This window comes from Perca flavescens, chromosome 11 (genome assembly GCF_004354835.1).
Source record: "Perca flavescens isolate YP-PL-M2 chromosome 11, PFLA_1.0, whole genome shotgun sequence".
Taxonomy (NCBI): Eukaryota; Metazoa; Chordata; class Actinopteri; order Perciformes; family Percidae; genus Perca; species Perca flavescens.
The window spans coordinates 19,432,212-19,720,569 of record NC_041341.1 but is presented as its reverse complement, the minus strand read 5'-3'; the positions used below and the strand labels follow the sequence as shown (position 1 = coordinate 19,720,569).

The 288,358-nt window shown below is 40.1% G+C and overlaps 11 protein-coding genes across 25 annotated transcripts in view; 3 read left to right on the top strand and 8 right to left on the bottom strand.

The window, feature by feature from the left end:
* LOC114563904 (FERM, ARHGEF and pleckstrin domain-containing protein 1) overlaps positions 1 to 32,807 on the bottom strand; it is a 65,254-nt gene extending 32,447 nt beyond the window's left edge. For both annotated transcript variants that reach the window (XM_028590891.1, XM_028590892.1), the window contains exons 1-2: positions 32,518 to 32,807; positions 26,256 to 26,462 (exon numbers count right to left, since the gene is read on the bottom strand). In XM_028590891.1, the coding sequence (XP_028446692.1) occupies positions 26,256 to 26,435 (180 nt within the window). In that variant the 5' untranslated portion in view covers positions 26,436 to 26,462; positions 32,518 to 32,807. The remainder of the gene's footprint in view (positions 1 to 26,255; positions 26,463 to 32,517) is intronic.
* An 8,536-nt stretch (positions 32,808 to 41,343) lies between these two features.
* rap2aa (RAP2A, member of RAS oncogene family a) lies at positions 41,344 to 53,840 on the bottom strand. Its single transcript, XM_028591063.1, has 2 exons — positions 52,871 to 53,840; positions 41,344 to 43,110 (listed from the first exon to the last, which is right to left on the bottom strand). The coding sequence occupies exons 1-2, from the start codon at positions 53,182 to 53,184 to the stop codon at positions 42,873 to 42,875; spliced, it is 552 nt and encodes a 183-aa protein (XP_028446864.1). The 5' UTR covers positions 53,185 to 53,840; the 3' UTR covers positions 41,344 to 42,872.
* An 819-nt stretch (positions 53,841 to 54,659) lies between these two features.
* Positions 54,660 to 71,547, bottom strand: LOC114563811 (muscleblind-like protein 2a). 6 transcript variants are annotated; one of them, XM_028590723.1, is made up of 10 exons: positions 71,143 to 71,545; positions 67,361 to 67,990; positions 64,752 to 64,916; positions 64,440 to 64,661; positions 64,073 to 64,321; positions 61,755 to 61,808; positions 61,257 to 61,407; positions 60,914 to 60,949; positions 60,098 to 60,192; positions 58,482 to 58,579 (listed from the first exon to the last, which is right to left on the bottom strand). In XM_028590723.1, exons 2-10 carry the CDS (start codon positions 67,532 to 67,534, stop codon positions 58,565 to 58,567), a joined length of 1,161 nt encoding a protein of 386 aa, XP_028446524.1. In that variant the 5' UTR covers positions 67,535 to 67,990; positions 71,143 to 71,545; the 3' UTR covers positions 58,482 to 58,564. The 6 variants fall into 6 exon arrangements, with proteins under 6 accessions (XP_028446523.1, XP_028446525.1, XP_028446526.1 ...); XM_028590722.1 differs by lacking the exon at positions 60,098 to 60,192 and having other exon boundaries at positions 54,660 to 58,579; XM_028590724.1 differs by lacking the exon at positions 60,098 to 60,192 and having other exon boundaries at positions 54,660 to 58,579; positions 64,440 to 64,640; positions 71,143 to 71,540.
* A 22,058-nt stretch (positions 71,548 to 93,605) lies between these two features.
* Positions 93,606 to 140,945, bottom strand: LOC114564184 (heparan-sulfate 6-O-sulfotransferase 3-B). Its single transcript, XM_028591412.1, has 2 exons — positions 140,426 to 140,945; positions 93,606 to 94,374 (listed from the first exon to the last, which is right to left on the bottom strand). Exons 1-2 carry the CDS (start codon positions 140,911 to 140,913, stop codon positions 94,371 to 94,373), a joined length of 492 nt encoding a protein of 163 aa, XP_028447213.1. The 5' UTR covers positions 140,914 to 140,945; the 3' UTR covers positions 93,606 to 94,370.
* Positions 140,946 to 143,808: 2,863 nt separating this feature from the next.
* On the top strand, positions 143,809 to 184,434 carry uggt2 (UDP-glucose glycoprotein glucosyltransferase 2). 5 transcript variants are annotated; one of them, XM_028590652.1, is made up of 41 exons: positions 143,809 to 143,897; positions 144,013 to 144,140; positions 144,741 to 144,891; positions 145,521 to 145,603; positions 145,705 to 145,835; positions 148,055 to 148,167; positions 148,364 to 148,541; positions 149,998 to 150,094; positions 150,176 to 150,248; positions 150,408 to 150,508; positions 151,296 to 151,395; positions 151,824 to 151,884; positions 152,186 to 152,277; positions 152,404 to 152,554; positions 153,562 to 153,681; positions 154,028 to 154,113; positions 154,244 to 154,379; positions 154,656 to 154,787; positions 154,910 to 155,074; positions 155,588 to 155,711; positions 155,805 to 155,903; positions 156,471 to 156,565; positions 158,652 to 158,855; positions 161,145 to 161,276; positions 161,858 to 161,988; positions 162,295 to 162,390; positions 162,575 to 162,677; positions 163,886 to 163,965; positions 166,230 to 166,419; positions 166,551 to 166,709; positions 166,882 to 166,967; positions 171,876 to 171,960; positions 172,140 to 172,222; positions 178,949 to 179,053; positions 179,137 to 179,221; positions 180,008 to 180,190; positions 180,363 to 180,523; positions 181,753 to 181,867; positions 181,957 to 182,073; positions 183,137 to 183,302; positions 183,450 to 184,434. In XM_028590652.1, the coding sequence occupies exons 3-41, from the start codon at positions 144,767 to 144,769 to the stop codon at positions 183,473 to 183,475; spliced, it is 4,569 nt and encodes a 1,522-aa protein (XP_028446453.1). In that variant the 5' UTR covers positions 143,809 to 143,897; positions 144,013 to 144,140; positions 144,741 to 144,766; the 3' UTR covers positions 183,476 to 184,434. The 5 variants fall into 5 exon arrangements, with proteins under 5 accessions (XP_028446453.1, XP_028446452.1, XP_028446448.1 ...); XM_028590651.1 differs by having other exon boundaries at positions 158,649 to 158,855; positions 183,453 to 184,434; XM_028590647.1 differs by having other exon boundaries at positions 158,649 to 158,855.
* Positions 184,435 to 185,342: 908 nt separating this feature from the next.
* Positions 185,343 to 200,157, bottom strand: dnajc3a (DnaJ (Hsp40) homolog, subfamily C, member 3a). The gene is made up of 12 exons (XM_028590653.1): positions 199,871 to 200,157; positions 199,279 to 199,389; positions 199,042 to 199,166; positions 198,571 to 198,645; positions 195,608 to 195,760; positions 195,285 to 195,466; positions 193,550 to 193,669; positions 193,233 to 193,338; positions 193,013 to 193,133; positions 188,271 to 188,403; positions 187,681 to 187,829; positions 185,343 to 185,921 (listed from the first exon to the last, which is right to left on the bottom strand). The coding sequence occupies exons 1-12, from the start codon at positions 199,950 to 199,952 to the stop codon at positions 185,767 to 185,769; spliced, it is 1,512 nt and encodes a 503-aa protein (XP_028446454.1). The 5' UTR covers positions 199,953 to 200,157; the 3' UTR covers positions 185,343 to 185,766.
* A 1,232-nt stretch (positions 200,158 to 201,389) lies between these two features.
* Positions 201,390 to 202,592, bottom strand: LOC114563648 (claudin-10). Its single transcript, XM_028590445.1, has 5 exons — positions 202,361 to 202,592; positions 202,092 to 202,253; positions 201,914 to 201,995; positions 201,694 to 201,801; positions 201,390 to 201,582 (listed from the first exon to the last, which is right to left on the bottom strand). Exons 1-5 carry the CDS (start codon positions 202,590 to 202,592, stop codon positions 201,390 to 201,392), a joined length of 777 nt encoding a protein of 258 aa, XP_028446246.1.
* Positions 202,593 to 204,734: 2,142 nt separating this feature from the next.
* Positions 204,735 to 206,387, bottom strand: cldn10l2 (claudin 10-like 2). Its single transcript, XM_028590444.1, has 5 exons — positions 206,156 to 206,387; positions 205,454 to 205,615; positions 205,274 to 205,361; positions 205,020 to 205,127; positions 204,735 to 204,930 (listed from the first exon to the last, which is right to left on the bottom strand). The coding sequence occupies exons 1-5, from the start codon at positions 206,385 to 206,387 to the stop codon at positions 204,735 to 204,737; spliced, it is 786 nt and encodes a 261-aa protein (XP_028446245.1).
* Positions 206,388 to 207,603: 1,216 nt separating this feature from the next.
* On the bottom strand, positions 207,604 to 209,326 carry LOC114564537 (claudin-10). Its single transcript, XM_028591939.1, has 5 exons — positions 209,107 to 209,326; positions 208,246 to 208,407; positions 208,080 to 208,161; positions 207,882 to 207,986; positions 207,604 to 207,760 (listed from the first exon to the last, which is right to left on the bottom strand). The coding sequence occupies exons 1-5, from the start codon at positions 209,324 to 209,326 to the stop codon at positions 207,604 to 207,606; spliced, it is 726 nt and encodes a 241-aa protein (XP_028447740.1).
* Positions 209,327 to 211,048: 1,722 nt separating this feature from the next.
* Positions 211,049 to 252,385, top strand: LOC114564135 (multidrug resistance-associated protein 4). Of its 4 annotated transcripts, XM_028591334.1 has the most exons (31): positions 211,049 to 211,122; positions 211,698 to 211,808; positions 215,392 to 215,512; positions 215,596 to 215,820; positions 215,898 to 215,987; positions 216,108 to 216,271; positions 216,382 to 216,507; positions 216,702 to 216,951; positions 217,038 to 217,145; positions 217,331 to 217,420; positions 218,152 to 218,343; positions 218,481 to 218,575; positions 218,656 to 218,742; positions 218,892 to 218,988; positions 220,480 to 220,716; positions 220,932 to 221,063; positions 221,199 to 221,236; positions 221,539 to 221,633; positions 222,059 to 222,205; positions 227,845 to 227,924; positions 234,077 to 234,227; positions 235,018 to 235,137; positions 235,283 to 235,393; positions 235,510 to 235,610; positions 236,977 to 237,168; positions 241,861 to 242,016; positions 244,871 to 244,960; positions 245,420 to 245,592; positions 247,606 to 247,711; positions 249,907 to 250,041; positions 251,384 to 252,385. In XM_028591334.1, exons 1-31 carry the CDS (start codon positions 211,049 to 211,051, stop codon positions 251,459 to 251,461), a joined length of 3,972 nt encoding a protein of 1,323 aa, XP_028447135.1. In that variant the 3' UTR covers positions 251,462 to 252,385. The 4 variants fall into 4 exon arrangements, with proteins under 4 accessions (XP_028447135.1, XP_028447136.1, XP_028447137.1 ...); XM_028591335.1 differs by lacking the exon at positions 241,861 to 242,016; XM_028591336.1 differs by lacking the exons at positions 244,871 to 244,960; positions 245,420 to 245,592; positions 247,606 to 247,711; positions 249,907 to 250,041; positions 251,384 to 252,385 and adding exons at positions 238,385 to 238,425; positions 238,759 to 238,836 and having other exon boundaries at positions 241,861 to 241,998.
* A 24,107-nt stretch (positions 252,386 to 276,492) lies between these two features.
* Positions 276,493 to 279,360, top strand: sox21b (SRY-box transcription factor 21b). Of its 2 annotated transcripts, XM_028591637.1 has the most exons (3): positions 276,493 to 276,639; positions 277,315 to 277,433; positions 277,585 to 279,360. In XM_028591637.1, the coding sequence occupies exon 3, from the start codon at positions 277,602 to 277,604 to the stop codon at positions 278,334 to 278,336; it is 735 nt and encodes a 244-aa protein (XP_028447438.1). In that variant the 5' UTR covers positions 276,493 to 276,639; positions 277,315 to 277,433; positions 277,585 to 277,601; the 3' UTR covers positions 278,337 to 279,360. The 2 variants fall into 2 exon arrangements, with proteins under 2 accessions (XP_028447438.1, XP_028447437.1); XM_028591636.1 differs by lacking the exon at positions 276,493 to 276,639 and having other exon boundaries at positions 277,188 to 277,433.
* The last annotated feature ends 8,998 nt before the right edge of the window (positions 279,361 to 288,358 follow it).

The following is a 288,358-nucleotide window of genomic DNA, read 5'->3' as shown; positions in this document are numbered from 1 at the left end:
AAAAACTGACATAAGGAGATGCATTTTCACCCTTCAATACTTGGCACGTGTGAAGTAGTAGCAATGGAAAGCCCCAGGATTGATTTTGGATACTTTTAAGTGAACCGTGGCTCTTCTGATAACACTGCTCAGGGCTGGGCTGAGATTACAGAACAGCTTACAGTAGAAGGCAGATTCATTACCACACTGAATCCTCCTTGGTGCTGTTATTGAAAACACGTGAAGACTGCACGACTGTCCGTCTTATACTCCCATGGGTTCAGCCGCAATAAAGTCAAAAAGAAAAACAGCCATTTAAAGTACCTCAGAGCACATGCGGTCATCTTTGCATGTGCTGTGGTGTAGGTGTATACAGTGCACTGTAAGGGAAGGGTAGGACAGAGAGGTCAGCGGCAGCTAAAGCTCATTGAGATTCAGGTCATGTGCTGCAGAGGTTCCCAGGGTGACTCGACTACAGCGGGAAGCTGACAAAGAGAGAACAGAGGAGGGAGGCAAACCTGCTGATAATCCTGTCAAATTACCCGCATACCCTCACAGCACATACGGAAGTGTGACCATGCATATGTTTGCAGTAGTGTGTTCATAATTAGGACAGTTTTAATATAATTATATCTAGGGTAAATCGTAATCCATTTAACCTAGCCTCATACTCAGTAAAAGAACATCCAAAGCAGTGTTACGTTTACAAGAAATGCTGAGGAATTACATTATTTAAGTATCAAATATAAGTATCTTTTCCCTCATTTGTTTTTTCCTTTCTTCCAAGCTGCAGATGAAGAATATCTACAATAACAAAATTGAAAGGAAAAGTGATGATTGGACTGCCACAGCTGTCAGAATCATTCTGTCACAATAGGCCAGCCTCCAGGCCCCGAGAGGACAACCATGGAAATAATGTCCCCTGGATTCAATAGGGGCTGAAATGGAGGTAGCTCCCCTCAACAGCCACCTCCTCCTCCTCTCTTTGAACATTTTTGCCTGCCTGCCCTCGTGTCTGGGCTGTTAGAAACATATTGATTTTGCATAAAGAATAATTAAGCGTTCTGTTGTGGCTGTTGTGCTGCTGAATACCTAACAGTGCATAGCTCTGTGTGTTTGTGCGAGGATCTCCCACTGTTAGTCACAGCGCCATAAATCAGAAGACAAATCTAACAGTTGTGGGTTTGCATCGTTGGTGCAGACACTAAACAAGCAGCAGCAGAGACTCAACCAAACATGCCAACACACTTTGCTGTGCTTGCAAATATTAAGTCATGGACGGTATTATGTTAAACATACACTACAAAGTTCTATCATGTCTGAGCTTAACATGGAGTATCATTAAAATAAGCAGAGGGCAAGTGCGGGTTTTCAGAGAGCTGGAATTACCAAAAAGATTGGCCTCTTTTTCCTTCATCTGCCTGAATCCCTTTCAGGGCGCTTTAAATTCTGGAGCCATGCTGGTTATTCTCCACAACCACCCCTTCCCAGAGCTGGGATTACTGTCACTTGAGGAGGGGGGGGATATGTCACTTCAAATTTAGGCAGAAAAAACACACCTTAAGTTTAGCTAGATAAAAGCAGACTGAAAAGCTGAATAAAACATTTTAAACGGCTGTCATAGTATTACCACAGAAAGATATTCAAAAATGAAATGACTTGAAAAGACCTTTGTCCCAAAATCAAATATTCATCACAAAAAAATGGATCCTCAACTTCCATAGTTCCAGTTTATATAAGTTATGTCACAATATTTTCTTTTCAATCCGCATGCAAAACACATTCTTTCTCATCCAGTAGTCCAAAAACTGTACGAGGATGTCAGCTTCCAAAGCAAGTGCAAAACTGTACAATGCTCCCTTTAAAATTTCGTACTAAACATTTAGAAAAAGTACAACATTAAGAGCCTAAATTGGCTCTTCATTAGCCTTGCATGCATATGGCTGCAGCCACTGGATCATTGATCATATAATAAATAAAAAAAATAGTAATAACATGCAAAAAAGGGACATTTTCTAATTGTCAGCTATTTTCTAAAATTAGTATATATAATTTTGGAATATGTAGCAAATGAATTGAAGGAAAATGAATAGCAACTATAGTGTCATGTTTGAGTGATGGGAACCACCACCACCTGCAGAACTAAGAGACAGCTGTGAGTACTGCAGGGCACTGTAACTGTAACTGTGAAAGCAAAGGCAATCAATAGGTTAATTAAGAGATTAATTAAGTGTAACTATGAGAAACAACTCCCATAAGGTCAGGCCAAGGAAGAGACAAGCCTTTCATATATAGTCTGACTACAAAACATGTCAAAGAGGTCATTTTTAATTATTTGGATAGATTAAACCATCAGTAGACACCAAGCAGGCCTTGCTTCACTCTCAGGACAGATGGTCGTATTATAAAATACACCAGAGAGCTGAATCAAAGAGATTATCTAGTGGGCAATACAGTTGCAAGACAGTCTGAGAGAACAGAAGTCTAAATTAATCTTAAACGGACCACAAAATCAAGAAAATGAGAAAAAACATAAATGCTAACATACATCCTCATCAGTCTTTTGCATAAAAAGCTGGAAAAACTGCAGCCACCCTGAAAAGTTTTCATGCATCTATTCCCAGTGAACCAAGCCAGTACACACCAGTATCATTTATGTCTCCACTGAGCATGACACTTCCCCTACGAATTAGGCGTCTGTAATTGCGTGGGCACGTTTCTAAACCAACTGTTTCAATATTTAGTTGCCTAATTAAAGTATGTGACACTGCTGAGACTGTAAGACTATATCAGAAATCTCAAATTAATGTCAGAGTATGTTTAAGAAGCAGAGGAACAGCTCTTGAATTAGCGATCTGGGCATTGGCTCAGACAGATCAGTGATAGGCCAGATATACTTTATCAATAACTCAAACCCACACATATTCATCAGATACAAAACAGATGGGACACATTCTTGTGGGAACATTAATATCCAAGGTATGTTAATTAAGCATAAGTTAACGTACTACACTGCCTGTGTAAACAGCAGCTTGCTAATATTGGAGCAGACACACTGATCTACATAATCACTGTGATGCTTACAGTATGTGCTGCTGTGTGTGTGCATTGGAAAGATCAAGAGAGGGAGAGAGCGAGAGAGAGAGCACAGTAATAATATGGGATGTCATTAAGACACGGTGCATAAGCATTAATAGGAACATAATTAATATGTAGATCCTGGCTTGCCAAATTCAAAGACATTATTAAGATGCCGAAGTAGCAGCTACGACAAACTGAAGAGGTTAGATACTAAAACGTGAAGACAAGCAACTGGGATTCAACATTGGGTTCAATTAGGGCTAGTTTGGGAGATAGGATATATGAAAAAATATAGATTTGCCATACCGTTTTTATCAATATAGCCAACCCTGTCCATATCTCTTTGTGTATTAGTATATTGTATCTATTAGCACCAGAACTTCATTTATGGTACCTTGATTAGTCAGGTCCTCTCCGTGAACCATCACCTTATCGTGGTGGAGAGGTTTGTGTGTCTCTGTGAACCTGAGGGCTGTGTTGTCTGGAGCTTTGTGCTCCTGGTAGGGTCTCCCAAGGCAAAGTGGTCTCAGGTGAGGGGCCAGACAAAGAATGGTTCAAAAACCCCAATGAAAAAGCTAAGCAGAGATGGAGTGACCCTGCCCGGAGGAAGCCCGGGGCCCCCGTCTGGAGCCAGGCCCAGACGGTGGGCTCGTCGGCGAGCGCCTGGTGGCCGGGTTTGCCACGGAGCCCGGCCGGGCACAGCCCGAACAAGCTACGTGGCAACTCCCTCTCCATCCCATGGGCCCACCACCTGTGGGAGGAACCGTTGGGGTCGGGTGCGATGCCACATGGGTGGCAGTGAAGGTCAGGGGCCTCGACGGACCAGACCCGGGCAGCAGACGCTGGCTCTGGGGACGTGGAACGTCACCTCTCTGTGGGGAAGGAGCCGGAACTGGTGCGGGAGGTGGAGCGCTACCGGTTAGATCTGGTGGTGGGGCTTACCTCACGCACAGTCTTGGTTCTGGAACCATACTCCTGGATAGGGGTTGGACTCTTTTCTTCTCCGGAGTTGCCCAGGGTGTGAGGCGCCGGGCGGGTGTGGGGATACTCACAAGCCCCCGGCTGAGCGCCGCTGTGTTGGAGTTTACCCCGGTGGACGAGAGGGTCGCCTCCCTACGCCTGCGGGTTGTGGGGAAAACTCTGACTGTTGTTTGTGCATATGCACCAAACAGGAGTTCGGAGTATTCGGCCTTCTTGGAGACCTTGACTGGAGTCCTGCATGGGGCTCCAGTGGGGGACTCCATTGTTCTGCTGGGGGACTTCAACGCACACGTGGGCAATGATGGAGACACCTGAGAGGCGTGATTGGGAGGAACGGCCTCCCTGATCTAAACCAGAGTGGTTGTTTGTTGTTGGACTTCTGTGCTAGTCATGGATTGTCTATAACGAACACCATGTTCGAACATAGGGATGCTCATAAGTGTACCTGGTACCAGAGCACCCTAGGTCAAGGTCAATGATCGATTTCATAATCGTTTCATCTGATCTGAGGCCGTATGTTTTGGACACTCGGGTGAAGAGAGGGGCAGAGCTGTCAACCGATCACCATCTGGTGGTGAGTTGGGTCAGAGGGTGGGGAAGACTCTGGACAGACCTGGTAAGCCCAAACGTGTAGTGCGGGTAAATTGGGAACGTCTGGAGGAGGCCCCTGTCCAACAGACTTTCAACTCACACCTCCGGGCGGAGCTTTTCGTGCATCCCTGTGGAGGCTGGGGCATTGAACCCGAGTGGACAATGTTCAAAGTTTCCATTGCTGAAGCTGCAGCGAGGAGCTGTGGTCTTAGGGTCTTAGGTGCCTCAAGGGGCGGTAACCCACGAACACCGTGGTGGACAACGGTGGTCAGGGAAGCCGTCCGACTGAAGAAGGAGTCTTTCCGGGATATGTTATCCCGGAGGACTCGGAGGCAGTTGCAGGGTACCGAAGGGCCCGAAGGGCTGCAGCCTCTGCCGTGAAAGAGGCAAAGCAGCGGGTGTGGGAGAAGTTTGGAGAAGACATGGAGAAGGACTTTCGGTCGGCACCAAAGTGCTTCTGGAAAACTGTTCGCCACCTCAGGAGGGGGAAGGGGAACCATCCAAGCTGTGTACAGTAAGGATGGGACACTGTTGACCTCAACTGAGGAGGTAATAGGGCGGTGGAAGGAGCACTTTGCAGAACTCCTGAATCCGACTAATACGCCCTCTATGTTAGAGGCAGAGCTGGAGGATAATGGGGGATTGTCGTCGATTTCCCAGGCGGAAGTCACTGATGTAGTCAAACAACTACACAGTGGCAAAGCCCCGGGATTGATGAGATCCGTCCAGAAATGCTCAAGGCTCTGGGTGTGGAGGGGCTGTCCTGGTTGACACGCCTTTTCAACATTGCGTGGAAGTCTGGGGACGGTGCCAAAGGAGTGGCAGACTGGGGTGGTGGTTCCCCTTTTAAAAAGGGGGACCAGAGGGTGTGTGCCAATTATAGGGGTATCACACTTCTCAGCCTCCCTGGTAAAGTCTACTCCAAGGTGCTGGAAAGGAGGGTTCGGCCAATAGTCGAACCTCGGGTTGAGGAGGAACAATGCGGATTCCGTCCTGGTCGTGGAACAACGGACCAGCTCTTCACTCGCAAGGATCCTGGAGGGAGCCTGGGAGTATGCCCAACCGGTCTACATGTGTTTTGTGGATTTGGAGAAGGCGTATGACCGGGTCCCCGGGAGATACTGTGGGAGGTGCTGCGGGAGTATGGGGTGAGGGGGTCTCTTCTCAGGGCCATCCAATCTCTGTACAACCAAAGCGAGAGCTGTGTCCGGGTTCTCGGTAGTAAGTCGGACTCTTTTCAGGTGAGGGTTGGCCTCCGCCAGGGCTGCGCTTTGTCACCAATCCTGTTTGTAGTATTTATGGACAGGATATCGAGGCGTAGTCGGGGTGGGAGGGGTTGCAGTTTGGTGGGCTGGGGATCTCATCGCTGCTCTTTGCAGATGATGTGGTCCTGATGGCATCATCGGCCTGCGACCTTCAGCACTCACTGGATCGGGTTCGCAACCGAGTGTGAAGCGGTTGGGATGAGGATCAGCACCTCTAAATCTGAGGCCATGGTTCTCAGCAGGAAACCGATGGAATGCCTTCTCCAGGTAGGGAATGAGTCCTTACCCCAAGTGAAGGAGTTCAAGTATCTTGGGGTTGTGTTCGCGAGTGAGGGACAATGGAGCGGGAGATTGGTCGGAGAATCGGGCGCAGCGGGTGCGGTATTGCATTCAATCTATCGCACCGTTGTGACGAAAAGAGAGCTTAGCCAGAAGGCAAAGCTCTCGATCTACCGGTCAGTTTTCGTTCCTACCCTCACCTATGGTCATGAAGGCTGGGTCATGACCGAAAGAACGAGATCCAGGGTACAAGCGGCTGAAATGGGTTTCCTCAGGAGGGTGGCTGGCGTCTCCCTTAGAGATAGGGTGAGAAGCTCACTCATCCGTGAGGAGCTCGGAGTAGAGCCGCTGCTCCGCTGCGTCGAAAGGAGCCAGTTGAGGTGGTTCGGGCATCTGGTAAGGATGCCCCTGGGCGCCTCCCTAGGGAGGTGTTCCAGGCACGTCCAGCTGGGAGGAGGCCTCGGGAAGACCCAGGACTAGGTGGAGGGATTATATCTCCAACCTGGCCTGGGAACGCGCCTCGGGATCCCCAGTCGGAGCTGGTTAATGTTGCTCGGGAAAGGGAAGTTTGGGGTCCCCTGCTGGAGCTGCTCCCCCCGCGACCCGACACCGGATAAGCGGACGAAGATGGATGGATGGATGGATGGATGATTAGTCAGGTATTCATTTAGCAAGTCCAAAACATGGTAGTTATGTTATCCTTAAGCGGTTTCTTTATTGATTTTCTAGAAAACTCACTGTATCTCTATATATGTAGTAGGAGTGGGAAAAACATATCAATACAGCATAGTATCAAGCAATATTTTCTATTACACGGACACCAAGTATTGATCTTTTATTATATAAATTGCACATGACAATTCTTCAAACAGAGAACTGTATCTTTTCAGATAAAACAGATGTTGACAAAGTTTTCCTTTGGGGACATAATTTAAAGTTGGAAAAAAGGTAATAAATGGCAATGTATTGCAGAATATTGTAATATGTTTAAAATTGCAATAAAGTCGTATTGTGACATAAGTATCGTGATAATATCGTATCATGGAGCCTCTGATGATTCTCACCCATAATATAAAAATGACAATTACAATTGCTCAATAAACAAATTAGCTGCCAATTAATTTTCAGACAATTGACTAATGGATTAATCAACTAATTGTTTTGGCATTAAATACTACATATACCACAACAGATGGTTTTACTCATACCACTCACACCTAATTGAAACTATTATGATTATTCTCTTTTTTTTTTTATTAATCTCTCAATTACTCCTTCCATGTATTTGATTTATCACAGTCTGACTCAAATTATGACAAGTTAGTTTCAATACAGGTTTAACGGACATATGATGGGACATTTGATGTGCTGAACGAAAACAAATACATAGTGTCTGTGCCAAAGAAAACTTTACTGACGCACATCACCACTCTGCTCATGGTTTCTCACTGTGGGAATCCAACTGCTGTCCTGATACAATATGTGGCATCAAGACACTTGAAGGCGGAGAGAGCAACTTCCCTGCTTCTACAACTCACTCAAGACCTCCATTCCTTTTTGAGTAGGCCGCAATGTGAAGAAGATGAGACTTGGGGTGCTTGTGTTTAAGAGTTTAAGAGTCTTTCCAGGGCTGGAGCAGCCAGATCTCTGGAGGAATGTGTTGGTTCTTGGTACTGTCCTGCCGCATGTTTCCTTCACCATAATCTCCGCCAGTAATATACAATGACAGCTGCACATGCTGCTTTACTGGTGAGGCCAATGAATTGGCCTCCTCGAGATTAGCCTTAAACTACTTATCCGTTAGTGCCGCAAATCCAGAGGCCCTCTGCCCTGTGATGTAGTCGAGTAACGGTTCTGATGATAGCTGTTGTGACCTTACATCAAAAGCCTTGTCAAATATAGACACACACAGACACACACACAGACACACACACAGACACACACACACAGACACAATCTCCTTCTGACATATAATAACAAAACGCAAGGCATTGTTAAAATGTATCTAACCAGTCTGTAAAGTGTGGCATCCATTGGGGCAAAACGTGCATCGACAAGTCCAATTTTATAGAATATAAAGAGGTTAAAAGCAATAAAAACAGACCAAACATAGGCTAATCCTTTGCTTTAATTTTATTTTGTCAATAGCTGCAAAAAAACCATCTCTAGGAATACCCAGAGGCAACAAATCAATAAGTCAAAGATCACATTTAAGCATTTTAATCTTTTCACAATGAACCTATAATTATCACTTGGCCAGTGTGAGGGAGTGCTGGGATTTCCCTGTCAGAATATAGTTGACCTTAGAGCATGCAGCTGTAGAAACAAGAGCCTCAGACCAAGGCTGCACTTCCTGCGAACGAGGATTAAGGTCAACAACCAAGAAAGCACTCTCGGTTTAAAAAAGAAAAAAAGCGCCAGTGATGCCGCTGCTTTAACTAGTGTACACATGCACACTGAATTCAAAGTGGTCATTATAGCTTGAAAAATACTGTACTGTCTTAGTGTCTCTGGCCACGCTGGGTGAGACAGCAATTTTAAATGTCACACACACACACACACACACACACACACACACACACACACACACACACACACACACACACACACACACACACACACACACACACACACACACACACACACACACACACACACACACACACACACACAAAGTCAGTAGGATTCATCCTCTGTGGACCGTGAATGTAGGTTATACGTTTGCCATCTATGCAATACAAGAAGCTTCCTTTCTGTAGGTTATTTCCTCCGTTTGAGTTGACGCTGAACGTACACTATGGGTGAAACTGAGCAGTTGTACTTCAGTAAAGCCCCACTGATAACAAAATAAACTTGGTGATAGGAGACCTGCATTGAGAAGTATGCAATTGGGATTCAGAGACATTCGGAGGCACTAACCTGAACGGTTTGGTCCAAGAGTCAAGTCACTTTGACAGATAACTTTCACTGCAGCATTACACTGCCCATTTTAATGTAGCACAGTTTAAACCTTCAGCCCGCTGCGTGAACCACCCCGTGGCGCCAGCATTAGCGCACGTCCTCCACAGTGTGACAAATGTGGACGCTGTCCTGAGGTGAAATCTCACATTTGAGGTGGTTCGGTGGAGAACTCGGGCACAAACACAAGCCAAACAAACAAATGCGACAGCATGCACAGCCTCTGTGAAGGCAGCTGTTGCTCCATGTCTGCAGGCCACCGGGTCCAGCAGGAATTTTGGCCTCAGTGACTACTGAATACCAATTTCTCTCCACTGGAAGAGCAGTAACCATGGCAACATAAGGGAAATTGTGATTCCTAATCTCTGAGAGAAAAAAAAAATCTATTGAGGAGTCATCTGAAGCTGAAGGAAAGCATGCGGTTGAGGTTAAATAGTGAGTAATTATCTTATTTTAAATCATTCTACTGGGTAATGAGTGCTCTACTTTTAGAGGCACAGCGTTTAGCTCCATTTCTCCATGTGATAATGTTGGAATTGATGTGACCATAAGCATGGTTTTTCGAGGCTAAAATACATGGGGGTGCATACGCCACACCATTCATTGTTTTTATAGCACACTCAAAAACATCTCTACGTGCTACTATGAAATTTGTGTGGCTTTATAAGCCAACTACCAAGGATGTGACTACCCCACACACACACACACACACACACACACACACACACACACACACACACACACACACACACACACACACACACACACACACACACACACACACACACACACACACACACACACACACACACACACACACACACACACACACACACACACACACACACACACACACAAATCTGGCTCTGGAAATGTGAACACTGGACTCTTTGACTTTAGAGTGCTGGGGTTTAAGGGTTCTCAGAGACACAAACAACACATTGACTATTTTAACAACACATAAACAATAGATGAGAAGTGTTTCTGAGAGTAAGAGGTTTAAGGCACAAGAACTTCTCCCAAAGTGTTTTGGGATTAAATGCGGGCCTGGGGTTTTTCTCACCAAGTGAGGTTAGCAAACCAACGCTGGGTGCAACCCAGGCTTTCAGTCGCACAATGCTGGCTCACTTTTTAACCAGGGAAAGATCTCCACGGTAACCTGCAGTGTGCAGCAGCATGGCTACCCTGATCTAGATGAGGATCACACATACGTGACAGAGTCTGTCTACTAATATTAGTTGCATGCTGTACGTATATCTACTGTTTGCTGCTGTAATAACCTAATTTCCTTGCAAATTTTATATTATCATATTGAATACACTGCCATTGATCTGTTAATGCTATATGTGATTGGTTGTGTGTTTTATTAGAACAAAAGAGCAGCAAGGGTCTAATAGAGTCAAAATCATTGCGGAATTATACTATTGGTTGCTCAGCAGAACACTTTGACTCTACTACTACTAATAATTTGATTTAAACCACATGGTTCCCATTTTACTGTGCAGTGTACTGCACTTCACTTAAATGATTTCAGTGTAATTTCCTAACCAAATATATCTTTATTAGGCTAAATGTTTACGTGCTGTCTCTCTGTTTAAAAGGAGGTCAACTGAGCGTATGTGAGTGAGCTCCCAGACAACATTTCTGTGTGATGGATTTAAATGAAATAAAGCAAGTGAGTCACACTAAAACCACAAGACCCGTATCTCCGTCTGAATGTGAAAAACTAGATGATTAGACAATCAATCCACTACTCTGAAAAAGAGAGACTATTGGCCCTATTTTAACGATCTAAGCACACGGTGTGAAGCGCCTGGCAAAGGTGCGTTTAGGGCGTGTACAAATCCACTTTTGCTAGTTTGCCGGCAGAAAAAAGGGTCAGTGCGCCAGGCGCATGGTTCAAAAGGGGTGTACTTAGTGTCTTAATTAATTAATCAATTAATCTCTCCTTCCTGCTTAGCAAATCTGCCATCATAATAGCAATGCGCTAAGCTAAAAACGTCATATCATTAGGCCTGTCGCAATATGCAATATGCTCGATAATTTTTAAATGGAAATTATTGCGGCCGGAAAAATTTCCATTTTATTGATTGTTTTTGGTCGCGTTTGGTTTTTATTCCAGTGCATTTTTTATTAAAAGAGACTGAGAGTCCATTTTAGTTATTGCTTTTGGTTGTTTTGTTCATTTATTGTGGATATTTAAAATGTCTTCCAGTTCCAGTGTTAAATATTCTTTAGAAATAAAAGTTTATTGATCTTTGAAAAGGTGTACCTGCATTATTATGCCATTATCATTATATTAGATGAAAATGGTCTCAGAACGACAATATTACTCTTAATTTCTGGGACAATTTATCGTCCAGCAAAATTTTTTATTGTGACAGGCCTACATATCATAATACTATTTTACATTGTAATATTTTATTTTTAATCTTTTGCATGTTTGTGTGCTGCTGTGCGTCCCTGTGTGTGTAACAAGCATAGTGTGTATAACAAGCATAGCGTGTGCGCGCTGTGCACAAGCCTAGGTGCATTTTACTAATGCGCTGTAAAAATAATGAAATGGAGCGATCACTTTCCACTGCCTCAAGATACGCTAAGAATGCACCTGAACACACCTCCCTGTAAGACCAGCACACCCATAGGTGCACATATAAGCGCAGGTGCATTTGCCATTTAAACGACGTGGGCGCTGCTGGATGGGAAATTGACAACTGCGTCGGTCTTAAACTAGTAAAGACACCTGGGTCGGGCTTTGCACTGCGCTGCGCCAGGTGCAAGATAGGGCCCTATACGTCTAATATACATTTACACATAAATGAGATAATTCGTAAGAAATCCAATCTTTACATAACATAATGCCATGATCATATTGTGCATCAAATATTATCATCTTGAACTGTAAGGTGAGCTGCAGTATGTGAATTGAACCAAAGATGTGTCAGCCCTTAACATGGTTGACCCTCTTATTCAACTTCTGCGTCTCACAAGGACACAAAACAGGAAGGATTAATTTTGACTTTGACAACAGCCTGTTAGAGCTAGCTATTCTGCAAGCCGTCTAAAGCAGTCATTTGCTGCTGTCGAGAGACTCCAAAGACCTGAAATGCCCAGAACAGACCAACCCCCACTGTTTGTCTGACAGTGGACGTCCCCTGGGAAACATCCTTTGATAGCTATTAAGGAGCATTCCCACACTGGCCCCCATTGCCAGAGCTTTGAATCTTTTAGCGCTGGACCTCTGCACATCACTTATCAATAGAGACAGCTAGAGAAAAGCTCAACAGTTGGGATGCCCAGGCTAAAGCTCAAAGGAGCCCAAACATGCCTGAAGAGAGGAGGAAACCAAAAACAGGACAAATTAAATCTTCTGGATTGCTATTCTCTATGGTAGCTTATGTAACAATTAACACTTTAATAATGAGAGGTAGAGAGGCCAATACATATCCAGCAGGCATATGTGAGCACGCACACACACACACACACACACACACACACACACACACACACACACACACACACACACACACACACACACACACACACACACACACACACACACACACACACACACACACACACACACACACACACACACACACACACACACACACACACACACACACACACACACACACCTCAATTTTCGCTTCATTCATCCTCGCTCTCCCTCCCACACATCTCCTCTATCTACCCAAGAGACCCCAAATTCAATTACTGCCAGGCAGCAGTGGGAGGCAGACTCAGCTGCACAGGTACAGCTGAAAGGAATTCTGATATGCAACATGTCAAGCAAATGCACCATGGGAGCGTCTTAAGTGCAGGCAGAGCTACAGCACTGACCGAAAAACAGAGCCAGGATGAAATGCAGCGATTACTGTTTTAATTAGCCTAACACTGAAGCGTGGCAGAAAATAACATGAGAAAAGAAGAGCAGCATATGTGGTGCAGCAGCACACCTTTCTAACTTATGAGAACCTTTCATGAGATGAGAGCAGGGACGGTGAAGCCAGAGAACCTGGAGTAAAATAAAGCACCACAGGATAAGGATAATCCCACGATATCACACTTCTATTCGGGTCTGACATGTTAATTAGCCCTCTGAATCCCAATGAGACATTCATAATTCATTGAAGAGGGTCAGTGCTGCTGTGAAGCTGCTGAGGCAAACTGGTTCCCATGAGGGTTTCACCCTCTTTTCTTCAGACTAGGAGGTCATCACAGAGAGAGAATGGAGGCTAGCTAGGAGCAGCACCACTGCCACACCCATCATGCACTGATGTCTACCAACCCTGCTACTACTAAGTCAGTGGGATACAGCGCCACAGTTCAAGAGCTTAATGAAAGGATCAGCACGCCATCATCAAAGGGCAACGTTCAATGGAATAATGCATGTGTATGAAAAGTCAGAGGATTCACCTTCATGCGTCTGTCACAAAACCCTACAAAGAGATCACAGGCTATGTTTGCATTCACCTCATCCTTCCTTTGTGAATTGACAACACGGGCAGATAGAGTCGACTTCTGCCAACTGCTGTCTGAACCAAACAAACATGAGTATCTTCCACAAAGAGACATCCATCTTGGTTACCATAGGAACAAGACTTATTATAAAAGGCATCACTTTTCTTAAAGCACCTGTGCACAGCCACAGTATAGAAAGCAGTGCGGCATAATGGTGTCAGACATAACTGGACAGCTTTAGTGACAGCTTTCAGCAGTAGCTCTGTGCGGTCTGTCCTTCCAGGAAACAGCATGAATGATGCAGAGTAAGGGCCCTATCTTATACCTGGCGCAGCGCAAAGCCCGACGCAAGTGTCTTTGCTAGTTTAAGATGCTCATGGGCGTGCTGGTCTAACAGGGAGGTGTGTTCAGGTGAATTCTTTGCGTATTGCTATCTTTAGGCAGCGGGAAGAGATTGCACCACTGACCAACAAAAACCTGGTCTAAATTCAATAGCGCAGCATTTCATTGTTATTTTAACAGCAAATCAGTAAAATTCACCTAGACTTATGCACAGCGCACTATGCTTGTTTTTACACACACACACACACACACACACACACACACACACACACACACACACACACACACACACACAGAAGTGCAGCAGCACACAAACATGCAAAAGATTACAAATAAAAATATTATGGTGCAAATCCGTCATCATAATAGCAATGCGCCAAGGTACAAATGTGCCTGGCTTTTTAATGGAATGGGAGATGACCCTGATTGGTTTATTGCATGTTAAGCCCAAAACACACCTATGAATTAATGGAGACACTAAGTACAACCCTTTTGAACCATGCGCCTGGCGCACGGACCCTTTTTTCCGCTGTCAAACTAGCAAAAGTGTGGGTGGCCTCTAGCTCACCCAGTAAGAGCGTTCACCCCATGTTGGAGTCCTGCAGCAGCGCAGGGTTCGAATCCGACCTGCTGCCCTTTGCTGCTTGTCATTCCCCATCTCTCTCCCCCTTTCACATCCATTTTCTTATAAAAACTAGCAAAAGTGGATTTGGACACACCCTAAACGTAACTGTGCCGTGCGCTTCGCGCCGTGCGCTTAGATTGTTAAATAGGGCCCTATATGTCTTTCTCTATGCAGGATTGTATAAAGGTATTATTATTGTTATTGCTATTGTTATTAGTAGTAGTAGTACTTAAGCTGTGTTTACAACATGGCTTGCTTGTGCTTAATGGAAAATGTAGAGAAGACATATTATGAAGGTATTAACCATTTGAAGAATGATGAATTGCTAACATTCCTGCAATAGAAATCCCCAAGGCTCCACTCTAAAAATGTTTGTTTTTTTCAGTTGCAGCATCTCTTATAGGGAATATGTAACAAACATTTTTCAGAGGGAATCACACTGTAATTATGCACATTCTTACCAGATTTTAGTTTAAAATTTTAGCATGATGTTAATACTATCCTCACAATCTCAGAAAGCCTGGTCTGGTGATGGACAAGCATTCTTTCACATTCTTAATCCAATGTTACCAAAATGCAGTCTGGTCTCTGCTGTAGACCAAATGAGACACTGGCTGTGGTGGATCTGTGGCTGCACACAAAAAACAGGGATCCTAGATTGTTGATCTTGTCGATTGTAGATGTTGATCTCTTTTCCAAGTTCAAGGTAGAATTTATGAGAATAATAATGATAATAATTTTCCTTGTTCCATTAGGTACGGTCAAGTTTGCATGTGCACTGCTACAACTTGGAGTGGCAGAAGCTGGATGTTGGAAAATGGTATGCATTTAGATTTTTTAGCAAGATTACTTACTTATTTTCCCGCAGTCTCAATTGCACTTTGTTAAGGTGTACCTGACCTTAGGCTGATGGGAAACTGAGGCATGTCCTGTGCAGTCGGGCCTAACATAGCTGCAAGGTTACTGGTGGTTGTGATAATAAAAAGGTACTAAAGACCAGCATCACGTCAATACGCAGTCCTATTTTTGTTCTAATTCACCTCTTAAAATACAAATATGTATGTATGTATGTATGTATGTATGTATGTATGTATGTTAGGAAATCAAAGGGCCCAGGTAGCCCTCGGTATAGATGAAAATGTTTCAATAAATTGATCTGATGAAAATGCCGTTTATCTTTATGACTCAAATGAAACTGTGATTTCCAGCATCCTCTTGCATGTTAGTATTCTTAGCCTTCAGCAACCACATAAATCCCAGTGTTGCTCCTCTCCTGTGTCGCTTATCCTCCACGACCCAATTACATTTCAGGATTTGAGGAAGGAAGATGTCTGTATGTGGGAAAACAACCACTCCCCCCTAACTCATCCAATTTCATGAGAGAAAGGCAACCAAGGGTACAGAGTTCATGTGAGGAACGTTTGAGATTATTTTCAGCCAGTGCAAGAATGATGCAAGGCACATGAATGCCACGGTCACATTACTGAACACTTTTGATATTTTCCAGCTTCAAATGTGAATCGTTCACCAGTGGAAAAACTGGAAAAAAAGATTTCATCTTTGTACTGCATGTGTGAGCCTTCAAAACCACAGCATTGGCTCAACATTAGCACAACACACATCTTCCATTTATATTTTTTATGGCATCACCAAGCATATGACCCACCCCCAAATCCTCGCCACCCCGAACACAATGCCATCTTTCAGGAAAACTGGGTCAATCAGCTGTGAAACCAAGACGAGCTAATAATCCCTAAAAACTTATGGTCAGTCATATTTTAAGTCAGTCAAGGGATTTAAATATGAAAAAGCAATTCACACACGTACCCTCAGCCTTCAACGAGGTAGGCTGTGTCTCCTGAATATCTCAGTCATAATTGGTGTGCAGCAGCGTATCTCCATGCTAGCACACTACACTCACATTAATGCTCTGCATGGATACACCCCCCAACACACACACACACACACACACACACACACACACACACACACACACACACACACACACACACACACACACACACACACACACACACACACACACACACACACACACACACACACACACACACACACACACACACACACACACACACACACACACACACACACACACACACACACACACACACACACACCTCCCCGGCAGATATCAGGGGAAGACAGAACTCTGCAGCATGGCAACCGGCTCAGACGCTCCTCATTCACCTCTATGAGTAACCATGGCAACCCACACATAGACCAGCATGATTCCATGAGGCCTTTAAAACATAAACTTGTGTAGTGTTGAAATTCATAGCGATATATGTTCACAGGGACATATCCAGGGATCCAAACTACCAGCTCAGAGGGAGTACACACACACACACACACACACACACACACACACACACACACACACACACACACACACACACACACACACACACACACACACACACACACACACACACACACACACACACACACACACACACACACACACACACACACACACACACACACACACACACACCTCAAAGGTTGTGGCAGTCGCGCCAACAATGTGCTTTCTAGCAGCAGAGGGAGGAATGATAAAGGACAAATAATTCCTTTCCATGGCACGAGGCCACAGAGAATAACAGAGAGAATAACAACAGATTAAAGTAGGCTGAAGCATTACTATTGGGACAGCAGTCGTCAAGAACATAAAAAAAGAAAAGGTTTCTATTTTAAGGCTCCCAAAAGTGAACAAATGTAATATTTTAGCGGAACAGACAGCAGTGACAAACATCAGATGTGTGGATGCTGGTAATTCCCAGCCTTCTTGCTGTATCAAAACCTTTTTAAGATAGTCTCCACGGTGAAGCTGCAAACACTTTCTCGGGTGACATGGGAGAGGAAATCAGAAAGGTGCTATTTATCTGTACACCGTCTCTAACAATCCCCTCATTCGCAACTCTCGGTAAAGACCAGCTTACACTAAGAGGGGGAGGGGAAGATAGTCATCAATCTCCTTGCATCTTTCTACCAGTTTGCTCCTTAAACTCCTTTAATGCATTCTCCACAACAGTTGCACACCTACAAATGAACATCTGCATCAGGGGAATGCTATCAGGGGAATGCTATAGTACAGTCAATCTAAATAGATCTCACCGTTACTCGTGCATGACTCATATTAGGGAATGGGGAGTGACAGTAATTGGTTTAGAAAACTCATTGACATGGTGCAAACGGTAGGAGAGTTGGATTTGGTGCTTTGGGCTGCATAGCTGCTGTTCCATTCCTCCCGAATGCTGTAACAGCCCAATCAAATCCCATTTGTATTCATATTCTGCCAACGACAGCTCATCAAGAAATAGGTGCCAAATCATCCTCTTTACCGAAATCATTCAACTACCACGTCCGTCAGTTCTCCCCACTAAAGCACTGTGAGGCTGGGGAAGCAGACCATGTCCCCACCGCAGCTTCGAGTTTAACAGGATTTAAGACTAGACTGTCTTCCTCCCTCTGAGCTCTGCCTTCATTTACAGTCAACATGAACGACATGGAACACAAGATACTGAGGACCTTCGGTGGTCTGTAATGTGCCCAAGTTACATGTGGCTTGCATTTCAATAACGTTGACGTGTCTCACCGTGCAGAGTTTTTTCACATACATGTGAGCTTGAATTGCATTATTTATTGTGATGCTGCCGGTTAGCGTTCATGCCGATTATTACAAGATGACTACTTTCTGAATGAAAACACTGACACAGATTCATGGTATTAATTCATTGTATTGTATACTAATGACAATAGCATGAATGTCAAGTTTAATAAGCACTCTGCTCAGTAAGCGGAGCATTAGCCAATCCAATTAATTAGGTAATTGGTATTCAGACCAATGCTGAAAATTTAGTTACATATACACCTATTATAGCTGATGCTTTGTGCATTTTAGCATTGATCCACAGGTGACAACAGAGCAGAAACATCCCAGCTCCCCTTCCTTCATTTAAAAGGGGTGATAGAATGATTATATAGGGTATTTCACACTGTTCCTTAAGGTCTCCTAATAGGGTATGTAACATTGTTTGGGCTGAAAATTGCTTGAATGCTATTTTATGGGTCCTTAACTACCCTGTGAAAATATATTTGGAACAAGAGCTTTTATTCCAAATATGGTATGCTCATGAATGTTTAGATTAGCTGCGCGCTGATTGGTTTGAGCGAACCACATACACCATATCCATTGGAGACTAGACAGCACATCTCATATTTCAGACACTGCAAAGTTATACTTTGTTTGACTGCTATTTCGTTATTAAATTCACTTCTGAGACTTTTTTATGCGAGAAATCAACTATATAAAGCTCAAATATGGGTCATTTTACGAAAATTGATGGCTAATTGCAAATTTGGTAAGACGTGTCAGACTTTAGGAGCTCCACACAGTCTGACGAGAAAGCGGCAACCTCCATACCCAGTGAAAGTCACCGTTTCCTCGGTTATTGGACTACCGGGGCTCGGGGCTCCGCGGAGCTGGCTGGCTGCCAGCTGCCGGCAGAACTAGAGTATATTTACAGTTTGAATGTGGTCACGCCACTTAAATAACATCTACCCCAAGGTCTTAAAGCTAAGAATGGTGTCCGATTTCAATTTAATGCATTTTTGTGAACATTAGGAGTTTCGTTAGCTGCTACTGTCCCTTCTGTCCTATGTGTACAGATTGCGGCTAGTTGGCTTCAATTTCGGCATAACTAGCTAGTATATTTACAGTTTGAATTTCATCACGCCGCTTATATAACATCTACCCCAAGGTCTTATAAAGCTAACAATGGTGTCCAATTTCAATTTAATGTTTTTTGTGAACATTAGGTGTTTCGTTTCAGAGGTCTAAGAGGAGGCTAGCTAGCTCTCATTGATAGAGCTCAATCCAGCCGCAGGCTTTATCAATGAAACTTGCGGACAAGAGGCGTTTATTTCCCCGATCGCTTGTTTAAATAACTCAACACATTATAATTACACACATTATAAGATTAACTGGAACCTGTGGTAAGAGATTGCGGGCGTAACAAGCTCGCTGACCGCGCTCTCACTCCCACACACTGGCCATTTAGCAGGAAGAGGGGAGCTGCAGGCCCTGGAGCTCTGTCAGGGCAGTGGCGTTTGGTAGTCCATTAACCCAAAAAACTGTGACTTTGCGTGGGTATGGAGTGCCGTGGGCTACCAGGTGTGACGGAGCTCCATCTACCTCACAGCAGGCCGGATAGCGAGGCAGCAACACAGGTAGCACCGACCGTTGAACTCCCGACACACAGTCGGACAAAATTTGCAATTAGACATCAATTTTCGTAAAACGGCCCATAGTTAATTTAGTGGTAAAATAGCAGATGAACAATGTATACAATTTCTGAGATCTGCGCAACCTATTCAGAAGACTAAGCTGACCTCAGATCAGTGGTGTAGCCTATGTAAATGTTGGGGCGTGACAAAGATAGAGACTAGAGCCAAATGAGGAGAAGCCACCGAGTTGACGTCACCACGGTGGCTTGTTGAGATTTGCCCGTTTTCAGAGGCAGTTTCAAATTGTGAGATTTGCAGAGGAAAGAGGTGTCAATGGGATTTTGAGGTTCTATGTATGTCCTAGTTACCCTACTGTACCATACTAAAGCTGTTGAAGCCCTTCATCATGGTTCTACTCATTAAAGTCAGGACCTCATTGCCATTCAGCTGACAACAAGGCACACTTGAGCTGTTCGAATGGCTTCCCATCACAATGAATGGGTGAAAGCATATGTGGGATTGAGTGGGAAGGGGTGGGAAGATGGTAAGCCCTATGGACTGGTGTGAGAGTCGCTTACTCTGAAGCATGCAGGTCCTTTCGTTTGTGACATAACCCTCTTTAGCCTGGGTGGTCCCTGCTGCTGGTTTCCAGCTGTAAACATGCTTTAGTTATGGGAATGGGAAAATTCTTCCAAAGCATCAGATGCCATGTCTGTGGCTAAAAATAGGTTGAATATCGCGAGTCACAGACATAGGTGATTTAATCTCATATCTCACTCAGTGCGCGCCTCTGTCTCTGCTCTTCTGTGACAAATGTTGGAATTGGTCTCGATAAACTATGGATCCAGCCATGGGGATGATGTATTGAGATCAGGGACAGCGTGGTCAGCTTCTCAGTGAGAGATTAATTACACCCTGTCACATGAACTCTATAGCTAATACGATTGTGACTCATTGGGTCGACCTCAGACATGCTTCCTGCCAGGATGGAGAGAGGGCTTTACATTGCAGATGTATTTAAGAAGCTCCTAAAGAGTAACATAGGCTTCAATGTTTTCTAGTATCTGTAGACAAATCAGTGTTATACATTATGTAATGATGGATTATCAGAGGGCAACATTAATGGAATACAAAACACAGCTAGGAGGGGCATCAAAAAACATCTTTATCCACCGATTTGTAATCTGAACTGATCAAAAGCTGATGCTGAGAGTATCAACATGGCCCACATACAGCTCTGATGCTCCACACCTACTACATGCTGTGAAACAAGACTGGGATTCTACCAGGGGCGGAGTGGGACCAAAAAATCTACCGGGAAATTTCGTAGACCACCGTCTGTTGAGGGAGGGGTCAGGCCATGCTGCCCGCTGGTCAAACTGTGCAGCCTCTGCTCAACCCTTACGGTGGGCCACAGCAGCCTCTTATTTCAATACAAACACAGGCTAATCAGAAAGCACTAATGGTCACAACCATGTCTAAGATTTTCAGAAATATAGGGGGATCAGTGAGCGGCCCCTCCCCAAATGGCATAGCCCTGGTCGGCCTATGACGTAAAGCCATCAAACACCTTTTTTTCTTTGTCATGTTTGGAAGTCTACGTTAACAGACATTGTGTGAGTCTGATGATGGAAAGCCAAAAAAGAAAAGAGAAAGGTGGTGCTGAGATGGTCAGACTCAAAAGGAAAAAAAAGGGATTGTGTTGCTGTGCTGTGTGTTGTTCATTCATTCACCATCCGAACATTCATTAAAGTTAGATGATCACCAAAGTTATTACAATTCATCCTGAGGGGGCGTGAATGTCTGGACCAATCTGGACCATGACAATTTAATCAATAGTTGTTGAGTTATTTTACTTAAAACTAATAATGTCAACCTCATGGTGGAACGAGAGGAAAAGTCAGGGGATCACAAAAGTCATTCAAATCCATCCTCAGGGAACCATGAATCAAACAGTTGTTGAGATATCTTAGTTGGGACTGAAGTGGTGGACCAGCCAAGTGTGGCTAAAAATGTGTTTTACTTGTGCTTGTGTATTAATTTTCTGAAGACTTAATTGGTAATTAGGGAAGCAAAAGTTATATACTGTATTGTAGTTTAATGAGGCTGTGCTGGGTAAAAAATCTCATATGGAAAGCAAATGAAAATGCCAAGAGATCAAGCGGTCTGTAATTAATGAATTCAAGATTTCTCTCTGCACAGTAGTCTTTAAAAAGTGGCTGTACCATGACTGTACTGGACAAAGCAATTGCTAGAGAGGTCATTATAGTTAGAGTGGAAGAACAGAAGTAGTAGTAGTTGAAGAGACAGAGTTGTGTCCGAATTTCATTTGGTGCTGGTGTCAGAATCGAATTGGAAGTGGAACATTCCATGTTAGGTTGTATTCGTTAGTATTCTAGCATAGCAGTGAAGTCTGGCTAATGGAGGCTGACTGTTGTCTTCATTCACAGGAATGAGCATGACTCTCCTTTCCCCACTCTGCCTTCATCATCCCATCCCCCACCTCCTAACCCTTAAATCCATGCAAAAATCACACAGGCAACTTCTGCAGAGCCTCTACCAGCCATCAGCAAACATAAGCGTCAAAACATTAGCGCAGACAGAGTCAGTGTATGTTAGCCTGAGGACTGCAAGACAGACTGAGGGCTACAGTCTGGATTTACTGCTCTACTGAACTCTGCATGAGCAAAATGGACTGAGGCAAGATGCCCATTTTAATTAGAAAATAATTCCATAAAAATCCACAGCGAAAAAAGTGCAACCGTACCACTATTTTGGTTCAAATGTTCTTATTAATCAATGCCAGTCGACTGTTGAGGTTTGTTCAGCCAAACATCATCAGAATCAACACGAGTGTGTTCACAGCCAGAGTGCTAAGTAGGCCACAGCATGGTATGTGACCCACGAGATGGCTCGGTGGCCCCTTTTTGTTTCTCAACCATCTGATATTCTGCCCGCTGAGGTGGAAACTTACCCCTCTGAACCAGAGGGGCAGGAACTGATGCCTTCGGTATCAGTTCCATGGTAAAGTTAGACGTCTTGTTTTCTTAAAGAGACACATGAAAAAAGATTCCTACCTTGAGTCACTCCGACTACAAAATCACTTAAGATGAACTGCCTCTTCTCGACCTGTATGTTCCTGCTGCGAAATAAAGGACTAGATAATTGCTTGACAAATGCGGATTGTAGACCATGCAGTTATCTCACTTCACTGCTGCAGGGGAGAGATTAATATCAGCAGGATCGGTCTTCTGTACACGCATGTACGTATGTCTTCTGTATCCTCCATCTCAGTGGGACTAAAAAAAGCTGGGATTTTTGAGATATAGCTGATGCTAAAATTAAGCAACTCACTCCGAGCATACAAACATCCTTGCCAGGTCAAATTTTTAAGAGGCATCTATGCACTCAAAGGGGACTTATCTTCATTAACCTGACACATATAACGTACCCCTTCTGTCTTTAGAAGCAACTCTGAACTTAATGTGAAAACCTTTCGGACCAAAAACCAGTTGTGCATCTATTTTTTTTTTTTTTTTTAAAGATAACAGATCTTTCCACCCTGAATGTGAGCTGATGACTGAAAAAAAAGGAACTCCTTGCACACCTCTAGGCAAACACAATATCAAGCCCACTGAGATTTTTATCTCAAGTGCTGACTTGAGATAGAGGACCTAATGCATGTTAAATTGAGCATGAATAAAGCCTTTTGTAACCGTCTTCTCAGCAGCATCTTCAGCTTGTTTCTGCCCGGCATGTCTGCTGCAGTGACAAAAGCTGTTTCTAGCTCACCATCACTACACCATCATGGGCTGCCTCGTCCACACAAGAAGGCCAACTTATTGGAAGAGCCAGAGCTATGTATGCATTACCACTGCTATGCAGCCTTCGTCCAAACACACAACAGGAATCTCACTGTAGCGCTTTTTTTTAATTCTTGGCACAATGCGGTTGTTTCTTCATCTCTGTATTAAAACTGTATGAAATCTGACAGCAAGTGGAAACAAGAAGATACAGACAGAGAATAAGACAGATTAAACCAAAGCTGCCATATATACAAATATGACATGTGTCATGTCAAAACAATACAAAGCATCAGTGTGTGTATTCTTTGGAGGGTGGAGCAATCTTAAACAGTCAAACTTTGAGATACCAAAACTCCATAAAAATCTACTGTATGCTAACAAAACTCAGAGGTTGATATGTCCTTAGAGAGAAGAGTTTTACTGCAGATTGTACAGATTACGAGCCTTGAAGCAGGCTGAAACAAAGCCCTTTCTCACCTGCTCTCCCTTGTATCAGTGTAGGCATTATTGGCTGGATGATATTTAATTCTGAAAGACCGGTATTGGCGAACTGATTGTTCTAACCTGAGAAAAGACAAAGCGGATGTAGCACATTCGCTTGCCATCTTAAAACAGTATACTAGTTAAAACATCAAGAATATTGTCTTGTAAAACAAAAACTAACAATGTTTGGATGCCTAACTTAACCAAAAGTACACAAAACATAATGTGGATTAAATGAGGGCAATCAAACGGGACCTCACTGTGAGAATCTAGTGAGCCTTAAGTATTAAGTACAACACATGAGACCACTAGAAAGATTAGCAGTAATGCACAGGGAGCTCCGCCGCACGCTTTAGGAGCAACATTTACCCATACTGCCTTGGGAAACCACCAGAAGGACACAGCCACCCTGCACAATCACAAACTGTCAGTAAAGCTCAGCAGCTGTAGTGCTGAGCCCCGTTCATATACATTAAACGGGTCCTCTGTGGCTGCTGCTGCTGCTAGTGTCTCTGATTCCCTCCATCACCACTTTTCACTTCCCTCTATCTTTTCCTCTCGGTCTTCTCTTCCAGGCAGGAACGACTGTGGTCACAGATTGTGGGTTGTTCTTCTATTCTAAGAAAAATAACAGCCTTTTCACTTATTCCACCCTATGTTTCTGCCATTTAAATCAAGGTCCGAGGACACCTTTCCAAAACAGCACAAGTTCAGAGGAATGCTGGGGGAAAAGAGTGTGTATGTCATCATCTTTTCATCGCCTTCAAGGATAATGCTGCCATTATTCTATATTTTTCTTTCCGTGTACAAATCCCACAAAAACACCAAAACCAACATTAGTCTGTCTCTCAATATGTTCTGACTTACCAAACTACCCTGTCTATGGCAGCCCAAGCCCATTGGTTCCTAATGAAGACGTAAATCTTTTTTACATGGGTTAAAAACATATAGTTTGATTTTAAAACATAAGGCTCAGTATTTTCCTTAAACAGCTGGGCACTGTAGTTCTTAGCAAACGTTACATTAACAGGAGTAAATGCTGTATTTGTTGGGGACAATTTTAACCGTGGACCGTGTTTACGGCAGCAGGACTTGTGTGACTAACTCAAAATAAACTACAGCACCTATGTTCATCATAATAAAGGAACATATCATTCAGTGCAACTGTGTGGCTAATTTATGTGGCTTATCATTTTGTTTAATACACTTCAGACAACAATGGAGCTCAGAGGAATATGCTATATAAATAAAATAAAATAACTACTTGTTAAATTCACTGCTGGTTTTGATATTTCCATGGGATTTGTTGACAATAAGAAAGATACAGAATATCGACAGCCTTACACTTTAACAGTGTAAAGAATAAAACATATATTCAATCATTTTGATTGAAGTTTCAAGTTGCAGTATCTGCGAATGATCTGCTTCATGTCTACACATTCAGTTTGTAGAGCTTTAAAATGACTTTATTTTGCATTGAAAGCATTATAAGCTTATAATGAGACATTCACAATTAGTACCTAATTTTAGCTCAACTACAACTACATAATCTGTGCAAATGGCTTAGACTAAGTCTAAAAGCAGATCTCTGTGATGAGAAAGCTAATCCTTTGAATCCTGAAATCATGAATGGAATTCAAATGGAAGCTCTTCTCATTCAAAGACATAAAAAGGTATTGTTGTCCCTTTAGTGCACCTGCCTGCTTTCATTACACTAACTAAAGAAAGCAAGAGGATTCTCACACGTCATCAACGCACACATGTGGGACAGAACTGTGAAATATAATGGTGTCCATGGTTTCCAAAGAATGTCCTGACACAGTTGGAGGGGGGGTGTAGTAATAGATGACAGCTGTACAGCAGGTTTGAGACAGTTTGGGAGATTAGAAATTTAAGAAATACCACCAAAATACACTGGAAGAACCCTGACATAATAAAACAACCCCTCCAGTTTCTTCCATGCATTCAACATCATGCAGTGGCCATGCTAACCTGTTTCCAGAGTGCTGCTGCTATGACGAAAACGGGAAATGCTTCTTGGCTACTGTGCAATAATTAGGAGTCCCAATCCACCATTAGTATTCCCATCAAGAAATGATGGGAATACTAATGGTGGGAATACATTTTCTGAGCGAAACGGCTTTTACAACTCACCGAGATGTCAAAGAGCTCCTCTGTGTCGTCCAACATGCGGACCCTGATGGTGACATGTCGTCCAGGGGGCATGGCCGGGGGTTTGTGGCCTGGGTCCAGCGTACTGATGCCAAGAGTCTCCGGGGCTCCTAAACGCTGCGCTGCTCCAGAGGCCATTGGCTCCGGGTCTAGCTCTGCCATGATGCACTGTAATGCTCACTGTCCAGCCTGCACAGAGACAAAAGTCAGGCAAAAACATGTACATGCAGTCAGTCACCTGCAGCTGTATTCCATACAGAATAAACATAAAATAATGCAATTGAGGAATTACATGTTTTTATCGGAGTTGTGAGAAGCATAAGTAGTGCAAGAGGTAAAATGCAATGAAAGCATCAGAGCCCAGAGGACAGGCTGCACAACCTTCAGTGTCACACTAACACAGTAATTGCAAATGCAGTATTTGCACTCGCCACTAATGGCTGATAATTGTTGCCTGTGGGAGAACCAATTACTTTAAAAAAAAAAAGAAAAGAAAAGAAAAAAAGAGACCCAAGCATGTTCTTGATTTCAAAGCACAAATCAAGAATCCCTAATTTGATGTGACAAACGAATCACGAGGCTACAGTGTAAAACCAAAGAGTCAATACAATGACAATTGATTGGGGAAGTCGTAAAAGCAAGGCATTAAGGCCAACGACACACAGACATATAGTTAGTTGGGTTTTAATTGGTCTCAAAGGCATCAAGGGAAATACGTGAGGACACTGTAGGAGATGTGAACTGAACGAGCAGCAAATCTGAGAGCAAAGTGTAAAAAAACTGTAGAAGAGAACCACTTCCCTGCCACATCCAGCAATGGAGGGTCCCATCTGATATTCAAAGTGGAGGTGCAGAATCTGGAATAACGGGCAGTGTGACTCTGTGTACGTCCCATGTGGAGGGTTGTGTTTGGACAAAGTCATGGACTCATTCACTCTGGGTTGACACTTGAGCAGGCTGCTATCCACCACTCATGTATCCACAGCCAGATCCCAGAGGGCCTGCTGTCCTGCTTAATTCTCTCTTCATTGCACATTCCAGCAGGCTGATATCATCCTGAGACCTCACCAAGTGCTTCAACAGAATATAGAGGCCATTGGGCAGTTGTTCAGCCGCCGCAGAGGTGAATGACTGCTGCCAAGTTTAAGTTGAAAGCTGAATAAGGCATTTCAAAAGGAGTGGATAATGTAATCCAGCAGAGTGCATTGGAGAAAATAGGCCAAGGACAGTGGATACACTAAATTCTGTCTGACGATAGTCTGCCTGATGCTTCGGAGAAGCATATAGGAAGTTTCCATTCAAACACAGCAGACTGTAGTTGGAGTGGATTTAATGAATCAAGTAATGCCACAAGGCTGACAAGTATGGCTGCAACTAACGATTTTTTTAATTATTGTTTAAATTGTCATTTATTTTTGTAATTGACATATTAATCTAGTCTTTAATTATTAATTGTGAAACATTACCGTCACAAATTCCCAAAGCCCCACCAGACGTCTTTAAATTGCTTGTCTTGTCTGACCAACAGTCCAAAACACAAAGATATTCCATTTTCAGTGATATAAAACAGGGAAAGCAGCAAATCTTCACATATTGGAAGCTGGAACCAGCGAAGGCCTGGCATTTTTGCTTGGTGAATGACTTAAACGACTAATCGATTATCAACATTTCATGGCAATCAATTTTCTGTCGATCAACTAATCAATAAGCTGACTGATCATTGCAGCACTACCAGTGGTGGAATGTAACTAAGTACATTTACTTCAGTACGGTACTTAAGTACAAATCTGAGGTACTTGTACTTTGCTTGACTCTTCTTTTCATGCCACTTTCTACTTACTGCATTTCAGAGGGAAATATTGTACTTTTTACTCTACTACATTAATCAGACAGCTTTAGTTACTAGTTACTTTACAAATTAAGATGTTTGCACACAAAACATATGTAGTTTATAAAATACAATGTATTATAAATAAATTACCCAACATATAACAGCCTACAAAATAGCTGAAATGATTAGCCAATTAAAGACTTAGCTGATTGACAGAACTGCTTTGATCGTTTCCAGTTTCTAAAATGTGAGGATTATTTTACTTTTAATACTTTAAGTACTTTTTCCTGATGATACTTACATACTTTTACTTAAAGGAATATGCCACCGTTTGTTGAAATAGGGCTTATCACGGTCTACTCTGGCTGTAGATAGGTGGGCCAACGCATTTTTGTCTCAGTGCAAGTAATTAGGTTGTTTTTTTTTGTCTTTTGTTGGCTCACTTTTACTCACAACATGCTAACCGGCAACATAGGATTCCATTCACTACGCTAAGCTAGCTAGCGGCGCTGCCGGTGTTGCACAGGACTAAAACAATGCGTGCACAAAAAATGCATTGGCTCACCTATCTACAGCTAGGGGAGAACGTGATAAGCCCTATTTCAACAAACGGTGGCGTATCCCTTTAAGTAACATTTTCAATGCAGTATTTTTACTTGCAAGAGTATTTTTACAGTGTGGTATTAGTACTTTTACTTAAAGAATCTAAATACTTCTTGAGCACTACTGACTAACTTGTGTTGCGATAGCTGGTTCCAAAATATCCAGATATCCAACGCTAACCAGCGCTGAGCTATCATTTTTTTGGTCGCAGTTGATCCGGCTAGCCAAATTTTCTTCTGTCTCTCAAGTGGGTGTATAGAGTCATCATTAAGTAACAAAACAATCGTGTCAAGTAGGAATTCGACATCCTATCACATCAGATATTATTGATGTTGTTTTGTTCCAAAACTCACGCACCTGTTCACACTCCAAGACCATGTGCAGGAAAGTTTCAGTTTGTTCAGGTTGGCAGAACATGCAATAGGGAGTAGGAATGACTTTAGAGATGTATCTCTTCTGAGGCGTCCAATATGTCCTATGACATATATTGAAGTGGATCTGCTGGTGATTTGGGTTCTTGGAACAGTGGGAAATGTTGTCCCAAACTGTCTCCCAATTAATTACGTTCCCCTCCGAGCTCAGCTCTCGCTCCCATTTCTTTACTATTGGGAGTTGTCCTACGGATACATGCATCAGTTTAGCATAAATCTCGGACACTAATCCTCTCACCGGAAAATCAACAAGCCATTTAATGATTGGGTGCATCTCAAGACTGTTCCCCCATGGCACTCCATAACATTTTAGGGCTGATCTTAAACAAAGATGAAGGAAGAAGGATGTCCTAGGGACCACAAAGCTAGCTCTCAGGTCTTCAAAACTTAACATATTGTCATCATTGAATAACTGGTCTAAAAATATTGATACCTCTGTCACTACACTGGTTATACACAAAAAGTTTATTACCAGACATTAAGTGTATGTTATGCCAAATTGGCGTGTTCAAATGCTACTTATTGGTGTAGCGTAGTTGCTCCTCCACCTGTTTAAAGTTGGTCAATGTGTTGGTGATAATAGGGCCATAGGCTAGCATACGCTTTTTTGGACACACACCTGTGAAGGCAAGGTCTAGCAGTCTTAGACTTCCAGTGAGGTTTTGCTCTTTTTCTCTCCTTGGGACTATAGATGAGGGGTTTATCCACACTCTGAGGGCCCGTAGCTGAAAGGCTCTATGGTACACTTTAAGGTTAGGGAGGGCCAGGCCTCCCATGTTTGCGGTATGTTGCAGGGTAGAGTATTTTAGCCTGGGTTGTTTATTATTCTAAATATACTGCAGAATTACGGTAATTTATTGGTGGGGGTAAGGGGATCATTGTACTTAAGTAATTCACATGAGGAACTGTGTTCATTTTAACCACAGCAATCCTGGACAGTAGCGATGCCGGCAGCGCAGACCAATTGGCTAGATCCCTTTGAACACTACTTAGTATAGATTCATAGTTGTCCTGGACAACTCGCTGTAGCGATGTGTGAATGGTGATGCCCAAATATGTAATTTGGCTTTGGGTTGGTATTGTGTCACTAACAGCTGATGTCACCTGTCTGTTGTTCAACAAAAGAAGATCATCTGCAAATAATGATATTGAGTTGTTATTGAATTTAATCTGGACATTACACATTTTATTTTGCCTTATGGCCTGGGCTAACGGTCTGCTCTTGCTTTTTTATATTAGTAAGGAGCAATTAGTTGTTGAACTAAACATCATGTCCAATCTATCTAATCTTTACACATTTGAATGACATGGAATGCTTCTCACTTTCCTTATTTGATAGCTCCCTGCTCCTCCTCTGCTGAACCGGAAGGAGGTGAGCATCGAGGAGGGATCAGCAAGGAGCTATGAGCGAGGATACACCAGAGCAGCCTTCCCAGAAGCCGTGCAGCTGATAGGGTTGCTAAACTTCACCCATACAGCTGACAAATTCATGTGACACTTTAGAGGAAAGGACGTCTCATCCCTCTAAAACACATTTCCTTGTTTCCTCTCTCCTCCCATAATTTCCTCACATCTCTCCCGTGCTTCCTCGGTGGGACGGACTAAGACAGGAGGAAGGGAGGCAAGTGGAGGAGCCTGGGATGCAATTGAAGAACCTGGAATGCAGCCATGTTGATTGAGTTTCAGTTCTTCCCTGTGAATGTATTCATAACTTTGGTTACTTATAGCTTAAAGCTAGAAATAAGAGATTTAAAATGATTTGGATTCCATAAGCAGATTCAGGTTTATTAAAAAGCCAATGAACCCCAACCACAAGGGCCAATGTGTTAACAGAGCATGTTCTCATCATGTGCACCTGTCTGTACAATCATCAGCAGACTTACTTACACTCCCTTGGGCTGATGGAAACCAGACCAAATGCTGTCACCGGGAGCATAAATGGAAACAGGCATTTTTTTCCAATTTGACCCCAGTTATTTATGACATTTAATCCTCACACCGTCATCACTCAGTGGCCCTTGCCTTGATTGTTAGCAAGTGTGTCATGCTGAGTCTGTAAATTCATGTATTATATGACATGCACATGCATGCCACGTAACCAGACACTCCTCAAACAAAGCCCCAGTGAAACAGAAGAGAGTGAAAGAGTAGACAGTGATTATTTCAGCCAACACGTACGGTCCTCCCCTGCACCAGGGATCATTTATCAACCAGCCATGAGCCCAGGTTTGTGTGTTCCTCTGAATGGGTAACTCAGGTCCAAACAAACACATAAAACAGTCACCAGTTGTACAGCTGGCACATTGCCACAGTGTGACATAAAGCATAGTAGTCGCCCAGCATACAGTCCCAGAGGGAGGGTCATTTACAGACCCCTGAGTGTTTCTAACCCTGCCTTTGAACTTGTTTGCTTGAAATTCCCCACAAGTGTGTAACATAGAGCTGTGACTGCTGGCACATAGAGTCTCCAAGGTTGTAACAGTGGCTCCTCTGTGTGCAAGGGCCCTCTGTGCAGTCCAACACTGCACAGCTGGAATCCTTTAGTGACAGCTGAATGGCCAGAGGCCGGGTCTGATACAGCCAGCTGTCTACCTGGGGGAAGCTCCACAACAAAAAAAAGAGCTCAATTTACTCTGTGTTCTGCAACAGTCACTGATACCTGGGTGTGGCTGGCATTGCACGAATCACAATTAAGTTCCCACTGTATTACTGGCAAAGTTACATATGTTAGTTAAGTGAAAAGAATGACAACCAACTGCCGGATACATGCATGTTGTAACCAGAGCTCGGCTGCCATTTAAGCCTCTCTTAAAAACAGCCTAAATTGTAATTGAGAACATTGCATGTGCATAAAATGGTAAAGTCCAACACTGAGTGAGGTTTTTCCCACCTCACACAGTCTGGTTGTGTCTTCACACCATTAATGTAGGTTAATAGAGCAGGCCGCCGTAATCCTCAAGACATTATCAGCCAGCACAGTATATGTGACATTAATACACCGCCTGGACTCACCTAGACACCTTCTGGAAACTAAGTGACAGTAAAAGAAATTGCATAGCTCCTGATCATTTAAATGTCACACAGAAGCATGGAGCATTACAGCTACGAAACATCAGAGACTGCGGCGTCTGCACACATCCATACATCTAAGGTAGGATCCTATATGTGCAATGCAACCCACACTGGAGGACAAATAGGACAGTTCACAGGCTGCACATGCAGATTTTTCTTTACACACAAGTGATAGTTATTTGCCTCCCTCGAAATCCACAGGATCATAAAACAACACGGCAAAGATACTCCCAGGATTTAACCCTAATCTCCTCAAACAAGTTGAATCACTTCCTTTAAGAGCACACAGGGTGAGGACGATTCTTACCCCTTCTCTTGAAATGCAGGCTTGTCCACACACGTATGTATTTCTTAAGGAGATATTACATCCACGCCCAGCGGTAGTGACTTAAAAAAGAAGAAGAAGCAGCCCGGTTAAGTTTTTAGATGTTGCTCGGACCGGAGAAGAGGCTTTCTTCTGTCGCCATGGCGGACGACTGAGTGAGTGAGCCGGGGAAGGACGGGATTACATTGAAGCGAGCGGCGGATCCACTCCCGATGCCTTCCACTCAGACAATGAGGGAGGCGCAGCACCTCCACCTTCTAAGCAGCACCGTGACACAGAAGAACGGCACCACCATCTAGTGGTTTCAACTGGAACAACCCATATTCAGATATAACACGAGCTGTTTGGTATATGGGACCCCCTTAAAAATGAAGCAACGTCTGCTTTTGATCCCAGTTTACAGGTTATGGGCTCAACGTACGGACGTGAATTGTGAGCTGTTCAAATAATATTTTCCCTCTCAGATTGTTTCATTTGGAATATTTTGTATTTATCAGCATAAGACTCAATACAATTAGCAATGTAAACAAAGTATAGGGTAAGTAATGCAAATTAAAATCTACCAAAAGGATATATTGATAGAAAATATAAGAGAGAATGAATCAAAATGAAAAGAGAAATGTTGTTTCTTATCCCATAAATCATCTTGTGACCTTCTCAGATTTAGTTTGGGACCGGATGGGGGATCCACCCCCAGGTTGGGAACCATTATTAAAAAGCGACAATAATCCTTTAAGCATTTCACCCAATAGGGAATTATATCGACTTTTTGGCTGTTTTGTTTTATACTTTGTTCAAAATGTATGTTCTGGCTTATTAAATGTAATAAAATTAAAATAAATAAAATAAAATATATATATATGTTTATTTAACTATTTCTTCTGGCACAACAGTGTCGTTCAGAATTAATTTCAGTTTCCCATTATAAACAGTAGAAGTCAGTATGTGAGTCAAGATGCTAAACAATCATGGCAAATAAATACAGGAATGTAACAAAGGAATGCAGAGTCTCATACTAATGTATACATACATGGAAAAGCAGATATATATTTCAAATAAGTACCTGCGTGGAATAAAACAGACACTGTCATATTTATATTAAAGAAGTGGGAGTGGGTGGGTAATACCCTTTAGTCTGTCCCCTCCTGGTTTTGTGTACTGTATGTGTGGCCTGTTCATTGTCAGTATAGTAAGAAAGGGTCAGCCATGCAACAGCATCCACTGGAGCTGCCAGACTTGCAAACAAAACATATTTACATTACACTGGTCTGATACTACCTATTTTTACTCTAGGCACTAATGCATGAAATTTGGCATGAAACATGGAAAGGATGGCAAACAGAGTCTTTTAGTCTTCTTTGTTTTGCTCTTGGACACTTTTGAAAAAAACAGCTGAAAGACACTCTTTTCTTTTGCAGTTTGCAATACTATGAGTTAGCCTAAAAATCCATTTAAAAAAAAAAAAGCCGTAGTGCATTTTTCACACAATGTGCTTGAGAATAGATGACACGAAGCCTGACTTGCCCTCTGATGCTTGTTGGTGACCTATAAAACCACCCAGGACCTTGCACTTTGTGGTCGTTTTCTGTGTCTTTGTGATAGGTTTGTGTCTCTTTGTGGTCATTTAGTGTTTTATTTGTGGTAGTTTTGGGTGTTCTTTGGAGACACTTCATGGAGGTTCTGGTCCAGGGGCCGTAGGCCTGTACCCAGTAGGCCCAGTTCAGTAATCCATCCATGATACTAACAAGCCAACTACCTATTCCCAGCCCTGGATGAATCAATCAATCTTTGAAAAGACTATTGTATACATTATATAATTATCAAGTTGTAGGGCCTTTGCCCCCCTATTGCTAAGTGTTAAGTGTGCTTCTCCTGCTCTTTTTTATGGATAGTGGCCTGGGGCTTTGGCTGGGGCCCGTGCCTCCACATCGCCCACTCCTTCATGTATGTAGCTGCGTACAGGGACAAGGGTAAAAGACAAGCAGAGCTTTGGAAAGCTCAAACTGGGATTTTTTTCTTTCTTGTCTCTATTTCATGTCTGCTGCTCGCCCACCTTCTCACTGGCAGGAAGAGAAGTCTCCTACGCCTTGGTGGTGTGGGACTGAAGATGGAGAAATCACACTCAGTGTCTTGGCAGCATCAGAGGACCCCTGTAGGCCCTGATTTGGAACTGAGGCAAAGATGAGTGTTCCAGCAAGAAAGAGAAAACAGGCAAGATACAATGCTGTTTTGGATTAGTTATGTAAGCAATTAAAGTTGTGCCATGTTCTCAGTGATCTCAGTTATGTAATAGTAAATAAAATCATGAGTCAACTTCACACTGATCACCATAGGGCGAAGAAACACTTGTACACATATAATTATTATATTCATAGAGTGCTATTTATTTATACTATATTATATGATTTCCATTTAGATCACTGTACATTTATATATTAACTCTAGAGCTCATTAATTAATAGCAGCAAGAAATTAAAGTGGCCATATTATGCTCATTTTTAGGTTCATAATTATATTTTGAGGTTGTACCAGAACAAAAATATGGTGTTTTTTGATAATTAAACCATGTAAACCTAGGTTTAATTATCAAAAAACACCATATTTTTGTTGTACTGCACATTGCTGCAGCTCCTCTTTTCACCCTGTGTCAGGTCCCTGTTTTAGCTACAGAGTGAGACATCTCACTCTTTGTTGGCAGTTGCATATGCAGGTAAGGCTCACAATTTGTCGCTAGCTGTTTCTCTAACTTCAGTCAGTACCAGGCAGGATTAGCCGAGAGCCTTCTTCTAAACAAGGGCGCACTTCCAACTTTGCGTGGAATACCTGCAGAACAGAGACATGTAAGTAGTTCTTTTGTAGATTATGGTGAATTTGTGTGTGTTGTAGCAGTGTTTTGCCATTGAGAACAAGGGGGCTAATCGCTAACATGGTTTAGCCCCGTCATTTTGGCTAGTGACGTAGAAAAACCCTGCAGATTTTAAACAGCTCACCCGGAGACTGAAGGCAGATTACATTCAGAGACCCGCTTCTTACTTAAAATAGTATAGATGTTTTTTTTTCCAAGTTTGTATGCGTGTGGAAGCAGCAGAGACACGAAATAACAACCCAAATCCCAGAAAAAATTTGTTTTTATTTCATAATATGGGCACTTTAAACATTTTCAAATATATAAACAGAATTTATGCTTCTTGTTTTCTTCAAAACTATGTACTCGAGGTTAAGAGGTTCAAAATGGGCCCCACAGCCTGATTAATCTGCCAGGGGTCCCCGAAGCAGAAATAGATTCTGGGCCCGTGTTAACCCACACTTCCTCCCACTCTCTGTGCAATGTCTTTCTACTGTATCTGAAATACTACTGCCCCCAGATTTGCTGTGTGGTAATTTGATTAAACACATTAATTCAGGAATTTGCAACATGTAAGAACTTAAAAAATAAAGGTCTTGAATAGGGGGTCATTGTGGTAGTTTAGGCAGGCAGGGAGCCATTTCATAGTGGTCCTGTTTTAAGATCAGGACTCACCTTCAGACTCTTGTCATGGAAGCTGATAGTGCACACAGTAATCGTAAAGCTTTTGGGAGCTTCTGGAGTTTGGAAGCCTCTGGGCTGTTGCTCACTTTGCCCAGTTGATCATCCAGCTGTCGGTCACCTAAGATAGGACAATAATATGGAACACCATGGTCTTTTGGATAAAAGTGTCCAGAAAATGATAATACCTAATACATCCATGTGACACCTGACACACTGTCCTGTCCACTGATGTATCTGTGTAAACTACTGCATTACAGACATAATCAAAACCCATCAATATCCTTATTTGTAAGCGCATGTGAAATGCTTCGAAGGTTTGTAGATATTTTTGTACCCAATGTAGGTGGTGTCATTTTGCCCTCATTATATACATAAAAGTAAACTTGTATTCACCTAGCAATATGACATTACATTGCATTACATACAGTCACCCACCCCATGTTGCACACAGCTGAAAAACACCTTCAACGTCTTATTACTGTCTTCATCCATCTTTACAACAGAGTTCACTGTTTAAGTACTTTGAGTACATATAGCTACTAACATTTGTGTACGTCTACTCAAGTATAACATTGAATGCAGGACTTTTACTTCTAACGGAGTATTTCTACGCTGTTGTATAGGTACTTTTACTTGAGTAAAAGATCTGAGTACTTCTTCCACCACTGATGTCTTGGTCTGTTGACATACAGGCTCAGTAGCTGTTATATGATTTTATCCATGGCACTTTTTAAGAATTTTAATCCACATCATTGGCTTAAAGATTAAATATTTAAGTTCATTCCTTGACCTTGGAAATAGTATAGTTTTGTAGTAGTTTTAATTTGTTTCCAAATTAAAACTAATTCCAGTTAAGAATCAACAATTTACCTGTTGGAATTCTTTGTTTTTATCACAAGTTATGTAATGAATATACACAGTATCTATTATAGTTTCTATAGTATATAGCCTATATTTTATAATAATATTATATTGCTAAACCTTAAAAAGGTGAATCCTCCAGTGGTCTATTCAACCTGACAGCCACCTGAAACACATTTTTCAACATTTCTACACAATATCCTTCCCTGAGGTATTCACCTTAAGAAGGAATGGAAGATGGAAATGAGATGCCATTTCTATTTTAATCTCTGCAGCAGCTGCATCTCCTGCCCTGTTGCTGTTTCCCATCACTTTGAATACCCCCCCTACACACACACACACACACACACACACACACACACACACACACACACACACACACACACACACACACACACACACAGACTAACTATCTACGGTCTAATTGTCGTGCTGCTAGGTTTGGCTTTTTAAATCATGCTGCCTGCTCTGTTTGAACTCCATTTCCAAATGCCCCAGTTGCTTATATTTTTATTACAATTGATGTTGTGATAAAATGGAGGAGGCAGGGCAGTGTGTGTTAATGTGTGACTGTGTGACAGGCTGTATGTATATAATTACCAATCATAAACACTTCATTTACATGTCGTTATAGCAGGAATCAGCATCATTTGTATTAATTTTTATGTTTGTTAAATCACATCCCTGATACATATTGAACTGTCTTTAATTGATGATAACTCTTTGCTCTGAGAGTTCATACACTTATGATTTTATAATTCAGCCTACTGTGTAAATTCCTCTAAATAAAGCATCAAATCCTATCGACCTCAATCTGAAACATTTCTTCACTAATTAGAGAGTCAATCGTTATCGTCTGCAGGGTGCTATTATAATGCCTGCCTTGAGACATTTTACATCTTGGTGTCTTTCCAGTGTTTGGCAACAGAGACAACTTTAACATCCCTGAAATGTTCCAGCAGGTTGGAGAGGTGGGGAGTTTTTACAGCTGATCAAGCAGAGGGAGGGACTCGGTTTTGTACAGAGAACCACCATCCAAGGCTCAAGAATGAGGCTTCCTCCCCTTAGAGATGAGCATGGAGAAGGAAACCAGCAGGGGGGAGCCTCATCACATGCTCTATAATACTGAATGTATAGGCAGCGGGATTACACTGATTTTATTACCACATTTCTATTTAAATAAGTTAGGCTAGAAATTATTTCCTGTAGAGATTCTCTACCTGACTGTATTCAGATGCCCATAAAAAGATTTTGTCAGATGTACAGTATATATTTTGGTAGTGTTTATGAAATACTATTTATCTTTAATTTTATTGTATTTATATCTCAGTCAGATGAAAACTCTCATTAGAGGAGCCACACTGCCTTGCCATGTTGCCCTGTGTTTTTCTACTGTGTGTGTTGTTAACATACAAAAAAAAAGAAAGTATTTTGTCTTGTCTCACATGTAGGAATACACCAAATCCTTCAGCTGTTGTATAAATCCATGCAATCAGTACTTCAATTTCTAATTTTAGAGGACTACATAATAGCGACAGATGGCACAGATTTAGATTCTGGAATCTGTGAGGACAATTTAACTACAACCGTCAAGAAGTAACTGCGACAAAAACGGAAATATCCCTCAGAGCGATTCTGCATTAAACTGTGAGTTGCTCACTGTCAGCTTTTCTCCATCCCTGAAGGGTTGCTTGTAAAATGCCTTTTGTTCTTTTCAGCTAATCAGGTAGGGAAACTAAGAAACTGGGAGGGAAATCTAGAAGGAATTTCTGGCACAACTATACCTTCCAATAAGCACATGGAAAAGGAAATATTTTTGAGCCTTTGAAACTGGGAAAACTCACATTTTACAAAAAGCACAAAGGATGCAGGAGGCTTCATTGATTCCTTCAGTGAATCACTGCTCCAGGGACTGCAGGCTTGGCTACTTTCTAGTAATCTGTTTACATAACATTTTACTGTATATGCATTAATGCTCAATTAAACGTGAAAAACACAATTAAGCACACTACGAGTCATTCATAATTGCAGATAATAACTTATGCCTTACAGACAGACTGGTCCCCAGACCATATGTGGGAGGTGGATGAAATGACAATAATAACTGTGAAATCTGTAAAAGATATTCAATGAATACTTTTGTTGTGTTTTTGTTAGGAGTGGGGAACAAAACAGTGCTTTACAATATGTCTTACTGATAGGATTGATTGCAAGGTTTTTCCATTAGAATGCATTATAATGAAATAAAGTAGAGTGAAATAAATTGACTTATTTTGTATGGGGGGGAGGAGGGCGCTGTAACTTACTGAGCAGAGAGGGGATTATTTCAATTCTAAAGCTTTTTTTGTAAGTGGCCACAATTCCTAAATTCAGTTCTTCCAAATTAAAGTGAAAGGTATTTTCATTTCCAGGTTTTGCAGTGGTGGAAGTATTCACATTAAGTAAACGTAGAAACATCACTCAATAAATATACTCAAGTGAAAGTCCTTCAATCAGAATTCTACTTGAAGGAAATGTTTGACATTTCGAGATATTAGAGACATCTGTTGTCACCCAAACACAATGAAGGTGAATACAACGTTGAACTTTATACTGAAGAACTAGTTCCTATCTGCTATCTCCTATATGACACAAACACATGTATCCAGTAGAGGAATTTGTCCTTGCTGTTTGCACAGATCCTCCCCCACACACACACTCCTCCGTTACAGCTGAAAATTAGACTGTGAAATTGACAACTCATGTGTTGCCATCTAGTTGCCATGACACCTAGTTATTAGGCCTTCCGACAGTCCTAGCTCGGCTTGTTTGTTCCGTCTTCCCCCTCCTGCACATCAACATTGTTTCCGATATAAAAAAGCACAAAACATCAGAGGGGGGTGATGAGAGTGTGGGCTGAACAGCTAGGCTCTCTCATAGCAGTGGTGACTTCCAACTAAGGTACGGCACAAGCAATACATAATCTGTCACCATGTTCAGTCAGCCGTGTTCATAAATCCTAGAAAAAGAATGCATTGCCATTAGGGCAAGGGGGATACCTTAAACATGACAAAACACAGTGTGCTGTTCAAACAGTTTCACTATGCTGCCTCAAAGTGAAAATGTTTCCTCTAAATGTATAATTTCTCCCTTTAACATCTCACCCTATTAATTACCACAACACCTCTGTGCTGCACAGGTACAAAAGCCTAATTTTCCACACATTTCAGCCCCCGTCTGGACCACATTGAGACTTTAATGCTCCACTGATCAATGAGACGATTAAAGCAATTTAAAGGCTCCTTTGTTCAGTCTGTGCATTGGAATCTCCTTCGTCCTCAAAACTTCTGGGCTGGCAGGGTGTTCCTCTACTCCTCAGGATAACAGCCGCATGAACTCATGTCCCCTGGATTAAAAGTGCACAGGGCAGACAAGGCCTTTTTGTCATGGACTGCTATATCCCACACAGACACCAAAGGGACTGTGCTGCAGTCTGAGAGTGTGGGGGTGGTGGCGTGACTCATGCAGCTCCCCCCCTTTCATCTTGACATTTGACATACTGATGCAGAGGATCTCAGCTGGAACAAACACGGTGTGCTGTGTCACAGCTGCAATGTCTGTGCCTCTGAGCCCCTGGCTTACAGAGTCGACAACAGGTAACAATGAGTCAGCGCCTATTTCATTCAAACACCTACGCTGTGAAACTCAGGGGGTTGTTTTCAAGCAGATTAAATTTATTTTTCCAGTCTGTTCCCCACTGAGAATTCAACATCTCATGATGCTATACCTTTCATTCCTTGAAAGTCATTCTTGCCTCATCTCTGCAAGGACATAAGGAAAAGGCATCTGCACTGAGCACGAGTTGGGAGGAAAACCAAGGAAAAAGGAGAACGGAAAACATAGAGAGGCTAGTCTTTTTTAATCATCTCTTAAAACCATTTCAGTTCAAATTAAATGTTTTTTTCTTGCCCTCTCTGACACAAGGGATTAACTCCAAATCCATGTTACCCAAAACTGAAAATGATTTTATGAATACACTTTATTTTATTACTGTGCATTAGGTTATCCTATTTCTTGTAGAATATGTTTTATTTTATGTTACTCTGCAAAGCACATTGTAGCTTTTTTCAGAAAAGTATGACCTCAAATTCTCAAAAGGCCCCAAATTACGGGAACTGTAGTTCCAAAACACAGGGAATAATTATCACTTAAATCAATGTAAGACTTGTAAGCACTATCAGTATTTCTTTTGACAGGATTAAGGCCATACATGTGCCGATGTATCAGAGAATGGTCAAAACCTGTTAGTGGTTAAATATAAAAATATATAAAAAAAAAGGTTAACATAGCCTAGCGATATGTAGATTTACAAGTCGGAAAAGCACAGAAGAAAATAAGCAATTTGGTTATAAAAACAAAGAACATGTCAGTCCACCCACTTCATTTCACTTAGGTTTGGAAGCCTCAGTCGAGTGTTGAACACACTTTTATTGTTTAGGTGTCAAATGTAACAGTGTTACCACTCAGAGAGGGAATAAAGAGTAAATGGTCACATAAAAAAATATAAAATCAACAATGAAAATGGTTACACGGGGAAAGTCTGGTTCCCGTGGCAACACAGATGTACAGTTGAGCCAGTGTCCAGATCCAGACGTGTATGTGTTTGGTTTGCACAATTCCACAGCCTATATTTATCTCAAACAATAAGAGTCCTTTTTTTTGTTTACTAGCCATGCATACAGTTGACAATTCCACATGTGTTGAGTCAGTGTCTTAACAGGAGCTGGCACTTTCAATACAAAATATTTACACTACCATTTATTATTCTTATTATCATCATCATCATCATCGCCTTTGTTGTTACTATTTGTTACTATGGATTTGAATACTCTAGAGCACATACAGAATGAGATCAGGATGTTGAAATTCTTGAGCACCTCATTTCATATTGATCGGAGGAGAAAAAGAAAATGTAAAGTAGGACAAATGTTGGCATCTTCACTTTAAATGTCACCCATTCCTGAAAAGAGAGATTGTCTGTAGATATTCAAACACTGAAAAGATAAGAACTTTTTGTCCCATCAGGATGAAGCAATTAGTTATATTACTACTCGGCAATCTGCTGTCAGAGTCTATCAGAGAGGAAAACAAAATATCACACGATATGTGAAAGACTCTGCTATTGTTTTCTATTGTATCTCAAAGTGAGAAAGTAGGAAAGAGATGACTGCACCAATGTTTCGAGAAAGACACTGACTTGTCCACCATTTTCTCTCCCTTGCTTTTTTAACGACTGGGAAAATAAAAAAATAAGAAAATGGAGGTGCTTTCAGGTCACCTCTTTGGTTCAGCCCTGTGATGAGTAGAAAAACATCCCACCAACCTCTGCACAAAATAAGCTGGGAGAAAAATTGTACATACTGTAAATCAAATACTCCTCAATATTCAAAACAACTGGATCCCAGAAATCTGTTTTGGATTTGTGTACAGTAGCTACTTGCAACTGAGTCGTGGTAACAAAAAATGTGTCTCCTGTAATAAACATTTGACTTACTTATAACAGACTGTAGAACAACCTAAAGAGTAAAGATCCTGATCTGTGACTGGTGGCTGATGATTCCCCCCCCCATACTCAAGAAGATCCAAACAAACCCAAACAACAGAAGAGAGTAACATAAGGCGAGGGCATGTTCCTTTTTTTGTCATTTGTCAATTTCTCTTGAGGCAAATTCCAGGCATTCCTCATTTAAAATGTATTCATTACTAACATATTGTTATTAATAATCATGTCACTGCTGATTTTATGCTCAGTGGAGTAAAATCCATTGCGTTCAACCATGAATTTTTCTTCTGTTTAATTGGCATGTGCATGTGTGTGTGTGTCTAAGTGTGTGTCTCTCTGCTGTGGGTCGAAGTAGCTTCATCTAAGTAGACTTTTTGCCTGGCCTGTTCCTCGAGCTCCCCGGGGCTATTGTATATTGCAAGAGGAGCAGCATGGGTCATCCTTGTCCGGCTGTGCGGCGTAGTCCATCTGCCGAACGATCTCAGCGAACAGTTCGTCTACCATGGTTTTGCTCTTGGCCGAGGTCTCCATGAACGGGCAGCCCCACTCCTCGGCCAGGGCCTGACCTTCGCTGGACGATACCTCCCTCTCGCTTTCCAGGTCCACCTTGTTCCCCACCAGGATCACAGGAACCTTCTCGTACCTGGGGACAGACACAGACCAACATCGGGTTGTGAGACACAGACATAAGATAGACTCAGCCAAAACTGATACTGAACTTACAGTTTACAAAGACAGGAAATTACGCTTTGAGAACTTGGTATTAGCACATGCTTAATGCTTCAAAAGGTTTAGATTGCTCCACTGAATAAAAGCTCTACACTTAGCACGTGAAAATCCACTATTTAATTATCCATAATCCATTAATTTCACTTTGTATAACAACCTATTGAAACATGCCCTGCTAAAACAGTCTTTCAATGGCAACAATGAACAACCTAACCTCATATATCCATTTTCTCGACCTGTTTCTCCATGTTCAAGGGGAAGTGCAACAGTCATCAGTTTCCCTGTTGCCTCTCTCCACATAACAAAAAAAGTCTTTTTCAAAATCACCAGCTTGGTACAGTATTTTAAAAAAAGCTCAGTTGGGTGCAAAACATGGAATGTCAAAATAGAAAGAAAATGATATGTTTAAAGTGTTTCTACTTTGGTGTGCACGTGGTCTTTGACTGTGGGAGGAAGCCTTTTACATAAAGAGCCTGGGCAGCCCCTTCTTGCTTTGAGAAGCTAACCACTGAACCTCCATGGCACCCACCCTGTCTCATGTAAACACCAAGTCTAAAGCCTGATGCAGAGGAGAACAGGAAATGAGTAGTAGAGCTCTGACCCCTGAGGGCAGGAAGTGGGCATAATCCTTTGAGCTCTGAACTCTCTGTCATGTTGCTGGAGCACAACATGCCACTGTGGAACTGGACTACTTAGTGGACAGCCAGAAGAGACGGTCTGTTAAATTAAATAGGCTATTGTACTATAATTATTAGAAGGAACACCTCTGACGCAGTTTCACCAATATACTGTAATCAATCCATTGGTTTTTGATATTGGGGAACATGGTGGGCCTCTAAGGCGGCTCGTACCCATCAAAAGAGATAACAAAGATCAAAAACATCAGAGAGATAGCAGATCGTGCGTATCCTCATCCTCTTGTAAACAACAGGCTGTTATTTCTTTCATCCTTATCTGTGTGTGAGGCTGGCAAGGGAGCGCTTTCCATCTGTTGGACCCATCTTTTGAACCGTGTTTAAAATGTCTCTGTCCAGGACACTGAACTACATCGTAAAATCTTACGGAGTCATGCATCCAAACACCCATCAACCATCATTAGGATTTTCAAATGCTGTCCTTGCTCTATGAAATATACATGCTTCTAAATTATTTATAGGAGAGAAAAAAAAACCATCCTTGATTGCTATGGTAACAGGTATACAAGGAATTGACTAATGCTGGAGAGATGGAGAGACTGTAGAAGAAGCAACTGTAATAATGTCCCAAGCCGAGCAGCCTGAGAAACTCTCAAGAGGCCAGGGGCTGCAGGTTTCAGCGTTAAATAAGCTTAAACTTTCAGAAAACAGGGAGCCGACTTTGATCTACTCATGAATACTTCATCCAGAGTGAACTTTAATCTCAACTATCCTGTTCTGTTCCCAGGATCGGCTCAGCTGCCAAGAGGAACATACCAGGATTTAAGAGACGATCTTAGAGGTCGGTCAACGTGTAACCAAGAGCGTGATAGTGTTCTATGAGCTCGGAGGGAACTTGAATGAGAAACTACAGATTATGTTTCTCAACTTTAACATGCAGTGTACTGTACACTGCATGTTAAAGTTGAGAAACAGGTCTCAGTCACTGCATTCCTGGTGTCAATAAAAACAGCCAAGGCCATTATTTTCCTGAGAATTATTTCGGCCCACATTTCAATGGTGGTACAGTAAGCAGTTCTTGCCTTGAACTTTAAATTCCCACCTTCATGGAAAAATCCTAAACATAGTTGTGGGTGAGCAGTTTGAAAGGCAAAACCTTTACTTTTATAGCTGAACTCATTTAGGAGGTGCCAAGAGGGGGGACTCAGTATAGTTGGGGTAATGGTGCCATTTGGGTGTCACTGTTCTTCCCCAGGCTGTTGGTTTGGCTCAAATCTCCTGCTGTAAAATCTCTCATGGAGGCCTACGGAAAGCCAACTATTGTATACATTATCTACCATTACATGAGCCAAATGTTACTTACTCCATAAAAAAACTGTTCAGGATGTTTAGTACCTGAACTCTGTGTATGGATTCAAGATCCTTAAATGTAACAGTAATTATTACCATCACTATCAAATAGTTTTTTCTTTTGTTTTGTATAACACCCAGATCAGTGGATAGAGATTTTCAATCAACTTACATAAAGCTGTGATTCGCTTGTCAGAGCTGCCTGCATGTCAGAAATCAAATGAAAGAAACATTACCATGGATGTCCCAAACAGCAGGGGGAATTCAAGTAAAGTCAGTCCAATCAGGTCATATCAAACACCCCAGTGTGCTGTTTTTTTCTTCCATAATGGAGGACATGACTTGGTCAGCCCTATGTAAGCTATGTAGCTTATTTAGGCCTCATCATAACGCAAGTGCAGCACAAAGACATCTGGTACCAAAGGAGTGGGTCTATATATAGTCATAATAACAGAGGAGGAAATCGGCAGTCCCAGGAGGTGTGAGACAGCGGCTGCCACGGATACCGTGGCTCCCAGGGCCTTAACATGAAGGGTGTCGGCCAAGGAAGCAAGGCTCGTCCGTAACACAAAACACATAGAGTGGTTTACATGGTTTAGACACAAGCCTCAAAAGACAAATGAATAACTGATTGTTGTTTGCGTTGTGACACAGCACAAACAACATGTCATGCTTTTAGCCTTCAGCTTGTGAGCTTGACGGCGCCCCGCAGTGGAGCTGTCTGACTGCAGACACCCATTCGAGCTCCCCCAGACACACCTTATCTATAATGCATGATGCATCAACTCATATAGGGCTCGCTGACGGACGGTGAATCCCAGCTCCCCAAGAGTCTCTGGGTTTGACTCTGGCCAACACTGCAAGGATGAGAGAGGAAACAGGGTGCGTGCTGGGCCTCCTCAGAATGGCCCTTTTGTGGAGGGTCAGTTTAGTCAGTAGACAGCAGCTGAGTCAGAGAGCAGCAGTATGCTCCTTTCTCCAGGCACAGCATGAGGGCAAAGAGAGATTTCTTCAGGAGAATCTTTGGTAAACATGCCATGTCAAGCACATTAAAAGGTCCCATGGCATGAAAATGTCACTTTATGAGTTTTTTAACATTAATATGAGTTCCCCCAGCATACCTATGGTCCCCCAGTGGCTAGAAATGGTGATATGTGTAAACCGAGCCCTGGGTATCCTGCTCTGCCTTTGATAAAATGAAAGCTCAGATGGGCCGATCTGAAAGGGGGAGAGAAAGGGGAGGTAACCTTGCTCCTTATGAGTTCATAAGGAGCAAGGTTACCTCCCCTTTCTCTGCTTTGCCCGCCCAGAGAATTTGGCCCGCCCATGAGTGAGAGACATCATGGCTTTCAAACGAGCAAAGTGGCAGTTGGTCAAGACCACACCCACACCCTCCACCTTGCCCCCCCCCCTCTCCTCCTCAATAGCTACAGACAGAAATGGCACATACTAAGGAAAGCTCATTGTGGGACTGGCTCTAGTGGCTGTAATTCTGCACCAAGGCTGAATTTCTGGAAAAGAGATTTCAGATACAGCATTAGGGGACCACTAAGGTGTATATAAAAGCATCCAAAGAGCATCATGTCATGGGACCTTTAATTTTGCATGTAATTTTCTTCTTTTTCAAAAGAATAAAAGGGATTTCAGAGATACTACTTAAAGTCTCTTTTGTATTCTCCCAAGGTTGTGAAAACAAATTCTTTGCTTCCAGTTTCCTTCAAAAAGTTGAGGCAATTCACTGATGGAGAAACTGGCCAAGACATGTCAAATTGGGGAAGATAAACAAGTAGTGAACTTGACAGATTGTACAGGCTACTCATCCTTGGATCTGATGTATCACAGCAATAATACGGCACACTGCTATCTCCCTGCGGTAATTATACTGTCTGAGACAAATACCTCCTCTCACTGTACAAGGTACAAGACCTACAATCTGAAAAGCAAAGTGACCCCGCTTCAGAAATTTACTTTTTTGCATTGTGTTTCCATAAGATATTGGTAAGAAAGGAGAGGATATGCTTTGAATAGTTTAGTGACTCATTTATAAGTCTGAAAATTATACATTACACTGAGGATATTATTCCAGTGTCGACACTTTTAGCATAATGTCAGAAAGATCTCTACGTGCAGCTTTAGAAATCACATAAGACTAATTTACAGCACAATGTGTAAGTTTGTTGTTAATACATGCTGATGGACAACTTACTTTAGCATGTAGAGGTGCATTTCCAAACATTGCATAGTTGGATATTAGGACACATACAACTGAAGATGTTATTATGTGACTGTTTTGACTCTTCAGGAAATTTTATTATGATTTCTTTTAATATGCACTCACTGTATGACTTAACAACAAAATGCTATAAACCACTTTTGCCTTGACAGCTTGTTGGCTGGCTGTTTTCATAATTGCTTGTACCGGTAGTTGTTTTTTCTCTGTGATTATCCATGGCAACAGCAAAAGTACAATTACATTTTTAATAGGCTTCTAAAAGAATAGTTCAATGGCATTTTGTCACTAATGAGCTAACATTGTTTAAGTGCAGTACACAGTTTGACATCATCCTTACCCTTTGTAAGAAGCTTTGTAGTAAAGAACTGTACTTAATGAGATAAATGTTCAGTTTGTAGAATCAGTGAGATATAGGCTGTGAGTATAAATATATTTTGTATGTTTAAAGACACACGTTAGTTGATGGGGCATTCAACCATTCAGCATTTTAAAACAGCAGTGTAGGATCCAGGGTTTTGGGAGATTACCCATTCTAGGGGCTAAAAGTCAGGGTATCTCCTATTTAAACTCTGACCATTCTTTTTTTTTTTTATAAATGTCTCTTTATGACAGAACAATAATACATTGCTGGAGTATCCCTTTGTAATGCCAATCTAATACATGGAAACAGGCAGGGTTGCTACGTTAGCTCTAATGTTGCTTTACCACCGCTTATCAGTAGAGAAACATCATGGCTCTGTATAATATAATACACGTATAGTCAGTCAGTGTGCTAGTGAACCTGTCAGCATGTTCATCTCCTGCTTAGGACCAACTGCCTGTGAGGTGCGCTACTGTGGCCGCTCCGAGCAAAAGAGATGTTAACATTCTTTATCAAAAAAGCCTTTTATGTTTACGGTGCGACTGGATAATAAACCTGACTTACTTCCCAGCTGTTCAATTCACCTAGATTGCCATTATAAAACTTGGAATAATTTGAGTTGGGCATTGGCTTAACCCTCTTCACTGACAAAGAAGCAGTGTATTTTATTTCCAAAATGATTGACTATCGTATCGGGTGAGTAACATTGGTTACAGCTAGGGCTTTCTTGCTAAAATGTATTTGTTATCGCTAGCTAGTAAGCTAACCCTCAACACTCGTCTATAGCCATGCTAGCAGCTCTGTGAGGCTTAGACACATCCGTGCTTTGAGCTACAGTAAATGATACAAAAATCTTAGCACACTCCATCCAATAGTTGCTGAGATATTTCTGTCTGGACCAAAGTGGTGGACCAAACAACCCTGAAGCCATGCCACTAGATTGGCAAAAAATGTTACCTGCTGTTTGTTGGGGTACGTTAATGTGGATTTCTCTCCCTGTATCTATCAACTAGTGCCACCCCCTCTGAAGTGGTGTGTCCCAAAACAGAGCAGGAACAACTTGGTGGATATTTAACACAAAAAACCCACTGAGTATGGCCTTCAACAGATACTTTTGAAAGCCAAGTCAACTTTTGAGTAATCACTGAACTTTAGCTCAGTTTTTTTGCCCTGTTTTTACAACAGACAGAAATGAAAGAGGATCTTTCTGGGAAGAGTTGGGAGACTGCTGCTCCTCCATTTATTGATCTTGATCCTTTCAACCAGTTGGCATATGAACATGTCTCGGTATGATAACTCCAGTTTTGTGCAATGCTGAAAGAACACATGCTTTAGTTTATTACAGTACCCTATTTCACCTCTTTCTTCTTCACTGTCCTCGGACCATGTCACTGCTATTTAAATGCTCTGTTAAGTCACCAATCACCAAATATCCCTGGTGTATAGTTAACTGCAGCTGAAGTGAGGAGTGATGAGGTCCCCAGCGGACGCAGGTAGGCCTCTGTGTATTCATGTGCACCCGTGGCCTCTATGCTAAAGCCACTTACAGCAGGCACTGATAGATGCTGACAGGGTTCAGAGTAAGAGCGATGCACAGCAGCACCTCTGACCTGAGCGAACGCCAATATGATCGTGACGGGTCACCAGTGACAACAGTGTATGTGCAGGAACAATCTAAAAGCTGCGGTTAGCATAACAAATTTCCTAAATCCAATAGTTTACCAAAATCAGACAGCTTACACCTGACACCTGTTACTGCTGCAGCTGTGTTCCAAGTTCTACTTGCTACATTTCAACAATCCCTCACTCACTGTCAAAAGAAAATTCTAGGGCTGCTAGATTTTCATTATCAATTAATCTACTGAATATTTTATTGATTAATCGATCGGTCTAATAGTGAAAAATGCCAATCACAACTACCCAAAGCAAGGTGGCGTTTTCATAATGTCTTGTTTTTGGCCCAAAACTCAAAAAGTATTCAGCTAACCATGATAGACAAAGAGAAGCAGCTAATCCTCCCATATGAGAAGCTGGAACCTGAAAATATATTTTTTTTAACTAATTTTGCTTTATATATGATTGAAACTATTTATCGATTCTCAAAATATTTGTGGATTATTTTTCTGTAGCTCTGCTAATCGTTTAGTCAACAAATTGGCTTGAGGAAATCCCACCCTTTTACTGATGTTATCGTGATTTTCTCTCTTGCTAACTGAAATGCTAGTTAACATTAGTAATTAAACTTAAACCGCTAATTTGAATCGAACTGCCTGCAAGCTTGTCCTGTACTGTATGGTAATTTCTCTACTGTGCGACAGCAAGTCGCATGGTTATGACACAATCGTTAGCCTATTTTTACAAAAAACGTCTGCTGAGTTACAAGGTAATGGAGCCTTTTATACATTGTCGTGTTTCTTTAGAAATAAACAATGGACAAATAGTCTTTAAACGCTTCAGATGTTAAGTTATTTGCTGTCAAAGTGGTGTCAAAATGAATGGCAGTCAATGGAATGCTAACGGGAGGTGATGGCTTGTTAGCATCAAAATGGTGCCATTGGAGGTACGCTGTGTGGAAGTTGGCTTACCACCTTGGTTTTTTTCAGTCAGGAAAGAAAGAAAGCTTTTCACCAGTTAGCTAAATCATAAAATGTCTTGATACTGCATTGCATTATAAGCTATTGTCTGGATTGTCTAGAAGCTCTGCAAATGTCTAACAATGTTTCACAATAGGTTAAGAGTTCAATTTGCAAATGTAATCACATGATAATTTGTGATTTATTTGTTAGCATTCTTACCTTCAGCAACCAGAGAAACAATAACTGACACTTGTGATTATGGGTGGTCAAATGTGCTTAGAAATGAATACAGTATGTGGTTCTTGTTTTTATCTTAGATGGGTTTCGGAGCTATGTTGCCATACATATCATATGCCACATTTTCAATCACTTGAAATGAAATTATACTAACTGAAAAATTAAACGCAACATCTTTGTTTGTATTGTTGTAGATAAGTTTACTACATATATTTACAACCTCAAGAGCACAAGTCACCTTATATAACTGCTGTCAACAGAAAAGGCTGCAAGCAAACAGCATTAGTTTGTTCAGACCTCATCTGTAACACCCAGCTGAGTTGTGCAAACCTTTTGTGATCTTAAACATCATCTTTCTATGAAATGGATTTTGTTGTTGTTCCAAGGCTAGAAGGAAGATGCTGAGGTCTCTAAACCACAAGTCTAAGAAATCCTTTGATTCATCTCTTCTTTTTAACAAATGAAGAGACATTTTGTGAATAACCAAAGAAAATATGCACACTTTCATTCAAAACAAACTCTGGAGAACTGCATACATGATACTGAATTAAAATAGGCAATTAAACTACCCATAACTCCACTGTTTCAAAGGCAATCTAAAGTTTTAACCGTCTAAGCCCACATGAAGCTTAAGACTCTGAAATGAACTAGGAGCAGCATGTGAAGTGAAGTGTGTGATGTTTTCGCTACAGAAAATAAATTCTTCTGTGACATTAGAGAGCAGCACTAGACTCGGTGTTAAGTGTGAAATCACATAACGGCCTGGCTACATCTGCTGTGTGAACGCGAGTACACACACACACACACACACACACACACACACACACACACACACACACACACACACACACACACACACACACACACACACACACACACACACACACACACACACACACACACACACACACACACACACACACACACACACACACACACACACACACACACACACACGACAACTCTCCTCATTCTCAACTCATATGGGGGAAACATGTTGACCTCATTTTTTCATCCAGAGCCACAGATTTATAGGATTGTTTATAAGGTGCATTTAAAAAAAAGCTTAAAATCCAATAATGTGACAAAGACTAAAGGAAACTTAAAAATAAACTGGAAAATAAATTGTCACAACAGAGATAGAAAGACAAAACTAAAGTCTGGTATGACTGCACTGTCCTTGTGCTGAGCATTATCGTAAGTAATTAGCTGTATCAGTAAACAGTATGGGCTTTAAGCTGCACTGCTTTAATGCATCTTCATTAGAACAGACTCCTTTCTCTGGAGCCCACTGGACTCGCTACATTGACTGTAACACATCCACTGACACCTGCAATGACCGATGAACCGCACGCAGTCACAGCCCAGTGAGTACTGCCACCAATGATTTAACCAGTAGCATCTATGACATAGTCTATTTAGGCTCTCTCTGGGATATTTAACATCATGTCATGTCACCAGGTGAATGTACAGCACAGTGGGTCTTCACAATGAGTTGACTTAAGAAACACCAATGACATGATAGCCCAAGCACACAGCTTCAGCTAACCTCTTCTGTGTATCAGTCATCTTACTCCGGTGACCTCATATATCTGGATCATCTGTGTAACAGCGCTCAGGCATCAGGCGATTTCATGCTTTCAATTGTGCCGCTCTTTGTAAAGAGCTTGTGCAGCTTGTTAATTAAAAACATGGCTTCTTCTCCTCTGCACGTTAGTGTGTTCATCCCAACCCATACGCACATTTTTGAGCGCTGCTTTCTTGAAGCTCTCTGCAGAGCCTCTGTTGCACTGAATCCTGGGTATCCCCGGCTGGGTGTTTCACAGTGGTTGCAGCATCCGGCACAGTGGGCAGCAGCTTGGCAGATCGCAGACAGTGTCTAGCATGTTAGGACTGGAGGACTGGGCTGGTCCTCACAGCTGTTTCCCTGCTAGTTACGGTCATTCCCAGGATGCAAACGTATGGAAACATTGCAAAGTCTGCAGAAACACTGAGGAGATGAGGCTATTCTTAGAGATCACAAATGATTACTTTTAGAGCTGCTGGGTCTGCAGTGCAAGGGCATTTGCCTACCTACAAGCACCAAAATAGAACCGGCATGTTGTATTGCTCTGTAGTCAGCCCTGAAGATGAACAGCATCTCCATTCAAGCACAGTTCTCAGACCAGGCCTAGGCCCACCCTGAAACTACAGGGCCTGATAGGCCAGCCCTATGTGTTAAGAATAATATCCAATATTAACAATTTGGACATTATTATTTTCCTACGCATCATTTCACCCACCTTTTCACTCTTATGATCTGATCCCTCATCGGCTTGATGTCCTGGAAGCTTTGCTGGTTGACAAGGCTATAGACCAGAATGAATCCTTGACCGTTTTTGATGTAAAGGTCCCTCATGGAAGCGAACTGCTCGGTACCAGCGGTGTCAAGGATCTCCAGCACCGAGGGTGAGGAGTCCACCTCGATCTCCTTGCGGTAAAAATCCTCAATAGTGGGGTCGTACTTCTCAATGAACGTCCCGGTAACAAACTGCACAGTGAGGGCGGATTTCCCGACCCCACCGCTGCCCAGGACCACCACTTTATACTCGCGCATCGTTGATTTAAATCAAGTCGTAAGGTAACGTTATCAAATCTCCGCGCGTCATTGAAATGAACTCAAAATGTTCCCGCACGAATTACATTCACCATTCGTGTCCCATTTTGAACGGGTTGTCAATAACACAGTCTTGCTCGCCTGCTGCTCAGCTATGGCAGAGCACAAAGACTCGGTGCCCCAAGATGGATTTCATTGTACAAATTCCCCCCATGCAGGCCAGACACTGACAGCTATACGGGAATCCGATGACTGCAATTGTCCAAAAATGTGCCCTGGGAGGAAGAAAATATCGCCCGCGATGATGTGGAGCCTGCGGGTTTTCATCTGCTTAGCTCACCCCTCTGTCTGCATCAGAAAAAAACAAACTTGCTCCATCGAGGACACTGGTAAAACGCTGGCTTAGCCCCTACAGTCAACTGCAGGCGCAGTTTTTCAAGCCGGATGCCGCCTCGGGAAAACAGCTCCAACTACAACTATTTCCACACGTGATTAAAGAACTTGCGTCTCTTTGTTTCTTTTTCACCATCTCTGGCATGTCTCCGCTTCACCCTCGCTTTCCTGTGCAATCCCAGCCGCCATACTCTCGGGTGGAGACCCACGGCCGCTGCGTAACCAGCTGGTCCCCGCTCGGCTCCCGTACCGAGGCAGGGAAAAAAAAAAAAAAAAAAAAAAACTTACGGACCCTCCCTCCTCAGACGGATGTGCGAGCGGTCCAACGGCCAGCCTCCGCTCTCTGTAAACCTCACTTGTGCCTTGAATGGGAGCCACTCGGAGGGAGCCAATCACATTCAACGGTTGCATTTCCGTTCATGTGTTAAATTTCCCATCATTCGGTTGCCCCAGTGACATCCAAAGAGAGCTCGACCAATCACAGGGGCGGCTCGAGGATGTGTATCCAGGAGGAGGAAAATGCACTGGATGCTGTTGCTATGGTAACGCTGCATTTTGTTGCTACTGTCCAAATTTAAGAATATATAAAAGCACCTAACCATAAAGTCAAGAGATTGAATTATTAATCATTGAGTGATCGGTACCAGTGCAGGCTGCATTACCAAGACTTTACACCGATTTGCTGAATGGAAAATTATTAAATGTAGCTGCACTGTAACTGTATTTCTGGTCTATTCTATTTGTCATTTTATTTATTTAAACCACATTTTTAAAATGTCATTTTAGTTGATCCTAATTTCTTTTATTCTGTTTTTTTTTATAGCACTTTGAATGGCCTGTGTTTAAAATGTCACTGGCAAATACATAAAACTTCCACTTTATGGAACAAGTCTTAAAAACATATTGCTGGTTTTCTATTTATGGGTTTCTCTAGCAATTAATACATTTTAATTGCCTATCCACTAAAAACCAGAATCAACAAAACTTGCAAACCTTTAATTTAGGGTCTTTATATGACTGGCATTAAAATTATGGAAAAATAAATGTACAGTGCAAAATCAAACAGAGCTCACAGCACGGCATTTAATTGACATTTATTTATTTGCAATATTAGATTTTACACAATTTTGAATTTACAGGAACAAAACTATCCACATGAAATGTTTAATTATGCACAAATAAAATAATGTTCACAAGTAAGTTTAAAAAGAAAGGAGGAACAGTTTATATTCAGGCCAGGATGGAATCAAATGGCATTCGCATATTTCGATCTGTGATTTAATTTAACAACCAATTTAGCCAGTCCTATCAGAATGGTGTTTGGGTTTATTTTACAAACTGTCATTTTGGCTTCAAACTCAAAACTCATGTAGCAATAATTTCAACGAAAAAATTCAGTGAAATGCTTTTTATTTATTAGACAAAATGAAATTCTTAGTTACTGAACAAATACAAACTTAGGAATAGATTAAAGATAAGGCAAAGTTTACAAAAAGCATGTCCTCTCAGTCCGACGGTTGAGAAAGTGCTTTAGTCAGTCAGACCAAACATTCTTACTGTCCACATCTTTTTGACTGGGTGACCCAAATCTCAAACAACCTCCATGTGGGGGTGTATCCATGACATTCAAGCTTTTTGCCAAAAGGTGTAAAACATACATTTGGCTATATGCCTTTTTATTTGCAGGTAAAATAAATAAGGGAACACATGTCATATATCTAATAACCTAAACTTGAAAAGCAAACATATTATGAAAAGAAAATGAAGGTTCAAACAGCCGCTGAAGCATCAACTGCTGACCCCCTGACTGCAGATTATCTGAGGGTGGATTATGTTTGCTGCAAGATGTTAACATGCAGTGAAAACCATATAAAACACAAAATTCACATTTCAAAATATATTCTCATGCACTGGATCACTTACAGTGTTTCACCATGGCATAATAAAGTCAAATATCTGACAGTACAATCTAATGTGTTATTGTGAGGAGGAAAAACAAAAGCATCCCCTACAAAAATACAGTTTTTAATCACTGCAACTTCAGATTGCCTCAGCAACACATCCAAACAATTAAATGACAAACTATTATTACACTATTATGAAAGTTACTTTTCATAAAATGTGGCCTGTACAATGCACTTTTGTACATTAAAAGCAATTCTATTGCCTTGCTCATACAAAGGTTTGTTGTCCCTCACAGGTGACAAGGCAGTGACAGGGATGAAATGTTTCAAGCTTTGTTTTTGCTCCAACATTTAAACCCTTGACACAAGACGGCTTATCATAGGCTAATACAACAGATCAAGGCCCTTTGAGGAACCTCCAGCAGAGCTAAAGTCAGTTTAATAAATTACATTCATCATAAAATAGAAGAGAATACATTTTAAAAGCCTTCTTTTCTAATGTTAAACTAGTAAAATATGCAGTAGTGTACTCTAAGTATACTCCTTATATTCCAACCAATAATGTGTCAAACTTTTCATAACGAATGAAGAAAAAAATAAAAAGTGAACAAATGAAATATCTCTTGGTGGATTGTCAGAGTTAATCACACAGAATTGTACACACACATTTTCATAAAAAACCAAAAACTTATATCAGTCATTTGAAAAGACATCAGAAACATTAAAAGGAAAGGTTGATATTTGCACAAGCTGTTTGCAAAACAGGGAACTAAAAACTTACATGAAAAGTATTCAAGAGAATGTTACGTATATGAGTGAAAACGATTTTGTTTTTCACTTAACCAGACACAATACCCACTCTGTCTGCTGTCAGTTTCAAACAAAGATGGGTAATTGCATAATGTGGTATCAAGCATACACAACTAAACTTCACCAAACATCTACCTCCTTAAAAGTATTGTACTGTGCATGAAACTAATTTTGAAACAATTGTCACACATTAATCATCTTAAAATTTAAACAAATGAAATTAAGCTTGATATCAACTCTTATACGTAGTACACTCATACAAATGTCCTCTGTGAAAATGAATTGAAAGAGTTAATGCACTGACGTAGCATTGCAAAACATTTCTCTCTAAATGCGACTTAAGCAGAGTAGATTTAATCGAGTGATTTTTTCACACAAAGCCTTTACAATATGCAGGGATATCCTCATCTGCACAATTCTTCAGGCACTTGTAACATTCAAATAATACAGTACTACAACAGACTGTAACATTAAGACTGACAGTTCACACACTACTCAATTTATCCCTGATGGGATTACAGGGACTTTAGTTTGAATTTGAGTGGTAGTAATTCTAACACCCTTTACTGAGTCAATGGCTGTGGAGGCTCTTATTAAAAACATGGTTTCCTAAATGTTCATGTTGAACCAGGAGCTGGTTTCACAAAGATATTTTAGACTGGTCTGTAATGTAAGGCCCGTTCGGATTTTGCACTTCGATTTCTTTGATGCAAGTTAGACAGTCTCACAGAAATAAAGATAGACTTATGTTAAGCCTAAAATGTGAGCCAAATTTAGATCTAAAATAATTCCATAGTAACAATCAGTGACACCTGTTGACCAGTGTTTCCATGGTAACAATCAGTGACACCTGTTGACCAGTGTTTCCATGGTAACAATCAGTGACACCTGCTGACCAGTGTCACCAATCTACAAAAAGGAGGAAAACATGACTCATAATTTATCGGTTTCTAACAATATGGCAGAGCGAGAAATGAGAAGGGGAATCTTCCCAGTACAATGTCTTTCTAACTTTTGGATCAAAACATGTTCTGATGAGCGGATTGCGGTGGTTACGTGGTCAGCCATTAGACCTACTTAAGATACTTAAGAACTAGACATCTCTGTGCAGCATATTAATTCAGACATCTGAAAACTGACTGATTAGTTGGACCTAAGCCATAGTCAAAGTATATCTTTGTGAAACTGGCTCCAGTGAAAACCACTTCCAGATACATCAGCAAGTCGACCATCACTGTGACCGATAACCCAAATATTTGGGATTTCTTTTTTAATTTATAATACAGAGGGTAAAACCTAAATGTTTGAATCATTGTTGCTTCACTGCCTTAAAGAAAAAAAGTATCTGCAGCAAACATTCTGTATATGCAATGCAAAGGCACACCAGGAGGTGGAGCACTGATCCTGTTCTCTGGGGATGACAGGTTATACAATATAGATGGTCTACCCTCAGAACATTTAAAAGGAAACTTTCGTAATTTGTACAATGTAAAATTCAAAGTTCAAAGTTAAAATAAGTGTGTTTTACTAGTTTGTTTGAAATAATTAAAGCTGGCACTAGATAAAACAATCAATGTGAAAATCATTTTAGTTTACATAACACATTCAAGAAAGGAAAAATAATTTGTTGCTCAATATGTTGAGGATATAATTTAAACAATATAGGACCCCTTTACACCTGGTCTTAACATGTATTGTTTTCAGATTAGATCTATCATGCTCATCCCTTCCTCTTGTACTATTTACATAATTTTAAACTGTCAGTGAACAACATTTCAGCGTGTTTCAATATCAGTTAATATTAGGTGTTACTACTGTACCTGCACTGCCTGTTTTTCTTTGATTTCCATGTGCTTCCTGGTTGGATTTGTTCAGAAAACTTTTTTTTACTTTTGAGCCTCCTATATGTGAACTGGAGACGCACTGCATTTCAGCTGATTAAGAGGCTAAATGCACCTCTGATCTTTGTCAGAATTGGATTAGGAAATAGAAACCAGGATATTATGCACACTACTGAGGATGCATGTTAATGCAGGTGCAAAGGTGCGTGCATACAATAATCTTCTGTGACACTTATCTAACAGTATAATCCTAGTAACTGAGCTATGTAATTTATTATGAGAGATCAGAGTAATGTCTACAACCTTTTCTTCAGTGATGTTATCAGCATGGAGATTGTTGTAGATAGTGTGTGGTGTTAACAGAATATTTACAGAGCAGCTGTTTGGCGTCTTTAACAGCAGCAACACGGCACTGACTTCTGTTACTGGTGTTTACTTGAGGATGATCTGTTTCAGGGGCAAGACACAGTCACTTAGTGGTTGCAGACAATAAAAAAATATACTTGGTCCAAATGTGTTTTTGTTACATGACAAAAGTGCTCATCAAGAATGATCATTGTGATGGATATACAATTGGTACAATGAAATGAAACCCCTTAAAATCTTGATATTGGCTGTAACTTCCCCTTAGGTCTTTAACTTTATAAAAATAAAATAAAAAAACTTGCCACAATTTATGACAGTTTTCATAGCTGTACCATTACATCAAATTGAATATGTATATTACAGTATAAGTATATTAAACATAATTTTATACACATTTCCCCAGAACTCTGCGTATTGTGTAACTTCACTGCAATCTAAAGTGTTGTGTAACGCTCAGCTGCACATGCATTTGTAAAGATGTTTTAGATTTGTGCATATGACACTACACATGTGGAACAAATGTCTGAACTAAGAAAAGAAGACTGTTAACAAAGTGCACACAGCGGGGCAATCTTAGTCTTGAGGAAATGGCGACAAGTTGCCAGAAATGAAAGCCTCCAACTGGAATTTGATTAAAGTTGGCTTCAAAATAAAGGGGTAACATGGCATTTTAAAGAAGTCAATACTTGTGTCATGCTATAGTATGATGTATTATGAGCTTATCCTTAAATATAATATATTTTTGCCATTGTAAATACACACGTTTGCCTTTGCTTCTCATGAGGGGTTTTAATTTGAATTCTCTACTGTAAGTGAAAGTGTTTTTATTTTGGCGATTTGACACTGGTCAGAGCAAGTCATTCAGAGAGAGTTTTAGGCATAAGGTGAGTAGTATGGCTGTATCGGTACATGTATTCTTCCAAAACCGTTTCGGTACAGGACGTCCGGTTGGTATGCAACATTGGTTCAGTATGCCCTGTGACCCAAGCCCGTTAAAATAGTCAATTATTGTCTACTACTCGCACATCCGGAACAGAAATTCTGAAGCGTGAGTTTTACCCGAGAGTTTTGGCAGTGTACACTACAGTAGCTGTTGTCTATCAGCTGTAGCATGCTACACATACTCACACAGCTTAACATCTCTACTCCTGAAAGAGGTCTCATTACAGTTTCTCACATAAAAATGAAACCCCAATTAGGACAGCATATTTTCACAGATGATGAATTAATGCAATTATTAACATATTATTACAACCAGTATGGCAAGTACCTAAGCTTTTATTGTAGAGAACATTTTAAACTGCATATTGAGTAGTGAAATAGACACTGACATGGAACAAAGCAAAAAACATGCAATAAAGAATATATGCAACACCACTATTTGCAGATGGAAGACCTCTAAATAAATGATGTCTGTCATCAGGGAAAGGGGTGAGATGCGGCCTAGTTCAACTAAAGGTCTACAGGTAGATAAAGCTTAATGACAGGCAACGCAAGCAGGGCAATGCTATGCTGATGAAGCAACTCCCCTGATATAAAGATGAAGCACTTATTCAAAGCTCAAGGATTTATGACAGAAAGCTTTAAAAAGGAGCAAACCTGATTGGCTGGTGCTGTTGCTGCGTAGGGGACACTTGTGGCGGGAGTAGTTGCTGCAGAGACAGTAGCAGGCGTAGCACTGTACATCATGGGGACTTTTTCAGGAAGGGAACCATGAAAGCAATGAAAAGGGAGGTGGAGCATTATGGTAACCATAGCAATGTTTTTCTATCTCTTGCCAGGCAAATACAATATGACATTAGCAGCAAGCCATCATTGGGTTAGACCAGCAGATGGCATGTGATCACACAGCAAAGCGAGACAGCAGGGGAGAACATAAAAGGAGAGCTGATAAGAGATACAATTAGGAAATCTGTCCATAATTTGACATCCCAAAAGAGGCGGCGTGTACCACCAGATATGATCAAAGTTTTTTTTTTTTTTTTTTTTTGATATTTGAGTTTTAATAATGTAAAACATTTAAGAGTATAAAAAACAAGTGAATCTAAGGGATGCTGATCAAATTTCCTAATCGATGGTGTGTGGTACTTCTACAGACAAAATCCCTTAAATTGCTTACATTTGTATATTCTGTTTGACTACCTCAATTGATCTTTGAGAAAGGATTATTTATATATTACAAGACTTATCAAAACAAAAACACACAAATATACAAGAAAAGCTCAAATATGTACAGAAAAAAACAATAATACTTTCTGATCATTTTTTGATGTGGTTTTAATGTGGGGCCTGATTGATCAAGACTCAACGGTTTGCTTTCCTGTGCTGGAATAACAAAAAAGCCAGATGAAAGCTTCACTTTTGTTCTCCATTGATATGACACATAGTTTATAAAAGAATAAGGAAGGGACCTACCAATGCTGTTAGCGGGAGCCATGCAGAAGAAAGAACCTGTGTGATTATAAAATGGAGAGAGAGATGTTCAATACTGGCATGAGCCCACATGAGACATCTTTAGTGTAGTAAGCATACACAAATAAGACCTTTGGTCTTTAGACAGTAAAGATTTAACAGATATGTAGATTAAAGTCAAGTAAAATACTACATCTTAGTTCTTAAGTCAAATGACAACAAAAGTGTGTATATTTATGAGCAGTATCTAATCCCAGAAACAAAACAATTCAGACACACATGAAATGGAAAAGTGTACGAAATTCCCCACTTTAGCTTTAAATCCACATCTCGTTTAGAAGCTCACCTGTGGGATAAAATGCAGCAGTGGGCTGCTGCAGCTGTGAGTTGGCTAGAGCTTGTTGGTAGTGCAAAAAACTAGGGCTGAGGAGAGAGCTGGCCCAGTTGCTCTTCTCAAAAGCTGGTCTCTTTGGTAGGGGTACACTGTAGGGATAGCCCTGAAAGGAAACAAGAGGAGGCATGACACTCTCTCTTCTCTCTATTCAGCTACGCTTTAAACACTTAATATATTTAGTATTTGTTTACAAAAATATGGAAAAATGGCAAACACGACTACACAATAAAGGTGACTGTTTTCACATAATGGAAAAATCAAGCATGTTTTAGGATTCAAATATGAATGGAATAACAAAACATCTTTCACATTAAGCATTTAAAGCTACTGATGATGACTGTGTACACAAAGACTATGTGAGACTTGAAGAAGCTTTAAACCACAATGACAAAAATGAAAAGTTGTTACAGTACAATTAATAGCTACAACCCAAGCAAAAGGTGAAAATACCAGGTCTACAGTTGCCTCGAGGGATCGCTTCATTGCTTTGGCAGTCGACTGAGTCTTTTAATAGCAGGCAGCGAGCACATGATGGCAGTGGGCCAATGGGATTCAAGCGTTTAACATACAGGTAACAGCAAGCAGAGGTGCGTCATGGGGGACAGCATTGTGGAAAGGTGAGAAGGGGAAAACAAAAACAAAATAATCTGAATGTAGTATACCACATAAAACACAATATGCATGCACAGTAACCAAAATAATTGATTAAAGGACACACTAACTAAAGACTCCTTCATTAGTAGGTCAACATGTAGTCAATAAATAGCTTTGGCAACAAAGATTTACAATGATAGGCCACAATCTTGTATTTTTTACACTGTATATTGATCACTATAACATTACTCGATCCGAGTTTGTTAAATGTAATCAAAACACTACCACTACCATGATGCAATCAGTGGTACTATGCACACTGGTCTTAGGAAGGGATAACAATGTTATGCACATCAAGCACTGAACATTTTATTGTTAAATGAAAAACAACTTGGTTTTATGACATAAACAAATAAACAGCTGAAATAACTATGTATGCAATGTCATAAAACACAGAATGTGGAGCTCTATTTACTACATTCACACTCGCTTTTGGTGGAATGTCAGTTGCCTCCTCTACTTGTACTATACACAGCAAAACATAATTGCTTCTGTGAGCTTAAAATACAACCTACATTTCATTAAACAAAAATATTATGTAAATGTGAGTAACCATGAAAAATGATGTAACTGAAAAGTGACAGATGGTCTATGGAGGGTAAGGAAGCACATTATACTGAAGTCAGGTGGCATAGGCTTTGGCAAGTGAAAGACTGGAACATGCATTATGTTAAAATAAACTTAACTAAAGTAAGTTAATGTTAAAACTGAAACTAAACCAAGAAACGTTTTTTAAGATGCAAGAATTGGAAAAGGAAATGGCAGAAATTATGAAGCGGAACTGTCAAGTTGGTCCAGAGTACATAACAGATGACTTTGCTCTTTTGTGCACTTTTCCATGCAGGCAGTTATTACAAAGCTTAGCCATTACAATGACTCAAACTGTAAAGCACATAATAAAACTGTATAAAATGCCAATTCTCAGTCTGCAATTTAGCACCAGTTCTGTCTATGGGGTGTCTGGTGCATGTGCTAACATAGAAAATATACATCTTTTGATTGGGCCTGTTTAAAAGGCACAAGCCTTAAAATGTCAGCAAAAAGCATAGATCCATTATAAAAAAATCTAAATGCAAGATGGAACCTGCTATTGCTCTCAATTTGATTGACAGGCATTCTAATACAAGGACTAACCCTTGACAACTACCATGAATCTAATCTCATCTCATCCTTCTTTGTAATGTTTTCTGATGTAATAACAGGTCTGTTTATATCTGTGGTGTTTCAGCATTACAAACTAATTACAGAAAAGAAACAGACAAAGAGCAGATTTTCTATTTATGACTAAAAATCCCTTTAATTTAAATTAAAGTCTTAAGTCTTAAAGTCTAAGACAGAAGTTTTCAAACTCTGATGTGTGCCGCCCCAGGGGTGCGTGGGAGAGTTAGGGGGTGGGGGGAGGGTGTGTGTGTGTGAAGTGCGAGATGTGAGGCAAAGATACTGTGTTCTATAAACAACAGGAAATAAGTTATTGTAGTTTGGCCTGCTGATTTTGCTCACAATTTGAGACAAAAATGGCACTCCTTGTCTGAGTCATGACTTGGTCAATAACAACATAGAAAAAAGATGCTCATTATAACTCAAGAAAATTGTCTGAAAATCATCACCTTTTTAAGTTTTCTTCAGTATAAAGTAATCCAGTAAATGTTGTCTGTATATGGGTACACAGCCACTAATAGCTAATTCAGCATACTTTTAACGGTGAGTAGTACTTAGTAGTACCGGTTTACAAGCAGTGGGGTGGTGGGTGGTGCGCATTGTCTTGATTTTGTCTGAGGGGGGCACAGTGTCAGACTTTGAAAACACCTGATCATAGAAATCACTAATCTGACCTTTAGCTTACAGTTTTAACTGAAGGAGGTTTAACAATGAATCTAATTGCTGTTTTCCTGCTTTGTTTAACACTTAGACATCAGTTAATTTTAAGGGCATATACTAACGCCACTAAATTAAATGTGCCATTACAAATGATAGTATATAAAAGTATAGCGCTCCACATTCAGTGATGTCATGGCAAACACAATTACACTAGAAACCACCATAATACAGGATAATGTGTTTTTGTGCAAACTAAAACACTTTTCATTGGGGAGAAGGATAAGACTCTCTCTTACCATGGCTGCAGCCTGGGCTGCGACAGCTGTGTGATTGACTTGCTGTTGACTGGATTTGATTTTGGCCTGCAATTGTGCAGGCGGGTGAAAATACTTGCACTTCTCCCTGGAGCAGCGGCTCTTGATGTAGTCCATGCAAACAGTGACAGTGTTATCTGTGGTGTCAATCATTGGGCTGTCACTGGGGTGAGCGAAGCGGCAATCTGTCTCCCCTCTTGCACAGTTTCCCCGCTGAAACTCGCGGCACACCTGAGAGGAGCAATTATAAAGACAAGAATTCAGCATTTTAGCATGTAGCCAGATTATGTCAACCCACAGAACTAATGTATTTTTTCATGTTAAATCTCTCCTTGTGATGCATGAATACCTCTAGTTTGTCCGAACGCTGCAGCTTCTGTGAGGGAGAAGAAGAAGAAGAAGAAGAGGAGGAGCTCTGGACCGTGACGGGTGGGCTCCCAGAAACAAGAACCTGGGTGCTGGAGAGGTTGTCTGTTGGGATGAGGCTCATTCCATGGCTCAAAGGTGTCATGTATGAACCATAACTAAGACCAGTATTTGAGCCCAGTCCCTGTGTAACATGAAATGTTGGCTATGAGGGAAAATGTTACATATTACAAGTGAGACAAGCACCATAACACATAGAAGTTCATCCTTAATAACCACTAAATGAGGACCTTACCACAGGCTGCATGCTGTGTCCTGGCATCATGAGCTGCATCTGTTGGGCAAGCACAGCTGCTGCTGTCTTTTGCTGGATGAGGTTGTTGCGCCCATTTATCTCCAACTGGGTTTTTAAGTGTGAAGGTGGATGAAGATACTTGCAGTTTTCTCTTGAGCATCGGCCCTGTTTTCAGAGAAAATAGAAAAGGCATAAAGAAACAGATCGCATGTTCCTATAAATATTGTTATTGTTCCTCATCATGACATTTTACAATTGTTCTTTGAAACAGTGGCTTTAATTATTGGTCTAAAATGAGATGCAAATGTCCTCCAGTATGAAAGTCAGATGTGTTCTACACAACTATCCATCACCTCAATCTACACAACTGTACTTCCTTGCTACATAAAGGAAATACCATTTCCCACATTGGCATTGAATGTTAGCTTTGGCTGTAGATGATGTGCCAATATAAATGTAATAGACAGGGCTGTAAGGAGCACGGTGGTCCAAAGGGAATCAAATGGTGATTTGCTTTATATTTTATACTCTGGTATGGTTATTAAGCTTAAGTATTACTATCTCCTCTTGGACTTTAAAATAAATCTACCAATACAAGTTCTGTCAATCAAGCATCTGTATTTTCCTAATGAGAGGTTAGCTTCCCCTGCCCTTCATATTCAAATCAAGTAAAGTAATTTCACATAATTTGCATTTCTCCCAAGAGATTTATATTATTTGTGGTGAATATCCATGTAGGTTTAATGGTCATCAATGTGTCATTAGTCTGGATATAGCTCTGAGAAAATGCAGTATTATTGGAAAGTATTATTTTAATGTCTAATGTTTAATTGTGATACAACTTTCTAGTTTACAGTTGAAACAGCTTGAAAGTATGAAATTAAAGTATGTCTTGCGTAACACAGTGGCATAGAGGCTCATGTGCCACAGCTATGGAGGGTTAAACTGAGGTGACGATGAGGAAGCTGAGGCTCCTCTGTCTCGACAGTATCTAGCTGAAGTTGCATTAAGTGATGAATGGGTATGCTCACTTCTCAGCTGTATGAGAGGAGCTAGCCACAGGAAACAGCTCATTTGTGTATCAACAAGACATTCAACTGCATTAATGGATGTCATGAGATACTAGTTACAATAGCAAAGCATGTGCACATTCTTCTGTGCAATAGTTAACTCTGTTAGAAGCAACTGATCTATTCTATTGAGTCACAAATCACATGTCAATAAAATCCCATCAGTGGACAAGTAAGAGAAAAACATAATTTGTTTGGGAAGCTAGCTCTATTTATTTTCATAAACAAAGGCTGAGGGTGAGTACCAGGTACTGAGTTAGTACCAGTTGACATTATGCCAGAAGCCATGTCAGTAACAGACATTTGATGACTCCTCAGACAAAAGCCTATTCATGAAGAGGAGCTGCGACATCATCACATGACTGCAACAACTGCTAGCTGACACAAACTGTAATTCTAGGTTTCTAAAATATTGTAATTGTAAAATAAAACTAGGCTTGATATTTATTTTAATTTACTCACTTAGTCCCAATAGGAATTTAACATCTCTATTGTGTACAATTGTTCTATTGTTTAACGTTTATTTATGAAAATGCACCAAAATTAAGTCCACAATTTAGTTTGGCCCTAAGCGTAATGTACAGTATCTTTCATTATAAAGTTGAATACGTAGATTTCCAACTGGTGATGTTTTGATGTTAATATTTTGTCAGCAAAATTGATGCAAATAAATAAATGTTGTTTTAAGATAAAAGGAATACGGTAGCTACTATGTGTAAGCCTTCGGTCCAAGCCCTTGACCCCTGGGGAACAGAGAAGGCCCTGTCCAGACAAGCTGTGTATAAACTGCCTACAGTAAGGAGATAAGACGATGACTCAACATGAGAATAATCCTGGGGGCAAAGCTGTATTGTGTGGTGATAGTGAATGTGTGAGAGTGGATTAAGGCAGCCTTGGTGTCTCATTCAGGGTAGGAGAATAAACGGGCTGTAATCCAACTGGCTGCCAGAAATATTTTTATAGTCGAGATTAGATAAGTGATGAGGTGCTCTATTTTTGGAAGTGTCATATTATCTATAGTTTTGACATCTTTCTACATACAACCAGATGTTGGGGCAGTTTAATATGGGGGGAGGGGCGTGGGGAGGGGGGATTTCACCATTAGGTGGGGTTAAGACTTTAAACTGACAGTAGTAATCAAGGATAATTTCCTTCCTCTATTATTAACACTCACAAGGGAGGAAGAGGAAATAGGAGTAGAAAGAAAAGAGTTTGTTTTGATATCAGGAATGCTTTTCCAAACTCACACCCCAGCTCATGTCATGTTGTTATCACTGGTTAGCTTGGTAGACCTGCATGTTTAACTGTATTTAATGGGACAGGAGATGGAACCTGCATCCGCAAATGCACTTTGAGTAATCCCAAAAACTTTTTAGAAGAGCAAAAATATGTAAAAAAATAATAATAATAATAACAATGTAAAAATGTATTTTTGATTTGGTATAATACAATAGAGAAACCATTAATTCAGGGACACGGGTAACAAGTAAATGTTTCATGAAACATATACCTTTATATGAGGGTGTGCAGTATTCTTACCTTCAGGGAGTCAAAGCAGGCAACAACTCTCCCATTGTCAACTTGGCAGCTCTTCGGTGGATGAGCAAATTTGCATTCCTCATCACTACGTGAACAGTTTCCTCGCTGAAACTGTCGACAGACTTCCAGAGTTAGCCATTTTGTGTCTCTTACTGAAGACATGTTCAACGCCATGTCCAAAAGGTTATAATCATAAATTATTTTAAGTCAATCTTATTGTGCCTAATACACCAAAAGCTGTAGGTTGGCTCTATGTGCAAAGTCCTCTTTTAAAACAACCTGGTGAGTCCTCCATCAACTGGAGCAGAAAGATCAGATGGCTGGTCAATCACTGAGAAATCACCCATCAAAAAGAAACAACTGCAGATGTATGTTTTTCTGTGACACATTCAGGTGTATATTCCACAAATGATGGTGCCCATAAATATCAGACAAGTGAGGGGAATTTAATTCTCATTCATTCTCAGGTCATTATCTCTGTCCTCTTATATTATGGCTTAGGTGCTGACGTTGTGCAAAGTGGTAGCAGAGGACTTGCAGCTGAGGTATCCTGTGTGGGTGCTTAATTGAGTCTGGCCTTGAAAAAAGCAAAGACCAGCAATGTAGACGGACCAACTTCAAGCTGGGGATCTGAAAGACAAAAACATGAATATTACAGAATTTGTATCCAAATAAGCATTACAATTATGTGCCATTACTCTACAATTGGCACATTTAGAGCTACCATAAACACTGATAGCATCTCATGTACTTTCTTCTATTTACTAGAGACCACTTATTCTCTAGAGTAATCTGTTCTTTAGCAGAGACTAATCATTTGAGTCATTTCTTAAACACAGCTCCAGTCATTCTCTGGTTCCAACTTCTCAAATGTGAGCATTCACTGCTTTTGTCTCTTTTATGACACTGTAAACTATTTGGGCTTTTGTACTGCACAAAACAAAACAGATCACTAGCTCAATAACACTATGTAGTATGTACTCTACAATAATTCCTCATCATGTAGATCTCTCTCAGTCATGTTGCTTTCTTTCTGCCCTGTGTCTGCACAGTGCACACACATCTCAACATGAACATCTAGATGTATCTTTTGCCAGCCTAATGTTGCTAATGGTAGCTAGTTAACAGATAATACAATGTACAGATGCTCACTATTTTGACGTACCATTCTAAACTTCAGAAATGTTGTGATGGTTGTTGTTGATGCAATATTATGTCTGCACATTCCACAATTTATTTCACAAGGCCGTGCCTCTTCATTAAAAAAACAGAGCCAGTTGTGCTAGTCTGGGCCCAGGCTGTGTAGCTGGGATGTGTCATGGTAATCAATCAATCAATAACGGCAGGCCTATATGAACATTTCCAAAGCTTAAATCCATAGAACCATAAGATGGATGTTATGCTACATTTGTAATACATTTTGTTGATCAGTATACACTACAACAGACTGCCAATTAAAACTAGATTTCATCTTCCACACATTTTCCTCTATCACACATATTCTGTATGCTCTCTCTGCTCACTATAACCTATTTTCCACCACACGGTTACTCTCTACTTGCTAATACTGTGGGGCACTTGGTGCCAAATTGCTACCGCCAGATATGCTGACTATTGGCCCACCAAAGCACATACAGAATAAAAGGAAAGCAAGACAAAGCTTAAACACACGTCATGTTGGGAGTCAAAGACAGGGCGGTATAGCCAGACCAGCCCATTAACTGGTAAAACACACAGGAAGTTGCTGAGCAGGCAGAAAAGGTGGTTAACTTGAGAGCTGAATAAATATTTACCAGAGTTGAGAGGTTTCTCCACTGAGAGCAAGTTAAATTGTCTACAAATGTACAAAGACACAAAAGGCACAGCTTTAGAATAAACTCTGCTGTTGTTAACCCAGATCTTCGGCTATAACAGCCGCTCAGCTTCAGTGCATGCTATCCCACAGCATACTGCAGCAAATTCCTCTGGGCGCAAGTCAGGAAACAGAGAAATGGAAACCTACCTCTCTCACTTCATGTAGCACTAAAGAACTTCTGTCCCAAACCGAGAATCTTGGTTAGAGACCAACTTTTGAGCAGGTAACTTGGCAATATAATGACGGCAACAACCGCTTTTAACCCCCTCTTTGTCCTACGGATTCAGTGAGCAAAGATTTTCTCTTCACAACAGTAAAAATTGCCTGTCCAACTCTGGCTGAAGCATTTTCAGCCACCCCCCTTCCTGCCTGCCTGCCTGCCAGCCCCCAGGAAGATCCTCCCAGTCAGATATTGGCCAATAGAAAACCAGGAGCTGATGCACTGTTTGTGCACAGCTTGGAGCAAGACGCTATTGGCACTTGACCATTTATCCTTTATCTATGAATAAAATTATATTATTTAGAAGTGACTGAATTCAACACTTAAAGTATAAACACAAGAAATTATATATCTACTAACACTGAACAAACATTTTGCCCCAATTAGACCATGTAGCTCATCCATGAGTGTCCTGAACATACTTTACAAAGTACAATTTCTGTAATAGGCCCAAATCAATTGCATTATTTGGACGTCTGCCATTTCAATTGTGTAATTACAACTGCTTAATAAGCCAGGTTTCAATATTGATACCAGAGTACGTCAGAGCTTTTGTATAAAGTGTATGGATAGTCCTGCACCATCATATTTACTGTTGTACCATCATTCCACTTCTAAAAGGTGTGCAACAGAACAAGTGTTAAATGTAAAGCATCATGCAATGTAATTTACCCACCATACAAAATATGGTAATTTTTCATAATACACTTTTGTGTAGTACCTTCACGCATATTAAATATTCAAACCCACTCAATAATCCTAATTCAAAATTTTCAGCCTATTTTGCAAAAATGCATACATAATTAATTCATCTCCCATGCATACTGACTTCTGATATGTAACTTCTCACTCAAAAAGAGTTTCATGTGAAATTGAGCAGGATAAATCCCAACATTGACAAGATAAACTCTCAAAATTGACCACAATTGTTGCTGTGTATAATAGAGAATATTTTTACAGTAAAATATATTGAGTTCATGACATGATGGTGTGCTGTTTAGCCAGAACAGTTCATTTAAAACTCTGCCACATCACTACTTTTTAGTACTGATATTTAAACATTATTTTTGGTATTTGCTAAATTAAGCAGAGAGTCCTGTTGCTTACATTGTATTTTATGAATGCCATTATTCTTGGTGATACATTTTTTCCAGTTTGAACAGTAGGTCAGTCTTTATTGCTGACAGATGCTGCCGTATTCAGTTAATTCAAAATGAGAAGATGCACACATGATATTGCACCACAATATCACCAGCAGTTAGAAAATACTTTAAATTGATTGTGAACGTTTGTCCATATTTCATGAAAGGGGAAATGTGAATTTCGATGGTCTGAATATGGATGTACCGCCCATATACCACGTTACTGTAACGTTATATACAGTTGTCTCTCAATTAGCAAGCAGCAGAAAATAGGCTAACGTTACAATACCACGTTACAATGACTGTCTTTGACGTTAACGTTGACTGACACTATCGTCTTATTTGTAGTTTGGTACTTCGAGGGGTAGCTAACGTTAGCATGTTTCACGTAGTTAGATTTGCATTCTCATCCTCGGCTACTTTAGCTAGCTAACGTTAATCACGAATACTTAGCTAGCAAGCTAAAGACACCGCTGTCATTGGACTAATGGTATAAAGAACATAAACATTAACGTTTATTAGCCTACGTCAGCCACACCGTTAGCTAAGAAGTGCACCTGCTTACCTCACCATCAAGGATGAACCGCTTCAGGAAACAGCAATCACGCACCAGCTAGGACAGACGACACTGCAGTCCAAGTGAAGTAACGTTAACAAAAACAAGATGGCAAGGGCTCCCAAAATGCCTGTTTAACAAACCATGTAATTATCGCTCTGTTCGTAGAATTATAGTTCGTTATTTCGACCTCGTTGCTTCATTACTTTACTGTAGCGCTGCACAGATTTAAGCAACAAGCTTTTGACAGCTTACTGTACGATCGTCAGTTTAATTTGATTACGGGGGTTTCCAGGGTTCGCTTAGAATCCTAAAGGCGATCGATAATTGAATATACAACATTTAAATCAAAGAGCCGCAAACGACATGTTATGTCGCAGTTTTAGATGCATTACGTTGATTTTAACGTAATACGTTTTTGGCAAAAAGAGGTAATTCTATAACTTATATCTCCGATGAACCCCCCTACGACCACAAAGTGGTACGATCCACACGAATGCCAGTAGGCTAAGGGCAAGGGTTTGCTTGTTACCAAGGGAACAACAATAAAACCATGTGAGTTTTTCTGGATTAGTCTAATGAAAACACGCTTTCACTCACAAATATAAACATCTAATTTACAATTTATATTATATGAATTCGACAAAAATAGAGTGAGCTCAGCATTAAAAAAAATAGTAATAAAATAGCCCATGTTTCCTAAATAGATGTGTATCATATCTATATTTGTATAAGAAATAATGGTAATGAAAGGATATTTAAGAGTTATAATAAACAACTTTTGAGTTGTACAATCAGAATAAGAAGCAAAGCAGTAGCCCTGCCTTTTAGGTCTACTCAAGGTCAAATAAGATGGATACTAACCCAGATGATCAGTCAGGGAGGGTGAGAGGGAGAGACAGAGAAGGGAGGAAGATTTTGCTATTATAATTGCAAAATCTTCCTCCCTTCTCTGTCTCTCCCTCCCTTCTCTGTCTCTCCCTTTTACAACTCCCTTCTCTGTCTCTCCCTCTCACCCTAACATATATGTTTAACAAGATATTTCTGCAGTAAAGAACAAAAATAACTTTCTGTCAGTGCCACGTCCCATGGGGACATTCTATGCTCTCTGGTTTGTGCTGGACATTATAAAGTAGGCCTAATGTGCCTTAGTTGTATAGCTAGCTATTTTTTTCTTGCCATTCATTTTTTAACAAATTGGTTGGATATATTAGGAAAGTATTTATAGAAATCACCTCCCCCTTGTTCCAGTAGATTTAAAGTGGTATAGAAGATATATAGAATAGAATTTGTCTGAACACATCAGAACATAGAAAAAGATCGGCAGCCTGTAATTTCATACTGTGGCAGTGATGGTTATGCTACGCCTAAATGGCATACAGCAATCTCTGTGTGCTGAGGATGATGTTAGGAGTGCCTCTGCCTTGCTGTGTACCAGAGGAATGTGAAAACATCACAGGAAACATTTGAGTTTGCTTTGCTGAATGCTTTGAGTGGCATGTCAATGTTTATTCAGGGGAAAAAAAGCCAAATAAACCTAGCATATTAATTTAGTAATTCAAACATGTTATGACCTTTGTGTTCACCACCTGGCATTAAATCAAAATTATGCATACACAGTTTTTTGTTTTTTTTTTAAATTAAAAAACGTATAGTGGCAAATGTAACATTTTATCCATAACACACACACACACACACACACACACACACACACACACACACACACACACACACACACACACACACACACACACACACACACACACACACACACACACACACACACACACGCACACACTATGTTTGTAGTTAAGTGTTTGTCTTTTGATGTTGTTTTAGCCTAAATCACTGATTTGTAAGTGTATTTTATTTTTGTATTACCCTGTGGCTAATGCGCCATGTACAGCACTTTGGTCAGCGTGAGCTGTTTTTAAATGTGCTATAGAAAAAAACTTTACTTACTTACTTACTTACTTACTTATACACACACACACACACACACACACACACACACACACACACACACATACAATGAAGTTATGACTGATTGATTACCTCCCTTTTGTATTCCTCCAGGCTTCTTAAGGCAACAGATGAGATTTATCTGACCTGTCATACTGACAGATCACTTCAACAAACTAGAGATGTGGCATCGAGTGCACGGGGAAAGGTCACCTTAATGCTCCCTTTGAGGAAAATGTCAGAGTGAGTCAGAGATAAGAACAAAGAGAATGTGGAAATCCATGATTTCATTTCTTTGACCTTAACCCTGTTTGTTGTTCACATAATTTATTATTATTATTTATTATTATTTACACTGCATTTAATATTGCTTGGCATATGGCTTTTATAATTGTCACATTCTGAGTGTCTTTCATGTCACATACACTTTCATGAAACTTCAGTTACTGTAAACTAAACTGTGCATTGTTGGTTAACAAGCACTTTTCAACAGGCTACTGTACATCAGTAGTCAGTACTCAGTCACCTACTTTGAAATGGTACTTACTTGGGAAGTCGCTGCTACTAATTTCCTGAAAAGATTGTTGTTCAGGGGAAAATGTAGGCCTACTTGTTTTCTATGTACTTGTATAGCATCTTGTACTTGTTGTTATGACACTTCTGATAAAACAAGATATCCACTATAGCAGGGGTCTTCAACATTTTTTAAGCCAAGGACCCCTTAACTGAAAGAAAGATGGAGCAGGGACCCCCTACTACATATATTTTATAAAATAAAGTTGCATATTAACTACAATAGCTCTACAGTAACGTGTAGGGCAGCCTAAATTCTTTATACATACATTTTTTTGCATATAATAAGCTATTCAGATTAATAATTGTTGGTATGATTTTATAAATCATGTTTTAACGTTAAACATACATGTGGCACACATCTGTGGATGGCCTTAGTGACTACCTTGGCTATAGGCCAGTAAGCAGTGGGGATTTATATTTGCTAATAATATGTTGGATTCATGTTAAGACTTTTACAACTTTTGAAAAAACAATAATTTTGAGGCCCCCCTGCATTGACTCTGCGGACCCCCTAGGGGTCCTGGACCCCCTGTTGAAGATCCCTGCACTATAGATCTCTTTTACAAATAAAACCAGCGTTAAAATAGTTTTAGCCAGCTTAAAGTTATGATATGAACTTAAACTTTTATGACATTTTAATAATCTCAAATGTAAAAAGATTGAATGAAAATGAAAATGTAAAATATTTCTTGTACTGTACACAGTATACTGTACTTGCAACACATTCAATTGTTGAGAGCAACACTCCCATCTTGTGGTAAGCAGAACTAATGTTTGTGTTTGAGAAACAGACCGTTTTGAATATGAGACAGGCTCATTTCTTCTTACATTCATTATTGTTGCTGTAAAAATGTCGTATGGAAAACTGGGGGTTTCTTGAGTGTTTATAGGAATTTACAGTCCATAGATCAGGAGACACAAGATAAGCAGCAATTCTATATTTGGCCTGTAGATGTCAGTCTTCACTAAAATATATTTTCATGACTTGACAAACCCAGAGGCATCATGGGGGGCACGGCTGGTTCAGAAACCCAACTGTGAGGTGTTAGTTTTGTGATGCAAGCTATGTCACAATCTGTGCTCAATGAGGGTGTGCACAGTGGGTAAATAAATGACTTGCATGTTGAAATGAGGCTCAATATGCTTTAATTTTGTTTTTTTTATTCTTACTTATACTGTTCTCTGCTCTAGTGCCAACAGTCCAGCTCAGTCTGGTTCAGATGGACTAAATGGATGTAAATATGAACTTTAGTAGAAACAAAAGCAAACCAAATGAACTTTTATTTTTATTAAAAAATTATTTATTTTCCTACCAAGGCTATATTTTGTCTTTTAAGGGGGTATAATTTGGGCTAACATTATTGTGATTCCATGCTAATTTTAGAGTAGATCTGATCTTGTGATATTTTTTTACCTGTTTTATTTCGTTTTGTGATGTTATTTAATAGTACACACAGCAAAATTATTGTTTTGTTTCCAGTGTTGAATGTAAAATCACTGTTGATAATGATGTTCATTCTAAATGTTTTAATTACCAGCGTATCAGTATCAGGCACCAGATTTTGTGCTGACTATAAAAGAAAATAGAGCAACTGTCTTCGAGCAATGCTGCATTTTTTTTTCAAGTCTTACACACTTCCTACAGTTAAACATCTAAAATAATACAGTCATACCATCTGGGCGGAAATGACTTGCTGCAGTTACTGCGAAATGCTGAGCCAGCCATCCATACTGTACAACCTGAGGGGAAGCGAAAGTTTTTGTATGTCAGTAGATACAGAGTCATAATGTGAAGTGTGTCTTGGAAAACACCAAGTTAACTCAATATACTGTAAACACTGAGGCACTTTAATGTGAAGGGAAATGTATTTTCCTGGCAATATTATTGCGCTTATTAACACCAAATCAGTGATCTAATAACAATAAAATAATCAATTTATTACACTTCACGCTGCTTTTCAGGGTGCCATTTTTCAGGGTGCCATTTTTCAAAAACACACCCTATTTTAATGACACAAAGTTTGCTTTGCTATAATGTACAATACATGTGTCATGTTATCAATATATCTCTCAATTTAACAAATTGTTATCTGGCCTAAAAGGAATGTAAATGTCTTGCTTATTTGAACTGAAATACATTTAAATAAGAGAAAATACCATGCCAGTTCCTAAGAAATGCACTGGATGAGCTTATCTTTCATTAGGCCTTATGAAAGTGCCAGGTACCTGCTTACCTTGTTATTTCTTCATATCCGAAGAAATGAAAATATTTAAATAAATATCCACTCTGTAATTGTGTAGAGGGGGCTATTTCTGAGTCTCAACATAGATTCTGCGTAAATCCTTTTTGACCTTTGGCAGGATAAAAAAACAGCTTGCAGTCTTGCAGTTTGTTCTACAATGTTCTACATTTTTCTTTAAATTGGTTGACAGACGCTAAGTAAATTACAGTCAACATAGTTAAGGAATAAATCTGTCTGTTGCATATGGGCTAAACTGTTATATCAGACTCACTTCTCTGTATCCTTAAAGTTGCTTTGACATGGTTCACAAAGCAACTTTCTGGAATCAAATGCATATATGGGAAGCTCTTGCAAAACACTTACAAACACATAGTCATTAGTGATAAATATCTAGATAGACAATATATAAGCAACACACATCAGCATGTCATGGCCATTCAATGCATTTATTTCATTTTTTTCAGGTCTGACAAGAAAAATGGCAGATTAAATATTACAAGCCAAAAGGCTTTAAGACTGTTCATTTCATCACAAGACTTTTAACATGTACATAGAAATGCTTACACTAAGAAAGCTCTCTTCCATTATCACTGAGGTGTTGGTAATAATGGTATTTTCCATCAGGCAAAGCCATTCTTTAGCAACAGTTGAAATTATATACGTAAATAAACAAATAAATAGGGATAAATCTGCTTCTCAGAGATATGAAGTGGCAGTACAAATTTAATGTTCTTTTAACAAAGCGACATGTCATTTTTTGGCAATGTCAGTAAAATTTAGAATGAAATCTGTGTTGGCTTTTTTCCCCCATCACTTTATTTACACCATAGTCTGAGAGTTTTCACTTTTTCAATTTCAAAATTGGTGTAAAGTCTTAAGGACATCATTTAGTGGAATAAATATTAAGAAGTCACAGAAATAATATGCCTACAACTGAGAAAGAAATAAACTCTGACCTCTGTAAACAATTTGTTCATGAGTTGACTAGATTTTAGTCTTTAAATGTGAAATTTCTATCTACATATGTTGTTGATTATGCTAAGGCAATGGATGCACATATAACTTTAATTGAATTTGTGGGATTGTTGACAGCAATGTTCTTCTGTGTTTTTGGCACTTAACTACTTCAGCTCCTAAGTAAAAACTTCCTTTTTCTTCATTTTCATGTTCAAGTGGTTCAGCTCAGCTAAAAAAACATCGGAAGTACTTTTAGTGTTTGTATCTTACGGAGCCCCGGAAGCGATATTACAAATCCCACTATGGCCACGCCAAGACTCGCCCTTCAATAGCATTTATTGGCCAGGCGTCCATGAGAACGCAAGGTAACGTAACCCCATTTGTTCAGGTCCTATCCCCTGACCAATCGGCTATCCTAACCTTAACCACTCGAGGTGAAATGCCTAACTCCAACCAATCGAGCTGCTTCGTAGGGTGGGTCTTGGCGTGGCCATAGTGGGATTCGTAATTTCGCGCCCCGGAAGGGTCCGAATTATTTAATTTTTTTTGTGAATTCTTCGCCTATTCAAATGAATGGACGGAATGAAAAAAAATTGTCCTTTTTCAAACAATGCAACTATCTAAGCAAAGATACTTACACATTTTGCGCTATGAGCCTCAAAGTGACAGGAGAGCCATTGAACTGCCCTATTGATTGCCATGTTAACTGAGACCTAAAATTCCAGAAGAAGGGACATTTTTTAGCTCGCTCTACTTCCCACATTGTTGACGCTATAACACAGATTGTGGGGTGGGGGACTGTAGTCGCTGGCTGGGGAGACTAACGATGGCTGTGTCCCTGGGCCTGTTGTCCGCTCTCACTCTGACGAGGTGTGGGCAGTAAGGCAGATGGGTTGGCCGGGTTGCGCTAGCTAACGCTATAGTCTAACATTACTGTACAGTTTAGCCACCAAGGATTAGCATGAGCCAAGTGTCATCAGAAAACATCGTAGTAAACTGGATTGCTTCCGGGCGTGTGCCGTGTTTAGCCAGAAGTTCTTCTTTTTGTTAGAGCAACTACAGGGGTCAAAGATTATATGACACCATTGACAAGCGACTAAATGACACGCTCCGCGTCAATGATTAAAATTATAGATATCTCTGGGTTTGAACATTGTTGGAAACATTTAGGATAATGTAAGTACACAACCAAACAAAATATATAACATAGGTATGGTCGCTTTTAGATATTTTAATGCAGAAATATTACATATTATATCTTTAAGTGAACTGTCTGACCCAGGAGTCACATAACAGCACCATCGCCATGGCAACCATTAATTGCAGGTGGGAACACAGCTGACTGAGATGTGCTAATTAGACTTCTTCTATGATCTCTGTCACAGTAGCTTTATTACAGTACACATGAACACAGGTGTTATTTACATTTTAACATTTTTTTTACTATTTGAGTTCCTTTCGTTGCTCTCTGCCTCTCAAGTGAATCTGTAGTAAGTGATCAGTCTGTATACTGTATCTCACAGAAGGCTTTAAGGCAGCGCAAAACAGGTGTTATTGACAACAATAACACACAGACACGTGATATTTAACACACTTAGACACACCTCAGGCGTCAGCATTTTTTGGCCAGCTATCCAACAGCAGTTTCTCTAGTTTACAATATTTCAATGATAACGCATGCACACACACGCACGCACGCATGCACGCACACAGACACACACACACACACACACACACACACACACACACACACACACACACACACACACACACACACACACAAACACACACACAAATATAACTTAGGTATACAGCACATTTACAACATTAGAAGAGATTCATTAGTGTTTCATTAACAGCTATTTGGTACTTCTACTGTTCATGCAGTGCTCATGCCATCTGTCACTGGGGAACATTATAATTCCTACAGCTTGTCACACAGCAGTGCTGCAAGTTGGTTTATTAAAAACATAAATAGAAAATAAACGCCCTTTTGGCAATTACCATCTAAAAAAGAAATGCTCCTGGTCTAATAGCTATAGAATTAGCAGTTAATGCATACATTCTGTCTGTGGTTAAATAAGTTTTCAGATACTCTTCAGATTCTTTACCTAAGTAATAGTAATAATATCACAATAGGCCTTTTCAGGAGCAGACAAAAAATGCAGGTGTTACTAATAATAAGTACCAATACCAGAACCCTGAAACTGACATAACTAAATGGAATTCAGCCATCATTCATTTTACATTTACACCTGTGCTACTGTGACATGCCAAAATGCTCGCATGTCCATAGAATACCCTATTACAAGTAATGATCCTGCATTCACATTTTACTTAAGGCCCACTTTAACATATTTTCTCAATCATGAGATTATGACTATACTATGACTATACTATGACTATGAGCAATGGGGTCTTACATGAACACACAATTCTTTTTTTACTACTTACTTTTTAGTAGGATTTTGAAGTGAGTTATTTGCATGGAGTATTTTTACATTGACATTTTGGCACTAAAGTCTGATCAAACCACACCCACACAGAGTTTCTGAGGGTTAAATTAATAATGAATTCATGGTAAACAATTTTTTTGTTTTCCCCCCAAACTTTGATTGTTGTTTATTTAGTCAGAAATATTTAATGTTATATAGCAGAATTAAGCATTTACCGAATTATTCTTGACACAACATATTAGCAATATTTTAATGTTGCACATAAAGTTGGCAATGCTATAGCTTTAGTTTAAAGTACCTTTGAAATGTATAGAGTATAAAATGGAGAGAAAAAAATCCCAAATAAACCTTTACAATAACTTGACATGAAATTTGAAACTTTTGTCATCAATCTAGGTCACTGCTACAACACAAACTTTATGAATTCAGCTATAAATTCTACACAGTGATTAAATATTCAGAGCTGTAGCTCAAGTGTTATCAATGTGCTATACACCTAGTCTTTGTTCTTTTCCATCCATCCACACACTCACTGAACTCAGACTAAGTGCATCCATACAGACAAGTGCACCCATACAACGCCTGACAGCTCAAACCTGTATTCATTCAACACATTCACTGCACGAGCTGAATGAATCACTCAAGACAAAACACAGGTGATTCCTTAAAATAAAACAATACTGTGCCATCTGAGGTATTTATAAGTAACTGCAATCAGAGAAGAAACATGAGAAATGACTGTTAAAATAGCAGCAGCTCTTCCACTTCAATGTTGACATTTAGTTAACATTTAATTTGATAAGCAGGGATTTTAGTAAATATGAGATAAGAGGCATAAAAAGCATCACTGAGACCAATTTAAGCAGATAAAACAAGCTCTCTTTCATCTTCACATATTGCCGTGCTGATTGTATTTGAGGGACTGGAAACTATCGGGCAGAGGAAATGACAGACATGTTTTATTTCTCGACTATCTGCTTTGAGGCTGGTCTTTGTGGGCTGGCGCTCTGCTGGCATTAAAGTGGTTTTGCTGCCCACAGTGCAGTTGCCCTCAGCTCTACAAACATGTAAAAGCAGCCAGTGTGACGGGGAAGGCCGTGAGAGCTGAATGCTGATCATCTAATTCACAGTCCGGCCACACACCAGCCACACTGACACATATCATCACCTGTACTATTTACCAAATTTTTATCTCTGCAACCCACTACTTTAAAAACGAATTACTCACAAAATATGCCTTTCTCATCACAAAGAACTTTCATTTTCTCATGTGAAAAGCAAAATGTTCTACCACTGTACGGGGAACGATATAGTTGCTGCTCAGCAAGATACCCTCTTTGTGATTTTAGCCTTGTGTGTGCATGTTATCTTTGGGAGGGAGACGTGTTATGTCTGCTAGGTATATCACTTGAGAAAATAATATCTATTGGACTGTAACCAAAATATAAGCATCAGATATAGTCTTCTACAATTTGGTTTAAAACATGGGCATTGCATGCATACAACATGGTATTTAGAGAGGGTTTCATTGTCATCAAATAAAAAATACAATAAATACATTGTGTAAACTTTGGCTTACAGTACTGCATACCTTTTGGAAATCCCGCTCCCCAATTGTCAGTATAGTGTGGACGTGTGACATGCAACCATCAGTTCTTCTACAACTACACCTTTCAAATGGTTTTGTACCCGTTGCAACAAAGACTATAATAACATTCATCAAAGTTGCTTTGAATGTCAAAATTAAAAGCAATACAGTCTATGGCAGCTTCTTTTGATAGTTTTTTTCTTCTTCTTTCACCTCAGTTTACTGTCTTATTATACAACACATGATAAATAACCAAGTCAAAAATCAAATGAATTTAATTAAATGAATGTATTAAAAAAAAAAAGTATAAACAGCATTTAAAGATTTAAGACACCAAAGGGCACTCCAAGGCAGAGCTACTGTGAGACTCACAGACTTGGCAGTCTTCATAAAGAAACAGCAGAGCACTTGGATCACACTGAAGCTGAGAAACAGACAGATGCAGGAGACAGATTAATGGTGAGAAAGAAAGAGAGAGTCTAAGGATGTGTGTGTGTGAGAGAGAGAGAGTCAAAGGTTTAAACAAGTCTGTGAGGAATCTCTCTCTTGCTCCTCTCTCTTTCGATCAGAGGCTCACCAACGGGCCACTTGGCTTGTGTAGTCCTCAGTGGTGGTGGGGAAGTCACCGTCAGTCCCTTTCTCCAACCCTCCTTCCCTTCTTCCGCCTCCATTTCCTCCCCCTCTGTGTTTGGCTGGCCATGGCCTGCCCTGCTCTTTTTGCTCCCTCAGCCAACGCCTCTCCTCGCGCCTCTTCAAGCGCACCTCCTGGTGCTCCCTCTGGCGGGTGAACTGGAAACGCTGGAGGAACAGGTCCTTCGCGTACTCGTACAACTGCACGTCCAAATAGTTGAGCTCCTCGATGCGCCTGCGCACGGGCTCGCTCAGGTCCACGTTGGCAGCTCGCGTGCTGTTGATCTGCATGAAAGCGGAAATGAAGCGCAGGCTGAACGTCCGCTCAAACAGGTACTGCGTCTTGCGTTGAAACTCAGTCAGGCCGTAGAAAGCCATGTTCTTCAGGTTGCTCATGGCGCTGCTCAAAAGGATGTGGTTACGCTGACTCTCGTTCATAGAGGATAAGTTGTAGCAGCCCACCAAGCTCAGGTCAGCCAGCATGCGGACCTGCCGGTTATTGGCCAGGTTGGACGGGCAGTTCATGAACTCAGTCAGGGTGACACCGGACCAGTCATCCCCACTATAGCAGGTGGGCAGCTCGTCCTGCGTGGGCGAGCGTCCATCACACATATGGAGGGCGGTCTTCCACGTGGCTCCGCGCTGGACGTGCTTCCACTCGCTCAGGTAGCGGGAGACTGGGTCTCGCAGCATGGTGATGTAGTAGAAGTTCCTGAAGCCAAAACAAACATAGTTAGAGAGCTGTGAGCACATCATCATCATCATTATCATCATCATCATCATCATCATCATCATCATCACAGAGGGCTGCCCTCCATTGTGCTGACAGATGGTGACTTTTGTCTGTGTATGAAACTTCAAGGTTGTATGCTAATTGGCAAACTGGAAGTCTCACTAATGAGATTATTATAGAGTATCTATATGTTGCCCTTGAAAATTGCATCAGAGTAATGTTTTTACAAAATTGAGCTAGAACCGTTTCCATTGCTTTCTCTCACCTGCCAACATGGAGAATAATTGGGAATCAAGACATATGGTTATCCATGGACACACAGAAAGTGAGTAAAACTGACCCAACTGAATCCCAAACATGTCACTGTTAGAAAATAATGAGGTTTCAGTTTTGGTGCCTCACATTTGTTGCACTTTTAACTGGGTATCCTACCAATCATTTGTCACCAAATCACAGCAGGGCATTTAACATCTGGCTGGCATTTTGGAAGTGAAAAACTGGTAAATGAGTGCTGTTATTTTTTTACACAAAATTCCCCTAGAGAGTGAGTATGTCCCCAATCATTGCAAAAATGATAGCTAGTGAACGTGGAAGCTTAGTATCCGTATAGATTCATCAGTTTTCTGCAGTGTCAACTAAGGGAAATTCAAGCTTTTTGGTTAAGCCAAAATAGCCAGCTAATTAAAAAAAAAGTAAGGTTACACTTTACTTGACGGTATCTACATAAGAGTGACATGACACTGCCATGAACTTGTCATAAACATTATAAACGTATAAATGTTTATGACATAACGGTTCTTTTAGTCATTCGGTTTTTGTCATGACAAGTTATGGTTAGGGTTATGGTTAGAGTTAGGGTTCATGTGTCATGACAGTGTCATGTGTTCATGACAGTGCCATATCTCTCTTATGTAGATACCTTCAAGTAAAGTGTTACCAAAAGTAAAAATGTCAAATATAACTGGTTCAAATCCCATTTGATTGTGAAGCTGTTTTTTTGCTTGAGAGTGCCCGCCCACACACGGGAGGCCTCCAAGGAGATCTACTCTGCTGAACCGCAGGTATGTCAATGCGCACTCTGATGGAAAACAAAGATTGGACAGGTGTTGGCCAGGTAAACCTTTCCTACAGTGATGTCCTGTGAGTGCCATGTGAATATTTAATGATGTCACCCCCTCCCCAGGGAACAGTCAGTGCGGCTCTGAGATTTCACACTGACTCCAAAGCTGTTCTCAGTGCTGCTTCACTTCTTTCAACACAACAAACATCCACACAGTCTCACCCAGGAGTGGAAATAAAAGAGCTACGCAAACAGTATCCTGTTCCTACACTTTCTTGTCCTTCAAGGTTGGATTCACACTGGAATACTTTGTCCAAACTTCATACAGTTTGTTTTTAAGGGAGGATCTACTGTTTCTTGGATTTTTGTATTTCTTTTTTCACAACTACTTGTTCCATTTTTGTCCTGACCAGTTCTGTTAAAGCAGAGTCTGAATCTGCTTCACTGATGAAGTTGGGGGATGTCTCAAGGAGCTGAAACAATTAAACTTAGTTGATTGGTTGATTTAATTGCCAACCTTTTTGATAAAGCATTAATCTTTCTTTCTTTTTTTAACCCAGAACATGACATTGGTTTAGTACACTGAGAGAATAATAATCTGTCAGGGCATAGGAATGGTATAATATATCACATAAACATGGTTTGAGATGAGTGCTCACTGAAAAACAGGAAAATGTTTGAGTGTATTCAAGTTTCCAACATTATTGGAATGAACAAACCCCAAGACTGCCAATAATATGTCTCAAGTTTATCTAGGGAAGATTTGTCCTAACCGTTCTACCGCTGTCAAAGTTACCCGATATGAGTCAGACAAGAAGCTGTGATTACAGCCCCGGTGGCAGCGGCTGCATCCTGGCACTTGCTCCTGGTGTTGGCGGGCTGCAGATACATCCTCATTAGTCTGTCTCTGGGACATAAACACATGCAGCAAGTGTTGTTCGAGTGCACTCGACAGCCCAAAGGTCAGTTGTGTGCACCATCAGTGTCAAAATGCATCAGGATCAGCGGGTCTGCAGAGCTGTCTCGAGGAGGCTTTCCCTGAGTGATACAGATGGCTGACAAGGAGGGGGAGGGGGTAAATTATCAGGCTTTTCTTACCTCTGGCCTGCGTTATCATCAATAACTCTTACACTTAATTGACACTCCCTTTCAAGAGTTTTAGAAAAGTTGAGACTGTGATGCTTTCCAGGGGATAGTTGTTATAAAAGCACGGCACATACTGTAGGAAGCAGCTAGAACTGTATTTTATGGAAACAGTGTAACAGAGCCACATCCCAAGATTTCCCAGAATATTATAGTGTGTTGACATTGGGAGTGGGTGAAAAAAAGAAGAAGCACGGTTTGTAAAAGTGAACACACACTAAGTATTTCTCTGGATTTTCAATATCAAGTCTTTAACCAGTAGCTACATGTTCAGTAAAACACAAACATTTCCATATTCCTACACTGAGGGGTACTTGGACCCCCCTACCCCTCTCGGCCTTTATGCACTTGGTTGGAATCAAGAACCCTGTTGAACTCTACTTAATCATGGATCAATACTGGATACAAGGCATATTGCAACTCATTCCACACTAGACACATCTCTAAAGCAGCAGCAGCCTGACTTCACTGGAGCATACACTAAATTGGAGCCATTGAGCAGAGATTGAAGAGGAATTCAAAAGTGCATATAAAAATGGAAACTAAAGCAAGGAATGATAAAGGGAGCAGACAATGGAGCTGCTGCAGATGGGAATACTGAAGCTTGGTGTAATTTAAATAGATGTAGATGTGGTAAGAGTTTGATAAATAAAGCATGCATGAAAGCTATGTTGACTGATACATTTAAAAAAAACACCACATATTTATGTAAACACGCTCTGTGCTCTCAACTAACTATTTAAGGGCTACTTTGAGCATTAGGAAAACAAGATATACTAAATATTCATTCTAAGCAGGTTTTTAGTGTGTTCACACTAGAAAACTGCCAAAAAACATTATTAAAAACAGTCAGAATGCACACTAAAAACACGTAACTTTTGATTGTGCTGCACAGTAGATGGACAATATTCTCACACAATGGAATGCACAAAGGAGAAGAAGGAGCTAGTCACAGCAGGAAACCATCAAAACTAATTCTGGATGGTAATTAAATAGTTCCAGGAACACCTCAGAAGACAAGAGATAACTTGAATTTTTGGAAAAACATTTTGCTGTCTCTTTGTTACAGTAAGCTTAGCATTCTGAAGTCACAGTACAAATTGCATCATTTCCTGTTAGTATAAAACAGTTAAGTATGTTGATTACCTGTGTACTAACTGCTGAAACAGTATACTATGAAGATTAATACACAATACTGTATACAATTATTAGTATATAATTAGGACACAGAGTCAACAGCCATACTAGCGACTCTGTATGGCACAGCAGTGTTTTAAGCTAAATGCTAAACGCTAACATGATAATGCTGATGTTTAGCAAGTATAATGTGTACCATGTTCAACATGTTAGTTTAGCAAATTTAATAATTAGCATTAAATAAAAATAATTACAATGTCATAAATTGTGCAGGTATTTTGAACCAAATTATTGGACAAATAGAAATTGGATCTGATGATGGCGCTTGTGGAAAAGTCAGAGAATCAAGTTATTACAAACCATCCTGAGTGGCACATGAATGTGTGTACCAAATTGTATGGCAATCCTTCCAATGTAGTGAACAACAGAAAAACTGACATTATAGTACAATGCAGCTTGTATGGCTAAAAAACCAGCCATCTCCCTGTGAATATCGTCACTTAAACAGCCCCTAAACCCACAAAGGAACCGTTTTAGCCAATGTCAGAGTGAGAGGCAACTTGCTTTTAATTGCCCATAATTACCCTTGATGACACAATTTTAGCCCACTGCTTCTCCCTGATTGCAGGCTGCTAAAAGGGACATTGTGCTATCAGCCTGAGCGCATGGTGCTGAATTCACTCATCAGGATTCATGTGTGGGAGGTGGATATCGTTGCAGGTGCTTGACGGTGGGCTAGACAATAGGGAAGAGCAAAAAAATATATTTCTGTGAGCCGGGCAGAAAGTTGTTAAGAGCAAAGGCTAACAAATTAATCAGTAAATTAGTAAAGACAGACCATGTCCCAGTACAACAATAGGACTGACTGATGTTGGGATGTAGAGTGGTAGACACTGTGTATGTGTGTGTGTGTGTGTGTGTGTGTGTGTGTGTGTGTGTGTGTGAGTGTGTTCTACCTGTTTAAAGTCTACTGACTTGTCTGATTATTCTCACAATGTATCCGCCTTGATCTCTTTACATTGCTCCTCTGCAGCCCACGAGTATTAAGAAAAACCTTTTTTAAACACCATTTTACTGCCACTCAGTCGAGAGAGACAGGCATTACAGTGAATAACATGTTACATCACAATTACATCATGGTATGCTGCTAAACAACTGAAATCACATTTTGATTCTATTTATGCAAAAAATTCTTACTGCTTTCCCTACAGTACACTGTGTTGTTTATTCCCACAATGACATTTTGAGACACTCAGCATTATACATTAAAATGTTTTCCTTTTTTTCTTCATTTTTGCAGTGCAACATACAACAGAGAAATACCTATAACTATATCGAAATTATCAGATGCTTTAACGAGAAAAACTCTTATGTGTTAAACAAATCCACCTTAACAAGTATAACTGTAACATGCTGCTATCTGTAATTTACTTAACATTACCAGGGCCACTTTACTGTTACTGATGTCTGACAAAACTTAGTGCAGCTACACAGAAGTTAGTATGCAAAATAGCAAGAATTATGTTATGTCACATTGGTCATCACATACTATAACTGAATGTTTTTTTTTAAATTAATTATAATTCATACGTTCAACATTCAGTATCATCACTAAGAAGGTAAAATATACCAAAGGTTGAGATGTATGTTTCCAGGAGCACGGAGTACAGTACGCCATGAGAATGGGGTATTCCTGTAATTTTGTACCTCACTTGACTCCTGCCCTTTTCTCCACTCGGCTTCTCCTCCATGTCTTACATTAGTGTTAGACATTAGTGTTCCCTCCGGATCCATAACCTTTTCTTAAAGGTTGTCACATTAATCACGCTGCTGATTTCACTCGTCAATCTTCCTCTGTATCTTCTCTGTTTATCTCCCGCAATGCCGTGCATCGTCTCACCTCACTGCCCTCCACTTGAGGCACTGCATGTAAACAACCATTACTCTCCTTCTTCACTCTTTATTTTTATGGCATTTTCCATGAGACTCCTCATTCAGGTAAATCATGGTAATGATAAAGGTTTATGAGAGAGGAAAGCAACACGGTGATGTCTGATTGTATCTCAATAATCCATTTAAGGCTTTAATAGTTTTGTATTTTAAGATGTGAAATCAAAGAGTGGAACATGTTGCAAGCTGCTCCTGATAAAATCTGTTTATTTTATTGAAAACCATGGTGACATGAAGTGTATTACAAAACAGGGCTACTGAGAGCACAAACACAGTTTATATAATGTTATCAAAACTGTCTAAGAAAGTATGTTTACATATGTAGTGACCCTGAAAATATAATTATAAATTGTGTGTGTATATTTACATTGAGTACCATTGTTTGAAAAAAAAAACCCTGCTTGTATGTACTGGTCAGTTAAATTCAGTAGTATAACGGGTTAAAAATAATACGCCATTTATTTCATGATGTTCACTTGATAACAACATGAAGAGACATGTTGACCAGTAATGATGTGCATGGTTTGGCCTATTACCAGACATTATTTTGGTCCAATCACATTTGTGGTAGGGCTGGAGTTGACAGTTCACCAGATATCACCACATACTCACCACATATACAAACCCCAATTCCAATAAAGTTGGGACGTTGCGTAAACATGTTTACAGCCTATATTTAACATTTTAAACTGATAAACTTTATTGGTTTTTTTTGCAAATATTTACTCATTTTGAATTTGATGCCTGCAACATGTTCCAAAAAAGCTGGGACAGGGGCAACAAAAGGGAAAGTTGAGGAATGCTAAAAAAAAAACACCTGTTTGGAACATTCCACAGGTGAACAGGTTAATTGGTCATGATTGGGTATAAAAGGAGCATACCCAAAAAGGCTCAGTTGTTCACAAGCAAGGATGGGGAGAGGTTCACCACTTTGTGAACAACTGCATGAGCAAATAGTCCAACAGTTTAAGAACGTTTGTCAACGTACAATTGCAAGGAATTTAGGGATTTCATCATCCACAGTCCATAATATCATCAAAAGATCCAGAGAATCTGGAGAAATCTCTGCACATAAGTGGCAAGGCCAAAAACCAACATGGAATGCCCGTGACCTTCGATCCCTCAGGCGGCACTGCATTAAAAACCGACATCATTATGTTAAGGATAGTACCACGTGGGCTCAGGAACACTTCGAAAAACCGCTGTCAGTTAACACAATTCGTCGCTACATGCAAGTTAAAACTCTGAAAAGCCATATATCAGCAACACCCAGAAACGCCAACAGCTTCTCTGGGCCCGAGCTCAAAAGTGTGCTGTGGTCTGATGAGTCCAACTTTCAAATTGTTTTTGGAAATCATGGACGTCATGTCCATGTAAGAGGTACATCAAGCAAGAATGGGAAAGAATTCCACCTACAAAGCTTCAACAATAAGTGTCCTCAGTTCCCAAATGCGTATTGAGTGTCTTTAAAAGGAAAGGTGATGCCCCCTGTCCCAGCTTTTTTGGAACGTGTTGCAGGCATTGAATTCAAAATCAGTGAATATTTGCAAAAAAACAATAAAGTTTAATAGTTTGAACAAATCATGGTCTGGTGTAATGCAGAAAAAGCAGTGAATTGAGTCAAGTGTTCATTAACATTTAAATTGTATAGTACTTGCCTCCTTAATTGGCTCTCTATGGTCCCAGAAAAAGTTTTCTATCAAATGGTGTTGAGGAGAAATAAAAAAGCATATAACAGGAGGATAATCCAGAAATGCTTTGTTTAGCAAAATAATTTTCTTTGGACACTTGGATAATGCTGAACAGGAATTTTCAGAAAGTTTTCGGATTTTTTATAGCTTTTTTGTTGTCTATTGTGCGGACTTGTTTGCTTTCATTTTTGGGGGTGCTACGCTACGTAGGGACATTTTCTGGGACTATAGAGAGCCTAGGGAGGTGAGTACTATATACCAGGGTTCTTCAACGTTTTTTAAGCCAAGGACCCCTTAACTGAAAGAAAGATGCAGGGACCCCCTACTACATATATTTTATAAAATAAAGTTGCATATTAACTACAATAGCTACCAATAATGTGTAGGGCAGCCTAAATCCTTTATACATACCTTTTTTTGCATATAATAAGCTATTCAGATTAATAATTGTTGGTATGATTTTATAAATCATGTTTTAATGTTAAACATACATGTGGCACACATCTGTGGATGGCCTTAGTGACTACCTTGGCTATAGGCCAGTAAGCAGTGGGGATTTATATTTGCTAATAATATGTTGGATTCATGTTAAGACTTTTACAACTTTTGAAAAAACTTAAAAAAAATTAACAATGATTTTGAGGCCCCCCTGCATTGACTCTGAGGACCCCCTAGGGGTTGATATTGTTTTTGGGTGAACTATTCCTTTTACCAAAGCCACAATCTTTATTACCTTAACCAAAGTGCTTTTGTTGTCTAAACCTGACCACCTCTTTGCAACTGTGTTGTGGTAAATAAATGTAGTGCTTCATTCAATCAAAAGTTATCTGTAATTCATGCAGCTATTACATTTGTCACCACAATCTTTAATGGGAAGTTGTTACCCCATAGTCCTCAAACATAATCTGAGCAGGGCCGCCTGGATAGCTCACCTGGTAAAGCGTGCGCCCCATGTACAAAGGCTCAGTCCTTGTCGCTGCAGCCGCAGGTTCTTCTCCAACCTGCAGCACTTTGCTACATGTCATTCTCTCTCTCTCTCTCTCTCCCCTTTCACATCTTCAGCTGTCCTGCATAATAAAGGCCTAAAACAATCTTTTAAAACATGATTTGATCAGAGTCAGGTTAAGCTGCCTCCGGCAGGACAGAACAGCAATATGGGTATGCCAGTGGCACTGCCCTCAGCTCAACTACCTCAGCTCTCAGAGAGATGGCCCCAGTGCTTCCCTTTAACCAATAAACAACCGTAGAATTTGCTCTCTAACTAAATACAGTGGTATATATGGATATATGGGTGATGTAAAGGACAAACTGTTCTGGCCCTTAATAAACAGGCTGAATCATGAAGAAAAAACGTGCTCCACAGCAGGTGTGACTGCATAATGTTATGACTCACCTGTACAGCTTTATGTTAGAGAGACCATAAAAAATACTTAGCTGGGCTTTCCTTAAGCAAAATCTGAGGACTCTGCTAAAGTGCTTTTTGCTCTGCCAGTATTGAAGGGTAGGCTCTTATGGTGTAGTTTTACCATCAGTGTGGCCATGTAGCCTGGGGTGAGGTACTATGAATATACAGTACTCTCCTGCTACTTTTCAGTACCAGCAAGTGAGAAAGTGCAAATAATAAGCAGACAGAGTAATGTTTACCACCTAACAACTATAACCATTTCTTACATTAGTTAAAATAGCTGAAAAGCCTTAAAAATGGTGTATGGCCCCATCTGATTGTGTATTTTAAGATATAACATACTCAAGGCACTAAACCCTTTGTTCCATACAGAAAAGCAGAATCAGTCAGACCAAAGAAAACAATCAGATCACAGCTCTTTAGAGGAAGTTTCAATTTACAGCCTCCTGAGAAAGAAAAAATAACCTTATAATTAATAATTACCGACCAGATGCTGCAATTACTTACTGTATTTTATTCATCAATGTCTGCCCACTGTAGTACCAAGGACAAATGATTAGACTTAGCTGCTTATGTTTTTTCGATCAGAGAATGTAAAAAAAAATTCAACTACAACTACACAAATGAGTTTGCTATGCGTTTTAGAAATATTGAAGGTTTTGTAAGAAACCTTTTACAGACAATACATACATATATATATATATATATATATATATATATATATATATATATATATATTTATAACAGTATATCCCAATGAACAGCTTATTCAACTTAAGACTGATCTGGACGAGTGTCTCATCCAAACATTGCTGTAAATGAATTGAAAACCCTACACACCATTACTATAGCAAATATGGCCTGATGTAAATGAAAGTACAATAAACCTTATGGTAACTATGAGCAAATGGACAGCAAATTGACATTGGATTCTGTAGTTGACAGAAGCGCCTGGGAAAAAAGAAGAGAAAAGAAAAAACTTCTGAATAGATGAATGTTTCTAATCTATTTAGCACCAAATTATGACGTCCCAGTCGTACAGCCCCTGAACAAAGCTTGTATGCTTATAAAAAAACATGTAGCCTACTATTATAAACTTCTAAGATCTTTGTTAAATTTTAACATAAATCAATAGATCCTATCACCATTTACAGGCACAGACAAGAATGTTTTCTGAAAATGATGGACCATGACTACATGCATCTTGAATTGTTATATTGAAATCAATACGCTACCTTGGTTTAAAGCTTTAGTGCGTAACTTTTTGCTATTAATGAACGTCTGTCACATTCAAGCCATTGCCAATTGAGTTGCTACAAAGCTAATTAAGACTCAGCTCCACAAAACTCTCTCTGAATTTCTCAGTATGGCTATGTTCAGAAACTGGTGTTGTCCGGCGACTTTCATGTGCAGAAACTCAAGTGAAGATAATTACCTCTTCTGAAGAGTTCATCATGTTTTTTTAATCCTACGTGTCCTCCTTGGCTACTAGCAACTGCGTGGGGTAGGGGTGGTGCGGGATCAAGGAAGGCTTGTATCATGTGGATGTGCTGACAGTTTTATTGTCATTACTTAGAAAGGGAAGGGGGGTGGGGGGGGGGGGCAGAAATGACGCACTATAGCTTAAGCTACATGGTATAATTATCCTAGGATTAATGTCTACCAAATGGTATCCAAATCTGTTTCCTCTTCACGCTGACAAAGAAAAATGACAGAATACAACAGAACACAGAGCTAAGTTCATTCCTGGCCTTGAAAATATTAGTTTGACAATATAACGGGCACTTAAGGTCCATATATTAGTTTTTTTTCTGGAGCTTTCAACCCCATCTCACAGTCTTCCAACAGCAGATGGAGTTTACTCAGTTGTCACAAAGGTGGCTTAGTTGTGAACACATCACATTAAAGAAGTTCCTTGTGATGGCAAGTGAGCCATCGCCATCATAACTGAACAAAGTCCATTCGCTAGTAGGCGGCCCTTGGGTTAAGATTACCACTATGTGTTAACCCATGTTTGCATGATATGCTGCATGTACAGTAAATGTAAAAAGTGTTAAAGGTAGAGAGGGGATTTTGGGATTTGTGCCAGTATTAAATGACTGATACCCTCTGCTGTATCAAAATCCTGGCTGTGTGAAGATGTTTCGGATATAACTCAGCAGTGTGTCTTGTCATTCCTGATCAAGAGAATACAGCTGAATGAATATTTGGTACAGTGTGACTGTTGCACTGAAGCAAATTTTCATATCTTACATCATTCTTGTGACACGCACTGCAATGACAACGTTGCGTGCTAGTCGACTTCTGTATCTTGTTCATTACAATTTAAATATTTTCCAGCAGTACTCTTCATCACGTGGTCATCAGTGTGAATCCTGATGCTGCAGCCCGTGGCCCCACAATGTGCCGGGGAACATTTAGTCGTCTACTTGACATTCATAGTCTGCAAGGCTTTCATTTGCACAAAAATCACTGCGTATAAAGGCAATTTAGCTCTCTCATTAAAAAGACATAAACGCCTCAGAACCTAATGGCATCTCATAGTAAAAGAGTGAGCCTTTAAAATTTTGAGATTACATCTTGAGATTGTCACGCGCATAAAAGCGGATGAGCTGGTATCGGCTCAGCGTCGACCTTCATCGCCGTTTGAATAAAAAAGGCCAACAATACAAGCTAGCTGTCATCCAGCTTTTTATCTGTGAACTTCTGCAGACATTGTGTGAGGTGCTTGGCAAAAGCTCGCACTTTGCAACAATGACTTTTAACTTTTAATTTTGTCTGCACAGATATAATGTAAAAGAGATAGGTGAACCCGTATCAGTGATTGTGATCTTAATCGACCATAAACCAGCATGTTACATTTTGTTATCTGCACCTTTCATTATAAAAATCTACAACAGGGAGATAATGCAGTGTAGTGCAAGCTTCATGGGAAGGATTTTCTGAACAGGCTGACTTCTCACAGTGTTACAAGAAGCTTTAACAAATGCATTTGATTATAATTCATCTTGATTAGTGCATCTTTTACCACTTTAGAGATGTTACAATACGTGCTATGTGCCTAACCTTGTGAGAAAACCTTGAGTGCTGCACCATACGCCATGTGATAAGATGTTTAAAGAGAAATCACTTCTCTAGGTAATGACTTCCTCCATCCCTGTGGTCTTTAATTTCAGCAGTAAATAAAAGAGACATTGATATTACCAGCGGTAAGGTGATTGAGACTCATAAGGTCTCTCCTTTCTCATTCCACTTTATGAACTGTAACATTCCCAAAGCAGAACAATAAAGACAATCACAATATGCTGCAATAAACGGGGCACACAAGTCTGGTGTGCTTTGAACGCAAATGCCGTAGGTTTGTTCCAGCTGACCATAACTCGTTTTAATGACTTTCAAGTGGGATAATGTGTCCAGCTCTTGCCTGAATCCTGTCTTCACCATCTCTCTGGTGAGCAGATGTCCTTGGTCTGTAAGAGCGAGGGTGTTATTCAGCATGCAAGGTCTCTGTGGATCATCTGTACATCTTGTCTGTCCTGTTTCTCGCAGACAAGATGAGATTGAGACTGGAGACATGCATTATTTGTAACCGATACCATTCCTTAATGGTGTCTGCGCTCCCTCTGGCAGCCCATAATGGACCGTTTTTGAGGTTCTCGGCATCTTGTTCGGCTTTTTGATGGTGACGGAATGGGGACAGTGGGTGTCACCTGGGAAGAAACAAGAAGAACGATGGGACCTTTCATTTACTTGTCAGGAAGCTGGCATTGCTAGCACTTGACATGATGTGCATACAGAGAGTACTTTTACCGGGAGTGGCAGATAACAACAAGGGAAGCAATTGCCCTTCAAAAGGGAAACGTTTCAGTCTTTCTTTTATATGACTTAAACAGGATAAAAACAAAATGTCACATATCCAAGGGAAGATTTAATGGCTCAGTTCTCACACCAATAATCATTAAAAGCCCTTAAACAATATTTAAGAGTGAAATGTGCTGATTTTGCACATTAGAGTCTATTTACAGGTTTGGGGGAGTACTGCTGCATACAGCATGTGGAAAGAAGTTGTATAAAGCTTTTTGTGGCTCCAGTGGGAGCTGCACAAAGTCAAGTCACATCAGCTGAAGAGTACAATTTTCAAAAAAAAAAAAATGGAGATGTTAAGTTGAAAATATGTAAGCTTACCATACCTCATCTCTGCTTGAGGACAGGGGCGAGATGAGAAACTTTTGAATAGGGGGACCAGACTGGGGCACAGTCTTAAAGAAGGGGGGGACATTTATAAAATGAGTAAATGTTTTTATAAGCTCTGTTTCCTGGCAACACTAAACTGTACATTATTACTATTACTAGTTACATTGTTTATTTAGTGCAATAAATGACTGCCAAATAACAACAACTAAATATTCTAATATAAAATAACGTGAATAAATAGCTGATACTTTTTAACTCCAAAAAGCCTACAGCCAGAGATAGATTATGAGAAAATGGACTCCTGGACGCAAAAGACACAAAATGATGCTTTGGCTTTGTTTTTCCGCGTTTTTAGTCTCTTTGTGGTCGTTTTGCATTTCTCTATACAGTAGTTTTTTTGACTACAAAAAAATTTTAACTTCATAGGCTACGGACGTTCTGGTAATAGGTATCTGGGCCTGTAAGTCTGTTTAGTAACCCATCCATGAAACTAACAAGCCAACTACTTATCGCTTTCTGATTCTGACTGAATTGTTGGTGGTCGAGTTGCATTGTGTGTAATGTAGGCACCAAGTTTTGGCAAAGAAGAACAATGTGCGGTATTGTATACAAAAGTACAATACTATTCAATTACCTAATTCTGCGACTTTGGGACTTTGTGAAGCTAAAAACAACAACACAGCAGCTCATAGAAAAATCTTCCTTAGCTGAGACATAAGAAGCCACTTCATGTATGGTAGGCAGCGATAAGAAACAGAACCATGTACTGCCTGAACACAGTGAGTGTGGAAGGAAGTCTCAGATAACCTACTGCTTCATCCAAATAAAATGTTGTTTGAGTTGAAATCAGCACACACTGTTTGGATATGAAATACATTGCAAGCTGGGTCATCGCAAGCCTCCATGCCTTTTATGCTCTTTGTAATGTCCATGCACCCCTCAGTCTGACACAAACATCTGATTCACAAACACAAAATCTAGCCTTGCTGCAATGATCAGCAGTATATAAGAGCATGGAGGAAAAACATCTTTACCAAAGGCAAGACCTAAATTACAAGCTGAATGCACCGCTAGAGGAATCAGCTGAGGATGCAGCTCTGGGATGGCACCATCTTTTATTTATTTATTGATTTTTTATTATTTTGTGGCATTTTTAGGCCTTTATTTGACAGGACAACTGAAGACATGAAAGGGGAGAGAGGGGGGAATGACATGCAGCAAAGGGCCGCAGGTCAGAGTCGACCCAGGGCCAGCTGCGTCGAGGAGTAAACCTCTATATATGGGCGCCCGCTCTACCAACTGAGCTATCCGGGCACCCAGGGATGGCACCATCTTTACTCAAATCTGTATGGCTGTGTATCTTTAACGAGATCTGTCATCTCATTTCAGCTCCTGGGAGGGCACCTGTTTGACCTCCTCTGCTTCTCAGGCAGCAGAGAACAAAGATTTAAGTAGCACTTAAGCAGTGTTGATGCAGCCCCATAAATGGAACATTTATAAATGGATTGTGGAACAATCATAGTAGATCTCGCATGCTACCTCCTAATGGTATAGTATAGTTGAAATGCACAAATGCAACTCTATTTACTGCCACTTCTAAGTGGGGTGTTTGGATTCAAGTGTCTCTACAGAGAAAATGACTGCACGATAACTGGACAAGACGTATAGGTTAGACATGAAATCTAAATGTCCTTTTACAACGGTAAGTGACTCTCTGCTGTCGTAATTGCTTTTCTGTAATTTCAGACCAATTAGACATTGTAATATGACAGCACAGCTTCAATTACCATTATAGTGAAAATCCTCCTGTCTAATTATGCCCTCCTTTTAATCTTTCTCTTTCAAAGATCTCTCCACAAGACAGCGGAGGAGGAGACAAGGCGTGTACTCGCATGGTCTTTGAATTAATAATACAGCTAGAGGAGAGACACAAGTACACAGGCTGGCAGTGGAAACCACAGTACATGTCACATCACATAACACAGTGCTGGACACACTGAGAGCTTTGCAAGCTGCTATGAGAGTCTTTCGTCTATTCACACACACACACACACACACACACACACACACACACACACACACACTAACACACACACACACAACTTCAGCTTTTCATCCTCTCAGTCCAGTCATTTAATGTCCCACAAATTTCATTTAAATTCAACCGTAATAGTTTTTAACCTCATTATGGAATCTCATTATCATCATCATCACCTTCATCATCATCATTATTGGAGCAATACAATAATTGCTGAGGTAGCTCTCTCTCTCTCTCTCTCTCTCTCTCTCTCTCTCTCTGGGTGAGTGAAAAGAAGGATGGGGGAATTATTAATGATATCAGCAGCTATTCACAAGCTCTGACATACAAATACTATCTAGTGATACTACTTACTTTTAGCTCCTGTTACTGTATCCCTACACACTGTTTTTAGGCATGGCTTAAGGATGGAAATGTCAGTCTGTCGGTCCCCCACTTCTAATATCTCGACAGCTATCGGCTGGATTGCCATCAAATTTGGTTCATGACTTTGGTGATCCCTGACTTTTCCTCAAGTGCCACCATTTTGACATTTTTCTTTTTTAGTAAAACGTCTCAACAACTACGGGATGGCTTGCCAATGGAATTTGGTGCAGGCATTCATGTCCTACTCAGCATGGATTCTAATAACTTCGATGATTTCTTGACTTTTCTTGTAGTGCCTTCAGGTCAAAATACCTGCAAAGTAACTTCAACAATCTGAAGCGCTTTTAGTGTTCCTGCTTATTGAGCCAGACTAAGTTATAATGAGTACTTTTAATTAAGATCAATGGAGCTGGCATTGATTTTTTGACCATATTATTACTGAGTGGTCTGCTTTATTTGAACTGCACCGGCCGAGAGCTTATAACCTCTGTGAGGAGGAGATTGTAATACGACTACTAAATATTTTCATGTTATTCTCGCAAATACCATAATGCTACGATCAATAAAACCTCCCATAATTACTTTTATGTGGTTCTTCCAAATTATAGAGTGGCTGTAATCATGATACATAAAAGTTTTAATTTCCTTTAATGCACATTTCTAATGGACAGACTCCTCTGCCAATTTAGCTGTCGGCCGTGGTGAGCAAATTAAAGGAAAATGGATGTGGAAACATTTCCCAGCACAAGAGGTCTGATTTGGAATTGGCTCCTTTTACTTGATTCTTCCATGTTCTCCAGCAATGGTTATTTGCAAATTCCACAAGCTACTACTTCAGACACTGGACTTGATACTGATTTTCAGTGTTTTCAGAATTTATTATTATCTTCAAGATTTAATCTCCCCAAACATCTAGGCAGGTGGGGCTCAAAGTTTAACAGTGTAATGAAGTGAGTGCCTCTTAAATATTAGCTGAGAGAGAGTCATGTAGATGAGGCCGATTATCTAACTTTCTGAAGCTCATTTTAGTCTCTACTTGGCACAGAGGATCAAGCCAGCAGCACTGGAAAGGTTTTAACCATGGCTATAATCCCTGCCCTGCTGAGAGACTGGATTTAGAGGGAAGAGTGCTTGTGTGTGTGTGTGTGTGTGTGTGTGTGTGTGTGTGTGTGTGTGTGTGTGTGTGTGTGTGTGTGTGTGTGTGTGTGTGTGTGTGTGTGTGTGTGAATAAATAAATGCAAGACTGAGAAAAAGGGAGGGCTAGAGAGGAAAGGTTGGGTAGAAAAAATAAAATAGAGAAAATAAGATATAGAAATTGAGAGTATAAAGTAAACATTTGGAGTGTAAAACTGGTTCTGTTTTTCATTCAGATAGATTTAGAGCTGAAACAATTAGATGATTAATCAATAAGTTGATCCACAGAAAATGAACGACAACTATTTTGACAATGTTTGACAATGTCAAAGTAAATTTTTTTATTTTATTCATTCTATTCATTTAATGTTTCTTTTTATAGGGACCAGTGTATCGCATGAACCAACGCCACATACCACAGCATCTACGGTCTAAGCTAGTTTCCAATGCCCGTCACCCGGCCTTTAAAATACACAAAACTCAAAAAACACAACATTCTTAGGATCCAAATTTTCAAATGTGCAGCTTTTCTTTGTCTGTAATTGTAAACTGATCATTTTCTGATTTTGGACAATTGTTTGAACAAAAACAAGCAATTTGAAGACATCACCTTAGGTTTCTGGGATATTGTGATATCCCCTCTTTCTGACATTTCATAGAGCACACTAGTTATTTAGAAAATAATTGCCGATTAATCTGAAACACTTTACTTTGAGACCCCCCTATTTAGCATTTATAAGTATTATATACATATTTAATACATGTTTTGTAACAGAGTATAATGTAGTTGTTAGCAGATATTCAGCATCCAGAAGTCTTCCAGTGGGTACCCATGAGTGGAGGCTGATGTATAACACTGTTGGACAATATAGCAAAACACAGTTGTACTAATATCAAATATGTCTTCATAGGTGAAGTTATTATTGCTGAAAAATACAGTAATAAACACTTTTCTGTTGTTTCTGTTGCGTGTCAGTTGCGTGGCGTTTTCTGTCTTTGCACACCAGAAACGTGTCTGATGCGGCGCTGCTGCTGCTAGCTTTGTCTGTCCACATGTATGTTTCCCATTGATTTACTGCACTCAAGCAGTAGTATACTTCATGTTAAACATAAATATATACTGATCTGATTACAGCAAAGATAACATCGGTAGTATTGACGGCAAAATAGGCTACAGAATATTTTGTTCTGTATTGAGAGGTGCAATATTAGAAAATCTTAAAATTTTAAATTAAATTTATATCTGCATTTATGTCAAAACCTAGAGACTTTCAAACATCAAAATGTCATTTATTAAATGTATTTGTGTCAAAATGACATATAACCATCTTTTCCTATTCTATTTTGAATGGAAAATAGGTGTCTGTCCTATTTCTAGCATGCATGCGTTTTCGGCGCGTCAGGCAGGTGTGTAAGTTGTGTGCAAGTTCTAACCTGTTAACATGGGAGCCAAAATAAAAACGGACACGCCACGCAGCTGACACGCTCACACCATGCATCCAGTGTGTAGCCGGCCTAAAGTGTTACTGCACTTATTCATTGATAGTGAAAATAATTGTTAGTTGCAACCAGATAGATAGATAGATAGATAGATAGATAGATAGATAGATAGATAGATAGATAGATAGATACAGTACTTATTGGTCTAATGAGCACTGTGTTCGATGATATAGTGAGGATACCGTGTCTGTGCAATTCTAGCACAGACTCAAGATTCAGCCTCATGGTTCAGATCGTGCTTTGCTTTTATCACTTATGTGATAACTGCAGAGTAAATAATTCATAAACTACGGCTGCTCTCTGTTTGAGGAACCATAGCTATAATCAAAGTGATGCTATCTGCCAGCCAACTCTGTAAATCATTAACTCATCAAGCCTTAAATCATTTCTCAAGGAATGATCAAAGGACACTCACGTAAACACATTTGTTCCATACAGTGAGCCATCATCTCAAAGCCTGGTCTTTCTGTGACATACGATACGATACAATACAACTTTATTGTCAGCCAAAGGCTGAAATTCTTTGTACATCCCTGGGTAGCTCGTTTAAAAATGAGGCCGTACACATACATCCAAACAATGAATGACATACACATACATCCAAATGAGGACATACACATACATCCAAAAACATCCAAACATACATGGGACATGAACATGTGAAATAGTAATGAGATGGGTTTCACTGTGGACTGTATGTGCAGATGAGATGAGTGTGGGTCCCCCTTTACTACAATTCATGGTGGAACAAAATTGGATTTATAGTCAAAAATATGCTCATGGAAGAGAATAACACATATTGTTATAACATTGAAGCTTTTCATTCATTTATTCTGACACCTCTTCCTTACTGGACACAACGCAAGCAAGCAAACGAGTGAACATCAGATTGTTTCAGTGTTTCTCAATGAAAATGTCCTAACCTGCTGTCAGTACTGCATCTGTAAATCGTTCTATTGAATTCTCTTTAAGAAAATGTTCTGAGGGTAAATTCCAACAAAGAAGATCTATGTCTACAACTATATCGGGCAACTTACTTACTGAAAATATAAAATACTCATTAAAAAGTAATTACTTCACTATTCATTTATTTATTGGCAAAAGTAATTAGTTACATTATATATATATATATGAAGTATATTATGAAATCAAATGTGTGTTTAAACATCTCAGAAGATGTCAGATCTTATGTGTGTGTGGAAAGAGAAAGGGAGACATTGGTCTAAGGTAGTCCTAATCTCACAGTGAAGTTTATGAACCCTTGAACTTCTAGCAAAAACCAGGTGATTCCTGAATGTGTCTACTAGCAAGCTAGCCAACGAGACACAATATTTAAACTCATTTTAAGTTATGCCAACTTTTCCTCTTTTGGTAGAGGCTAACCGCCTCCCCACATTTCTAGGCTTTGCACGAAGCTTACATGTTGGGGAGAAGCCATTTGGTCACCATCACCACACATATTTCTGATTTATATTATGAGTTTTAGCAACCACCATAATAGCAGTAAATCCATGTTCAAAACTGTTAACTTTAATCTGCAGATTAACAACTTTTCTAAATGCAACACTAGGGATTAATTTAATTAGTATTGTATTAGTGACACATCTTCAAAAGCTTGGTTAAGGCTTCATGCTAAGCTGCCCTCTTGAGTTCTTTCTGGCACTGAGTGGGCAGAATGTGCAAGCTGAGACTCCTGCCCTGTGCAAAGCAACTACTTTAAGCCTGTATTTACAGACACCAGACAGAGAAATCCTCTTCAGTCCGTCAGATCATAGGGTTAATCAAACAACAGACTGAAATAAATGATTCACAACAGTGACAGACTGAAGAGAGCTGGTAGTGTTGGAGATCAAGGTGACATGGTGTGTGTGTGTGTGTGTGTGTGTGTGCGCGCCTGCAAGTCGCTGTATGTCTCTTCAATGGAAGGGAAAGCAGGCTCTCTTTTTTGGGTGGGGGAGGGTGGAAATAAGTAATTTCAATCATCATACATTATACACATAATTCACACAAGAATCCTCTTGAGTTATCAGCAGAAGAGGTTCTAGCAGCTCTAAGTGTTTTTGGCTCAAGTGGATAAGAGAAGAATTTGTACCACGGCAAGGGGCATTTTGAGAGCTTAAGGCTGACAATCAAAGCTCTGATACATTGGTAGTTATTCATTTATTGTAACACACATAACCTCCCGCATTTTCTTTTTTTTAAACAGACTAAACTTTGACTAAAATCAAAACCTTATTTATTCAATATTTCTGAATGCCTAAAGACACATCAGGGCTTATAGAGCAGCCTGAGAGCAATGAAATATGCACATGCATAAAAAAACAAAGAACAGCAAAATCCTACAAAACACAATATTCACAGTGATGAGAATACTGTTAAGACTACTCGATCATTGCTGTACAAGTACTGAGTGAAATGGAAAAGCAAGAGGATCTCAAGTGGAAATAACTGTCTGTTATCTAATGAAATACAGATTTATTTCAGAGACAGGTATACAGGTTTATTTGAGAGAGGTTTATTTTTACATTACATGTCATTTAGTTGACGCTTTTATCCAAAGCAACTTCCAATTAAGTGCTTTCAACCATGAAGGTAAAAACTCCGGACAGCAAAAATCAAGTGCAAGCACATTAGCTTCAAATAGGCCAAACTACAATGAGTCACATGTAAGTGCAACTGTAACTGCAAATTTTTTTGTTTTTTTTCCAGAGAGGGACAGGTTTATTTCAGAGAGGTCCCTAGAAGGGTTTTTCGATACACTTGGCCTCTGAATTTGTGTAAAATAATAACCACGTCAGCATTATTCGTAGAGAAAAACGACTGTATTGGTGCAGGGGAAGTATTGTTTGGACTATTTCTGCTAGGTGATTTGTTAAAGCACCCATATTATGCTCATTTTCAGGTTCATAATTGTATTTTAAGGTTGTACCAGAACAGGTTTACATGGTTTAATTTTCAAAAAACACCATATTTTTGTTGTACTGCACTGCTGCAGATCCTCTTTTCACCTGGTCTCTGTTTTAACTACAGAGTGAGACCTCTTTTCTTCTTCTTCTTCTGTACTATCTTTGATTGCACTTGCACATGCTCAGTAGCTCAGATGTAGAGCATGTCAGCTAGCTAGCTCCATAGACAGTAAAAGAAAGGCTATTTCTCCAACTTCGGTCAGTTACAAGGCAGGATTAGCTGGGAGACTTCTTCTAAACGAGGGCACACATGTAAGTAGTTCTTTTGTAGATTATGGTGAACTTGTGTGTGTTGTAGCAGTGCTTTGCTATTGAGAACGAAGTAGCATGCTAACGTTAGCCGCTAGCCTGCTAACAGTTGTGGTTAGCCAGCTCGTTTTGGCTTGTGACGTCACAAGCCGTGCAGATTTTGACCAGCTCACCCGGAGACTGAAGGCAGGACACATTCAGAAACCGTATCTCACTCAAAACAGCATGGATGGATTTTTTCAAAGTTTGTATGCGTGTGGAAGCACCAGAGACACAAAATAACACCCCAAATCCCAGAAAAAGTGTTTTTTTCATAATATGGGCACTTTAATTATTAAATGTCAGTAAAGTCAGAAAACATTGATCTTGTCATGTTTGTCAGTAGTGTGGTTCTGCCACATTAAGCAATTATTCACACTTTGATGTGTGATGTCAGGCTGACGGCCGGGCAGACTCAACGCTCCTCTTTGCTCCACTGACTCCATCAGCCAAAAAAAACACTGAGCCTCAGTGGACCGACAGCTCCGCACAAGTTCACCACCCAACTGACTGTCAACCCTTTACAGCTCACAGGTAGAATACTGCTCCACTTATCAAGCCCTAATGTTTCACTTTCTTTGTCACATGGGAAACATCTGACACGCCTGTTTTTATATCGCTTCTTAAAACCTATGTCTTCTTCGTGGCCTTTGACACCACCTGATGTTGACATTTTATTGTATGGCTGTTTTCTCATGTTTTATGTCTCTTAATTTGTTTAATTTTTATGTTATGCCTGTGTGAGTTAGGTATTTTATGTCTATTATTTATTCTTCTGTACAGCACTCTGGTCAACTTTGGTTGTTTTATAGTGCTCTATAAATAAAGTTTGATTGATTGCTTTTCGTTATAAAAAAAGGTTACATGCAAATCACATCTGCTTGTATGCATACTGTACAAACACATTTTTGCTACAAATTTGCAACCTAAAACAATTATTTAGAATATTTGTGCCTCTGTAAATTTGGTTCAATATCATTTAGACCAACTCTGACATTTTCATAGAAGACTCCAAAGAGGTAGCCTGGTTCCGCCCTCCTACGTACTTACGCTCAATTTTCATTTACCTTCAGTACTACGTCTGGGTTCGCCGTATAGTCTTGGGTTTTCTCCAGCCATTGGCGGTCCAATCAGCGAACAGAGGGAGTGGCTGAGAACGATGACGTTGAGGCCATGCGCTTACTGCGCTAGAGTTGCGGCGGAGAAAGATGCGAGCGAAGCCATTCGGTCCGTTGTGGCAACGCTGGCGAATATCCAGAAGTTAAAGCCTGAGCGAGAACAATCTTTGCTGAGTTGTGTTGGTGGACATGATGTTGTGGCCCTCCTCCCCACGGGGTTCGGGAAAAGTTTGATTTTCCAGCTCGCTCCGTTAGTGGTGAAGGAGATGGCTAAGTTAACAAGTGTTAACTTCAAGGAAGTTAACACTTGTCAATGGAGAGTGGCCAGACTCTCTGTACAAATGAAATGTACGAGAGTCTGGTAGGACCAGGCTACCAAAGAGGTACCTTTCAGAAGATTTTGAGTAGGCCTGTGTATTTGTTGAGCACACAAAAGAAGGTACTTGTGGTTAAGGCTGCTAAAGGTTGACTGAAAACTCAACATACAATAACCAAGAATAAAGTATTTTCACAGACTCTTGCTGTTCCAATAATGATGCTGTTGTTGGTGTGTACTCGTACAAAAGCTTTTCATTGGTGAAAAATAGTTTGACCTGCAGACATTTCTGTATTTTTAAAGGTCCAATGTGTAGGAATTTCTTCCATCTAGTGTTGAGATCATATATAGCAATAAACTCTCTCGCACCACGCAGTTCAAAGTATGTATTACAGCTACGGTAGCCTTCACGCTTCAAAAAGCCGGTCTCTTGCTCTTTTCAATATCCTTTTCTTTTTCTGGGCGAAGAAGAAGACTCCTGTTCCTGAAATTTGGATTTTGAATATATGTGGTCCTCCATGTTTCCTTCTTCAAACTTGCCGGGGCCAGGAAGCTACGATACCCATTAGCAGCATAAGCAGCTCCTGTGAGTTGATCATGTGACAGCGAAAATGCGAAAGGCGGAGCAGTATGTCCTGTATGTCGCTTACCGGCTAACGTATTTCGAGATGACGCATGAATATGGAGCGTCTACCCCAGTTCTTGCGAATGCAAATGTAAAATTTCAAGCCAAAAGGAATACTTGGAATTGATGGTGGAGGTAAATATTCATGAAAAAGGACAAGTTTGTGAACGGGCAACACAGATTCTGATAATGATTTGATAAAGTAAACACGTTACACACTGGACCTTTAATGAGTCTCGTCCCTTGTTTCATTCATGGTGGGAAGAGTGTATCATTAGAAATTAAATTAACATTTACAACTGCTATTTTATTTCTATTTATTTCATTTTTAGTTAGTTTACTGCTAACAGTAATCAGTAATGTGACTTTGTACCACACACTAATGAACATTTGAAAATATATTCTGCCTGTTTTATGTTTGCAGGTTTTGGTTTCTAATTAATATTACATGAATAATCACGACCATCATAATGTTCAGTGTTACTAGTGACTGTGCTTACCATAGAAATAGAATGAGAGACAGACATTGAACTGTTTGCCATGATCATTTGAGTAGTTCAAGAAAAAAATAGCAATTGTTGTCAATTGTCATGGTGACAACACACGTCAGTGGGGCTGTCAAGTGCGTCACACTCACTATCATTTAAACAGTGGTGGAAGAGGTATTCAGATAATTGACTTAAAAGTAAAAGTGCAGGGCACCTGGGTAGCTCACCTGGTAGAGCATACACCCATATATAGAGGTTTACTCGTTGATGCAGTGGCCATGGGTTCGACTCTGACCTGCAGCCCAGGTTGTAAACGTGCTTTTAGCCTCTTAACATGTTTGAGATGTCATGACAAGTGCCTTGCCATGTGAAGTGATTCCTTCCGAGAGAACACAGTGAATATGGTTGCAGTAGATGTGAAAGAAATGCATAAAAGTTGTGCTAATTCATACCTCTGTTTAGTTCCGGTGTTGAGACAGAAAGACAAGTGCTTAGGGACCTTCTACAAACTACAACACCGAAAAGCGATACAAAAATATTTTCAAAAATAGGCATATGCTTATTTTTTTTAAAGTAAGTGCTGTAGTACAACGAGCAGGAGACAAGTTATAACTGATGTAAGGTTTGGAGACACTACCTTATCTAATCATTAAATTAATATATATTTTTGTAGTATCTCTTTTCAGTGTTGTAGTTTGTAGACGGTCCCTAAGCACTCGTCTTGCCATCTCAACACCGGAACTAAACAGAGCTGAATTAGCAAAACTTTTATGTATTTCTTTCACATCTACTGCAGCCATATTCACTGTGTTCACTCGGAAGGAATCACTTCACATGGGTAGGCATCTCGACCATGTTAAGAGGCTAAAAGCATGTTTAAAACCTGCCCTGTTTCAGCCTCCTGGGTGTGAAAGCTAGCAGTAGCATAATTCATTGTAGGCAACACTGATTATTTTCATTTTTCTCGCTACTGACAGCACTACATGACAACAAACAACATAGCTACGTGTTGAAATCGACCGGAATTCTCCTTTAATGCACTCAGTTACATTCCACCACTGCATTTAATATATAGAATTTGATGGCTTACCAATAGGAATATGAAGCAATTAATACATCTAGCGGCAACAGGTATAGTGCATAAAAGACGCCTCTGAATGCTTTATACTACTCCACTGCAAAACTTCTCCTCAGTGAATCCGCAACTTTCCGCAATTTGGTTTACATAAGTTTATGTGAAAGTTAGCCCGTTATAAGGTGACAGTTTTTTGCAGTGGCAACGGTACACATCAAATAGACACCGCTCTTACCATCCTGCTATGTTGATTTAAATGGGAATGTCCATTCTTCTTTCATTCTATTTCTACGGTGCACAGATACATGATTGAGGAACAATTGAAGTAATGTATGTGCACGCAATCCTGTGTGCAATGTTCAGGTATTCTCTTAAGGGCATTATTACCACAAACTGTAGGCTGATTTTCTCACACTGATTGACAACTGAAGATGGTATTTTCATGAAGAAATTAACTGTGGCACCAATCTCTTGTTTTGCAAATGGAATTCTATTGATTGTAAGAAACGTGTTATCAGGGTTTTAAATGGCTTCTCTTTTTGTTCCACTGCCTCAACGCTTTTTGAGGACTCTGCAATTGTGAAATGAAGCCTGTGAAATCAATATGTGCCACAGTCAATTTTTACTCATTATCATCAAGATCCTGGGAATTATTAGGAGTCAATGTCAGGAAAATGCCTTCATCAACAAATACAGGAGTAGCAAACTGTAGTGTTCAGCTCATAATTAACACACAAGATCTCTTCAGATATGCGCGCCCATGGTCAAATGAGAGTAAATGAGAGGAATTAATCTTAGTCTGTCATGTAAATGTTGCCAAAGACTTTATCAGTACTCACACATTTATTGTATTTCAAATGTGCAAATATGAACTTTCTATTCCAATACATTTAGGAGAATAATAAAGATCCAAGGGAATGAGTTCAAATTCAAATGAGAAAAATAAAATGTTCTCACTTAAAATGGTGTCTTTTCAAAGACATTGCTCCCATTATAAACAGAATGGGCTGTCAACAGTTTTCATATAGACTGTCTCTTCAGTAGGAAGTAGTTACAATTATAATGAGTTTTTGTAAGTGTTATTTTTCAATGCTATGCACCATTATGTCGGTGTGGAAGCAGAAAACCCATATCTCAAATAACAAATACTGCCCAAACTATCTGCATGGCACAAGACACCACTGAAGGTACAGTAAGTGAGAAGTGAGTGTTTTGTCATTTGGCTGAACTGACTCTTTAAATGCAGATGAGATGATGTCAGTGTATGTATATATGACACTGTTTACATGCCTGTTAGTGTGTGTGTGTGTGTGTGTGTGTGTGTGTGTGTGTGTGTGTGTGTGTGTGTGTGTGTGTGTGAATTTTATGATTACAGGATTTTTTGAGAATCCCCCTTTCTCTGTTTCATTATTACGAAGCCAAATCACCAGTAAACACTCAATAGCTACTTGTTAATTTTGTGGGATGATGCTTTACTTTACTTTGGGCGGCACAAAAAAAGGGAAAGTAATGCGTGATGAGGTACTACTTGGTAACTATTCAGTATGATGTATCACTTTCCTTGAGGAGTCACAAACAGTAACTAATGTAAGTAATTAGTAAGTCATAGTTTGCTCCTCACTCATTCTTACTAACGACTCACCATTTTATGTACCATATTTTTAAAGTGTTACAAATCTGTTATTATGTTTGAGGAGTTTTGGAGTCTTTGTTTCAGGCTAGAAACCCTCTGTCGGGCTGATCTCCATCATTGGGTTGACTTTGACCGTCACAACAACAAAACAAAGCCAAAGTTGCGACCTCCGGGTCCTGCTGTTTTTTCTTGTTTTTTTTCCAGGGCTGTCAGCTCAGGTCAGGGTGCAGGGGAACATGGCCGCAGCACGGTCAAATGCCACAAGAGTGGAAAAGCTATCAAACTGCTCTGTCTTTGAGAGTTTCAACAGAGTACTGACACGTGGTCTTGGCTATAATGTAGTGTACTGTATGGTACTGAGTGGAAGCACTTAAAACAACTATTAGAGGTGCCACCTTTAGCCCATGTAGAGGGGCAGAGTAGTTTCATTACTATATATAGTATATTGACTCAACCCAAAAGACTGGATGCCATCTAAAGCTCAGTTTAACCGACAGAAAGAAAAAATATCCTGCCACAACTCAATCTGCATAAAAATTATCATCAAAATCTTGAAATAACATTTAAACTTTGGAAACTTGCATGCGTGTTGCTTTAGATATTTGCAGGTATGGAGAAATGAGAATGAGAGCAACCTTGGTACGCGATAATCCATCACATCCCAATATCAGAGTTAATGAGTCCAATAAACCTTTGAAGACCTGTTTCTAGCTGTATTATTGATGTTACAAATATAGCTCTGCCGTGCTATCAGTTAATAAGAGATGTGAGCTATCTGTCACAGCACATTTCCCAGAGTTAAATTGAGTAGTAGAGGCCAGATTGATACAAATAACTACTGTTTTAATTATTTAGGATCATCATGGTGAAATGAAGATTGGTCTGTCTTTATTGCATTGCAGTGAGACTGATGAGCTTGCACGAATGACAGAATGCATATTTAATGTCTGCATATAACGTTTTTTTTTTTCTTTCAGCTCTTTACCTTAAATTGTGTTCAAGGATAATTCCCCCTCTGCTAAGTGCTATGGAATACATAACAACATAACAAACATTCATTATGGGCGGATTATTATATGCTCTTTGGGTTACTTCAAGGCTTGCTAAATTATCTCCCTCTAGTTTGGGGAGGAACTAGTGAAGCTTACCAATGGCAGAGCTGTTTTCTTAATCCTGAAACTCAACAGGAGGCACTAATCCTGCTGTAAAGTTGTTTACTGGGTAGTATTACTTAGCCGTCACCATGAATGCCAAAGTACCCTAGCGCAAGGCATATTGTTTCAGGGGCATTGCACTGCCAGGGACACTGTGCCCTGATCGTGTTGTTGAATACTTATTTGTAGAAAGCCACATTTCCTTCATTTTTCAGCTTTATTCTAATCCTGAAAACGCAATATTAACGCTTCAGACGCTTAACTTTCTGATTATTTTCACACAGTTCCCCTTTTTTTCTTTTCACGGAATGATTACAAAGAAAGTCACAGCCTGTGAAACATTTACCACAAGTGCAGACACTTAATATTCTCAAGTTTTATCACAATGATGAGAAATCTGCTCCTGCTGTGTCAGCTTGTTCTCTGTGGGAAAATATGCACAGGCACAAAATGCTTGACTCCATAAACAGTATGAAGTCACATGCCAAGACACGCACATGTACCAGGCTGGTTACCTGTGCAATGGGTTTGGAATATCAATGGTTTATCCTCAATGAAAGTGAGGATTTTATTTTGCAGTAATGCTAAGGTTGTCTTTGTAATATTGTGTAAAAAATGTTTTATCCAATTACTGCAAGGTGTCTGACCAGATAGAATACTGTAACATAGATCATGAAAATCAATATCTTTATATACTTGACAGACAAGATATATGAAGCCAGCAGTGGAACGTCCCCCTACAGTCCCACTGTAGTTGTTATAATATATAAGCAGCCAAATCTTTCTTTGTTTCATTTCACATCTTCCCCCGAGAGTTTATTGTTTAGTAGTGTATGTGATAGTGATTCGCAAACAGTAGTTAGCTGTGCCTTGTGGTTATAGCGTTAATCAATCGTGTACACTAACCACATTTTACCGTTTCCTGTGTTTCTGTAGGAGTAGGAATAAAGGTGGATTTTTTGTCATTTCTAAGCATACACTCAGCCCGTGGACCAATTCCAGTTCTTTTTGTCAGTGCCTTTTTAGTGGCGGTTGGAGGAAACGGGAGCACCCGAAGGAAACCCACGTGAACTAGAGGATGGATGCCCGACGGAACAAGACGGGACCCGATGGACCAGGCCGGGTTCAGACAGACAGTTCGGGTTCGGGTTGGGCTCGGTCACATCAGCACGATATTACTGGGCCTCTTGTGCGCGCCTGTGTTAACGTGTGCTTGTTTCTCCGTGTGTGCTGATGCGCTCATCTGTTGACATTTCCGAATGCCTTCCTACAGTTGCTTTATAAAAGTGGGCTTTCCACACAAACAAACGCACATGTGTCATTAGTATGGGAAAAAAAAATTATTTTAACTGTGTCAGTCTCGGTTCGGGCTCGGACATAAATATCTTAATGCCTGTCGGGCTCGGGTCGGTTCGGTTACTGCTCTGTTGGACGCGGGCCAGGCTCGGACAGAAAAATGCGGCCCGATCTGCACTCTAACGTGAACACAGTAAGAACATGAAAGGCCAGTACTCAGCAATACTGTGAGGAGACAGTGATAACCACTATTACTTACTGGTGATAAACCGAAGTCATATATCAGGAGATACATTTTCATCCATGTCACACAAACTGTAATATTCACAGACACCTTGGATGAAAAAAAGCTTTGCCTGTCTACCATCACCACGTTGTTTTTGTCAATTTCCTAAGTGACAAAAGTGTCTCCTGAGTATGATGATACCTTACAGTTTCTAACATAACTGTAACAGTTATGTACATCTATTAACACATCCCTGTGCTTCACAGTTGCATTTTTTTTCTCTCTCTCTCTCTGTTACCATTTTATGAGATATGGTAATACCGGTAACCAACAAACGATGTGTCTGCTCACATGACACTTCATCCTGATTATGGAGTCAAAGGTTTTGTACCTTTTCATATTTTCACACAGTTTTTTTCTGGTTAGCATTTTGTAACCTTGTTAAGAAAAGTGCTATAGAAATAAAGTTTATTATTATTATATTAAGCCAATAGAGCAGGTTAGAGCAGCTTTCTCTTCATTACAAACAAGATTGTGAACACTGTGAGCAGAAGACTTTCAGGTGAAAACTACAGTCAGTGCACTCACTTTGGAAAACCACAAATTATTAGACGCCAAGTGAAAGCACTTGAAGTTTCACTTTTTTGCAGAGTAAGAGCACATTTGGCATAAGTGCATCTGAAAAACTTATGTTTGGACCTATGTCCAACTTGAGCTTACAGTAAAAGTTTATTCTTGACCTTGGATATAGTAGCTTAACAAAATAATCTTAACTCAATGTCTGCTTAGTGGCTTTTTTCAGTAAATCCACCAAATAATTGGAGGTACTGTGTGTCTTGAGAATTACACCATAGTAATTTTTCTTGATTGTATGAAGAGGTTTGAGAACATGACTTAAATTAAAGCATGCATTTACAAACTTAAATGCAGTTTAGATCTTTATGTAAATTGTTCCACAAAAGGGGGTCTTGCGTTTCTCACAAAACACATCCAAACAATCACGTTAAATTCAACATCTGAGAGAAAAACCTGAATATTTTTCTTCGGCAAAATACATTCGAGGAACAACATGACACTTGGAATCTGAGGCATACTGAGCAAGACTATATTTAAAGTGCTCATATTATGCTTTTGGGCTTTTTCCCTTTCCTGTATACAGCGGATGTAAACATACATCCGTTCTTATCGCGAGAACGTGCGATACTATCGCGAGAACGTCACATGCGTGAAAAAAAAGGTTGCATTTAGAAAAAGAACATTGGGAAAGGCTTTAGTAACACAAAAACATGACGGGGACCAACGTCACACGCTTAGGAAAACAATAAGGGGGAAGGCTTAAAAAAAAAAATTGTTGAAAAACACAACACGCAGGACGCGATCCCAGCTCTCCTGGGTGAAAGTCACCCAGTGTGTGCTGTGTTTTACCCAGCCACCACCCACACCAACATCCCTCTGCGGACTTACGTCCTTTCATACTACTTGCTACGGCGAAAATTCACATGTAATGTAGGTCAATGTTTTTCAATGGCGGCCGAACGGCATTGATAAACATGCTAAAAAGCAATTATGCATCTTGATAACACGCAAAAATGGCATACGAATTGGCGTGTCATACATACGCCACTTTATGAGATCAGTCTGACACACAGCGTGAAAAGAGGAGCTGCAGCAATGTGTAGTACAACAAAAATATGGTGTTTTTTGAAAATTAAACCATGTAAACCTATATATATATATATATATATATAATACCTCTAAATACAATTATGAACCTGAAAATGAGCATAATATGAGCACTTTAAATCAATTGTTGACATATTCTCTTTGCCTCTTTGTACATGTTAACTTCCTAGGACTGAAGGTAAGGGACTAATGAGATTGGAATAATAGCTTTGACTGATTACCACCTTTTCACCTCAGCCCGCCCTGCCATTTAGCATCTGTGACCCCTCAGCCAATTACTACTTGTACTGTGTACCACTGCAATCTCTGGGAGGAAGTGAGGTCCCTGCCAGCCGTGGCTCAGGATGACTTTTTTTGTGAAGCTGATGAGCATCCAGCTAATCCATCTCCTCATGCCTCATCTTTTCCTCAGACTACATGGAGCTCAAAGAGCCCAATGCTCAGTCATATTAGAGCAGTCCTCCATGGACCATATGCAAAATGAGGAAATATTCAGATGGATTGTTTTTTTGATGTATGTTCTGCACGCTGTATCTCACCACATCCTTCCTGGAGAGAGAAGTTGTCACCGTATTCATGAGAATGCATGAATTCCCTCACATAAATCTTATACTATCTCGCTCCCTTTTTCTGTTTTCAGCCTCAAAAACCAATTCAGCATGTGCTTTGAATATGTATATAAAGCAAAACAGGATATAAGGTGGGTTGTGTTGAAGGATGAAATGACCTATACTGTAATGTATCACTCATTTCCTCTGTGCTACATGGAGACCATGGAGATCCAATATGGACTAATGTAGCATTTTAGATAGAAATCAGAGAATGAAGCTCCATTTCACAACAATGTCCCCCAGGCAGCATTCAGTGAGAGCAATGAAGGCGTTTGTAAAGGTGGAAAGAGAGAGCTGTCGGTACTGTGAGAATTGTGTCCTTGAGTTAGTCAGGGTTATAGAACTCCGTCGCCAATTACCACATGCTGCTCTGTTTGACACTTCTCTTCGCAACGTGCTGAGATATCAACACAAACACTGACACATTCAAAAGGTTAAAATACCCCTATCATCAGAAAAACGCAATAACCCAACAATAATCAATAACCCAGGAAACAAGTTGTTTCTGGGAGATTGTATCACGATACAGTTTTTAATCGTTAATGTTACAGGTTCATATCTTCTGCCGACTCTATTATTATATGGGCTACTATGTGTAAAACGACTATGCTCTGACGTACAGCTGTAAGTCACAGACCACAAAGGGATGAGTGGCACGGCAGGTTAGGTATCTCTGATTCAACAACCCATCTCTCTCTGTATCCTACTCAGGCCAAGCTGAACCCCACAGCTTTCCTAAAGCTCCACTTTGCCACGAATTAAGCCTTAATGCGACTCTTCTGTCTATTGATTTGTTAGCCATGCATTTCCTGTCCTGCTTTGATGTCATTGTGGTGTCAGTGGATGGAAGATTCCAGATAAAATTATGGAGGGTTTTAGCTTTTAAGCTTGTTATTTCAGGGGATTATTCGGCCGCAGTTGAATTAACATTTTTATTCTTTTTTTGGCCACAAACTGGATTATGCGACACTGTTCTGCAGAGGCGATATCAAATGCCCATCACTGATATGCTACTGCCATGAACCCCCACTAACGCAGAGGAGACCAGTGCTGATTGAGTCTGGGGAGAGCTCTGTGTAGAGGATTTCACCAGCTTGGCCTACAAGCTCAGCAGCACAGTGGAGTAAAAACTGGGCCGTAGAGCCGGGGATCTGAGCAAAATAATACACATGCACTAAATGCAGAACAAAGAGATCTTTATGTATTATAGTGGAATATTCACTGATGCTGCAATTCTGCAGCTCTGTGTGTACAATATTTCTATGCAGTGGCATTTCTATTACTTATTGACTGAACTAACCAAAAATGTCCTGTTGTTTTGGTTCCCTGTTTGAGTGGAAAGAAATGAGTTTTGGTTTCTTTGACCCACAGGGGCACTGTCACAGCTAGCTGGAAGGAGCTAAACTTCTGCAAGAAAATAACCCCCGCCTGTGTTCAACACACAGGGTGTGTTCCACTGGTCTCTCTGCAGAACTCAATACACTGCATGGGAACAGAGTGAGCCACAGTGCAAAGCACCAGTATACAATACAAACAAAAGGCAGATTAATGGCCAGGATAATCACAACGCAGAGATTTGTCCCTATTTGTGTTTGTATTTTTCTGACTCAACTATTTCTACCCAGTACTGAACTTTTCTCAAAGCTGTGAACAGCAGCTGGGCTTCAGCTTCTCATTCCTGTCCTTACACGATGCAGCACATTGTCATCAAAAGCACCACTGAGCTGCAAAATTTACATTGAACACAATCATATCACTTGAGGATTATTTTTTGGCAACATACAAGGGACTGTATGTTAATTATTAGGGGGGAGACAAAGTCAGAAAAGGTGGAAGGTGCTGTTTTTTTCTTGTCCTAGATTTATATTTTATCATTTTTGTGTGATATGAACAAGACCTGAAACAGTGAAAACTAATTGGAAACTAACAATGGTATTTTGATAATCAATTCATTTAATTTCAAGTTTTTTTTCAGAGAAAAGGTAAAACATTCTTTGGTCTCAGCTTCTCAGTTGTGAAGATGTGTGACATTACTTCACCTCGTGTGATAGTCAGTTGAATACCTTTGGGTTTTGGACTGTTCTTTGTTCAAAACAAGAATCGTGAAGATTAAAGTGAGAGACATTTTTCCCCATTGTCTGACCTTTTATATGCAAAGAAGCATTAGTTGCTGCCCTAATATAAACATAATAGTTCTTGGCATTATGTAATAGCCACCTTTATAGCTACTTATTGTCTGCTTTAGTGTGGTGGTACAGTATGTCTGAGCTCTACAATCATTCTATGTAAATGAATAGACCCTTACTTCACTTGAAGCAGTCAGTGAGCTGCCATTAATGTTTTACGGCAAGCACATTTTCCCTTCATTACAGCAAAAAAAGCACCCTTACTGAAATAAAACCTTATGACCTTTTATGCTACATGGGTGGAGTGATGGGCAACTGTTGTACTTAACTATGTAAAGTATTATACTTAATCACTTTTAGGATACAACATCATACAACTATGAAAGCTTACAGCAGAGCTATAGGCTCAATTGAAAGTGCTACTTTCATTCTTTGGAACTTAATAAATAATTGATTTTCAAATCAACCATACTCACTGGAGGCTTCTTCATTGATTATTGGTGTCCAGTTAAAACCATTTCAGCTTGAAGACACTTTGAACTATATGCAGTATGTATGGGAGAAATATTGTAAAATTTCTCTATTTTGTGTTAAGTGTGTTTTGATATTTCAAAGTAAGAGCAAAGATCTCCGGAGCTCTTTTTATGCAGGTTTTGATTTGGGTTGAAACTGGTGCTTTTGTGTAGCTGCGATTTTATGTTTATCAACATTTATGCAAATTGGATATTTTTCACCATGAGTTGAATATATAAGCTCAGTGAAAACACAAAGGGGAGAACATGAAATTAAATAAAAGAAGGGAAATGAAAAACTCTGATGAATGGAAAAATTATTTCCTCTGGGCAGAGCGTAGTTAATTCTATACGAGTAAAAAGAGTTCCTGCCATTACCTATAAAACAGTCACATTTTCAACAAAGTGATAGACAATGAGACTGGCAGGTTCATTTCTCATTCTTAACAGCATGATGTTTTCAGGTACAACCTTTAATACACATGGAAAGTTGTTGAGGTGAAAGGTCAGAGGAAGATAAAATATTCTTGTATTTATTGGTGCATCATTTTTAGCTATGTGGCTCTAGGAATGCCAGTCTATCAGAAATGTATGAAATGTACAAGTTAACAACTATTAGATGAATTGCTATGCATTTTGGTACACACATTTATAATCCCCAGAGGATGAATCCTACTAGTGTCGGTGAACCAATCAGTCATCTGGAAGTAGACCATCACAGAGTCGGTAGCATGACTCAGACATATATAATGAGTTATGTTATTAGCTATTGGGTCTTTGTGGCTGATTAACAATTAACAAAAAAAAGCTCTTTGGTGGACAAATTTTGCAATGGCATCATTGTTTTAAAACTATTTTTAAACATATCTTTGGCATATGTGCTGAAAATATATGTTCCCTCTCGTCAGACATATAAACATATACAATTAAGTCACAATGTGCTAATGCTGGCCAATACATCAGCCTGGCCAATTTATCAGGTTAGGCTCTATTATGTTAGCCTGGTCCTACCAGACTACCGTACATTTCATTTGTACAGAGAGTAGTACTGAAGGGAAATGAGAATTGAGCAGAAGTACGTAGGAGGGCGGAGTCAGGCTACTATTATGTGACAGAAAAAGACAAAAGGTTGCAGTAACTCTGACATTAAAGCCCATATAGCAGAGAGTGTTTTGTACCTTTGTATAAAAAGGTGTAATTCATCACACATCTGCTTGTTGGGCACCGGCTGTCTTGCTTTGTTGTTGCTGTGTTAAATGCACAGTTTCTTTTGTGCATGATCACAAACAAATCTAACCAATATAATCTGCTGCTTAACAGCTCGTGTTGTTATCAGTGCAGCTATGTCTGAGACTGACAACCATCATGTAATGCCCTTGGACTGAACTAAAATGCCATCATGTTTCGCCCTTGCTGTGAGCAGAGTGGGTCTCCAGCTTGCGCTCTACTCTGTGTGAGGTAAAAATATGACACTGTCAAAATGACCTTTCCCTACGACTCACAGGGACTGTTCTAATTGGCACATTTTATTGTTATCAACTGAGGCAAACAAAAATGTTCTCCTGGGCACTGCTATGTCGCTGTTTCATAAAAAAAAAGAAATAAAAGAAAGGTATTCTGAAATGTCTGGGTAAAGATGAAATATAATATTATAAGTTGCTCTGTATCGACCCACGTAATGTCTCACAGATAAAAATCCTCATACTGGTTTATTTCACTACTTTGTCTTGAAATGATACAAGATCAATACCAAAGGAGAAAAATAAACGGTGTTCTTCATTGATATAATGTGTAGAGCTATAATCGATCTCATCATGCAACACTATAAGAAAGGTCATGCCTCGCAAACAGTGAAGCTTCTCCTCAACCGTTCAATCAATACTGACATTTTATTCACAGAAATAGAGTTGGGAGACATTTGGCTTCTGCACTGTAGCTAGTTAGCCAGACATTTAACATTTACACATAAGAAAACACACTTCCAACCACAAACAAATTCAAAGCATAATCAGAAAAGATAGACTTCAACCACATATCTGCTCCCTAAACTGTGTTGAAATGAAATCTGTCACACTTCCAGCTTAGCTATTCTATTGTGTGCTTTTCTGTGCTCATCTCATGTTAGGTCATGTCGCATAATCTTGATGTTGGATTTTGCGTCCTCAATTAGATGGCTGCTCTTAGCTGTGCTTTCATTCTCCGTCACACCAGATGGACCCGCAGATGGACACAGCGACGTTCTCAGCCAGCACGTCATGCTCATTCGGCAGCCAGCACGTCATGCTTCAGTCTAACATATCTTGCCGTCCAAATCCCCAAATTAGATTTCTATTTGCCTGTAAATCACAGATTCGTTGTCAACTCACATATGAAAAACAATAAAACTGAAAGAGGCAGAGCATGCTGTGACGCTCAGCAGATGTCTGACACCTCCAGCATAGCACACAACAGCCACAAATGGATCCTATTCTGTTTTGATGGCTATGCTTCAGATGCTTGTTAGTGTAGTGATTCTGTGGAGTATGTCTAGGGCTCTGACAGGGTCAAGCGAATCTCTCTCTCACAGCTCTTACTACTTGGAGTGATGCCGGTGTCAGATCCCCCCTCCTGCCTCCTGCTCTGCTGTGGACAGTTGGCATCCGCCGAGATCCACTGGAGAGATAGGAGTTTCTGACCACCATTATCAGACAAATGTAGCCAGGGCTCAGTCTTGCGTAGCGGCATTTGATAGCTGATTTTGCGTAGTGCCCTGTGGCGTTTATAGCTATCAGCTTAGGGCATCTCTTAGGAGCAGGGCTGTTCAACTTCCCTGAACACCTAGAGAGCAAAAGAGCACCAGCGTGGCCCCGGATCTTAACCCGATAACATCCATGATTTATCTTCTTTGTGTCATGCTGCTATATAATACAGTCTAGAGGGAGACAGCAGCCAGGCCATGGGCTGACAGCCCCACAGCTCCTTCAGCTTTTGTTGCTGCCCGATCAGCTCTGATTACAGGAGGAGATTCAAAGAGTATCCCAGACATGTAACCTAAACTACTGTACGGGTAAAAAGAGGATATCATGGCGTGCCACAAGTTGAGGCAGTTAAATGTAAATCTTAATCTTAGTCTATTTAAACCATCACAAAAGAAGAATAGCAACACTACTTTGTGGTGTACACTGTAAAAGGAGTTCACCTTTGTTTCCCAGTTGGCACATACTACAATTGCAATACCCATGAGGCCATGAGTTAATGATACCATACCACAATTTTAAGCTCTGTGATTGGGTGTTTCTTGTCAAAATGCACCTTGTGAGTCGTTAACTTGTCCTTGGATGTTTTTAGGTACCTGTGTTTTGTAACGCAGCTGTTCATATTTTGGACTGATGATTCAACCAGGTGAGTTTCATGCCCATCCAAGCTGTGTCAGTCATGTAACATTGTCTATGGGAAAATGAATGGGACTTTGACTTTAGGAACTAGGGTTAAATTAGTCCCTCTCACTTTGCAACTCTATGCCACTGCTATTATGCTGGTGCTCAACATTTGCTAATTAGCGTAAAACACAAAATAAAACTGATGGGAATGTCATCCGTAAACCATTGGACAGTTTAAAATTTTAAGTAAAGGAATCATCAATGTCTTTACAATTTATCCCAAGGGGGACATGCATATCTGAACCAAATTTAATTGGAGATACATCCAATAGTTACAGTAGAAACATAAAGAGAAAGATGTCAAATGTCAACCTCATGGTGTAAAGAGTAAAAGTCTGGAGATCAATAAAGTCAGTAGGGTTCATCCTCTAGGGATCATGATTGTCTGTAGCCAATCCATTAAGTAAATATTTCAGTCCGGGCCAAAGTGGTGGACCAACAGACAGATCATTTTAAGTCCCAAACACATAGCTTCTCTACCCTGTATAAAAACCACAAGCAAACTCAAAAGAATATACAAAATCAAAAATAACAAAGCCTTATAGAAATGACGAGTGATGATCAACAGCACAACAGCATATAACACTATTTCACCCAGCTTCATAAAACCGGAAGCCTCACAAAAATTCCCTGCTTTGTTTGCCAACTTTGAGAACACAGATCAGTAAAATATTTGTATTTCAGTATTGCATGTACGCACAGGCCCACAACTGCAATTTAATGACTTACTCCTTAATACCTGATACTTCAGTCGTGCTGCAAACTTCATGAATACCAGTTAATAACCAAACCCCCGTTGTGTATTCTGTTCAATAACAAGGCAGACTTTGATTCGTGGGCATATATTAACGACATGGCTGGTTCAATTAAAGTTCAGGTCAAAACGTACGCCCAAATATTTGTACTGCTCCACCTGCTCAACACACATCAATTATTTCACAATGAATTACTCATGAATAGTTGAAAAGAGCTAACAGCTGCTGCCCCCCCAATAGTCTCGCTATCATAAAGGCAGAGTGTAACTGCTGTGTCTGACAGATGAGTAGGACTTTGAGTGCTTAGCTTGCTCACAGACACAAAGTTTCATTGACAATCTGAGTTGAACGACTTGCGCAGTGAACAAAGGCGTTGGCAGTGCTGGCAAGCTGATCATAGGGCTGCAGGGAGAATAAGACAGGAAGGGACACAGAGAAAGAAACAAAGACAGAAAGAGAGTGAGAGAGCGAAAGAAGGAGACTGACATGTCTGTATAATATCTTTGTTGCTCACTTGTGTCTGATCCTCTCGCTGCTCTGCAGATGATGAAACTTCATCATCTGCAACAAGTAATGCAGGACTTGCCATCTTCGGAGCAACCAGGGAAAACTGACACTTTGGTTATTGCCATTCCCCAGTGAGGAAAACCGTCCCCTCCGTCACACTGCTGTCTCAATTATACTGCACATCACCTCTGCAAAGCTCTCGCTTAGTTCTTGCGAAGCAAAAACTGCTCAAAGTCTGATGTGTGCAGAGTCGTAACAGTTCAGGAGTGCTGAACAAACACCCGGGCTGATAGATATAATACTGTGAAGGGGGCATGAAACAATCTTTGTTGCTCTTTTTGTGACACTGCACATGATGAAACACAAAACAGAAATGACTCCTCGTCCTCCCTATTCCTCCCTTGTTCCTCTCCAACCCGAGTAAAGCTATGGAATACACGCACACTTCATTTCATCTACTGTGGCAGCACCTTTATGACTCTTATAGGGCAGTGCAATGTTGTTTTTTGCAGCTCAGCAGAAACCTTACTGCTCCACTATAGGCCTTTAATCCATAGGTACCAGGGTTGTATCAGCAAAACTTAATTGGCAACTATTTGGCTAATCAATCTGTGCGATTTTTCAAAGAAAACCTCCGGTTTCAGTTTTTGTAACATGACGACTTGGCGCCTTTCTCTGTTTTATATCATCGTAAAATTGATATTGGATAGTTTCCTAGACTAAAGGACAGTATTTTAATTATTATCAGACATAACAGACTTAACATGTTATAGAACATTTTATTCTGACACGGTAAAGACCAAACATTTATTTGAAAATGGGCTTATTTTTATAATTTATTAATTGAAAATTCTTTTCTTGATCGATTAACCGAATTGAATTGTCCGAAATAAAAAAAAATTACTTTAAGCCCAAGACGATGTCATTAAACAGCTTGTTTTGTCAGACCAACACTCCAAAAAAAATTCAATTCACTATGATGTGAAACACAGAAAGGCAACAAATCATCATCATTTGAGAAGCTAGAAGAAGTAAAGTATTTGTTTTGCCATTTTTGCTTAAAAAATGACATAATCGATTATCAAATCAGTTTTTGATTGAGTAATTGATTAATCAACTAATCGTCGCAGCTCTAAATGAAAATGTTTATTAGTTGCAGCCCTACAACACATACATAAAAAGTTGAGCAACTTAAAGTGCCCATATTATGAAAAAATCACTTTTTCTGGGATTTGGGGTGTTATTTTGTGTTTCTGGTGCATCCACACGCATACAAACTTGGAAAAAAAAAACATCCATGCTGTTTTGAGTGAGATACGGGTTTCTGAATGTAACCTGCCTTCAGTCTCCAGGGTAGCTGGTCAAAATCCGCAGGGCCATCTACGTCACTAGCCGAAATGAAGGGGCTAACCGTAGCATGCTAGCTCGTTCTCAATGGCAAAACACTGCTACAACACACACTAATTCACCATAATCTACAAAAGAACTACTGACATGTCCCTGTTCTGCAGGTATTCCACGCAAAGTTGGATGTGCGCCCTCATTTAGAAGAAGTCTCCCGGCTAATCCTGCATTGTAACTGACCGAAGTTGTTTAAACAGCTAGCTAGCTGATGTGATCCTTACCTGGTTACTGCGCATGTGCGACTGCCAACAGTGAGATGTCTCACTCTGTAGCTAAAACAGAGACCTGAACACAGGGTGAAAAGAAGAGCTGCAGCAATGTGCAGCACATCAAAAAGATAGTGTTTTTTGAAAATTAAACCATGTAAACCTATTCTGGTACAACCTCAAAATGCAATTATGAACCTGAAAAGGAGCATAATATGGGCGCTTTAAAGTGTTTGTAGAACACAGCCCTAACTAAATAATTTCACGGCTCACAGGAGAAATAAGGTGTATACAGCTGGAACAAACGGCTGTGTTTCCATGCACTGCATGTTTTCATTGTGAATTGTATAATAGTAAGACAAATTGAGCTGATTTGCTGCATCACTGTTAAACCACAGCTGGCTAGGATGTATACTAAGGCTACCAACCTATTCTAATCACGCTAAACTAAAGTCATCTGTGACACAGAAATAAAAGAAAATCAAAGGCTGTAATATTTCTGCAACCAGTGTGCCAGCTCTGACAAAATACCTGAACCATGCCACAGGCATAATATGCCACAAAGATTCAGAGCCAAATTGTTTGTTAAACTGTTTTCAGTAAAAAATGGAGGTTAACAGTTAAAAGGCTGTTATATTTTGACTTTTATTCAATAATGGACCAAAGTTTTGCCAGTTAAGTGGCATATGAGGATTTGAGGACAACATCTTTACACTTTCTCCCCTCTGGCATTTTGCATGAAACACACTTCCAAGCACATTGATCTTGCCTCACAGGGGAGACTTTATGGTACCTGCTTCCCAATTACTTGCATAGGCTTATTCCTCTGACACCGTCTCAGGGAAAACAGACCGGATTGGCTGCAAGTCATGACAGAAAAGCTTAGTGGAGGTAAATTTGTGGGCAGGGTGGGAGAACTGCCAGCTTCCAAACATGCAGTGCACTCAGAGAGGCAGATTTACGTCTGTGCTCTTCTACAGGCCTCTGTGTTTGTCCTGTCTCCAGTGGCTGACTGAAGACCTTGCTCGCCCAACAAAAACACTGTCAGAGATAGCTCAGCCAGCCATGAAATTGATTTTGTATTAACAAACAAGGGGATCTGTTTCTCCCATGCTGTTAATCAAATCATTTCGAGGAATGAGGGGAAGATGAGAGTAAAATCATTAACTTCCAACAGTAAATCAGGTTCACTGCCAACCTGTTGTCCCATTAACCCTGAAACCTGTTCAATAGCTAATTAAGGCAATTACTTCAGGCATGACACGCCAGTTAATCATGAATGACTAGCCCATTTATAGTGGTGGCTTCATTACCATTGGCAGCACTCCCCCCTCATTCTCCACACACACACACACACACACACACACACACGCACGCACGCACACACACACACACACACACAAACACACACACACACACACAGCAAGAAGACTGAGGATAAAAGGTGAATCTTGGTCTGTCTCCCGCCCATTTACAGGACTATTACTGGAATGGATGCATCAAAAAAGAGCACGGCAGATTGTGTGCTTAGATTCCCGTTGCTCTATCTCCCATCAGGTTTAGTCTGTGATATTGAGCTTTAAAGTTTTTAATGTCAGTTGTGATCAGACACTCAATTTATTACCTAGTAAACATTTCAATCGCTATTTTAAAGTCTTCTTCAATAGGGTATAGCATGATGTTTAGTAAATTATGGTTCTGTTAGAGTATACTAGACGATAAGGCAGGGCATACTTTAGGGCGTGGCTACTAGGGGTGGGGGAAAAAATCTATACAGCATAGTATCGCAATATTTTCCGTGGCAATACTGTATTGATACACAGACGCCAAGTATCGATCTTTTATTATATATGTGTTGGTCATTTTGTCTGCTTGACAATCCCATTTTGCAGCAATAAAATTTAAGTGAGATGAACAAACTTCTTTTAGAAATTAATCTTTATGGATAAAACAGATGTTGACAAAGTTTTCTTTTGGGGACATAATTTGAAATTGGGTAAGATTTGAAGTTGGAAAAAAGGTAATAAATTGCAATATATCGCAGAATATTGCAATATCTTTAAAATCGCAATAATATTGTATTGTGACATAAGTATCGTGATGATATCGTATCGTGAGGCCTCTGGTGATTCCCACCCCTAGTGGCTACCTCGTGATTGACAAGTTGCTACCACTGCAACCTGTCAATCAGGATAGAGGCTTAGCAATGCGTATCCACGGCACTGTGTACATTTAAATAGCTGTGAACTTTTTTTGGGTGTCTGTGTTTTTGCCTTAGAACTTTGACCCTTTCGCAGTGTGTTTTCAGTTCATAAAGGATTTTTGTCACCTAAAAATGTCTTGTTCAGCATTCGGTTGTAAGGAGTCGACTTTTGTTTTAAGCCTCTTTTTTTGGTAGTCAAAATTAGCATCCTAATTCATATTTTAACATGAATTACGGATGCAAATGAATTACTAACCAAGCTAGTTAGCTAGCTTGGTTAGTAATAATATGGTCATTTCTTGTTACAAAACCCCAACATGGCGATGACCAAAATACCTAAATCCACAAACCAATGGGTGACGTCATGGTGGCTACGTCTACTTCTTTTATACGGTCTATGCCTAGGGCCAACGTTTTGCCTGTCTGGAGCAGTCCATGGTGCTAAACAAGACTTTAGTCGCTCTCTAACAGTGTGATCAGTGTGCTCTGACACCTTCCTTGTCAGCAGTTCCCATCCCATCCTGCTTGAGGGACTGACTCTGACAGATAGCTGCATTGAGGAAAGGCCCTTGTAGTGAACTGTCCTGAGTGTGAGTATTGATTTTCCTGTTTATCTCCCCTGACTGCAGCAAGGCGAAGGCTAGCTGAAATGATTCCCTCAGCTCTGAGGCCCATTCCTCTCAGCTCCCCTCAGTTCCCTGTAAAGACTACAGTGTACTACAGCCTGATTCTATATGTGCCAGGTCATCTGCTGCAGAGTATCCAGGCTGGTCAGAGACTGCTCATCCTCTTGCTCCTAAATGTCGCTCTCTCCCCTCCACTGCACATCAATAATTGGCCCTGGCACTGCAGGAGACCCCTCTTGGTTGTTCCATTTCCATTTGCAGCCATGAATACAAATTTCTGGACGACCTGCCACACTTGTCAACACAAGGGGAATTTCATTCTGCGACTGTCCCACTGAGCAGAGGCCTCCAAATGCTGGGTGACATTAAAAGAGCTACACTGTATATTTCCCTGTAGCTCTCACATAAGAAAAAACAGCAAAAGGCTCAACTCAAATTCAAACTGCTGGCACAGCTTTGACATTGATCTACTTTCACAAGACAACAACGCAGACACATTTATTGCTGTGATTGCAAGTGTGGTGCGTTAATTAAAAATGGCAGTGGATACATTCGCTTAGACATTGTTTGTCTTCTTAACGTGACAAAACACTGCCGCTCATCAAAGCCGTGTATAAACAGGCGTCTGTTTGCTCTTACTTATCAAGCATCAGCGCTAAGGTCCTGAGGGAGTGTGGTTCTGTGCCTTCACTTTTAAACAATTACACCAGGAGTCAGACATGCAACCCCAATCGGTCACACTTTCCATTTCAATGTAAATGTCAGACTGATACATCTTGTGCAAAGACTCCCTGTGGACAAACTTGTTGTCTATAGTGCAGTTTTTCTTGTTCTGTTCATACCACACGCAACAAATGCGACAAAACACTAGCAAAGAGAACACCAGGCATGAAGTGAAGTTAATTAACAGACTAGAGAAAATGCAATAGCCTTGGTATGGCTTTATCCGAGAGGAACCAGCAGACCAGCTCACACAAACTGATCAAAGATGAAGCTGTAAATCATCAGAAACCTGCATGACCTCAAAGGCACCTGCAAATATACAAATCTCAAATGCTGTTGACCATTTTCCAAAAAATGTGAACATGCGTCCCAATTGAAGGCTTAACATTTCTTTAACAATTGTAGCTTTTAGTATACATACAAGCTTTTACTTTAGCTTTCACTCAGGACAAAGGGAGAGCCTGCTGCACAAACTAAACCCCCTACTGGGAACACTATTATCATGACAGTTGTTAGAAGGTGTGAGTGCAGCCTGTACATGTGCATCCTGGGGGCCAGTTATCAGCTAAAATGTTATGTGGAGCTGTGGGGGAAAGATTAAAAACCCTGTGTACAGTATGGAAAAAATTACTTTTAAGTTAACTAGGAATAGGCAAGGCAAGGCAGTTGTATTTATAAAGCACATTTCATACACAGAGGTGGATTCAAGGTGCTTTACAGAGAGGTACAGAGGATAGGGATTCATGATCATGGCCAAGAAGAAAGTTTAGCAGCACCCACTGCTTGTGGGGCCCTCATTGCCATCCCCCATGGAATATGATTTAAAGCGGATTTAATTATTTAGGGATTTCAACTAGGCTGTCAATCGATTCAAATATTTCATCGTGACTATTCGCATGATTGTCCATAGTTAACTAGTGATTAATCGAAAATTAATCCCACATTTTCTATCTGTCTATCTAAATGTACTTTAAAAGGGATATTTTTCAAGCTTTTAATGCTCTTATCAACATGGGAGCAGACAAACATACTTGCTTGGATACAGTGGTGGCTCCCAAAGGTAATTCATACGTGCAGTCGTTGGATGCAGTGCAAATTATTTCAAGCAGACCCTTGTCCTCTACAGTGTTAATCGGCCTGCAAGCTGTAGTCACCCATTTAGCTATCGCTGTCACTCCAAAACAACAAACTACCGGAACGCCTTTTTCCCAACTCGCGTTCCACTCCCCACACCTCTGTCTTTGGACAAGAAGTCACCTCGTGAGATCTTGTTGTCAGACAATTACAATCTGAGCTTGTCAATGGCAAAAACATTAATTTTTAGTGGACAAAAATCCAGGGTGCACAATTGCCTCATTTGGTTACATTGCAGCTCGGTCTGCACCGGCCCGTTACTGCGTTCTCGCTCAATACTGGACCAATTTCAAAGATTGTTGGTCACATCAGTCTATTAGACACAAATGCATGGGGCAATGTGGTCCAGTTTGAAGAAAAAAAAATAACGAATTTACCCTTTAAAAGGAATTTGTCAATCAATTTTTACAGCCCTAATTTCAACACAAATAATTTACATTTTCATTCCATCTTGTTTATGTCTTGAAACAATATATCCAGAATAGGAAACTAAAAAAATCCTTTACCTGCCAGACAGATGGATAGACAAAAATCTCCTGATTCATAACATTACCTGTCAACAAACCAAGTAAGATGATGTAGCTACACAGAATCAGTGAATATAACATCAATCCAGGTAAATTACTGCTGGATATTTTATTTTTATTTTTTTTATTTTACCTTTATTTAACCAGGAAGAGACATTGAGATTAAAAATCTCTTTTTCAAGAGTGTCCTGGCCAAGACAGGCAGCAGTACAACCATACATACAGTACATACAAACACAAAATACGCAAAAACATCAGAAACATAAAACAACTGACACAGCAAATCTTTCAAAGTCAACCACAATCCTAAACACATCAGGCAAAACAGATGTGGCTGCCTCCAAGTCAATCAACATCCTCTTAAAAGTGACCAATGAGACTAGCTCAGTAAGTTTCATGGATTTCTGTAAATTGTTCCAAGCAGAGGGAGCAGCAAACTTAAAGGCCTTTTTTCCCAGCTCAGTTCTAACCTTTGGAACAGACAGAAGGAAAAGATCCTGGGAACGAAGATTGTAAGTCCCGGTACTATTTACACTGATATAGGTCAGAAAGTAGGATGGAAGGAGACCTAAAATAGCCTTGTATATGAAGTTATGCCAGTGTTGAAGTCTCCGTGTTGATAGAGAAGGCCATCCAACACGTTCATACAGTTCACAATGGTGAGTGAGGGCTTTCATACCAGTGATGAACCTCAGAGATCCATGGTATACAGTGTCCAGTGCATGTAAAATTTGAGACAAAGCATGCATGTATAAAACATCACCATAACACCATAAACAGTAAAGAAGCCTTTAGTCATTCAGTCCAGCATTGCTATGTAGTTCAACTATGATTTATGAACGTTATGGACCAAATTACAACATTCCTGGTAGAATACTTAATACTGAACACCATATTTCTACTGTTAACCTTTGTTGCAACCAAATGTGAAAAGTATTTTGTCATCTCACCTGTGCCTAAAACAACAAGCCCCCACACCACTTGTTTTAACACAAGGCTGTTTTAGATGCTATGCTTGCACTCCATGATGTGACACCATCACCACACAAGGCTGCGACATTGGATGAGGATAAAAAAAACAAAAAACACAAAGGGCTTCCCAAGGTCCCAAAGTCTCTTCAAACCCCTCCTTTCCTCTCTGTTCTTTGCCTCCTACTTTTTCTTTGGAACATCCCCCTCTTACAGAGAAAATGGATGTGGTAGTGCTCAACAAGGCTGCTTTTCGTGGACCTGGATGGATTGCATGTAAGCGATGAGATTGGTTTCAGTGTTCCCCGTGGACTGAAGCCTTTGGTGTTTGGTGATAAATGCCTCCTGTGTGGTAATACAGTGTGATTAACGGACACAGCCCAAAGGCTGATCCCTCCTCTCCCTCCTCACCCCACCTGAATCAATCATCTACATGGAAAGGCCACAGTCTTGTGCTAGAACAGCTGCTTAGAGCTCAGCTCTCTCCTTTCACACTTCAGGAGAGCAGAGATGGCTGTAGGACTCACTTTCAAACACAGTGAATACAAATAGATGAAGCATACCTGCTGACGCCTACGCTGTTGAGCAGGTAAGCAATTTCAAAAGCATGTTCAATCTAATAACAAATTAAAAATGTTGAGGTGAATCTAACTTACTGCAGTTCTACTTTAAAGGATTGGTGGTACCCCTTTTTATTTAATTTCATATTGTGAGTGCTGATGAAGTTCCATGAAAAACTGAAGTAACCTGACCACTGATATTTATAAGGAAAGAATAAAATGCTATCAAAAAGACTTTGACAACTTGGAAAATTGTGTATCTGTTTTTTCTTGGCCTTAATGATTTTGCTTGTCTTCATATTCAATCTTTTGTAATGCTGCTGCTTTCCTTTAACTGTGTGGTCAAATAGATACAGTAAAATAAAATAATGCGGCATCCTCAGTAATCATCATATACATTATTTTATGTGCATATTTTAGTTTGTTAAGTCTCTAAACCCACTTCCAAAACACCCACAGAACAAATACATCCGTCCAATCTTGTAACGCTGAGGTGACAAGGCATGTTAAATTTAAAAGCGTAACTCGACACATGGAGCACCGACATGATCAGATTTGATATTATGACCGACATAAAAAAAAGGCTGCAGCAGCAGTTTTACAAATAGCCGTGAAACCATATCATTGGAGGGGAGATTATGGCAGTGGCATAAGCAGTCAAATCAATCCCTGAGTATTTCTGTGCAAGTCGATATAGGATCCAGGTTAGGCCCATTAGTCATGTTGGCACCATGCATTGCATTCCCAGGCCTGAAATGACCCTGCAACTTCTCTGCACATTGTTGCTAAAAGCTCTCAACACACGCAAATTGGCATTTGCAATACACTGGCTTTTATAGATGTGTAAAAACTTGGAATCAATGCTAATTTATGTCATATGGCATTAATATGCATTGGTTTATACTCCATCTTGAAATATTTAACAAAGGCATAATCTGCTTCTTGATGACAGCGAGAGGGCAAAGCCATTTGCTGATAATTTATATGTACTGTTCAAAAGAAAGCACTCAAAGACACATATTTTTCCTCCCTCTGTAACTTGTTATGATTCACAGACATGCCTTGCATTACAAGTGAAACAAATGCCTCCAGTGTTAGGACAACCACCCTCGAAGTGAAAGTATAAACAAATTCCCAGCTCAGATTCCAAACCTGAGAGGGGAGGCTTACACAGAATAATGAATGAAGCAAAGTCCAGTATCCATATCAGAATGGGGACTGATGAGAAGTTAAGTGATCTCTGGATTTAAAGCTCTGTTTGGTAGCCATTCGTCTGGCACCTTGAGAGGACTCACTCCCATTGAGGGACATTGGATTCCTATGATGAGGTTGATGTGCTGTATCACAACACGAGCAGGGACATAATGCTATTTGTTCCACACCAGCACTCTGTGATGCCACAAGATGTTATTCTACTCTCTAGTGCCGTGCTGTTGTTAGGACGGATTTCCAATCCATACTTATTATTACACTGTGGCCTGGGACCCAATTTATACTGCAATATTGTAGGTGGCTGTGAACATAAATTGATCTAAAGAGGGAAATCCTTTTCCAGTGGGAAATAAAAATATTGTTCAGTCAGCATAACATACAACAAAACATCATATGTGATGTTTTCTGCCTTTATCGTAATCAAAGAATAAAGAGGATTTAAAATATATAACATAATAGTCAAGTCAGGCGGAATTTCATAAGTTTCATAAATATCATAAGATTGTTTTATATTAAATTATATATTGACCATTAATGAAAACAAGTTTCTGCTTTTAATCATGTGCAGTGCTGATCAAATATCTATAATGATTTTTCCAAATAAAACAAGACTGAGCCCCTATTTATAAATGTAGAAATTTAAGAAGCAATCTGGACTGCAATCTGTTGCAGTCAGTGAGATTATTCAAATCTCTCTCACATTAAGTCTGACTGATGCCACAGCACTGGGAAGATGCAGATGACACCACCAGTAAAGATTTCATTGATTGAATATGTTTTATGGATTACCATTTTATTACATACATGCATGCCGTTACTGATTTGGTATATCTTTAACTCAAGGTACCTTCTCCCTGTAGTGAAGCCATTCTAAAGTGTTTAATTTTGACATATTTTACCACATCACCAGCAGACACGGCCCGCAACAACATCAAAACATCGAGAGCTTCATCCCATCAAACGACTTTGGGGTTGCACAGTCTTGCAAGCGGAGATTAGGCCGTGTGAAGGTGACTCTACCTGTGCTTACACTTAAAGTGTGCCAGGTGCTCAGTCAACCCCTGAATCCAAATTGGGGAGCGGTGTGAGGCAGGCAGCCTTAGCTAGCCTCCCCACAGTATAGCTTACCTGTCACCAGCTAGCCCCAGATAAGGACAGATGACCTTTCTCCAGGTTGTTACAATAAATCAACTCCAGAGGCGGTTATTCCTGGCACGGTCGGCATCAATTGAGAAATAAAGCCAGGCACCTCTGCTGGCATTTTCCACATTACTGGTTGATATGTCAATCTGTCATGTACACGAGTCTCAACAAAACGCATGCATGCACACACACACACACACACACACACACACACACACACACACACACACACACACACACACACACACACAAAGGCAAGGAAGTTCTCCTATTAATTAACACAGAGGCTAACCTGGTCTGCCTTGCTTATATGATTGTCGAACATTTTTCTTTTCATTATTTTTTATGTTCTCTTGCAGTGATTTTCCAAAAGTACAAAGTAAGCTTTAATCATAATATAATGCACACATTTTTTTGGGTCTTGCATTTAAAAATGGGTGACACTAAATTGGAAAAAAGAGCCAGCCAAATATTTTTGCAACACAGCACAAAAAGCTGTAGCAGCGGTATAAGGCCAACATCTAGTGTCTTCAAAGCAATATTCACGAACTTGCTGATCAGGCAGCTCTTGATCGGCAAACACTAAAGAATTTATGGTAAAAATCTTCAAGTTTTGCACAATTACTTTTTTTATGGACTGTTTGTAGTAGAGAACTAGCATGCTCTTTTCTCAATTAGAGGGAAAACAGAGCCAAAGTTAATTGTCCCTCTGATAAAAGAAGCATTTGAGCAGCTCAGCTACCAAACAGGCCTCTTGGGGACATTAAACACCGAATCTTGGAATCACTGCACCAGCTGACTCATTCTTATCACACTGATGACTACATTTAACTAAATCAGTTGTGAGGTGCTTTGCTTCTCTTCTTCTTTACTTCAGTCTAGGGTGTGATCTCACACTGATCAAAAGTTGACTGGGAAGTAGGAGTTCAGCTTCACGACAGCACGTCTGGGATCTGAGAGTTCATAAAGGCAGGTGATTCAGTGTTAGAGCAAGGTATTCATCATATGTGATGGCATGGATCAAATGAAAAAATGAAAATTTCTGACTCAAGCTACAACATTTTAACAGCAGAATCTTCACAGTGCCATTGCTTTCAGTGAGGAAATGGTGCCATTAAAATAAAGCAAAAATGTGCTACTTTGCAGTGGTTCAACATTTCTTACCACAGGATGATCTAAGTTTACTCAAGTCTTATCGGCTTCCAGAAAACTGTGACACGAGGGTCCTTGCCAATCACTCGACCAAATGCCACCCTTTAATCACATTATAAGAGCTGAATCAGACAGTTGGAGATTCATATTTGCCGAACCAGCAAGTATTTGACAGCAGCATCAGAGAAGCTGCAAGCCTGCTCTGGCAAGCTGCATGGCTTTCATTACCTAGAGTGGCTTTTATAGAAAGACGGTAAGCTCCATCCACACTACATCTCGAACAGTTCCAAGCCAATTGGACAATGACAAATATCCACAATAAGCCAAACGCATGCAAAGCTTTACATTTTCTCCAAATGCTAATATTGAAATGGTCTGTAAGGGCTCAGTTATTTAATCAATGTGCACTGAACAATAATGTGCAAAGACAACTTGGGCCTCCCTGTTTGGTGAATCATGTATCAAGCAGCAGATTTCCGGATAGAACTGGGACACTAATCCCCTTTCCAATACAAGAGACATCACATGGCAAAACAAATTATAATCTTACTAAAAGTGATTAAAACTTCTGAAAACTTGGTACACACATAAAGTACAACACATTGTTACTAGGATAAACATTGTGTGACAAAATGAGAATTACAGAGAAGACCCTAGAGATTGTAGTCAATGGCAAGGCTTATTTTAACTCAGGGTCTAAAGTTTGTCACATAATCTCAATTTAATGTGTTCTGCATTTTGTATGCAGAGAAAAAGAAAATAATTTTCTACTAAAAATCTAACCCATATTATACTTTCAACTTCTACGATCAACTTTCTGCATTACTTTCTGCTTTATTACTTAAACTTTTTTTTTATAACTTTGTATTTAAGATGATGAGTGTGATGGCAAACAGTTACACATCCATCAGATACGGAGCAACATTCATTGTTGTATTTGAGTTGTGTTTCTGGCCATCTGATGAATGTATGACCAATATTCACTCTTTTTTAGCTGTTTTTGGTCTCCATCAACTCCTGAGGGAAATATCTGGCTCTTTAGCTTCTAAATTCTCCACTTAGTATAAATCATCTTGAGCATTCATTTCTGAGCCCTAACCAACAATCTGACATGGTTGAGTTAAGCCTCACCTCTCTCTTTCTCTCTCTTGCAGAAATATTATATCAATATAGCATAATGACAACTGACATCAGTAAATGTAACAAACTATTATAGTATTATGACAATATTTTTAATTGGATGTTAAGAATCAAAATGAGGGTGCCCGGGTAGCTCAGTTGCCAGAGCGGGCGCTCACTCCTTGACTCCGACCTGTGGCCCTTTGCAGCATGTCGTTCCCCCTCTCTCTATCCTTTCATGTCTTTAGCTGTCCTGTCAAAATAAAGGCCTAAAAAGAATGAAAGTAGGTAGAATACTGCTTGTAGGCTTTATAAAATGTTCTTATGCTAACTACATCTTTCTGTAAGGACACTTAAAAGTTTCTATTGAAAAATAAAAAAACTCATTTCCTTCTGCATAGTCGAATTTGAATCACATTTAATGACTTCCTTGATTGTTCTCATTTTCTTTGTCATGACGGTGAACAAGTGCTTGACATATGCTGTTGCACTCTCTGTAGAGGTAACACTTAATTATCAAACCAATTGGATTACTGCTCAGGCCTGCCAGCAATGACTACTTGAATTAATGACACATGAAAAGCAATCTCCACATCCTGGAAGTCCAACGCCTGCAAGGGCACCCACACCTCCGAACATAATAAACATCCCATCATTGGGATGAGCACTTTGCCTCCTACATCTAAAGATACGACCAGAACTGTAAATCTGCTCAACTTCCTCTTTCGAGTTCATCTGTGTCTGGAGGGCATCCATTGCCCTGCTGCTTTACTGTGTCTCATGGAGGTCCTGTGCTTTCTCTTTTTCGCTACGCGAGAGGCTTCAGAGTCCATAAAGTGCAGAAAAATGTATACATTTACGGGTATTACTGTATTTCATTTAAGTTCCAAATGTTAGCTATTATTTCTAGTCTTTGGAGTCTGTAAGAGTCATATTTTCTGACTGGTGTGCCAAGTTGAGCAAAAACAGAGTGAAACTTGTAATTTTATTTAGAGTAAACATTTGAAATTAAGTTACTGCATCTATCATTTACTATCTAAACACAGACTGTAAAGGTAGTTGTAATGCGGATTACCTAATGGAGATAACATTGCCGCTACAGAGTCTTTGTTCAATACACATTAGATATCATCAGAAAAAAAAACTACTAATACTTGTAATACTTTATGATTCTTAAACCTGCAATAATCTTTTTGACCACCTGAGGGAAGTGGAAACAACTTGTGGTAAACATTGACATGACATCACCTTTTAAGTTGATAAGGTGTTAGTGTTAGCAAACAGTTGCTTATTTACACATCCAAAAGCAACATTATCATTCATTTGGAGTCGTGTTTGTGTCCACCTGATTAATGTAAGTCCAATATTGACTCTCTTTTAGCTCTATTTTTGGTCTCCACCTACTAAGGTAAATATATTGGTCTTTACTAAATGCTCCACTGGTTACTATGGTTGGTGCTGAGCAGTTAGTGTAGCGTATTTTTCTTTTTTTTTAGAGCATTATCACTGAAAACTGCTGCCTGCTGCAGCCGAGAACAACGCTATGAGAGCAATGAGAGGGAACCAAAACAGTCTCTGTAAAGTCGAGAGGAGCTGCAGATTCAGGTGACAATCCTCTGGAGCTTAATCCCTACAAGCTACGCCTCTCACATTACACACTCATTTTATACATTATAAAAATATTGATTAGTTGCTTTTAAGTGCTCATAAACATTTGATATTTGTAGAATTTTTATGACAACTGGGCTAACTTTATCTGATGAACATGTAATGTTCATGTGATTGAAAGCTTCAAAAGAGTTTTCTCAACTGCCATTTCCAACTATGACCTCAACTATGACAGACTAAAAACAACATAATAATCAAACTGAGAAAGTGCCCACATAGCCTATTGTGTAATAAAATGAATTTAATCAGTAATGCCAAAATGAAAAATACCAGTGATGTCTGCAAGTTTAAGTTCATTAAGGTCGGGTTGGTAATAACTCCCTCCCACATGCTGATACAGGGAGATGCCCAACATTGTCATGTGCAGGTAGTAGATAGAGTGAGACATGCACGGTTCAATGATCTGAGCTGTAAGTGGTAACAACCACGCATTAATTGCTGCTCTCTCTGCATCACTTACTATGAATAAAATGTGATGTGGGGTGTTATTCAGCAAAGGATTAAAGCAACACTACATAACTTTTCCCGCTTCGGTCCCCCTACAGGTTAGAATCAGAATTGTCCATTACATGCAAGTTTGCCAGATCGGGTACTGGATCTGTAGTTCGAATGAACTGGACAATGTAATGTAATGGACAATTCCGCTGCCAACCTGTAGGGTGACCAAAGCAGGAAAAGTTCTCTAGTGTTGCTTTAAGGCATGTCATTGCCATGTAATTAATAACAGTATATTACTACTCCTGTAGGACTGTTGTAGAAACAAAGGGAATGTGAATATGTAATTTTTATGACTGGTGGAGAAAACATACTGTAGGCGAGAGCTTTATTTGGTTTTGCAGTACCCGCCCTTCATTGGTTAACCATTAATGGTAATACTGGTGACCTACAACACACTGGAACACAAACACATCAGGCCATAATGCACACAGGACTTGTCCTTCACCTTTCAGAAGACTGACAGCAATTACTGTAGGTATATGAGCACTGTAAAGTAGCATTTAAATCAAATGTACAGCAACTAGGCTATACAGTATAAAAACTGCTAAAATAAACATCCATCAGATAGCGATATTAAGAAAGCAAAGAATTTACAAAAAAGTAATCATTAAAAATCAAAATACAGTAGTTGCCAATTTATGTTCACAACTTTCAAGACAGCTTTTCAGTGCACATAACATACAAACCTTGAGGACACAGTGATCTAAACATCATTATCCAGAATCACAGCAGAGGACATCCTCTGTCATTGTTACATAGGCACATCTCTCTCTCTCTCTCTCTCTCTCTCTCTCTCTCTCTCTCTCTCTGTGCTTAATCAAAGGAGAATATCGAAGAGCGTCCGTACTGTACTTGTGTTTTGGCTTTGGTCTCTTTGTACTTCTGAACTGAGCATTCATTATGCATAAGCAACAAGAAAGCTGCTAATGAAGATTTCATAAAATGATAAAAACTGCAACATCAGCATGCATAAAATTAACACGAAGCCACAGTTAAAAGGGGAATAACTAACATGATATGGACAGGAAAAAAGCTATACATACTTAACAATTGTATATTAAACGTATTATTTATTCATTGGTTTGAATGTTTATGGCCTATATAAATGAATGTACTTGCTAAATATGTTACAAACGGATGAGGCAAGAAACAAGGCTCAAATAAGCATATGAGCAAACTAACTGTTAACTCAGTGTTGGCTTTCGCAGCTTCATGTCTTGAAGTCAATTTTATTGAAACTTGAATTTCTACCAACACATAGTGGCAAGATATGTTTTTGAAATAGAGCTGAAAGCACAGAAACAAGGATGATTTGCTTGTTTGCAACTAGAAAACTAGGTGTGATTATTATAGCTGTATATACTGTGTACAATTGCTTTCAGGGATAAAAAAGTTGTATTAAATTGACCTGAATATAATTAAGAAATCCAGGAATAACAATACTTTAAAGAACTGAACATATTCTGAAGTGAATAAAAACGGGCTGGCTCTGGATCATTCTTGGACTCAACAAATATGTATAACAGATGTTCCACCAAAGTGAGACATCAGAAAAATCAGTGAAAGGACAAGGAGAGACATGGAATAAATTAAAATCAGTTCAACCCTAATTTAAAGGCTGGCCATTAAATGTCACAAAATACAATAAATTTGAAAGTGAAACAAGCTACATAGACAGATACTGAAAGAGATGCTGACATTGTCAATAGCAGCATCACATTACAAAAAGAATGTGATGCATAATACATAATTTTATTCATGTAATATATCAAAAAACATCCATGTTTCAATGCCAACCACCAACATGTATGAAGTATAGGCTTTGGTTTGCTATTAAGGTGCATTTTCATGGATTTTCAGCACTAAGTCTACCACTGCTGCTTTATTCAAGGAGTATAATGTATGCTTCAATGTAGAGACATCTGACTGTATGTTTCATAATCAAATTTCCTCACCTTAACCTGTAGCCGTCACAATAAAGCTGTGTTGTTGTTTTATTAATCTCAGTAGTGACAGAGATTCTCACTGCACACGGATGGAAACTAATATTAGAGTGAGAAACCGCATGAGCTCATTTTTATTTCAGTGGAAAGCAACATCAAATATGTCTCTGATACTGACCTACGACCTTACGGTATACTACACAGGCAAAACAATTCTAAAGACACAGTCCATTCTTTATGCAAGGACATTTTGAAAATGAGCCCCTTGTTTAGTCATATTGAATATATCTACCCGAGTAACTCCAGACCAAACAGTTAGCTAATGAACATGCAAATCAGAAATAATTCTAGCAGCTGTCCTCAGTGAAGGGCCTCTGAAATCGCCTGAGATGAAAACAACCTTCTCAACAAGCCATCTTCATGCAGCGGACAAGACAATGCCATGACGCTCTCCACAGAGCAACTTAAGAGGACAGCACTTAGAGGTATGTTTCTCCAAAAAGTCCCTGAAGAGAGGCAGGCTTGCCCGCTCCACTTCTCCCCTGACTGACAGCACACTCCAGAGGAGCCACGCCGCAGGACACGCACACTGATCCAGTCTGACACGCCTGACCTTTCCTGGGCCGCACGGCTGGCTCACCGTGCGAGCACACCCTGCCCGGCTGAAAAGGCCAAACAATGCCACGCAGGCAGTGCCATGGCTGCCTACCTCTGCCCCCCTCCCCCCTACTGCCATCTCAAGAGCTGGCAAGGTCAATGCCTGGGACAGCGGGAAGACAGCCACTCAATATGAAAGGCTCTCGACCACAAAACAAGGGTATGCCAACTGAATTTGGCAGTGATGTACAATTGGTATTTTCCATTGCACCCTTAGGTGGAGTTAGGATTTTTGTAACAAGTGGATTATATATTACAAATTACGCATATTATTGTACAAGTGCATTTTTTTACTTTGACCTAATACCATTTAATATATTTCAATTAAGGCATTGCACAAAAAACAATTTATGAAGGTGAAATTTGCATAATATATATATATATATATAGTATTATATAATAGTATTAGTAATAATAATACTATTAGTTATCTCACTTAGTAAATGTGTTGTGTGCAGTGACTGGTTAGTGAGGGGGGTCTAACGTATTGTGTCTACCATCAGCCTTGGTCAAGGCAGAATGATCTCAGAATAGATGCTGCGGGAGCCCGCTAAAGAACAAGGGATGGGAGGACCAGTAAGTGCAGAATAGATGCTGCAGCTGTGAAATGAAGAGCTGTCACATCCAGTGAGCACTTTCCTGAGTAAAGGAAACACTTGCACTTCTGCACAGCAGAAATAAATCATGTGCTCATGTACTTAAGTGTAAGACTGTATTTTTCCAAACAGAGAAGGGAATTCTTGTGTGCTTGTGTGACACATTTGGTGCTTTTTCTACATGCGAAAAATAGATTTGAAAATATGCTGTAACTGAGTTATAGACTTTTATACCTAAACTGTAGTGCAATTTAAAGAATCAGTGACTCCAGAAGCATTAACTGCATTGCAAAATACACACATCCACTCTGCTGAGTGAAAACACATGCGCACACGCACGCGCACACGCACACGCACACGCACAGTTCATTACAATGCGGCCCCCTTTAGTAATTGTACTGTATCTCACATTTGTACAAGCAATTGCAAATGTCTTTTCCACTGAAATTACAACAGAAAATATTGTAGCGATAATGCATATCAAGTTCTACTTTGCTGTTTATCTCTGATAACTACTGTGCATCATACAACAAACATATTGGGATAATTTAAACTCAGTCCTGAGATAAGATGGCATCAAATGTAAAGATTTTGTGTAATATAACAGTAGTGCACCTGTTCTGTAAGCCAACGAGAACACCTGAAAGGGACTTATTACAAAAGACACTAAGGCCAAGGATGCAGGGGGAGTGTACTGGTACTGGTGTATGGGTCAGGTATAAATATGTCACATTCAGTCAGTTTTCAATAGGTGCAATTGGAGCTTTGATCCAGTGACAATGAAATCACCACAGTGTGCCAGAACATTTGGACTGCAGGCTCACAAACACTGTTACTGCAGTGAAAGGGGAGTTCTGTAAATGCTTCAGAACAATTGGTTAATGGCACAAATTGGCAAAATAACAGGACTGGCACAGCTGGACAGGAAACAGTTCATTGTGAGGGGCTGATGTGAACACAAAGGACAAACACAAACAATATGTCTGAAGGTCAAGCACATTACATTTTTTTTTTTGTTTTATCTGTTTATACTACATTATCTTCAGTCTAACACACTTGTGTGTACACACCCACCTATTACAAGTGAGCTGATTGCTGGGTGATTGGTTGCAATTATTTGCCTTTTTAAAATCAGTGTATATTGTTCGGTCCCATCCATCACTGCTCACTTAACTGTCCAGTTAACTGCTCACAAAAAGCTATATGCAAAAAAATTAAACCTTTAAATTGAGGGCATGGGGCTCCAGTGCATGTGTCTTGTTTGTACACACTTGCTCTGTGATCTTGGTGGTTTGGGGGCCACACAGCTTGTTTCAGCATACCTGCTCCTTAACACAAGGAACACACACACACACACACACACACACACACACACGGTGAATTAGGCATACCTTTTATTTCTCTGGGCCTCCTTCTTATCCATAATAACAGGCACACAGTTCGAAAGCTCGGTCCAGTCTGCATGAAGTCCGCAGCTCCAGCCAGTAGAGAACCGGGAGAAGAGCCAGGACTCCTCTTTCCCTGGTCGGTGACATGTGCATTTCTTCTGTCCGGGTTTGCAGTCGCACGGCTGCTCCAAGCGAATATTCCTCACCAAGTGTCTCCCGAAAGTAGTTCCCCCGGTCTTCTGGATGTGCAAAAACACTATCACGTCGTCCCCTTTGATGTTGAACTCCACGTGTCGGTCAAGGTCTCTTTCGGTGAAGTTGAATTTTGACGGTAGTTTAGGAGGGCTGTCATCCTCCAGGTCTTGATCTCTGTAGAAATCATCGCTGTCCTGGTACGGGGTGGAAAGTAGGCTTACCCCTCTTAATTTCTCCCCAGTCTTAAAGTGGCACGAATTGCTGCCAGCGGGACATATGTACTGATAACCTATCATAACAAAAAGGACAGCTAAAATAGGAACCAAGATGAGCTTACTGGACCTACCATCCATTATATCAAGATAGTGTCTTCATTCCATTACTTTGAATAATAAGTAGCACCTTGATGGGTTCTTCGGGGATCAATAGCCTAATGCTCCATGCCTCAGAAAAGACTAAAGGTGCCTATTATTTAGGTGCCACATGTTGATCAAATAACACCCTCCGGTAATCTGGACAAAAGAAGAAGTCCACCTTTTGGATTCTATAATATTGCCGTCTGCACTGCGCTGGAAATCTTGTCCAAAGTCAAGAGTCATGGCATTCACATGTCTGGCTGTCCAACTTCTAAAGCCGGAGTAGAGCTGCATCCGTGCCGACGACTCCCATACTCCGTTATCAAGTTCAAAATTAGGCAGCTGATGAGACTTTATAAATTTTCCCCTTCTTGGATTTTCAGTCTAAATCGCAGTGTGTTTCGTTTTGGCGATAGACTTACTTCAGCAGAAACGTGTCACGGCTCGGACTGTCGGGCTGGGTCCTCCGGCAGCATCCTCGGCGGGTTGGGCGGTCTGACTGACTGGGATGAAAGCAGTGCTTTTGAGAGGATGCTGCTGCATCCGAGCCGACAAATACGCGTTATGCTCTCTTCGTGGTTGGGCTGAGAGAGCTCTATCCAATTCCTGTCCATCCCATAATCGTGTTAAACACTGCAAAAGCCAGAAGCCCACACGGACACTGAATAGCCTACAACATGGAGATTCAAGCACATATGGGCTAAATACCAAATCCGCTGTAACTTTATGAAGCGCATTCATCCGAGTGTGACCTTTGATGATACAAGAGATGGCACACTATCTCTCTATCTGCAGTGTAAGGATATAGCCATATAGCCCAAATTAATGTCTAATATATGCTCAAAGACAGTAGGTTATTGTTAGGAGAGCCAAACTAAAAGTGAAACAGCGGGTTTCTGCAATAATGGTTACAGTCACACATCCATTAACACCATAAAATAGGCTATGGTGCACTGAAATGCGAGGCGTTTATAGAGTTGTGCTGTGACGAAATGGTTTTGATTAATAAGAGCAAATTGTGAACTAAACACGTTGGTCACAATACTTTTTCATGAGTTCAGTTAGGCTATTTTTTGATTAATTGATCAGTCATTTTGTCACTAGTGCCCAAAGTTTCAAAATTGAGAAAGCCATAACATGCAAAATGATAGCAAAAATTTAGTTTAAAGGGGTACTCCACCCATTTTACACAAGCATCAGTTTACTACAGGGGTCTTTTTTTAAGCCAAGGACCTCTTACTAACTGAAAGAGAGACGGAGCAGGGACCCCCTATGAAGGCTAGCCTGTATTGTAGAAATTAAGTTGCATATTAAACTTGACCTATGACGTCTAGGGTGGCCTTCACCTTTTTTTTTGCATAGAATAGCCTACTAAGTTATTAAAATAGCCTAATAATTGTTGGCATGATTTTATAAATCATGCTTTAATGTTAAACATACATTAAATCCTTACCTTTATCTGTGGATGGATATCTTAGTGACTACCTTACCTAGGCTATAGACCAGTAAGCCTATCATCAGTGGGTATTTATATTTGCTAATAATCAGTCCTTCCAGAAAAACGCAGAGTTTTTTGTGATTGTTGCGGGCAAAAATCCTTGATTCTGCGGCACGTTTTCTTAAAAAATGCAATGGATGGGTTTGATGAAAAAGTGATTACCCCAACACCCTGCTTTTTTAAAACTTAATTTCCAAAAAGAGTTTACAGATATTCAGTCATTGCAATAAGTAAACAAATAAGATACAAAAATATATACAAATAATATAATATTAAAGTAAAAATTAAAGTAATAGTCTAAACAGGGAAATAAAAGGTACAAAAGAGACAGACTTTCAAAAATCATTAATAATATAGACAGCAGGAGCACTTAAACAAAGACATTTGAGTAGACATCAGATATTAAGATAGGGTTCTTATTGGATACCAACTTAAGAGACTCAAAGTACATGTCAAATTCATTGGTCAAATTCAACCTTCAACACCCTGCTTTACGATGATGTTCATGTCGCGTAATTACGTCACTTCATAACGTTCCCATGGCAACAGGGGAAAATGGCTGCTCTTGTGTGAAGTAAAGGCAACATTTTTTCAACTTTCTGCTAAGATATATGTGACTTTTTTGAAACGATAATGCGGGATTATGAAATCATGTAAGCACCGTATATTTTGCGGCAATTTATGCGCCGAAAGTGCGGCATATTTGAAAAAATGCGGTCCATGCATGAATATGAGGACTTTGGCTGATTATGCATTGAATTATGCAATCGCATAATCGCGTTTTTCTGGAGGGACTGAATAATGTTTGATTCATGTTAAGACAATACTTTTGAGGCCCCCCTGCATTGACTCTGAGGACCCCCTAAGGGTCCACGACCCAATGTAGAAGATCCCTGGTTTACTGGGCATGGGAATCACTATAGGCTAAGTAGCCTGTGAGAACAGATGTATGATAGGCCTACCACTATTTTTTGTCCCGCTATCTCTTATGGAAGTCGGGCAATAAAATGCTACACAACCCCTTTAATATTCTGTTGACTGACTGATAGATTGACATAGCCTACAAATTGTTTTATCTATCAATAACTATGATTAATGTTGCATATTGCTATAAAATAATTACGTTATACACCTTAGCTCATCATTTAAACATAATGTAACATTGTAATTATTCAATATTTCTTTGATACACGGGTAGCCTCCCATACTGCTGCAACTGTTTGGCTACACAGTTTCACACTGACACATAGCTTTACTCACTCAGTAGCCTACCATAGCTCAGTACCTTATATACTGTCTATGCTCAGTACACAGTGCTGTAGCTGCAACATGCCACAGTGTTTGGTGGGAAAAGCGTTTGAGCGTCAGCCTCTGCCTTTTTAGCTGTCTACCGCCGTGCCAGATGAAATTACAACTTTACCACCGGGTTTGTTTAAACTTTACACTCACTGTCACTAATTGTGTCCATGCGAACACGGTGACAAATTGTGCCCAAAATCATAATACGCCATGATTTATTTTTCATTTAACGGTTGTTTCAGACACGGATAACGGTCAGCGCGAGTCACCACAATACGCGGCTACCCCGGCAACTTGCTGTTAGCTGCCCAAAATACCTACCCGAAGAAACCCTTTGCTTTGTATGGAAGCTTTCAGCATCACTAACGGGGTGAGGGATTTAATATTGGCAACGCAGTGACCAGTGTAACGTTATTTATATTGTAACGCTACACTGTTACATGTTTGTAGCAAGCGACCTTTGTAGACTTCGTTCGTTAAATCAAGCTAGTGTACCGTTTTCATTCTGGGCTGTTTACTTTTATGCTACAGCTAAGTTAACTTCAGTCTGACCCGTTTAACGTTAGTTATTTTATCCCTAACGTTAGGCACCATGTGCACTAGTACTTTTAGTGTGTATTTCTGTCTATTTATGATTGTGTTGTTTTATTATTCATTTCCTGTCTTTTTAGATTTAGATTTATGTTTACTGAATTTCGTTGTTGATTTTTGTACAATGACAATAAATCTTCTGATTCTGAGGTCTAGCTAACAAACTGGTCAACGTGATTTCTTCATGTAACGTTAGCTAGCATCTCCTGCAACGGTGTAACGTTGCTCTGAATTTCTGAGGGTTGCACCGGTGTTTTGGTTTAGTAACTTAGCCTTAGAGTAACTATAGCTAGCTAGCTACGTGGCACTGAGTGGCACTTCTCAAAAGGCAAAGGTACAGTACTCGAACGATGACAGTGTTTGCTCTCTGCCACTGTAGGTTGATGTTACGTCTCGCCAGAGATAATGAGGAACGTTATTGTGATGTCACTGCTGCTGCTGAACATACATCATGTCATATCGGCACCCAAAGGTGTCACTGCCAGTCTGAAAGCAAAGTGGAGCATGACGCCTTTCCTCCTTGAGACAAGGTAACCTACTCACCCCCTGGATTTTAATGTTGAGGTCATGAGTCCAAGCCCCCCAAATTCCCCCTATAATGTTACCCCCTTCAAAAAATAAACTTGCCACTTAACAGGAAGTATAGCCTATTCATTCTTTCTTTCTTTCTTTCTTTCTTTCTTTCTTTCTTTGTCTTAGAAGTAGTCTAACAACCAAGTTTACGTTTTAATGTTACCAGATGTTGTTCAAATGTTTAATGTCCCACTTAAAATACAGAAAACATGATCTTATTGTCCTCTATGGTAGCTACGGCCTTGTCAATACAGACATTATTCAGAGTGATTGAACATAATAGTTTCTTGTTAGTTGCCTCATATTGTAGTGGCTGGGAACAACTGAAGACTGTAAAAATTGTATATCCATTGGGGGAAAATGATTCTTAAATTGACATATTTCATTCTCAAGTCATAACAATTCTGTAAATAAGTGCCCTTTAGTGGATCATAACTTTAGTAATCATACATAATGGACTCATGGATCTCATTACCAGAAAATATAAAATAATTTCGCTTTAACTGTTGGGCAGTAAGAAAAAGGTTGCTTGGGTCCTGTGGTTACTGACTTATGGTGACTAATACTTTCATTTTCTCTTGGGCAGTGAGTTTATTGGAGAAGATGGGAATGAGAAATTCTGGCAGTTTGTTGACACTGTGAAAGAGCTCACTGTATACAAGCAAGGAGGTATGTTGTTTGAATCCAAAATACATTTGAAATATGTTTACACCTCAACAGGTGTGCTTCTCTTCTAAGAAACCTCATTATTACTAATGTTGATCTCACAGAGTCTGTGCGCTCGTACTACAATTTGATCCTGAAGAAGGCTGGCCAGTTCCTCACAGATCTTCAAGTTAATCTCCTCAAATTTGCTCTGTCCCTACGCTCATACTCACCAGCTGTTCATTCATCCCAGCAGGTATGTTGTGATCAATATAATAATAATAGTATAACTATTTCAAAACCCTCTCAAGAGCAACATGGGAATATTATGACCTGCAAGAGAGCCTATTTCCTATTAGAGGTTGTTGTTCAACTTATTCTTGACTCAAGTTGCTCTGCAGGCCTTTCTTACAGTTTTTCTCCATTTCTTTTGTGCAATCTTTAAATGACATTATTCTCAAACTATAAAATACTACACAATCAATAACTATTTTTTTCACAACAGTATTTTTATATCTCTGTGGTTTCTCACAGAATTCAAATGTGTAAGGTAATCAATCTGTAATTGATCCAGTGACAAACAGAGTTGGCGTTGGTTATCAAAATCGATAAGACTGCTTTTTGTACTGTATAACTCTGATGCATTTATCAAAATGCACATTGTGCATATTCTTATATGCAAAATATTTCATATTCTGTCTAAACTTTCAGACATAAATGTTTAATACCTGTCAAATCTGGCCCACACTTAACAACAGATCCATTTTTTGAACCATTATGTTCATTCTGATATTTGAGTTCAGCCTATCACATGTTGTCAAATGTAGATTCATTGCAAAAATACCCTATCAGAATTAAGTGAAACATTTTACATGGAAGCATTCCTTTGCTTGAAACAAGCAAATTTGTGGGGTGTTAGGTTTTATTTTGAGACTATAGTTTTGTTAGTTGCATGACTGAATAACATGACATGTCCCTTATAAACATAACCCCAAACAACATAAAATTGCCAATCAAGACAAAGCAAGTGACATTTATTTGAATTAAGTCAAACAGCCTTGCATAGCCAGCACTAGATAATCCAATCTGTACTCAAAATAATTTAAACTAGATTAAATCTAAATGATCTCTCTTACATAGTACAGTTTTTTCAGTGTTGCAGGTGCATCTAATAGAGTATCGTTTCTTAACATATAATATAATATATAGCACATTTATACAACAGGGAAGTGTTGCTACCAAAATTCCTTAATATGAACCAGGCAGACATCTGAGAGAAGCAACATTGTACTCATGCCAGTGGTAGAGGTGTAAAACTCCCTTATGGTTTGGTAAGAGAAAGAGACAGGGAAGCAAAACCTGCAATGGATGCTCTATGTGAGTACACATGACAGCAGAGGCCATAAGAGTTTTCCCACAGTCAACAGAAATAATATGTTAGGTTGGTCAAATGCTGTCGCAAGATAGACCGAAGAGTTTGAATGGACAGTTTGGTTGCAGAGAGGATTTACATTTTTTTTTTTTTATTTGTACAATGGTTCCTAATTTCTGTGACTTTATGATAGTGAGATTTTTCTCTTCACTTTACAATGTGATAACAGTTCAAGTTCTTATTTAACTTTTATATTACGGTTAAGTGCTTACTGTAAATAGGAGGGGGGATACACTGGTTATATACTGCGAAGTCTAGATATCGACGACGTTTAATTTCCGGGATTGTTTAGGTGCCGCCGGAAATTCCGCCAGATGTCCGTCACCTTTCTTTGTGTTGGCATTCTAAACTCTGGTTGATGTATGAGGACTGTGGTTAACGGCTCCTCAGATCTCTGCAGGGTAAATTGAGACACCTAGCTCTGTCCTGAGTTTTCTGTTGCACGACTAAAACAACCTTTGAATGTACTTCCCGAGGCTATTTTGCAGCGGCACCGCCAATGACGATTGCGTTTGATGTAAAGAAATGCCACTAAACCAGAGCACGTTTTTCTCTCATCCCAGAATGCTGTGTGGACTAGCCAGACCCTCCTCCGCAGTGCTGTGGAGGAAGGTTTGGCAATTCAACTGAGAGACTTATGAACCCCAGTTTGAATAAAAACATGTTTTACATGACATGAATTATAAATGGATACTACAGTTGGCTTTGAACAAAATTTGACTTTAATATTGTGCAGTGTCAGTGCACTCTGTTTACACAAATCTTTCTAATTGTTGTGGTTTCAGCAATGATAAAGAGGAATTTCATTTTGGTGACAGTGATACACCGTTGACAAAGTTCTCTAATTTTAAAATGTGTTTAACATTACAATGACTAATGGCCTTTTGCAGCTGAAATGAAGTGTTTCGCTGCACTATACTGTGCAGCGAAACACCACAACAACAAGTTATACTACTTGTTGTGGTGATTGCTGGAGAATACTGAGAATAAATCAATCACGTAACATAATAGAACATTCCTGCACTCCTCCATGCATTTAACAGATAGCCAGTGATGAGCCACCGCCTGAGGCTTGCCCTGCCTTTGTCTCCATCCATGGTCAACATAGCTGCAGTACCAAGGACATCAAGAAGCTCCTGAAGGCAGCTGCAGGCAGGTAACACAGAATAGCACCGTCTTCTGTGAATAAACTCAATCTGTAGAGCAGAACAACATGATAGGTTTACAGAATTTCTTTCATTAAAATGTTGCTTTCGCTGACTGCATTTTGCCTGTAATCAACATAGAAATGTTTTTGATACAAATCATTGTATTTCAGAAATCTCTTTAATAACATCTCCAACTGTTTGCAGGCCAAAACCATATTTATTCAAGAATGATCACACATATCCAGGGGTCAATAAAACAGATGTGCCAGTTGTGATCCTCTATGCTGAGATCGGAACCAAGAAGTTCACCTTGTTTCATAAGGTGCTGTCAGAGAAGGCTGGAGAGGGCACACTTATATATGTGCTGCGGCATTTTGTAGCGGTGAGTAGCAATGCTCTCGCAGCCATTTTAAAGTGATGTTCCACTGATTAAATGTTTCAATAAATAATGTGGTTTCCTGTTAGTCTCAGTGAAAAGTTATGCAGTAATCTAACTTGTGCTTTTATCTTTGTGTTTTTACACAGAAGAACTGTGTTAGGTTTTAAAGGATAAGGATGTGATATTCTTTATTTTTCTTATTTTCAACCAATCCCATAAAAAGATCAGAACCAACATTAATCTGTCGTACTGACAAGTATTACCTGTGCAACCAAAGCCTAATACAGCGTATTCCTCTGTGCCATGGACCTCCATTGCTTCATTTTTACTTTAGATGATGGCACTATTGCATTGATAAAACAGTGACATATTATTCATTTTAGTAGACTCCTCAAAACCTAACTGAAAACTCAAAACCTAACCAAGATACAGATGTCTTTGATGGAGCAAAAGGTGATTTTCTTTAAGATGTGAAGTGATTCCTTCCAAGTAAACACAGTGAATCTGACTGCAGTAGATGTGAAAGAAATGCATAAAAGGTTTGCCAATTCAGCTCTGTTTAGTTCCGGTGTTGAGACGGCAAGACGAGTGCTTAGGGACAGTCTACAACACCGAAAAGAGATACAAAATATTTTCAAAAATAGGCATATGCTTATTTTTTAAAAGTAAGTGCTGTAGAACAACTAGCAGGATACAAGTTAGAATTGAGTTAAGTTTGGAGACACTACCTTATTTAATCATTTAATTAATAAATATTTTTGTTGTATCTCTTTTCGGTGTTGTAGTTTGTACACCACTCTAGCCGACTCTTGGCTTTGCACGTGGTGATGTTAGGCACGTGTGCTGTTTGCTGTTCAGCCACGGAGACCCATATCATGAAGTTCCAAAAAAACAGATCATGTGCTGACGTCGCTTCCCGAGGCATTTTGGTACTCAGTAGTGACTGCTGCAACTTGCAAGTGAAGACAATTTCCCGGGCGTCAGCATTCAGCCTACTGCTGTGTAGCTAAGCTGTTGTTGCTCCCAGGCGGTTCCGTTTCACAATAACCGCACTTACAGCATACTGTGGCAATATCTAGCAGACCAGAAATCTGATTAATTTATTGGAAAGATGGCATCATATCACAGTGCCTTGTTGAATGTCTCTTGCCACCCACTCTACTCCCAATGTCTGTGAATGGAGATTACAATACAATGTTTGCATGCTTGATTTTATTTGCCTGCTAGCAATAAGTGTGGCTAAGGCAGCTAAAACCACTAATTTCAACGCATTTCCACCCTAATTGGCCAAGTGGCCATGCATTGTATATAGGTATTGGCAGCCAGAAAGCATCCCCCATGGGATGGATCTGCAGTCTTGATGAGTATTATCACAGTGCTGTTGACAGAAATGTACATGTAAACACAGCTCTAAACTGTTTTTCATTTAAGCCATTACTCTGCTTCGGACTGCTTGCAGAATCCAAAGCCTCAAAAGATGCTTTTATCTGGCTATGGTGTTGAGCTGGCTATCAAAAGCACAGAATACAAAGCTGTGGATGACACCAAAGTAAAAGGTCAGTTTGAGACTCATTAAACATTCTGTGCTGGACTTCGCTGTGTCCACGGCAATAAAACACAAATCTTGTGCTTTGTAGATTCAAAGACCGTTATAAACGCTGAGGATGATAATAATGATGAAGTCCAAGGGTTCATTTTTGGAACATTAAAGTAAGTAGATTGAATGTAACATGTCATGTCACAACATAAACATTTTTTTCCATCCATTGTATTTTCTGTTATTGCTGCTGGGCATCCTAGGCTTTGTGTGACTTGATAAGTCCTTGGATTGTATTTGCATCTTCCTCTTTTTCTTTTACCTCTCTTAAGGAAATCTCACCCTGAACTCCAAGAGCAACTCGTCGAGCTTCGCAAACATCTCCTGGAGAGTACCGATGACATGGTCCCTCTCAAAGTGTGGGAAATGCAAGGTACTGATGTTCTATTTCAGATGTTCAATGATTATTAGAAGAAGAAAAAAATACAGGAATGTACAATTGCTGCAAAGTGGATTTTTGTTTTTTTAGCTTTCAAGTAATATACCATTTGTGGAGATGCTGTTATTTTGTATTGTTGTCTTTGACTAACAGTTAAAGGTCCCATGGCATGGAAATGTCACTTTATGAGGTTTTTTAACATTCATATGGGTTCCCCCAGCCTGCCTATGGTCTCCCAGTGACTAGAAATGGCGATAGGTGTAAACCGAGCCCTGGGTATCCTGCTCTGCCTTTGAGAAAATGAAAGCTCAGATGGGCCGATCTGGAATCTTGCTCCTTATGAGGTCATAAGGAGAAAGGTTACCTCCCCTTTCTCTGCTTTGCCCGCCCAGAGAATTTGGCCCACCCATGAGAGAGAGACATCAGGGCTTTCAAACGAACAAAGTGGCAGTTGGTCAAGGCCACACCCCCACCCTCCACCTTGCCCCCCCCTTCTCTCCTCCTCAATAGCTACAGACACAGAAATGGCACATACTAAGGAAAGCTCATTCTGAGACTGGCTCTAGTGGCTGTAATTCTGCACCAAGGCTGAATTTCGGGAAAGAGACTTCAGATACAGTATTAGGGGACCACTAAGGTCTATATAAAAGCATCCAAAGAGTACCATGTCATGGGACATTTAATAATCTCAACACAGCATACTGAATGTAATCTCCTGTGATTGCATTACATGTATTTCATTTGTCTAGATAGATAAATGTTGATGATTTGATCTCCACAGATCTTAGTGTCCAGGCAGCTGCCAGAATAATGTCCGTGCCAAAGTTTGATGCCTTGAAGCTCATGCAAGACCTCAGTCAGGACTTTCCTAGCAAAGCCAGGTCAGAAAATTATTTATTATTATTATTTTCTTTTTCTGACTGACTGGCTAACACATTTGATACCATTTCAAAAGCCATATTTTTAGGAGCCCTACTCTGTGTGGCAATGTGTAAATCCAAGCAACAGATGCTGTTAATAAAGTGCACATGAAATGTCTTTTATAAACCCATTAATTTGAGCATTATCCACAATAAATACAACGTTAATACAGAGATGTAATCAGCTTCTTGACATTTGCTTATTTTAGCTCAGGCAGCTTGTAATATCACCAGAAAGTGCTGAGTAAGAGTCTGTGTTTATAGGGAATTGACTGAATTTACCATCTTGAGGGCCCACAGGTTTTTGGAGATTAAAACTGGCATTTTACTGTCGGCCTGGGATGTGTTAAAAGCTGATGGTGACTGTACATGTTTTACTGTTCCCACAGATCACTGACAAGAGTGGCCGTAAAGCAGGAAATGAGAAAAGAAATTGAGGAGAACCAAAAGGTGTGATATAATAAGCAGCGTTTCCACATGATAGTGCAGGAGGTTTTCTTTGATAACACACTTTTTATTTTAGACAATGAGTTTCTAATCTGTATTTGAAATATATTCCATAACAACATCAAATGTGACATTTTATTTTGTTTTTACAATTTATTTTGTCTCTGTGCACTCTTTATCCTTTCTACTTAATGTTGTAGGCTCTGTTCACATCTTTTCTTGTCGAAAGATCAGACCTTTAAAGGTAGAATTGCTCATTTAGGGGTTTTGGCATTTGGCTAACACTTTGAGCTCGTTCTTTCAGCGTCTCAGTGAGACCATTGGTGTTCACCCAGGAGACGGGGAGCTCTTCATCAACGGACTGCACATTGATCTGGACATTCACAACCCTTTCAGGTAGGAACCCAGCAGAAGGGAGCAGTGGTCTGCCAGTGGCTCTTCACAGGAAGTTTGGTGCACCGCAAACCCACTGCTAAACAGCTAATGTGTATGAAAAACTAGCCTGTGATTTTGTATTTACAGCCTTTTAGAAATCCTCAGAGGAGAGGCCAGGGTCTTGGAGGGGCTTCATAACCTAGGCATACAAGGAGAACATCAGGGGAAGCTGCTGAGGTTGCCTGTGAACGCTGTGGATGACAGCTATGCCTTAGATATCAGACATCCAGCAATAATGGTGAGTCCTGTCCAAAAGCATTATTATTCTGGCCCAGTTCAACACTGCAGGTGTTTTTCTTCTTTGTGTACCATGGTTTGAATTAGTGAATCAGTCATCAGGCGATTGCAACAGTCTTGACCTGCCAGAAGATTCAGGCAATAATTGGAAATTCAGCCAAGAAAAGCTATCAAATTAAAAAAAGTTTTCATTTTGGCCCTCAGGTCATTTTAATATTCTAGGTTCTATAAAAATGCCAAAGAAATGAAGAATTAAAGCCTTTCCACATTCAACAAGAGGTCTGTCATTGAAGCTTGCCTCTCCCCTTATAGATACAGAGAGTACGTTTAGTATGTGAGGAAGGGGAACATTTGCACTGTTGGGAGGCTTGTACCGTGAGTTTCAAAGAGAAAGACCACTGTTGGTGCCAGATTGGCCAGCAATGATGGATCGTTTTGCAACAGTGATTATGGTCATTTATCATAAAAAGTCATATCTAATAGTTTACTGATGATGGGCAGTTGAGCTTTATAACAAGGGTACATATTGCATGTTGTGTAGATCAGATCCAGCATATTTCTGTACACAGAAGTGTTCATGTTAATGTTCCGTGCAACAGCTTTATTCATTTACATGCATGTAATTATCTGTTTATTGATTAGGTCACTCTAGTTAAAGCAATATCTTAGTGCTCTTGACAAATAACAGGATACACTTATCACCACACGTATTCATGTCAAGTACAGGGTGTAGTTGCTGTTGGAAATTCTGTGATTCTAGCATTGGATACCCAACATTTGTAAATGAAAGCTTGGAATTTGGAGTTTTGGGACAGGTTGCTGGTGGAGGTTACAGAATGCAAAAGAGTAAGGTATTTATAGTCCCTACTAACACATTTGAGTTCAGATTAAGCCATGTTGAGTGACTTAATCTCTACCTTCCCCAGGATTGCTGTTCTGTTAATTGTACTTAATACATATAATATCATAATTTTCACACAAGCCATCTTTTTGTCATGCACTTTCCAGTGGATAAATGACATAGAGAATGACCCAGTGTACCGCAACTGGCCAACAGGTGTACAGGAGCTCCTCAGAGCCACTTTTCCTGGAGTCATCCGGCAGATCCGACGCAATTTCTTCAACCTGGTGAGTCTCCTGAAGGCCAGAAATGATGCAGAGTAGTGGTGATGAAAAGAATGGAATTGAGAAAGGTTGCCATTTCAGTGAAACTCTGAAACTTTGAACTCTCTTTTCTGCTCGACTAGATTAAATAGTTTTGTGTCAAATTGTGGGCTGTTTGCAATCAGAGCATTTCAGTTAGTACAGTCAGACACACTCTTACAAAAGAGAGCCTCAATGATCATCAGAACAGTCTGGGACTGGGTGTATTGTTGTATCTGCTAAACTCTGATATATCCATGATCCAAGTCAGATAATATGTATTGATATATGATGTATGATTCAGATTTGATGATGATGCCTTTGTTGTTAGGTGCTGTTCCTAGATCCAGTACGGGAAGAAAGTGTTGAGCTGGTGAAACTAGCAGAGCTTTTCTACAAGCACAAGATCCCCCTGAGGTTGGTGCTGTTATTTCTCACGCCTCCACAGCTGTTTATATGGTCCACTCTTGGCATTTATAATCTTAACCAGGTAGTGATTCTCATTTCACTTGCAAATTCAATACTTGTTTTTGCCCCCTTTCTTTAGAATTGGATTTGTGTTTGTTGTCAACACCAAGGATGAGATTGATGGCTTCTCAGATGCAGGGGTTGGATTTTACAGACTGCTGAATTACATTGCAGACGAGTATGATTTATCCCAGGCTCTAATGTCCATGGTCTCAGTAAGTATGTCACATGTATAAATCTCTGTTGTTTTAGCAAGCACTTCTTGAAGAATAACTAAAGCACACTTCTCGCCAGCTCATCTCTTAGTGCCTCTGAAGTCAGTTGTTTTATTGTGCCGTATGTTCCCATAGTTTGAGACATTATTGGACTAGATAAGTCAGTGGGATTTTGCCTCTGGTATTAGCTCTTTCAAATAGAGTTGGGAATTATTGACAGTTGCAGAGATCTGAAGACAGTGATCAAATCTGATCTGACTTGCCACTCTCTTGTAGTTGTACAACAAAGTAGATGCTGGGAAGACGCTGTCTGCTGATACAATTTCTGCTTACCTGAAGAGAAAATTCCCTAAAGCCAATGCTGAAAGGATTCTTGGTGTAGAATCCGAGTATGACGACAAAAGAAAGGTAAGGAGATAAAATAACTCTACTGTTTCTTTCCTTTCATTTGAAGTAATAATAATAAATATATAAATAAATAAATTAATTAATTAGGAGCAAGGATTCAATCCATGTCTTGTTTGCTCCAGCATGGTGCCCTCTTCTACAAAAAGAGTGGCCTGGGTGTCCTACCACTGGCTTTATTTAATGGAGTCCCTCTGAGCCCTGATGAGATGGACCCAGACGAGCTGGAAACCATCATCTTGCAGCGCATAATGGACACCACCACCTCCTTCCAGAGAGCTGTCTTTATGGTACGAGATGACTGTACTCACACTTAATATTCAACCTGCCAAACCTACCTCTTTTTTGGGCCAGGAGTAGAACATTTAGATTAATATACATACACACATATATGAGTGAATTGACGTAAAGAAACTCTAGATATATAGTATGCATACAAGTTATATTTTACATACTAGCCTGGGGTTACAAAACGCTTGATATTAGATAGTGGTTTATTGCAGCAGCAGAGTATATGAATAAAACAGAGCCAGTACTGTTTAAAACAATGTAATGTAACAATGGTAAATCATTAGAAGCATTATAGTTAATTGATCAATAGCAGCAGCATTTTTGCTAGATTTGCTAGATAGATAGTGGCACATTGCAGTTTGCAGTTTTACAGTTTATAGTGTATGAATATTCCTCCCTGATACACTTCACTGTTATCAGTTCAGAAATAGGGCATACGAAAGATCCAGTATTTCCTTATGAATTGGTGTTCTCAGGGACTCACTTTCCTCCGTTTTGTCCTATGCCTACAGGGTCAGGTGACTGACGGCTTAGATGTGGTGGACTATCTAATGGAGCAGGCCAATGTGGTTCCCAGGATGAACCCTCTTATTCTAAGCACTGACCGGAAGTACCTCGATTTCACTGCTCGCCCAGGTGACCTGTGCTTCTACTACTCATCTTAAACTATCCATTATTGATTCACTGTCTATATTCCTCTTTTTTTACTTTTTCTTTCTTGCTTTGCAGTTGTAGATGACTGGGAGGATGCCACTATGTTTTCATACTATGACTCCAGAGACAAAACAGCTGTGATGGCTAAGAGAATGAAGTACTTTACAAATAGTGGTAAGAAGTCACTTCTTATTTTATGCCTTGGTTTCCTAATTAAAACAATTTCAGATGATACACACAATTTCATTTTCAGTAACACAATGACTTAGAAATCCCTTATTGAAGCATCCCCATCTTGTGGAACAACTGCATTTACTTCTGTAAAATGAGCAGTATTGGAACAAAAATGAATCCTGCACTGCTTTACTGATCTATGAAAGTGTGAAATTGACCTTTGTTAAAGCAGACAGGCTGCGCCTCAAGCAAGATAATTGCTGGGTTTGCTGACTGGCTTTCGGCCAACAGTCTAAATGGTCGTCAGAGCTGCATTTCACTGCTCAGGCCTGGAGTGTAGCTGTCTCAGTGAGGCTGAGGAGGCTGATTGCCATCCTCCCTCTGTGGACTAGCTGACCGGCTGACTACCTGCTTTTCTGACTGAGTGACTAACTATATACCAGTTTATCGTACAAACATCAGGAAATTGCAGTGGATGGCAGGGTGAACTGGTCAGAATGTATTTTAAAATAATGCTTACATTGAAATGCCATGTGATACAGTGTGTATGTTGCTCTTCTACCTTAGATGAGGATGGGATGAGTGCTGTGACCGTGTGGATAGCTGGAGACTTTGAGAAGGTCTCAGGAAGAAAACTGTTGTTCAATGCTCTGAAACATATGGTGCGTATCATCTACTGTCTGTCCTGTTGACCTTTCTTCATTTTTTTCAACCCATCATTTACTTTCTATATGGGAGGACTCTAAAAAGAATGATCTACAAATGTATTTATATATGTCATGTGTTTATGTGTGTTATATTATGCTTAAAAGCATAAATACTGATGTTACTATAGTAAAATTAATTCAGAATCCCAACATCAGTGCAAGTTTTTTTTATGTATTCTTGACAATATATCACAAGCCTTAAAGGAATACGCCACCGTTTGTTGAAATAGAGCTTATCACGGTCTACCCTGGCTGAAGATAGGTGGGCCAATGCATTTTTTGTCTCAGTGCAAGTAATTAGGTTGTTTTTTTGTCTTTTGTTGGCTCACTTTTACTCACAACATGCTAACTGGCAACGTAGGATTCCATTCACTACGCCACTAGTGTGCGATTTTACAATTGTTTTTATTGAGTTACTGCAAATAATTTTCCATTGTTGCACATCTGTGCCTCAATATGATGACTGGCAGAGAAATTAAATACTATTCTGTGTCAGTAGGTGGCAGTAGGGCTCTAGCGCAATAATTACCTTGTTGATTTAAGACAATAGAATTAGTGTCAGCAGGGCAGTAATTGGGCGACCAAAATTTGAGTGTGCGACTGAATTTTACATCCAGTTGCACATGTGCGACCAGTAAATTTGCCCCCTTTTTTTACACGTTAAACGTTGACATTTCGGTACCTGAGAGCGCGTAAGCGCAAGCTTATCTGTCCTCTCTGAAAATTGACAGAGAGCAGAGCTCTGACACACACTCTGGCACACACTCGCACACATGCAGAGCTGCAGACGATGCAAACTACGTCGGATCTGCAGTTTTGTGGAAGTCACAGTGAGTCACGGAAATGCCGATAAAGTGGTTTCAAGTGTGGTTACAGTTTTTCATAACTTCAAGCAGACAGCGTTTGCTGTGATATGATATTAATGGCGAGCCAAAAGCGGTCGCGGTGCTGTTGGCGTTACACTTCCTCGGAGCCGAGCAGGCACAGCAGTGGTTTCTGTGCCCTGGTGACTGACTTAGGCTGACGTTGTAAGGCAAGGCAACTTTATTTCTACAGCACCTTTTGGTTGTGCCCCTAAAATTTTCAGTTGGGGGCCACTATGCTCCTAATGAAAAAAGTTAGTCTGGAGCCCTGCCACCTTTCGCGCGCATCCCGCAGTGACAGGATGTAAGCAGTAGGGCCGAGATCATCGATGTAAGCCTGCAAAAGCGATGGATACGTTTTAAAAAAGGAAAAATGCAGATTCTTATTATTAGGCTACAATGTGTAATTTTTGGTTGGTGGTGTGCCGCAGGATTTTTTTAATGTAAAAACTGTGCCGTGGCTCAAAAAAGGTTGAAAACCACTGCACTACGCTAAGCTAACTAGCGGCGGTGTTGCACCAGACTAAAACAATGCATGCACAAAAAATGCATTGGCCCACCTATCTACAGCTAGGGGAGACCGTGATAAGCCCTATTTCAACAAATGGTGGCGTATCCCTTTAAATTCTTAGAAGTAATGAATGTTGACTCAATAAATAACGTTTTTTTCACATTGGCCTGTCTTTGACACTAATCGTGCAGCTGTAGCTACAAAACTGTAAATCTATACCTCATTATAAAGCAGAAGAGATTAAGTACATTGAGATACCTTTTTACTGATTATTAGTGCAGGTCCATGGACTAAAAATAAGGGCAGGCCTGCATGACCTAAAATTAAGTAAGTTTACTCTGAAAATAAAAATGAATTTGCATCTGCTTGTCTGCCCTCCTAAAAATCATCAGTACAGATGCCTCTAAAATGAAATATTCACTGTTGATGCACTACAGATGAGTATAGTGTGATACAGCAAGCAGGCATTTTGTATATGAAAAAAAGATTCCTTGCTGGTATAATAAGCAGAATAGGACAAACCTTTACTGTTACTTTCAAGCAATCAACACTCTCTTCTCCCAGTGCTCTCTGTCAGTGACCACAGTCTGTGGAAATATGAGAATGTGGGATATTTGTGTGAATTATACCTTGTGTGTGTGTGTGTGTGTGTGTGCGTGCACAGAAGGCCAGCCCTGGAGTGCGTGTGGGGGTGATAGATAACCCCAGTGGAAAGCCCAGTGAAGATAACACTGTGCTGTACAGGGCTATCTGGGCCTCTCTCCTTACTCAGAAGAATAAGGCTGCAGCAGAGTTTGTGCAAAAACTCCTGAAAGAGGAGAGCTGCCAGCTCCTCCAACAAGGGACCAAGATGAAGGACTTACTAATTCAGGTAAAGAAGGGGATTCGGTTCTGTTTTTCATTTTGTCAGATCAGAGATAATCAGATTCCAAACAATTGATTTACATTTTTTTACATTGCCATCACAGTTATTTATAAATGTTAGGGGTGGGTGATATGGATACAAACTTCTTTCATGGTATGTGACATTCTTTATTACGATATTGATATATATGGTGGTGTAGTTAATTTTCTATAAATTAAATCAATAAACTATTTAGACATAAAATAACCAGATGGAAATGTCTGTTTTAGGCTAAACCAGTGTAAGAAGTACAATACCTGAGGTACTTCATCACATTGCTGTAAAATCCTATAAATCCAATGCTGCCATAAAACTGTCCTGCTCACTGATTTGCAACACTGCCTGCCATGGACTAATACAACCAGAGGTATTAAAGGGATAGTTACCTAAATCTAAACAGTATCGTAGAATCTTGAACAGCTGATACATTTATATTGTGTCATGATATAGTGTCATATCATCCAGCCTTAAAAGATATGCAGAATTACAGTGCGAGTGTTACTGTGTTAAAAGTAAGAGTTGAAGTAGTTTGAATGTTTGATTTGGGGATTTTAGGTTGCTCTCCTTGATTGTGTCAGTGAAGGGTGTAAATGTGAAAAATGGGAGGGATGTTATTTAACACTAGGGTTGGGCATCGAGAACAGATTCCTAATCAGAATCGTTTCAAAAATTACGATTCCATCGGAATCGTTTCTTTTTTGGAATCGTTTTGGAATCGTTTGGAGGATTTGGTTTCAAATCCGATCATCACTTTCCAATTTAACATGCGCAAGTTTGGGTTTCTGTAGCGGCCAGGTGCTTGTTGTGTTGCAGCCATGGAGCACAGTAAGCAGTGCTCTAGTGTGGCTTTATTTTACGTTGAAAAAGCCCCGTCAAACTGCAACCCACCTTTGAATCAAAATAAAACTTTCCTCTTATTGGTGAAATAAGCATGTGACCCGTTTCAACTACACCACTCAAAGAATCGGAATCGAGAATCGATAAGAACCGGAATCGAAATGAAGAATTGGAATCGGAATCAGAATCGTTAAAATCCAAACGATGCCCAACCCTATTTAACACTGATATAATTGATGAAAAAATGTTGGCAGATTTGATGAGCATAATGGCAAAAATGAGAAAAACAAAGGTTGGATACAATCACATAGAAAGATTTGTCTGCTACTGATTCAAGTGCACAGTCAAGGAAAACGGTGATTGATGAGCCCATCTTCTGCTTCCCCTCCTGAACACCAGCTAACAAAATACATTTAGGGCACGCGTGATGCTCCACAGCCTGTGGATGCCAAGGCAAGCAGTCTAATCACTGTCAGTTCCACTTGATCTGTCACAGGGGTTAGAATCTTTTAGCTTTAAAGTGCTAGTGGATACCTGGTCTCCAGGGCCTGATGAATAGCCGAGCTCGTGCTCACGCTTTACGGTTGTGTGAGCCAGGTTCAGCCAAGCCTTACCATCACTCTGCTGCTGTAAGCCGTCTACAGCCACTAGTGTTCTCCATGCTGTAGTGTGCGCAGTATCCACCCACACAGCATTGCACACAAGAAAACAAATTCTCAGGCACATCAGCTGACAGGAGAGCTCCCACCAGGAATAAGTCATACAGCACAGGTTACATTTGGGACCAATCATAACAAACTGCCCTTCAATTATACCAACCTTAAACAATGGGGAGAGGATGGGCTGTAAATAGCAATGGAAAGATGGGTAGGAAGTGGCTGTGTGAGTTGAGAGCCAGAGTCAAGGGAAGATTATTATTGGCTGCCAGACAGACTTGCTGACTGGATTGTGCTGACATTATTGGTATTTCACCTGTTCTCCCGAGGAGAGATGTTGGAGAAACTAATAACCTGACTCCACAAACCCTCCACACTCCCACATCTAATGTCTTACAGACAGAAATTGTAGAGGCTTAATTAAGAGTTTGTTATATTAATTACAAATTGATTAATCTCATTTTCACACATGCATTTCTGACAGCTTGGTCCTCTGGCTGAAATATTTCATGTTTGAAAACTGTAGTGATTGCGCTGATGCAAGGCATCAATGCTGTTGTGAATAATTTCTTTGAATTTGCCTCACATACATCATTCCTCACGCCAATGCGCCACTCAGGTTTTGTTTTGGACAGGCTGTAAAGGGAAAAAGGTCCTTACGCTAGTCTATTGGATCTTGCAGTACATTGCAAATTCAAATGTGAGCCAACAATGCAATCAATTTATCTAACATACTGAACTAACATTTGCTATTCTGCTCTAGGGCATGGACAGAGATTCCTTTGAGAAAAAGTTCAACACACTGGAAGTGGATTTTATTCGTAGTCAGCAGCTGTTTTGTCGAGACGTCCTGAAACTGAGTCCTGGACATCAGGCAGTGATCAGCAACGGCAGAGTGAGTGGATTTCAACCCCAGCTCAATTAGCATGTTCTCAGTTATTTCAGAATATTAATCCACCAATTTCTGCATAACAAGTTGAATAGACCATATTAGTTGTCAGTAAGGTAAAACATTGGTTAAATGTTGCTGCTATTGTTTGGTCTCTAAGCTGCTGCACTCTGGAGGATTTTCCCTCTTGTGTTTTCAGAGTGCTTCCTTAGTACTGTCAAATCAACATGGATGTTTCTCAATGGTCACAGGTGGCACAAACTGCGCTGTGCATGTGTGTCTGTATGTGCTGACTGTTTGTATGTACACAGCTGATGATTGATGTCTCAGCAGCAGTGATGCTGACAGCCACGGATGAAGAGGCCGATGAGATGGCAGTAACAATTAATATCATTTTACATTCCTCTGCTGCAGTGGCAAGACTCCCAAAATAGAAAGGAGGAAAACACAGGCACCGTCAGTCACTGAATACCATGACTTCACAAATCACGTTACATTTAACACGCCCTTGGCTCGTAGTAAATAATACATGCTGAGATAAGAATTGGAAAAGTTGTGTTCTGATTGCATTACTGTCTTCATGTTAGATCCTCGGTCCATTTGAAGAGCAGGAAGAATTCACTGTAGAGGATTTCCACTTGCTGGAGAAGATTACACTGAGCAGTTCTGCAGAGAAAGTCAAAGCCAAAGTTAAACTGATGGGGATGAAGCCAAAGCAGTAGGTTTTATACTTTAGCACTTTTCTCTTTTGTGCCACTTTAGTCTTGTCTAAAAGGTTCTGTTAAAGAAACAGTCCTCATATTTTCCTCTGAAAAGATCAAATATTTAATCTTCAGCTATAATACGTGTTCTGGAATGCACAAAATATCAGTTTCTCACTCTGAAGGTACAGTAGCCTTAATTGATTTATGAGGCTACTTGTTAACGCCTTGACATCACATTATGTGAGCTCTGTTTGACATCTCTCCTAAAACGTAGCATTAATAAATGATGGACTGACCCTGCTACACCTCCTTTTCCTTAGCGCCAGTGACTTAGTCATGAAAGTTGATGCCCTCTTAACTGCAGCCCCCAAAGGAGAAGTCAGGAGGGATGTCCATTTTATCAAAGACAGCCACAGGTAGGCAACGTTTTTCCTCTGATTACTGTCTTATTGCACTGCAGTCTCACAGAAAAGTGTTTACTCTCCTTTTGTTATTTAAGCGGTGCATAAAGGCACATGTTTTGATTTGCAGTTCTGCTGAATAAGGGTTGTATAACCTTGTGTTGCTGAATCCGCTTTGGTGTGTTGTTCTCCTCCTCAGTGTGCTCCATCTCTCCCCACGTGAAAATGAGGTGTTCTACGATGTTGTGGCCATCGTTGACCCCCTCACTAGAGAGGCACAGAAGATGTCCCCTCTTCTGATTGTAAGCTGTATTCTTCTCTTGGATTCTTCTTCTCTCTTCTCCATTGATTCCTAATATAGCAGGGACACGTTAAAATCTGTCTCACTGAAAGCAAGGGTCCAGAAACACAAGGCTTGCCGAGGGGCAACATTTCAGATATAGTTTTTCTTTCTTTCTTTCTTTTCTATCCTCACATGATGCTCTGAACACTTTTCATGGTTATAGTCAGTAAAATTGATAATTTAAAAAAGCTAAAACAGTTATGCTTATCTGTATAAGGTTGTTTAGAAACCGTTTCCTTAGGGGGCTTAGTTTCACTGAAGCCTGTTGCTGCATCTTGCCGGAGGCTCGGTGAAAAATTTGATTGGTGAATGGTAGGGCTGTGTATTGGCAAGAATCTGGCGATATAATACGTATCACAATACATGGGTCACGATTCAATATATTGCAATATATTGATACTGTGCGTAAGGCGATATATTGGGATTTATTAGTATAATTTTAGAAAAACTAATATTTAAAAAAAGACATGATGTGCAAACTGCCAGTTTGGGATTGTGGTTCACAGGTTCTTAGTGAGCACATTTGTATATGCTAAAGTAGGCCAAAGTTCAGCCATAGCTACATTGTTAGCTTCTAGCAAAAAGTCAGGCACCGCTAGGCACTGTTAGGCAAGAACACTAGTGGTGCGTCTCAGCATAGCCATCTAGCGGTAGGGGGTTTAAACACAACAAACGTGAACCATTGTCTTACATGAATATTTTATGATATATAAAAAAAAAATTGACGATCGATACAGTATTGCAAAATAAAATATCGCGATACTCAAGTGTATCGATTTTTTTCTTACACCCCTAGTGATTGGGTGAATATGAAAATATGACTCACCATGCCTTCACAGACAGCCAGTCAGACAGCCACCCTCAGTAGCTGTTGTTTGCAGTATACATCTTTCAGTAGTGTACTGCAGTATGCAGTAGAAATTATGATGCCAGCATTTCAGAATCTTAGTTGACTTTAAGGAATAACCACTATTTTTTTGACCACTGGTATATCAAGAAATGTCTTATTTAAGGATATATGTGGCTTGTCATTTGAGAACCTCTTAAAAAAATGAGTGTAGTAAGACCAGCCCTTTTGTTCTGTGAAGTGTGTCTTGTACCGCTCTGCTGGGCTGGGCTCTACTTTGCTCCTGTTTTCTATAACTGGGTCTTCTGTGACTCCTGCAGGTGCTCAGTCAAGTGGTCAATGTGAGACTGCAGGTGTTTATGAATTGCAGGGCCAAGTTGTCCGAGATGCCCCTCAAGAGGTAAGCTCCAGCTCCAACAGTAATTACATTTTCCTGTTTGACGTGTTTGTGTATCCTCTGACCACTGCAGACTTAGCATCTCTGCCTCGCTCCTTCCCTTTGTAAGATTACACTGCACAGATGCAATCTGCTTAATAACACCACCTTATTGCTTTGAGCCTCCCCTTGCATCTCTGGGCAAATTGCTTACAGCTTGAATTGTTGCGGTTCAAGATATGCAGTAAAAACAACACAATGATAAAAAACAAAAACAATTGAAAGGTTTAAATTGCCCACATTAACATTCACACTGCTGAGTGAATGTTAGTCATTATGTAATCTGGGGTGGTTTTTTTTCTTTTTGTTTCATAATGGGTTGAGTCATTTGTAGGGGTAGTATACTGAAATAGCTCTAATGTTGTTTTTTTTAATACCAAATTAAAGAACATTTCCAGGAAGTTTACCCTCACTTTGGAGGGACAGTTTACTGTGTGACCTTTGACTTCTGTCAGAGACCACAGAATTCACTCACAAGTCTCCCCCCACACCCATCACACTTCCTGTCCTCCTGAGTGACAATTGCCTGTAATTGTCACAAATAGCTACATAATAATATAGTCACGTGAGAGATCGATGGGCTAGATGACTGCAGTCAAGCTGTTACTAGCTGCTCCACTTGTCCAGTATATCACAATGCAGAAACATTTAATGTTACTTGTAACAGAAATGTTTTGTGTTGCTGTTTGCTTTCTTGAAGTACCGTCCTCACATTCAACCACTGAAATGTGAGTAACTGGGCAGAGGACAGACTCTCAAAAGCTAAAATTGTGAACAACTGGCAATATAGTAAGTCATTGATGTTGATTAAAATTAGGAACTCTAAAAGCCTTCCTCCTTGGGGAATTGATGACCTCTTTAAATGACAAAAATGTAATGTAATAAAACGTACCGCAAGGGTTACTTTGTTAAAATATTTTAGGGGGTGCTATCGAGCACTCTTGGCACACCCAAGCATGAGACCCATAAAATAGCAATTTCTTTTACCAGTTCTGATGCATGTGCACAGTTTCGGACGTTTTGTGATTCATTTGGCAGAATTAATAATCCTATCAATTTCACTAGGGTCTTCGCCAACCGACTGCTGGTCAGTGCTTGGGCCCTAATTTGAAGAAAAAAAAAACATTGGGAAAAATGGGACAATGCAGCTTTGTTCTATTTTTTTTGTATCTAATCATAAATATCCTGATCATGAGGGGATGATTTCTAGTTCAGAACAGCAGATAAGTTTTGTCACCATAAGTTACAACTTCCCTGCTTGATGTCCCTTGTAGAGCCATAAGCTTGGTAATCCTAGAGCCCACCCCTGGAGATACTGTTGTCAGCGGCCACACATGAATCCTATTCTACATCATTGGGTTCATTTCATTCACTGGTACACTCTTCATAGCGGTAAAACTGCCGCAGAGACTGCTCATCTTTCTCACACTTTTCTTTTTGTGGAGAATTGGTCATCTCACAAATTGGAACCAGTTCAGTGAAGACTGTGTTTTTCCCAGGTGTACTGGGTTTCTCCTACTATAACCTTCCCCTCAACACTTTTCCTGTGCTGAGCTAGCAGCTCCCATCTCACCCTGGAGCCAGGAGCCCCTCTGTAACTGCTCTGTCCTGGTCCACAGAAACATGGCTGCTGTGGCGGCAATTAACTTTTTAACAAATCTCCCTGTAAATAACAAATGTGATGTTCTACTTTTCAAAATAAAATAAATTGGCATTGGTAGTGTTTATCATCTGCCATCTTATCTACACTCTCTGATTCTGACTCCTCTGTGTCAGAGGGCGCTCTGTAGAAAAGCAATTAGCATAAAGATTAGCCCGGCGATAGCCTCTGTGACAACTCTAAGAGTAATACCGAAGAAAGGGAACATTTCTGGAGCACAGACTACCGCACATATTACTGTTATTGGCAGAGCAGGGACACTGGCAGTAATAGTATTAGATTCCTCAGGAGGAGATTGTATATACCCAGCTGTCACAACAGAGCCCACCTCCCCCGTCCTAGAAAGGAGGCTATTGCACAACATGTCATCATTTTAGTGCTTGCTGAAGAGGAAAGTGCGTTCGTTGGATGGAATTGTTGACTCAGTCCAGTGGTTAAACGTACTGCAGGATATCCACCATTTTAGGGCTTTCAATTCTCTACTATATTGTTAGACATGATGTAAATTGCAGTTATGTGTAGGTCAAGCACTTACATTTTGATCATCTCTGTTTGTCTGTCTTTACAGCTTTTACCGCTTTGTCTTGGAGTCTGATGTGAATTTCTTGGCCAACGACACAGTGTCTCCAGGACCAGTTGCCCGCTTCCTGGAGCTCCCAGAATCTCCCCTTCTCACCCTTAATATGATCACACCAGAGAGCTGGATGGTGCAAGCTGTCCGCAGCCCCCATGACTTGGATAACATCCACCTGCAGGAGGTATCCTGCTCCTTAGTCATTGCTACCAGCAATCATGCTCACCTCTTTCCCAATTAGAGCCATGGTGCATTTTTATTAATCATCCCCTCCCATTGTTTTTTTGTCTTCTGTAATGTGTGGTTTCACTCCAGGTGAGCGGGGTTGTGACAGCAGAGTATGAGCTGGAGCACCTCTTGCTGGAGGGCCACTGCTTTGACCTGTCAACCGGCCAGCCTCCCCGTGGACTGCAGTTTACCCTGGGCATGAGTCGGGACCCGCTGATGTATGACACTATTGTCATGGCTAACCTGGTCAGTAGCCTTGTCTACTCAACCCTACCAGAGTTACTATATGTACAGTATAACATGGATATCTTAGTACTTAACTACAGTAGAAAGTTTGGAACAGAAACTGTGATAACAACAAGTGTGAATTTAATGCTTACAATAAATACTCAGACTTCTGCTGCTTCAACTACAACAGGGATATTTCCAGCTGAAAGCCAATCCTGGTGCCTGGATCCTGAGGTTACGTAAAGGGAGATCAGAGGATATCTATCAGATTCTCACGTGAGTATTCACCAGTGTCTTCAGGCTATTTTTCTATTACCATTGTTGTTTTTCCCATGTCATTCCTTACAGACATTAATGTATTTTTGAAAAATAAAAGTTAGGTAATGATGCTAATTAGGCGGCTTCATCAGTAGCTCAGCATGAAGGTTGTTTTCAGCTACCTCTCTATTTCATACCGGTAGCTATGAAACCTATCACTATGGTAACATAGAGAGCTGCTGACACTGTAGCAGCTCAAGGTTTTGATGAGTGCAGGGAATTCTGCTCACTACAGAGGGAAGAAAGACAAGTAGGAGGAGAGGGGTGCTATTAAAGAGAAGACAGAGCGGAGGGATGATTCAGCTGGTCACCTGCCATGCCATCTACCTCAGACAGCAAAATATCCACAGCAGAATGTGTTTTAGTTAGGACGGCGTAGGTGTCAAAGGCTGAATATACTAGACAGAGCGCGTTGGCGTTGTCTAATTTCCTCGGACGAATAGAACACCATTGTGCTTTGTTTGCTTTGATGCATTTTTGAACAAAATAAAAATTTTCTTTTTTCATTCTGCACTTTTACTTTAATTAAAATATACTGTTTTGCTTCCTCCTTTGATGTAAAACAAATCAAATTCTAATTTTTTTTTTTTAGAACTTATATTTTTATTTAGAACCACAGCCTTACATACAATACAGTATGGCATTGGGTTTTAACATGTCAGTCCATTATGTTTCTGCAATATTGATATATATATATTATCAGTAGATAATCAATAATCCTTCCATAATAAACTTCTATACCTTTTTCAGTATCACAACCCAAAAACAAAGCAAAAACAAAACAGCATGTGTTGTGGACACGTGTCTGTGTGTGTGTGTGTGTGTGTGTGAGAGAGAGTGAGTGAAGAGGAGGGGCGGTGTTGAAATGTAGTTCTAACACAAAACTACAAACTCCAAAAATGGCTACTCCTGTGAGCTGCACAAACTATTTAGCCTCAAGAGGGCGGTAGTGGTGCTGGGTGCACAGAGAGGGGCTGAAGAAGCCGAGGTGGGGGTTGCTAGGCAACGCACACGTTTATACCATATGCTAGGTCACCTATTAGCTCTATACAAACCCCACATGGTTAAGATAACAGCGTTAGCTCGGGAGCTACGTGGCTAGCTTATATGTCCGTGTGTGTGTGTTAGTAAAAGGAACAGAATAAAGGAGGAAAAGAAAAGACACACTCTGATCTTAGATATTGATAACGGCCAGCTCAGTGGCTAACAGCTGATTCATCGCGATTATCTCGCGGACAGTAACTAAACTCCGTGAAAGGAGTGATTTAGCAGGTAGCAATTACAGTTATACTCAGCTACTTAACACAACCTAATCAACGGTATCGTGATCTATTGATACATTCACAGAAAACAGATTAATAATCATATATGGACCATTACATGATTACAATCAGATCACATTAATGGCACAAGCGGTAGCGAACCCTTTGCTCATTAATAAACAAACCAAAACGCACTAGTTCTAACGTCTGCCCAGAACTGTGTAAAAGCCTCCTTACTGTGTGCGTTGTTTGTCAGTTAATCTCCTGCCAGAGGTTAACGATCCGTTTCGTCCAGAGCAGGGGACGAGACGTGATCCAGGTCAACAAGCAAGAAACAGAACGCCGTCCTTTTCTTGAATCCAGGCTGATTAAACCCACTGCAGATGAGGGAATACTCGGCCAGTATTTCCTCGGATCCCCTTTGTATATCAGACCGATCTAAAGTTGTCCCAGCTCCAAACTCGACCAGCGAGGCGATGCTGGCTAGCTAGTCCGGACTAGAGTGCCTCCTGTAGTGACCTGAGTCACCGTGGAAAAAAGCAAAGAAACACAAAAGCCGACAACTTTTATCCTTCCTCCGCTCTTTGTCTCACCACCAGTCTGCCTTGTCCCACACGTGTTGAAGGTAGATTCTCCATTTTGGCGACTCTGCCTGTAGGAGTTTGGTGAAACTGGCTTTGGGATTCACATGTAGGCCAAGATCCTTTGTCTTGCCTTCCCTGTGTCTCTGCCGTCAGCTCAATCTGAGCCAAATCACTGTTTAACCAGCTTCTTGGTCCCCAACCACTGTATAATTCAACATCACTGGAGTATTAAAGGCATTACAGGGGCCCACCTCTTTAAGAAAACCATTTTCTGAAGTGGTAATGCAAATGTGATTCGTTCCATTTCGTACAGCTCCCATACTTTTTGAATCCAAGCATTGTATGACGGAGGGTCAGGTTTTAACCATCTGCATGTAATAAATTCTCATTTTTCAAAGGAATTCATAGCTCATCATATCATTTCTCTGTAACATAACAAATACATGATATTCCCTCACTATCAAGTTGGCATAATTGCTCAGATCCCAACCATGTATGTGAGTCTGCACTATCAGCTGTAGTGCATTACACTAGATGTCCATACAATCACAGATATTGTCCTCTCTGGCTAGCCTCACATAATATTTAGGACACATATAGCCCTCGGTTCCTCTGGAATCATATCAGACAACCAAGATTTATTTCCCAATCCTCCAGGTGAAGCTAAGAGGTGATGTCATTTTTCACCTTGGCAGTGTCATTATTCTTGTGGTTAGCGGCACTCTGCTCTGGTTAGGTGGCCGATCAGAGTCTAGTGGGAGTGTCTGCGCTCTCCATTCCCAGAGCCTGCGTTTTCCTCTTCCACCCTGTGCTGCCACTGCGTCTCGCCCTGACAGCGATGAATGAGAAGGCCAGCTCTCCTCTCCTCAGAGCAGGGATACAGATTGATCTCTGGTGCTTTCTAACACAAGCCCTACAGGCTGAGTTGCATCAGTGACAGCAGAGGGGGCAAAACACAAGCAGCACTTTGGGCCCAATGAGGAGGGAGCATTTATCATAGTGATAAGGTTAGTTTTTTTAACTTTAGTAAGCACTGGGGTCATAATGGCTTGCTGTGCATCATAGCCTATTGCTCATCTCTTTCTGAAGTTTGTTCTCTGGGATTTCACCATGAGACCCTGCAGATCCTGCCTGCCAAAACACATTGTCCACAGGGCAAATCAGTCCTAAAACAATTACAGTGAAAGGCCAGTGTTACGCAATCAATACTGTACAGACTTTCTCATTAAGTCTACCAGTATATACATACAGCATGGCTGGGAAGTAGTGGTGGATAAAATAATGGTAAGGTGATTCTTAATGATGATGGAGGGTAATGAATATGATCAGAGTGTGACCCTGGCAGCTCTCTCAGAATCCGCTTTTAACTGCATGCTCTTAATGTCTGTCAGTGGTCTGGCCATTAGCTGCAGTTGTCTCCTTCATGAGAAGAGCCTTTACTTTACATGTGTTACTTGCAGTGTTGCCATGGCTAAAACATTTCAACCAACCTCAGTCACTGACACAACAAATGTGTTTCACTCAAGTACACCATTAATCTAAGACCGACTGATTGGTTAAGTAGTTCTGTAAGTGCCTATATAATTTATAAACATTATACAAAACGTGGTAATATAATTATTTGCAGCAACAAACAATGATTAATGTAAATACTGCAGTTAGGTAGTCACATGTCTAAAAACATACAAAACATGTAAATATCCACATTGGTTGTTTTTATAAGCTAATTGTTCTGATCCTTATTCTTTACTACCACTGCTAAATGCTGTCAGCCCTTAGCATGTGAAGTTATTACCAAGAATGATTTCCAAAGATTCGTTTTTTTCTTTTATTAATAGAAAATATTACTTGTAAATTAAATTAAATTTGACTAACCAATAGAACTTAAAGTTACATGATGTTTGATAGCACAGTCAATTGACCTTTATGCAGACAGTACTGATCGCTATCCATGGCCAATTCATTTGCTTGATTTAATCTACTATTGATTTCTTATTCAAAAGATTTCTAAAGATTCTTCAAGAACTAGAAATTATTTTGTCTCAAATAAGTCATGTCTGTGGCTTAGCCTTTATATTTGGAATTCAGTATGAAGACTATGGGCTAATCTGTACCTCTCTTTGTGTCTATCTTACATATGAATAAGGCTGAATCATCTAGGCAGTACTAAAATGTGTAGAATGCTGAAAATGGTCATCAATGAGGAATTCATATTTTGGAGTATCCCATTGGAGTTGAATTGCGACCATTTTAAAATTATGCAATTTTGACTATTTATACATTTTCTTTTCCAGTCTGTTGATAAGTTTCAGTCTCCAAATGTGGCTTCACCTGTGTTAGACTAGTCTGGATCAATGACAATTCATTTACCGGATAATCGCCGGAAACATCCATGCTGCCTGATCTTCCGCCAGGTGTCCCTTGCCTTGCAAAACTCCGTTGGTTTTGGGAAACCTCAACAAACTTCGAGCTAGCAAGCTATTCGCTGAAAATGGACATTTTTAAAGAACATTTAGATCATGCAACAAGGCAGGCCTGCTTGGTTCTTCGGGGAATGATTGTTAATATTGACAAAGAATATGTTTATGGCATATACTCGCTAACTGGGACGTTTTGGGACCTATTGGTGGGGATTTGTTGTGGACAAAATACACACGGTGATACACTGAGAGCAAATTACGTTTAACCATGTAGCCAGCTAATTTAAATTGCTCACGTTACTGTATTGTGTGAACAGTTAACTTCATTTAATATTTTATGTGGCGTTTTCTTTTGCAGAGTGCCAATTTTCCACAAAAACAAGTTTCTTCCCGAGACCAATTTGCAGATACACTGTTGCTGCAACCGAAGCTTAGCGCCACCCAAGACGATTGTGATTGATTTGAAGAAATGCGAAATTTCTTGCAAGCGAGACTAGTGTTAGACTAACTAGCTGCAGATCCATTGTCCAGATTTCGCAATCATTGATTTCCACTCTCGGTGACCGTAATCACTTTCTTACTCTTTATCCATGTTTTCAGGCATGATGGAACCGATTCCCCTGCAGATGCTGGTGATGTCATTGTTGTGCTGAACAGTTTCCACAGTAAGATCATCAAAGTCAGAGTGAGTGTGTTTCTTTGACATTTGTAAATTATGTTAGATTTCTCATGGCACTGGACATTATTCAGCTTACAGTAAAATGCTCTTCAGCAGGTTACACATTGAGGCTGCTGGAATAATTGTACAGTTTATAATGAAATCACTGATAAAATCATCAAGTTGTGTCTCCTTTCTCGTTATAGGTGCAGAAAAAGGCAGAGAAGATTAATGAAGATCTTTTAAGTGAAAATAGTGAAAACAAAGGCTTATGGGACTCCATAGCAAGGTGTGTAATTAATTCTCACATATAGCTAAAACTTTGAAAACCCTGCCAGCTGATGGGCAGTAACAACTTTGAGCTCATTGATTGGTGGGTTTGCTGATGTGTTTGTCAATTATACATTGTGGTTTCAGGAAATCTTATTCCTCCCCTCGACCAAGACTGCAATATTATGCTGTAAGATCTATTCTTGCAAAAAATATGTGCTTCTGTAGGTATGTGTGTGTGTGTGTGTGTGTGTGTGTGTGTGTGTGTGTGTGTGTGTGTGTGTGTGTGTGTGTGTGTGTGTGTGTGTGTGTGTGTGTGTGTGTGTGTGTGTGTGTGTGTGTGTGTGCGTGCGTGCGTGTGTGTGCTTGTGCGTTGCATTTGTGTGTTTTCCCCAACACTTCCTAACTGTGTGATCCTGTCTTCTCACTTAATGCTTGCTATGTGAAGTGTTTGGAGCACGTTTGAGAAAAGGTAGGCAGTGCTGCTGCAACCCATTATTTAACACCTAAAACTTCTTCATATTCATTAGCATGCAGTGGTTGATTGTTGCTTTTTAAAAGCTGCACTACTCTCCTAAGTTTGAAATGAATGAGAATGACTTAGAGAGATATTCTCACAGAATATGGTAATAATGTAGAGCTGTGTTTAAATATGATCTTTACATTTTCACGTTTTCTTTTGCTATTCATTAATTTATATAGTCATTTTTTTAATATCAACAACACTACAGTTAGTGTTGTAGCCTGCATACGTGTATGTGTCCATGGCATGTATAAGTGCATAAAACTATGTACACAAACATGGTGTACTGTACACATGTAAATACAGCCAAACTGTGTTTTAAAACTGTAGTGTGAATTCAAATCTCTGAAAGAACTGTGCTCTTGAATTTATCGTCGGCCGTGATGTGTTGCTGAAGGCCACAGGTACAGGTGGGGCCCTTAGTGTGCGTTTCCCTGGCTACAAAAACTGCTTCTTGGAACGTAGATTGTCACCTGTGTTGTGGGAAAGGAGCCGGAACTAAAGCAATACGAATTAGCTACATTTATGCTTGTGTCAACGCAGGACACGACTCCCCAGTAATGCCAAGGTGCTGGAAACTAATTGTTGAACCTCACATTTAATAGGAACCATGAAGACTCATTCCTGGTCATGTAAGATGGACCAGCTCTGTACTCCTGCTATGATTTTAGAGAGGTCTTGGGAATACAGTTAGTCTACGTACAATTTAGGGGCATTGGAAGGTCTATGTGTAAATCAGGGTGTCTGGTAATATTTGGTGTGGCTGGCCATTGCTACAAGCCATTCAGTCCTTGTGTAATTGCAGGAAGAGCTGTGTTCTCGGCAATAGATCAAGTGCGTTCTTTGTGGGCTCACGCTTAGGGATGGGCTGAGGAGCTCGGAGTAGAATCTCTGCTCCTTCACTTTAAAAGGAGTTCACTCGGATGGTTTGGCTGTCTGATCAGGATGCTTTCTGTAGAGGTATACCAGGCTTGTCCAACTGGGAGGACACCCCGAGGCAGACCTTTAACAAACTGAAGGGATTACAAATCCCTCCTGGCCTTGGCATCTGCTATTAGGAGCTCTAGAATGTTGTTGAGGAGAACAACTTTTGGGCTACCCTATATAACCTGCCTCTGCCATGACCAAGGAAAAATAAAAAGCTGAAAGTGGATAGATGGATGAATACATTTATAATTAAATTCTAATCTTAAAACCATTTCCCATGGTACGCTTACATTCGAGTAATGAAAATACTTAACATCAAAAGGTTAAAAATAAGGTTGAATGAGATGGTTTCAAGAGACATAACTGCTCATTAAGTACCTGTGATGTATCAGATCTAAAATGTATTTAAATTTGACTGAAATTGAAAACAGGTCAATGTGACCCAAAGTCAACACAAGGGTTAAAAGACTAAAAACCACCAAATACAATTTTGTCTGAGTAACAGATGACACAACATTGTTGAACATATATTTGCTTGCTTGTCAGCTAAACCCCAGACAAGAAAATATTTTTTTCTCATTGATGGAACAGATGGATTTTTCCCAAATGATAGTTTCAAAAAGATTTATTTTAAGATGACTGCACAACATAATCATAGCGCCAGGTTTGCAAAAGTAAAAGGGTCTGAATATTTGACATTGTGTAGACCAGTGATCTTACAAAATATTGTTGATTCCAGAGTAGGGTTGGGTACTGTTCACATTTTTATCTTTACCGATACCGGTATGTGAAATTTGTTTCCGGTACCCAACGGTACCTTTTTTTGGTACTTTCCCTCTGTAATTACAAAAATGTATTGTAAAAATAATTCCAAACTTATTTTTATTTTCATCATGACCGTAACAGCTCTTTAATGTTTTATGTAAGGCACTTTGAATTGCCTTGTTGCTGAAAGGTACTATAGAAATAAAGTTGCCTGTCAGTCAGTCACCAGAGGCCTGTACTACGAAGCAAGATTTGGCGTTAACGAGGTAACTTCAGGTTCAACCCAGGGTTTTGTGTATCACGACGGTGGATCACTTGTTACCGGGTTAAATCGCCGTGGTAACTTAGATGAACACCTAACCTGCTCAGGAGCAGGTTACGTTGGAGATTAGAGATCAACCGGTGTAAAAGCACCGCCTACTGACCAATCAATACTCTATTGATAAGGGCGTCACCGTTCTTAGAAGAAACGGTGGAGCGAGAGAGAGAGAGGTGCGCTCATAAAAGTTAAAACATTTAGAGACCGACAACCCCGTTAACATTCCCCGATGAGTATTTTTATGAAATATATAGATTTTCAGCGGAGGGAATTACGTATAGGCTATTTTGTCGGCTTCTTCAGCTGTGTGTTGCCAATGCGCACATCGGTTTGAATTATGTTTTTATATTTTTTTATTTGCTCTCACGATTGCTTACCACTGCCCGGGTTGCAACTGAAATAAAAGGCTAAAGCAACGACTGATTGGAAAACGGATGATGGAAAGGACAAGTGTAATTCTAGTCAGACCTTGGTCCTGACTGATGGGGAAGTGATATTGAAAAGCGTTGTGATTTACGCATTTACAGCGTTGGCTATTTTTTTGCCGGCTTTGTTTTGCTTGTAAAACCGTGTCTGTGTTCTTCATGTTTATGTAGAATTACTGTATAGTTTGTTCTTCTTATGTAAAATATGTGGCTCTGGTAGATGTTTGCGATTGGTCATGCTGTGGAATAGGGGTGTCCTCGACTAAAGATATTCTTAGTCGACTAACACTTATAGGATTTTGTCGACTAATCGATTAGTTGATTTAATTGACAGAGCTGTGCGCTTTGAGAGGTGGTTAAGACTAGAAAAGCACAATATAAATGTAGTTAATTAACCATCTGTAAAACTGAGTTTCTCCACAATTAATCCTGCAAAAAGCACCACTTTAAATCTTGTGTTTACCATAAATGTGCTCAGAAGTTTCCTGAAATAAATAATTAAGTATGAATAAGCATAAAAAATGACTAATCGACTAAAGAAATCTTAGTTGACTAAGACCAAAATGACCGATTGTGACTCACCGTGACTTCAACAAAACTGCGGAGCCGACGTAGTTTGCTCGAGTTTACTCCGTCCGCACCTCTGCGCGCCCGCGTGTGACGGAGCTCCGCTCTCTGTCAGTATGCAGAGAGGACAGATAAGCTTGCGCTTACGCGCTCTCAGGTACCGAAACTTGGTACCATTTGATTTAGCGTGAATCGGTACCCAACCCTATGCCAGAGTAAAGATGTCTTTATACCCATTACTTTATTTGTAACTTCAGAATGCTTCGTGGATTTGTTGTAAGGGCAGGACTGGAGGCCATGTATTGAGCACACAGAGACGCAGAGCACACATTGAACACATCTGAAGTATTAGGGAGGTGGGTCCATGCATCAATAAGTATAAATAACACAGTTGTTACAAAGATCTCTGATAATTTTATCTCTGTAGAGTAATAATGAGCCTGAGTCAAAATATATTTTTTTAGGTTTCCTTGCTTTCTTTCTAACATGCTCCTCATTCTAGTTTTGTGATTTATTTTTTATTTTTTCCTTTTGTGCTTTCTCTCTTGCTCTCTTTATTGTCTCCGGCTGGGGAGAAGATAAAGGAAAGTTTTTCCCTTCTGCTGCTCTGAGCCTGGGGAGGTTTAATGTCCTTCATGCTGTTCTTAGAGATCAGAAACTTCAGGGCCACACAGGGTGTGAGAGAACATCAGCGGCTTATTCAGGTTTTAGGTGGAGGGTGCTGTAAAAGCCACCTCTTTCCAAGTAGTCATAAGACCTTGGAGAGTGTTAGATGAGGCCTTAGCCAGCGTTTTTCCCGCCTGAATCCAGGCAGGGGTGTTCTGTAACATGTTTGCTGTGTTTACTGTTTGAGATTTGAGGAAAGATGGGACGGTTCTTTCTGTGGCTTTTTCTTAAAAGTAAAACGTGTTATGCAGACCATATACTGTAGCTCAGAAGATGAACAGAATTGTAGAGTAGTGGGTGTGTGTGCCGTGTGGGTAAAGTGTAAGGTATGTAGTTGTGTTGGTGATTACAGTGTGTTTTTATGTACATGCAGTGTAGCTGATTATCTTTGGTGGACATGTTTCCCTTTTGCTTTCTTGGCAAAATATAAAAATTTTGCCTACAAAATATTAACCAATAATAACTCAGACCCTGTATGACTTAACCATTTATTTCTTTTAATTTTTTTTTACATCTTTACACTGTAGACTGGATGCCATGACCAGTGCAGTACCCAGACTTTGTGTTCACTCTGGTCGTCTTTTTTTTGCTTTGTCATGGTTTTGAATGGTTTGGGATTTGATTTTGACACTGTCTGTGAGGGACCCACACCCAGGCACACAGCAAGCAAATAGCCCTATAAATACTAAACAACATGGAGTACATATGTGTACTATACATTACATCAACTGTCTTTTTGTCTGTTCATTGGCACACATCCTGCTTTATGTCTTTGGATGATCTCGACACAGATGTTGGAGAATGATTGAGTGTGAGTTTTGTCCGTTTAGCGTTGTCCACAGAGCGTTGTGGATCCTTCCAGAGGTCCAGATTATCTTGAGTGAGTAAACCAAACACGCTCTCTCCTCTAAAGATGCTTATCTGGGGGGAGGGGGTGGGCACTGTAGTGCGTCATAATGGCATGCCAGGCAGTCGGGATCCCCAGACCCTACAGATGTGTGGTGACTCAGCTAGAGAGAGCAATGCTTTGGTGTGAGAAGGTAAAGAAATGCACAAAAGGTTTTCAGAAGGACAGACAACAAATGACCATAAAATGGTTAAAAAAAAAAAAAAAAAAAAAAAGATGTGTGAGCATCCTTGGCCATCATTGAGTTTGTGTTATATGGATGTGACTTACATGCCAAAGTTGGTTTTGGAGGACATGTAGAGACAAACCGTATGCTCCCTCGTCTCCCTTCCCACCTCTCTCTCACTCACTGGTGTCTTCCTGTGGCCTCGGGGATGAGGCTGTGGTTGTGATTGAGTGTGGGAGAGACACTACTTCCCTCATCAGCAGTCTGTAACAGAAAAGGACACAGTTTGACTGCAGACACATCTAACCCTCCAGCCCAGGTCCACATTTCTGTCTGCCTTGCATCATGAGCCACTGCTCTTCAATAGCAATCAGGGTGTAAAGATTGTCCTTTAGATGTTAGTGTCGTCTGTGCTGGTATCTTAACATTTTAGTGAATTTAGTTTGGTGACCTACATTTTTGAATGTCGATTAAATTGTTTCTAACACTTACTTACATAAATGTTATTGATTGTTTAATTCAGTCTGGAAGTTAATGGACTGATTTGATGAGCCCTGTCTTTTAGCAGGCAAGTTGTGTAAAGTGATGCTTTTGGCTATTTTCCCCCTAAGGTTTTTTAAATGTTTTCCTTGCCTGTCTGCCCATTTGAGAAGCAGGAGGTAGCAATTTGGCATTTTAGCTTGATAAATGACTTAAACAGAGAAAATAATTATCCAAACATACGCCATGGTCGGAGCAGCACTGTTTTTAAAGGGGATGAGAGAAGCTATTGTGATTGGGCATGATTGGTAACAAGCCCCAACACAATTAACGGTATTATATAACAATGCATTTTTGCAACCTCATGCACTCCTGGTGCAGCACAAGCATTCAGCTAATGAAAAGTGTATGGCAAAATTGCACACTATGGATAGTGCATTTGACTGCACTTTGCAGCTTGATTCACAAAATGGTGCCTGGTGTGTTTCTGATGAGGATTTCACCTCTACTGTTACCAAAAGCTTAGATGTCCACGACATAAGGCTCCTACATAAAACTTAACAGTGCATCTCTGGTTAGCTGTGAAGTGATTTGATACAAATTAATCATTTTAGATTATTTTCTTCATATTATGGGGCTCTCTATAAAATATGTGGGAATTTAAGAATAACAAGTGGTTAAACATGTTACAGCTGCTTTAACTGTGTCTGTTCCAAGTCATTCATTATTTAAGTTCTCTAGAAGAGTTCCAGCAGGAGAACTGAACTGCTGTTAAAATCACGTCACAATCATGGCTTTCCTTTATCATTGTTTCATTTAAATCAAACACCAGTTTGCTACACAGTATTGCATGGTTTGTTTGAAGATGTTTTCTTCTGGCTGTTACAATTGTTATTGTTCTAAAACAAAAGCATGGTTGCTACTGGCTTAGTTTCAATTGACTGTCACTATATGAAAAAAACCCAAGAGACTATATTATGTATTATGGTCTTATTTACAGCATCACCGGTGGTGGCTCCAAGAAAGATGATGGAGAGAAGAAGAAAGAGGATGTTCTAAACATATTTTCTGTGGCCTCAGGCCATCTGTATGAGCGCTTTCTGAGGTGGGTCACTTTCAGTTCACACACACTCACACGCTTACTTTTTTAGGCCCTACATGTTACATTACTCTTTCTGTCTATTTCAGAATAATGATGCTGTCTGTCCTTCGGCATACAAAAACACCTGTCAAGTTCTGGTTCCTCAAGAATTACCTCTCCCCATCTTTCAAGGTACTTCCCTCATGTCATGACTCCATAAAAGCATTCTTTTTTTCCTGCTTGTTCAAAATAACTTGATGATGGTTCTTCAGAGCTTTATTTATACGAAGCAAAGGAAGTATATGTGGGTTGTTCTCTTCTTTGTAATGGTCTGTATTTAATCTCATATTTTCTATATAGGATAATCTATATTCAGTGTCCTCTGTGGCACCTGTTGAGGTGCAAAGACAGTTATTTATATAGTATGTCCAGATGTCTTGCACTATGAATTTGTGAAAGACTACTGTTAGCTTCAGCCCTGCATTCTGATTTGGCTTTTATTTTTATGCCAAGAGTGCCAGTATGTTCGAAAACTGCATCCCTAATGGAATTACTCTGCCTTATCTGCCTTTTTGTGCTTGTAACACAGCCGCTTATCAATGGCTAGCCCTCAGCAAGACCACACAAACTAACCAGCATTATCCGTTTTCTACTAGGCAATGTGTTATCTGTCACTTTATGGAATACACATGTACATGGAATTCTTCCAAATATACCCTCTTACTAATTTGGTTTGTGAGATACTCTAGTTGCCTCAACAGCTATTGAGAAGTGTCTGTAATGAAACCTTGTGCCTATGACCACAGTACACCACTGCTAATATCCCACAGTGTAGTACTTTCTTCTTATTGATGTATCTGAGGCTCCCCACCATTACTGCTAATAGAACTTTGCATAATTCTTAAATTTTTAGTTACTCAAAAAATGTGCTCTTCTATTTAATTTATTTAACCCCTGGTGTTTTTTTGGCGTGGTTAGGAGACCATCTCTCACATGGCAGAGTCGTATGGCTTTCAGTTTGAATTGGTACAGTACAAGTGGCCCCGTTGGCTCCACCAGCAGACTGAGAAGCAGCGCATTATCTGGGGATACAAGATCCTCTTCCTGGATGTTCTCTTCCCCCTGGCTGTGGACAAGATCATCTTTGTGGACGCCGATCAGGTAAGGAGCAAATTGAAGTCCCATAGGAAAGAGCTATGTGTAAGTGTGTGTCTGAAAGTGAGAGACTCGTCTATATATCAGTCCCAGCGCCAGTGTGAAGATTGGATGGCAACATCGCTGAAGTGGCGTCAGTCCACTCCATACTTACCAATGTTCTCGCTCTTTCTCTCAGATAGTTCGGGCTGATCTGAAGGATTTGAGGGATTTCGAACTGGAGGGTGCTCCTTATGGCTACACACCGTTTTGTGATAGCCGCAGAGAGATGGAAGGCTATCGCTTCTGGAAATCCGGCTACTGGGCCTCACATCTAGGACACAGGAGATACCACATCAGGTATACTTACTTAAAAAGCTGTGAGATGGAATATAGTCGCACAAACCATTTGAATGCTTGTTAAGTACCTTTTGATATTTTATCTGATGTTCAGCCATATAGTCTCTAAAATAACATTATATTCCCCTTCCATATATCTTCCACTCTATTGTCATGAAAATGAAGGTAACCACTTCTGGCAAGACAGGTGGCAGAATAGTTTACCATTCAGAACATAGTGCTTCTACAGCCACCATCTTCTTTGTAGACCATTATGACTTGTTTCTAGACTTTGCAAAGCAGAAAGAAATAAGTTACAAATAAAAAGAAGTCTTAAAGAGACCATATATATATATATATATATATATATATATATATATATATATTTGCGTATTCTTGTATTTAGAGGCTGGAAGTACTGCTGTTGTTTTTGTTGTTGTTCTTCCTTCAATCTATCTGGATCTAATAAACTGTAAATCCAAGAGAAAGCTAAACCTCACCCCACTCAGGCAATAGAAATTAACCGATGCAACAGAAGTTCACTCTATAAGGAACCTTTGATTTGTAAGAAAAGTGATAATATTTTCCCAGATTCCTTTTTGAAAGCTGAAATTAAAGTGTATATATATATATATATATATATATATATATATATATATATACACACACACACCGTTTTTGAATTTTCTATAAAAGAAGAAATTTTGGCTACACTACAGTATTGTGGTCATCCAGTTTCCATGGTGATTGGACCCCACCCAAAATTATAGTTGCAGTTCTTGTGGCTATATTTTAGTATCAGACTTTTGTTTATAGCCATGGTACATATCAAATCAAGCAACTTTACACTTTATCTCTGGTTTATCTCTGGAGGACGGAAAAAAGAAAAGTCTGAAAACCCCGGTGATATGATTGAATGCCAGTGTGCTGCTTGGCTCTGTGGGGCAGGACAAAAGCAGCGGGGGGGGAATAATCCGCATCAGTGAGGCCAGGGAAAACACAAGGTGGTGAATATCCTTTGGCAGACTTACATCTAATAAGTGATAAGTGAAACTACATAGGCTACACTGTCGGACTTATTAATGTGCCACGTTAGGTACAATTATCTCAATGCGCCTGGAGTATTTAACTTTATTGAGTCATTATTTTACTTTTTTTTTAGTCATTCCAATGGGCTTTCCCTTTCAGGAAATTATTTTCTCACACAGTGCTTTCTGTCGTCTCTTTCTCTCCTACTTTATTTCAACCAGTGCTCTGTATGTAGTGGATTTAAAGAAGTTTAGGAAGATTGCAGCTGGGGACAGATTACGAGGCCAGTATCAAGCCCTGAGCCAAGACCCCAACAGTCTGTCCAACCTGGACCAGGTATGTAACTCACAGATGACAGCATTGCACCTACTATACCTTAATGATTGTTATAATGCAACTTAATATTTGTTTTCTGATATCTTTAGGACCTTCCTAACAACATGATCCACCAAGTGGCCATCAAGTCTCTTCCACAGGAGTGGTTGTGGTGTGAGACGTGGTGTGATGACACCTCTAAAGCCACAGCTAAGACTATAGACCTGGTGAGTCCCAGAGTAGCCTATATGCATGACGTTCCACTTCCGGGATTTATCCTTTGCCATCGAAAATTCTGCCTGATTTCACTCTTTTCAGCCAGATGTCCATTACCTTCCGTTTTGTTTGTGTTGGAATTTTAAACTCTGGTGTGGATTTATGAGGACTATAGTTAACTGCTCCTCAGATGTCTGCAGGGTAAATACAGACAGCTAGCTAGACTATCTGTCCACTCTTAGTTTTCTGTTGCAAGACTAAAACAACTTTTGAACGTACATGTTTCACCCAAACAAGTTACTTCCAGAAGCTATTTTGCAGCAGCACCGTGGCTTTCCCCTTAGCACTGCCCAAGACGATTGTGATTGGTTCAAAGAAATGCCAATAAACCAGAGCAATGTTTTTTTCTCCTATCCCGGAATGCTGTGTGGACTAGCCAGACCCTCCTCCGCAGCACTGTGAACAAAGGTCTGGCAAAGCGAGAATAGTCCCAGAGCAAATCGATCTACACTAATTAGTAATGTGGCGAAAGCTAAATGGCATGCTGGGAATTACTACATAATTCATCATCAATTTTATCATTCTTTTTTATTTAGATATTGAAATCAACTTCGTCATTTCATTCCTCTTTTTGTGTTTTGTTGCTGATAAATTGGAAAAGTATTTATATACCACTTTTTATACAGCATGGTTGCAGCTTTTTTGGTTATAGTAGTGAACTGTAGCTGCTGCAGCACTGAAAGGCAGCAGCATATTCCCAGCCACTAATGTCCATGAGGCACTTGGCATTTAGGAGAAAACTGAGGAGCAATCCTGTAGTCTCCTAAACTAATTTAAAGAATTACTGGACGGGCTCCAGTCGGCTGGAATAGGAAGCATTGTCTCATTGTGGTTTAGGACACCACTTGGTAATTCAGACACAAGACATTGGCTAATGTCCTTTTAACAGAATTGGAAATCAAATTAGGTTCAAATGCCTGCCACAGACAGTGCTGGGAATGACAATATGACTTGTTGGGAGAAAGTGGCACTGATGGCGTGAGTGATGTGTTTTGTCTGCTTTTTCTGCTGCAGTGCAATAACCCAAAGACCAAGGAGCCCAAGCTAACAGCCGCAGCGAGGATTGTGCCTGAGTGGGTTGAATATGACAACGAGATAAAACTGCTACTGAGTCGGGTCCAGGAACAGGAGGGCACAGTGGCGCAAAAACAGACTCCCTCTCCCTCACAACATAAAAAAGGTTAGAAAATGAAAACACTATTTATAAGACAAATGATCTATTCTACTCTTGAACGATCAACCTTTTTCTTGGCCAGATCGTTGTCTCCGTCACCACTGTGCTCATTGTCCTTATTTCTTTCCGACCTCCACCCCACCCTCTGCACAGTAGACAACCAGCGTGATGAACTTTAGTGCCTGCCAGCACCATGCTGAAGAGGAAGAAGGCAGCACCTTTTTCTAACAGGCCACCTGTGAAGCTTGAAGACAAACAATTCCATCTAAACATAGCCATGCATCCTCAGCCAGAAAAAGATGTGATATTTTCAGAGATGCCATATCTGCTTCTGGAGTCAATACGTCGTACAAAATGAACATGTGATGTAAGTGTTAACTGCCAACTGTGAACTTGTAGAGTGCTATCAGCACTGCAGTCAGGTCTTGGTTAGCATGTTGTTACTGGAGAATGAAGTGAACACAGTAAGAATAATGGGGTGAGGCCAGTCAAAGCACTCTATTATATTTATGTGTGTGTGTTTGAGAATAATTAGTTGGCGTATATTGCACTGATAATGTATGCAAAGAATCAAACAGAGAAGGCACATCTTTATGAATCTGATTTCAAAGTGCGTTATTATTATTATTATTGATATTAATATGGAAAACCGTTTCAGAAAGCTAATGCATTTAGGTATTGTTAATTTGACATTCACTAAAATGCCCAAACCAAAGTTGTGACTGACATAAAGCTAATCGGTTTTAAAATGCCATACCTTGCTGCAAAGTTGTTACATTAGAACCTGGGGACTGTACAATTATTACTGGGTGTAATTCTTTATTTTTGCTGAAGGGAGGGTAGTCTGACTTTTTTGTGAGAGTAGGGGAGGGTCTTTTTTGAATCTTGGTTTTTCTTACTCAAAGTCTATTTTTGTTCAGCCTTCCCTTGAGAAATGTATTATTTAGAGTTTAGCCTCTGGCTTTACAGGTGTAACTTTAATAACCTTCTGCACAACGTGCGCCATGATCACTGTCCGTGGTGCTGATTCCTATGGCCCCCATAATGCAGGATCCCTGCTCTACTATTTAAGATAACTGACTGTACTTTTTTAATCTGATCTCATACAGGCTAGAAATACAATCTGATGAAATTCATATTTATGTTAGGCTATTTGTCGTAATTCAGGGTGGGGTGAAAATATTGCGGTTCAAGCACTTCATGGTTTGCAAATTTGGCGGCTGAAAAACGGTGGCTGTATTTTCACTTCTTTGTTTGCATCAATGTTTTCATATCTTGGGGGGGAGGGTGTAACATTTGTTTTTCCAATGGCAAGGGGTGGGTCCAACAAAAATATAAATAAGCTGGGGAGTTTCTCACCTTTTTATAAAATGCTAAAGATTCAGTTGTGGATCAAAGATCCTCATTTGCACACTAAAGGTCCTGGTTTATGGGTAGGATATAGGATTTTAACTCAGTGTTTACATCCTGCCTACATTCAGCTTCACTGCATTACATTTTAAGCTATAATTTTTTAATATTAGAATTCCACAATGAACCAGTGTTTGTCTCAGGAATAAGATTGGTGTTGCTGCTCAATCGAAGACAATAGTCTTTTTTTCTGTCTTAAAAGTAAAAAAAAAAGAAAAATAGTGGGTGCAGGAAGTCTGATCTTTTACCATGCTGTGTCAAATAGAAAGGTTTATATTACTGTATTGTGGAAGAAGAAGAAAAAGTCTTTGCAACAAAACCACCATTACAAAATCTGTTTGTGAATTCTGTCGTCCCCTTGTGTGGTCCGTGGATGTGTGATGGGACTCATGCTCTGAAAGGTCTACAATGAAGGTGATTTTCTTACACTGTAATTTGTTCCTCATCGTAAACCATTACGCCACGTGGAAATGGCATTTATGGGGAAGAAAGCATTTCAGATACTTTGAATTAGGAAAAGGTTAGATGTAGTGAATAAGTACCACCAAGTGCCATTTCTCAAACTGTAGCTTCAGACCATGAATGTAACAAAGTAACTCTCCAAACTTTCCATACAGCAATACCCTGGCGCCTCAGTTCAATTTAAGGTACATAAATAGGTCTTTATTTACAGTTCAGAAAAACTCCATTCATATAAAAATAGTACTGTACCTATGTACAAATTGAATCTTACGAATGGATGTGAATTGTAAAGTGTACAAGATGTGGAAAGGATGCGAGTGTCAGAATTAATCCCTTAACACTTTAAAGATAAAAGCTGCTTCACACATGGGACATATTTGTTAGCATAGCAACATACCTTCCCCAAATGAAATTCAAAGTTGTATTATTCAACAACAAAGATGCATATTTAATTTAAGGTAACTGAATTCAAGTCACAATTTGCTCCAGATTTTGTGAGACTTATGACATTTCTGACATTCCTTATGCCAGCGATCTCCCTTTTAAATAGGGAGGAAAATACGAAAATCCGCTCCAGCTGGGCTGGATATGAGTTTCCTTAGTTGAAGTTGAATTTAAAGTTAAAGGGTCCAGAGCCAAACGGATTGAAGCCCTGGAAGCCCTGGTAGCCTCCATGGAAGTGCTGATGATGACGACCCTGCTGGCTCTCCGGATCCATGGGGTCCTCTCCTTGGTCGAATTTGGTTCTCATCTCTATAAAAAACAAAAAAAACACGTCGGTACAGAACAACTTAACAAAATAAAATATACTCCTATATAGCTTTTGAATTAGAAATCAATTCCTCCAGGAATAAGTGTTTGTTTATTAAAATATATTAATATATCAATTTCAGTAAGACTAAAAAAATTTTTTTAAATAACTGACAACCATTATGTAAGAAGTAAGAGTAAAATAATCTTCCAACATTTTAGATCAGCTGATGACCAATAAGCTCCATACTTCAAATCAAAAGTTTAGTTGCAGCTGTTAGGTTGCAGGTGGTTCAATGCCAGTAGAATTTAGAAAAGGAAGTTTGCTGAGATTTGAAATGTTGGCGCTTGAGAATCCGCGATGCTTAATAAAACAACTTTTGTGGAAGTCTCCAAGGACATCTAATGTACTCTAATAACAAGATTTGACCATTTTTCATCTATTTTTGATCTATTTGCAGTGGAAAATGTGGGGATTATGAGCAGATTTCAGCAGTTATTGCTGGAATCAGGCAAAACTGCAAGCTCTAAAAAGTAATGCACCACGTAGATAATGTTTCTTTAATCATTGAAATCTGCGATTGCATATTCCCAGAGGAACTAAGACATGACCGTCAACAGTAATGTTAAGGTGGAACGTAAACAACGCACAACAAATGTTTAGATTTTTACTAATTAATAGGGCTGTCAATCGATTAAAAAAAAATTAATTGCACAATTTGCTGTAATTAATCGCGATTAATCGCGTTTTTAAATTGAGACTGAAGCTTGTAATAATGGATATTTAAATGCTAAATCACTTAACTTTGCAAATATGAAGAAAAAAACAAACAAGGAAAGGTTCTGCTAAGTTCAGAATGTTTAATATCTTTCAGAACAACAGCAGCAACAATTTGGCTTATTTAGTCCTGCTGAAGGCTGCTGGAAACGCCTAGAAACTGTCTGACTTGAGAGCAGATTTTTGTCACCGTCCCCGGCTGCTGTCGCCTGCTCTCGTCTACTTTACAGGCGAGGAGCAGTTCATCTCCAACGAGCCGAGAGTTCAGTCGGCGGCAGGGCAGTCGGGACTCACCCGGAAATGGCGAGCGGAATGAGGTGACTAGTCTCAAAATCTGACGAAAATCTTCTAAACTGACCTTTGTTGAGCTGAAATGAAGACAGATTCAGCAACTGCACGGCCTATTTCTCGCTTAAAATGTTTTTAGAAACATGTTTCAGTGAACTACTTTAGTACAATATGAGATCGTATTCTGAACGGCCGCCATGACAGACTGGCTCTCAATATCCGGAGAACACAAACCCATGTGACGCGTTCGTCCAATCAGCTGCCGGTTTTCATTACTTGGGCAACAATACAGAGTAGCGCCGCCTGCTGTTATGTAGACGTATTGCGTTTCTCAGCCGCCACATGAAGTAAACAAACACAGCTGCGTTAATTTCGTTAATTTTTTTTAACGAGTTAAATATTAAAAAATTAACGCAAAAATTAACGCGTTAATTTTGACAGCCCTACTAATTAATCAAGCACTAACTTGCATTGGTAGGGCTGTTGGGGACACGAAAGTTGAAAAAAACAATATAGTTTTGTAAGATTAAAACCATTTAACTGAAATAAAGATAATGCCCAGTACAATAATGAAGGTCTCAAGCTGCTTAAAATAGCAAGTAGTAAGCTGTTCACAGCAGCCCCTCAGAGGTCTGGCATTTGCTGGGAGACAACAACAACAACTTTCCACTGACTGCAGACCACAACACCATTTACCTGGGTCAGTGAGAACCTCTTTAGCCTGAGCGATGTCTATGAACTTCTTCTCAGCCCTCTTCTTTTCCTCCGGATCCTGGAAGTTGTCCGGATGCCATTGTTGTGCCAGTTTCCTGTAGGCTTTGATAATCTCCTTTTTCTGGGCAGTTCTGTGACAATGGGGAGCGCATTATCAGCACATTTATTAAAGATTAAAACAGCTTCCCTTCCCTTCTTTTCTACACAAGCAAGACCTAATAATACTAGTCCAAGTGTCAGGGTTACCACATTGGCTCGCATGTAAACCATTACTACTTCTTTTTTTTCCCTAAGAGTTCTTTCATTGCCTTAAAATGTAATCAATCTTGTCAAAGTGCTTTAGAACACAAAAATGTTCAAATAAATGATGTGGTTTCTAGTGCAGCATGCCTCCTTTGTAGAGCAGTGGTTGTTAAACACCGTCTTAAAACAGAAACAAATTACTTTCTCTTGTAACCCATTTGGCAAAAGAATACCCCAATTCTCCTCAACTTTCCTGATAAAATCCCCTGTCTGGAAGACCCCTATAAGAATGGAAAGAAATATCCCAAACTCCAGCGATCCGTGCCCACCTCTTCACTCCCAGGATCTTATAATAATCCCTCTTCTGAGACTGTTTGAGAAGTCGTTGAGCTTTCTCCAGACCTTCTTTTATCTGACGGTCATTCTCGCTGTGTTTCGCAGCAGTCTCATAGTCCTTAATAGCTGGAAGGAAAAAAAAAAGAGGAGGACACAATCAGTATTGCTTACTAATCCAAAGCAGCTAATGGGAAGTGAAGTACAGTATTTAAAGACAGTCCTTCAACGGAGGGAAACACAGGACCTTAAGACCTTATTGTGGCAAGCATCCACCTAAAATGTTTAAATGTCTTTGAGCAAGGCACTGAATCCTTCTGAGTCACGAGGTGTTGTTACTGTATGTGTCTGAGCCTCCAATAAGATGATGACCCAAACAAAAGACAAGCATGTACATGGATCAGCGGAGAATAATTGCATTATTTTTCAATTTGTGCCTTCATTTCCTCAATTTAGCAATTGTGACACAAAGATTGCTGTGGCATAAGTCTATATCCAGTCAGTTATACAAATGATATTGCATTTATGACTTACAGTAACATTGAAACACTCAAAGTCTGATCTAAAGTGAATTCAACACAGAGAGCTGTGGTTGTGTGAGCATCCCATAAAAACAGAAAACTAAAAAGGCTGTCCACACCTAGAACGATAAATATATAGTTTCAAAAATAGTGGCGAACAACACTGTCGGGATCACTTTCAGAGCGATTTAATGAACGATAGAAAAAACGACAGCCAATCAAAATCCATCTGAATTTACAACATGGCATGGCAGATGACGCTGCGGAGAGATTACAGGACTTGATTTTCCTTCTCGCCTTTGTAAAACAGAATACAATATCTGTAAAATGTAAATGTTAACCTGATGATCGTGTTCACATTAATCAAAAAACAAATAATTGCACTTAAGTACTTCACTGAAAGAGCATGGTTTAATCAACTGTTGAAGCATGCTGTGTTAAAGAGGTTATCTGTAGTTAAGTAGCCTTAGTAGAGGAAGGTCTGGCAAAGCGAGACTAGTAGTTAAGTGATGTAATGGTTAGCAAAATCAACAGTCAAAAAAATTTACAGAAAAAGCCCTGGATAAAAAAGTATACAAAATAACCTTGGAAGAAGGCTATGACTTGGCAGGTAGCTGGTGAATTTCACCACGGGATCAACAAAGTCTCAGCTTTATCCAGTTACATCAGAATTTATTTATTCATAATATTTTGTATTATTAATCTGAATAGGAGTATGTCCATCTCGCAAATGTAGAATCGGTCTCTGCAGTCATCTCTACCGTCGAATTCCAGCAACAGGAAATCATTTTTACTTTTACTCAGATTTGATTTGGCTTAAAATGCGTTGTAACTCACGTTACTGAGATTGTAACTAGAAATGTTCCGATACTGCCTAAAAGCCCTGAAGAAAATCTACGTTAAAGTAGTTTATTTGTTCTTTTTCCCGTTATAACTGACTGTCAAACTGGATAATAAAAGAAAGTTCTGTGGCATTCGCTGTTTGTGTTTAACCTCAGCCAGACAACAAATATAGAAATCATATCACATCCATACAGGGATAGTAGTATACAGTTATTAAAACATAATATGACATACTGGTATCGGATCGGTACTTGGTATCGGCTGATACGCAAGTTCAGGAATCAGAATTGGGAAGCAAAACATCGTATCGGGCTATCTCTAATTGTAACGGGTATATTACCGAAATGTTATTACTAATGTCTTATGTTACTGCGTAACAGCAAAAAGCAACACATTACTGTAATTGCATTACTTTTGTAACGCGTTACTCCCAACACTGGTCCTCAGTCCTTAGTAATCCCATCTCTGAAAATGCTTGATCTCATGCGGTTATATAAACCACTTTACTCATCACCTTCAGATCATGTTGCAGCAGCTCCGGGCTGTTTGTGTGTGCACGTTTTTGTGCTTTGAGGCTTGTTTACCCTGTGAGGCGTACTGAGGTGAATTTAACACCCATGGGTTCTGACAGTTTAAAAGCCCACATGAGGACTGGGATTCCCACCTGCTGATGTGTTCACTGCACATTAATGACAACTTACACAGCCTCGGCACGTTATTAATCTGGGGCTGACTTGCCTGAAGTGATGGTGATGATAATTGTGGGTCTAATTTGACTAAGTGTATATATTATTTTAATTAAATATGACATGTTAAGGACTTCTTTTGTCCTCTCATTTAAAATAAAAGCTAAAACCATATGTTTGGGATGTACACCATAAGTGAAAACATTATGGATAAAGTGAAAGCAGTTTGCCCATTACAGGAACTAAATGAAAACTGATGTGGAGCTTTGATCCATCTCCTTCATCTTTTTTTATTTTTACTTTATAGCTGCTATTTTCTTTGCGCGCGTGTTCACTTTTACATCGAACACGCTGAGATAAAAGTTAAATAAAACATGACTGTGTCACACTAACCTCAAGTGACAGAATTACATTTCAGCTTGTGCCTGTAACGCACCACATGTTCGCTTTTGATGATGTAGTAAATTAATGCATCATATACTTCCATCTCTAGAAATCTATCAACTTGGGATTAAAATGTTGCTTTTCATATATATATATATATATATATATATATATATATATATATATATATATATATATATATATAAATAAATAATTTGGATGTTTACATTAAAATCCCATTACTTTTCTGTAGACACCCAGATTACAACAAATAAAATGATCAGATGGTAAGACGCTTAAATGATGTGTCATTGATATTTTAACTTAATCTCCCTATTTTTTAGTAGTGTTACAGGGACCCCCTGTGTTAGACTCCTGCCATGACAGCAGTGTGAATTGTGTAATAGAGTTAGGATTATTAGGTACACCCAGCTAAAACCTTTATAAAAAGGTAGGATTCATTGCAGGACTGTTTTATTTAGACTGCATTCATTTTAGCTAGGTGTACCTAATAACAGGGACACAAACGCATGTATGGTCAAAAAAAAAAAAAAATAAAATTAAAGAGGTAATTGAAGCCCTCTCCCCCCGGCAAATATCCAGACCCTTACATTGCCACCAATCCCTGCCATCCCCGGCCCACCCCTATATGCGCGTAGAGTAAAATGAAATTCTGAAAATCAAAATACACAGACACTAATTTGGAAATAGAGAAAGAAAATACTTTAATTACTCATTTAGTGATTCATTTTAAAACGGTGTTCATCTCCATTTGCTTTGTCCTCATTATGTACTCATTTCCACAAAAATGATTTTGTTTAACTAGTCTTCAAAACACACACACACACACACTTTTCTTAAAACCAACTGCTTTTACAGCCTATATGCATCTGTTGCACAAGAAGTGCCTCACTTTCCCTCATTCTGCAAATTAATATTCTAGCAAAACTGTATCACAACGGAGTGCAAATAGTTCACTCTGCCCCTTTTCACAAGGTCTTGTTTATATGCTGCAATATTTCTCGCCCACTCTGGGGTTGCCATAAAATGTAGAATGTTTATGGGTCCGTCAGTGCCCTACGCTACTTAAAAATCATCTTCAGCAGTCTATTTGCGTCAATTTACATGATAAAAAGGACCTCCTTAAAAATATCAAAACCGGCTGTTGATCAGCTAAGCCCACTCACCAGTTTCTCGCCTTTCATAGCTTAAGATATGGTAACGTGGAATTGCGTTAACAAAAAGTTACTATGAGAATCGAGGATATGGAGAAAAAAGTTATGAGAAGTTATGCTTGACGCAATGCTAGCTAACCAACAGAAAGCAAAGGGCAATATTTCTAGACGTTAACCATAGTAAATCCATGGGCATCCACCATTTGAAAATAACTAGTTTGTCGCTCACTTTCATTTAAATGCATTCATTTAAATTCTCGTTTTTTGGTCAAATGGTCTTTTGAATGGGAGTGCTAGGGGTTACTATGATCACATCAAAATCACTATTTTTAAAACACTAAGAAGGCTCGACACAACATGAAACTTTGCTCCAAGTATCACCAGGGGCTCTACACATGAACTCCAGCACTGACAACATTGGTTGCGTACACAGAGTTTACTAAAAGGTTTTTAACGACTCACTTTAGCTGTTGGGGTTCTGGTCGCTGCCATCTCGCCAGTCAAAGAGTGTCAACAACAGTGTCAAGACAGTAAAAGATACGCAGCAAGAAGAAACACTAGTATAAACACAGTGTAAACACTACATACTGCTGTTTTGCCGCGCAGTGTTCTGGTTGCATTTCCTATTTACTTGTTTGGTGCAGGCAATCCAGAATAACTGTTGGAAAATTATATCCCTTAAAAAAACTCTTTGGATCTGCACGATTCACACAAGTCACCCAAACTGACGTGAAAAAAGTGGGAGGTGCCGAAAAGCGCGCTGTTTGCATTCCTGTAATAAACTGGAAACAGAGTGTAGATTTCAGAAACTTCATTTAAATGGCCGTGTTCTCGTAACCAAAACATCAGTAATAAAAACAGGTAAAATGCTGTGAGAAGAGTAGAGCTATTTAGAAGATAGCTATATAAACAACTGCCATTTTCACAACATCTGTGTCAAAATTTCAGTCCATCTTCCCCAAAAAGACATTGCTAATAGACTTTCTCAGCTGAAATTAATAAATTCCTAGTGAAGATTAATAGACTACAGTATTTAGTGTGATCGCGGATCTGAGTGTGGAAATCTAATGGACTGACTCCATTAAATAAACAGATCTTAACTACATACACCTACATCTGACAGGCTTACCTTCTTCATACTCTTCCTCTTGGATATAGGCCTCAGCTCTGTCTTTCAGCACGTTAACGTTCTCCGGGTCCGACTGGAGGACTTCGCCACACACTGAGATAGCTCTGCTAGCCTGCTGGCCCTGCTCATGACACAAGGAAAGCATGTTGGGTAGATGTATTGTTTAATTAAGTAAAGGAGCGAGTTAATGCACCTCATGGTAGCAGTAAGGGGGTCTTACCTGTGCCAACGCATGGCACATACGCTCCTTGGCAAGGAGAGAGAAATGGCGCACGTTGGGCTCGGTCTTCATCACTGCCTCATATTTGCTCACTGCGTCTTCGTACCTAAAAGAGCAGGAGGCAGGTGGGTGTTTGAACACACACACACACACACACACACACACACACACACACACACACACACACACACACACACACACACACACACACACACACACACACACACACACACACACACACACACACACACACACACACACACACACACACACACACACACACACACACACACACACACACACACACACACACACACCTCTGCTCTTGGATGAGTTCCTCTGCAGACTGGATCTGTTTGTTGAGCTTCTTGACCTGCTTGTAATGGCTGTAACACTGTTTGTGATCAGGATCAAGCTTCAGGCACTCACGCACCTCACTGCAGATCAGACGAGAGGAGGAAGGTCAGAACAGGCTAATTTTTTACCTGATGGACGTGCTATATTGCCAATTTACAGGGAGCTGGACAAAAATAACAGGAACACTTTAAAATAGCACAACAGATCTTAACTATGTGGTCATTTTTACACCATAGTTTGTATTGCTGTTAAACACATATCCCATGATGTGTCGTACAGTATAAGTAAGGGTTGCTGTTGGTCTACTTGTGATCATTGCTCCTCATGTGCTTATGTAGTTTTTCTGTAGCATGTGTCCTCTAGACTTTTGTTGGCCTTTATTGCTTACCACATTACATCCATTATTTTTTCAGTGTTAATGACTGGCTTTGTTAGCTACATATGCAAGTAATAATAAGCTGAATACCAATTAACGGTGTGTGCTAGCTATTACTATCTAAAAATAATCATTTTTATGTGACTTTAAAGGCAAAATGAGACAACTTACAGAGGTACAAAATGGCAAGCTAGGCACTACATGCATGTATGTATGTTTGTGCAAATATTCATAATAATAAAGTGGAAATGTTGAGTCATGATTGAACGATATTTACACTTTGAGGTGTCATTATCACAAAAATTACCATCAAGGTTAGAGAAAATCTCAACAATAAACAAACTTTATGAGCCATTTACTGCACAACAACTGCATTGTATTTTGAAATAACTTATTTTTACCACCTACTTATCACATAAAAACAAATGCAAGAAATACTTCTCACTTTGCTAATAGCCCTGTACAGCACAAAAGTATATTTGGACAGATAATGTTAATGTACTAAAATAATTTTGATGTAATCTATTGGAGATATGATTGTGCAATATTTGATTCTGATAGAAACACCTTACGCCGGCTACAGACTGGATGCGTGGCGTGAGTGTGGCGGCTGCGTGGCGTTTACTATGTCTTTGTACACCAGAAACGTGTCTGATGCAGTGCTGCTGCTAGCCTTGTCTGTACACATGTACTGTATGTTTCCAATTCATAAACTGCACTCAAGCAGTATTATACTTCATGTTAAACATAAATATATACCGATTTGATTACAGCAAAGACATCGGCAGTATTGACAGCAAAATAGGCTACAGAATATTTTGTTCTGTATTGAAAGGTCCAATATTTGAAAATCGATAATTATTTATTTTTTTAAATTACATTTATATCTGCATTTATGTCAAAACCTAGAGACTTTCTACCATCAAAATGTCATTTATTAAAATGTATTTGTGTCAAAATGACAACCATCTTTTCCTATTCTAGAATGGAAACGCTTTCAACACGTTTGCGTGTTGTGTGAAAAATAGGAGTCGGCCCTATTTCTAGCATGCACGCGTTTTCGAGCCGCACCTGAGACAGGCAGGCAGTGTGCAAGCTCTAAACGGTTAACATGGGAGCCGAAATAAAAATGGACATGCCATGCAGATGACATGCTCACGCCACGCAGATGACATGCTCACGCCACGCATCCAGTGTGTAGCCAGCCTTAGTAATTAGGAAGTTGTCTCGTAGTGACAATTCTGGTACCTGGTCACAATGTCTGATACTGATACTGTGTGGTAGCTTCCTCAAGAAAGCAGTCTGCAAGTGGGTCTTACGTGAGGGACATCTCATGGTCTCCAAGATTATAGTAGATAGTGCTGAGTTTGTAGAAAGCCTGGGTATTGTCACTCTTTAACTTGGATGCAGCTTTGAGGTCACTGATGGCCTTTCCCATCTCTCCCATTTGAATAAAACACTCTGCTCGAATCTCACGAGAGGTCACGTCCCAAACGCAAGTCTGTAACAAGCGGACAATATCTCTCACAAACTGCAGTACTAGATATTATACAAATGCTCTGTAGACTCTGCGGTAAAGATAACATGGGCAACGTCATGCTTGCAGGAAAATTAGGCAATGCTGACAAGGCAGGTATCTTACCTCAATGACAGTGTCAAGCTGGACAGCAGCTGTCACATAATCCTGGCTGTCGAAGCTGCTGCGTGCCTGAGCCACCAGCCGCTGAATTTCATCCGACTTTGTCAGCAGACTCTGGGCTTCCCTCTCCTCTTTGTCGCTAGGGTTGGACTTCAGCTGGAACATTGCAAGGCAAGACATTACACTGCATGCTTATGGTCATGATAAAAGCAATCTAACTGGAAAAAGTTTGAGTGACTTAAGAAAATCGCATTGAGTCCTTCACCAACACATTCCAATATGAGCTCTCATAATTCTGAAGAGGTTCTTGTGTCGACTTTGCCTCTTCAAAGCATTGCCTATCACAGCATTTGCAGTGCTTACCATTCCCTAAACCCATTACAATATAATCATCCTCATCATAGAGGTCATCATATTCACAAGAGCAATCTCAGCTAACAACACATCCTTTACAAATGGACCTGGGTACCCTTAAAGTGTTTCCTGCTAGCTCAGCTTAGGAAAAAGCATAATGCATAATGTGATGCATTAAGCTTGGCCAACATTGTGGACGGCTGAAGCAGCAGCACAGCATGCACCTCTGGCCAGGTCCCTTGACATTATACCATCAAAATGTTGCCTACTTAAAACTGTATAAGCCCAGATGCTTGTTGACCTCTGCAGAGTAAAGGCCTTTTTAATGGTCCTGCGGAGGCTCCACGCAGAGCTTTTGCCATAGCTTTTAAGTGGCCTACGTAAGTGCACTGGTGTGTGTGTTGAGCCAGCATGTATGTATGTGTGTGTGTGTGTGTGTGTGTGTGTGTGTGTGTGTGTGTGTGTGTGTGTGTGTGTGTGTGTGGGGAGTGGGTGATAGAGCGAGGGAGAAGTGAGAGAGTAACGGCGAGCCGACTCTAGAGTCATAGTGAGAGAAACAAAGTGTCTCATGTTTTCTGACCAAGGTGGGAAATCTGTAGCAGGAAAAGTTAACCCTCTCCTTGATTTCATGTTGTTTATGGAGAAGGAGAACCAGGAAATGAGTCAGAGGAAATGCAATGCTACCAAGCCACGGCCGAGCAACGTGCATCGCTGCGACGTGTAGTTAAATTTTTCGAGAGGTGCACGTCAGGCTACGGCGTAGGGTCCGGCGTAGACGCAGAGGGGTCTGCGGGGGTACGCCGTCAATTCGACGCACAACTATAAAAAGGCCTTAAGGAGGGCTCCTTGCCTGCATGAAGAAGGAGGCATCACACTTGATTGCAAGTATTGTATAATTTCTATTACATAAACACAACCAGAAAGTGACAAAGGAATACATGACTAACCACTAAGCTTCAAACTACATATAATAAAGCTCATCAACAGTTGACTGGCTTTCTTTGTGTTTAATATAAGGAAATATAATGGCAAGGAACAAAACAGAACAAAACTTATGAGGCTGCAGGCCTGCCACATGCCCTCGGTACAGTGTGACACTGACATTCACATCCTATTCCCACTTAAAAAAGGGACTAAATTGTTGCCTGCGTGATTACCTCACCTGAGAATACAGCAGCTTTAAAAGGAATCTAAGAATTAATTGTAGATATAACAAGGGCATTTATGTCTTCGGGGAGTGTTGTGAAACTTCTCTTTAAAAATGGTAATTGGTAATTCTAACGGAAAAATCATTAGCCAGCTCCAGTCCCAATCCTTAACGAGCACCTTAAAATGATCCCTGAAGGCCCTAATGAGAGTTCACTGCCAATTTAATTATTATCTACATCTTTTAAGATGGCTTATGGATGCATGGTATACCTGTTCACTAAGGTCTTATGTGGCCTATGGCATTCATTTTTAACTTCTTTGCTACTTGGTTTCAAAGACTTTTGTTAGTCCATTCACCCAATAACAAAACCTCTCATGTTGTCAACCTCAAAGTATAACTGTACAGTATAGTGAAATAAATAATACAAATAAAGTGTGCACACTGCACAACGATAAAGCTGTTAATAAGTTAAACTATTGCCCTTATGTCATGTTATATTGAAAATACACTAAGCCTAGTTTTCATGCTTGAGTTAAAGGTGCTGTCACAGCCCGATGTGAGTCGAGCGCAGATGTGAGTTGCGCATGCGTCACTTTGCGACAAGTAGCCTCTGAGATGCTAACTGCTTTTGTCTATGAGCTAACGTTAGCAATCAAACAATCATAGCTAAAACGTTTTTGAAATGACTGCTGCTGTTGGCTACAAGTTAGCAATCAAACACAACAAAGGCTTGAGCTAATGTTAGCAATCAAACAATCATTAGATAGCTAAAACGTTTTTGAAATGATTACCATCTTCTGTTATGGTATGTAAAGAGAAACGTTTATTATTTTATGGATTTCACAAATTTCAGTAAGACGTTATGCAATAAACCGTTTAAATCTGAGCATGTGCAACTCACATCTGCACTCGACCAGAGCCGGTCTGACTCAGCTAACATCGGGTATGACACGTTATGCCGAAAACCATTTAAATCTAAACATCTGCACTCGACTCACATCGTGCAATGACAGTTCTCTAAGCGATGTTGGGTTACGTCACTTCTTGTTGACATTCGAAGTATTGTCAAACAAAACTAGGCTAGCTTGCCCTAACACCCCAACCCCCACCCCGAAAATCCTTCTTGTCGGTTATTGGCTGGAACGCTGGAAGACTTATGTTTTGTGGTGCAGGTATGTTTTTGTTGCGGTTTGTGGAGCCCGGGCTGTCTACAGAGACCGCGTTTTTTTACAGTGTGTTCAGGGGACAGGCAGCTCGCAGATAGTGAGGAGATGTTTGCTGTATGTGACAAAAAACGTAGCCTAAAAAACGCATCACATCTCTTAGAGCACCTTTAAGTTTCACTAGAAAACCAGGCTACAGATCAACACTGACAACTCCTGGTGCTCTCTGCTTATTGAACAAAATTGTGACTTCTCAGTCTTGTTACTGTGGAGTTTAAACTGGATGTTACTATACTTACCACTTTCTTAAAGTCACTCTCTGCTTCATCTAGTCTCCCCTGCTTCAGAAGGAGATTTCCTCTCTGAAGGCGTGCCTGTATGGGCAGAGGACTTTTTTTGCATAAGACTGCAGACTTATCAACACAGCTGACATAACTGACCAGTTTCCCAACATAGTGGTGTCTGGGGCGGATATAAAACTTGCACATCTATTGCATCTAGTGAAGAGTTTTTCCTCGCCACTGTCGCACTAAATGCTTGCTCTTGGGGGAATTACTGGAATTGTTGGCTCTTTGTAAATTATAGTGTGGTCTGGACCTACTCTATCTGTAAAGTGTCCTTATATAACTCTTGTTATGATTTGATACTATAAATAAAATTGAATTACAGTTCTGTCAGACCTACAATGTAAGCCTGCTGTATGACAAACTGTGTGCAGCTATGTGAAAACAAATTATTTCAGACAAAATTATGTAAAAACAGAAACTCACAGATGTGAAGTCTGGTTTTAGTTCAATAACTTTGCTCAAATCTGGCAGTGCAGACTTTGACTTCCCCATTGCCAAAAATACTGTAGCTCTCCTGTAGTAGGCCATGTAGTTCTTGGGATCTCCATCTGACAAAAGGACAAAGTAAACATGACTATATATTAGTTTTGGATTATATTTCCTGGTGTAACAATTAAGTTGAAAAATATATATAAAACTTAGCATGGTTCTGTCACTTACCCACAGCAGCATGGAAATGAGAGAGGGCATCGGCTAGCTGGCCAGCAGCGAGCAGTTTCTTCCCCATCTCCATATGATTGTCCACACTCCCGTCCCTGCCACATTTCACTCCTGAAAAGGAATGCACAATAATGATATCATGCACCACAATACGGAGTATATTGCCACAAACTACAATAACGTTACCGTTCTCCATTACTAATGTATTCACATTAATTGCCGATAAATGACAAGCGGTAGCATAATTAAGTCAGTAACGTTAAGTATGCGAGAGATTTGGCATGTAACGTGAGGTTACTAACATTAACGTTAGCTACCATACGTTCGTTACACATGGAGGCTCAAACTAACTGGTTACTTTAAGCTAACATCGGTTTGCTTCGATATAAATTAACATAAATGATTAACGTTAACGTTAGAAAACAGCTAGCTAGCTATTGGTTACCACTGACATTAGCCATACAACGTTACTTTGACTACAGGCAGGCTGTCTGAACCGTGGTCAAAGTTCTATGCTAGTTAATGGTGACGTCCAGTAGCTACTTGCTATCGTTAGCTTGCCAAGAAAAGTAAAGTATAGTCAGGTTCTTACCTTCATATCTCATATCAATCAAAACAAGAACATATGGGATGTAAGTCAGTATTTTGCTAGCGACATGGTCGATGGAAACCATGATTAGATTTGCATCAGACAGGTCCAATCTCGTTATGTCCCCCGGCGGATGTTATTCTAACTATGTTTCGCCTAATTCTCAACAGTCCCATGTGTTCAGCATTGCTTCTCTTTCCCCAGTCACAGCGGAGCAGCTAACCCAAGCGACCGGTCGTGGGTGACTGTGATTGGCTGGATTCTTCGGAAAACACCGCCCCCCTCTTTTGGTTCAGCCACGGCAGCACAAGAACTGTCATTTTACTATGAGGTGTGTGTGTGTGTGTGTGTGTGTGTGTGTGTGTGTGTGTGTGTGTGTGTGTGTGTGTGTGTGTGTGTGTGTGTGTGTGTGTGTGTGTGTGTGTGTGTGTGTTGGAGAGATTATTTAAATCCGCTAGTCATGTACAACATTACCACAAAATAATCTATAATATATATGATTATAGTGTAAAATGTATACTCTGTGTAAGTGCTGATAGTGGTAAATTAGGGAGCAGACATTTAGCAATGGTGGAAGAAATACTCAGATGATTTACTTGGTAAAAGTAGAAATTCTATGTAAATATTGTCTATTACAAGTAAAAGTCCTACATTCAAAATGTTACGTACATAAGTGTAAGCATTTACTCAAGCTATAAAAAGTACTGTAAAAGTACTCCTTATGCAGAACTAAACGTTATTATTGATGCATTAACATATAAGCAGAAGTATTATGCTGTAGTTGGTCAAGGTGGAGCTCATTTTATCTGCTTTATACTTGTATCTATAACCATGCACATTTATTAACAAATCAAGTTTTGTATGTGCAATCATAATCTGCAAAGTAACTGGGAATTTAAAATGTCAGATCAATGTAGTGAAGTAGGGTAGACTACATTCTTTTTTTAAGTAGAAGTAAATAAAGTATTATAAAATGGAAAAAATAAGTAAAGTGCAAATAATTCAAAACTGCGTACAGTACAGTGCTTGATTAAACGTACTTAGTTACTTTGCCATAAGCAGCATTTTAATCCGGACGATGATCCGGGGAGAAACTAGGAGTAATTTATATATCCTTTCAACATTTTGTTTTATTGCAAATTTCAAAAACATCTGACAACATCAATCAACAGCAGCTATATAAAAGCATGCAACCTTCAGTCAGGTTTAAACAAGCAATCTAGAGATGCGTAGCATACATGTTACAGTAAGTCAACATTAAGTCCTGGTATTATTAGTTACTTCTTTGTTCATGTTTCAAATATACATAGTTTTATCTACATTACTATTAAAACATATGCATGGCTACAACAACAGCCAAACATCATGATAATTAATAGACATGTTATGCTAAATGTCTGCTGTGGAAATAAGACCCATTCTAAAGGCTAATGTTAAAGCTCAAGTATGGGCTTAGATTAAAAAATATCTTGGATTTCTGGAAGGACAGAAAGACAGAATATTTTCCACCTTTGAAAACAGGTCATACATATGCATTTATAGCTGACGAATTGGTGGTGGTTGTGATCCCAGAGATGCTGCTGCCTCTGCTGCCACTGGTGGTCCTTGGTTTTCTGCTCTCACTAATCTCTGTGTGAGCCAAAAACGGAATGCTCTTTTTTGTCGGAACAACTCTGTAGGCATCAGGGAACTGGTATTCAGGGAATCTTTTTGAGCTGTGAGGTTCAGATTCAACAAATGGATGGTTATTTATGTCTGTAAAACAAAATAAAAGAATAGAAATGCTGGAGAGAAACAAAATCAGTCATACAGTGACAGCATTTTACCTTGAGTGGAACCCTTCCCTCCCTGCAAAGAGACTGTAAATGAGGCCTCCAACAACAAGTAAGGCGGAGCCTCCCCAGCCGATAAAGACACCAACGCCTATTTCAAACCTGGCAATACATACAAGAATAATATGTACACGTACAGTTCTTCCTTCATATAAATGTTGATTCATGAAATAAGGTGAGTTTGAAGTGTATTTTATCCGTCACTTGTACATACTTCTCAGTTTTGTAGTTAGGGTCCTGAAATTCTGCTCTAAGTTTGTTTCCATAATAGGAGAAAGCAATCATAGAACACATTCCTGAAACAATAGGCACATATTTATTTAAAGATGAATCATGTAGTGTATTGCAATGTGACGTCTTTTCAAATAAGTCTGTGTAATTCTCAATCTTACCTCCGATAAAGTAGTTCATTCCCCCAGCAAAGGTTAGTCTTGCATTAACAATCTCTGATCCCCCAATCTTAGTACACTTCATTCCCACTAAGACCAGAACTGATCCAAAGAAAGCCAAGATAATAGAGGTGATGACGAGAGCGCGGCACATGTGAATGTCCCCTGTCCAAGAACAGCAAAACAATGTTATCCATACAATGGGGTAAAAAAGACTGCGGGTCTCCTTTTTATTCATCATCATGCCTTGTGCTAAATTACATTGGACTTACAATTCAGTGCAAGCAGTGATGGAATGTCCTTGCAGTCAGTTACTCCAGTTGAATCAGCTATACAATCCTTCCACAGGTTGGAGAAGTAGTGTGAAGTAGTCAAGACTCTGGTTTCTATCTCAGACCATGTCCAGATATCTGTGGGCATTGTGGAACACACCAGGATCCATCCAGAAACACAGACAACAAAGCAGCCGATCTCCATGTACATCACCACAGTCCTGTAACTCATTCTTGCGTGGAAGTTGAGCCTCTAGACAGACAAAGGAAAATCCAAGCAATGGCACAACATCTTCTGAACACAAACTGGGTGGCACCTGTGTTGTGTGTCCTGTTATGCCAAAAGCACACACTTAAGCACACACAAGAGGCCGAGCAGTTTGTATACATCACAAACCATCACGTTTTGCCTTGAATTGACACTCCACTGTTTTATGACGGTCGATTTGGTAATGTGTTGGTATAATACACATGGAAATTACTTTGTACAAGCATGGGGTAAATTTGATGTACCATATTGCTCTTACTACTGGGTTAAACTCTAAAAAGGTGAACAAGGGATTTGCACACACAGAAAACACTTGAATTGAAATATTTCTAAATGATGACACTATTTTGTTACACATCGATGATGTTGACAGAAGAAGAATACACTTATAGGTATTTGTGTAAATGGTTGGAACTGAGAATATGCTGGTGCAAAATGCCAAGGACTGTCATGATGTAATACACTACATCTATTAAAACCCTCAAACCCCCTTTTTATACCCCCCATTCCTGCACCCCTGTCTGGCCTGGTGGCGTATAAATAAATACATAATTAAATGAACAATAAAGAAGACAAAGATCATGTAACAGAGGAGTTACGTAAAACTGCCCTTTTAAAAGCAAACTCTATCTGGCATATTCATTTATTTATTATTTATTTATTCATTAATTTAATAGTGAATAAACCAGCATTCCATAGTTCCGAGGATAAGGCACTGAATGACTACACTCAGTGTTGTAAGTGAGATCTTAGCTTGTTAACGTGTTGCAATAAATTGTAATCGTAGATGCATCAATTTAGAACGGTGAACATACAGTTTCCCTCAAACTACTTAGTAGGTGTCCGTTAATGGGTTTTAATGGTCATTTTCCCCAATGATGGTGCATTTCCTTCCAACAAGGGCAACTTGAATACAATGTTGCTGTGGCTCCATTCTGTTTTTTTTTTTTATTTTAAAATTGTAATCGTGCTAATAATCCCCATTTTTACTAAAAGTATTGTTAATCTGATTACGTTTTTTTCCTTTACTTTTAATGGAATACAGAGTTACCGTTTTTGTATCCTCATTACGTCATGCCATTCCATGTATGTAAATATTACATTGAAAATTATTCCCGAGGGGCGCCTGGGTAGCTCACCTGGTTGAGAAAGCGCCCCATGTTCAGAGGCTCAGTCCTTGCCACATCAGCCGTGGGTTTGATTCCAAACTGCAGCCCTTTGTCATAGCCCTCTCTCTCTCCCTTTACATGTGTTCAGCTGTCCTATTAAATTAAGGCCCAAAATGCCCAGAAAAATAATCTGCCAAAAAAAACCTTTAAAGTTATTCCCTGGAACTAGTCAGTTGCGGGGGAAACTGCCTGAGGCCCACTAAATATCCTTTATAACTTTGCTAGTTTCAACAAAGGCTAAACATTGACATAAGGTAAATAAGTTGTTCTTTCAAGACTTGCATTCGGCCATAGCGTGAGTAGCACTGAACTTCAACTTGAATTTTTTTAAAAGAAAAGAAAAAAAGAGCTGACCAACCAGTGCCAGCATCAGAGACTCCAATAAAATCAATGACACAGATTGGAATAGTGACGACTTTTCCATCAAGTGTAGATATCTTCTAGTCTGTCGGCAAGGTGGTAGACACCAGCACCCACCCCGAAGTGGTAAAAATAAAGGCCAAGATCTCCAGAAACATTCTGCTCATGCTGCAGAGAGGACTCCTGCACACTACTGTGTGACGCCAATTAAGTTGGTAAGACCTGAAATGTATTAATGGTTGGATGAATAATTGGATAGACACAATAGGTATAAAGTGTATTACATTATATATCAAATAGATAGTCCAGTGATAAAGTAAATGATGAGTAAACACCAGACAGTGTATTTTATGACCTGTTTTACCAAAAAAACATGACAAGAGCATGGAAACCACAACAACAACAACGAAAACAAATTATAATTGTACATGGTGCACTGAAGCGGTGAAGGTTTTTTTCCATCCTATCTACAGTATGCAATATGCCAATTGATAGTTAATCACACTTGGAGCTACTTTGTCTTGTTGTGTTTTTCCATTTTTTGTTAAAACAAAACTACATAGAGCTTTGAGCTCTACTACACAAATGCATCTCTTTCAGACATTTTCATGGGTCTTGTCTGAGAGAGCTTTGAGATTTTGGAGCTGGTGGATGGCCCTGAGCCCATATAAGATCCATTCTGCCTGGAGGGTTTGTAGTATCCGGTGTACAGCGTTCTTCCTCTGGAGCGAGGGGCCATGTACGTGCCTCCTCCATAGGCATAATCCACTTTACTGTAATACCAAAACATTGTCGAAGTTAATAATGTGGTATGAACTCAACAGTCACTGGTAAAAGGCTAAAGATGGATGAATTTAAATACCTTCCAGGACAAAGTACTCGATAGACTGTAACAGCGTATGACACAGCCCCTAAAAGGATCAAAAAACATCCCACCAATCCTAGAAATATGGGAGTTCCTAGGTCATACCTGGAGTAAGTTAAAATTTAAGAAAAAATGTCATGATACATTGTACATACTGTAAATACTGTACATCAGATTGTGTTAATATTTTACTATGGAATCAAGTTGGACTTTTCTGCAATTAAACAATATGGTAATGTAGATCAGTGTACCGTATCTCTCCTGTCCCAAAAGTGGCATTAAAGGTTTGTCTGTTAATCTTGTTGATGTATAAGCAGTAGGCAGAAACATCTGACACACCTGCATGCAGAAGTTTGTTGATATTAAGAAATAATGAGGGCAAAACATTTCTGTCATTTACAGAGACAAACATGTGCATGTTTTGTACTCACCTCCAACAATATGAAACACTGCTCCGGCAAAAAGCAGTTTGTCCTTGGTATTATCAGCTCCACCAATATAAGTGCACTCCATCCCAATAAAGCAAAGTACTACACCAATGAATCCAAGAACTAACCCGCATAGCAGCAATCCTCGTACTCCCTGTATTAAAGCTGTGAGAAACAAAAAGAAAAAGTTCAGGCAAGAAAAAAATTAAAAAGTTCAATTTTTAGAACAGTGTTCAATTTCAGAACCAAAAAGAAGCTGATTTCCGTTTGAAAAAGAATCTCTTTGGAGAACATCCAAAGCTCTTTATATTAACTAGAGTTAGTAGACACATAGAGAAGAACCATAAAGCTAGCTGCCTGACCCAGTGATGTTAATAAACATAAAGTAGCAATAGCTAGTTTTTGACACATTAGCAACCAAACCTACTGGTCATACCAGACCAAGTAAAGCTGCAGTGGCAAAATAATAAAGTGGCATTTTATTGCTTATGAATTCAACTTTTCATTTATTTTTTCAAAGGTCACACAGTCTGACATACCACTGCTGAAAACTCAGTGCCACTGTGAACACTTATCCATAACTGTTCTATGCTCTGCCTGTTAAATTACAGTTCTGCAAATCGTTCTATTCATTCAAAGTAAAAGACTGAGAGAGATAGTATTAGAAACATTACTACTGAGGTATATGCAATGTGAAGCACTTACGTGTGACATTCCGTACCACAGGGAAGTCTCTACAGGTGATGACAGACGTGGCATCTGTGTAACAATCCTTCCACAGGCTGGACGCATACCAGGCCACTTTGATGACAAATGGGCCTCCTTGTCCTCCTATTCGAGAGACCTTCCAAAAGTCCATTCCAATGGTGCACAGCACAAACAGCCATCCCAGTGATGAAATCAAGAAGCCAAATATTTGGATCAGACGTTTCCTCATTTCTGAAATCACTAAATTAAACCAGGTCCACTCAGTAGGGTAGAAGCACAAAACACATTAAAAGTCAACTCAGTGGTAAACAGGATCATGAGTTATTTCCTGTGTCAGGACAGAATGACATTGTGCCTGTGCCATGCGCCATTAGTGTTTATGAGGGCTATGTACAATTGTGTGAGATGTTTACTGTAAACATTCTGGAGTCTGCCACCCACTTGAAAGCATTCAAACCAAGTCTAGCTACTTTTTCAAGTGTACATCTTTTTGCAGCCCCTGGCATGTAGCAATAATACATTTAATATGAATTTTACATTGTAAAAGCCCACGCTTGTAACCACCTTGAAATGTTGTATTGCTTTTGTCCATCACAGTAACATAATATTAGGATAAAATGGGTTACTGTCACTAATTTTCTTAAAGAACATGACACAAAGTGCAAAACTGCTGCCCTCTTCAGACCTGCTGCAATCACTGACGAGCAGATGTGACAAACAAAAAACACTTTATAGTCATCTGATTTTCAACCATTATTTATTTCTACTCATACCGTACACTCTTCTAAAAAACAGAGCCTTCTCTTCATTCACCATACATGTCAATCAGACAATGATAAGATGCAGTCTTTTTCTGATCTTCTTGAAATTTGCTTACTACAAAATCATAATTAATGGTTATGCCATGGGAAAAAAGAGAATTTGTGATTGAAAGTTTGAAATGTTGTCATCACAGATTAACAACATGTACAGGTTACTTACAGTTAAAGATTCAATCAACAAAGGAAATGTCTTACAAAATATGATACACTTAATTGCCACATACATAAAAAAAAAAAAAAATGGAAACGTATGTAAAAATTACATCAGAAAGGCCCATTTCGGAAAAAATATGTTTTTGATTGAGCTGTTTAATCATAATACATACATAATCTCAGCATTCAGTGCACAGTAATATGTAGAACTGCCAAATACAGAAGTTGTCTGCTTTATAGAAAATAGAAATTCCCCAACATTAGAGAGTAAACTGCATCACACAACTTTAAATTCAAACCTCTGGAAAAAAACATTTAAATATTCCAAACTTAATTGTTGGTGAGCCACACATTAATATCAGGAAATTCTGCTACTGTTAGACAAAACCACCAACTTTCATACAGTGTTGCTACTGTATCTTTTAAGACTCACCAGTGGCTTTGACTAAAAGTGTTTTATATTCATATACCTCACACATACACATTCTTATCAAAGTGCTGAATCCTGGAGGAGTTGCTGCAGTCAGGAGGCGGCCTCTGGTTTACAGACTGTGCCTGCCCTCTTGGGCGGGAGGAGATATGAGACTGTGAGACAGCACCTTTGTAGATATAGTTTGCTCGACTGTGGCTGTAAAGAAACAGAACACAGACTCATCCTCATTAATCAAACACATATATGGCTCAACATAATTGATTCATATATGTATCCTCTGTATATTGTAAACATAGTATGTGTTACTCAAACCAACCTTTTGGTAAAAGAACCTGTAATGGAGAAGCAGAGCACGCTGCCTCCGAGGATACAGAGGATAGAACCTGCCCAGCCGATAAAAAGCGCAGCTCCCAGTTCATACCTACAGACAAAGACCAATAGCCTACTTAATGATATTTTTCTTAATTGGTTGAGTTACATTCAAACACTGGCTGTACCGTCAGATGGTTCTTACTTCTGGTCATAAAACAGTGGGTCAAAAAACTCTGTTGTTATCCGGTGTGCATAGAGGGAGCATGATGAAAGTGAGCAGAGGCCTGAGAAGAACAAGAAAAATAGGGAATTGTATTAGATCACAAAGATATTTACAGATATCATACAGACAATTTCACTATACTTACCACTAAGAAGGAAAATTACACCTGCAAAGCAGGCAATACTGGCTTTGTTTTTGTCAGTTCCTCCAAGTTTGGTGCATTTCATTCCAACAAGGGCAAATATAGAACCAAAAAAACCCAGACAGACGGCTGCAATCATCAATCCCCTGCATGCTTGGATGTAGCCTGCAAACATAGATAGAGGTCAACTTATATACAATTAAAAGAGTGTTACTTTGAGTGGCTCCATTCTATGGTTTTGCATTCTCTGTACTCACATCTGCACATCGCAAGGTCATTGGGCAAGTGACTAATTTACACATTAAGCAACAAATACAATTTGTCATGAATAACCCTAATTGTTTTCAGCCACTTTTTTGGTAGTGCGGTGAGTGACTTGGCATGAAACGTCCTATTCAGATGTGATTTCAGGCAAATATTACCTTGGAAGTTAACCTCTGAAACTAGTCAGCCGTGGAAGAAACCGCTTAAGGTTCCCAGTAAATTTCCTTTATAGCTTTCAAGCTCAGAGAACAAAGGCTAAACATTGACGTATTTGGAGGTAAATGAGTTGGTTCTTTAAGACTTGCAGTAGGTGTTAGGATTTCTATTAATCCTGAGTATCATCTGGAATATTCTAAAAAAAAAAAAAAAAAAAAAAAAAAAAAAAAAAAAACTTTGACTTAGACAGAGAAAGAGCTATGGTTGAGCACTTATACGGCAATTGGAAACTGAGGATGAATCAGCACTAGAAAAATTACAACAAACCTTTAAGGCATTAACACACTCTTTAACGGAAATACAAACAGAAAACTCCATAAATCCAACATGATTGCCCAAAAAAGAAAAACCAAGAATTCAATGAAAAGGGAAAAACAAGCTGACCATTCAGTGCTAGCAACGAGGGAAAGTCTTTGCAGTTAGAGACTCCAGTTGAATCAATGACGCAGGTCTTCCAAAGATTGGAATAGAATGTAGCTGTGGTGATGACTGATCCATCATTTGAAGATACCTCCCAATATTCCATCGGCAAGGTGGAAGACACCAGCACCCATCCCGAAGTGCTAAATAAAAAGGCCAAGATCTCCTGAGACATGCTGCTCATTCTGCAAAGAGGACTCCTCCACACTGTGTGACGGCCAATTAAGTTTGTGAGACCTGGAATTGATAATGGTTCCCTGGCTAGTAAGGCTTGTTGAAAATGTAGCTATGTTCTGCACTATGTACTAAGTTCAATGGATAGGCTGCGATTGATAGTTAATGTGTTGTGGACTGTTTTATTCTGTAGGGAGGAGTTTGGCCCTAAATATCAACAAGGGGCCAATGGTCTATTATAGCTCCTTCCAACCCCTCATCCAGTACACGTCACTGTGACTCACAGTCATAGATCATGGGGATTGAAAGTTCTGGATGTAGAAAGTATCATGATGACATCAGTAATGCCATTCAAAATTAAAGCAAATGTAGGCATGCAAGATGAATTCTTTGCTATGTTTGTGTACATATTTTGAGTGGGCCTACCACTGTGATGGGCATGAAGTCCAATACTTAAATTAAGTAAAAGTAATGATACTATTATGGAAAAAAATACTTTGTTAAAAACAGAATGTTTGCAGTAAAATGTTTACTGAAGTAAAAGTAAATGCACTTAGGTATCAAACACATAGTATTCATTCTGAGGTTTGTTACATTATTAATGTATTAACCTGTAAAATGTTGTCAGTGGTCAAACCATTCCTACTTCACGGTAGGGTTAAACTAATAATGCATCATACATTATTTTATGGATGTAAAGTATGAGCCAATGATAAATTGTAAGGTGCTCCTGTTAATTTGTCCATCCACACCACAAACTACGTGTAAGGGGAACCACCTTTCTGACAGCCTCAACAATAACAACATTAAGCTTCACAAAAGTCTCTTTTGTCTTATTACTTTTTCCCACTGCCTTTATACAGTGCATTTAAATCACATCTTTGGATTTATTTATGAGTTAAAAAAAACAGTCTTGAGAAACCACAGACACATTTAAGATAGGAAACAGTGCAGTGAATGTGTCACCTTCTACCTTTCACCTTGCACTAACAAGAGTGCAGTAACTTCCCCAAAGACCTAAAATAGCAGGATTTAGATAACTTATTAACAACTTACAGCATGCGAAGGAAACAAACGTGCTGCTACATTGCAGAGAAATGTGTTGATACATTTAGAAAAGGACAACTAAAAATATAAGTGAGATGTCACATACTGTATAAAAAGCAAACAACAAGGAAAAACTCACCCAATTAAATATTTCATTAAGCTTTTATAATGTGAAATAGAGCCCCATCTGGTGGATGTACATACTAATGTTTCTGCAAACACACTTCTACCTCCAACAGATGGAGCTGGGAATCTCAAACCACTCTGCAATTGTTCGTTAAAAAGAAAATGATATATATACACTACATGTTCCTGAATTGGGTACATTTATAGAGAAATTAAATGAATTGGATTTTATCTTCCCGTTCTGTTGTAAAGACTATGGTAAGCTGAAATACGTTTAGCAAATGGAAAAACTACTCTACTACACTACTACTAGCCAATCCCCAGGCGGTGGGCGGGGTTAAGCAGCGCCCCGCTCACCTGACAGCCAAACCGGCTGTGCGTCCTGTAGTAATCCTGTCCTCAGTGTCTGTACTGTAGGTGTGATATTGACAGACATTGGACTTTACAGCAGCTTTGCTCTCAGAGTTTTCCTTCATTGAGTCTTTTGTCGATAGCCCCCCTGACACATAGACTGCAGAGAAAGTCCTCAGGTTGCTTTTACTGTTGGGGGGGGGGGGGCATGGAACCACTGTGGAAGGAGGCGAAGGATAATCCGTCGGCTTCAGCTAATCTTCTCTCCAAGATTTTCTTCTGGTAAGAAAAGCGGACCGTAGTGACAGCCGTGTTTGACATTAATTGAATGGAGAGCTCTCCTGTGTGACAGTTTGTGGCCACTCAAAAGACAGTGTGTCCCCCTGGATGTGATAGCAGGTAGCTGCTGAGCATCCGCCCATGCTTAAACATCAACAACACTGTTCCCACATGGAGGAGAGAGCTCAGGCTCCTAGTAGCTAAACGTTCATTCCTCAAGTCTGAAATCTCAACAGGCAGACTCATGTAGAGGAATTCTAGAGTAGCATGGAGCATGAAAAAGTGGACTACTATTGTTTATTGTGAAGTAAAAGTACTATAATATATAGTTTTGGAAGTGTGCTACAGTAGCATAAATCAAAAGATTATTCTGAAGAATGGACCATTTCCCTTAACAAAACATGGTACATGTGGACAACTTCTATAATGTACAGTAGCATTAATGTCAAATGGTGAAAGCCTTGTATCTCCTTTATTTTTATGCTTTCTCATTAAGCCAAACTAGGTTTTCATAGTTTCTTTGAACACTAATAATTATTTTCAACTACTGAACATACTTTGATGTACTTTCTCTCTAGTTGGCTGAATCCCTTGTTCAGTATCGGGTATAAGAGGAAGTTGGAGGAAGATGACATGTATAAAGTTCTCCCAGAAGATGCATCAGATAGACTTGGAGAGGAGCTACAATGGTAAGACATTGAATACAGTCTTTTATCAATTTAGTTCAATGCTCATTTCCCTCTATCATTGTGTTGGTGGAATTCAGAGCATTTTACAGTAAATTGTGTTAAACAGTGTTTGTTACAGGGGGAAGGGTAAAATATAAATATAACAGTGAGTAAAAAATCAACTTGTCTATACGAACACAGGTATAAAATACAAGGAAAAAGGTAAATGAAAAGGAGGAATCAATGTTCATTTCCCTCTATCACTGTGTTGGTAAACACTTATTTACTGGGATTCTCCCAAGTAGCTAATACTATAAATAGGCTTAGATTCTAGGAAACAGGGTAGAATGCCAGTAAGACCTCTTTAGCTTGATTGATTAGATTTTGATTAGATTTGATTAGCTTGCCCCCCCTTCTGTTGTTGGGGTTTTAGACTGTTTATTTCTTACACTGCACTGTAACTTTTATTCTTGTATTTTCATACCTGCTGTCTTATTCTATTTTAGCTATTTTTATATTCTCTCTGACAAATGTTTTCAATTGTTTTTAACTGCTCTTTAATTTTTTTTAATGTAAAGCACTATAAACTGCCTTGTTGCTATACAAATAAAGCTGCCTTGCCTTTAAGAGGAAAGACACAAACCGCCTTCTGGTCACAACTCCTAGCATCAGTTTCCATGATAGCAATTTTGAAAAGTGTCCACTCTCTATCCACTTGTTTTTGAGGCAAAGGAATCCAATTCCCCATCATATATCAGTAATAAAGAGAAATAAAGAGAAAGAGACACCTCTGCTTCTCTTAATTAGCGTCCAGAATATGTGGCTTCTGGACTGATGAAACACAGCTGATCATCAACCATTACCATGAGATGGTCTGGTACCTTGCACACCTATGAACCTCCTTATGTTAATTCAAGCTATTTCTTATTGGCTGCCCATTGACTAGCATGGATGTCCACTAACACACTGCTCAGGTTTAGATCAGATTCTTATTCTTGACATCATTGCAACTTCAAGGTGTATAGTCAATGACATTGAAATCCCCCTGAAGGAAAATAGTAAATGGTAGATTTGGGCATTGTCCAAGACCCAATCCACCACTTCAGCAAAAGCATACTACTCAAAACTACTATATTCAAACCACAATCAGACCTTTATTCACAAACTAAGCTGCAGACATATTGGAATTACCCCCTTCTCCACTGTTTAGTGTGTTTAGTAGCCAACCAGAGAATCAAGGATGTCCCCACCACTGCCTGGCACCTATAAGCCTGGACATCTTCTTAGTAGGGGACAGACTACCCACGTTGAGGGAGTGTGGTGTCAGAATTCACTTTGTGCTTGGAGGAGAGCCCACCTATATATAGACAGTACTTCTCAAACTGTCACATGAGAGCTTACTGAATCATAATCAGCATTATAGTACGTACTGGAGTCATTTCCAGCTATGTGTTTGGTGGTCAAAATGTCAGTACCGGGTGGGAGAGACCCAGAAAGAGGTGGCCTGTGCCATCCAGTTGAGGGATGATCAGTGGCCAAAATGGAAGAGTATAGTGCAAGTTGTTTTTCACAGCTAAGGCTATTGATGGATGATGATGACACAAAGCAATAGTTAGATACTGTAGCTGCAGTAATGAGGGGTTTGTATTAAATTGTGGCAGTGAAGACCTTTCTTTGTTTTTCCTCTTTTGAAAATTTGTGTTCTCCTTCCGAAGAGCACCTTCGTGATTTATTTGAACTTCTGAACACTCCAGACTTTTTTTCCTTCTAAAATATTCTATCATGTAGAAACGTGTATGTAGACAGCTACACACTAAAATCTGTAGAAATGTAAGATGCACACTTAGTCAGTTAACATCCACACAAGCAAGACATTATTATAATGCTTACTTAATCTGCACTTTTTGTAGCCTGTTGTATTCTGTATTCCTGTATTGTATTGAATATGAAACTGTATGTTGTCCTGCTTATGCTTTTCTTGGCCAGGTCGCAATTGCAAATGAGAACCTGTTCTCAACGGCCTACCTGGTTAAATAAAGGTTAAATAAAATAAAAATAAATAATAATAATGAATGATTGTACTTGAAATATGTGGAGCTGAACGTTGAGGGAGTGTGGTGTCAGAATTCACTTTGTGCTTGGAGGAGAGCCCACCTATATATAGACAGTACTTCTCAAACTGTCACATGAGAGCTTACTGAATCATAATCAGCATTATAGTACGTACTGGAGTCATTTCCAGCTATGTGTTTGGTGGTCAAAATGTCAGCACCGGGTGGGAGAGACCCAGAAAGAGGTGGCCTGTGCCATCCAGTTGAGGGATGATCAGTGGCCAAAATGAAAGAGTATAGTGCAAGTTGTTCTTCACAGCTAAGGCTATTGATGGATGATGATGACACATACCAATAGTTAGATACTGTAGCTGCAGTAATGAGGGGTTTGTATTAAATTGTGGCAGTGAAGAGCTAAGCAACAAAGCAAAGCTATTTCTTTATAATTCAGATCCAATTAGAATTCAATCCAATGCAAAAGCCCAATATATAGACTTCTCATCCCTCTAAAACACATTTCCTCGTTTCCTCTTCTCCCATAATTTCCTCGCGTCTCTCCCGTGCTTCCTCGGTGGGAAGGACTAAGACGCGAGGAAGGGAGGCAAGTGGAGGAGCTGGGGATGCAATTTAAGAGAACTGAGATGTACGTCGGATTTATTAACACCTGATCATTTTAAACACCTGAGCAAACAACTAGTAATATTAAAAGTTACAAATATAAAGTATAACCACCAGATGGCTCTACAAAATATATACAAGGAAGAGAAAAAAATAAAAGTAAAATAAGAAAAAACATAGATGTGCAAAACAGAAAAAAGGAAAACTAAAATAAATATGACTAAATGACTTTTGCAAAAGCATCAGAGCATATAAATGAGACACAACTACAAAAAGGACTGTAATCAATGTCTTCATTGAGTCCTGGATAAGTCGTGGCCTGGCTTTTTAATTTTTTTGCAAGAAGACTGCCTTGAAACCTTTTTTTTCTTTTCTTTGTTTTTCCTCTTTTGAAAATTTGTGTTCTCCTTCCGAAGAGCACCTTCGTGATTTATTTGAACTTCTGAACACTCCAGACTTTTTTTCCTTCTAAAATATTCTATCATGTAGAAACGTGTATGTAGACAGCTACACACTAAAATCTGTAGAAATGTAAGATGCACACTTAGTCAGTTTCAGTTAACATCCACACAAGCGAGACATTATTATAATGCTTACTTAATCTGCACTTTTTGTAGCCTGTTGTATTCTGTATTCCTGTATTGTATTGAATATGAAACTGTATGTTGTCCTGCTTATGCTTTTCTTGGCCAGGTCGCCGTTGCAAATAAGAACCTGTTCTCAACGGCCTACCTGGTTAAATAAAGGTTAAATAAAATAAAAATAAATAATAATAATGAATGATTTTACTTGAAATATGTGGAGCTGAATTTCTTGTGATTTCTTTCGAGAAACATTTTGTAGTGCAACAGTTCATTATTGTGAGTACTGTAACAGTGCATTATTATACATTACTGACTGGGAGTAACCATTGCTTTTCTTTTCACTTTTCAAAGGTACTGGAACAGAGAGGTTCAACAGGCGGCAAAAGATCTGTGCCCACCCAGACTTGCCAAAGTTCTTGTTCAGTGCTACTGGAGATCATATGCACTCATTGGAATATACATCTTTATAGAGGTACAGTGCAGTCTCACAGTGCAACCAAACATCTACAGAGAACAATGCTGTTATTAACAATTAATATTTTCATTTTCTATCAGGAAGTTATCAAAGTCATTCAGCCGTTGCTACTTGGGAAGATAATTGAGTACTTTGAGAGTTATGACCCCACCAACACAGCTGCAGTCTATGAGGCCTACAGCTATGCTGCAAGCTTCTCCTTGTTAACCATTGTTCTGGCTGTCCTTCATCATCTCTATTTCTACCACGTCCAACGGGCAGGCATGAAGATTCGTGTGGCCATGTGCCACATGATTTATCAGAAGGTCAGTCATTATGACACATCTATGTAGACATGTCTGTATGTATGTATGACTTCATTTAAAACCTTTGTTCTGCAAAGGCTCTTTGTCTTAACAGCAAAGCATTTGCCAAAACTACCACAGGACAAATTGTGAACCTCTTATCCAATGATGTCAACAAATTTGATGAGGTAATCATATGAAAATATTTTATGTGTTTATCTTTAAATTCATATTTCACATATGACTTACTCATTCAATAATACAGACCATACCTCAGTAATTCTTTCCTATTCATCGTTTTATAACAGGTAACCTTATATTTGCACTTTTTGTGGATTGGTCCTCTACAAGCAGCAACTGTATTATTTTTGTTGATGTATGCGATTGGCCCATCATGCCTTGCGGGAATGGCTGTCTTCTTCATCCTGATGCCAGTACAGACTATGTTTGGACAGTTGTTCTCTAGTCTCAGGTTTGTAGTCATTCGCCACTTGATCAAATATAGAAAACAATTTTCTTTACTTTATGTTGTGTGTTACACTGGTACCAGGTCATTGCTGCAATCTGTGTCTGTTGTTTTAGGGCTGAAACAACAGTCTTAACAGATGACAGGATACGCACAATGAATGAAGTAATTTCTGGGATCCGCGTTATAAAGATGTATGGGTGGGAAAAGCCTTTTGCTGCATTGGTGGATGAGGTCAGAAGGTACACCAATAACTAACCTACCTTTCCTTTTACCAATTTTTGTTGAAATCTATTAACACGTTTGTGTCATGTCCCCTTAATTAACAAGCATGTAAAAAACAAATGCTCCTGTTTGCTGCAATATATTTGAGAATAATGTACCTGTACATGTAGGCCTGCAGTGTTTACTGACAACATGTCTTGTTATTGTACAGAATGGAAATCTCCAAGATCATGAATAGCTCCTTCCTGCGTGGCTTGAACATGGCATCTTTCTTTGTGGCCAACAAGATCATTGTCTTCATCACCGTCTGTGTCTACGTACTGACAGGAAACCAGTTGTCTGCTAGCAGAGTGTTTATGGCTGTTTCCCTCTATGGGGCAGTCAGACTCACCATCACACTCTTCTTTCCCTTTGCCATAGAGAAGGTCTCTGAGTCTCTCATCAGCATTAGAAGGATTCAAGTAAATACACCACAGCCAGGCCATATTTGTGTTTGTTGATTACTGTCTATGGAAACTGAAACTCTGAATGTAATTCTCCTTCTAAGAATTTTCTTTTGCTGGATGAAGTTGCTCCTCAGCATTTGGGGCTTCCTGTGGCAGAGAAGAAGGATTGTATGGTGAAAATTCAGGATTTAATATGCTACTGGGATAAGGTGAGAATTATTTGTGGGCATTGTGTCTCTCGAGAGAGACACAATGAGAGATTGTACAGTGCAGAGATTGTGAAGCCTCTGGGACAAACTTTTGATTTTGAGCTATTTAAGTAAAGCGGACATGAACAGACTTTCTGAATAGGTATTACATGACAGGGTTTCAGTTCATTTACTTTGTCTTACAGATGCTAGAGGCTCCAACTTTACAGAACGTGTCTTTTACAGTGAGGCCAGAGCAGCTCCTGGTAGTAATCGGACCGGTTGGGGCTGGAAAGGTCAGGTCTATTTTGTAGTCTTGGGTTTCTAGTCATGCACACACATGATGATAAACTTGAGACATGTTAAGTAACTCAAAAATGTTAATAATATAATATTATCAATTGTATTAGCAGTAAAGAGTGTTAAGTCGGTGCTGAGTTTTTAGTTTTGAATGCCATATAAAAAGTCACTGGTTTTAATACCAAGATTGCTTAATTTTGCCATACGTTATTGTATTGCACTGTTATTGTAAGATAGTAGAGCTAGCATTTCTCATTAAAGCTATTCTTTTGGTTAGCTGAAATGCCATTAATTATTGTCTTTTGGAAAATATACTTATTCACTTTCTTACCAAGAGTTAGATGAGAAGATAAATATCTCTCTCATGGTTGTGTAGCTTAGTCTAGCTTAGTTTAGCATAAAGACTGGAAGCAGGGGGAAACAGCTAGCATGGCTCTCATAAGTTAAAAAATACACCTTACCAGATCCTCTAAAGCTTCCTAATTAACATGTTGTAAGTTGTTTGTTTAATGTATTCACAAACAGAAACGACAATGTGTGTTTTACTGGGAGTTATGTGCTAGCCTGTAAATAGCTCTTTGTGAACAACTTTATGCTAGCAAATTAGGCTACCTCCAGTTCCAGTGGTACTGTTCTTCTGATCTTACTTGGCAAGAAAGTGATTTTAAGCCTCCAACAATGCCAAAATTACAAATCTTGTTTTTTGTCCTGTGTTTGTGCATGCCAGTCCTCGCTCCTCAGTGCCATCCTGGGAGAACTGAGTCAGGAAAGTGGTGTGGTCAAAGTCAAAGGAGAGCTGACATATACTTCTCAGCTGCCCTGGATTTTACCTGGTACGATTCGGAGCAACATCCTTTTTGGCAAAGAGCTCAACCCCCAGAAGTATGATAGAGTTCTGAGAGCCTGCGCCCTCAAGAGAGTGAGAATCACTGTTGATTATTACATGTCCCGCTGCATTTTCATTTTCTATAGTCTAGGTATTAGGAAAATTTAGCTAGTAGTGAGTCCAGTGTAAATGTGAATGACTAGTAAGGGTTGCATTTGGACCCTATTCAGGACATGGACCTATTGCCAGGTGGTGACTTGGCGATAGTTGGGGACAGAGGGGCCAATCTCAGTGGAGGACAGAAGGCAAGGGTCAGCTTAGCAAGGTGTGCTAGATAACTACAGCAATGCACATTTCTTTCGGTGTCAGTGACCGAGATAACCTCCATATTTGTGTATCTTTTAGAGCAGTGTATCAGGATGCAGATATCTACTTGCTGGATGACCCTCTCAGTGCTGTGGATGCCAAGGTGGGAAGGCACCTCTTTGAAGAGTAAGTTTTGTTACTAACATCTCCCCATTTTTGTCAATGGAGAACTCCAGTGGAAAGTACATATCAGTTAATCAGGTGTTAAAATCAGGTGGTGAAAATATATTAGTAGTTTTTGTATTTCTGCATTAAAAAAAATGTGTTTCCTTCAGGTGCATTTGTGGACTTTTGAGGAAGAAGCCTCGTATCCTGGTTACTCATCAAATCCAATATCTGAAGGCTGCAGATCAAATTGTTGTCTTAAATCAGGTGTGTGTTTGTCTTTGTGTGTTTCTGAAAGTTTACATGTAAAGAAAAGTGCTCAGGTGGTAATTAAACAGAATGTTAGTGCATCAAATAAGCCAACCCAAGAGTTGTTACTGTTTATGATGCTCCATGTACTCTGAATATTTGCTATAATTATTTTTTTAAATTATGTTATATGGTGTAATGACATTCACTGTCTTATAGTATCACTTAGGCCTATGTCTAATTGCATTGTGTTTCTCAGCTCAATAACTTTTCAGTCACACTACACCCAAAATGTATCAGTCACCCACTGTAGACTTCAAGGTTGCTTTAAAAAGTTTGTAGTTACCTGAGGACATCAGCTGTCAGCTTGGATTCACAGCAATTAAAGTGGATTCCAACGATGACCCAGTTTAATGGCCAAAAGAAAACAGTGCCTGTCTCCTGCTCCTTTTATTGGTTAGACGAACCATTCTGTTTTGTATAGGACATGCAGAGTCATGCTTACCAGCAGTAAGTGACGTATGACCATGGCAATGAGTCCCCAACCAGATTAGCGTTGAAGCCTCACTAACTGATTTGTTGGTAATCGGTAGCAGAATAATTAAAGAACAAGCTGATAATTGGGTGGTATTGCTAATGCATACAGTGCTTACACTCTCGGCTCATTATCATCCCACTGGAACAGTGTCTAGCTGCTTGATGATTCAAGTCCAAAAGTTACTGACATTTTAGCTCTCGTTTGGTCTTTTTTGACTCTTGAGGAAAACATTGGCATGCTTGGCTCTCTAGATGTTTGCATTTCTGCACCTGCTGGTTGCTAACTTTGTCTGTACCGGTACTTTATTTATTTTTTTAGTCAACAAGCTCTAAAAGCAACAAATAGGCTTGATGAGAACAGTGCTCCTCAACCATACAATATGTTTGGGTTGTAAAATGAAAACAATGAAGTTCTACAGAAATATTCTCTAGTCACTATAAGCCCTTCCAAACTCCACATAGTCATTTTAATCAGTGTTGATATAAAATAGAATAATATTATTGATTAGCAACGTTTGCCACGGCTTCAATCGGTAACAAAAAAATAAATATGCATATATTGTGCAGTGGTAGAGCGGATAAAACAATGGGAAATGCATGATTTAACTTTATAATATCCATTAATATGACACTCATTTATTACTTTTACTTAAATATTTTTTATATATGAACTGTGACTATTGTTGTCAGAATACATCCAACATGGTGGAAGACATTCAAGAACATTCTGTCAAACGCCTCAATGAGTATGTTATTCTATTACTTATATATAACACTTTGAGGAATTTGTGTGTGTGTTCCTTTCTGTAAGAGTTTAAAAATCACATTCATAAGCAAACAAACATACACATACATGTCTTTTTATTAGTAATATTAACAGGGGCTCATATATCATGTCACTTACAGAAATTTCCAGGACTATGTGTGAGACTTCTTGTGCTCTTAACTGCATCTCTTTGCTGTCATTGCCAGGGTAAGATGATGGCACGGGGGACCTACAATGAGTTGCAGAGCTCTGGACTCGACTTCACCACCCTGTTTAAGAAGGAGGAGGAGGTGGGCCAGGAGGGGGAGAGGCAGGGCGCGACCCCCATCCCTTGGACTGTGTCCCGCTTCCCCCATACACTCTCTGACAACTCACTGTCCTCTATGTCCTCCCTCTCCTCCTCTCTGTACTCTTTGACTGATGGAGCAGAGCCACTTACAGTGGTAGGTATATTTGAAACATCAAATTACTACAACTTGGCTATAATTTGAAAACATGGTTTTCATCAAGCTTTAAGCATATGTGTGTGGGGAAAGGCTTGTGTGCATTCTACCAGCCACTAGAGGGCAGAAGGTACTCACATTTTCCCTGCTGCTCATTTCTGCCTGATCTGAATTGTTGCTGGATGGCTGGCATTGACACTAGTGTCTATTTGTAGGCAGTACAACCAACGGAGGAGGAAAGCCGCTCAGAAGGAAACGTCGGCCTGCGTATGTATGTGAAGTATTTCAGGGCAGGCGCTAACTTCCTGGTCCTTTTGGTCCTCATTTTACTCAATGCCCTAGCACATGTGAGTCCCCTTCTTTAATTAATTTGGAATTTTGGAAAAATACAATATTTATCTCAAGTGAATTTGAGACAAAATTTAATGATGTAATGAATTTAGTTTTTTATATGTAATTTGTTTGTGTGTTTGCTTGTTTAGATCACCTTTGTTCTACAAGACTGGTGGCTTGCTCGCTGGTAAGATTTTGTTTCTCTTACACCCTGTAAAAAGCATGAATGCTTTCAAAATTTGAGAATAGCAGGTGTTGTAAGCCAAACTGACTGATTTTCTGAGACTGGAAATGGTCAATGATTTAATAGAAGACGACTGAACCAACAAACTGTTTTTTTTTGGCATTATCTGTCACTTGTTGAAACTGACCTTGTGCTTCAGGACAGGAAGATTGTGTTCTGTGTAGTGCCTTCATGTTGAGGCGTTCTTTGTTTGTTGTGTTTATTTGTCCTTGTGGATTTTTGGTTCTTTTGTCGCTGACTTGCAGGGCCTCTGAACAGAAGCACATCAATGTGACAGAGCACCTCAATGGCAGCTTCCCTCGGCAGCTGGACCTTGACCTGTACCTAGGTGTTTACGCAGGTGAAGCTCACAAAGCGCACATTGCTTTTTTGTGTACTGTTGAGGCTCTGAATACGCCAGCCATTCAATGAACAGATCCACAGTTCTCTGGCTGTGGCCCAAGGCCTTCAAGGCCCAGTGTACTGTATGTGTACATGGGCCTCAGGTGTACAGGGAGATAGCAGTGCCTTTCTTGTTCTCTGCTGTTGGATTGCTCTGCTTGTCTCCCTGTGACCCCCAGCCACTTCCCTCTTTCAGGCTTTTTGTATTCACAGTGATAGTAGACAAAAAAGCATAATTAAAGGAAAAACACAAGTAGAATATATCTGCTTTTTTTGTACCATTCAGCATGCTTAATACTGGAACCTTAAATGCATAGCTGACTACAAGGATAGCACTGTAGTGTGCTGATGGATTTTTTTTTCTCTTTTCTCTGCTTTGGTCAGGTTTAACAGCCACTTCAGTAGTGTTTGGCTTCCTTCGCAGCTTGGTCTTCTTTAATGTCCTGGTGAGCTCGGCCCAAACCCTACACAACAGCATGTTTGATGCCGTCCTCCGGACCCCTGTACACTTTTTCGATATCAATCCAATTGGTAAGTGGCTCACCTCCTTCTCAAGTTCTCATTTAGATAACTACTAACATATTCATAACATGACCAAGGTGTTAAAGGAATGATGTATGGGGATTATGAGATGTTAACATCCAGTGGGACCTGCTGTAGAAGCTTTAGTGGTGAAATGCAATATCTCACCACTAGAGAGCAGACTGTTACTTACTTAGTCATGTTTCGAGCCACTTTACAAACAGCCATATACTTGCCTTTAAACTCCATAGTCAGTTATTAGTTTGTAAGTTATATATATATATATATATATATATATAATAATTTATAATAACTTGTATTTTCAAATGCTACATTTTTCATATAAAACTGTAAATAATTGTATTCAAGGATTTCATATTATAATGATATTATTGAATGTTCATGTAATGTTTATGTAATTTCTCAATAAATATAATTAATAACTGATAAATATTAATCAGAAGATCTAATATGTACTTTAATATAAAAACTGTACTTTCAGTCATACAAGCTCAAAGATGGTTTGTGGGACGTATGGGGTTTAATATCTGATTGTGAATAAACTGGCATCACAAAACAGGCTTTACAAAAGTAACCAAGAGGCCAATTCAGTCAAAAAGCCTTGTGATATGGCTTAATATGTAGCCATAATGTATTTAAAAATGAGTAATGAGAGTCCTATCTTTTTTTATTGTGAGTTTGAACAAAAAGCAAACAATCATATTGAATACATACTGTTTGCACTAGATCTTGGACAGTGTTATGTTTGGACTATAGAGCTTTGTAAATACAGATGTATTTATCTGTGTGCTGTATCAGAAATCTTCGATTATTTCATTAGCTTTATAGGCTGTAGCTGCTGGACCAATGGAGTGGGCAGATGGACACGATTTTAATAAGTGTGCAAACACTCCAAATACGTCTGACTTTACTTAGGGAGGGCTGCTGGTTTTTTCTTCAGGCGGGTTTTGCACCGCCTTTTATTATTAGTATTTTAGTATTTCAAGATTTCTTTAAATCATTTTGCTCTTCTTGTTATTGTCTCTCTATGACTTTGTGGTATTCATTAAAAAAACTCTTCTAATTAGGTGAAATATTGTCACTAAAATGTTTCATTTATATCCAAAGTCAGCTGCCGAGTGGCCCACTTTGATAACTTTAATTGTTCACCTGTCAGCAGATAATTACTCAGCCTAATCTCTTCATAGTGACATGCATGTACAGCACAATCAGCTCGGGTGGGAATTCTCAACAAGAAGGAAACTTGTATCTGTATAATGAGTCATAATAAGCTAATAACACAAGTCTAAATATGATTTGAGGGTGTTCAGGAGCTTGCGGTTTCATCTGGTATTAGAAGTGGGTGCAGCGACAAAGCTTTGCAAAGCTGTGTTTGGAGCAAACACCACAGGTCTTAATCTTAGGCTTTTGTTTCTAGTGCTGCTGTTGTGTTACGTATTGGACTACCTGATGGCTTATCTGGGTGTGCCTTGCTTGGTAATCTACACAGGGGAGGAGGACAAACACTTTGAATAATGTAATAATCTGTTTAATAGCGCAGCAAAGGAGAGGCTTAACAGACACTGCTATCTGATTGCTGTTGTGCTGCTATCAGTAACCATTGTATGACCAGTCCAGTCATTGCAGCTTGGCCTCTAGGCTGGCAAACAACAGTGTATCTGGCTGGATTTATAGACAACTGTCCCAGAGAGTGAGTTTCTTTTGTCCTTAGTCCAGTCAACAGTAGATTAAGCATGACCATGACATTTTTTAACAATATAAATAAGTTTCAGTCTCTTTCTTCTCCTGGTCTGTATTTTTTGATTCATTCGCTTGAGTGAAACCGAACCGAAAAGACCAGGACAAAAACCGCTGTCAGCTCTGCCGTTTTTCTCTTACTCTTTTTTCTTTCTTTCTTAATGTTTTGCTTCTTTTTTTCCCCCTTTATACAATAACTGCCACTTTCACCACAATTGCTTCCACACGTCCACTACTCTCATGCAATAAGTGTGAGTAATTTGTAACTGTGTGCGGAGGTGTTGTTAAGGATTTGACAACTGTTTACATGTGTAAGTGATAGGTGCGCTGCTGCTGAACAGGCCAAGTGTTTGATAGCTGTCCACGGAGTTAAAGGTTACCATTTCAAGCATCACTGCACAAAGGTCCTATTTGTTATTCTGTGAATGTGGTTTATAACAATAGAATACAGCAGTGGTGAATTATGTTTGATGGAGAGGCATTGTAGCTCCTCTGTATCAGTCACTGAATGTGCCATTTGTATCATGTGTCTGTGTTATCTTTTGTGCTGTGTGGAAATAGTTGGGGCTTGTGGTGATGAAAACCTTTTATATTTTGTAACAATACTATTTGATAAGAATAAATCTAGATGATGTTGATAACACTACAGACTGCTATTTCCTCTACTATATTAATTTATATAACTTAATGTATTCATGTTGCTCAATTTTAGCAATATGGACAGTCTTATTACAGCTGTTCATCCAAATGTGATCCAGTTAGAGCAGCACAGACAGCGGTGGATGTGTTGAGCTGATGTTGATCCCTGTAATTTAGTGTCATTGAGTGGGCTAATCCCCTCAGAGACTGCAGGCCAGGGCTTCAGCTCATCAGCACAGTCAAGAAGTGGAGTTTCATTCAAAACACACACACAGACACACACACACACACACACACACACACACACACACACACACACACACACACACGCACACACACACACACACACACACACACTTCTACCGTCCCCCTTTCACATCGGCATAGTGGGCCATCTCTGTGCTAGGTGTCACTCAGTTGCTGTTGATGCAGGGAACATTGGATCTTCTGTAGTCAGTGATGTGAGATTCTAATTGTGTCTACAGAGGCAATGTTTTGAATGTCTGTATTTCAGGTCTGGAATGCAAGAGTGTTAAGAGCAAAGTGGAGGAAATACTGCAGAGAGGATGATGATATCGAGGTGTGTAAATTGAATGTGGAGATGGAGCCGTGTGTGTGTGTGCAGTATGGCTGATAGGGCTCCCCCTCGCTCTGCACTTCCACTATTTAATTGCATGAAAGGGAAGCAGAGGAGATTGCAGGAGCCTGTCGGTGTGAGCGAAGAGAATGGATTTAGAATGTATTAGTATTGGCAGCAAGGCGCCGGCGGTGGGAGGCTGCCCCAGACCCCGAGGCCCTTCATGGAAGTGCAGGTGAGCTGTGCCACCTCCAGCCTTGGCAGCCCCCTCCCCAGTATTCCTTCATTATCTCACTTCCCTGACTGAAAGGCCCCTCCAACTGCACTGGGGCCCACACATGGAGCGGCTCTGAGTCGTCCCCTTATCTTGATGTTTACAGGGAACAGCGATTTGCCACACGCCCTGCTCTAGCCGGACCCCACTGTTCCACTTCTTTAAGTGTGATTGGGGGCCTTGCTCACCTAATATTTCCACCTAAGGGGCCACCTTAGTTGGAAGGGCTTGATATTTCCTGAGCCTAAAAAATAGTGCAAATCACCCCTGGAGTCTTAAACCATGAGAAATTGTTTGATACTAATGCTGCTGATATCCTGAAACGTCTATACCCCTCTCTACACAATAGGTGATATTGTTGACAACCACCCATAGTGATTGAAGCCATTGTCCCATGCCGATCTTACCTCATAGGCATTTCCATGCAGTGAATGTCTTTGTGTAACTGCACCACTGTAATGTATCCCCTCTATAGTCTGCACAGGATGGAGAAGGGTCTTTACTTCATCCCCTCTGAAACTCTGTTGACTGAGCTGCTTGTCAAACAGCTGATAGCTGGCTGATGTTTTCTGCTCTAACACCCTCTAACCATAGTATGATGTAACCCAGAGAAACCTACCCTTTTCTCATTGGCATTGTCTGTCAGATATGCATGAATTTAGGTCATCTATGGCTTAGACAGTAAAATTACATAAAATATTATTGGATCTTCCGCAAACACAGTTTGACAAGCACTCCCCCCATTCCCAGACTAAAGCAGCTATATTCTACACTAGTATAGTAGCAGCTCTACCCCCTTGCATGAACCCTCCCCTCAGGATGTCTGTATGCTAAAGGGGCACTCACACTGTGAATAAGATTAGTCTGCCTCCAAGTGTACAACATGCTTACGCCACTTGACTTTGAATCAGTACTGATTTGGAGCATTGCTGGATTGTTGCGGGGAATAATGCTCTGGCTGGGTTTATGCAATGGCTGTTATGGGGAGCCCGGCCTCGTCTGCATGCATGTTTTAGGCGGGAGCGGCATTTTGGATAAAGCTGTAAGCTGCTTACGGCCGTGGAGAGAGGTGATTACAGGGCCCACCTCCGTAGGACTGACTGGGAGGCTGGGAGACAACTTTTAGGTCCGTGGCATGGCTCCGCCACGCCTCCGAGTGCCACACCGCCACATTTTGCTAATGTGCTGCTCAGCCGTTTCCTCTCTGTCCCGTACCAAGTCCCACCCTTATTCACGGCCTATTCTGTGAGCTCAAATAAACTCATCTGCATGCTTGCGAGGTTGGTTTCACTCTATCAGGGGTTGTACCCTAAATACTGTATGTGTGTGCTGCTTTATTTACATTCTCCTCTGACAGATATTATTTTTCGCTTAGTGTCACCGTGAGAGATAATGGGTTGCTTAAGTAAAGTATTAAACATTATGACACCAATTTGGAGACGCTTTGACAGGGAATACACTATAGACTACACACAAAAGATCTACAGTACAGCTTGTTTGTGTCTTTTGACTTGAGCCTTGTTCATGTAGTGGCAATGTTGGCACTGCTCTGGTACTTTTTTGTCTGCCTCTGAGAGTCAGAGGGTTTCATTCAAGGACAGAAATGGAGAAAGCCTTTCTGTCTTGTCTGCCTTTAGGTAGTGAAGTGTGGGAATTTGCTATCACTGACCCTGCAGTAAACAGTGTGTGAAAGCAGCTGGAGTGTAATCTTATGTGTTGTGGGACCAGAATAGGGTAGCAAAGTTACTAAAGATCGAAAAAATTGGCTGCCACATCACCTGCACAGAGCATCAGCCAAAATAATGAACACCTGAGCAGATTGGAGGCAACTCAATTAACGTCACTGACACTGCCAGTCAGAGCATAAAGGCAGGTACGCAGCTTCTGTTGCCCTTTTGTTTCCAAACAAAAGGTTCCCTCGTGTATTCAGACAAGAGTAGGGCAGTCTTTATGAAATGCTAGACAAATAATGATTCATTGTTTAATCTAGATAGGCCTGTGTTTTTTCATCAGAGTGTATAAGTTCTTTTCTATTAAATTGGAGGGGACTTTGGTAACAGTTGCTCAATAGTCTAGTGAGACGGAAGGAAATTGAAAGAAACTAAATATTGTTTTTATGGGTTTAGATTAGCTAATGGATAAAGAATATGTATATGCATTTGACTTAGATGTGTTATTCCAAATCCAATTAATACTCCAAGTGTTCTCTCACACTATACAATTACACATTACATAATCTTGTTTCCCCTAATTTTACTATAGTACTTCTTATCGGACAAATCATACACTTGGCACCTTTCTAACCAATAAGACCACATTTTGCTTTCAATTGTGTGATTCTATCTTGCATATATCATCTCTAATGTCATCTAATCTGTGCTTTTGTGTTGTGTTTCCCAGGAAGAATCCTCAACAGGTTTTCGAAGGACATTGGTTACCTGGACTCTCTGCTCCCATGGACGTTTGTGGACTTTATCCAGGTGAGTCTCACCTCGGCAGGTTTGGTCGCTGGCGCTGCAGCATGGGAAGGCCATTTCATGCCTGGCTAAACCTGCTTTGTGGTCCGGGTCCCCTAATCTGGAAACAATTACTGTAGGATTACCCGCCAGCGCGGCCCAGCGCCTGCACAGATTTAATAAAAGTGTGCACATAGGCTGAGGGCGTGGCTCCCTCTGTGTGACACAACAGAAGCGGCATCTTCAGAGAATGTGTTTGGAGACTAAACAAGTGATTGGGAGAGAGAAAGGTACCTAAGAGGAAATAAAGGCCACAGGATGGTGGGGATGATTTGGAGGAAAACAGTGGGGAGGCAAGGAGGGGGTGACGAGGACAATTTGTTGAGTGGCAAAGAGAAGAAGTGTGAGCAGCAGGCGTACGATGTGTTGCAGGAGTGGAGCTGGAAGCGTGGTAGAGGGGAAAAGGGGACAGGTCAGTTGGAACCGATCCAGAGCGGGACTTGCCCCTCTTAAGGCGATTCACCTAATGCTCTACAGTCTTAGGCCTGGTAGCCAAGGGCCACCCTGGTGCATAACCAGGTTAGGTTACCAAATGCCACCGTGCCACCATGACAGCCATCTCCCACGAAAGCCTGCGGAGATGAGCCAGCTCATGCACCTAGCACCACAAAGAAGGGAATGTTCGCTGCACAATTCGAGGTAGAGGAGCAGGCGTGGCTCTTTGGTTAGGGCCAAAGAATAGAACAAAGGCACGCTGAAAATGAATCCCCCCTCCACAATGCCTGAGTGATGTTTGTGGCAGATACCCATCTCACTGTAGACAAAAGCCATCTTAAATGCTGAAAGCACAAAGGATCATATGCACAAAGCCTTTTTGTCTGCCACAGTTTCCCTCATTTTGATAATAAGGTGAATAATGGCTGGAGTAAAATAATAAGTTTGTAGAAGGCACATAGGTCCAAGTGAAACCAGTGAAAGTAGAGGTCATGACTAAAAACAGTCTTGTATTGCACATATGTACTCAGTGTATGACTTATCTATTCCACCATATTAGTTATTACCTGACTTATGGAATACAAGAAACAATACTATTTAAACCATGTGTCTGTATTGTAGTTAAACATACCTTTTAATAACTCAAGAGCAAACTGTCAAAATAAGACTAGCTATATCATAGACTGGCTGTATCATGTATACATGGTTTCTGCTGGTTGTTCGCTCCAGCAGAAAGTGGAAGTGATTGTGGTAGTGGACAAAGGGGGCATCCTTTGGACAGAACACTTTTGTTTGTGTGGCTTTCTGCTCTTGTTTGCAGGTGTCTTTCATGAAGCAGTCTTTAATGCTTTCAGGAAGGACGTTTTTCACTCTTTTTATCAAAGTATTAGCCGCGCAGAAAAGCTGCTGATCCTGACTATTGTTGCTCATTCGTGGAGGGACATTTCCCCATAGTCATTGTTTAAATGGTTGTCAGTGGGGAATAAAGTGAAACTTCATAAACAATGCCCTAACTGGTTTATCTCTCTCTATGGGGAGAGGCCACTTCTGTGCGGAGATTTGCACCAGAGCCTCCGCCTTTATGGTGGAGTAAGCACTTCACAGCCCCTCAGCACTGCTCCCATGGCCGCCTAACAAGGGGATTCCCTCAAGCTGGGGAAACCTGGTTACACCCCAGACCCCTATTTTTCTTCACAGGTCTCATCAAGTAGTAATTTAGTGTATTTGGGAAAAAGGCTCTTTCTCTTCTCTCTTTATGGTCAGGGGACAAAGACAGAAATGTCAATTAAAAACACCTCAGGCTTTGGGGACTGTCTGCTTTTGTGTAGACTTGACCTTTAAATCCTGGGTTGCCTCTATTTTCACAGAGGGGGCAGAGGAGGAGGGCAAGACAATAAGGGGTGAGTACAGGGGTCTTTCAGTGGAGGATTTTGTGTGAAGGCTCTTGACCAAATCACACCACTAACTGTCGGGTCCATAGCTACATTCATAGGTCTTCTTAACCATCCACGCAAATTCAGTTTGTCAGCATGTGCATGCTAAGACACCAGCTGACAGGTGCTTTCATTTAAGTGTGACTTAGCCTGGTCTCACCAATTTTAATGGCATATAAACATGCATAAACACTGGCTCATGAATCATAAATTACAGCAGTAAAACCTGGAGGGAGAGAAAATAGTTTGGAGTGTGTGAGAAAAGGGTGCATGTGTGCGGTATGCAGACAGAAACCCAGCACAGAATACACACACAAACACACAGCAAAGATGGCCATTGTCTAAAAACACTGGCGGGTGGATTGTTTTGTGAGTCTGTATATTGTGGCACATTGTGTGTCAGGCCTCTCAGTGGCTTTGTGGTCTATACGAACTGCTGACGTAACCGTGAGTGCTATAGTATGGGATTTCACCGGCTTTCTCTCCTTCTTTACCACACTGGTGACAGAAGAAGTGAAGAATGCACTGGCTCCAGGCGTTACACAGGTTATACTGAAAAACACAAGACATGGTCCTGTGTGGAAATATTAAGGCTGCGCCATAAATCCCCCTTGAGCATTGTTTTATGACAGTGCCATTGTCTTCCTGCACAAGGTGAAAAAAAATACCAGTGACACAGCAAAGTGAGAAGTCTAAAGATTTGTCAAATTAATGTAAAAATAAACCAGAAAACAGCATTGTGTGTGTGTGTGTGCTTATGGGTGTGCCTAACTGGCCACTTAGCAATACCACACATGGTCATTCGATGGCGAGCATCGGCCAGCAAAAGCTTTCATTCCAATGTGTGTATGTGTGGTCTCCCATGATGCTGCGGTCCAGCACCTTAGCTGCTCTGACTCAGACATACAGGCCAGGCCCGGGGTCCTTTGAGTCTGGGAACTTACATAACAAAGTGTCATATGACGAAAGATAATGCATTCTGTGCTTTCTGTGAGTGACTTTTGTATTTGTGAATTGCTGTTTTCTTACACATTTGAAAATGTTTTTGTGTTGTTTTCAAGTGAAAGTGAAAGGAGCAATGACTGAGTGAATGAATTTGCTGGACACAAGTGATTTATAGTAGAGAGAGAGAAAGAGAGAGACCACATTTCAAAGCCTTTCTCTTATTTCCAATGGGCTTGGAAATCTGCAGCTTGACTGAGCCCAAATAAGTGACTTCTTTTACCTTTTCACAACACACAAAGGCCTAATCCTAGGACTACTTGAGCCACCAATGTAGACAGTGACTGAGACCACCATAGTATGTGTCAGACCCTCCTCACCACACACAAAACACATTGACTGCAGCTTTATGAAGTGAAAATGGCCCAGAAAGGGAAAATGTGAAAGAGGTGTCCACAGTCATTTCTCCCAAAGAAAGGCCATAGCATCTGGGCATTTAATGCTAAAATAAAGCCCAAAGACAGAGTAGAATGGATTGGGTCACTTCTATTGTTCCAGAGCCAGAGTGGAACAGCCCTGTTTTGTTTCAGTACCACTGACCCTTGCAACTTATTGTGCCCCTCTGTCAAGCAAAAGTGTGGAGTGAAAAAAAATTCCAGCAATGACAGAGGACTTCTTTTGAGGAATTTTCTTTGCCATGCTTTCCCCTCATTTCCTGTTTTGTTTGTACTTCTTTTTTTCCCAGTGGCAAATATTGCACACTGTCAGTAAATAAAGGGAGGATGAAAAGGGGGTTGTAAAAAGCATACTGATTCCTTATGTCCGGAGGGATGTTTAATTAAAGGCAAGTGTTTATTTTCTGGTGCGGAACAACAGTTGCTATCATTGCTGAGCACAAATACAGCAATTAACTTCAATTTTCTGCATTTATTTAGACATCAAAGAGCTGATAAAATCATTGAGAAAATAAAGCAATAAGGGTCAGCAGAGATCTCAATGGTCTTTGGACACAGCAGTGCTCCCAGTTTGCCTGAATGACTGAATCACATGCGTGCGGTAGCTTTCTTTTCTTGCTAAAGAGCAATTAGCGGTAATTCTTTATTTAAACTGTTTGTTTACAAAACCTTTCATCCTTTTATCCACTTTTATGTGCAGCGGGATGTGGCTTTGGGAGTTTTCTGTTCCTGTGTGGTTTCATAGGAGATATGGATGTGGTCCGAGGGGGTGAGGTGTGTTCTTGTAGGATCACTTATCTGAGTCATCTGTGTGTAGTGTGGGTGGGGGGCCATGGTGTTCCCGATGCTGACATGATAAGCGCCAGACCACGCAAATGGATCACATCAAACATTGCCTTGGCGACAGCGGGCCCTAGGGAGCAGGAGGAGGCAAGACTCCTATCTAATGGTTCCTGTTCCTCCTCTGTCGCTTCTGATGACCCCACTGTCAGATAAGCCTGTCCTGGACCTTTGTGGCCCCTGACTGAAATGGGCCCAATTAGAATTTAAATGAACCTATTGGCAAACATGAATGAGCGTTGTCGCTGTGTCACCAATCAGCAGCAGGAAGGTGAAAGGAAAACAGTATATTTGATAAGACATTTGTTCAGTTAATGTTTGATCCCCTCAGGGGAAGGCTGGATAACATGCAGTAATGGCTCGTGTGCCACCATCTCACTTTGCAGTCTGGTAGCCTTCCATCAAGGCTAAGATTGAAACTTATGTACTGTGAAATTCTCGGGATCAGTTGTGCTCAGTAGCTTCCACTCACTGTTTGATTGCGTGGGCTCCACTACAGCAATGGTTAGACTAGTAATACCCTCTTATCTGAACTGCAAATGGAATTGTGTAGCTTTTCATCATGAAACTACACTGAAAGTGATCATGCTTAAATGTGTGCTTAAGTGGCAGATAACATCCGTAATTAAGGTGCTAAATTAAATTTTCATCTCTCTGGGCTAGTCTGAGACCACTGAAGGTAACAGTATGATCCTAATCTCCACGTCATAGGATTCATTTCTTAGGATGTGTCTAATTTCAGGGTTTGAGGTTTCAGTTTTATCATCTATCAATCAAATATGAAATATGTAACACAGTATACCTTTCAGAAGAAGAAACGGTATTCAGTGGTGGAAGAAGTATTCACATTATTTACTTAAGTGAAAGTATCAATATCACACAGTCAACACACTCCATTAAAAGTTAGCTTAGGGGTCATGAGATGATAACAGGTGTAGGAAAGAAGAAAAAAGTTTACATTTTAATTCATTTTTGGGGACTTTTCTGTGAACTCCAAGAAGTTATTTAAATGAACAAACTCAAAATGTTGAGTGGGGACAGATCACTTCTCACAGACATCTGAAACATGTCGACTGCTTTTTTGTCAGGAGTTACAAACTAAAAGGTTTGGAACCACTGCTTTAATCTTTAGCAATGTATTGTATTTCATAAACTTGTCAATATGTTTTTTTAATAAAATAGTTTTGTCTGAAAAGCAAATAAATGTGGAATTAAAAAGTACAATTGTTCCCTCGGAATTGTAGTGAAGTAGAAGTATAAAGTAGTATAAAACGGAAATATTCAAGTTAAATACACATAAAATGTAAAATTGTACTTCAGTACCACTGCGCTGTATTTAAATAAAAGTAGAAAAAAATAAATAAATCAAAGGTAGTGAAGAGTATAAAATTGTGAAATGGTGAAAGCATTTTATTTAACCACAATGATACTTTACCAGATTCTAAACACTGGTGGGTGCTTTGGTGTCGTCAGACTCATTGCCTCCAATCCTGTTTAGGCAGCTCTGGTATCCTGGTCTAGATGTGTCACACAGCCATTACCACGGGTGATGAGTCACTGTGTTGTTGAGGGTTGTGTGGTTTGAGTGTGATGTATCAGAAACCCACAGTGTGGTTCCCAGAGCCCTCTGCCAGTCACTGTGGCCATGCCTGTTGGCTGGCTGCTCTGCCAGGGAAGCTTACAGGCCAGAAGTGTTGAAGGGAAAGCCCAAGGGAGCCAGGGATATGAGCTGCAGTGGCCAAGTGGTAAATTCTCACCTGCTACTAAGTGAGAATTAGCGCTGTGGTTGTTTTCCTTTCACACTGTGAGTCACATAACCTAAGTCCCACAACCTGCTGTTACCTTTCTGTATGTCTGTAATGGTCTCACACAAATACAACTGAAACAGTTCCTCTTGTTTAGCCTCAAGAAATAGGCCTCACTGCCCTGGTGGTAGCCCACACAGCAGCAGTGGAGCTTTTGACTCTGTTGCTGTTTGCTTAATATTGCGCTCTTTCTCTTTCTGTCCCAGGTATTTCTCCAAGTCATCGGAGTGATTGCAGTAGCTGCCGTCATCATCCCCTGGATCCTTATTCCTGTTGCTCCACTTCTTGCTGTCTTCCTGTTTCTACGATGCTACTTCCTGCAGACCTCCAGAGACATAAAGCGCCTAGAGTCTACCAGTAATTTAAATTTTATTTGGGTGGTGGGGTGGGCATGTCCATTTGTGGTAAGAGACAAAAGCAGACCACAGGAATGCTAATAGACCATTGAAGAAAGCCATGGTCATTAGCATAAAGGCTAAAGGTGGCGGTGGCCTATGGCTCGGCCACACGCAGTTTCCTCAAGAGACGGGAGTTCGTGACATCACATACAATGGGGAAAAATGCCAAGTGGGCATGACTAGGCCATTGAAGGCTTTAGTTCATCTTTTTTTTATTCTGGGCTGAGAGCCCAAATGTACATTGGACAACAGGTTCCATCATCTTAAAGAACAAAGGTTCTATTAAAAAGGCCAGAGGAAACATTTAGGTTTTGTCTCTGGTTTTGTAAGCCTAACAAATAGAAACAAAAGACCACTCAATTGCAACCTTTCCCTAAATCAAACTCTTTGGTATCAGAAGCATATCCAGTGTGTGTATGACGCAGTTCGTATTTCACTATTGATTACCACATCACTTTTTTTTGTGTATGCCTTCTGAAAGTCAACATATTGAGAAAAAAAAACCAACACATCAGGTAGATTATGACTCACTTAAAAACACAGTGTATTTAAAAACATAAAAGCAGTCTAAAACAGTGTTATACATAAAAGCAAATATGTTGGGGTTAAAACTTCAAAACTGTCCTAAGTATATAAGGAATGCATTTGTGTTGAAAAATGTCATTGTTGAATGTATGGATAGCTGATTTTACAGATGCATGTTTGCTAACAGATGTGGTGCATATACTGTATATATTTTTTTCTTTCAGCTCGGAGTCCCGTTTTCTCCCACCTTTCTTCCTCTCTCCAAGGCTTGAGCACCATCCGTGCCTTCAAGGTTCAGCAGAGGTTTCAGCAAATGTTTGATGGATATCAAGATCTTCACTCAGGTGAGCATTAAAAAGATATATTTCAGTTAGGTTATTAACTTTTTATCACGCCAAAGCCATTTAGACTAATGTTATTTTAGTAATATCAGCAATATTTAGACAGTAAAGATTCCATGTATTATCTTATCTGTGTGATTGTTAACAGAGGCTTGGTTCCTGTTCCTGACTACTTCTCGCTGGTTGGCTGTACGCCTTGATGGAATTTGTTCAATTTTTGTCACCATCACTGCTTTTGGCTGCCTTTACCTGGGGGATGGTACTGTATGGGATTTGGATAAAACATGTGACACATTATTGACATCAAAGACTTTATTAGTGAAACCATGGCGATAAACTCATGACCATATGTGTACTTTTTTTCTGATATTACAGGACTGGAACCAGGTGCAGTGGGTCTGGCTTTATCTTATTCAATGACACTTACAGGCATGTTCCAGTGGGGAGTCAGACAGAGTGCAGAGATCGAGAACATGGTGAGAACATTTACATTTGAACACTTACTAAACCTATTCATGAAAGAGGCTTTTATTTACGGAAATGAAGAAAACAGTTTACAAAATATTTAACAAAGTTCTGGGCACATAAAATAGGTCAACTAACAGAACTTAACTCAGCATCAACACACTAATATAGTCTAATAAAAAAATAAACAAAATCTCTAAACTAGAAATCCCATCCCCCCATAATGTGGCGGGCACTTGGTACAATCTGATTTGCCACTTCCTGTATTTTAATAGCTCTGCTTTGGTGGGCACATCTTTTCAATGGCCTGTGGCTCGGCCATTGAATAGAAATTAGAATGACTCAAGGCAAAGTTATTTAAAGTCAAACTTAAGTGTGACTGTACGGAAGTTAACTAAATGTGTGCATTACAAATATAAATGAATGTACTGCCAACAACACTTGTATCATGTATAAAACAAAAGCTATGTGTCATTATTTATCTGTTTGCTGATATATGTGCGTAAGGTCAACAAACGAAAATTAATATTATAAAATAACATGTGTAATGTGTCAACTTAGAACACTAAGGTGTGTGCAAGAGGATTACTGACATTTATTTATTAGGACAGCACACATTCATTAACATTTCTGTAAATGTGCCAGTGTTAGCCAGCCGGCTAATTTTCAACTGTAGTCCTTTGGCAAGATGTTATGAGAACAATCAATTGACTTGGTCAGGTTTTCCCAGATGTCAAGTCAGCAATAAAATACAATTTACAAAAGCACATAAAAAGCACACAAAAACACAAAACAAATAAACAAAAACAAGACACATTAAGGAGACAACAGCAACACAGGACAGGCCATCACTCATGGAGATAAAAAAATTAAAAAAACATACACAAGGAAAAACACAAACAAGAACGTTCACAAAACTTCACAGATACAACTTAAAACATCAACAGACACTCCTAGAAACTATTGAGTTGCATTGTGGGAAATGTAGGATCCAGTGTTTTTTGACTCATTCTTTAGACTAAAAGTCAACATGTCGGCATCTGCTGCTTCGTTTTTACGTGTTGTCTGTGGTCCCCCAACTTTATGGAAGTACAATACTAAACTATTAGAGTACTCTTTTTTAAAACACGAATTGACTGCTAATTCACTGGTTAGATTATTGTTTGCAATGGTCAAATTAGAAATACTAGTAGGACATGTAATGTTTGCTGTTCTATGTTCAACATAACTTACGTTTACTAAAGCTGAAGTCATGCCATTTTCAATCGTTTCAAGTGATCAAAAGAGCAAAATGTATAAATCAGAAATCTGTCTTCATAACATTAGTATTGTGTACTTCTAGATGTTCTGTGAAAAACATTGCCTTATCTTTTGTAGATGACATCCGTGGAGAGAGTGGTTGAGTATGCTGAGCTGGAGAGTGAAGCACCCTGGGAGACGGACAAACAGCCTCCGCATGATTGGCCCAAGGCAGGCTCCATCACCTTTGACAGAGTCAACTTCTCTTACAGTGCCAGTGAGCGCTTGGTCCTAAAGAATCTGACTGTCGTCTTCACATCCAGAGAAAAGGTTCTTGTCTTTATTCCCACCTGTGCATGCTTACTGGTGTGCACAGCCTGTGACTTAGGTTGATATGCAGCTAGTGTAGAAGGCGTGAAGTGATTCTTTTTTATGTGGCATTATTTTCAAATCAATTATTAAAGGGACACCATATTGTACTGCTGAATCTTCAGGACTATACCATTTGTGATTCATGGAATACATATCATGTAATTAAGACTGTTCAAGTGGATCCATTTGTTCCCAATTTGCATTTTGAGCTACCTGACGGTGACAACTGTTTATTCACTATAAGAGAGAGGAGAGGCCGAGGGAGAGCGGCGAGGGAGGAGAGAGAGGGAAGCAGAGGAAGATGGTTGAGGATGATTGAAATTGTGTTTAATGCAAGGGGTGTATTTTGCATGGCTATGGTTGGCCAGCGCGGCTGATTTCACAATGGATGGGTTGATAAGTGTGGAGGCCCTGGCTCTGACAGCCCATGGGAGGGATCTCTGCCACATGCCATGGGGGGGAAAGGCTTTGTGCATCTTGACAGTTCCCCTGACACTCTTTCACAAGGAAACCAACCACCTACAGTACACGATCCTTTCACTCTGGCCTTCACTACAGTCACATACTGTACATAATCATATAACCACTCACAACTCCAACTACAACAATAACACCCGTTGTTTAGAGAGAAATAGCTTGGTAAGAACATGTTACTCGTCTCCGAGACAAAATCGATGATGCACAGTCCTCACTTTTACATTTCATTATGCTAAAAACCAACTGCACAATATGATTTCTAAAATGAACTTTGACAATCTTTTGTATGAAATAAGATGGAAAGGTAACGTGATAGCTTTTTTTTTTTTTTTTTTTTTTTAAGGAAAGCCAAGGAAAATCTGACTGATCCATGCTGAACGCTGTTTCAAATGCATTCAAGAAAGACATTTTTGGTCATTAGTTTCAATAGCTTAAAATTACCTTTTGTTTACATTTACAATCAGGTAGTAGTGTGGTGTTCTTATAATGCACAGAAGGTGGATGGACAGGTAAATCTCTGGGTTCGCATCTACTACTGATGTACTGGCAGTCAATATCCTTTTATATTCACCCATTTAGGGGAGCCACCTCCAGGGCTCCAATATTGTGCATGCTCACTCACTGACATGGCTACAGGGACACTAAATGGAATGGAGCCATCATGTTATTTACACCTGTGCTTTTTCTGAATTGACAGGTCAAGATGTCTGCTGTGAAACGGGTCTATCGCTCATATGAGTATGGATCATTACTGTTGAAGAACAAGGCAGCATAATGGAAAGGGATCATGAAATGAAAGTCTTTGTTTATCTGGAATAAATCATTTTTGTAGTTTTTGGGTGTGGAGACATTGCACAGAATGTATGAAAAGATGTTATGCAAATATACTGTAGACACAAATACGAGTTGCATATTATTGAAAAAGGGATAAGCATAAGGTCCTCAACCTGCTCATCTGCTGATGCAGAGCACGCTGCTGTCAGCATTAAGTCATTTCAGATTAATTCCATTAGCAACATTTGGCATTTGTTTTATAGCAATCTCCTCAAAAGTCTGCAAATGTCTTCCCAGGACTCTCAGCATCCTTTTCTCCTTGGCAAGGATCATACTCCTACCTGCCCTCTGCCCTTGCTCCCACATGAGCAACGGGTTAGTGACTTTTAATTCTCTCATAAATTAATAGCCTCTTGACCACTTTTCATTTTGGCTTGAATATTCAGAGTTGGAGTTGTGGCCAGGCCTTGGCAGGTGGCTCTTCCTGTGGGGTCCATCCCTGTGACATGAGGACCCAGTTGAAATTCATGGTATAGTACAAGGCCCTTTCCTCCTCCAGCTTTGGGTATCAGGTTATGGAGAGCAAAGTGATTACTTGCTGCTGAGAATTTTTTTTTTTTGTATAGCACTTTTCAAAACAAAGATACAAAGAGCTTTGAAGTCAGGAATAAAACCCTCAGCAGACTGAATACAAGTAATCGTTAGACAATGAACCTGCTTGTTGAATAATACAGATTGAGGTGACTTCTGCCGGGAAAGGATGACCCAATTGTGTGGAGCTCCTATTTGACAGCTCCATCTGTGAGTCAGTGCTTGCAATAATGTTCTACTACTTCTGCTTTGAAAACATTCAAAGTGTGAAAATCTTTGTTCATAATAAATATCTAAACTTTCTCACCCTCGCTACCACCTGGGTGGCATGCCTATTTCTGGGTCCTGAGAGCTTTGTGTGTCTAGGATGTTTTGGCACTGTGGTAAAGCCAATGCATGCATCCACAGTACACTATTTCTGTTTTATGGGGAGGGTGCTTATTCTGTCAGCACTTCAAATAACTATAAAGAAATGTTGTCTGTGCACTCTTTGCTGTAGCTTCTGCAAGAGAGGGGTCTGGTATAATTCTACTGTCACAGTAAATGTGTCGGTGACATCCTCTTGACATAAGGTCACAAAGAGGTTAAGGAAAGATTTTTTTTCCTCTTCTGAAATATTTCCTACCTGGCACAGGTAAAGGCATCCAGTGGTACGTTCTTGCGTTCATCATGTGATAATCACTTGTGTTTATTGAGGCCCTTTTAGTGGGACCGTTTCAGCCCACTGCATAGCTCTCTCTTTTTGTGGTGAATTTAGATAGCTTTACTGTGCTTTTGCCTTGGCTCAGAGTTATTGTGTACTTTCAGTACACCCAAGTGTTGTGGTTACAGAGGGAGATCTAAGTTGTGCCACAAACCCCACAACCCATTCTGTACGTCTAATAACAAGTTCATTCATTTAGATCCAGGATCGTTGAGCCGGTCCTTCTAACCCTCCAGCTAAATGGGTAAAGAGGGAGCAAACATTTTGGTAAACCCCTGGCTAAACAAAAGGTTGCCCATTGGCTATGTAATGGCACATAACAAGTGTTGGCAGGCAGCAGCGTGTGGCATCAGCAGCCCAGTTCGGTGGAATAAGTAATGATTTGCCTTGTGATGCAATTGTTTTCACCATTTCCATCTGGTTCTTGGTTTCATTTGGGTCTTTGCCATGGGGTATGCTCAGCATTCAAAAACACTGAGCAGTTTGATCTAGACTGGTGAAGTTCTGTCTTTAGGTCTGTGTGTTTAACACACTGTGCCACTGTGCCTGGAATGATTTGGGAATGCTTACAGTGAAGGCACTGGCAAGACCTGCAAGTATTAATGGCAGGTGGACCCCACATTTCCACTAGACACAGAGGATGTAGTTTAGTACTTCATCTACATCTACCATTTTCAGGTCAAATATGTCCAATACTTAGTTTATGACCAAATACTTGCAACACTAATGATATTCCCATCAGCCTCAGATGTACTTTGTGTTTAGTGCAAATGAGCAAATATTAGCATGCTAACATGCTAAAATAAGACAGTTTATGATGGTAAACATTATAACCTCTAAAAATCAGCCTGTAATTGTAGTATTGTAATTAAAGTATTAGTGAGACATTCAATACAATCTAGGGAGACCAGTTTGAGTAACAGATCTGTAATTTTTGACGGCTTCTCAGGTGCCCGAAACAACACAGGGGTTTATAATACTAAAAACATTATTCAACTGGGAAGGTAAACTGTAGCTGTAGCTACTGTCAGTCTGAAAGCAGCCTTTATAATCTTACATCATGATTGGGTGGCTTGTACAGTACATAAAATACACAGATACAAAAAGATGGGTAGTTAAAGCTTTAGTGCAAAACTTTTTTTATATTAATGAACATCCGTTACATTCAAGCCATTGCCAAATGAGTTGATAAAAGCTAATTAAGACTAACAGTTTAACAAAACACTCTCTGCATTTCTCAGCATGGCTGTTTAGAAATTGTTGTCGTCCGGCGACTTTTGCACGCAGAAACTCGAGTGAAGATAATTACCTTTTCTGAAGAGTCCATCATGTTTATCTTTAATCGTGTCTTCAACTGCGTTGAGGAGTGGTGGGGGCGCGTGCGCGATTACGGAAGTCTTGTCGTGTGGATGCAACAACAATGGTGTTGTCATTACTTAGAATTCCTCATGGGTGCGACAGAAACTATGCACTATAGCTTTAAGCATACAGTATAACACTTATAGAGCCTTGTTTAATGGCTTCATGTGTTATCATAGAACTGGAGTTATAATGAGTAACTACAAATTTCCAACCTACAGATGTTGGCATATGCAATGCGTGGAACTGTTGGACTATGAAATGAGCACTTTTATAGAATATAGCACACTTTAAAATAGCTGCCATGAATCATAAACAAGCAAAAGGTCCAACACAAAATTATACAAGTGATGGCATCAAGATGGGTTCCCCCGATGCCATGTGAATAAGCTTATATAAAGATACATCCAAGATACCAGAACATGTTTAATGTGACTAATACATGTTCAACAGAGGCTTTAAACGTTAAAACGTTTAAACATTCTTTAAAAATCCAGTATTTTCTCCACTATCTGCCAAATTCATGTGATTGCTGTCAAAAAAAGAGATTTGTTATACCTGCTTGTTGTAGAATATGTTTGCCATCAATTTCTCTTTTTATCTCAACACGATACAAGTGGTTCCATGGTACTTATGTTCCTTTGATGACATGACACAATAAGCACAAAAATGATTAATAGCCTGAGGGAGCATGACAATATATTGTCTTTACACATCTAAAAATAGTTTTCATTTCTCCACTGTAGGTTGGCATTGTTGGACGCACTGGTGCTGGTAAAAGCTCCCTGATCTCTGCCTTGTTCCGGCTGGCAGAACCTGGGGGACGAATAATGATTGATGGTTTTCTGACTTCTGAGATCGGTCTGCACACCCTGCGTCAGAAAATGTCCATCATCCCACAGGTGCCCTTTTAAATTGCCCTCAGTCTCAGTTGTTGCCTTTGCACTTGAAACGGCATACAGTAACCGATGTGTAAATCTAATAAAATATTAGGCATTATTATAAAATAGAACAGCAAGCAACTTTCAGCATGATATTACAGGATGTTGTGTTTAATGTTGTCCTTTTCTAAAACTGCTGGACTTTTGCTTTGACTTTTTCTGTACTTCTTTTGATTTCTCAATATTGAGAAATGGCAGATGAACACTGATAACAGACACCTTGGTGCTTTAAAAAAAAAAAAGAAAATACTAGCTTTTAAAAAGCTAAAACAAGTGAGGAAATTTACAGTCGTCTCTCAGGGGATTTCTGAAAGTGAGACAAACAGATGCCTTGAGACAGTTTAACTTTATTTCCGCTTGTTGAAACTGATACGGCATTAAGAAAATGCCAGCCTGCGGGTGAGTGTCAGCAGAGTGGAGGGAGGGGAGAAGACTCCCACGGCCTGTACTGTGAAGAGAGCAGTTCCCCATCCCTGACAGAGGATTAGCCATCTACCCCCCAAACATGGGAAAGCTGCTTAGAAGAAGTCTTCCCCCATCCTCACAGTCAGAGTCCCCTTGTACACCGTCACTTAGCCCAAGTCTCAAACATTTCTAGGGTGCAGCCAAGATGCCCAAAAACAGTTTCATTAATGCTTTTCTGTGGATTTGATAGGTTTCTGGCATTGCTACTACTTCAGATAAAGTTTTACTCCCTCATCCAAACTAGTTTAAGATGGATGTGATGTGTGTTTGATGTGATTTTGTTTACTCTTTCTCTCCTAGAGGGAGAGACTTGCACAAAGTGGCAGGTTACGAGTCAGAACTTTAACTGCACGCCCATCTGTGTCACATACTGGATGGCATTTTTATAATGTGAAGTCTTACCAGTAGAGTTTCTCTGTGTCATGCTCTTATTTTTACAAACTTATATAGAGTGAATTCTCTTGGATTTACACAAATCCATCTGAAAGCCTTTTTATTCTCCTGCTAGACGTAAGAGATAAAGTGATAAAGTCAGCCTTTCACATGGAAAAATTGCTAGTTGCCTTTCCTTTTCATGTGGAATTCTGAGTGTGATATGTATACTATACATTGCCAGTGAGGAGTTTCATTATTTGCCACCCCCCGATTTGATTATGATAAGCTTGTATTAGCATATGGCATTAAAAAAGGATCCATTTCAGTTTCTATTGAATTCTCAGGAATTACTTAGTAAAAAAATGAATTCTGTGGCAAACAGAGGGCTTAGAATTGGTGGAGCACATAATCGGTCTATGGAAAGCTGTGCTTGAAAGCAGTTTTTCCGACCTAACATTGAATCCTCAATTAAAGTGTGTCACAAAACTAGTTTGAATTGGGACTTCAGCTGGCTTAATGACAAGGCTGGATTTTTTGGTGACAGAAGGAAAAGCTCATTGGAAATAAAGAGATGGAACATTTTCTAAGGAACAGGTAGCAGCAGGGATGAAGTCCTGAAAGCTTAATTTCTTCTGGATGAAAATTGAGCAGTTAGTCCTGAGCCTTCTGACCTACATGGAGGTTTGTTGAGACAGGATTTTTGTATTTCAGGGGTGTGTGCTGTGTGTGTGTACACTGCATATATCTCTGTGCTTACATACCTGAATGCATGCTGTTTCAGCACTGGCTGTGAAGCTGACCTGTAAGAGAGCAAAGATGAAGGCGTGGATAGTGAGTCACATACAAGAAGTACTGTAACCTTAACGCAGGACACTCAGCCTTTTAGGTCCATTGTGTACTTTACTCTTGCTCCTGGTCTAATCTTACAGTTGCCAGGTGAACAATTCCTATCTCGATTTGGATTAGATTCATATCTTGAGTAAACTAGATTTATCAAATTGCTTGGACTGAGATGAGGATACAGTTGAAGTCTATCAGTTTTTCTTTTGGGCAGTTGCTTGCTGCTCTGCGTCACCTCTATTGTTGTGATAGTTTTTTTCAAATGGCCAATATAACAATTTAAGTGTTATACATTCAGTGTTATGTTTCAAGGAAAGCACAGCTGTATTTGTTCACCGATATAGGAAAAAAAGCCATATTAAATGCTTATCTACAGCAGCTCTGTACGGTCTCTGTATGACGACCTGGGAGAGTCCTAGCAAGTGTTCAGTAAATCACTTCAACATTGGAGCAGAATTTATGAATATATATCTGACCTGACACAACGAGATGGCGGCTTGCTCCTGTTTATCAGGTTTACCACAAACTGAGTGGCATGTTGGAACAGTGCCTGTGGACTTGTTGGCTTGTACATCGGCACTATAATAAAGAGCTTTATTTACTCTCTTAAAGATGGCTGTGCGGCTGAACCTTGATCCAGGTGTGTGGCTCACCATAAATACATATCTCTTGGACATCCTAGCTGTCTGAGATCTGAGGCTGCCCTTTTCATGAGGGTAGTCAACTGATGCGATAACCCCTCATGACAGATGCTTGTGCGTTTGACAGAGTAAAGCTGTTACTTACATTTTGAGATTATCATTTCTAATACAGCTACTGTATAAAAAGTCTTGGATGGTAACAGTGACTAGATGGTTTTGTGCCATATATATACAGACAATGTCGCACAGTTATTATCCACCATCACCAGTGCACAAGCTCTGGTTTTCCAAGTAAAAAGATCAACTTATTGAAGCATAGTTGGCCAGAGCATTGAATAGAGATCCTGAGTGGAGCAAGCCCTTTGTGAACATCTTCCCCTCAAACATTGCCTAGCCGCGCTTTATAAAGCTTGTCTTAACCCTTTCATACATCTTCCCCTTGTCATTATCTTAACTGGCCACGGCCTTCTCTTTTTATATCCATCTATCCACAGGACCCAGTTCTCTTCACTGGCACCATGAGGAAGAATCTGGACCCTTTCAGGCAGCACACAGATGAGGACCTGTGGAATGCACTCCAAGAGGTACTCCAGCGTGGCTCTGAATGATTCCCCCTCGCCGGCCCAGGGGGGGATCCCTCTGTCCCCCTGTACAATGCTGCCATTCAGCCTCCCTGCTCGCCACAAGTCATGGGGGGAAATCCCATTAGGGCCATGGGGCCCAGCTCAATGTGCGGCTTGTAACTGGGAACCATTGAAAGTGCTGGGGGAGATGTGTTTGGGCAGTCAGGCCAACCAGGATGAAGGCTCCCCCCACAGTGAAGGGCTTCAGCTCCTGGTCCTGCCTCTGAATGGGTTTGGTGGCCTGGATTAAAGCTAGAGGCTGGCCACAAGAGAGCACTGGCCAAGGTCATCAGTGGACCTGGCCCTGCATTGTGCCAGGCGGTTAATGGGTGTGTTTGGATAGCTCTTTAAAGGCATCCCTGCAGGAAGCCTTTATGAAGGGGTAATGAAGGGTTGGGGCTCTGCTCTCCCTCTCTGCAGGTGCAGATGAAGGCCGTGGTGGAGGACCTGCCCAATAAGCTGGAGACTATGCTGACTGAGTCCGGCTCTAACTTCAGCGTGGGCCAGAGGCAGCTGGTGTGCCTGGCCAGGGCCATCCTCCGGAAAAACCGCATCCTCATCATTGATGAGGCCACAGCCAATGTGGACCCAAGGTCAGGGGACACTCAAGTCTACAAGTAAAACATTTTCCAACAATGTTTGAACAGTCCTTTCCACATGTAGTGTGTTTACTGTAAACAAGTGCTCCTTTTAGATGGGTATCTTTAAACTAGGTTTAATGAAACTGTAGCACCACAATTGTTATACAAACTGAAAACATTCCTTAAACAATACTTCTGTTCAAGCAACTTTGCAAATAAATCAATAGCATTTATGTGTAAGTGAAGCCTTAAAGCTACATTGTGTAAACATTTCTCCCATCCAGCGGTGAAATTGTATATGACAACCAACTGAATATTACTTTTTGGCCCCTCCCATTCCGAGCTCGTTCTAACTAGCCGTATTATTCAAGAAGTACGATTTTGTCCGTGAGTGTGTTCCAGTGTAATAATAGTTGACGTTATTTTGGTACCATTTCATTGCTAACATCAGCTATCAGGTTCCCAAACATATGCAAGTTAATCTTAGTAAAGTATCAGTGCTATCGTTATTCTGTATATTGTATGAGATTAATAGTGTAAGGCAATGTTTACAGCGTAGGAGAGAAGCAACAGAGGTTTGTGTTTTTAATATATTTCTCTGAGCAGTATGAACAATGTCCATGAAACCGAAATGAGCTCTTAGTATCTCCATTGTTTACACGCAGTTGTTCTAGCTGTAGCTAGTCTGTGTACATGAGTTGTCTGCCAGGGAAATTATGACACATGATTACGTTTATGTTACAATGTAGACAATCAATCCTTTTTCATCATTGACGCAAAGAAAAGTATCCTAGACGTTGTTCTAGCGTTACGCACAACCATGCTATAGTTAGCCAAGCAACTATAAAACTTCGAATTTACACAAATAGGCAGAATTACCTTTTGAGAAGAAAGCAGGCAACTTCGGTGTCCCTTTTTAAAATCCTTGCTCCTTATGAGCTCTTTCCAACTTGGAAAAGCCACTCCAATATTAACTTTGATCTTGTTGCTTTGCCTGTCGCATTGTCGTTTTAATTCTCTTTTTAACTTCCTTGGCGACTCCGTTACATGTCCTCGAGAATAGGCACATCCTCCATTTTCAACAAGCTTTCAAATCTGCTGGCAGTTGCAAGTAATCTTCTCCCCCTCCCTGGCACTGAGTGTAAAAGTGCGAAAGGCGGAGGTATGTCCCTCTTTGGCTAATGTATTTTAAAGATGGAGGCGCAACATGGCGGCCGTCCTTTGAGCGACTTGCTCTTATGTATTCTGAATGATTATGAATGGCAGATTCTACCCGTATGAGAATACTTTGATTAGTTGGTGGAAGTAATTACACATGAATGAGCACATTTGTGAAAGAACAAAGTTTTTTTTTCTAAGAATCAACTCAAAAAAATTACACAATGGAGCTTTAAAGCAACATAATTTTTGTAACTTAAAATAATGTTTCCAAAATCATTTCAGTGGTTCATCAACTCGTAACAGGGTGAATGGCACTTCTGCATTCGCTTTGAGGCTCTCTACCGGCCATGACTGCACTATGCAAGTTTGCCAGATCGGGTAGCGGATCTGTAGTTCGAATGAGACATAATTGGACAATTCCGCTTCCAACCTGTAGGGGGACCGAAGCGTGAACAGTTCTCTAGTGTTGCTTTAATGAAAAGATGCACAGATTTAACATGTATCATCTGTAATGCACACTGTTGGGGGGTGCATTAGAGCAGACCTATTGCAGTCTGCTTATCATTAGTCTACTATACACAGGAGTGGATTGATCAGAGCTTCACTGCAGTAAACAGCCAATAAATATAAAAAACTATTAACATAAAAAAATGTAACAATTATGCTTTTAGTATGACTTTTAAAAGGCAAATAATACCTGTCTTTGTTATCTTAAAGAGCTCTGCCATCCTTTTTTATGCCTTTTACTGCACATACCTTGCTGCTTATGAGCCATTGTTCAGTGTTAAGTAAAAATCCCTGCCCAAGGGTCTAAAGGAAGAGGGTTTTTTGTGCTGAGGTGTTGTGTTCCCTGCTTCTTTTTAGAACTGACAGCCTCATCCAGCAGACTATCCGGGACAAGTTTCAAGAGTGTACCGTCATCACCATTGCTCACAGGCTCAACACTATCATTGACTGTGACAGAATACTGGTAAGTAATAACGCAGTAAATTTCCATTGCCCAGCACTTAAGTCAGTATTTTAAATGAGACCACTATCCTTCTGTTATCAGTTATTAGTTACAGACAGAAGAATGGGGTTAAACTACAAATAACCAGCTAGAAGTTTGGCGCTGTTAGTCTTAACATTTTGTGATATCCCTTCACAAGCTTGTTCTTTCTTATCAACTATAATAAATACGTAATAAGTACAGAATATGTAGTATACTGTGAAGTAACCCTGTCAGAGAAATTTATCTAGTTCTCTTAACAATTACATAGTAGATGGTGTGATGAATCAAATTTCTTTACTTCATGCAGCATGGAGGGAAGACCTGGACTGGTGTTCTCTGAAGTTTCTTCAGTGTGCCTGACCTCATGACAGAGTTGATTCAGTCAGGCATTAACGACATACAGTACCTGAGCCCTGAGACCAATGGTCCTTTTAATGTTAACGTACTTCCGCAATCCTATTTTGCGGAAGTAAAAAGGGCCCTATTTTAACGATCTAAGCGCACGGCGTGAAGCGCCTGGTGTAGGTGCGTTTAGGGCGTGTCCAAATCCACTTTTGCCAGATTGGCGGCGGAAAAAAGGGTCCGTGCACCGTGCGCATGGTTCAAAAGGGTTGTACTTCGTGGCTTAATTAATCATAGGTGTGTACAATGCTATTATGATGGCTGATTTGCTAAGCAGGAAGGAAAGAAGAAACTGATCTGCTCGTGCGTGAAGTGAAAGTGTGCGAGAACGACAATAATAATGGAATGCTGCGCTATTGACTTTGGACCAGATTTTTGTTGGTCAATGGCGCAATCACTTCCCGCTGCATCAAGATAGCAATATGCCAAGAATTCACCTGAACACACCTCCCTGTAGGACCAGCACACCCATGGGCGCAAAGATGGGCGCAGGTGCATTTGCTATTTATATGACAGGGGCGCTGGATGGTCATAAAATAGCAAGGACACTTGCGTCGGGCTTTGCATCGGGCTTCGCGTCGGGCTTTGCGCCGCACTGCACGGATGCAAGATAGGGCCCAGTGAATCACAGGCTTCCCCAAAATCAATATATTGAGTACTTAAATATACATTTTAAGTTTGCTTCCCACAACCCGCAGAAACATGCGCGTCATATTCACTCCTGAGTGCGCACCTGAGGTTCAGAGCTTACAAACACCTCTTTCATTCTTTGCAATGAGCCTGCTAAACAATCTTTGAGAGAGTTTTAATTCACTTGCTTGATTTTGCAACAGCTGGCTTGATTTCTCCCTCACAGCATTCTTTCTCATTGAGCCTGCGCCCAGGCCACTTGATCTTTGGCACTTTCTTGCTACTGCCTGCAGAGGTGCCAATTAGTGCCATTTGTGGCAGCATTTGTTAAGCATCTATGGAGGACATGGCACGACCTGGTGGCTGCTCGGTCACTGAGAGGGTTGCTGAGAAAAGCCAAATATCACACAGCAGGGACTGTTTCACACCTACACTTGTGTTAAATGCCCCCAGATTGTTGCACAGATTTTGGTCCACCTGAATTGTCTCTTCGAAATCTTAAGCTGTGCCATATTTAGACACAGAATACAAACTCCATCTCCTAGTATCCTGCTGATTATGAAAGCAACAGCAGAAGTCTTATTTTCATACTAAACCATCCCTGAAACTGGGCTTTAGCCATAACAAACTGCTCATTACAGCTGCAAGGGGATTGAGCTTGTTAAAATTTGTCTGTGATATAATTGTTGTCTTTTCCAAACTGCTTGAATTGGCACTGTTCTTTGTGTGGTTTCTATGGCATGTGATGACACAGAAATGATGGTAATTTTCTAGAGTGTCTTAAAGGTGTGATTGTTGGATTTGACTGAGGACCACCCCTGAGCCGCTGAAATGCCAGGATAAATACATGGATAAATCACTGATCTTCAGTCTGTCAGAGTCAGCTCGCTAGACTTTCACACTGCTAACAGGCTACACTCATTGTCCGTGGCCCTGTCGAGCACAAACAAACACCAGTGTTTGCTGTTTCATGAGTCACATAAAATGGATGGTTCCTATGTGCAGAGAACTACTGTTTCTCCATTCATATTGCACTGTCTGCATGCATCACTCAGCAGCGAAACAGCTGAAATGTCAATTTTCCCTAAAGTAAAGTATACAGGCGCACACACTCACACCCAGCATTGTATGTGTGATTGCAGGTTTTGGATGCTGGCAGGATCCAGGAGTATGACGAGCCATATGTGCTGCTCCAGAACCAGGAAGGGCTCTTTTACCAGATGGTCCAACAGACAGGCAGAGCTGAGGCCACCTCACTGCTGCACACAGCCAAACAGGTAACCACACCCATCTTTGTCACAGTACGGGGCTGTCACTAAATAGAGTCCAGCCGTGGCACACTAATCCCAGACTCTCCCTTTAACTCCAGACTTCATTGCTCACCCCTAAAATGATACAGTTAAGCAAAAGAAGATGTGCATTACCCTGACAATGAAAGACACTTGATTACCATTTTAATTTAAAGTGCTTACTTGGAGCATTGCAACACCATAACATTAATTTCAAGAGAGAAATTGTCCCCTTTGTAGATTTATATCCTCTGATTTTATCAAAGAAACTCTCCATATAATCTTTTTTCTCATAATGTAATTTTGAGATCATTTTAGAGATGATTCTAGAAAAGCAGCTTTCTTTGCGCTATATCTATTTGGAAATATTGGGTTTAACTTCATCGCGATTTGGGATAAACTTTCTATGGGGATTACTGTAATAGAGAATGTCCATATTTTTTCCCTGTGAAATTCATTTGTGATGTATTTCCCCTTCAGACACTGAACAGATAAGAGCCGGCTATTCATTGTTCAATTCCATTTTATGTGCATCTGTCTGGGACTACAGATACCATATTGCAACTTCAAACAGGTCTTTGTGAAATAAGAAAAAGTAGGCATCATTCCATTTTCTCTCTGTCCCTCGCACAAATTTATCAGCGGAACTGTATCTTCTCAGCCAGAGGAGTGAAATGAGTAAAATACTGATTTCAAAGACTCAGCACACTGTGGTATTATTTGGTATCGTCTTACCCTGCACACTGGCGGATTGGTAGTGACATTGTTCAAGCCCTTACATTTTCCTTTCTTTATTGTAGGATGCTCTCCTTAGATCAGATTACTGCAGCATCCATAACTGTCTAGCATCACTTATTAAATACTGAGATGGTCCACATGTTGTGTGTCAAGTTTCTATAGTTGTCAGTCAAGGTTTAAATACATTCAATAATCTGATATCAACCTCTGGTTCCTTTGTCCATGTTGAAAGAGAATCCCAGAGTAGACGGTATATCTCTGGCTGAGGCCAACCTGTTTTCACCTGTTTTGCCTCTTTCTCAAACTTACTGTTATTGAAATTGTTAGTCTGTCAAGCCTCTTTGTGTTAAGAAATCAAGTATTTTGTAGAAAAATAAACTCAAATGAAACAAGTAATTTCAATGATTATCTCCGATATTTTTCCTGTGAATTTCACAGAGCTAAATAAGCCACTTTTGCATGCTTCAGCGGGTGACAAATCCCTTCACCCAGCTCTGACTGGATCTGTCATGAATCACAACTTAACAGATCATTGCTTAGATTGGACTGTGTGCTTGTGTTCTGTGACACTGCTTCCCTGATGCACTTCCAGGTTTACATGAACAAAAAGCGAGTGACAGATGTGCGCTGCGCCAAGGACATCTTTGCCATTTTTGAGACGTCTCTTTGACAGTTTGGAGAGTCGCTGTGGCCCTCACGCTCATCATCACTGACCAAATCTATCACCAGATATACTTAGATTGCTTCCTGTTTATTAAAATGTATTTTGACTCCCAACAGGCCGTGTGTAGTATTTGATTGGCGTAGTCCTTTGGTGTGGAACAGAGGCAAGTATCTGAGGCAGGGTGTGCCTTTATTGACATCATATTACTGCATGGCTGTTTATTGATTACACCCTGCTATGTTTATGTATGCATGTTCTGGCCTCTTGGGTAGCTTCAATTCGGCACTAGTGCTAAAAGACTGCAGATATTGGATGTGTTTATCCTGGTATTATTATGGTATTATTGGTGGCTTAAACTATTCCTTTAAGGCAAACATTGTTTGGTTTCATTATTTGGAAAATGCTTGAAAAGACAAGGAGAACCACAGGAGACAGCGAGTGATGTTTTCAGTAATTATTGTGCCTTAATCAGACTATTGATGTTTTTTGTAATTGCACTGTTTTAATTAAGTAGTCTTCCAGCACTTTGACGATAGTGGTTTCATGTCTACCTCAGCTCTTGTTTGGAAAGAACAGTAAAGTTTAAATGTAACATGTCATGTACTGGCAATGATAATGACTAACAACAAGAAACATGTATTGCCTCTGAGAAATGTTCTCCAGTAATATCAACTTTCTCTCTTTATTTTTTGATAAATGGGCTGTTGTGGCTTTAAAAGCATAGCACTGACATGAAATTTGATATGACTATTTATAGCTATGTATTTATTTACATTGTCTAAATCTTTGCATAGTTTTCTTTTTAAAGGTAATATTTCAGGGAGATGCACTTTGTAGTTTAGTCATAAATAAGTGATACAAATGATCACTTATAATGTAGATCAAGTAAAATTCTAATTACTACATAATAATAAAACAGTATTTCTTGAACGTTTCAGTACTGTCTTCATTCTGCGTTTAAAACATTGTCTTGTCTGATATTACATTGACTCACTAACAATTTCCTCCTGCTGTTGCTCATCAGATGTCTGAATGGTGTGTTTGCTTCAGGTCAGTGGTTACAACTGGTCTTGACCAAGATGCTACAAATTGGTACGTGGTTAAGGAGAACAACCTAGTGATTATCTTGTTGAGTCAAGTGATTTTTAAATTCAGTTTCATGGTGGTGTAGTCAAGTGGTGTAGCTATTTACTCTCATTTTGGCAATATGATGATTAAGTCCCATTTAAAATGTAATTGTGTCATCACCAGCTCAATTAGAAAAGAACTCTAATTTGCCTTCATACAGAAAAGGGCAAAGCTGGTGATTACACATTGAGAGATGTCTGTCAGCAAACACTTAGATTGTTCTAAAAGGCTTTATTTAACCAGGCAGGATTTGGGTTGTGAACTGCAGGACATCAGTTCCTTTAAAAGCTGAGTGATTTACACAATTCATTAAAGCCAGTGAATCTTCAGCCAGCGTCATATTAAATGGTTACTTACTCTCAAATAGCCCCTTGGGAGTTGAATTGTTGGCTTGCGAATAGATTAAAGTTTACATTGAAAAGAGAAATTGAATTCAGAGGTAATCAATAGCATAATGGGCCAGTGAGAGGAGCCTGCTGCCTGAAATGAAATTACCATATTTTTAATCTTAATTTTCCACTCTGTTTATCTGACAGTGTGGATGTGCAATCCAAACAGATAATGAGAGAGTGGGATATTGACAGAGAGGTCCTCTGGAGTGCTTGTTTCAGTGATTAAACGCTGTGATCTGTGATTACTTTGTGTCGGGTGTCAGGCTGGCGGCCAGGGCCCGGGGAGACACAGGCACACAGCAGCTGGAGCATCATGGGTCTCCGAGGTGCTAATGCACCTGACACAGCATTGACAGCATTCGAAACCCTATCAGGGACTGCACCACACGGCAGCTGCCACAATAGGAATACTCATGGCACTATCTACATCAGTCAGCATATATCCTCTCTGCTCTCTCCTCGATAACAGCCAACACAAGAATGGCGACAAAAAAGTTTGCACAATAAGTATTATTAACCAGATACCTTCCTATGTTGCCCAATAATGGATCCATTTTAAGACATATCTGAATAGGTGTGCAAATAGCAATGCCGTCAACATAGTGCTGATTTAGCTTTAATAAATAAATGTCTGAGAAACCTTCCTGTCCACACAATGAAGTTTAATTCCAAAGAAATAAAACACAAAATAAGAGTCAGCACAATGTGGAGGTAGTGAATGAAATGGTGCATTCACACTGTAGCATTTAGCCCATCCACACTTTAAGAGAGGAGTGATACGTTGGTGCTGATTTGAGGATGAGATAAACATCCTATTCAGTTAAAGATGTTTCACTGTCAGTTGAGAGAAAAATAATGTAACAAGTATCTACAACAACGGAAGTGGTGTAAATTGTTAAAGGTTGTTTTGTTACAGGCCAATAAATAAGTAGTCTCAAGGCCATGTTGGGTTGAGGAGACAATGTTTTTCACAAACTTTGTTGTGCCAGCATTTTCTTTTGTGACGGATACTGCTGTTTGACAAATGGAAACAAATTGCATGGTGCAGGCGCCTGAATGGCAGGGAGTTGGGGAGTGTCAAACTCGGTGCTGAAAGACGATGAAGCGAGAGCCTCAGGTTTTTGTGGGCGACTCAGACCTGACTGATCCCAGCATAAAGTACTTGTTGAAGAGAAGGAGAAAAGGAGAACAGGATTTCGACAGGCTGCAGTGAAATTAGGAGAATTGACTATGGCGGCTTTGTTCCTGGCTGGTGACATGGGGTGGGGGAGATGGGGAGACTGGAGCGATTCCCCAGAGACTGCGCTCAGCCTTTCTAAAGTGACTACAAACTGAATATCTGACAAGTTCCCAAGGCCTGACATGACTCTGTGTTGCGCTAAGAAAAACAAACAACAAATGGCACGTTTTTTAAGATACATGTGGTGACACTGGATGCACTGTGTTAGAAAATGGCTTTTTATCTTATTAAAAATAGGTTCTCAATTTGGAATATGTTGATGCCAATTTTTTTAGATTGTGGCAACAACCTAGTTAGACCTAGTTTCTACCACAGCATACTTTGTGAAAGTAGAAACTACCATGTTGATTTTCAACTTATTAGCAGTTTCTCTTTGATCATGCATCACAAAAAAAACTCAAACATGCAACTGCAACTAACTGCAACTAAAGTAGTTCTTCTGCGAATGCACACGTGAGGTTTAATAAGCTCCACTGTATCACGGTGCCTCAGCAGTTTAGTGACCACCCCGGACTGGCCGACTAATTCTGCTACAAACAGTAATTATAGGTCACATGTGTAATGGATGAGGTTTATTTCAAACTGTGTTGAGTACACAGTTTGCGCACAAAACAAAAGAGTGAATCTAATTATATTTTTTAAAGCATAAAGTAACCTTTTTTATGGAAAAGAAAGTTAAGAGAAACCGAACAAAGATTTGCCTGGATTTCTGTAATTTTACCTGCCCCTGCTACTTTGAATTAAACTGGCTAATGTGGCCCTTTGAAAGGCCACCAAATAGGAAACCTCTTGGCATGCTTTAGCCTTAAATCCTGGGCATGCTCTGTCACCTTCCAAAAGTGCTGTTTGATTCTTAACTGTGAGAGAAAGCAGCAAAGTGGATGGCAAGACAATAGCAGAGGGCTTATCTCATCAGTAAATAAGGCTTATTGCTTAAAGCTATAAAAGGCTATGCTTATTGGTGATGTCATCCCTTTGTGGAAGATTGATGAAGCTTGAAGCAGGGGGCATAATGTGAGTGTGAATGTGCATAAGTGTGGAGAAGGAGGCCTAGTGCACCAAACTCGAGAGTTTGTAACTTTCCCCTGCAGAGTTTGATTTAAAATGTATGACATATTTTAACTGCTGCTGCACTAAAATTGCCGTCTTTGGAGGTAAACTAACCCAAATGTACTTCAAAGTTCCATCTGGCCAGGGGGCTTTTATCCTTGGCCATGAGAGCAGTTGATGTTCTGTGCATGTAAACGTGCAGCTTTGGGTAAAGGTGGGGACAGCTTGTGTCCCCCACTATTGTCTGGTTGCATTTACGTGGGTCCAAGGGCCCACTGTGTCTTTTCGGGTTACTTTCTCATCATTTCTCCTAATGTAGAGACCCACAGGGTTGGTGGCAAGCGCACAATGCGGCTGTTGTATGGTTACTGTCAGCTCTCTCAAATAAGGCTTCCTGTTCATTAGACTTCTTTTCACCTCCGCACAATGCGCCGGCTTTGCAGCAATAGTGAGTCGACGCCCATCTCTTCAATGCCATGTGAATAGTTCTAAATAGTGTTTATGCAAGCCATTGTTGTCTATTGTGTGCCCAGTCTTAATGCACAGTGATTTGCCTGCTTTTGTAGCCTGGGTTACATTATCTATCTATGTGGCTTCAGATGCATGCCTGGCCTTTGAGCCAGTAAACAGTCTAAAAGTTAACTCCCTATGGACAATGCTAAAGATGCCTGATAAAGTGGGAAAGAGTATACTAAATGTCCCTCTGTAATTACTCAAATGGCTTCTTCCTCTGCTGAGTACATATCTGTTTTCAACTTTGTAGTTCCATCTGAAAAGGTCACACCTCTCTAATTTGATTTTCAGGATTTAAAGGCATTTTTATGTGTCTCCCCGAAATGTAATAATTTAAAAGAAAGTTTGGAAAAGAGTCAAATTTAACCTTAAAGCTGATTTTAAATCATAATCTGAGGATTATTCTTTTTTTTGTAATAAATACATAGTAAAGTTGATACAGTTGCTTTGAAAGATTAGACTGACACTATCTGTTGCACATCTGGTGAAGAATGTCCATTCAGTGGGGAGATGTATTTAAACCCTGTGTCTTTATTCTTCAAACTATCAGGGTGAAAATGAAAGGGTAATACAGATAGACAGCCAGGTGGATAATCTGACACACATCACAGTCAAAGAATAAAAACTTTTAAATCTTAAAGATAATGTCAAAACGATATGTCTTGTAATGGGAATTTTCTGTTTTGAGACTCCGTTCAGTTACTTTAACATGGATTTCTGTGTGTTTGTATCACAACTTTATTTGATTAAGCTGATTTGGAAAAAAGATAAAGAAGCAAACCAAATTGTGCATTTGGTTCAATTCATTCAATGCTTTATGCTAGGATATCTATATTTTCTGGCCCACTATAGCCCTAGCTATAGTTTGTGGGTCATCTGTTTTAGTAGTTCCTGCCCTACATCCTATTGTTCAGTTAGCTTGAGGTTGCTGCCAGAGCACTTTGGAAATATTATTGCTAATAGGAAGTTAAGTTAGATTTTTTTTAAACTAAAAAAACAAGCTTTTTCCCTAGAAGAAAAAAAAAACGTTGGCCACATCTAAAATGTTTTTCCAAAAGAAAACAAAATAAACCTGAAAATTGAGAGAGCAGGAATGGGCAGCATATTATAGCCTTCATCTGTTTGTGGCATTGTTCTAGAAAGCGTATACATCACCTCCAGAGAGTAACTGATAGGCCTAACCATTCACTTCTTGGATAGATGCACAAAAGCAGAAGATATCTGCGGCACAGATTATTCTCATTTCAAAACCATTCACAGTCAAGTATGCAGAACAGAAAAAAAGATGCTTTTAATGCCGGCCAATGATTACAGGTGAGTGATGTAACTGATAGTTGGCCCATTATTGTTCGGAGATTTGGTGTGTTTGACCCCCTAAAGCATTCTGCTGCCAAGGGAATTTAAAACAACCTTTGGACTCGGAGAAAAGGAATGTTATGATTGCTCTCAGTGACACTGATACAACACTGGCACATCTCTGACTCCAGATACAGGAGAGCCTTCACTGTGACTGTGACTAGTCTACACCAACACTTAGCAGCAGGCGTTTCTTTAGCCTGTCAGACAGAGGCTAGATGTGGCTTTTGTCTCTGATTGCCACATCCCCTAACGCTCATGCTGCTGCTTATGCATTTGACCTCCATTAGCCCACCAGGTGTGTTTCATATTTTATTTAATGAAATGTAGTTATGAGGTAAATCATTGCCTGCAACAATACTTCTTGAGGCAAATTTTTTTTCTCCCTCTCTCACACCAAAGTAGTGATGTTGACTTGCGTTGCTCCTGGGCTGATATTTTCATTAAAGGCCCTCTTATCAAATAATGAAATAAAGAATCTGTTTCTTGCCCAATGCTATTACCTCCCACAAATCAAAAGGTTCCCAGTGTAATGTCTTGCCTCCCATGCCAGTTAATTAGGTAGCGTTGTGCTACATACTAATGCTGCTTTCATGAGAATAATCTGAGACAATAAACCTGTCTCTTTTGTGTCCTTCTGCAAGCCCTCTTAATTAATATCAGCAAATACAAACCAAAGTTAATTGAAATTTGAACAGCCCATCTTTATAGTTTACAATAATCCAATCGCTAGTGTTTTGTTACTGTTGTTGAATTACTGTAATAGCTGGTATCATATCTCTATTTAGTATTTCATTGATCACTCTCAGGGACGCAGCAGAAATATAAAAGAAAGAAATGTCTTAACCATGAGTAAACACAGGAGGCAATATATGCAACCCCAACATTGATTCAGACTGAGACATTAATATTCACACTCCTCCAGATAATCATAGCAAGGTGTACATGATTTGTTTTCATTGATTAAATGACATTGGTTCAGGTTCTCACACCATGGTTATTAATATAGTTTGCATTGATATTATTTCTGCATTAACAACAATTTCACCAAGTAAGAGAGATTACGGGTCTGATGCAAAAGAGTAGCATCTCAGTGGCAGAGCGCTTTAATCAGAACCCCTTTTGATGCAAAATCTTTACAATTTTAATCAATCTTTATGGACGAGCTTTTCAAACTGTATGCAAGTTTGAATAGCATAGTTTTAAAGAGGCTGTGCCCTCCTGTCAGATATCTGATACGTTTTGCAAATTACAAATCCTTCTACGAATATGAATTAGGTTGTGCAACACCGAGTGTTCCTTCCATTCATGGTGTACACAGTTCAGATTTTACTTTACAAGAATTCTTAGCCCCAGCTAATGTAATCAGGCCAAAAATTCCCAACAAGCGTGGGATTGTAGTACACAGAGCCCACAACAAAGCATAATCTGGCACTCTACTATTCCAGTAGGATTTTTTTTGTCCTTACACTTCTTTTGTCACATTGGCCCATGAACAGAAATAGCTAAACAAAATAAATAAATAGATAAACAGTGGGTTGTCTTTATAGCCTTTATGCAGCGATATTTCTGAGCCAAGAACATTTCTGAAGTTAACAGTATTTATGTTCCGGTAACGTTGGTCACAGTCTGTCACACATTATTTGCATCTGCATGTCCGATTAACAAATATGACATATTCCTAAGATCAGGCTCCTAGCACTCTAACCACCCACCATGGCAATTAACTGTCTACTAAGCTAACAAGCGTAACACACATGCCTGATGCAAGCCAGTAGAATATCAAGCTCCTAGATGTATCCCCGTTTACCCTGTGGTGCCGCTGTGAACACGCAGTACACATGTGCAGGCTAATTTCAAATGGTGATTAAGTTGCCTCTCTGGACTGAGGATCTTTACTCTCGCCGGTATCGATACAGGTTTTACTTTGGGAGTGCAACTGGCATTTGAAATTCACTAGGGATATACAGTAGAGAGCTGTTGCGTCAGGGACTAGTGAGACCTTGTCACGGGGAAAATAACCTCTCAGACTAATTCAATAGGGCTTTCTTTTTTAGTTTTTCTGTGTCTTAAGGACTGTTAGTAGTGAATGAAAATATCTACTGTGTACAGCGAACATGCTAACATTGTTATGACCTTCACACTGCTTAAGCTTGTTATCACTGCTAAGGCAAGAAAAAATAGCTTGAAAATGCCAGAATACCTACAAAGACTGATAGATAGGAGCAAAGAAAGGCCAGGCATATGCTATTCATTCATTCTTATTTTGAGTCAGGTTAGAGGGCAACTGGATTTACAAGAGGAAAAAAGGGCCCACTTATGACAGTATACTCTGTATGTCACCAGAGGAGATAAAATAATTCCAGTACAAACCCAGAGTATGTGTTTGTTCCAGTAAGAGGTCTTAACCATCCTTGACTTTGCTGGAAATGTTGATCCATGGATCATGGTCATTTCACCATTGTCATGGGTTCAAGGATTATATCCAACATAGCATCTGAAGGTAGAAGGGTTTTGTGGTAAATCCAGACAGTTTTTTACTGCACGATTGCCAACAAACTATCTGTTTTACTTATTTCTAAAAAAGCATTGACCGCCGGGGCATAGCCAATATGGAGGTTAATCCATTCTAGTGTCTATACTATGGGATGCTTATGGAAGCATATTTGCTTAGGGCAGCCATGCAAATTATTACTTACTGCCCTGTTAGCTGATAACACAAATTAGATACCCATTAAAGTTGAACAATGTATATAGAATGAGAATAGATTGCAAGTGATACCTGAAGGGATGCTTAAGTCGTATGGCACTAAAATATGCCTCATGCTTGCAAACTTCAAAAGTGGAGAGATGTTTATCCTTGGGATTGGAAGATGCATAATAGTAATCTCATATGCACAGAGGCAGCTGCCAGGTGGAGGATAGCACACTGCATGTTTATGAATAGAAATCATTACAGGGACTAGGGAGCATACCGACATGGACCAGTGACACAGAACTTTTTTATCATCTACCCAGCGTTCACTACAGCACTTAAAAGTTCATGTGCTGAAATGTTTAGTATGGCATTAGTTGAGCTGTGGTCATCTTGCACTGTATTTGATTTGTTATTTGTGTTTAATTTTCTATGTATTTGCTTGTTGAACAGATCCAAGTGTTAGGAAACATTTGTAAAAGTCCCTCCAACTTGTCCTGACCTGAGTGTGGGTTGGAGTTGAGAACAACAAGGCTGTTAATACGATCCTGCCACCTGAGGGGCCTGTGAAATCAGAAACATGCCAGCTTTAACAGCACTGCCACAACTCCACTGGGCTTCTACCTTCACTAGCCTTTGCCTTATCAGATTAACCACTTTAATTCATTTGCCAAACACCTCTCTGAAGGCAAATACCAATGTTCAGCAGCTTTTAGGAGGTGGAAACGCAGTTTGTGGCGTGTTGGAAGAGAGAGGAAGTGCTTCAGACCTGTTTGGGAATTCTACCTTTTGACTTGTCTGTTGTTGTCTTTGAGCCCCTTTCCCTTTCTGCTCCTCTGGCCAGCTGATAGTTAGGGATTCATCTTAAAACCTCCCCTTTGTCTGACAGACCGCGGAGTCAGCAGTTATTCTTCAACTGACGACTTTCAATGCTTGGCGGTGAAAGAGATGAAGCTGAAACACAAAGGCAAATTAAGGGTACAAAAACACTCGCCATTGTCCCATTGTTGAGGGTCACAAATCGTCAAGTAAAAGCAACACAGCGTGGTTGAAATGTATTCGCCTCCATCCCTTTCCCCCTCCCTCCCTTCTCCTCTCTTTATATTCATTAGATTCATTATAGGCCACAAAGGATTGCCAACAAAACAGCTTGTGATTTTAGTTGAATTCATCCCCCTTTGAGGCCTGCAGGGAAATTAAAGTAGGTGACTATCACTGGAGGGGGAGCAGGGTTGACACATCTGAAGCTTTTCAGTGATGCTAATAGCCAAGCGTATCCAAAATACACAGGAGCTGACCTCAAACAGATTGTGGGGGTTTAAAATCATTAGTTTGCAAATGAAGCAAAAGTACATTGGTTCTATGGTAGAATCAGCCCACTCTGAACCTTTGATTAGTGTTTGTCAACTCCCCTTTCTCTTCATACTCCCCCGCCCACTTGCAATCCAGAAATTAATAAAGGAGACATAGCGACACTTTGGAGGGAAAATACTTGCATCTCCAGCACCTGTTAAACAAATGCACTTAAGGCAGGAATCAAATTGCAGGCAGGTTTAAATTGGTGTAAAATCTTCATTTAGATGATGTCCCCAGGGCCTGCTTATTACTTGAGATTTATTTAGCATTAGTTCTGCCTCGCAAATGTGGTGCACCATTCCACCTCAGTGAAATATGAAGAGGTTTGATAAAAAGCTACAACAGATTCTCTCATTAAAAAAACCTAAACCTTTTAAAGATTCATTAATTTAACTTGTAGCATGCAGCTCTGACATGCACAAGAGTTCTGTGCCTGTGCCCTTGAGCGCTGTATGTTATACAGTGTAAGATGTTGCTGTGGATCATCGGCACAGGTCTGCGCTGACAAATTAAAGTACCTCCAACGCTGAATGCATCTCATTGCATTGCAGATGTTCATTTTGACGCACGCACTGATACTCGAATAAGCTACCAATAAGGAATTCTATAAAATTCTTTGCACCTGTTGTTGTTTTTTTAGTAAAAATTTGAAATTGGTCACACTTGCTATCACATGTCATGTTGCCGTAAATGGCACACATCATGGTGAAGGCTGGAAGGAAACAACCACAAAGACATTTCATTTGTAGCAGTGCCCCCATTGAGTATGTCTGTTTCAGTCACCAATCTGTTTTGTTCTCTGTCCTTTTCAATTTGTTTACATTTGGCCCCTACCGGAGAGGGACAGTCTATTGATTTATTGTCCCCGCTTCCTGACAGTGCCGTTAAGAGTGCACAAGGCCCCCCCCCCCGTCTTCAGGCCCTGCTTTTACATTGTGCCGCTGGTTGCTGGCTTCTGTTACAGAGACAGGCCAAGGAAGGGCCTTGCCCAAGCATCACAAGGACCCCACAAGAAAAAAGCTTCAGCCGTACCGAAGACCTGAGAGAGAGCATGGCAGCACAATGTAGCTCCGTCTGAATAGTAGACGGTTTGGGACATTTGCCTCCCACAGAGGGCTTTTTTTTCTCTTCATTTTTCAACTGTTTAGATTCTAACATGACACATCCATTTACACATAATATTAGAACTGTTACTATACAGTATAAATGTATAATACATACAATTAAAAATATGTGGTGCTTGTGCATAATATATATATATATATATATATATATATATATATATATATATAGGTGTAGATGTGTGTGTGTATATATATATGTATATGTGTGTATATTTTATATATATATATATATAAATGTTTTTTGCTTTATGTACGTATATACACACACACACATTTTATTCTATCAGGGTGGTTTGTATTCATGTTTTGTGACATCTCATTTTGCAGATTGACATTTTTTTTTTTATGAAAAGCACCTGTCTGCGATTCTACAGAACAATTTATATGAGTCAAAAGAATCGTTTCAGATGAAAGTTGAAATGCTATTGTAAAATAGCCTTTCACTCTTCCCGCTTGAAGATAAACAATTTTCCATGAATATATGGCTGGGCCCCCTATCTATCACCAGCATCAGAATGTGTCCCATACTGAGCCTATTGTAGTCTATTAAAAGAAATCCTTCCCTGTGGCAACCATTTTGCAGGTTTCAAGTAGATAAATGCCTTCCAAGAGGGATAATAATGCATTTCTACAAAACTGCATTAAAGAGTAATGTTTGTCAACTACTCCGATAAAAACTTCACAGTCACAATTCTTTTTAGAGGCGGCAAATGCATTGGCAATGTGTAAAGCTGATTGGTCTGGGGAGGCTGCCTACAGGTTAGCAGGCCTCATTTCCAATCTCTGACAGCAATATGTGTCCCCGTGTGCTTCATCCCGATTGCTCATGTTCAACACAAACCATGGTCACTCTATATATGGAAATCTCTGTCTTCAGGCCGAAAAAAAATTAAAAAGGTGAGATTGGCACTTTAACCTCCATGCCCCCCTGAAAATATGTTTTAGTCTGATACATTATACTAGTGCGAATTATTTATCAAGAAGATACAAGCTTGATATTTCAAAAAAATAATGAGATGTTGAGGTGGCAGCTGGAATGTTCTGGTCCAGCGAGCAGCATCTATGAATCGGGGGAAATGAAGTAAATGTGGCTGGCTGGGACACACCATGTGCAGAAGGTGAAAGATTGGAGTGCAGCGTTTAGGTGGCACTGACCAAAAACTTAAAATCTCTCCATTGTGGCTTTCTTTTGGAATCGTGGCACCAAATGTAGTCGTGTAATGCTACGTTATTTATTATAACAATTATATATGAATGAATGTCAGTTTTAAAAAGCACAGTTTGCCAGATGTATTAGGAAATGAAAATTGAATATCTATTTCTGGGAAAAAAATTATCCTATTTGTGGTTATCAAACCGCTCAAAAGCCTGGAATCTGTTAGGCAAAAACAAAACAAGTGTTGTGCTATGTTCAGTTGAAAGAGCCCACCTGTCGACTCGCTGCACTCAGAGAACAAGTCATTCAGTTGTTGCAGCTCATACAAAGTGAGTGAAGAGAAGAAATCCTTTCACACACTCTGTGTCTCTCTTCAGATGACTGTTATTTGAAAGAACAAAAACCGAGAAAGGCTGTGTATTAATTCACTTCAGACCCTGTCAGTCACTGCTTTCACTCCACTGTTAGTCCCTCACGCTTTGATGAACACACGGCAATCAAGGTAAACCGTGACTGGCTTGATTTTTTTAAGGCAGTGAGTAACATGTTTTTCTTCACCACCCATTCATGCCTACACAATGTCATTTAAAACTGAGGCGTGATTGAGAGATGATTGTGCTCTAACATAATTATGAAGTGTTCCCTTATTTGTGCGGTTAGTAGATTTAAATATGATACACCATTAGTTTAATGTATTTAAAATAAGTATTAATATTTGTATTTATTTAATCACCAAACAGCAGGCTTGTATCAAGTATTTCAACCTGTTGACTGAACTAAGTTAATCAAATGACAAGAAGAAAATTGGTTTATTTCAGAGCTTTCCCCCTCCCCACCCCAAACTCTTGTCTTTGTTTTGATTCATTTCATCCTCTCTGAACATCCCGTTGCTTTTCAGGGCCCCCTTTGTTCTTGGTGAAGGGGTCTTTTATTTGGGAGAAATCTCCCATCTCAGACCAGCGCTTTGCCTTGATGCAGATCTTCATTAATCTCCGGGGCCGCTGTGGGCTCTACAGCAGCCTGCCGTTTTGATGGGAATTGAATTTGATACTGCATTGTGGCTTGTATGGAAGCCAACAATGGCCTGTGTTCCTTCCTGTGTCTGTGCACAATCAGAGAGACCCAATTAAATAATTTGGTACAATAAGGGGGAACAAAAGGATACCCAGGCATAAAGTGAGGGCTCCAACATTTGCATTCTACCTATTTCTGTATCATGTTAATTAATTCGCTTTGAAACCACAAGGGGAAGGCACAATGGAAAACAGTGCAGCTCATTTCAAAGTATGTCTGAGGATGCTTTATATTCAGGTGACATGCTAAATCAACATTTTACAATAGAAAAATCACATTTCTCTTTAAAGTGCCAGAGGCAATCAAAAAGTGACTTTTCTTTATTTTAATACAGTTATTTCTTAACTTTATATTGGAGAGTCATTATTTCAAAAACCCATTTCTCTTTAAAGTGCCAGAGACAATCAAAACGTGACTTTTCTTTATTTGAATACAGTTTTTTCTTAACTTTATATTGGAGAGTCATTATTTCAAAAACCCATTTTCCTGTTCTGCGGTAAATTCTAAAAGGCTCTTCTGTAGCTCCGATAAATAATCCCACCTCTGTTTGAATAGAATAATTTTGCATCTAAAATGACTGTCTGTATGATAACCTGCTCTTAATTAACAATGTGTGAATTGTGTGATATATAACTGCTTTTGTTGATGGTAATATGTCATATTCAATGAAGGGTAAATGAATTATCCACGAGTGGCCCGTGATAAGCAGTGATGGGACCCATATGGAGCTGTCAGTGGACTGCTGGTGGGCTCTCCTAGTCCAGCCGCTGTAATTGAAAGAAATGAGCCATGGAGCTGACACATTAGCAGTCTCCCCAGAGATGGACCACACAGCACACTCACACTAGCTAACACACACACACACACACACACACACACACACACACACACACACACACATACACTCACTTTTTTATACATCATCTATACAGACTCTATCTCACTGAAAGTATAACCCAGACAATGTCAGCCAAGCTGACGCAGGACAGTGCCCTACTGTAAGTGAGACAGGGTGTAAGATTGGGTAGGTCTCCGTCTGGGTTAAGGGGATAATGAGAAACTGCCCTGCAGTGAGTTAATCAGCTCATCGCTCTCCCAGCACTGCCATTTATTTGCTGTTTATTCCCCGGCACACGGCCCCCAGGGGGAGGCCTGTCTGTGAGGCAGCACCTGCAGCTTCCCAAACGCTTGATTTAGTGCTGTAAATGCTGCTTGTGGTCCAGATTACACTGGACAGTGATCAAACCTTATTTGCACTCCGATTAGACAAACTGCTCCCTGCACTGACCAGGCTGAAGCAATTCTCCTTTAGCAATTTTATACTGCTGCCCTGCATAAAAATGATTAACACTGTCTGGATAAATGTGGCAGCCATTCACCATAGCCGTATTCCTGCATAGCCTTGATTCTAAACCTGGTATCAGTCCTACTGCTATAAGCTAAATATTATGTATAAAAACAATCTATGTATCTATCTAATCTAATTTATGTACGTTGTTCCCAGTGCCCAGTAGATCTTGGATGTACTGTATCTTCAGTCTTTCAGGCAGAAATAATATGTGAAATTACAAAATATAACAGCATGGCATGAACATTGTACAGAGGGGTCAGACAAAGTAATGCAAACACGTGGTTAAAAGATACTTGATCCTGGAAGACACTAATCCCAAACATTGCTACAAAGGTTTGTAATATTACGTTAAAAGCCAATTTGTAGAATGTATTTGCTAGACGAAGTATACAGTAGCAGGTACTTGGGGTTTTCAGAGCAACCTGTACATGAACAAAGCCCCTAAGTGCCCAAAACCTCTGCCCAAACTTTGTATCAATGTTGTTCCTTCAGAGTTTTCTATACACCCAACAATACTAAGTTTACGTTATACAAGCCATTTTTTTATTATAGTTTATTACATTGTTTTTCACATTTTACTTTGTCTATGACTTATGTGCAACCCATCTATATGCACACAGACACCATTCACACACACATGCACACTCCTAAGAACAGACAATGCATCCTGTAACCTTCAAACGTATTGTGTTTAGAGTAGGTCCCCAGTTGCATTCAGAGTGAAAAGCACTCCAGCTCGGTCATTGTACAGCAGATTTTCATGCTTTAGCGCTACACAAAGCCTGCTCTTTCCACCAAATGATCAGGCCATCTTAAATGTTGTTGAATAGGTACGTATGTAGTACATTGGCAAGGTCTCTTTTCTTTCTTCTACTTCTGTGCAGAGGCTAGCAAAAAACATTTTCTGATCTGCTCTCTTTGCCCTGATCCTCCCCCAGAATGCCTCTATCATTTTTCTAGTATTTACTGTATTACCATAACCCTGATGCAAGGCCTATTTAGAATTGTGCTTGAGCGAGTGGGAAGCTTATTACGGCAAAGGGGAATTATTGTGAAGAAAAAGTACAGTGTAAACCGCTGAAAGCTTTCATTTTTTCTTTCATTGTCTCTCCTGCCTTCTCGAAACAACCTTCCTTTTTCAGCTATCAGAGCAAAGTTCTTGTCTTTATGCATGAAGTGCATTCATGCATCCTGAAAGAGACTTTAAAGGTTGAGCACGGTTCAAATAAAAAGGAAGGTGAGCTACGGCTGGACTCAGTTTGACTCAATGTTTATAACCTTGCCATGCAGAATTCAAGAATGCTGAGGAAATAAATAAAGCTGGCTATAAAGCCGCAAGCCACAATGCTGGGAAACATATTGGTATTCATTAACACGTTTTGTCCAGGTTGCGAAAGTGATGTGATGTGTTGTAGGTTTTGTGAGATGTGTTTGGTTAATTAAACTCAAGATTCAAAACTGCAAACTATCGCTGTTGAATTTGAGTTAGGGAACTGACAATCACAGTACTGATATTCTTTCATATATGTATTTCTTTTTCTGGGAGAAATCATTCTTTAGAATAGTATTATTGTATTTGTATTGATTTAGAGTGTGCAAAAGATATGCATCTTGAAGATGAATGTACGCTTAAGATAAGCGATAAGCTACAAAGAGTATTTTTCTTAGTTGTCAGGCCCCCTCCCATTGCTCTCAGCCCCTTTCTCTCTTCATTTTGCTAACTGGTGCTCAAAGCCTCTCCTCCGCTGACCAAGCATCAGCTTCCCTGTGCTGATAAATGGGCATCTTTGAATTGATGGCAGGCTGGAGGAAAAAGAGATAATCCTAGATAATGTGGACACAGTTTTCATTTCTTGTCACCCAATTAAACTGCAATTATCCCAAGTGCAGGAGAGGAGAAAAGTGGAAAGAATGGCCAAAGAATGGGAGAGCGGGGCTCCCTGGGACACTCTTTACCAGACACATTAGCCCAGATTTGCACCATCCTGATAAAAGAGACCCATTTCTTGCACTTGGCAATGCACAGCGAGTGGCAGACCAGCTGCAACCTGGGGTTTAGAAAAGAATGCCTGTGCAATGTTTGTGCCATGCCTCAAAGTGGTTGGGAAGAAAAAGATCAAAATGTATACAGGTTGTCGTTCCATTAAAGCACTGTGGCTTTTGTATGGCGCTCCATGTGTCTTTAGCTGAGGACATCAAGGTTTTATCCCTTAATAGCCCGTATAGATTTTTTATATTATTATTATGCAAATGTCCAAGGCACATTGTCTGAGAGAACAAGTGTGTATTTTGTGAAACCTTTGTCATCACTGACTGATCAATGTAAGAACCCTGGAGCTGACTACACAGGGGTTCAAAGACCTTCAAACAACTCTTAGCATATCCAAAAGTGCTTTGACCAAGAGCTTGTGTGCACCTACTGTTCCTTAAAAGAATCGACCACTGCTTTAAAAAAAAGGGGACGCTTCCTCCGTGAATTGTTTGCCTCCACATGAATCAAGGCTGGGTGAAACTCTCCCCTGGCACAAAATCTAAGAAGTAAATTAATGTCTTTTGTAATTACAGTTCCTCTTCGTAATTATCACACTGGACAATTTATGGATTAACATATTGATTTCACTTGACCCTTGGCTAGGCTTAATTTGGACAGAGAAGATACTTTTAGCTTGTGCTGCCAAATGCAAGCAGCCCTCAGGGAACCTGCTGGAGCTTTGCTCTTTAGGCGTGTCACAGCATCTTTAGCAAACGTCCCATGGGATGATGATCTGACTCACAAAGGGTCCTGGCCTTCGGGTTGGCTATCTATTCAGAGTGTAGCTCTGCACGGGTATTGACTTTAGCCAAACATAAGAGAACTGCACGAGTGACAAACTGAGAGGCGCATTGGTAAGAGTAATTCATTAATCTTCACGCAGGCGATTAGTGCTTTGAAGTCTTTGATTTTGAAAAGCTGTGCTCCTTGCTTTACTATCCCTCCCCTTACAGTCTGTTTAGATAAACATTGGAAATACACAGATTAGTTTAAATCATTAGGCAAACATCTTAACACACAAACACAGACTGCCTGCTTTGGAATGCTGATAAGTGTAACCCCTCTGCAATGGCATCTAATGATGCTGTCGCATGTGCTTGTGTGCACAGAATCAGCGTCAGTGGCAGTAATGCATTGCTGATTATGGAGAGGGGAGAATACTCTGTCAAAATATGATCAATATTTCCTATAAGTGCCCCCGCTGCTCTGCATGAGTAATGGCCTGAATAAGCAAGCCACACGAGAGAGGCTAGTATGAATTTGGCCTCTCCACTGCTGTGTCCATCAAATAATGAGATCACCTGAGACAGCCACTGTCAACCCCCCCCGCCCACCCTCGAACGGGACGTGCTGACAGGACACTTGCCCTCCCATTGATCATATTGTCATTCAAGTCGGTGCTTAGGAAACGCATGTAAACACACACACACACACACACACACACACACACACGTGTTTGGATACAGATGGTGGAATGCAATGAAAATATTACTAATGTTGTCCTGTGTTATCTGTCTTGTATAATGAACTCTTACGCCAGTTATAGGAATGGCCACATGTTTTGTCCCTGAGGTATGTCAGACAACACTGCCATAAAGGGCTCACCTAGAGATGTGACATTCAGGCGCAACAATGACCCATCTGCAGGAATTCACTTATTTCACTCCTTTTGAAAAGTGATTCCCCCCCCTCTCAATGACATGGTTATTATCTTGGTCACTTAATCTCCTCAAATAAGATTGATTTGTCCTTTCAGGAAGTGTAAGAGTGCCTCTGTCAGAAGGTGCTCAGGCCATGGGAACCATAGAGTTCCAATGCATCCTCACAATTTTCCCATTTGATGGAGGTCACAGTCACTCAGGCTGCTTCTTTGACATACTGATGAGTGGACGCACAAAGGCCCTTTCATTGTTACAAGTGATAGAGAAGAGCATAGCTACAGGGTTGGGAATGTGTCACGCAAATGCAGACACGCACCCTGAACTGTCGGAATATATTTAGATAATAATAAGCAATGGTGCGACCTTTTTTAAAGAACTGTTACAGCTTTATTCTCTTTCTTGTCTTTGTGCAAACTTAATTAAATTATCAGGTTTCCCCTTTTCTTTTTATAAGTATGCAATTTTTATTTAGCCTGTTACAGTTTTTTTTTCGATTGCTAAACGACAGTGGGCACAACTGGAGTCACATGTGCAAAACGCTAACTACAGTCTGCACAGCAGCAGTTCATGTGGACCAAACTCTAGTTCGTTTCATTGCTTGAACACAGTTTTCAAAACTTTACACACTTATCCCATGACTTTAACCACAACGTGCACAACACTGTAGATTTACAGCACTTTGTTCAAATGCTAACACACTGCTGTCAAAACTGTTAACCACGCATTCAAAACAGAATAGATTTCAGTCTGGTGCCTATCAAACACTGCTGATTGGAATGATGCAGACATCCAATGTGATGAAGAAAACTTGCCACATGATGCTGGAGCGAGTCAGGATTAGTCACACTATTCTTTGGTACTGTTACGTATGTACCTTTATGGCGTTTTTCCATTACATGGTACCTGCTCGACTCGCCTCGACTCTACTCGACTCTACTCGCCTCGACTCGCTGTGCGTCCATTTTCCATTGCAGATTTTAGTATCGCCTCAGCGTGGCTGGTCGTCAAAGCGACTGCCGTGGGCGTGGCTTAGTAGCGTCGCATTTCCCCCGACTCATTTCCTGGTTCTCCTTCTCCGTAAACATGATATCAAAGAGATAGTTAACGTTTACTGCTCCAGATTTCCCACCGTGGTCACATATATATGACTCTAGAGTCGCTACTCGCTTTGTTTCTCTCACATATATATGACTCTAGAGTCGCTACTCGCTGCAGAGATAATCGCCGTCACTCTCTCACTTCTCCCTCGCTCACTAGCTCCCCACACACACACATACGGCGACTCGACACACACACATCACACAGGCACACACCAGCGCACCAGTATAACCATCAGGCCACTTGTATGCTACGGAGAAAGCTCTGCGTGGAGCCTCCGGCAGCAAAAAATCACCGCTGGCTAAACTATTTAAAAATGCTGTCTCTAGCTAGCAATGCAGTGATCAGTGACGCTTCTTTCCGACCAATCAGCAGCCTGCAGGGTTTCACGTCACCTTCTCGGCTCGCCTCAGCTCGCTTGGAACCTCGACTGAGCAGGTACTAAAAAGTACCTGTTAGCAGGTACCAGGTAACTTTTTTTCGTAATGGAAAACCAAAAAAGGCGAGTAGAGTCGAGGCGAGGCGAGTAGGTACCATGTAATGGAAAAGCGCCATTAATTTTTTTTCCCCAGTAATTCCATAAATTACTAGAGACAAAATACTTTATTGAAGAAAACTGCTGATTTTCATTCCTTCTTTTTTACCTTATGTAAGAATTGGTATGCTATACAATCTATATTTTTTCCTTAAAATAAACTGTTGAGTAGTGTCAAGTCACTCAAATTGTTCAAACTGTAAAGATGAAAAAGTTTGTAATTTGTGTATTGGTGTTTGATGCTAGTGTTTTTACCCTCAGTGTGTTCTGAGTGACAGTGTGTGTTATCTCAGTGAGGCTTGTGCATAGTGTTTTGCAGCTGATGTGAACTGTTTAGCTCAGGTGACTGTTGGTAGTGCAGACTGTAGTTTGAGTTTTGCACATGTGACTCCAGTTGTGCCCACTGTCGTTTAGCAATCGGAAAAAAACTGTGATAACTCCTTTTTGACTAGACTGTGAGATTGAACTGACAATAGACAATGATTTACACAAAAGCAAAACCAAATCAGAGAAGGTCATCTTCCATAGACCAGTGAATACTTCAAACAGTTTTGCAATTTAATTTGATCATATTTCGCTTTCATTTATTTTCCATTGAAAGGCCCCTTAACTTGAATAAATCTTGACCTTTAACTTTACTTTTTCTGTGTTGTCACCTTATGTTCATTCAAACCAGATGAACACAAATCCTTATATTCCATTCTTCATCCCCTATTCATAACATCAGGGAAAAGCGGTAGGGTCAAAGATGGTTAATAAGCTGGAAGCACTATACTGTGTGTGTGTGTGTGTGTGTGTGTGTGTGTGTGTGTGTGTGTGTGTGTGTGTGTGTGGGTGGGTGTGTGTGTGTGGGGGTGTGTGCTGATGTTGTGTGCAATGTTAAAGACAAACAAGTTACCCTCTGGATTTTTTTTTCAGCTCCTGAAGGACGATGGCACACCATGAAAGCCCAAATAGCATGTTGTTGCGCTGCCACGGGTTCAAGGAGATTGAATCTATACTATAATGAAGCAGCCTCAATTCAGCTTCCACATAAAAAGCAAGAGACTAGGAGAGGACTGAGAGAGAGCAGTCTTTGTGGGGTTGAAGGGAAAAGGTGGATAAAAAGAATTGCCTGGGTGCATCAGTTTTCTCTGATCCCAACTGGAACTATAAATGTATCTGAGAGATGAGCTATCTGTGGCGGGCTGTGCCACAAGCAGGCCTTTTCTTCCCTCTGTCCCAATGATGAGTTAGCAGGACCTGGAGTGATAAAGCTGATAGAAGCGCTGCTATCAGGTGGCAGTCTGGGTAATTACAACTCTCTATTTGGGGCTTTGCAGCGATGCTGTGGCGATAAGGGGAATATAATGAGGAAGAAAGGCCAGCGATAATGTATCCGCTAAATGGTTCAAAATAGTCTATCATGGGAAAAGTCATCTCAGTGCCTGGAGGGATACAAGTATCTGTGGATTTCAACCACAGGGCTCTGCGTCAGAAAATATGTGGAAGGTTTAAGTTAAACATACGCCCTGTGGGGGGTAGTAGCAATCAGAGTTAAAAAATCTGACTTTTTACAAAGGCTAGGATGGGGCGTTTTTTTAATGATCGAGGAAGTCGTTTGATTGCCGCTGCTATTTTGTTTGCCCCTCAGGGTTTGAAGATATTCTGCAGTGTGAGATTACATATAATACTTTGACAAGCAGCGGTTTAAAGATGAAGGTCTTATCAACCTTGCGGACTCCACATCCTTCTATGTAGCCATTCTCCTTCCATAATGTGCTTTCAAAGTTTGTTGTATCTGTCAGTTCAGGTCCTCGAAGATGGAACTGACAATCACTTCTCTTTCTTCCCTCTTTTACCATCATTCAAGCATTCACACACACACACACACACACACACACACACACACACACACTCACACTCACACACTCACATACTCGCTCAATCCTCAGGGCCATTTGCCTTTTCCACTCCCCAGTATTTAATACACACCGCAGTGTGTTCTATCTTGTATGGCTGTTCTATTGTGAATTACAGATTCCCTCACTAGGGATTATGACCACTATCAATAGTATTTTCACTAATGTGATTAAGTTAATACTGTGCTCTATGAGAGGATTATTTCTCAATTCCTCTTGATATGCGTAATATTTAGGTTGTGGTTGAGTAAATATTTTGGTTCTTCACCAAAATAATTCCCACTGAGACAAAGAAACGAAAGTCTGCCCTAAGGAGTAATAAAGACTGTATAATTAGTATGATTACAGAACTGCACAACTAATTTGGCACTTATTGAATATATTTTGAGAACACAACGTTCAAAATAGGTCACATATTTAAACCACAAAAAATATTAACTTTATTCACATTAATTATGTATTTATTCAGACATTCTGTGTGACTCATTTGAAGTGACGATGAAGTCGGCATTGTCTCTTTACCAATCCGATCATTATATTGCCTTGCACTTAAGCATATTTTCTACATATTGTGGAAGCTGTAAAGAAACCTCATTAGACAAAATGACTTCTGATCTAAATGCAATCATCTTTAAATAGTAATCAATTGGATCCCTTCAACGCTAAACTGTTTGTCATTAGCACTTTATCAAAGGCTCACTTAAGATAAGACTCTGCAGCTAATGGCGCGTTATAGTGACAAATTGACTTTCAATACTCTCCACATCATGCAGGAAACACTGCTGTCCCTTAGCCTGTGTAACATGTTCGCTTTGCTTGAATGTTTGGATTTTGTTTCCTTGTTCAGAAACGTCTATGATATGAATACCTTTATCTTAATCTTTCGCAATTGGAATTTATCTCAGCCAATGATTAATAAAAAAATAGGCTACATGATGAAAAGAGTTAACTGAAAATACACAGTAATTATGCTTGAAACAATATTATATGTATTCCTTCTTAAAGCCTCAGTAATATAACGCCATGGCTTTAAATGTTTTTTTTTAGCAAAACTAATGAAATATTTTGGTCCAGATTTATGCTGTTTATTTGCAACCATAAATCCTTAATCTGAAAATCAGCTGTAAAAAGTGGAGCACGAATTGGCATGTTCATATATAAGGATGAATAAAAATCCTCAGATGAAAATGAGATGACCACCTTTTACTGTAAGATGCATTTACTCCTTCTGACTTGGCCATGGCCTGCATGGGAGCAGTTACAGCTCATAGCTGAAAAGGAAGGGGACGATCCAGGCAGAACAGTGATCAGACAAGCAGAATGAAACCACATCAGGTACACAATCAGGACCCCTCCCTCTCCCTTTCTTCAAACCTCCCTGATAATGAGCAAACTTTCATCTTGCTGTAAATACTCTCCACTCTGTGGGGTTTGAAGTGGCAAACAGAAGATATCGTTGTTTACCCTGCATGCTCACTTTTTTTTTTACCACCAGTCAAAGAACAGCCATCTGATAGCAAGAGGTCAACTTGTGTTTCTTAAAAATCTATTTATTTAAAGACTTGAGTTCCCTTCCTCCATCCTACAATAATCCTAATATATAAGGTATTTTTATGCAAACTGTGATTATCCAGGGATCCTCATCAATCCTCTCTATAATTTGTTGTGCTTTCTCCTAGAGTTAGTGGAGTGTTGAGCAAAATAAACAGTTTGGTGCTATCATGAAGATTCTTGCTCCTCCAGGGGCTCCTATTTCAGAGTGATGGCTTTAGCACTTTAGAGTGAACTGCGTGCGATCTCTCTGGGAAGGAATATGTCCCCATGTGCTTGTTGTTGCTGCTGTCTGCCTTCTATTTGCATGATATTTTTCTATTCAGTCTTATCATCAGTGTGCTGTGAGGTGGGAGTGCTGGCTCCGTCTCAGAGGCTGGACCCGGGCTTTATCGGCAGGTAATTCTCCCACTCTCACTAACTCATCTTGAATTATTTAAGTGTTATTTCCAGGATTCAGGCTAAGGTAAAAGAGGGGGAGAAACACAGGTTATTTTTCTTTCTTTTTTATCAGATCTCCCTTAAATTACTAAATTGAATAAATTAAGGTTTTCTCAGTCTGCAAAAATAACAAGCTGTTTTGTGGAATAGATACAATAAATCTTGACATTTTGATGAGAAGAAAACATGCTGCATGGCTGCGCCTGCTCCCATTATTAATACAGGCTCAACTAGGCCCTGCATCATCTGAAATCCTCCAACACATGTTCTTAAAAAAAGAGGCAATGCTTAAGGCAGGGAGGGGATGTACAGTATTTCTCTACATTGTCAAACAATCCTAAACTAAATAATACAATTAAATAAAACTGCAGAGAGTAATAAAACATTATGAAATCAGGAGTCCAGAAAAAAAGAATGTGCGCAGACACTGAATTGCACACCTCTATAACTGTCAACTCCCGATAAGAACTTTCCACCGTAACTTATTCATATAATTCATTGCAATTTTTGCCCGTTTGTGTCATGAGAGGCATGTGCTCCTGCGGAGTGAGTGGAGCGCTTCATTGCAGTAATGTTATCGAGGTGAATGACAAGCCGACAAAAGGGGCGCACGGTGTTGAGAGATGCTGCGACTCAGTTTAGGCAGCATGTTTGTCTCTCATCTGGTCCTCTTGGCGCGGATCATCCTCACCTTGTCAGGTTTCCTACTTGAGACAAAAGAGCGATCCCTCAGTGAGCTTTTTCTGCGCTGCAATAAAACAGCCCTAATCCTTGTTAACAGAACATTTTAAACAATCTCAAACCGGAGCAATGAAAAGGGCGCTGTCTCTTAAAAATTGCGCATCACTTGGGGATAGGTCAGCGTCATCACTCAACTTTCACCCTCTCAATAACGTGCTCATTATAATTATCTAAAGTAATTATTTGGCCAATATTTTATTGAATAACAATAATAATAATAATGGAAATAACAATAACAATTCCACGTTATATATTGTGCAAACTGTCCTTATTTTAGGCTAACTCGTTAAAAAAAGAACATTACATTGAATTGAATTAGACATCCATTTATATCCTAATTTAAACGCTCGACCTGGAGCCTAATTCCTCATTTATAATATTGTTCGATACAGCCGTTCTCTATTTCCTTTTTTGTACATATATAATTGTACAACGAAGAAGGTGCGAGAACAAACCACTTAAACCTACAATTTACTCAACAAGTCCTGCAGATAACTATAATTGCTTAGTTGAATATTCGACAACCTAATTTCAGTTGTCGATTCGCTGCCCTTGGGAAAGTCCTTTGAAGTGAAAGGGGGGATTTCAGGAAAGTAATTAATTTCACCCAGCACGATTAGAAACACTTCAGACCTCTTCAGCGTTTGTGTATTTACGACAAATGCCACAATATTAGAAAATTAAAGAAGACATTCTTTACCTCTCTTGTCGCACACTATTCAATGGCAGTGTCAGCCATGGGGAAGGAGAGAGGCAGGCAGAGACACAGCACACCGGTGAGGATGAAAGGTGAGAAAGTGGAGTGACACCAGCGGTTTGATTGTCAATTAAACACATGAGACAGAGAGGAAGAGGCGATCAGGCGTGTAGCCTAATGATAAATGTTGTAAATAAAGTGAGAGCGCGTGCGTTTTCTTCAAGTGTTTAATCCCTCAGATACAATGCCAATGCAAGTTGAACTTCCCCAACATAGCCTACAACAGTCAACATAGCCTACAACAGTATATTAGTGGAAGGCTAATACATGCTGCCACCCTCGGGAATTTCAGGTGCAGCCGTCGCTTAAAAAAGTTAGACTAAATACTTTAATTGAAATGAACAATTCCGATTTGCTTATTATAAGTAGAATATGAAGCTAATGAGTCGAAACTACACCGGGCTTAAAAAACACTCTCACACAATAAATAAACATAGCCTATATAATACGAGATGCTTTTCCTTTCAAACAGGGTGGGATCTTTTTTTTTTTTTTTATCGTTTAGCAAGTGGTCTGCGTACCAGGCACCAACTGCGCATGCGCCAGTTGCACTTTCACTACCTGCCACACAATCCTGTATTTCACATGGGGCAAGCGGGAGTTCTCATCCACTTGCGTAAACGCTGCTGCAGAGTGGTGGTTGACAGTCTCAGGCGACAAGAGGAAAACAAGACAGCAGCTTTTTTCCCTTCTCTTCTTTACTAAAGGCGTATCACCGGTGGATGCCACCATGAAGCAGAAAACATAAATTGAGCATTTATAAGGACGCTGCCACTTGTACTTCACTGAAGATATTCATCGGTGGGATGAAGAACTGAAGTCTTAAGTAAGTAGCCAAAACATGAGCTGCAGTTGTTGTGAAACTTATAACCTAATTGTTGAACTTGTTAAAGGAGTCTTGTGTGGTGTGTGCTTTTTGTTCCGATTTTATTAAAGTAAGGCTATTTATACTTATTTGCTCTACGTTATTTTTCCAGAGAGAGTTTGTGCCAACATGTCTAAACCAATGGATCACGTCAAACGCCCGATGAACGCTTTCATGGTTTGGTCCAGAGCCCAGCGCAGGAAAATGGCTCAGGAGAACCCGAAAATGCATAACTCCGAGATCAGCAAGAGATTAGGAGCGGAGTGGAAACTTCTCACCGAGTCTGAGAAAAGGCCATTCATCGACGAAGCCAAGCGACTGCGAGCGATGCACATGAAGGAACACCCAGACTATAAATACAGACCGAGGCGGAAGCCCAAGACTCTGATGAAAAAAGATAAGTTTTCCTTCCCTGTGCCCTACAATCTCGGGGAGCACGACGCACTCAAAGTTAACGGGCTTTCCGCGGGAGCACTTTCCGAGTCCATCATGGGGCACCCTGACAAGGCAGCTGCGGCTGCGGCGGCTGCAGCGGCCAGGGTATTCTTCAACCCGTCCATGTCGAACCCCTACTCCTTTTTCGACCTGGGATCCAAGATGACTGAGCTTTCCCCACCTTCGTTTTCGTACGCGTCTCCGTTGGGCTACCCGCCGGGAGGCGCCACGGCTTTCACCGGGACTGGTGGCGGGACGCACACCCACACTCACTCACACCCGTCCCCGGGAAACCCAGGCTACATGATCCCTTGTAACTGTACGGGCTGGCCCTCAGCAGGACTCCAGCCGCCCTTAGCATACATCCTGCTCCCCGGGATGGGAAAACCTCAACTTGAACCGTACCCTGCATATGCTGCAGCATTATGATAAGGCCCGCTTTGGACTTCTGAGAAAATGAAATGTGAAAAAAAAGCTATTCATGCAAGAGTTTTATTATGCATGCACAAACTTGTACATGTGATGAAGTGCTCGTCGTCTCAGATATCACATGTGTATGTATATTGATTAATGCCTTTATCTAAGGTACTGCTTATTTAGAGAACTCTCTAACCTATTATTAGCCATCACCTCTCACAGGCCAGAGCAGAGGGAAAGAACTCAGTGATGGCAGAAATGCACACATTTGAGAGGAAATGGTATCAGAGCATTTTGTAAAAACAAACAAAAAAAAAAAAAAAACATTTTGAATTCGATTTCTATCTTTTGCAAGTTGCACCTGCTTTGACTATAACCTGTTGGAGTCCAGGGCAGCCTAATTCAATGACCATATGAATCACAGGTTTTTCTCTCAGATGAGATCTCGTTGTTGTAGGCTAATGGGTTGTAATTCATGGATCAAGGAGGATTTGTCACATGTGTCCCCTCTTGAATGACTGTAAATGTGTACAGATAAAAATGACTCTTATTTGCCGTTATAGGCTTAGTGTTTGAGATAGGGCCAGGAACCTACGTATTTCACTAGAAATGCGGTGTATATTTTGAGTTTTTAAACCGTTTTATAGATGTCTGTAATATTTATTGTTTAGTGGAATCTATGGTGACCCAGACAATTTTCAAAAGGACAAGACTAGTTCTGTTATATTTGCACATGAAACGTAGAGGATGTAGGCTAATTTATTTTGAAGGTGATATTACATTTCAGTGGGCTTGATGTATCAAACCGTTTCTCCCTCCAAACAGTTAAAAAAAAAAGAAATAAACATTTAAATGCAGGTGGAAGTTTATTCAAGGAGTTTATCATTTCTGGATCCCTCATCCTCCCACTCCTCGTATCATGTGCAGCAGAAGAAAAAAAAACGTTTTTAACTAACTCTTATGGAATTTGTATGTTTTGTGTTTTCTTTAACCTCCGTTATGTACTTCAACCTATTGCTACTGTTCACTTGTTGAGCAAAGGACTACAATAAAGCGTATTCGGATTAAACGGAAGGGATTCGCGGCTGTAGTTCTTGATGAGATGAACAAGATTGTTATCTTTTCTTTTCCTGCTCCTCAGTCCAGGTGAAGTGTAAGGTATCCTCCAAAGGCCGCTTTTGTCCGCGCTTTGAATGGCATTACTGGGGGTGGGGGGTGGGGGAGTGGATCTAAATCAGCCCATTGTAATCAAGAGCCAAAACCTTATTTATCAGAATTTTAATCGTGAATAGGAGGGAAGATAAAACTGTGTGGTACTCTGAGCTTTCTTTTCCCATGCAGGGAGAAGGGAAAAAGAGAGAGCTGCTTTTAGGCTGCAGAACAAGCTCGTCTTTGAGGCTTTTAAACAACCTGAGCTGAATGTGTGTGCGCACTCAAGTCTGAAAAGAAAAACAAAGTACATTTAAGGGACACGCTCATTACAAAAAAGCATGCTGATCGATCACTTGCATGTTCTCACGTGCGCGTGCGTGTAGCAGTTGTGTGTGTGTGTGTGTGTGTGTGTGTGTGTGTGTGTGTGTGTGTGTGTGTGTGTGTGTGGGTGTAATTAATATTAGATCTATAACGTGTAATGTAGCCTATGCTGTTAAGCAAACTGCCCCTCCTAGGTTACACTGAGAGATTAATTCATAAGGATCAGAGCGATTATGCAAAACTAATTTGGACAGTCCAGGGATAATTATCTCCGTCACGGTTAATTAAACCCTTTCACCACTATGTTCTCTATTGTAACACCCCGAACACTTCTCTCCACGGAACTTCCTTCTTGGCCCCGAAAATAACGCGCAAGTGACCTTGTGTTTCACACAGTCTGGAAACTGTGCGTTTTTGACACCATCATTTGTTGCTTCTTATTTTGATTTCATGACTTATTATTACAAGTCCAATGGTTATTGTTGTTTTTGTTATGCCACGAAATGAAATAGATTTAAAGCATGTGTAAATAACAAAATGTAAAAGGCTATTTTTATTTTTTAAATAACTGTAGGCATCATAAAAGTGCAAGCCAGTAGCTGTCTGATCAAAACACAGAGAAGGTCGCCATGTCTGTAAAAGAACTTGCATTACGAGTTCAGTGGCCATTTCTTTCTCTTTCTTTGGCCTTTTTATTATATATATTTTTTTCCTTGAGGAAAAAGGGAAGAAAGCTGAAAGAACTTTTTTTCAACTCTGGGAGCGTTTAGACGGTCGAGGAGGTTTTGTCTGGGAACAAAACGTGGGTTGGGAGGTTTTGTGAGAGTGTTGTTTGTTGAAGTGGAGCTCAGCAAAAGCGGCTGCTTTCCCTCATTGTGATGAAAGCAATCAGTGGTATTTGGAAAACTGTTAGCATTGTGCACTTCTTCTGTGTCCGTTGTGGTGGATTTCTTTTCACAAGGTTTTTTTCAGCCGATCCAGCTGGCCGGAGTGAATAGCACTGCAATGTGTACACGCTTTGTCCCTCCAAGCCCTTCAAGTAGCCCACATTGAATAGAGTGAGTTGACACTGCATGACAGTGAAACAACATAATAAAAAATACATGAGCGCATGAATAGAAGCAGGCGCATAAATAAATAAAATGGGTGGCCAAAACTGGATAAACTGAATGACAAAACGGTGAAAGGGGAACAAAAAGATATTTAACACGCTAGATTAGCATTAGAATGCAATCTACAAGCCAGAACAATTGATGAATAGGTTTACCGGCCAAGAAAGAAATGGACTAAATGCCTTTTGAATAGATAGCCTATGTTTTTTTTCTGTCTAAGACGGGAACTGAATGGGAAAGGTGGAGATGCAACTATGGAAATAAGTGGGAGAAAACTTTTCTTATAAAATGTTTTCACTCTTTCTTCCAGGATCAGGGGCAATAAAATCCGTTTCCCAGGGTAAGATTAAGGTTCAGATTCTGTGATTATCACATTGTATTAAACCAAACTTAAATGAACAGCTATTCTAAACAGAAGTCACTTTTGTTGGCCTCAAATATTTTTTTCTAATTATTATCAAGGAATAACTTAATAAATTAACTTAATAAAAAAAATGTACATTTGGCCTACTAATTTACATATTCTCAACCCACACAATTAGAAGTGAGAATAGCTTTTTAATAGATGGTAGATGGGTATATAGATGGCATTGTGATAGGCATCTGGCCCTGACGTAAAAAGCTGTGAAGGTGCTGAACAATGTGAGCACTTGGCAAAAACACTGGATAAACTCCAGTGGTGAAGAAGGCTTTAAATGAAGACTTTTTTTAATTTAAACAAACTAGTCATTAGCTACTCAGTCATGTGTCAGATTATAATGCATTTCTCTTTGTATTAGAAAAGAGTTAAAAATAGAGAATGTATCTCTTTACTGACAGTGTGTACATGAGCTAAAGACAGGTCCTCCTGCAGAAGCAGACTATTAAGCAGTGCGTTCATTTAAGTTGTATCCTTTATTGATGTCTGTTTAATTCAGAACAAACAGGAAGTTCATTTCTGAAAAGATAACCGTTAAGTGGTTTTAATGAAACCTTTGCTGTTTCAAGAATACAATATGCAGAACGCCAACTGAATTGGAGTATTTTAAATTGAAAGCAGCAATGATTCAAACAACAAATCTATGTGTGTTTTTGGATATATTGCAGACAAACAATAAGAAACAGGAATTGAGTTTATATTTTAATAAGAAATTAAAAATCCTAACCACTTGCCTTGGTATTTGACTGTAACTTGACAGCCGATACAAAGGTTCCTACAGAAGATTTAAAGCTATATGGCTGCCTCATGGTTTCATAAGCCCCCTCGTCTGATGCCCTGATATCATTATGTCTTAGTGTTAAACCCTTTATGTGCCTGTAAGACATTTGTAGAAGTGAGATTAGGCAAATTAACATACATATGTATCACCGGTTCAACTATGTTGACCTTAAAGGGACATACAATGGTTTCCTCATCCCTAATTTGCCCAGGGCTGCCCCACAAGCATGTGGATTATCACCTTGCTTCAATGGCTAGAGATGGATAATTTTTGTATTTTTTTCTGACATGAATAATACATTAATATCATCTCTTATAGGATATTTTCCCTATTTGTTTGTAGTAGTCTGCTTCTTGCCCACCTGGTTGTCATATAGCATGTGTGTGCTGTGTGCAACGCTGGGAGACATACAGCTAGTGCTGGCTTCTCGGTGAGGAACCTCAAAGAGTCTTGATCACTGACTCCTCCATCTCATTTTAGGCAAATCAAAGTGTGAAAAGTCTCTCCTGAAGCAATATCTCCATCATCAGGTTGGGCCAAGAATGTTTATGAAGGCTGTGTGTCATATTACCTGTAATCTCCAGAGTGTGAAGTGCTGTATTTCTTACTTCTCTATGCTCCCAGGAGGGAAAAAATGCCAAAATTATCTTGCATTGCACCTTTTCCGCAACCCCTCTACGTGGCAAATCAGAGCCTCAAAACCGTACATGTCGCTGTGCCCAAGGTCACCGGGAGAAATGAGAAATCTCTGTGTACTGTACAGACACTCCCTATAAACATGCTACACAGTCTCTGAAGTCTGACTCTGCTTTAAAGAAGTCCAAGTTTGTTTAATAGTACATAATGCAATAAGTCGATGGACCCCTGCTGGAGTTCAGAGAGGGAACGCTTGAATTAGGTTAGGGGCGAGGAGTGGAGGTGTGTGTGTGTGTGTGTGTGTGTGTGTGTGTGTGTGTGTGTGTGTGTGTGTGTGTGTGTGTGTGTGTGTGTGTGTGTGGGGGTGTCATGGGTTGGGGGGTAGTTGAGGTAATCTGGAGTTTTCAGGTGAGACGATTGAACTGCCCCCATAGTTGTCTGCCATTAATGCATCCAAGAACGTTAGCAACATCATCATAGCCCTACTGTTATTTATACGTCAAATACATTTTAGGACACTTCTTACGTCAGAAGAATATTTCTTTAATTTTTCTGCCCTGATCGTAGCTGATGAAATTATACTCCTTGTGTGGAAACATACAGTACTGGTCACATTGCTGATGTGAGAATACACTATTTTGCGGGCACTGTGGATGTTTGGGGTCTTGGAGACTCCCTGCCCTTCCTAACAGCTCAAAAACATACAAATAACATTGCTTTATCAACTTAATATATATATATTTTTTTCCTCCTAATTTTATGAGAATCACTTTTTGAGATGACATGTTTCTGAACTCTGCTACAGAGAATTACATGTTAGTTATCTTTGGGCTCTCAGCTGTAAAACATGGTTTAGTAAAATGGACTTTTTATATGCTCTATATCTGAACTTTTTGTGCCAAATCCAAAATAAGTGTGTTCACAAACACAATTGTCAATATTCTGTTAAGATTTCTGTTATTGGAGTTTTGTACCAGTTTGCTCATTAGAAGTCTAACAGGAAGTTGAACATCTCTGGCATCTAACTGACCTCGCATATAAGTAACGTCATTCTTTAGGCCAACATACTGTACATTTCTTTGTCTGTTAATGACTTTTTGGCCAACAAAAGAAATGTGTATTTCCTCATTCATAACCTATATAACATATAACACTTGAATAATGTTATTGTTTGGTGTAATAACAAAGCTGTATGGTCCTTGTATTTTTTTTTTCACCTTCATCAAATGTGCAATCCTAGTTTTGAGGGGGAAGAGGGGAAGATATACCACTACCAATACCACTTTATTTCTACATATTGGGTCAAGGTAAATTTTTTTTTAATTTAATTAAAAAAAAAAAGTTTGCATTGCAATCTTAAATATTATTGTTGCACAACCCCAAACAATGAGGAAGTAATGTACGGGAAATGTCAAAACACAAGAGTTGACTTTTCTCATCAATAAATGAACAATGGATATTAATGCCCCCCTGCCCTCCCATACAAAAAATCTGAAGAATTTCCAAAATAGATTTTAAGCATCCTCTCTAGATACTCTGCTGTCTTTCTGAACACATCGGAGGAACAATTTTAAAGTGTGCCATGAAGACTAACAAGAGGTTGTTGTATCCCAGTCAGTTTTAAAATAGAAGGAATGTGATAAGTGAGAAAAAGACTCTGAAGCTCCCACTGCTGTCTAAAGGAACTCACTGCACTATTAACTTATATGTATATTCAGTATTATAAGAAGGAGCCTTATTTTACAAGCCATGTTCAGACACTACAAAGGCTGGTTTGAAAATATACAATTTAATATGAGAATACTATATACAAGCACATTTATTTATATTTGAGAAAAAACAGATGTTGTAGGTGACACAATTGAATATTTGACATTAGACTTTTTCAAAAGATCATATAGCTGCTAGGTAGTCACTGAAATCATTAAGTTAATAAACCAAAACATGAGGCATAGGATTATTTTATGAATCCATCAATAAATTTAAATAATGTCAGTTAGCAGCCTTAAAAAAATGTTCTTAAAACTGACATGACATTTTTTGTTCCATTTCCAAATGACCGCTGGCAGAGATTGCTGGCTCTCGTATTAATTCTCAGGTTTTGAAGGAAAAATATATCTATCATAAGTAGAAATAATGAAGTTGAAGAGCTGATGCCCCGAGGAGCAGTCACAAAGAATTATATCTTTCTATAACACAGGACACAGGCAAAAGATAAGTACCTGTCAGTTGGCATACTTTTGCTACATGTGCCTATCAATAAAAGAGATTATTTTCCCCAGTTATTACAACAAAGATCTGCGGGGCTCGAAGATTGCACCTTTAATGAGAAGGAATGATTTCCTCCTGCACACTCACAACCACACTTGAAGTGAGTGAGCTGTAATGCCATCAATTTTCCCTCTCTCTCAATTTTTTTCAACAACTTATTAAAATGAAATATTGCCAACATTCATTCACAGGGATTATTTATTAAATTTTAACAGGATTATGGTGTGCAAAGCTTGATTTGGGATTCACACCCTGTATTGTGATATCGTGGTTTAGCAGTCAAATTCTGCAGACTTGTTGTAATTAACGGTGGCAAAATAGATCATTGCCAAATGATATGTTGCTCCATAGCTAATCTTTGTGTACTGAAATGTTGGAATACTGAAGGAAACGTTCAGTGGATGGAAACTTGGATTTTGTCTCTATCAGTGGAGGATGGATTGTCATTCTGTGGGCAGTACTTTTCAGTTGAAGAGACTCCAGTCCAAATTGCAGAAGGTGATTTCCTCGTAGTTGTTAAATGTTATTGCTGACATTGATCTCATGTGTGTCGCTGCTTTTCTTTACACACACAGTTTTGCAGCCATGGTGTAATGCACTGGAACAACCCTACAGATGCCTCAGTAATGATGATATAAAGAATGCAAGTGTATGTACCTCGATGACAGCAAAGCAATAACTCGTACGGACACCTTATCATATTCAGCAGAAAATCCAACACTTGCAAAACATGTCTTTAATCTCAAAACATGGCTGCTTCATGAAACGTGCCATTAGTTATACTGATGAAGGAGCATGACTTCACACCTTAATTGGGAAGTAATGTGAAGGTCCTCAGAACAAATCTATTATGAATGGTCCAACCAGACATCACATGCAGGGATCCTTCAGACACCCCATACTCTTTAGCCACATAATGCTGTTCCTAGTCATATTTTGTTTTGGACAATTCCCATGTTCTTTGTTACCACAGAAAGGGTTACATTGAAGGTAATGGCTTTTGATCATTGTATTGCTTTCGTTTTTTACCTGTGTATGGCAAGAAAATGGATCTATAAAAGGATGTGAACAGGGAAAGCAATCAAAAGTCTGGCCTTCACTCTCACTGTGCTGCTAACAAAATATTACAAGGCTAGGAGCTGCTGAAGTACTTGCATACAGAGAGACATCTCTGCCTCTTCTCTTTCTCGCCACTGAGAGGCCCTCAACATTTTTCTTTATTATTCCATATCTAAGATATGTGGTTTTATTCAGCCTCTTCTTCTGCAAAGTAAAATGCTGCCCAAGTTACTATTAGCAATTAAAAATACCATATAAATAATAAGAGCAGAAGCATATTATGTTGAAATGTTGCTACATGCACAGATGCATGGAAAAGTATGGAACTTTCAGCATTTTAATTCAAGCACACTGAAGTTGTTTGTATGAAAAATAAAATGGGTCAGGTGGAACAGTGCCCTTTGACAGTCCTTTTTAAAACGGAAAGAAACCTGGGAATAGCGGCATCTCAAAGCGAGGGCACCCACACAAACTCTTACAGGAGACACAAATGAATTTGAATGTCTAAAAGCAGACCTCTGCACTTTGATATTAGTGCAGACAGGTGTAAAAATATACACAGCTTACACAGAGCAATAATAAGAGATTTATGTATGTAGGGCGCAAAGAAAATGCCGAGCTATTGCCTGCTGCTGTCAGGTTCATTTTCCTGTTGCGTCATTCACCATGCCAGCGCACAGTGAAGCCAAATATGGCAGGATCCTCTATTTCTTATACTGCGTGCATCATGATCTCTTGTCAGGCAAACAGATGTCTGAGCAGGATTGTTGGATGTTTGTATGTGTATGTAAGAAATGAGTAAACAAGTTGAAATATTTCCCCCTTAATTTGATGCACAATGCATCCTGACAGCTAATTCAATTCATGCAGATATCTAAGATCTAGTGTCAAATGGCAGGTCCTTTCTGCTCAGATAAATAAGTTAGTTTAGTGGCAGGCAGCTAATAACTCCATATCGCCACTCAATGCGGCGAATCAGGCGTTTCTATTTGTCCTGTAATATTATCACCTCATGCTGACCCTATCTAACCTTTTACCTGTACAGTCAATACACTCAGAGGTGATAAAAGACCATGAGTGAATGGAGTGTGTGTAATGTTGCAGCCAGCAGCGATTACAGAGGTAACATGAATACTTGGAAGCGATACTGAGACAGGGCTTTTTGTGCCTCCTAAATTGCTGGACAGCTCCAGGGCTGACATTTAAAACATAACATCACCAAACAAAAACACATTAAAAGAGAAAAGCTGACCAGGGGGCTTTAAGCAAAAACCTGAAATTCAAGTTTTGGCGAAAGCAACTGACCCAAATTTCCTGCCCCTTATTCTCCTTAACGTGCTTCTGCAAGCCTGGGCCCTGGGGTGACGTATCCCTTACACAGGGATTGCCAGTGCATTTACATAGCATGGTTAATGAGAGATCAACACCAGGAAAGCGCCTTGAATATAAAGCTTTCTTGTAAAAATAATGAGCGAGCGATTGATCCATACTCAAACAAGCCGGTTTGCTGAGTTAATACCAAAGGCAGATTATAGCCAGTGCCAAAAGTGCCCTGGCGTGCGACGCTTTTTGCTTAGAGGGTCCCAAAACTTGTCATCACATTAGCACATGGTCAAGGAGTACATCCTACCACTCTCATAATCTGCTTTCCTGCACAATTAGCCTTCTATAATAAGGCAGCTGCCTGACAGCCAGCAGGGAGAAAAGAGGAAAATCACATAGGATGGATGGATCGTTTATTGCCACTGAAATATAGACTGTGATGTGATTCTCTCTCCAACTCATCACCTACTGGTCCTCACATTAGGTCTGAATGTTGTGACAACATGGAGGCTTGCTCTTCTTTATTGTGCCAAGCATTTATTGCACTTTGATGAAGCCAGACAAAGGAGGGTAAGGGTGGGGGGTGTAAGAGAGAGAGAGAGAGAGAGAGAGAGAGAGAGAGAGAGAGAGAGAGCACCCATGGCCAGGGTGGATGCGTTTTTTAGCTCAGAAAATCGGAGAGAATCAGATGTTGGAGCAGGTAGAATGGCAGGGGATGGCAAGTTTTCTGAATAAAATAATAGATAATTTCATTCCGACAAAGGCGAGGAAACTATGGGCAAGAGAACAAAATAGCAGGAAGGGATGGAGAAGGGAAGGGGTTTGAAAAGAATAAGAAGAATTCAGTGCTGCTTCTTGCAAGGAAAAAAAAAAAAAAAACATTGATGACACCCGGTTCCATTCTTCCGCTCTCCCCTTTCTCTGCTCCTCGCCTCGCAGCACGGCGGGCTAAGCTGGGAGC

Coding starts and splice junctions, on each gene's coding strand:
- rap2aa (XM_028591063.1), bottom strand. CDS start 53,184: ATGCGCGAGTATAAAGTGGTGGTCCTGGGCAGCGGTGGGGTCGGGAAA. Junction 43,111..52,870: donor CAGATCATAAGAGTGAAAAG/GTGGGTGAAATG, acceptor GTCTGTCCCCAG/GTACGAGAAGGTTCCTGTGA.
- LOC114563811 (XM_028590722.1), bottom strand. CDS start 67,534: ATGGCGTTGAACATGTCTTCAGTAAGAGACACAAAATGGCTAACTCTG. Junction 64,917..67,360: donor CCTGCTTTGACTCCCTGAAG/GTAAGAATACTG, acceptor CTCTGAAAACAG/GGCCGATGCTCAAGAGAAAA. Junction 61,809..64,072: donor CAGCCCAGGCTGCAGCCATG/GTAAGAGAGAGT, acceptor TGCTATTAAAAG/ACTCAGTCGACTGCCAAAGC.
- LOC114564184 (XM_028591412.1), bottom strand. CDS start 140,913: ATGATAGGTTATCAGTACATATGTCCCGCTGGCAGCAATTCGTGCCAC.
- uggt2 (XM_028590649.1), top strand. CDS start 144,767: ATGAGGAACGTTATTGTGATGTCACTGCTGCTGCTGAACATACATCAT. Junction 148,168..148,363: donor CTGAAGGCAGCTGCAGGCAG/GTAACACAGAAT, acceptor AACTGTTTGCAG/GCCAAAACCATATTTATTCA. Junction 153,682..154,027: donor GACGCAATTTCTTCAACCTG/GTGAGTCTCCTG, acceptor CTTTGTTGTTAG/GTGCTGTTCCTAGATCCAGT.
- dnajc3a (XM_028590653.1), bottom strand. CDS start 199,952: ATGGTTTCCATCGACCATGTCGCTAGCAAAATACTGACTTACATCCCA. Junction 199,167..199,278: donor TCATTTCCATGCTGCTGTGG/GTAAGTGACAGA, acceptor TCCTTTTGTCAG/ATGGAGATCCCAAGAACTAC. Junction 188,404..193,012: donor AGAGGAAGAGTATGAAGAAG/GTAAGCCTGTCA, acceptor TTTTCCTTCCAG/CTATTAAGGACTATGAGACT.
- LOC114563648 (XM_028590445.1), bottom strand. CDS start 202,592: ATGAGTTACAGGACTGTGGTGATGTACATGGAGATCGGCTGCTTTGTT. Junction 202,254..202,360: donor ATCACTGCTTGCACTGAATT/GTAAGTCCAATG, acceptor GTTCTTGGACAG/GGGACATTCACATGTGCCGC. Junction 201,583..201,693: donor AGGGAAGGGTTCCACTCAAG/GTAAAATGCTGT, acceptor TGAACCTCACAG/CTCAAAAAGATTCCCTGAAT.
- cldn10l2 (XM_028590444.1), bottom strand. CDS start 206,387: ATGAGGAAACGTCTGATCCAAATATTTGGCTTCTTGATTTCATCACTG. Junction 205,616..206,155: donor TGTGGTACGGAATGTCACAC/GTAAGTGCTTCA, acceptor TGTTTCTCACAG/CTTTAATACAGGGAGTACGA. Junction 205,362..205,453: donor AGTGTTTCATATTGTTGGAG/GTGAGTACAAAA, acceptor TTCTGCATGCAG/GTGTGTCAGATGTTTCTGCC.
- LOC114564537 (XM_028591939.1), bottom strand. CDS start 209,326: ATGAGCAGCATGTCTCAGGAGATCTTGGCCTTTTTATTTAGCACTTCG. Junction 207,987..208,079: donor CCACTGTTTTATGACCAGAA/GTAAGAACCATC, acceptor CTTTGTCTGTAG/GTATGAACTGGGAGCTGCGC. Junction 207,761..207,881: donor ACAGGTTCTTTTACCAAAAG/GTTGGTTTGAGT, acceptor GTTTCTTTACAG/CCACAGTCGAGCAAACTATA.
- LOC114564135 (XM_028591334.1), top strand. CDS start 211,049: ATGGAACCACTGTGGAAGGAGGCGAAGGATAATCCGTCGGCTTCAGCT. Junction 211,809..215,391: donor CTTGGAGAGGAGCTACAATG/GTAAGACATTGA, acceptor CACTTTTCAAAG/GTACTGGAACAGAGAGGTTC. Junction 234,228..235,017: donor AAAGCGCCTAGAGTCTACCA/GTAATTTAAATT, acceptor TTTTTCTTTCAG/CTCGGAGTCCCGTTTTCTCC.
- sox21b (XM_028591637.1), top strand. CDS start 277,602: ATGTCTAAACCAATGGATCACGTCAAACGCCCGATGAACGCTTTCATG.